This window comes from Rhinatrema bivittatum, chromosome 1 (assembly GCF_901001135.1).
Source record: "Rhinatrema bivittatum chromosome 1, aRhiBiv1.1, whole genome shotgun sequence".
Classification (NCBI taxonomy): Eukaryota; Metazoa; Chordata; class Amphibia; order Gymnophiona; family Rhinatrematidae; genus Rhinatrema; species Rhinatrema bivittatum.
Genome location: NC_042615.1, coordinates 4,358,682 through 4,562,493, shown reverse-complemented (window position 1 = coordinate 4,562,493; position 203,812 = coordinate 4,358,682). Strand labels below are relative to the sequence as shown.

General features: G+C 46.8%; 1 protein-coding gene across 5 annotated transcripts; it reads right to left on the bottom strand.

Annotated features, from left to right (window-relative positions):
- Nucleotides 1-3,837: 3,837 nt before the first annotated feature.
- On the bottom strand, nt 3,838-178,526 carry PRSS12 (serine protease 12). 5 transcript variants are annotated; one of them, XM_029618548.1, is made up of 13 exons: nt 177,528-178,525; nt 171,793-171,931; nt 169,382-169,560; nt 159,003-159,153; nt 142,209-142,387; nt 124,852-124,993; nt 102,018-102,214; nt 81,601-81,742; nt 45,602-45,807; nt 36,022-36,100; nt 18,602-18,724; nt 11,365-11,512; nt 3,838-4,535 (listed from the first exon to the last, which is right to left on the bottom strand). In XM_029618548.1, the coding sequence occupies exons 1-13, from the start codon at nt 177,796-177,798 to the stop codon at nt 4,326-4,328; spliced, it is 2,166 nt and encodes a 721-aa protein (XP_029474408.1). In that variant the 5' UTR covers nt 177,799-178,525; the 3' UTR covers nt 3,838-4,325. The 5 variants fall into 5 exon arrangements, with proteins under 5 accessions (XP_029474408.1, XP_029473577.1, XP_029475157.1 ...); XM_029617717.1 differs by having other exon boundaries at nt 11,232-11,512; nt 177,528-178,522; XM_029619297.1 differs by lacking the exon at nt 169,382-169,560 and having other exon boundaries at nt 11,232-11,512; nt 171,845-171,931; nt 177,528-178,524.
- Nucleotides 178,527-203,812: the final 25,286 nt, after the last annotated feature.

Here is a 203,812-nt window from a genome sequence, read left to right as displayed (position 1 = left end):
CTGCTCAGTCCCTCCTGGGTAGGGGTCACTATGCCCTCCGCTCAGTCTCACATGACTCAGGGTCAGCTCTGCCCTGCTCAGTCCCTCCTGGGTAGGGGTCACTATGCCCTCTGCTCAGTCTCACATGACTCAGGGTCAGCTCTGCTCAGTCCCACCTGGGTAGGGGTCACTATGCCCTCTGCTCAGTCTCACATGACTCAGGGTCAGCTCTGCCCTGCTCAGTCCCTCCTGGGTAGGGGTCACTATGCCCTCTGCTCAGTCTCACATGGACTCAGGGTCGGCTCTGCCCTGCTCAGTCCCTCCTGGGTAGGGGTCACTATGCCCTCTGCTCAGTCTCACATGTCTCAGGGTCAGCTCTGCTCAGTCCCTCCTGGGTAGGGGTCACTATGCCCTCTGCTCAGTCTCACATGACTCAGGGTCAGCTCTGCCCTGCTCAGTCCCTCCTGGGTAGGGGTCACTATGCCCTCTGCTCAGTCTCACATGACTCAGGGTCAGCTCTGCCCTGCTCAGTCCCTCCTGGGTAGGGGTCACTATGCCCTCTGCTCAGTCTCACATGACTCAGGGTCAGCTCTGCCCTGCTCAGTCCCTACCTGGGTAGGGGTCACTATGCCCTCTGCTCAGTCTCACATGACTCAGGGTCAGCTCTGCCCTGCTCAGTCCCTCCTGGGTAGGGGTCACTATGCCCTCTGCTCAGTCTCACATGACTCAGGGTCAGCTCTGCCCTGCTCAGTCCCTCCTGGGTAGGGGTCACTATGCCCTCTGCTCAGTCTCACATGACTCAGGGTCAGCTCTGCCCTGCTCAGTCCCTCCTGGGTAGGGGTCACTATGCCCTCTGCTCAGTCTCACATGACTCAGGGTCAGCTCTGCCCTGCTCAGTCCCTCCTGGGTAGGGGTCACTATGCCCTCTGCTCAGTCTCACATGGTTCAGGGTCAGCTCTGCCCTGCTCAGTCCCTCCTGGGTAGGGGTCACTATGCCCTCTGCTCAGTCTCACATGACTCAGGGTCAGCTCTGCCCTGCTCAGTCCCACCTGGGTAGGGGTCACTATGCCCTCTGCTCAGTCTCACATGACTCAGGGTCAGCTCTGCCCTGCTCAGTCCCTCCTGGGTAGGGGTCACTATGCCCTCTGCTCAGTCTCACATGACTCAGGGTCAGCTCTGCTCTGCTCAGTCCCACCTGGGTAGGGGTCACTATGCCCTCTGCTCAGTCTCACATGACTCAGGGTCAGCTCTGCCCTGCTCAGTCCCTCCTGGGTAGGGGTCACTATGCCCTCTGCTCAGTCTCACATGACTCAGGGTCAGCTCTGCCCTGCTCAGTCCCTCCTGGGTAGGGGTCACTATGCCCTCTGCTCAGTCTCACATGGCTCAGGGTCAGCTCTGCCCTGCTCAGTCCCTCCTGGGTAGGGGTCACTATGCCCTCTGCTCAGTCTCACATGACTCAGGGTCAGCTCTGCCCTGCTCAGTCCCACCTGGGTAGGGGTCACTATGCCCTCTGCTCAGTCTCACATGACTCAGGGTCAGCTCTGCCTGCTCAGTCCCTCCTGGGTAGGGGTCACTATGCCCTCTGCTCAGTCTCACATGACTCAGGGTCAGCTCTGCCCTGCTCAGTCCCTCCTGGGTAGGGGTCACTATGCCCTCTGCTCAGTCTCACATGACTCAGGGTCAGCTCTGCCCTGCTCAGTCCCACCTGGGTAGGGGTCACTATGCCCTCTGCTCAGTCTCACATGACTCAGGGTCAGCTCTGCCCTGCTCAGTCCCTCCTGGGTAGGGGTCACTATGCCCTCTGCTCAGTCTCACATGACTCAGGGTCAGCTCTGCTCAGTCCCTCCTGGGTAGGGGTCACTATGCCCTCTGCTCAGTCTCACATGACTCAGGGTCAGCTCTGCTCTGCTCAGTCCCTCCTGGGTAGGGGTCACTATGCCCTCTGCTCAGTCTCACATGGACTCAGGGTCAGCTCTGCCCTGCTCAGTCCCTCCTGGGTAGGGGTCACTATGCCCTCTGCTCAGTCTCACATGACTCAGGGTCAGCTCTGCCCTGCTCAGTCCCTCCTGGGTAGGGGTCACTATGCCCTCTGCTCAGTCTCGCATGACTCAGGGTCAGCTCTGCCCTGCTCAGTCCCTCCTGGGTAGGGGTCACTATGCCCTCTGCTCAGTCTCACATGACTCAGGGTCAGCTCTGCCCTGCTCAGTCCCTCCTGGGTAGGGGTCACTATGCCCTCTGCTCAGTCTCACATGGGTCAGGGTCAGCTCTGCCCTGCTCAGTCCCTCCTGGGTAGGGGTCACTATGCCCTCTGCTCAGTCTCACATGACTCAGGGTCAGCTCTGCCCTGCTCAGTCCCTCCTGGGTAGGGGTCACTATGCCCTCTGCTCAGTCTCACATGACTCAGGGTCAGCTCTGCCCTGCTCAGTCCCTCCTGGGTAGGGGTCACTATGCCCTCTGCTCAGTCTCACATGACTCAGGGTCAGCTCTGCCCTGCTCAGTCCCTCCTGGGTAGGGGTCACTATGCCCTCTGCTCAGTCTCACATGGTCAGGGTCAGCTCTGCCCTGCTCAGTCCCACCTGGGTAGGGGTCACTATGCCCTCTGCTCAGTCTCACATGACTCAGGGTCAGCTCTGCCCTGCTCAGTCCCTCCTGGGTAGGGGTCACTATGCCCTCTGCTCAGTCTCACATGGTTCAGGGTCAGCTCTGCCCTGCTCAGTCCCTCCTGGGTTGGGGATCACTATGCCCTCCGCTCAGTCTTGCATGACTCAGGGTCAGCTCTGCCCTGCTCAGTCCCTCCTGGGTAGGGGTCACTATCCCCTCCGCTCAGTCTCACATGACTCAGGGTCAGCTCTGCCCTGCTCAGTCCCTCCTGGGTAGGGGTCACTATGCCCTCTGCTCAATCTTGCATGACTCAGGGTCAGCTCTGCCCTGCTCAGTCCCTCCTGGGTAGGGGTCACTATGCCCTCCGCTCAGTCTCGCATGACTCAGGGTCAGCTCTGCTCAGTCCCACCAGGGTTGGGGATCACTATGCCCTCCGATCGGTCTTGCTGGCTCTTGGACTGTCCCACTCCCTGCTCAGTCCCTCCTGGGTAGGGGTCACTATGCCCTCTGCTCAGTCTTGCATGACTCAGGGTCAGCTCTGCTCAGTCCCTCCTGGGTAGGGGTCACTATCCCCTCCGCTCAGTCTTGCTGGCTCTTGGACTGTCCCACTCCCTGCTCAGTTCCATCGGGTCAGATCCTACTTTTCTTTCTGCTCATTGGAATTCACTTTGGTCAAGTTCTGCTGTGCTCTCTGCTCACCCCTCCCTCTCAGGTCTTACCATGGTGCCTGCTCAGTCCCATATGAACAGGGTCCTCTGTATTGTCTGTTTATTCCTACTTGGATTTGGTTTTTACATTTCATTATTTGCATTTTCCAAATCTGAGCTCTGTAGTTTTTTCCCTGCCCAAGAGGACTTGCAGTTTAAATTGTACCTAAGGTACTGGAGCGTGACGTGATGTGCCCACGGTCACCTTGGGTTGAGATTCACCATGCGGTCAGGGTCTGCCATGCTCTTTGTTCATGCCCATGCTCACCGTGCTGCCACCTCTGACTCTGCCCCCTTCTCCGTCCCATCCACAGTGCAGCGGCCCCCACCTTTACTGTGCAATCTGGAAACGATTTGTTTCCCAGCTCTCTGCATGAAGGCATGGGCAACATGCTTTCCTCACGACTGCATTAGCATTAGCAGATGGACGCCGAGCACTGCACTTCCCCTCCCAGGTCTGCACATGCAATAACCATTAGAATACAGATGGGGAATGTTTGTTCCCATGCATCTCTCATCATTGCCCAGGATCACCATTCGTATTCAATTATCAGAAATATGATCATTTAATGGACTGCCTCAGAGGCTCATTGTGACTGCTTACAGCCGTACATCCTGCCCCAGGGCTCAGAGTATCAGCTCACTGTCCATTTCTCAAGCATCAGGAAAGTGCAAAATTATCCATAGCTGCAAAGTTCTGTACAAAAATGTCATTATTAAATACGATTTTAGCACCAAGTGTACTGCCTACAGAAACCCGTGTCCCAATCAACTCTTACTTCACCTGCAGGCTTCCCTTCAGTTTTTGCCTCTACTTTGATGTGCCAGATGTGAATGCATTATGGGATGAACCTCTGAGATTCAACAGAAAGGAACAGAGGCAAAGAGAGTCTGGGTGCTGCCCTCTCTGAGCTCATCCGGCCCAGCGCTGTAGCTCTGCTCAAAGCTCGGTCACAGTTTTAATCCATGGTGTAAAGGCTGAGACCTTGGTATAAACACCGGGAGAGTCTTTAATGCCACAACCGTAGCCCCAGGAGGTTACGCCATACAACACCCAGCTTCCACTAGACCGCTGGCACACCAGAGGCCCTCCACTGTCTCCCTGGCAGCTGTCCACATGCCTCTGCTCCCGGGCACTTCCTGCACAGAGCATGCGGCTTGTGAAGCGTCTCCCGTAGCGTTCCTCACACAGACTCTTGGGCAGCAGCGTAATGGAGGCTTGTTGCAAAGTGCGGGAATAGGCTCTACCTGGGGAGAAAGAGACGACAAGGTAACACAGTCATGCAAAAGCCCACTGCAGGGTGTGATATCAATTGCAAAAAGCATGCAACAATACAGAGTGTGCTATCCTCTGTATGAAGCATGCAGATACAGTACTGGCCATGGCATTCACTGCATGGAGTTTGCAGGTACAGTGCAAAGCATGAACATTCAGTACAGGGTGTATTATCACTGGATAGACCGTACAGGTACAATATTGGGCATGGCACTCACTGCATGGAGTTTGCAAATACAGTGCAAAGCATGAACATTCAGTACAGGGTGTATTATCACCGGATAGAGCGTGCAGGTACAATATTGGACATAGCATTCACTGCATGGAGTTTGCAGATACAGTGCAAAGCATGAACATTCAGTACAGGGTGTATTATCACTGGATAGAGCGTGCAGGTACAATATTGGGCATGGCATTCACTGCATGGAGTTTGCAGATACAGTGCAAAGCATGAACATTCAGTACAGGGTGTATTATCACTGGATAGAGCGTGCAGGTACAATATTGGGCATGGCATTCACTGCATGGAGTTTGCAGATACAGTGCAAATCATGAACATTCAGTACAGGGTGTACTATCACTGGATAGAGTGTGCAGGTACAATATTGGGCATGGCATTCACTGCATGGAGTTTGCAGATACAGTGCAAAGCATGAACATTCAGTACAGGGTGTATTATCACTGGATAGAGCGTGCAGGTACAATATTGGGCATGGCATTCACTGCATGGAGTTTGCAGATACAGTGCATAGCATGAACATTCAGTACAGGGTGTATTATCACTGGATAGAGTGTGCAGGTACAATATTGGGCATGGCATTCACTGCATGGAGTTTGCAGATACAGTGCATAGCATGAACATACAGTACAGGGTGTATTATCACTGGATAGAGCGTGCAGGTACAATATTGGGCATGGCATTCACTGCATGGAGTTTGCAGATACAGTGCAAATCATGAACATTCAGTACAGGGTGTACTATCACTGGATAGAGTGTGCAGGTACAATATTGGGCATGGCTTTTACTGCATGGAGTTTGCAGATACAGTGCATAGCATGAACATACAGTACAGGGTGTATTATCACTGGATAGAGCGTGCAGGTACAATATTGGGCATGGCATTCACTGCATGGAGTTTGCAGATACAGTGCATAGCATGAACATTCAGTACAGGGTGTATCATCACTGGATAGAGCGTGCAGGTACAATATTAGGCATGGCATTCACTGCATGGAGTTTGCAGATACAGGGCAAAGCATGAACATTCAGTACAGGGTGTATTATCACTGGATAGAGCGTGCAGGTACAATATTGGGCATGGCATTCACTGCATGGAGTTTGCAGATACAGTGCATAGCATGAACATTCAGAACAGGGTGTATTATCACTGGATAGAGCGTGCAGGTACAATATTGGGCATGGCATTCACTGCATGGAGTTTGCAGATACAGTGCATAGCATGAACATACAGTACAGGGTGTATTATCACTGGATAGAGCGTGCAGGTACAATATTGGGCATGGCATTCACTGCATGGAGTTTGCAGATACAGTGCATAGCATGAACATTCAGTACAGGGTGTATTATCACTGGATAGAGCATGCAGGTACAATATTGGGCATGGCATTCACTGCATGGAGTTTGCAGATACAGTGCAAAGCATGAACATTCAGTACAGGGTGTATTATCACCGGATAGAGTGTGCAGGTACAATATTGGGCATGGCTTTTACTGCATGGAGTTTGCAGATACAGTGCAAATCATGAACATTCAGTACAGGGTGTACTATCACTGGATAGAGTGTGCAGGTACAATATTGGGCATGGCATTCACTGCATGGAGTTTGCAGATACAGTGCATAGCATGAACATTCAGTACAGGGTGTATTATCACTGGATAGAGCGTGCAGGTACAATATTGGGCATGGCATTCACTGCATGGAGTTTGCAGATACAGTGCATAGCATGAACATACAGTACAGGGTGTATTATCACTGGATAGAGCGTGCAGGTACAATATTGGGCATGGCATTCACTGCATGGAGTTTGCAGATACAGTGCATAGCATGAACATTCAGTACAGGGTGTATTATCACTGGATAGAGCGTGCAGGTACAATATTGGGCATGGCATTCACTGCATGGAGTTTGCAGATACAGTGCAAAGCATGAACATTCAGTACAGGGTGTCTTATCACTGGATAGAGCGTGCAGGTACAATATTGGGCATGGCTTTTACTGCATGGAGTTTGCAGATACAGTGCAAATCATGAACATTCAGTACAGGGTGTACTATCACTGGATAGAGTGTGCAGGTACAATATTGGACATGGCATTCACTGCATGGAGTTTGTAGATACAGGATAGTGCATGCCATCCACTGTACAGAATGTGCAGATACAGTACAGAGCATGGTATCACTGTATGTAGCATGCAAATACTATTCGGTAACCGTATCAGGTATACACAGTGGGTGAAAAAGAACCACTTTCTCTATATGTATGTAACCACACAAATTATTAGAGAAAAGCATACAACTTTATTATCGTAAGTTTCAAAAACAATTTAGGGAATGTGTCCTAAAATATGAACCCACACACTCACTCATTCACACTTTAAAAACATCTGTCAAATACAAAATGGTAGTCAGCCATATAGCCAGGTATAGATTGTAAGTGGGTATATCCACAGGGAAGTCAATGTGTAGAATATTGTACTAAGACATGATACATATCATTGTATAGACCTTTTGGGGCTATATGGCTGACTACCATTTTGTATTTGACAGATGTTTTTAAAGTGTGAATGAGTGAGTGTGTGGGTTCATATTTTAGGACACATTCCCTAAATTGTTTTTGAAACTTATGATAATAAAGTAGTATGCTTTTCTCTAATAATTTGTGTGGTTGCATGCAAATACTATACAGTGCATGCCATCCACTGTACAGAATGTGCAGATACAGTACAGAGCATAGTATCATTGTATGGAGCATGCAGACACTGTATAGTGCATGACATCCAGTGTATAGGAGGAGAAATTAATACTTACCTGATAATTTTGTTTTCCTTAGTGTAAACAGATGGATTCAGGACGAGTGGCTATGCACCTCTAGCAGCAGATGGACACAGAGCAAATTGACATCACTGCAGAAGTATATATACTTCTGCAGTGACATCAATCTGCCAGTATTCTCTTCATAAGGAACTGTGGACAGACTAGCAAAAAAACTTTATTAATAACAGAAAATCATTTCTGTACTCAACCAAGAGGAAACACTGAACTCAGGTAAATAATGTATGTCTACTAATCTAGGGACTGGATGAACAACTTACCAGTAATCCCTGGACCACGTAACCACATAGGAAGTCCATAATGAAATTATTTGGCAGCCAAGGGCGGGAAGCTGAATCCATCTGTCTACACTAAGGAAAACGAAATTATCAGGTAATGTTGTGTCCGTCGGTCTCAGACAGTTTCAACTCTTGTGCCTCTGCTCTCCTCGCTAGCCTTGGGAAGATGGCTGCCGCTGCGTCTGCAAGCCGCATCCTCCGGCATCCCCGGAACGGCTATGGCAAAGCCTCACGCCATGTTTTTCCTAAGGGTCTCCTAGGATGCGCGCACACACACGACACCCATGTCTTTATCCGCGTCATGGCGGGAACCTCGGGGGCGCCCCCCCTCAGGTGACGTCACGTCATCCGGGTATTTAGCCTACGCTTGTTTGCTAGCTCGTTGAGTTAGCAAGGATTGGACTTGTCCGGTCTAAGCTACTCTGCCACTTCCTTGCTACTGCTGGAAGCCCTCTCTGCCCTTTGGGGTATTCTCTAACCTGGGTACCCGCTCCTCAGGGGCCCTCTGCTTTCTTTCAGGTGCCTTACAGGGATCAGGTACTCGCTCCTTGAGGGCCTGCTCTCCCTGCCTCGGTGCCTGTTATCATCTACTTCTGCCTGGTGGAATTGCCTACCTTACAGCTACCATCTAGTGAGTAATTTATTCTCAGTCTGTCTCATCTACAGCTCTGCCATGCTGGGAAACCTACACCTGGATATCCCTATACCATCTTGGGTGGAATGAGTTCCCTCTGCCGAGGGTCCCTGAACTGCTACTTCTGGATCAACTCACTACTGCCACCTCTGGTGGTATACATCAGCTGAACAATAAAAGACAAGTCTAGCACAGTACTGTGGCTCCCCACGGGGCTCCTCCCCGTGGGCTGGTCATGTCCCTCAGTACCCAAGAATCCACTCAAATACCTCGAAACCATAACAGGTAAGTAGTACTTTCCCCTTTCCTAGCAAGTAGACAGATGGATTCAGGACCAATGGGATGAACCCAAGCTACTCCCGAGTAGGATGGGAGACTGCCTGCGGCCCAGTCAAAATTGGATGTGCAAAGGCTGCATCCTCTCGGGCCTGCACATCCAGACAATAACACCTGAAAAAAGTGTGTAAGGAGGACCATGTCGCAGCTCGGGAGACAACAATCTAACCTCCACCCATGACACCACCCTAGCCCTAGTGGAATGAGCCCTAACCTGAGTAGGCAATGGCTTTTCAGCGGCGACATATGTGGCCATGGCTACTTCCTTAATCCAGCAAGCTATTGAAGCCCGCGAAGCCAGCTCTTCCTATTTTCCTCCACCATGAAGGACAAACAGGCGATCCGTCTTCTGGAGAGGTTTAGAAACCTCCAGATACCTCACAACATATCTCTTGACATCCAAGGAATGCACCAGGTAATATTTCTCTGCATCTCTTTCCTTATGCAGAGACAACAAGGAAATGGACTGATTCAAGTGAAAATCAGAAACCGCTTTAGGCAAGAAGGAAGGAACAGTACATAGCTGTATCGCTTCTGGAGTCACCCAAATGAAGGGTTCCCGGCAAGCCTGCAGCTCGAAAATCCGACACACAGAACATATTGCCACCAGAAACACCATTTTCAAGGGCAGTAACCGCAAAGAAAGACTCACATCAGTTGAAACTTAGGGCCCCACCAAAAAATCCAACACCAGAGTAAGACTCCACAAAAAATCCAACACCAGAGTAAGACTCCACAAAGGAATTGGTAACCGCAAGGGAGGACAAAGATGTTTCACTCTCCTCAAGAAACAGGATGCGTCAGGATGAAACGATAAGGATTCACCATTCACCTGACCCCATACAGGCAAGAGCCGCTACCTGTACATTCAAGGAATTAGGGCCAACCCTTTATTCAACCCATCCTTCAAAAATACCAAAATGAGCAGAAACCTAATTGAATGAGGAAACACTCTCGATCTTCACACCAAGCATAAAACTCTCGCCAAACCCATACTTAAGCTAAGGAATTGGAGAACTTTCGTGCTCGTAGCAAGGTGGCAATCACCGCAGTAGAATATCCACGCTTCAACAAAAGAGCCCTCTCAAGGGTGATACCGTAAGACAAAAATCGAGCCAGATCTTCAAGAAGTACAGGTCCCTGCTGCAACAGGTCCCTATGTGCTGAAGACAAAGGGGGGTGGTCTACCAGGAGTCTTCGCAGATCTGCATACCATGGTCTCCTGGGCAAATCCAGTGCCATCAAGAGCATCAGCCCTCTGTGCATTTTGAGCCTTCGAACTATTCTGCCCAACATGGGCCACGCGGGAAAGGCATACAGCAACTAGTCCTCCAGGCAGACCTGCACGAGAGCATCAATAGCAAAGGAATTTAGATCTCTCTGTGACTGAAGAATCGAGGAAATTTCACATTGCGAGAAGTCACTATCAGGTCTACTATCAGCTGAAACGCTTCGTCTGACAATACGCATTCTCCTGAGTCCAGACTCTCTCTGCTGAGAAAGTCTGCTATTACGTTGCCTTTTACTGCAATGTGCGAGCCCAAAATAGTTTTCCTTTATTTCTCCTTTCATTTCTCCTCTTAAATCTGAAGCAATCCCCAGTAGGGAGATGGATGTCCACCATATGCTGGAGACTGAGAATACAGGCAGGATGATGTCACTGCAGGGGTATATATACTGGGACGTCCATCTGCTGGTAGAGATGCATAACCCACTGGTCCTGAGTCCATCTGTCTACATGCTAGGAAGCATGCAGATACAGTGCAGAGCATGGCATCCACTGTACAGAATATGTAGATATAGTACACAGCATGGTATCACTGTACAGAGCATGCAGATACAGTACAGTGCAGGCCATCCACTGTATAGAGCGTGCAGATACAGTGCAGGCCATCCACTGTATGGAGCATGCAGATATAGTACAGTGCAGGCCGTCCAATGTACAGAATGTACAGATACAGTACACAGCATGGTATCACTGTATGGAGCATGTAGATACAATACAGTGCTTGCCATCTACTGTACAGAATGTGCAGATATAGTACACAGCATGATATCACTGTATGGAGCATGCAGATACAGTACAGTGCATGGTATCATTGTATGGAACATGCAGATACAATACAGGGGATGGATTTGCCCCAATACATCTATACACTTGCAGTTCCAGGCTCAGTCTGGGCCTGATGTACTAGAACCATCTAGAATCCTTCCGTGCAGAGCACTTTTGCCATGGTTCTGAAGTAGACAGAACCTTCGGGTCAGGAACGGCACTTTGTGCCATGGGGTCAAAAAGGAGAGAAGTGTGATGGCAGTGCATCTCATGCAGCTCAATGCCTCGCTCTTACCTGTGTCACCCCAACCCGTGATGTGACAGTTCCAGGCCATTTTCTGTGGTCGCTCTCTCCTAAAGGGTAGGCAGACTGGTAAGACATGGGAGCTAAAGTAGACACAGTGATCCTCTGGTCCATGCAGTCTCACCAGGGCAATGTCATAGTCACTCCCATCAGGTTGGTACTCCTTGTGGATCACAATCTGCTCAATTCCAATGTCCTCCTCGTAGTCTTCAGGCACAAGAGTATGATAGTCTCCAACCCGCACCACATAGCTTTGAGTGCTGTTACCGTACCTGAGAAAAAGGGGACACAGCTCATTGTCATTTACCATGTCTTCTGCCATTACACCCAAAACACGAACCAGGCTTTATCCCTTCACACCTAAAACAGGAGGTTGAGCCCTCTTCCACCATACCCGAAACGGGAAGCAGAGTTTTCCAATATCACATCCAAAACAGGAAGCATAGGCATCTGCCATCACACCCTCGAACAGGAAGCAGAGTCTTCTACTATCATACCCACCTCCCTCCCTTTATTCTCAGCCCGCTCCTAGTTCACCTCTGCTTAAGGTTGCCACCTAAACTGACACATTTTGGAAGAGTACCAGAATCTGGCTTTGTATTGTCCATGCTGCACAAAAGGTATACGTTTGAATCCAAATTTAGGAAGAGGCAACTGCCAGAGCACCAAATAGCCAGACTGAAGAGGAGCCAGTTCCCTCTGTTTTAGGGCCATGCAGTAGCAGTTCTATGCTTTCCAACTGCTAGGAAAGATGCTCTCTCCCGCTCGCCAATCCTGCTTAAATCCAGTCCTGCCTGGAAGGGCTTCTCTTGCTTGTGATAGGGAAAGACTATGACCTGGAACCTATTCTACTACTATTACGACAGGTGCAGACCATGAACTGGAAGTGCCTTCTCCCACTTGTGATGAGGATACACTGGGTGAGATCTCAACCAGGTCACTTCTAGCCCCTGGCACCCTCTCCTTTTCTGAAATCACAGTGGAGGAAATTGCCCATTTTCTTTCCTTCAGACTCACTACATATTCCACTGATATCACTCTCACCCAGCTCACCAGCTCTATTTCCCCTGCGGTCATCTCTTCCATGTGTCGCATCCTCAAGCTCTCTCTTTCCAAGGCAAGTATTCTTGCTGCTTTCAGGCATGCTGTGATCACACCACTCCTCAAGAATCCCTCACTGGACCCTACCTGCCTTGCTAACTATCACCCCATCGCCTTCCTCCCTTTTACATCCAAACTGCTGACTTCCTTTCATTTATTTTATTTATGCATTTTATATAGAGTCATTCCAAAAGAAGATCACAACGGTTTACAAAAGTGACATTCATATTATTGGGTAACACGACCTCTAAAATACGTTAACTATAGGGCATAGAAGAGTCACATCTCAAGCCATTCTTGATCTATTCCAGGCTGGTTTTCATCTTCTACGTTCCACAGAAACAGCTCTTGCCAAAGTTTCCAATGACATGTTTATGGCTAAAACCAAAAGCTTTCACTCAGATTTTATCCTCCTCATTTATTTATTTTAAAAAAACTCTTATATGCTGCTCTCTACAAGAACATAAGAACATAAGAAATTGCCATGCTGGGTCAGACCAAGGGTCCATGAAGCCCAGCATCCTGTTTCCAACAGAGGCCAAACCAGGCCACAAGAACCTGGCAATTACTCATGATGTTCAACCTAGCCAATCTTGAGGTGGGGACTTCCAGCAGATTCTTATTGGAGGAATGTAGTTGCTTTGTTGGTTTGTAAATACAAGGCGAGATACTCAATCATATGGATGAATCATGATGCAAAAGACTGAAAATAATTGTTAGTATATTGTACTGCAGAGAGAACAACACAGGAGTTAACTTATCCTTTGCTTTTGACACAGTTGATTACCACCTACTCCTTAATACTCTGTCCTCAATTGTATTTTAGGACTCCATCTTTTCTTGCTAATCTTCTTACCTCTCCCAATGCAATTTTAGTGTATGCCCTGGTGGATCCTCTTCCACAGCCATTCCATTATCAATTGGCGTTCCTCAGAGCTCTGTCCTGAGACTTTTTCTCTATATATACTAACTTCCTTTGTACTCTGATCTCCTCCCATGGCTTTCAATACCATCTTTATGCTGATGACTCCAAGATCTACCTCTCTACATGAGAAATGTCTTCAGGAATCCAGTCCCAAATCTCAGCCTGCCTGTCTGACATTTCTGCCTCGAAGCCCCACTGCCATATTAAACTCAACATTGTCAAGCCAGATCTCCTTATCTTTATCCCCAAACTCACTTCCCCTCTTTCCCCTTTCTCTGTTTCATTGCATGACACTATCATCTTCAACCCGTAACCATGGATTCAGTTTTCAACTCCTTTCTCTCCTTCTCAGCACACATCCAAAACTCTGCTAGAATGTGTAATTTATTTCTCTATAACATCACCAAAATCCATCCATTCCTTCTAAACACACCACCAGAATCATTATCTACTCTCTCATTACCTGCCGCATTGACTACTGGGATATGCTCCTCACAGCTCTCCCAGTCAAGCATCTCTCTCCACCATAATCTATCCAAAATATAGATGCATGACTTATCTATTGCCAATGTCACTACACCCTTATAACCGCTCTTCTCAAGTCACTACATTGGTTTGCTAGTCGTTTTTGACATACAGTTCAAGCTCCTCTTACTCACTTACAAGAGCCTTCACTCTGCAGCACCTCATTGCCTCTCCTCTCTTATCTATCTCTCTGCACCCCTCCTTGTGAACTCTGCTCATTGGGCAAGTCACATAACTATACCCTTCTATTCATAAGAACATAAGAACATGCCATACTGGGTCAGACCAAGGGTCCATCAAGACCAGCATCCTGTTTCCAACAGTGGCCAATCCAGGCCATAAGAACCTGGCAAGTACCCAAAAACTAAGTCTATTCCATGTTACCGTTGCTAGTAATAGCAGTAGCTACTTTCTAAGTCAACTTAATTAATAGCAAGTAATGGACTTCTCCTCTAAGAACTTATCTAATCCTTGTTTAAACACAGCTATACTAACTGAACTAACCACGTCCTCTGGCAACAAATTCCAGAGTTTAATTGTGCGTTGAGTGAAGTAGAAATTTCTCAGATTAGTTTTAAATGTGCCACATGCTAACTTCATGGAGTGCCCCCTAGTCTTTCTATTATCCGAAAGAGTAAATAACCGATTCACATCTACCCATTCTAGACCTCTCATGATTTTAAACACCTCTATCATATCCCCCCTCAGCCGTCTCTTCTCCAAGCTGAAAAGTCCTAACCTCTTTAGGCTTTCCTCATAGGGGAACTGTTCCATTCCCCTTATCATTTTGGTAGTCCTTCTCTGTACCTTCTCCATTGCAATTATATCTTTTTTGAGATGTGGCGACCAGAACTGTACACAGTATTCAAGGTGCGGTCTCACCATGCAGCAATACAGAGGCATTATGACATTTTCCGTTTTATTCACCATTCCCTTCCTAATAATTCCCAACATTCTGTTTGCTTTTTTGATTGCCGTAGCACACTGAATCGAAGATTTCAATGTGTTATCCACTATGACGCCTAGATCTCTTTCTTCGGTGGTAGCACCTAATATGTAACCTAACATTGTGTAACTATAGCATGGGTTATTTTTCCCTATATGCATCACCTTGCACTTATCCACATTAAATTTCATCTGCCATTTCGATGCCCAATTTTCCAGTTTCACAAGTTCTTCCTGCAATTTATCACAATCTGCTTGTGATTTAACTCCTCTGAACAATTTTGTATCATCTGCAAATTTGATTACCTCACTCATCGTATTTCTTTCCAGATCATTTATAAATATATTGAAAAGTACAGGTCCCAATACAGATCCCTGAGGCACTCCACTGCCCACTCCCTTCCACTGAGAAAATTGCCCATTTAATCCTACTCTCTGTTTCCTGTCTTTTAGCCAGTTTGTAATCCACGAAAGGACATCGCCTCCTATCCCATGACTTTTTACTTTTCCTAGAATCCTCTCATGAGGAACTTTGTCAAACGCCTTCTGAAAATCCAAGTACACTACATCTACCGGTTCACCTTTATCCACATGTTTATTAACTCCTTCAAAAAAGTGAAGCAGATTTGTGAGGCAAGACTTGCCCTGGGTAAAGCCATGCTGACTTTGTTCCATTAAACCATGTCTTTCTATATGTTCTGTGATTTTGATGCTTAGAACACCTTCCACTATTTTTCCTGTCACTGAAGTCAGGCTAACTGATCCGTAGTTTCCTGGATCGCCCCTGGAGCCCTTTTTAAATATTGGGGTTACATTAGCCACCCTCCAGTCTTCAGGTACAATGGATGATTTTAATGACAGGTTACAAATTTTTACTAATAGGTCTGAAATTTCATTTTTTAGTTCCTTCAGAACTCTGGGGTGTATACCATCCAGTCCAGGTGATTTACTACTCTTCAGTTTGTCAATCAGGCCTACCACATCTTCTAGGTTCAACGTGATTTGGTTCAGTCCACCTGAATCATTACCTATGAAAACCTTCCCCAGAACTGGTATCTCCCCAACATCCTCTTCAGTAAACACCGAAGCAAAGAAATAATTTAATCTTTCCGCGATGGCCTTATCTTCTCTAAGTGCCCCTTTAACCCCTCGATCATCTAACGGTCCAACTGACTCCCTCACAGGCTTTCTGCTTCAGATATATTTTAAAAAGATTTTACTGTGAGTTTTTGCCTCTAACTCTTAAAGCAGTGTGTGGTTCTCTCCCTCTGCCATCCTGACTCTTAAAGCAGTGTGTGGTTCTCTCCCTCTGTCATCCTAACTCTTAAAGCAGTGTGTGGTTCTCTCCCTCTGTCATCCTAACTCTTAAAGCAGTGTGTGGTTCTCTCCCTCTGTCATCCTGACTCTTAAAGCAGTGTGTGGTTCTCTCCCTCTGTCATCCTGACTCTTAAAGCAGTGTGTGGTACTCTCCCTCTGTCATCCTAACTCTTAAAGCAGTGTGTGGTGCTCTCCCTCTGTCATCCTAACTCTTAAAGCAGTGTGTGGTACTCGCCCTCTGTCATCCTAACTCTTAAAGCAGTGTGTGGTTCTCTCCCTCTGTCATCCTGACTCTTAAAGCAGTGTGTGGTACTCTCCCTCTGTCATCCTAACTCTTAAAGCAGTGTGTGGTGCTCTCCCTCTGTCATCCTAACTCTTAAAGCAGTGTGTGGTACTCGCCCTCTGTCATCCTAACTCTTAAAGCAGTGTGTGGCTCTCTCCCTCTGTCTTATTTACTCTTAAAGCAGTGTGTGGTAATCTCCCTCTGTGATCCTAACTCTTAAAGCAGTGTGTGGTGCTCTCCCTCTGTCATCCTAACTCTTAAAGCAGTGTGTGGTGCTCTCCCTCTGTCATCCTAACTCTTAAAGCAGTGTGTGGTACTCGCCCTCTGTCATCCTCCAAAACACTCCTCCAACAGACCCATCAGGGAAGCATATAGAGAATATCTACAGGTACCACACAACAGTACCACCCAACATATAACATTGAGAGATCGGGCCTTCTCCACAGCAGGTCCCCCACTGTGGAACTCCATCCCCCTAGAACTAAGACAGGAACCATGTCTTCAAACCTTCAGGAAAAGACTGAAAACATGGCTGTTCATGAAAGCATTTCCGGACCCTTAAAGATTCTCTACCATCAAATGCAGCATTACTGATCATTTCCTATTAAACTGAAACAGTCTCTATCTACCAATCATTACAATGTTTTACTTCTCGTTAAACTGTTTATCTTTCCTCTAACTCTAATCCCAGTTAGAATGACCCCGTTTTATTGTAACTTTTTTCTTCCATGCACTTGTTTTACCTTTTAATGTATACTCTTATGTTATTAGTTATTTACGTTATAATGTATTTCTCACCCCTTGTTTTATGTAAACCGACATGATACGAACTCCGTGAATGCCGGTATAGAAAAATACAAATAAATAAATAAAAAAAATCCTAACTCTTAAAGCAGTGTGTGGCTCTCTCCCTCTGTCTTATTTACTCTTAAAGCAGTGTGTGGTAATCTCCCTCTGTGATCCTAACTCTTAAAGCAGTGTGTGGTGCTCTCCCTCTGTCATCCTAACTCTTAAAGCAGTGTGTGGTGCTCTCCCTCTGTCATCCTAACTCTTAAAGCAGTGTGTGGTTCTCTCCCTCTGTCATCCTAACTCTTAAAGCAGTGTGTGGTAATCTCCCTCTGTCATCCTAACTCCTAAAGCAGTGTGTGGTTCTCTCCCTCTGTCATCCTAACTCTTAAAGCAGTGTGTGGCTCTCTCCCTCTGTCTTATTTACTCTTAAAGCAGTGTGTGGTAATCTCCCTCTGTGATCCTAACTCTTAAAGCAGTGTGTGGTGCTCTCCCTCTGTCATCCTAACTCTTAAAGCAGTGTGTGGTAATCTCCCTCTGTCATCCTAACTCTTAAAGCAGTGTGTGGTAATCTCCCTCTGTGATCCTAACTCTTAAAGCAGTGTGTGGTAATCTCCCTCTGTGATCCTAACTCTTAAAGCAGTGTGTGGTGCTCTCCCTCTGTCATCCTAACTCTTAAAGCAGTGTGTGGTTCTCTCCCTCTGTCATCCTAACTCTTAAAGCAGTGTGTGGTAATCTCCCTCTGTCATCCTAACTCCTAAAGCAGTGTGTGGTTCTCTCCCTCTGTCATCCTAACTCTTAAAGCAGTGTGTGGCTCTCTCCCTCTGTCTTATTTACTCTTAAAGCAGTGTGTGGTAATCTCCCTCTGTGATCCTAACTCTTAAAGCAGTGTGTGGTGCTCTCCCTCTGTCATCCTAACTCTTAAAGCACTGTGTGGTTCTCTCCCTCTGTCATCCTAACTCTTAAAGCCATGTGTGTGGTTCTCTCCCTCTGTCATCCTAACTCTTAAAGCAGTGTGTGGTTCTCTCCCTCTGTCATCCTAACTCTTAAAGCAGTGTGTGGCTCTCTCCCTCTGTCTTATTTACTCTTAAAGCAGTGTGTGGTAATCTCCCTCTGTGATCCTAACTCTTAAAGCAGTGTGTGGTGCTCTCCCTCTGTCATCCTAACTCTTAAAGCAGTGTGTGGTACTCTCCCTCTGTCATCCTAACTCTTAAAGCAGTGTGTGGTTCTCTCCCTCTGTCATCCTAACTCTTAAAGCAGTGTGTGGTACTCTCCCTCTGTCATCCTAACTCCTAAAGCAGTGTGTGGTTCTCTCCCTCTGTCATCCTAACTCTTAAAGCACTGTGTGGTTCTCTCCCTCTGTCATCCTAACTCTTAAAGCCATGTGAGGAACTGTCTCCTTGTCAGCCTTGTGCAATACTGTCCCTCTATCATGCCTACATCTGAAAGTAATGTGTGATACTCCCCCCATCAACATACCTCTTAAAACAGTGGGCTGCCGTCAGCACCCAGCAGTTGCTGATGAGCGTTGCTCCACATAGCAGCCTCCCATCTCCATGTGATGACTTCAACCGCAGCGCCACCTGCCAGGGCCAGCCTCCTCTACAGAAGGAGTAAAGTAAAATATGTCACTTCCGAGAGAAACCCATAGCAATAGATGTGTACAGCATCAATAGAAGATAATCCCACAGAAATCCAGTTATAGTACCTCAGGTGGAGATAATCTCAAACTGATTCAGGTATAGTACACTGAGGGAGAGAGAGACCTAGAGCAATGCAGGTGTATTACCCCCAAAGCATAGAATCCGATAGCTAAGCAGGTAAAGTACCCGAGGAGGAGAAATCTCATAGCATAGCTGGAAGGATGAAATCCTTCAGTCATGCAAGTATAACTAGATCTGGAGAAAATCATACAGCAATGCAGGTATACTACCCCTGGAGGGCAGGAGATTCACAGCAATTCAGCTAGAGTACCCCAGGAGAGGATAATATGATACCCCCGGAGGTAAAGAACCCAAAAACAATGCAGGGATACTAATCCTTGAAGACAGAAAACAGCAGCAATGCAGGTACACTACCCCTGGTGGAGAGAATCACACAACAATGTAGCTATAGAATCTCAGGAGGTGATAATCTCAAAAAAATGCAGGTGTAGTATCCCAGGAGAGAATCCCACAACAATTCATGTATGCTCTCCCAGGAGGAGAGAATCCTACAGTACCTCAAGGAGGAAATAATCTTACAACAATGCAGATATAGTATCCCGGGAGAGAATCCCACAACAATTCATGTATGCTATCCCAGGAGGAGAGAATCCTACAGTACCTCAAGGAGGAGATAATCTTACAACAATGCAGGTATAGTATCCACGGAGAGAATCCCACAACAATTCATGTATGCTATCCCAGGAGGAGAGAATCCTACAGTACCCCAAGGAGGAGATAATCTTACAACAATGCAGCTATAGTATCCCGGGAGAGAATCCCACAACAATTCATGTATGCTATCCCAGGAGGAGAGAATCCTACAGTACCCCAAGGAGGAGATAATCTTATAACAATGCAGGTATAGTATCCCAGGAGAGAATCCCACAACAATTCATGTATGCTATCCCAGGAGGAGAGAATCCTACAGTACCTCAAGGAGGAGATAATCTTACAACAATGCAGGTATAGTATCCACGGAGAGAATCCCACAACAATTCATGTATGCTATCCCAGGAGGAGAGAATCCTACAGTACCTCAAGGAGGAGATAATCTTACAACAATGCAGGTATAGTATCCACGGAGAGAATCCCACAACAATTCATGTATGCTATCCCAGGAGGAGAGAATCCTACAGTACCCCAAGGAGGAGATAATCTTACAACAATGCAGGTATAGTATCCACGGAGAGAATCCCACAACAATTCATGTATGCTATCCCAGGAGGAGAGAATCCTACAGTACCTCAAGGAGGAGATAATCTTACAACAATGCAGGTATAGTATCCACGGAGAGAATCCCACAACAATTCATGTATGCTATCCCAGGAGGAGAGAATCCTACAGTACCTCAAGGAGGAGATAATCTTACAACAATGCAGGTATAGTATCCACGGAGAGAATCCCACAACAATTCATGTATGCTATCCCAGGAGGAGAGAATCCTACAGTACCCCAAGGAGGAGATAATCTTACAACAATGCAGGTATAGTATCCACGGAGAGAATCCCACAACAATTCATGTATGCTATCCCAGGAGGAGAGAATCCTACAGTACCTCAAGGAGGAGATAATCTTACAACAATGCAGGTATAGTATCCCAGGAGAGAATCCCACAACAATTCATGTATGCTATCCCAGGAGGAGAGAATCCTACAGTACCTCAAGGAGGAGATAATCTTACAACAATGCAGGTATAGTATCCCAGGAGAGAATCCCACAACAATTCATGTATGCTCTCCCTGGAGGAGAGAATCCTACAGTACCCCAAGGAGGAGATAATCTTACAACAATGCAGCTATAGTATCCCAGGAAAGAGAGGAACTTTTAATAAATCAAGTATACTATCCTATAGCAAAAAAACCCCACAGCTATGCAGTTATATCATCCGCGGAAGGAAAAAAAACTCACAACAGTAGGAGAGGGTGATCCTAGAGCAATGCAAATATATATAGAAACCTACAGTAATAAAGGTATACTATCCCATATGGAGAGAATACAATAGCAGTAGAGGTATAGTATCGCACGTAGAGAGAGCAGTAGAGGTATACCATCCCAGAAATAGAGAATACTATAGCAGTACAGATGTACTACCCCAGGATGAGAGAAATTTACAATAGTACAGGTGTACTATCCCAGGAGAAAAGAATACTACAGCAGTGCAGGTGCTCTATTCTAGGAAGAGAGAATTTTATAGCAGTATAGATATACTATTCCAGGAGGAAAGAATACAACAGCAGTAGAGATATACTATTCCCAGGAGGAGGAACTACTACAGCAGTAGACGTATGCTATCTCAGGAGGAGAAAGCAGTAAAGGTACACTATCCCAAGAGTAAAGAATACAACAACAGTAGAGGTATACTATCCCTGGAATAGCAAATACCACAGCATTAGAGATATACTATCCCAGCAGGAGGGACTACTACAGCATACTACTCTTGGGATAGCATACCTTTACTGCTTTCTCCTCTTGGGATAGAAGTATGCTATCCCAAGAGGAGAAAGCAGTAAAGGTATGCTATCCCAAGAGTAAAGAATATAACAACAGTAGAGGTATACTATCCCTGGAAGACAGAATACCACAGCAGTAGAGGTATACTATTCTAGGAGGAGAGAATACTACAGAAGTAGAGGTATACTATCCCTGGAGAAGAGAATTTCACAGCAGTAGAGATATACTATCCCAGGAGGAGACAATACTACAGCAGTAGAGATATACTAGTCTAGGAGGAGAGAATACTACAGCAGTAGAGGTATTCTATCCCTGGAGGAGAGAATTCCACAGCAGTAGAGATATACTATCCCAGGAGAAGAGAGCAGTAAAGGTATACTGCCTAGCGCTGATCGACTTTTACTGCTATAATAATATTCTCGCCTCTTGGGATAGTATTTATTTATTTGCATATTTTACATACTATCATTCCATGTGAGAATCACTGTGGTGTACAGGTTTAACACTTACAGACAAAGGGTGAGTTACAAGTTCTGATTGACATAACAGCTTCCTTCGACACTGTTGACCATAATCTTCTATGCCACCAGCTGAGAAATATAGGGATTGATGGAAATATACTAAAATGGTTCATCTCTTTTCTTGCTGACAGATCTTTCCAAGTAAAACTAGATAATCACCTATCCAGCACATTCCAGCGCACAACTGGTGTCCTGCAGGGTTCTGTGCTATTAACAATCCTATTTAATATCTACACGCTGCCATTGTGCAAAAAAAGATGACGGAGCGTCCATTTATATTGGAGTGGTTTACAGGCCTCCAAACCAAAAGGAAGAGCTGGACAGAGATCTGGTTGAAGACATCCATAAGATAGGTAAGAAGGGAGAAGTGGTGATCGTGGGTGACTTTAATATGCCAGATGTAGACTGGAAAATCCCATCTGCAGAAACTAAAAATAGTAGAGCGATAGTGGATGCCATGCAAGTATCTTTGTTCAAACAAATGGTGTCGGAACCCACGAGAGAAGGAGCTATACTCGACTTAGTGCTTACTAATGCAGATAATGTCTTAGATGTCCAGGTGGGCGCCCACCTCAGCAGCAGTGATCAAACGGTATGGTTTAATATCACTAAAAGAATAGGGAAAAGAACCACAAAGACCCGAGTTTTACAGTTCAAAAACACAGACTTTGAGGAAATGGGGAAGTACCTGGAGGAAGAACTTAAAGGATGGGAGAACGAGAGAGATGTGGATCAACAGTGGACCAATCTAAAAGGAACAATCACCAAGGCAACTGCTCTATATGTTAGAAATGTAAAGAAAAGCAAAAGAAAATTGAAACCTATTTGGTTCTCAAAGGAGGTGGCTGACAAAATTAAAGCTAAAAGAACAGCATTCAAGAAATATAAAAGATCCCAAAGGGAGGAGCACAAAGAAGAATATTTGTATCAACTGAGGGAGACAAAGAAATTAATCAAGTTGGCAAAAAGTCAAGCGGAAGAGAGGATTGCCAAGGAGATAAAAAATGGTGACAAAACATTTTTCAGATACATCAGCGAAAAGAGAAAGGTCCAAAGTGGTATAGTGAAATTGAAAGGTGGTAATGATCAATGTGTGGAGAGAGACGAAGAAATGGCAGAAATATTAAACGAATACATCTCTACACAACAAGAAACTGGAGGGAAGTGGAATAGATGAAAATCCTTTTACAGTAGAAAATGTGTGGGAAGAGCTAAAGAACCTGAAAGTGGACAAAGCCATGGGGCCTGATGGGATTCATCCAAGGATATTGAGGGAGCTCAGAGATGTTCTGGCAGCTCCGCTGTGTGACCTGTTCAATAGATCCCTAGAAACGGGAGTGGTGCCGAGTGATTGGAGAAGAGCAGTGGTGGTCCCGCTTCACAAGAGTGGGAACAGGGAGGAGGCTGGCAACTACAGACCGGTTAGCCTCACTTCGGTGATGGGAAAAGTAATGGAGTCACTGCTGAAAGAGAGAATAGTGAACTATCTACAGTCCGGAGAATTGATGGACCAGAGGCAACATGGATTCACCAGGGGAAGATCCTGTCAGACAAATCTGATTGACTTTTTTGACTGGGTAACCAAGGAATTGGATCGAGGAAGAGCACTCGATATCATATACTTGGATTTCAGCAAAGCTTTTGATACGGTTCCGCACAGGAGACTGGTGAATAAAACGAGAAGCTTAGGAGTGAGGGCCGAGGTGGTGACCTGGATTGCAAATTGGCTGACGGACAGAAGACAATGTGTGATGGTAAATGGAACCTTCTCTGAAGAGAGAGCGGTTTTAAGTGGTGTACCGCAAGGATCGGTGTTGGGACCGGTTCTGTTCAATATCTTTGTGAGCGACATTGCGGACGGGATAGAAGGTAAGGTTTGTCTTTTTGCGGATGACACTAAGATCAGCAACAGAGTGGACACGCCAGAAGGAGTGGAGAGAATGAGACGGGATCTAAGGAAACTGGAAGAGTGGTCGAAGATATGGCAGCTGAGATTCAATGCCAAGAAGTGCAAAGTCATGCATATGGGGAGTGGAAATCCGAATGAACTGTATTCGATGGGGGGGGGGAAAGGCTGATGTGCACAGAGCAGGAGAGAGACCTTGGGGTGATAGTGTCTAATGATATGAAGTCTGCGAAACAATGCGACAAGGCGATAGCAAAAGCCAGAAGAATGCTGGGCTGCATAGAGAGAGGAATGTCGAGTAAGAAAAGGGAAGTGATTGTTCCCTTGTACAGGTCCTTGGTGAGGCCTCACCTGGAGTACTGTGTTCAGTTCTGGAGACCGTATCTACAAAAAGACAAAGACAAGATGGAAGCGGTACAGAGAAGGGCGACCAGGAAGGTGGAGGATCTTCATCGCATGACGTACGAGGAGAGATTGAAGAATCTAAATATGTACACCCTGGAGGAAAGGAGGAGCAGAGGTGATATGATACAGACTTTCAGATACTTGAAAGGTTTTAATGATCCAAAGACAACAACAAACCTTTTCCGTAGGAAAAAAATCAGCAGAACCAGGGGTCACGATTTGAAGCTCCAGGGAGGAAGATTCAGAACCAATGTCAGGAAGTATTTCTTCACGGAGAGGGTGGTGGCCGCCTGGAATGCCCTTCCGGAGGATGTGGTGAAGACCAGAACTGTGAAGGACTTCAAAGGGGCGTGGGATAAACACTGTGGATCCATAAAGTCAAGAGGCCGCCAATGAAGAGTGGGTGACTCGCCAGAATGATAGCTACTGCCTGGAGACAATACCCTTATTCAATAAACATACACATGCTTACTGTGACTCCAACATCGCTCTAAGCTTCAACAGCAAGAGGAAATGTGGAAAAAAGGATTTACACTCACAAAGAGGGGAGTAGCTGGCTTGTTACGGCGGTTACTACCCCAAACCAAATAAGCCTGATACTTCACTTTCAATGCATATACAGCATAGTTCTCTGCTTCAACGGCAGGGGAGAAGAAAAAAGGGTTCGCACTCACAAAGCGGGGAGTAGCTGGCTTGTTACGGCGGTTACTACCCCAAACCAAATGTGTCTGATACTTCACTTTCGATGCATATCCAGCATGGCTCTCTGCTTCAACGGCATGGGAGAAAGACTGATACATCACGCATTTCCAGCATAGCTTCAACGGCAGGGGAGAAGAAAAAAGGATTCGCACTCACAAAGCAGGGAGTAGCTGGCTTGTTACGGCGGTTACTACCCCAAACCAAATGTGTCTGATACTTCACTTTCGATGCATATCCAGCATAGCTCCCTGCTTCAACAGCAAGGGAGAAGAAAAACAACCAATAAGGACTGTATAACATAGTCTGGGTAAAACAAATAAGCATGGGTGTAGCTTGCTTATTGCAGCGGTTACTACCCCTACTACCCCTAACTAATCAAGCTAGATATTTCACTTGGATGCAGCTCCATCACTGCTCTCTACATTAATGGTGGGGGTGGAAGGGAAATAGAACCAAGAGCTAAGAGAAACAGATAAGTATGAGAGAAAAAATGTGTGAAGCTTGCTGGGCAGACTGGATGGGCCGTTTGGTCTTCTTCTGCCGTCATTTCATTTCTATTAACTGACCTTGGACTAAACCTTTTTCTAAATGCAGATGATTTACAATTCTATATCCCTCTAACAAAATCATTTGAGAAACAGCATCACTTATTTCTGGATATATGATCACCATAAAAGAGAAACTTGCACAATTGAAACTAGCAATGAACCCAAAAAACCCCCAAACTAATTTGGTTGAGCCAAAATCCTCCAAAATCTATTCCACCTGGCATTGATCTTGGAAACCTCCAACTAATTCCGGCAACTCAGGTAAGGGATCTTGGTGTCCAAGTCGATGAAAACTTAACTATGAAGACCCACATTAGCAAACTGATCAAATCTGGTATCCACAAACTACGAATCCTGAGTCGACTGAAACCTCTACTAAGCACAGCTGACTTCAGATCCATTTTACAATCTCTAATATTCTCAAACTTAGATTACTGCAATTCCCTATTTCTAGGACTTCCGGCTAGTCACCTTAAACCACTCCAACTACTGAAAAATGCTGCAGCCAGACTACTGACCGGAAAAAGAAAATTCAGCCACATCACCCCAACCCTGATAGCATTAAACTGGCTCCCTGTACAGTCGAGAATAATATACAAAGTTCTAACAATAATATACAACAACAGGAATCCAAACAATGATCTGATGGGAATAACTTTCAAACATATTCCCACACGAGTGCTAAGATCTCAGAACAAAGGCCTGCTAGAAATCCCAACCATATAAAATCATCATCTAATACAAACGAGAGACAGAGCAATATCAATTGCAGGCCCAATGCTATGAAACTCAATGCCAGAGAATCTTCAAATAATAGCCGACATTAAGAAATTTAAGAAAGAGCTGGAAACCTGGCTATTCGATAATGCCTACTCTGAGTGATATAACTAATTCCCCCTCACTCTGATAACCAGCTATGTTCTGCATATTACCCCATTCTCTCATCCCCCCATTAATGATTACAAATGCATCCTATATGTCTGTCCTTTATTTATTTATTTATTTAAGTTCTTTTTTATACCGACATTCATGGCACAAGTCATATCGTATCGGTTTACATCAAACGAAGGTTTACATCAAACAAGATAGATTACATCAAACAGATATGGATTAACCAAAAACTAACTTTTGTTCGCGCAGCAGGCGCAAACAAAAGTACGCAGGATTTTATAAGATACGCGCATAGCCGCGCATATCTTATAAAATCCTGGATCGGCACGCACAAGGCTGCTGATTTTGGGCAGCCTGCGCGCGCCGAGCCGCACAGCCTGCCTCCGTTCCCTCCGAGGCCGCTCCGAAATCGGAGCGGCCTCGGAGGGAACTTTCTTTCGCCCTCCCCTCCCCTTCCCCTCCCTTCCCCTACCTAACCCACCCCCCCGGCCATATCTAAACCCCCCCCTTACCTTTGTCCCTAGATTTACGCCTGCGAGAAGCGGACTGCTGGCACGCCGTCATCCGACCCGGGGGCTGGTCCGGAGGCCTCGACCACGCCCCCGGGCTGGCACCATGCCCCCGGTCCTGCCCCCAAAATGCTGCGTCCTGCCCCCATAACGCCGCGTCATTTGGCCCCACCCCCGACACGCCCCCTTCAAAAAACCCCGGGACTTACGCGCGTCCCAGGGCTCTGCGCGCGCCGGCGGCCTATGCAAAATAGGCGCGCCGGCGCGCAAGGGCCCTGCTCGTGTAAATCCGGGTGGATTTACGCGAGCAGGGCTTTTAAAATCCGCCCGTTAATGAAGAGGAACGAAGAACAAGGAGGTTATAACTAGGAATTAGAAATACAGAAATTGAGAAACATATTAACACGATACATTAGCAGTCGTTAGTGTCTGCTGAGTAAAATAATATAACATGGTAGGGTAACAATTGACATTCGCGGGTTATTGAATTAGCTATGATTAGGTTGGGTATCTAAAGATGTTTGTGATGTTAGGGAAAGGCTCGAGTGAACAGCCAGGTCTTAAGTTTTTTTTGAAGGACAGTGGGCAGCTTTCCTGGTGGAGGTCGGGAGGCATGTCGTTCCAATGGGCTGGTCCAGCTATGGAGAAGGTCCGTTTGTTAGTGTGGGAGTGCATGGTAGATTTGGTGGGGGGTGTGGGGGTGTGGAGGGTTTGTTTATAGGCCTCTCTAACCGGTCTATTTGAGGTGTGGAATCGGAGTGGGAATTTTAGTGTGAGTGAGTGCTGATTGTGGATAGTTTTGTGTATGATCGTAAGGGACTTATAGATGATTCTGAAGCTTATGGGGAGCCAATGTAAATTCTTAAGTATGGGTGTGATGTGGTCACCTCTTTTGGAGTTTGTTAGGATTCTAGTGGTGGCATTCTGGAGTATCTGTAGGGGTTTTGTGGTGCTTGCAGGGAGGCCCAGGAGGAGGGAGTTGCAATAGTCAATTTTTGAGAACACGGTAGCTTGGAGGACCGTCCGGAAGTCCCAAAAGTGGAGGAGAGGTCTGAGCTTTTTCAGTATTTAAAGTTTATAGAAGTATTCTTTGGTCGTGTTGTTAACGAATTTCTTTAAGTTCAGGTGGTTATCCAGTGTGACGCCTAGGTCTCTCACATGGGCAACTGTAGCCATAATAGGGCTGGTTGGGGGAAGAGTATTGGGGTTAGAGGAGATGAGAAGGAGTTCAGTCTTGGAGGTGTTGAGGACTAGGTTGAGGCTAGTAAGTAGGAGGTTGATGGAGTGTAGGCAGCTGTCCTAGAACTTGAGGGTTTTTGATATGGATTCTGTTATGGGAATGAGTATCTGCACATCGTCCGCATAAATGAAGTGAGTTAGATTGCGGTTTGAGAGGAGCTGGCAGAGGGGTAGAAGATAGATATTGAAGAGGGTATGGGTGAGGGATGAGCCTTGGGATACTCCAAGGGTGGAGCTGATAGGGGGGGATTCTTTGTTGTTTATTCTGACTTTGTAGTATCTGTTACTGAGGAAGGACTCAAACCATCTGAGGACTGTACCAGTGATACCTATGTCTACAAGGCGGTTGAGGAGGATGGAGTGGTTTACAGTGTCGAACGCCGAGGAAATATCGAATAGCGCCAGTAGGTAAGGTTGTCCCTTATCTATTTCCATGAGAAGGATGTCTGTGAGGGAAATTAGGAGGGATTCTGTGTTTAGTGATTTGCGGAATCCGAACTGGGCGGGAAATAGTATCTTGTGGTTTTCTAGAAATTCGGAGAGTTGTGTGTTTAGTCTCTCCATGAGTTTAGAGATGAATGGCAGATTGGCGATGGGGCGGAAGTTCGATGGGTCTTCTGGGTCGAGGTTGGGTTTCTTCAATAGAGGTTTAAGGGAGGCTAGTTTTAACATGTCTGATACTATTCCTTGGGACAAGGAGCAGTTGATAATTTCTGCCAGGGCTTTGGAGATGGAAGTGGGAATGGTGAGTAGCAATTTTGAGGGGATGGGGTCAGAGGGGAGGGATGAGGGTTTCATTTTTTTGAGGATGGATTCAATGTTAGAGGGATGAGGGATGAGGGATGAGGTTAGTTTGAAGGACTCGAAATTGGCCTTTGGGTAGATGGGGGTGGAGTAAGGCGGAGGAGGTGGGTGGTTGGAGGAGATGATGGGGGCTAAGAGGTTAGCGATTTTTTTCTGGAAATAAGTTGCCAGTTCATTTGACTTAGTTTGGGCCTGGTCGTCGGGGATGGAGGGGGGGCGGTGGATTTGGTAAGTGTTGAGACATAGGTGAACAATGCTTTAGCGTCGTAGATGAAATTGTGGATTTTTCTGGCGTGGTAGTCTCTTTTTGTCCAGAGTATGGTGGATCTGTAGCTGTGCATGGCAGATCTGTAGGCGGACTGTGAGCTGGGGGAGGGATCTTTGTGCCATCTATGTTCCTTGTGTCTGAGCTCTTGTTTAAGTTTTTTTAGTTCAGGCGAGAACCAGGGTTGTTTATTCTTAAGGTCTGGGTCTATTTCTTTAGAAGTCAGTGGGAAGGAGGAGTGAAAGAGAACTGTTTGGAGAGGCTGAGAGCTATCTGCATACCGGGGGTAAGGTTTGTCCCTGGCCCCGACGGAGTTGCCATACCACGCCCTCCCGTGTGACGTCGACCGCTGAGTCCTTGAAAGCCGGAGCACTTCGAAACTCCTTTGAGGAGTGAAAGAGAACTGTTTGGAGAGGCTGAGAGCTATCTGCATACTGGGGGTAAGGTTTGTCCCTGGCCCCGACGGAGTTGCCATACCACGCCCTCCCGTGTGACGTCGACCGCTGGGTCCTTGAAAACCGGATCCCAGCGGCACATCGCGTCCGCCGGCGCGTCGCCTAAGCCGCGCGCGCCGAAGGGGCGCGCGCGACTTAGCTCCAACTTTGCTCAAGACTTTCTCAAGAATTGGACGGTTCTCTTCCACTTCTCCCCGAAGGGCAGGTAATTGCTATTTTAAAAGAAAAGGTGAGGTAAGCCCATTTGAATTTCTTCTGACTGTATAATGCCTCATACAAAGCGGAAAGGAAGTTTGAGACAGGAGTCCTCTGCTGCTGACCCGAACACCCCCGCTCAACTTAAAATAGAAGGGTTTTTTTCACCGGTAACAGCTTCAACACCGGGTGAAAAGTCCACGGAGGTTTTTGGTGGGGAACAAGGCCTAAACCTTATGGATTGCCAAACATCTCTAAGCCCAGGTGCACCTGTGACCCCCCCACCTCCTAATCCAGGAAAAATCCAGGACCTCGTCCAAGAGAAACAGGCTAATGGCCAGGGGACTCGGGAATCAGAGGGAGGAACTGGGGAGAGTACTGGGGAATCCCTTCGAGTAATCAGGGATTTGACGAAAGAACGTGAGAGGGGGGATGATACGGCAGGCGAAATTAGTAGAATTTTGGAAGCCTGTCGTATAGGAATGGTGAAAACTGATTTTGAACTTCCTAAGTTAGATAGACCTAAAGTTATAACTTTGGACTCCATATGGCAAGCTATTGTAATTTTAGAAAAATCAGTGTCAATGCTAGCTACTAGTATGAATAAAACACAAGATATGATACAAGCTATTGAACCAAGGGTGAAAGTTCAAGAAGAACAAATCAAAGAAGTAACAAATAAAATATCTATAGTGCAGGATATTCAATTAACTATGATACAATCTGAAAATATTATGAAAAGGAGAATCGAAACCATGGAAAACAAATTAAGATATCTAAATTTAAGAGTCCTTAACTTTCCCAGTGTTAAGTTAATCTCCCCAAAGGAACAGTTTAAAAAATACCTTAAGGATATTTTGATGATATCAGGTGATAAGGTACCAGCGATATTAAAAATTTATTTTGTTCCTATTCCTAAAAATACACAGGAGTTAAAAACTGGTGAGGTAAATATGAATCTGAATTTAGAAACAGATTTAACTGCATATATAGAAGCACCATCAGAAGAATATATAGAACAAAGAGGAACTTTATTAGTCTCCTTTAAATATCCTACAGATAGGGATTTAGTTCTTAGAATTTTCTTAAAGAACCGTAATAAACTATATTACGGTCAAAAGGTATGGATATACCCCGATATAGTAAAAGATACTCAGACCCGAAGGAAAGTATTTGTGGGGTTAGCAAAAGTAGCTAGAGATATTGGTGCCCAAGTTAACATTAGGTACCCCTGTAAATGCCTAATGAGGCATAAAGGAAACAGATATATTTTCTATGACCCTCGAGACATGGAAAAATATTTGGATAACAACAAAGAGGGAACTAGATGATAACCAAACCAACAGGTGATAAAGGAATAAGCTGTTATATTCTTTGTTTAAAATTATATACTATTGAAAAGCACTGTTCCCATTTTAATTACTGTAATGGGCCCTTCATTTCTTTCCTTATACAGTGTAAACAGATTATATGGTTTGCTATTAATATTTTTCATTGCTATGTGAATTGTGGGTTATATATATTTGGATAACAACAAAGCTTCTGTTAACCAGTTGCTCAGACCTATATCTTCTTGCCTTCTCTGTTGTTGTTATATTCCCCACCCACCGCCCTGTTATAATGTATTTTCCATTCTTTCCATTCTTTTGTTGTCATGTGAACCGGCATGATGTCTCCTACTAATGCCGGTATAGAAAAGTTATTAAATAAATAAATAAATAAATAAATATATGTAGGTAAACCGATTGTTTGTTAAAAATGAAAATGATGATAAAGAAAAAAAAAAAAAAAAAGAAGTCAGTGGGAAAACTTTATTAGCTACAGAGTTTGTAATGTTGAACCAGGACGAGATGGCCGTGTCTGTGTTCGAGAGGTCTAGGTTGGGTAATTCATCTGTGAGGTGTGATGCGAGGTCGTCCATAGAGCACGGTTTCCTAAAGTGGATGGTGGTTTTTGGGAGCAGCGGAGTCGTAACTACAGCATGGGTTATTTTTCCTATATGCATCACTTTGCACTTGTCCACATTAAATTTCATCTGACATTTGGATACTCAATCTTCCAGTCCAATAAGGTCCTCCTGCAATTTATCACAATCTGCTTGAGATTTAACTACTTTGCATAATTTTGTGTCATCTGCAAATTTAAGCACCTCACTCATCATCGGACTCAGCCCAAGGAATGGGATGTTCACTAATCTCTTAACCCGTCTCATATTATTTATATGTTGTTAATTTCCGATCTGCCTACTTCCTGGCTACTATAGCCCCCAAGTTCTATGTCCCTGTTATATGTAACTTTGCTTGCTTCGGCCTTCTTGTGTGGTTACACTTGTTAATCCCAAGTTCCTTGTAAACCGGCCTGATGTGAATTTTATTCATGAAGTCCGGTATAGAAATATATATTAAATAAATAAATAAATATTAAAAAGCACTGGTCCAAGTACAGATCACTGAGACACTACACTGTTTACCTTTTACCACTGTGAAAACTGACCATTTAATCCTACTCTCTGTTTCCTGTCTTTTAACCAGTTTGTAATCCACGAAAGGACATTGCCTCCTATCCCATGACTTTTTAGTTTTCTTCAAAGCCTCTCAATTGGGACTTTGTTGAACGCCTTCTGAAAATCCAAATACACCACATCTAGCAGTTCACCTTTGTCCACATGTTTATTAACTCCTTCAAAAAAAGTAGGAGATTTGTGAGGCAAGACTTCCCTTGGGTAAATCCATGCTGGCTGTGTCCCATTAAACCATGTCTTTCTAAATGTTTTGTGATTTTATTCTTTATAACATTTTCCACGATTTTTCTCAACACTGGTCAGGCTCACTGGTCTATAGTTTCCCGGATCACCCCTGGAGCCCTTTTTAAATATTGGGGTAACATTGGCCACCCACCAGTCTTCAGGTACAATGGATGATTTTAATAGGTTACAAATTTTTACTAATAGATCTGAAATTTTATTTTTTAGTTCTTTCAGAACCCTAGGGTGTATATCATCTGGTCTAGGTGCTTTACTACTCTTCAGTTTGTCAATTTGGCCTACTACATGTTCCAGGGTTACCATAATTTGGTTCAGTTCATCTGAATCATCACCCTTGAAAACCATCTCTGGAACAGGTATCTCCCCAACATCCTCTTCAGTAAACACCAAAGCAAAGAATGTGTTTAGTCTTTCCTCAATGGCCTTAACTTCCTAATTGCCCCTTTAACCCCTCAATCATCTAACGGTCCAACCGACTCCCTCATAGGCTTTCTTCTTTAGATTTATATTTAAAAAGTTTTTATTATGAGTTTCTGCCTCTACATCCAACTTCTTTTCAAATTCTCTCTTAGCCTGGTTATATTATTCCAGGGAGACAGAATACTATAACAGTAATGGTTAACTATCCCTGGAGGAGAGAATATGTTTTGGGATGGGTTTGGTATGAGTGAGAATATGTGTATGTGGGTTAATTGCGTGATTGGGGCTGACTTTTCCAGAGTCATTGTAATATGATTGTACTTTTACATGATTGTATCCTTTTACATCTTATGATAGATTTTGTAAATTATTGTTGTATACTTTTTATTTTCCCTCAATTAGTGAATTTGCTTGGAGAGAATTAGATAAGAAAATAAGAACATAAGATATGCCATACTGGGTCAAACCAAGGGCCATCAAGCTCAGTATCCTGTTTCAAACAGCGGCCAATCCAAGTCACAAATGCATGGCAAGTACCCAAACATTAGATAAATCACAAGCTACAATTGTTATTAATTACCTTAATAGCAGTTTATGGATTTTTCCTCTAGGAACTTATCCAAACCTTCTTTAAACCCAATTACACTAATTGCTGTAACCACATCCTCTGGCAATGAATTCCAGAGCTTAACTATGCGCTGAGTGAAAAATAATTTTCTTCAATTTGTTTTAAATGAGCTACTTGCTAACTTCATAGAGTGCCCCCTAGTCCTTCTATTATCTGAGAGAGTAAATAACTGATTTAAATTAACTTGTTCATGTCCTTTCATTCTCCAACAGTAGTGGTATACAATTATCCCAGGAGGAAAGAATACTACAGCAGTAGAGGTATACTATCCCTGGAGGAGAGAGTAGTAAATATATACTATCCCAAAAGAGAATACTACAACAGTAGAGGTATACTATCCCAGGAGGAGAGAATAGGACAGCAGTAGAGGTATACTATCCCAGGAGGAGAGAATAGGACAGCAGTAGAGGTATACTATCCCAGGAGGAGAGAATAGGACAGCAGTAGAGCTATACTATCCCAGGAGGAGAGAATAGGACAGCAGTAGAGGTATACTATCCCAGGAGGAGAGAGCGGTAAAGATATACTATCCCAGAAGAGAATACTACAGCAGTAGAGGTTTACTATCCCAGGAAGAGAGAATACTATAGCAGTAGAGATATACTATTCCAAGAGGAGAAAATACCAGAGCAATAGAGATTTACTATCCCAGGAGGAAAATATAATCCAGCAGTAGAGCTGTACTATCCCAGGGAAGAATCCTGCAAGTATGCATGCATACTGGGCTGAGAGGGAGAGAATACTTCAGCAAAGCACAAATGTTCATAGCCTCACTAGGAAGCGATTAACCCTGCAGTGTGGAGAAGGGAGCTATATTGCAACTGTCACATAAATAACGTGGCTATTTTTTCACCATCCTGTAACATACATAGTTTAAATTAGTTACAATGTGTTTGGCTCTACCTCTCCTCCTACAAAGTTACAGTCTTAGGGTAAACTATATGCCTATTTAAGAGGGGGAAATCATTATTTATTGATTTATTGATTTATATTCCGCTTTTTGCAAAATCTATAGAGGTGAATGACATGGTTAGGAGGGGGAGGCCATTGATGTCTATGGAGGTGAATGACATGGTTAGAAAGAGGGCATTGAAGTCTATGGTGGTGAATGAATGGTTAGGAGGAGGCCATTGAAGTCTATGGAGGTGAATGACATCATTAGGAGGAGGAGACCATGGAAGTCTATGAAGGTGAATGACATGGTTAGAAAGAGGGCATTGAAGTCTATGGTGGTGAATGAATGGTTAGGAGGAGGCCATTGAAGTCTATGGAGGTGAATGACAAGGTTAGGAGGAGGAGACCATTGATGTCTATGGAGGTGAATGACATGGTTAGGAGGAGGAGACCATGGAAGTCTATGGAGGTGAATGACATGGTTAGGAGGAGGAGACCATGGAAGTCTTTGGAGGTGAATGACATGGTTAGGAGGGGGAGGCCATTGAAGGCTATGGAGGTGAATGACATGGTTAGGAGGAGGAGGCCATTGAAGGCTATGGAGGTGAATGACATGGTTAGGAGGAGGAGACCATTGAAGGCTATGGAGGTGAATGACATGGTTAGGAGGAGGAGGCCATTGAAGTCTATGGAGGTGAATGACATTGTTAGGAGGAGGAGACCATTGAAGGCTATGGAGTGAATGTCATCGTTAGGAGGGGAAGGACACTGAAGTCTTTCTTTTTCAATATGAACTTATTGAAACATTTATTGAAGTTTTTAATATCTGAACTCTTCACCCTACATGGTAGCTGACAGTTGTACAATTTATTAGATGTAATAGCAGCCTGAAAAATGTGGATTTTTGACTGGATCTAAATAAGGCAAGAGAAGGGAGCATGATACAAGTCATGAAGTTATGTCTTGTTTGTTTATTTTATTTCTATGGAAGGGAATGGCATGTTGCAGGAGTAGCCAGCGGGCTACAAAACAGGGAAGCCAACTTCAAATCCCACTGCCACTCCTTGTGACCTCGGGTAAGTCACATTACCCTCCATTGCCTCAGGTACAAAGCTTAGATCATAAGCCTTCCGGGGATAGAGAAATACCTGCAGTACTTTAATGGTTGAAATAAAAGAGGAATATAAAAAGGTGATGCCATTGAAGTCTCTTGAGATTAATGGTGTTTGTAGGCGGTGATATCATGGAAGATAATAACCCATGCAGGATTGTGTTTGTCTCTCGATGGAGCTCGAGAAATTAACAAGAGGCTGGCGTTGGGAGGTGTGAGAATTTTATTGTATTTATTTAAAAACTCTTCTATACCGTCGTTTATGCAATTGGAGATATTAGAGGAATGTAAAGAGTGTTAGGGACTGTGCTGAAGACGTAATCTGTTGATCCTCTAAAGGCCATCGCAAGCCTCAATGCCACTTTCCAGGATAACATTCAGAGGCTCCCGGGTCACTGCTTCCCTGGGTGGTGACCTTTGAAAGGAGAAGAGCAAAGAAAAGGTCGCTTGTGGTGCCCCTGGCATTTCAGGATGTCTGCACTCACCTCAAGGAGTTCTTCCCACCGATGATTCGCTTCGGCCGGCGCTGCACTAGCCTCGAGCCACAGTTGGCTGCGTGGAAGTCTGTAGGGAATGGAGCAGAACTTGGTAAGTTGTTTTGCAGTGGCCTTAGCAGTGGTGCCAGTGACATAACCTCACTTATGAGCTGTACGCTGTTCTCTTCTATCATATGTTATTGCTGCCTTGAGCCTTTTAGATATTATATACAAATAAACAAACACAGACTCCTCCTGTCTTTCATATGCCCAGAGCAGGCCCAGATTTAAGCATAGGCAAATGCCTAGGGGGTCAAATGTTTAAGATATCCAACATCTGGGCCAAAGAGGAGTCCCTTCTGCTTGCTTTTGGGCCGTATGCTGGCATAGCTTCGAAGGCTGCCACCATGGCACTCTGCCTCTGCGTATCCAAGGCTTGACTACCTTGGGTGGCTTCCATTCTTACAGACAGGGCAAGCTCTGTAAGATGAACAGCGCTCACACTGGACCAGTTAACATGCTCAGACAGGAAATTTTACTCCACAGGACATCAAGCACAGGATCCAACTATCATGCAACAATAGCATAGACTTCCATAAGAAACAGCCTGCAGAAATGGGTGATAGGTGCAGCTCAGGTGGCAGACACGTCTGACTAAAATCAGAGGGAATCCAGGTCATCTCCACTCTGAGCCCAGTCAGTAAGCCACCACTGTCTAAAAATCTTTACTCCCCATTCAGCAAAATTTCCAGGATACATGAAAGATTGAATGTCTGCATATGTTCAACATGCAGAACGTTTTTCTCATGCCTTAGGGAATATTTGGTTCTGCCTCATGAAGATTGTTTCATTGAACTCCACAGAATACATTATCCTGAAATAAAATGATCATGACATAACACAGGAGAAATAAAAATGTCATATTAAATACAAGCTAAACCCTGGTCTTCAGAGCAGGAAATGCTTTCTGCCAAGACCCTTGGATAGACCTGGAGCTCCAATCCATCATCCAGACAATTCCAGGAATGACCTCAAGTCATTTTTTATACATAGCTTTGGAAATAAAGGCTTCTAAATATACACAAGAGTAGTGCACATCTGAAACTTTCCACTTATCTCTAAATAATCCTCTTCCAGTTCAAAACGTTTCTAATCTCTCCTTCTTCAGCTCTGAGGTTTCTTCCTTTACTCCCCATTCTCTCCCTCCACTATTCTCTCATCTAATCCCTATTTTCTCCTTCCCTTCTCCCTCCCCAACTATTTTTATCACCTCCTTTCCCTCTGCTCTCCTCTTCACCACAATATGACAGCAGATCAGAACCACAAAACCATTCTAGTCTAAAACTTTCCCTTCCTTACAGAGCTCATTTGATCCCTGTTTTTGTGTTCACCAAAACGGCACATCCTCTGTAATTATTCCATGCCTTCTTGGATTGTTACTGAGATTAAGAACATAGGAGCATAGGTGCCATGCTGGGTCAGATCATGGTCCACTGAGCCTAGCATCCTGTTCTCCGGGTCACAAGAACCCAGCATATCCCCGATAGTTGATCTATTTTTTGTATCTCATTCCCAGAGATAAGCGCCGGCTTTCCCAAATCTACCCGACTCATAACTGGTCCTGGACTTTTCCTTCAGGAACTTGCCCAGTCCTCTCTTGAACCCCATTATGTTACTTGCTTTGACCTTGTCCTCCAGCAACAGATTCCATAGAGTGATTGTGCACCGAGTGACAAAATGCTCTGACAATTTGTTGTAAGTCTGCTGCTTGCTAGTTTCATGGAGTATCCCCTAGTCCTAGTGTTATTTGAAAGGGTGGAGCAGAGTTGCTTACCTGTAACAGGTGTTCTCCCAGGACAAGCAGGCACGCAGTCCTCACACATGGGTGACATCATCGGATGGAGCCCGGCACGGAACTTTGATCTCATAGATTCTAGAACTCTCAACCATGCCCTACTGAGCATGTGCAGCTGCAGTCATCACCCTGCCCCCTAGGCAGAGGCCCTCAGTCCATGATATAGCTCATACATGGAGAAACCAACTCCCAGGGGAGGCGGGAGGGTGTCATGAGGACTGACATTCTGCTGTCCTCGGAGAACTCCTGTTACAGGTAAGTAGCTCTGCTTTCTCCGAGGACAAACAAGATGGTAGACCTCACACATGGGTGACATCATCGGATGGAGCCCGGCACGGAACTTTGATCTCAAAGATTCTAGAACTTTCAAACATGTCCTACTGAGCATGTGCAGCTGTAGCCATCACCCTGCACCCTAGGCAGAGTCCTTCAGTCCATGATATAGCTAATACATGGACCAGGGGAGGTGGGAGGATGTCATGAGGACTAACATCCTCCTGTCCACGGAGAACAGCTGTTACAAGAAAGAAACTCTGCTTTCTCTGAGGACAAACAGGATGTTAGACCTCACACATGGGTGACATCATCGGATGGAGCCCGGCATGGAACTTTGATCTCAAAGATTCTAGAACTCTCAAACATGCCCTACTGAGCATGTGCAGCTGTGGTCATCACCCTGCCCCCTAGGCAGAGTCCCTCAGTCCATGATACAGCTCATGCATGGAGAAACCAACTCCCAGGTAAGGCGCATGGGTTTCGTGGGGACTGACATCCTGCTGTCCTCGCAGAACACCTGGTACAGGTAAGCAACTCTGCTTTCTCCCAGGACTAGCAGGATGGCAGTTCTCACCCTCAGGTGAATACCTAGCCCCAGGCTGTCCGAGTAGGACAAAGTGGGAAACTGATAGCACTGAAAGCACCACTTCTCTCCCTTTTGCCTGTGAGGCAGTCGTCCCACAAAGGGGACTAAGCGAGAAAAGAGTTGGGTTCTACAAAAAGAAAAAGCATAGAAAAGCCTGAGACACAAAACTCCAATGCATAGCAGAGGTGCCTAGGGTGGGGGAGTGATGCGAATACCAGCAAGAAACTTCACATCAAGTAAAATATTACAAGCAGGGTTTCAGATCAGTAAACCCTGGCAATGACAGTGGGTCTAGAACCTTCTGAATACAGGAAAAGGCCTAGAGAAGCAAACGAGAATTCTTGGACGAAGTCTGCAACCAAAAAAACAACTGGGGCCCAAGAGCCCTCCAGAAAGAATTGCAGTCCACTGGCATCTGCAGTACAGAATGCATTCACAGAAGTGCGCCCCATGTTTGAGCAGAAAAACCCAAGCAATGCTTGGAAGAATAATCAGCAGCAATGGCAGGGTCGGTGACAGACCCTATGTGCCAAAGTACCAGACACAGCTGTCTATGCAGGACAGTGTCAAGAGATTCAGGGGATGAAAGGCAATCCCTGAATGGGATCGCTAGCCCAAACCCCCGAGCAGGGAGATAAGCTAGGCTTGAAGCTCACCCACACTGCTCCCTGTCAAAGGCAGGGCCATCCATCCTGTCTAGAGGATAGTTCTGGTGGACAGAAAGGCACTTTGGACAACCCAGTGAAGAGTGAAAAGCTAAAGGCAGAACCTGCCAGAACTTGGCGAAAAAATAAGGAAACGGTAGTGTATCATTCTCTGCAGATATACACTAAGATATACCATGAGCAGCTCCGATGGCATCAAAACTGACCATGGCGCTCGATGGCAGACCTAGTCCCTGACATGGTCAGGACTGTGACACTAGAAGTCAGTGCCGCTACTCAGCAGCATTAAGGCCCAAGGCATGTGATGATGCTAAGATCGATGTCGTTCCTCCAGTGCATCAAGAGCCCATGGCTCCTGATGAGTCCATGGTGCACACTGACACCTATGGCACAAAATGCCCAGTCAGCGAGCTCTAATTATGTATGGCACTTTCGATGACCCTTATGGCATTGAAGGTGGTCATGCACTTTGATGGCATCCTGGCGCCTCAATGGCATCAATGGTGACCATGGTGCTCAGTGGCAGTCCTGGTCCCCAACACAGTCCTAACATTGACGCGTCAGACCATCAGTGCACTGGCATGGGTGTGTACGGGCAACTGTTACTGGGCAATGGGCATGGCACAGAAGGTGCAGCAGCAAGCTGCTTGCTCAGGCTCCTGCTCACCCTCGCTGAAAAGAAGGCTGCACTGCCATCACAGGCATGCAGGACCTGCCCCTGGAGACTTGTTTCTTTGAATTTAGGGAGGATGAGCTCAAACTCCCCCCCCCCCCCCCCCCAGGAACTGTGCGGTCTTTGATCGATCGCTGAAATGATATGGAACTCCTGCCTGGGTAGAATCCAGGCGAGTCCCCAGGTTCAGCGCCCTACAAGAATCACCTAAGGACCACATTCTGCCAATCCTGCCAGCACCTGACAAAGGTACAAAAACAGACAGCGCAAGGAGAGGACACAGATACTAAACTGCAAGGGCAATATTTATTTAATAAGGGATAGAATTAGTCTGCCAGGCTCCAGAGCAACTAAGGCCCAACATATGGCTGGCAGACAGTGGAAAGAAGAGGAAAAACGAAAATAAAACTACCGTAAGCTAAAGAAAAAGAAAAATAGCTGCAGCTCCAGAAAAAAATCTTACAAAAACTGTGAGAAGAGAGCAAAGCTGAATACCATGAGCAGACGGCTCCACGGAGAAAAAGAGACTGAGGGACTCTGCCTAGGGAGCAGGGTGATGACCACAGCTGCACATGCTCAGCAGGGCATGGTTGAGAGTTCTAGATTCTTTGAGATCAGAGTTCTGTGCCAGGCTCCATCCGATGATGTCACCCATGTGTGAGGACTGCCATGCTGCATGCCCTGGGAGAAATAACTGTTCCCTATTCACCTGGTCCAGCTCCACTCATGATTTTATACATTTCAATCCTATCCCCCCTCAGTCATCTCTTTTCCAAGCTAAAGAGCCCTGATCAGTTTTGCCTTTCTCCATAAGGGAGCTTTTCCATCCCCTTTATCATCTTGGTCACCCTTCTCTGTACCTTTTCTACTTCTGCTATGTCTTTTTTGAGATGAGGTGACCAGAACTGCACACAGTACTCAGGATGAGGTTGCACCAGGGATTTATACAAAGCCATTATCATATTTATAAGTCCCCTCCCAAGTATCCATGAAGAAATATTTTCTGGCAGTGATAAGGCCAAAGGAATGCTGGCTGCACTGCGAGAATTATAACTGGCTGGAAAACGGAGGTGATAACGCCTCTGTAACGGTCACTGGGGAGGCCTCACCTGGAATACTGTGTTCAGTTCTGGAGGTTGTATCCCAAAAAGGATGGGGAGAAGATGGAAGCAGTCCAGAGAAAGGCAATCAAAATGCTGCAGAGTCTACAGCAGAAGACTTATCAGAGGAGACGTGAGGACCTAAATATGTATATCCTAGAATAGAGGAGAGGCAGCAGGGTATGATACAGAATTTTAAATAATGCACAAGAAACCAATGGAAAAGAAGCTGCAGTACTAGGGGGGTGAACTAAGGAAGAACGTCAGGAAAGATTATTTCTCAGAACGGGTGGTGGATGCCTGGAATGCCCTCTCAGAGGAGGTGAGGGGGACCAGACGTGCTTGGGACCATTTGTATCTGTGGTCGTTTCCTGCTAGGAGGGTGTTCTCTCTGAATCTTCCCCTTTTGGCCTCATATCGGGACATTTTGTTCTACAATGCTTGCTTCTGGTGCTTTATTTCTCTCCTTCAGGCCTTTGAATGTCTCTCCTCTCCTCTTATTTATTTAAGGATTTTTATATACCGCTGTTCGTTAGCAAACATCACCTTGGTTTACAGAGAACATTAAATTAGCAACAAGCTTTACAATCAAAATTAAGTTAAGGCGAAACAATAATAATGTAACTAATACATTAGGATAATACACAATAAAACTCAACAATACTTCCAAGGAGGTGTAGGGATCAAGAATATCAGTATAGAAATAGCAGATCAATTATGACAGAATGTGAGGGTAACTCATACTAATTAGTGATTTCTTAAAAATTCAAGATTAATAGACTGATAATAGACTCTTCTCTAGGGGTGACCAGGGTGCTGGATCAGGGAGAGCGCTAGATGTAGTGTCCTTGGAATTCAGCAAGGCCTCTGACACGGTTCCGCATAGGCGTCTTATAAATAAACTGAGCGCCCCTGGTGTGGGCTCCAGAGTGACTGACTGGGTTATAAACTGGCTGGGTGGGAAGCAACAAAGGGTCATGAGAAACGGAGTTCACTCAGAGAAAAGAGGGTCATTACTATCAGTGTGCCTCAGGGATTACTCCTTGGACTGGTACTTTATAACATTATTTGTGAGCGACATAATGGAAGCATTGTTGGGAAAGGTTTGTCTTTTTGCCAATGATACCAAAATCTGTAGCAGTGGAAAATATGAGGAGGGATCTAGCGAAGCTCGAGAAATGGTCTCTGCCAGCTAGAATTTAATACTAAAAAAAAGGCAGAGTTATGTATTTCAGCTTCAAAAACCTAAGGTAGAGGTACAGTGCAAAGGGTGAAATTCTTCTAAGCACAAAGGAAGAGCGGGATCTGGGGGTGATTGTAACTGATGATCTTAAGTTGGCTAAACAGCTGGATAAAGTCACAGTAAAAGCCAGAAAGATGCTTGGATGCACAGGGAGAGGAAGGGTCAGCAGAAAAAGGGAGGTGATATTGTCCCTGTATAGGTTCCTGGTGAGACCTCACTGGGAATACTGAGTACAGTTCTGGAGATCAAACCTTCACAAGGATATAAACAGGATGGAGTCGCTCCAGAGGGAGGCTGCTAACATGGTCTTCATTCTATGGCATATGGGGACAGACTTATAGATCTAAGCGTATAGAGGAAAGGTGAGAAGAGGAGATATGATAGAGACATTTAAAAACCAAGGTTTCCATACACAGGAGGGGAGCCTCTTTCAAAGTAAAGGAGACTCTAGAACAAGGGGTCACGGGATAAGGGTGAAAGAGGGCAGACTCAGGAGTAATCTAAGGAAACATCTAAAGGTAATGGATGCATTCAACATCCTCCCCATGGAGGTGGTAGAGACAAGAACAGTTCTGAATTCAAGAAAGCATGAGATAAACACATAGGAATAGATTTTAAAAGGTGCGCGCGGGAGTAGATTTGTTCACGCAACCCGGGGCGAACAAATCTACTCCCAGTTTTATAACATTTCTACGCGCTGCTGCGCGCATGTTATAAAATACAGGGTTGGCAAAATCGGCAGCCTGCGCGCGCCGAGCCGCGCAGCCATCCTCCGATCCCTCCAGCCCCCCCAGCTTCCCCTCCCTTCCCCTTTCTAACCCACCCCCCAGCCCTAATTCCCCACCCACCTTTATTTTACAAGTTATGCCTGCCCAAGGCAGGCGTAACTTGCGCGCGCCGGTCGGCTGCCGGCGTGCCATGTTCTGGTCCTGGGGCTGGTCCGGAGGCTGCGACCACGCCCCCAGAACGCCCCTGGGCCAGAACCACACCCACGGCCCCGCCCACGGAACTTCCCCCGATGACGAACCGGCCGTGACACGCCCCCCCCCCCCGACCTGCCCCCACAGGAAAGCCCCGGGACTTATGCGTGTACCGGGGCTTGTGCGTGCCGCCGAGCACACGCAGGGGGTGGAAGGGGCAGCTTTTCGGGGTTACGCGCGTAACCCTTTGAAATCTTCCCCATAGGATCTCTGAGGAAGTGGTAGGGACTGTGAAGCTGAATAGAAGATTTGATGGACACAATACATAGTCCATAATGGTCTTTTTCTGCTGTCATGTTTCTATGTTAAATCTTTAAGTCTCATCTCATAGGGCTTTTGCTACAAATCTGATATTTATTTAAACATTTCTATTCTGCCAATCCAAAAATCTCCGTGGAATGTATTTTGGTAGCGTTTTTTGGGACTGCCTCCACCCTTTCAGGGATATGGTCTCCAGAATTGGACTCGTCTAGATGACCTCTCACCAATGACCTATACAAAGGCACGGTGACCTCCTTTGCTCTACTGCTAAAGCCTCTCCTATTCAACCTAGCATTGCCCTGGCTCCAGCCACCTGCCACACTCGCGATTCTGAGATCAGTGGTAACCACTGGGCTACTGCTCCCTGGGCTGGTGATCTTCGTACCCTAGGGGGCTGAGAACCAGGGAAGCCAGGCTTCAAACCCCACTGCTGCTCTTTGTGATCTTGGGCGAGTCACTTCACTAAATTTAGCATGGAAGCCCTCTGAGAACAGGGAAACATCTCCAGTACCTGGATGAAACTTACCTTAAGCTAGTAATGAAAACGCAGGAGCTAAATGCAAATATGATTGCACTTCTGAGCTGATTTTTAAATTACTTTCCCTACTGTCTTCATGCATTTGTTGGCGGTGGCCATCGCTATCGTCTAGTTTAAATATCTGTCAATGTATGACTGATTTCCTCATGCGGGATCCTTTTCCTGCCACAGAAACATGCTGGGTACCTTTGCCATAGAGCCCGTTACTGCTCCATACCTGGCCCCAGACCCCTATATATCCAAGCCGCCTCTTTTTCACCAGATTTCGAGTCAAGTGTTGCCTCAGCCTTTCCTCTCCCTTTCAATGAACAGGCAATGCCTCTGAAAAAGTTATGCTCTCTATCATCCGCTGTCGGCTTTGGGATTTTTCTGTTCATTCAGTGTCTTCTTCTGTTTCCATTTGTGGAGCATCCTCACTTGCCGATGCATGAAAGGCCTTCTGTATGGGTATCGGGCTGCCTCTGTGTCCCAGCTCTTACCCTATCTATGGGGGAGGGGGCAGTGACAGATTTCCTGGATGCTGTACAGTGAGGGAGGCTTTTCTAACATTGCTTGCTGCTACTATTTCATTTATTTCTTTAAATGCCGCTGCTATATTATCTTCTGTTAGACTGCCTTGCTCCTATCGCTTTCCTTGCATTGAATATTGCTGCTGCTGTTTGTTTTCTGGGAATATTGCTTGCTACTACTTTTTATTGCTTTAACACTTTGAGAGTCAAAGAGAGTTGCCACTTCCAGTGCCTCCCACCCTACGCCTCTGCCTGCTTTTGTTACAGAGCTCATGTGGTGCCCTAGGAAGGCTTATGTGCTTCGATTAGATTCACTGTGAAGTGAACTATTATTCCAATTCTTTATCATAACAAATGAACCAAACCTCTATTACTCAACGTTATAAAGGCAGGCCCAGAATTGGTGGACAGGTTCATCTTTTCCTAATTTAGGCGGGTAAAGTCCCATTGTGCACAGCTTAGCCCAACTGTTCGGTCCCTCGTTAATAGCGGGGGGATACCTCCATGCTCCTTTCTTCAGATGCAGTTAACGCTGGATGGGAGCCGCAGGTCTCCCCCAGGAAGGGAGCCAGCTTCATTCTTGCACCCCGTGCTCTGTGGTTGAGAGACCCTGCCCCTCTTAGCTGAAGCACACTAAGCCCCCGGCCCCTAGGGTACGCAAGCAGGAAGTAAGAATAAACGAGAGAAAGGAAGGGTAGAAAATCTTCCCTCTCAGAAAACAGACACACATAGCCTTAGGCACCTGCACCCTTTCTACGTTTCCACACCCAAAGCTCATCCTCAGAGGCCGGAGGGTATTTTCCTAAGGAAAATAAAGGAGACAGGAGGAAGCATGGTGTCATGGCGCCCCTCCAAGGACCCCTGAAGAGGTTGCCACCAGGACCCCAGTTTGACGCCGCTTACCTTTATAGTCTCTTCCTGCACTCTTCTTGGCCACGTAGTCACAGATCACCCCGGCATCCTCGCTGTGGCGGCAGTTGTGCCGCCCGATGTCCTGCTTGATGCAGTCTGCCAGTGATCTCTCACGTCCTGTGCACTTCACATTGTCCGCGTGGATCGGACCTTTTCCTTCCCCAAAATAGGCCATGGTCCGAGCTTTGGCGGGGCCCCTAAGAATTAAGCAGCATGATTAAAGGTCAGCAACCGGTCTTCATTCCCCCAATCATCAGGACCCCCACAAAGGGAGTCTGAGGGGAAGGAGCTGCAACAGCCAAAGGGAGAAGCTGCTGCTTGCAGGCGCAGAGGAAGGAAACCTCGATAAAAGCTCCTGCAAGGACCACAACCCATCCCCAATGCTAACTCTTCCTCTGCCTGTACCGCTGAGGTTGTGGGTGAAGCTGCTCAGCCTCCCAGGTCCTCATCACAATTTCCTCAGTCTATGCAGAAATGTTATATGTGAAGCGCTTGGCATGCTTCTTCTACTATAAGCACTATATACAAACCTTTAATAAAAAATTACTAATAAATAGCACGGCGAGAGAGATATCTACCAGCAGACTCCTTCAGGAAGAGAGGGCCAGGCTGAGGTTATTCAGGGAGACCTTGAGGTCTGGGATGAACCAGAGAGAAGGGAAACGTTGCTTCTGCATGGAAGCCGGGAGATCCTGGCAGCAGACAGAAAATCACCAGTCAAACAGGGAAGAGGATTCTGGGAGCCCAGGCGAAGGGAAGCCCAGCTCGTCGGAGGAGGAGGCTCTGCTACTGCTGCTGCCGGGGGTGCGCTGCCTGTCAGAAGCCGAATCTGAGACATTTGTAACCTGCACTCGCTGTTTTTAAATAACGCTGTTTTGAAAATATGCCCCCTAGAATACAGACATATAAAAGTTTTAAACTTTTTATTTATAATATTTCAAAATACAGATCTCAAACTTGAAAAGTAAAATCTCAGGCTGGTACAAATACAAATAATTTAGGGAGGTCCAAGATCACCATCCAATAAACTATATAACCTTTTATAAGGAATTAGCAGGATTAGACAGCTGGCTCTGAGGGTCACAAATAAAAAAAACCCCACTCCATCTGTACCAGGAGGATCTGAGCTTGCAAATTTATCAGCTAGAAAGAAAGAAAGAATCCATACACAATACCATTATGTTTAATGCATCATTTGCAGAGAAATGTGAGAAAGAATGGAGTTTCTAACTGTAATACTCTCAGTCCCAACAAAAGAACCTGCTTCTGTTTCCTCTGGCTTGATGTAGTATTAATCATGGGATGGCCGTGCGAGCCACCTCACTCACCCCTGACGTCAGGCCCGAGGCCTCCCATGGCCGGGATGCCCCTTCCAGCAGCTCTGAGCCCGAACGCCACCATCTTCCTGCTCTTCCGGGGGCTATACTTAAAGGGCCCGTGGTGGGAATAGCCCCATGGCACCTCTAATGGCGTCACACGGCTGGGCCTAGTACATAAGCAGTTCGTTGCCTCAGCAATGGCTCTGCTGACCTGAGCAGTACACGTAGCTCCCGCATTTCAGTCTGCCCTGCATTCTTAAATGTTCCAGCATTCCCGACTCATCCAGCCTTGCCCTGCCCAACCTGTCTCGTTCAGTCTTGCCCTGTCCAGTGTCTCATGTGCCTTCATCCATCCTTGGCCTGATCCTCTGTTACTGACTTTGGGACCAGACCTCTTGCATTGCTCCTGTCTATGCTTGCTTGCCATCTGCCCCGAACCTTGGCCTGTTTCTGGTATCTCCACCCTCCTGATCTTGGCCTGTTCTTGGAGTCTTGCTCTCTCTACCACCCTAAGGACCCACCTAAGTCCTAGCAGCTGCTAAACCTGCGGGGGAGGCGGCTGGTATAGGTGAAGCTCCAGTCTGTCCCGTTTCAGGACGCGTTCACCAGCTGTCAGCGCAGGCCTCATAGGTCTGCTTATGTGTCTGCTTCAACTACGCCACAGCTTAAAGTGCTCAACTTTCCCACCACTCATTACATCTAGCAACAACAGGAAAAGGCATAACTTTACCCTGCAGAAAAAGGAGCCCCCAATGTCCGAAGTACATTTTGAGAGTGACCAGTAAGATACAGGGTTCAGCCAGAGAAATATCAGACGTCTCCAAAATAGCAGTGACATGCAAAGAATTATCAAATATAGGGAAAAGTCCTTGTGACTTGTAAGTTTCACTCTGAGGAGGCAGAAGATAATAAATCCAAGCAATAGGTGATACCTTAAGAACTTCTAGCATATACCTCCTGAAGATGGCCTTACCAGAGACCACAGGGATACGTGGAAGGTTAGTGAAACAGATTCCTGCGTCACAAGGAATACTCCACTTTAATGGACAAAAGAATATTGAAAGATGGCCGTTTAAGTAACTTGGCCAGATAAAACTTATCTGGCTAAATTACAAGGTACATGCAGCGGCACGTCTAAGCCACTGAATATACGCGTATCTATCCACACTTAGTCATGTAAGTTATAACCGGCTAAGTTTAGAGCTGCTCTATGGCTCATCTAAACCTAGCAGCATAATTTGTGCGGCTAAGACCAAATCTCGATAGCTAGCTACATAACTTGTATGGCTAACTCACTCCGCCCTGATCCACCCACAAGTTATTATGTGGTTAACTTTTTAGCTTCTAAACAGCAGCTGCAGTACGTGGGTGCATATTCAGCAGCCGCTACTGAGCCGGATCAATAGTTACACTTATCTGGCTAAATAGAACTGAATGCGCTTTGAATCTTACAATCTTTAGTCAAACTGTCCTGGAGAGATTTAATTTGAAATAAATCGTCTTAAACTTCAGATATTTGTTGACCCATTTCAACCTTAGAATTTTCTACAACAGTAACATGTGTGCCAAAATCCTTATTATTAATAAAGGCAAAACCTGCCCAAACTTCTATAGCTTCCCAAATGGCCTCAAGAGTAAATTCAACTGGCAAATCTTGAACAGTCGAAATAATCTTACTGGCCATTTCAATGGATTCGCTTGAACCCTCCCTCTGTGCCGAAGCAGTGCCAGGAGCAGTACAGATGGCCACGCAGAGTGAAAGGCCGGTCCTCACTGCAGCTGCACCTCTGGCCACGTTCTCTGCGTAGAAGGAAGTCGCAGCTGCGCCATCCTGAAGCAACTCTCCGAGCCACCAGGCTGAGAGAAACAAAAGATCCTGGGGAAGGCGGAGGCAAGCCGATGGCCAAACCATCCCCCGGACTACAAGCACATCCGTTGGCCCTCGTGGAGAAACTAGAGGAGCAGCAGGGCAAGCACCAAATCTTGCGATCCTTTTCCAACCCATAAAAGAGGATTTGAAGGTAATAAAAGGTAAAACCACGCGGCGAGGAACACAGCGACTAGCTGCCGGCTGCCATCTTGGATCCTCCCTCCCCATGTAAAAGTTTTATTCTTCATCCTTGGGTCTGAACCTGTCCTTCCTGCCCTGTACTTTCTCAATACTAGATTTTTGCTCCCACTTCTGTGCTGAACCCTCAACATCTCCTCATTCTCTCCTCCTCGCTGCCATAGCAATGTTCCTTGTTATTGCTCTGTAGCTTCTTGGTACATCCCAAACCCTCTAACTCTGACAAAACCTTCTTAAACTAATCAGTATCTGGGTGGAAGCAGCTTGTGTAGGATTAGCAGCTTGAGTAGGGATCTGTAAGGTGCAGGCAGAGGCAGATGGTGGAATTGTCATGTAAAATGATTAAAAATTTAGATAAAGCTGGGATGACCTAATAGCTCAGGGCCAGTGCTTTGTACTGGCTTGGTTGCTGAGCTGGTCCAGGAAGGTCTGAGGATGCTACAAAGGCAGTGTTCACATCCCCAGGGGGAGGGAGTCCCAGCCAATGCACAATGGTGACATCTGGTGGCCAGGCTCTGGATGCACATGAAGCAAGTTTAAGAGGGAGCCACAGTCTGTGGTCCCTGCAGTGGCTGGGTCCAACAGGAGGAGGAAGAGGAATACAACTGGTGAAAATGCTCAGGAGAAGCCAGATATAAGTGTTCTTATGTTAAGAGCCACACATCCTCCGACCTCTGTCTGCACCCCCATAAAGTACTCTGAGCTTAGCTTTCTCATGTCAGCAATACCAATCTTCTGTCTTCCCAGAGCAGGAATGTGGCACTCTGTGCATTCTGCTCTTCCTTCTGTTTTTGCTTTGACAGTGTGATTGATATCAGCAGTCAGCCATGAAGGTCTGATCTCTAGGGAGAGCCATGCACTCACCACATGTGAAATTGTGCATTTTTCAGGAAAATCAGCAGAAGACGTCTTGAAGCCATCCTATATCCTTCCTTTTCAGGAAGCAGCTGGTCTTACCAGGGCCCCGATGTAATAAGGTGCATAAGGGGAAAAGCACAGGACTGCTTCTGTGGCCAAGTCTTAAAGGAAACGAAGACAGTGTGTATGGGGGAACTTGCTGGGGCGGCAGTTACTACCCTTAGCAGAAGGCATGGAGATTACTGCCCTTAACCAATAAGCCTTGATGCTTTTAAGCAATTGCAACATTGCTCCCTACTTAACGGAAGTAGGAAAAGGAGAATTGGATTCAGACGACAACCAAGAGGGCCTCAACTTCTACGGTCTGGGACCCTCTTATGCAGACATAAGGGAAAAAGTACACAACAGCTTCTATGGCCAAGTCCATAAGCAAAGCTCTGAACTTTCAAGAAAACTCATCCCCCAGTAAAAAATGTTGCTAGCTGCAATTTTTATGGGTATCATGAAGTTTGGGGATGACCACATGGAGCGGCAGTTAGGGATGTGCAGGCAAAAAGTTTTCGGTGAAACGTTGATACGTTGAAGGTGAGGGTCGATTCCGTTCAATATGGAAGTATGGAGAAATCCATAAGTTGTGGATCTGTCCATACGTTTCCCGGTTCCCTAAATAAAAATTTAAACCCCCCACCCTCCTTAATCCCCCCCCCCCCAAGACTTACCAAAACTCCCTGGTGGTCCAGCGGGGAGTCAGGAAGCCATCCCTGCACTCGTCTGCGATTTCCTCATGGCGCCGATAGCCTGTGTCACAGGGGCTGCCCCTGCCATTGGTCAGCCCCTGTCACATGGTCATGGCGCCATCTTGTGCTCCTACCACGTGACAGGTAGGTCATGTGGCAGGAGGTTGCTCCGGGACCCCCGTTGGACCCAACCGGAACTTTTGGCCAGCTTGGGGGGGGGTCAGGAGGGTGGGGGGTTTAAGTGTTTATTTAGGTTCAACTTATTCAACATAGCTATGTTGAATAAGTTGGAACTCGCGATGCGTTGCGCATCAAACCTTTTTTTTCTCTTTTAAAAATATAAGTTGCGTTTACATATGCGTTCAAAACGAATGCACACCCCTAGCGGCAGTTATTACCTTTCAGAGACCCAAGGAAGCAATATCCACAGACTGGCAGTTACTACCTTAAAAAGCTTACCCGGGCAGATTGGATGGACCATGTGCTCCTTTTCTGCCAAAGCTTTATTCCAGATGTAACAAGGAGTTTAGCACACAAATGTAAAACTGTGCACACTTACTAGCATTCCTTCCTGCAAACCCCATGCTAATCAAGGCATTCACTATTATTCCCCAATGCACAGAGGCACATGGACTCATTTCATGTTTACTTATCGCTGGAAATGTAAGTCCTGCTCAGAGACAGAGTCAAGTTTATCTATGGGGCAGAACCTGGAGTTCACGGTGTACATATCCTGTACTCAGGATTTATTTGTACACACTAAAGCTGTATGCACAGATCATAAGGTTTGCACATAAAAATGAGGGCACAGCATGAGCTAGGAGAACAGTTTCTATATTGTGTGTACAAACCAGGTTTTCTGCACCCAGCTATGAGCCCATGCGCATAGATCATGTGTCATGTGTTTGTGTGCACACTTCTGGGTTAGCATTTCTCTACATTTCCAGTGCCTTACTGCATGAGGAGCTAACATTATTTACTTGTGTCTTGTTACACTGGGGCCTACCTGGGCTTCACATGTACTGGGAAATAATTTGGTACATGCGATCGGCAATCTTATGCACCATGTTTCAGCAGTCATCCTGTGAGTTATTGTAAGTAATACTTCAGCACAGCTATTTCTAAAGGCTTTCCATAGGCACACAAATCATTTTATACATCTCTTTCTTCCTAAGGGTGTAGAGTGCTACTTTCCGGTCCTGTTAACCCTAGGAGGACCACTGTTTATTTCCCTCAGTACTTGCAGGTTTATACACTCCAGGAAATCCGAAAGCTCGCCCTACTTCTCCTAGCACTTAGCATTTCTACAGCGCTATCAGACATATGGAGCTTAAAATCTACTCAACTTTACTTTTATGTTTGATTGGCTGCAAAAACAGAAAAATTATTACAAAGGAAATATCATAATAAAGCAGTATAATAATAAAACAATCAAATTAATAAAATGGTATTACAATAATATCAGTCCTTTAATAATAAAATAACTAGATAGCAAAACATTAATACTAAAATAGTTATATAACACAGCCATAATTCATCAAAAGTAGAAGCAGAAAACAAATCAAGTCAAGACCTACAAAACTAAAACTGCCCCAATAAGGCCATCATCCAAGGAGTCCGAGTGCAAGCAGCAGAGCAGCACCTGAGACACCCGCTCACTACCTATGGAAGTAATTACCTCCTGTTACTGAGCAGTACCAGGCACACGAGGAGGTCAAACCTGGTGTCACCAGCAGGAAGCCAGCTGGCTAAAGTCAGCCAGTTACAGGGAATTGCTCCGCCCAGTGACCAATCCTGCAGAGACCTGAATAAACTAATGCTGTCAGCACTATCACACTTACATTCACTTGTGAGGGTTTGGGAGATGGAGATTTGGCACCTGCCTGACACATTTGGCTGCTATTTTTCCAACCACAGCTATCCGGATAACTTTACGCAGCTAATGCTACCATTCAGCGTTAGCCACATACATCTAAGCTCCACCCCAGGACAGCTTCCTACTTGCCTCGTTTTTATCCAGCTAAGGTTCAGCCGGGTAATCACTTACCCAGCTGTTCAGTGGGGCAGGATATTTAAAACTCAGGGTTTGTCTGGCAAAACCCCAAACCTAGCAGGACAAACCCACTTGAATATCAGCTTCAGATTGTTATGGGAGGTCTTGCACAGAAGTTAAGAACATAAGGACATAAGAACATGCCATACTGGGTCAGACCAAGGGTCCATCAAGCCCAGCATCCTGTTTCCAACAGAGGCCAATCCAGGACATAAGAACCTGGCAATTACCCAAACACTAAGAAGATCCCATGCTACTGATGCAATTAATGGCAGTGGCTATTCCCTAAGTAAACTTGATTAATAGCCGTTAATGGACTTCTCCTCCAAGAATTTATCCAAACCTTTTTTTGAACCCAGCTACACTAACTGCACTAACCACATCCTCTGGCAACAAATTCCAGAGCTTTATTGTGCAACAACCTTTAATTTCTAAGCAAACTCGCTCCCCTCCAATGAGCTGGAAGGTGAAGTTGCCCAAAAAGACATTGAAAACCTCCAACAACTTCGCACTATATACAAAGTAACAGTGCGAGCAGCGGAACCCCCCCCCCCCCCCCAGTAAATGGGTAGGGGTCTCTGGACTGATCTGTGGTACTACAGGAATGAAAATTAGCAGGTAAGAACCAATTTTCCTCTCTCTGTATGTACCCGGATCAGTCCAGACTCCTGGGATACACCTACGCTCCCTTATCTCGGGTGCTGGAGAGTCACGCTCGTAGAACACTAACTAAATAAAGCAATGGAAGCCAGATCCCCCACAACCAAGTGATAATGACTAACAAAAGTGGGCAACAACTTCCCAGTAGCTGCCTAGCAAATTTCATGTGGAGACACCTGTTGTGACTCAGCCCAGGAAGTCGCCTGAGAAAGTGTCATGTGCCCCTAACCCCCCCAGCAGCAGGCGCCCTTTAGAAAGTCAATTCGATTGCTTCCTTCAGCCACCACAATATTTATTTATTTAACATATTTGGTGCCTGCCCTTCCATGTTTCAGGGCGGGGTACAATAAAACACACATAAAATGTTCAGATAAAAAAATTTGAATCATACGTAACAGCTAAAAGTACAAATCAACAAAAGTGACACAATTGGCTAAGAGATGTTATAAGCCAGTTTGAAAACGTAGGTTTTGAAGATATTTTGAAGGACTTAGTGTCTCTGATGGATCAATTGCAGCCTTAGATGCCTTATTTCCTTTCTTTGCACCAATCTACAGAAATCATAAGTGACCTTTAGATACCTCAATAATGCATGCATCCCATCTAAAAACCTAAGCTCCACCACATGAGGCGTAGAGGAATCCAAATCCAGAAAAGCTGGAAGCTCCACTAAGTTGGAACACCGAGACTATCTCAGGCAGAAAAGAAGGCACCATGTATAAAGATACCCCCAACTCCCCTGGAGCTCTGAAATTCTCCTAGCTGAACAAATAGTCTCCAAGAAAACCACTTTAAGAGTCAAGCCCTTAACCATAGCTCTCTTTAATGATTCAAACTAAGCTCTCTCTAGTGGTTCAAACTGAGCCTCACACAATCCTCTAAGGACTAGATTCAGATTCCAAGATGGACAAATGTTCCATACCTGAGGACGCAAGTTCTTAGCTCTCTGAAGAAACCATATAACATCCGGATGTGCGGACAGAGGATACCCTTGCACCTTACCCTGGAGACAACCCAATGTTGCTACCTGGACTCTGAGAGTTAAAGGCCAGGCCCTTGACCAGAATCTTTCTATAGAAAAACCAAAATATATGACACCATAGCCTGCACAGGCTGAGGCTGCACTCTGTCAACAGCAGACCAGGATTCGAAGATCTTTCAAATTTGCACTTACGTCAAAGATTTAGAAGGTTGTTTAGCCTGCAATAAGGTGGAAATAACCACTTCGGAATATTCCCTCCATCTCAGTTGTCTCCTCTCAGAAGTGAAGCCATGAGACAGAAATGAGCCACCTGACCTGAAAATATTGGACCCTGGTGGAAAAGAGTTGACCGATGTCCAAACCTCAGGGGCCCTTCTATGACCATGTTGATCAGATCTGGGAAGCATGGTTGATGTGACCACTCCTGAGCTACCAGGATCACATTCCTCAAATGTTCCTCTAACTACTGTAATCCCTTGACCACCAGAGGCCATGGAGGGAAGACAAAGAAGAATCCCTCGAGTCCATGGCAGCACCAGAGCTCCAATTCCTTCCATAGCGTATTCTGTTCAGCAGCTATAAAACCGTGATGCCTTGGTGTTCTCTTTGGTCAGGACACTCCCATCTTCTGTGAATGAGACACATCACTGCCTCTGACAGCTCCCATTCCCCAGGTCTGACTTTCTCTGACTGAGATAATCCACCTGAACGTTGTTCACTCTGGCAATGTGAGATGTTGCCAGTCGCTTCAAGTATTGCTCTGCCCAGAGAATCAACTCCTGGGCCTCTCGAGCCACTGCCTGATTCTTGGTTCCACCTTGACGGCTGATGTAGGCCACCATCGTTGCATTGTCTGATCCATATTGGATGGTCACGTAACCTTGGCAGACAGGCAAGCAATTGAAATGCATTGCTCTCATCTCTAACCGATTGATAGACCATAAGGCCTCCTGTTTCGATCACTGGCCTTGCACCAACTGATCTTGCCACACCTCCCTCCATCTGGAGAAGCCTTGCATCGGTGATGACTATTACCCAATTCGGAAACTCCAATTCTGCACCACACTCGAGATTGGTGCGAGTAAGCCACCATGAAAGACTGTCCCTGGCTTCCCCCTGTAACAGAAGAAGAAGATGAAACTCTTCCAATAACGGATTCTAGTGGGAGAAAAGAGCTGCCTGCAGAGGCAGCATATGTGTGAATGCCCAATGCATTAATTCCAATGTCGATGCCAAGGAACCCAGGACCTGTAAATAGTCCCATACCCTGGGCACTGAAAGCTCTAGCAGAAACCTAATCTGACTGCAATTTCAGCAGTCTCTCTCCGTGAGAAACTCTCTCCACCAGAATGTTGAACTGAGCTCCCAGATACTCTAGAGTTTGAAAGTGGACTAAAAGGCTCGTTGCTAGGTTCACCACCCATCCTAGAGACTTCAAGCGCTTTAGTACATTTTATACTGATTGTCGACAGAGGTCCTCTGATTTCACCTGAAAAAGCCAGCCATCCAGACATGGATGCACTATCATACCCTCCTTTTGCAATGTGTCTGCCCCCAACACCATGCCCTTGGAGAAGGTACATGGAACTGTCGCTAGCTGAAGGGAAGGGCCTGAAACTGAAAATGTTCCCTTAGGACCATGAACCTTAGGAATCTCTGGTGTTCCAGCCTGATGGCTATGTGCAGATATGCCTCTGTCGAGAAGAGAGATGCCAAGAATTCTCCCTTGCTTACCGCCACTATGATGGACCTCAGAGTTGGACCTCAGAGTTTCCGTGCAGAAAAGGAAAACCTTGAGAGCCGCATTTACCTTCTTTAAATCCAATATCTCTTGAATTGATACAGGGAGGAAAGAAACAGGGTGCTTAACTTAAAATCGACCTCTGGCCACAGTAAGCGTGCTCAGGGTCTGAGCCAATAAACTCAGCAAGACATCTCTGTGAAAAAAAAGGAAAAATCTGAGCAGAGTCTGATGTGGCTCTCAATCAGATGTAATTTCTCCCTCTTCTAGAGGTGAGAAAGCCAAATTGCTATTGGAATCCTTCAAAGTTCACGATCCATATCCCCTTGAACATTACCAGGAAAAGCCTCCCTGTGGCATTCGCCCGAAGTAACTGACAAATGGGAGGCCAGAGCAAGCGATCCCTTCATAGTAGGTTGCTTCGCCTTCGCTGGGCACCCCTGCAGAAAGGTCTGAAGGTCCTAGAAACATTTCATCCAGGTGAAGGAGGATGGATCCATACCGGAGCCCATAGGCCTATCCTTGTTCTCTCCAACCTTTCTCTCTCGGGGAAGCTTCTGCCCTCTGGTACAAGGGACAAGGAGAACTGACTGTTGTCTTGTCTCCCACTCCACTCCTCTCCAGAGACACCATAGGCCAAGGGGATGCCCCAACATTGGCAAAACATTGTAGTAGTCAAATCACTTTCAGTATCTAAACAGCGCTGACACAAATAGAGAGAGAGCCTCATAGATAGCAAGGCGCTTGGACCTGTTCATCCCGGCACTTAGCTTTCCTGAACTTCAGCTCTAGGCGGCCTCCTGCATACACAATGCCACCTGGACGAACGGGTACACCTCTCCAGGACACGTGCAAATATGCGCTCAAGGTCGTATGCGCATAAGTATACACGCAAATAAGTGCTCATATAGGCTGTGGTTATACACGCATAAGTACCTATGCAATACATGCCCAAATCTAGGCCGCAGTGCACAGGTCATAAGAACATAAGAAATTGCCATACTGGGTCAGACCAAGGGTCCATCAAGCCCAGCATCCTGTTTCCAACAGTGTCCAATCCAGGCCACAAGTACCTGGCAAGTACCCAAAAACTAAGTATATCCCATGCTACTAATGCCAGTAATAGCAGTGGCTATTTTCTAAGTCAACTTGATTAACAGCGGATAATGGACTTTTCCTCCAAGAACTTATCCAAACCTTTTTTAAACCCAGCTACACTAACTGCACTAACCACATCCTCTGGCAACAGATTCCAGAGCTTTATTGTGCGTTGAGTGAAAAAGAACTTTCTCCGATTAGTTTTGAATGTGCCACATGCTAACTTCATGGAGTGCCCCCTAGTCTTTCTATTATCCGAAAGAGTAAATAACCGATTCACATCTACCCATTCTAGACCTCTCATGATTTTAAACACCTCTATCATATCCCCCCTCAGCCGTCTCTTCTCCAAGCTGAAAAGTCCTAACCTCTTTAGTCTTTCCTCATAGGGGAGCTGTTCCATCCCCTTTATTATTTTGGTCGCCCTTCTCTGTACCTTCTCCATTGCAATTATATCTTTCTTGAGATGCGGGGACCAGAATTGTACACAGTATTCAAGGTGCGGCCTCACCATGGAGCGATACAGAGGCATTATGATATTCTCTGTTTTATTAATCATTCCCTTCCTAATAATTCCTAACATTCTGTATTCAAATCCCACGCGGCAAGACTGCATGTGGAAAAAGAACCGCTAAGGCGTCCTACTACATGGCAAAGACTTCCTGCACCTTCAGCGCATTTAGGCCCCTATCCGTTCAACATTTGGCACCAAAAATCATCCAAGGCCTGAAGAGCTTCTCAACAGCTCAGACCTCTTGACCGGCCGAGAATCCATAGAGCCAGCATCCCCCCTGCTTGTTCCGCTAAACAACCAAAGACGGCCTTGACTTTTATGGTTTGGGAAACATATGAACATGGGATAACCTACATGGCACAGCACAAGCTACCAGAAGCTTACTGGGTAGACTGGATGGACCATTTGGTCCTTTTCTGCTCTCATTTCTATGTATGTTTGCGCATAAGCAAATTAAAACTGGGAGAGGACCTCTACCAGAACCAGAGACTCCTCCACAGGACAAGGAACCATTGGCGATTAGTTGAGGAGGGGATTCCCCTGCTTCTCCTGCCGATGTTGCTAGGAAATCGAAAATGGCTGCCATTTCTGCGCTGATGAGGAAAGCCTCAGTGCTAGACCCTGCCACTGGCTCATTCTACTGCTGCGGCCATGCTCAACGCAGACCCACAAACGCCATGCTGCCATGCTATTCCTTCCCACACCCGTTGCACCACCAGCAGCTCAAAGGCAAGCAGGGTAACAGTCCCTCAGCGCCACAGAGCAGACACCCGGTCTCCTCCACAGGCAGAGAAGCTGCTGGAAAACCCCATTGCTGAGCTCCCCGAGCTGCTACATTAGCTTCCCCCCAGAACCCGATGTTGCACAGATTCCTCTCTCTCGTTCCTTGTTCTCTTTCTTTTTTTTACTCTCCGAGAACAAATAAAGATCCATAGAAACTAATACTTTCCATTGGTGCAGAGGTTCAGGTTTCTGGAGCTCAGGCCACATGGCAGATCAGAAAAGAGCCAGACCGCTGGCTATTTCTGTCTCCTTTTGCCAAACTTTAGTGACCCAGCCCAGGACAAACCATATGAAAGGGACACTTCCCTGCTCCACTGGGCTTGCAGTGCAGAACTGGCAGCAGATTCCACCACTGTCTCATGGGGATGAGGGACCTGCACCACCACATGTCCACCCCACGGACCTCCGGACCGAGCTACTGGAAGGGTCACCAACCTCCTGCTCGTCCACTTCAAACCAGGGGGGACGGCCCCACCAGGACCTCACAACCCCCTGGAAGGATCCAGAAACGTTGTCTTTTAATCGTTTTTTCTTTCTTTCTGTCCAGAATGCAGGCTTTACATCATCCTCCATCTGCTGGAGACGGAGAAATACCGGGGGACCAGTGCTGTCTGGTAGTTATGAAAGAACAAGTGCACTCTCCTGAAAAAAATAAGCCCAAAACACACGCGATTTAAACTACTTCTTTTTGAAAAGTATTTATACACAGAAAGCACTTCTATGGGTGTAATGGAGGAAAAAACCGAGCACAATCCCATTGCAAATTAAGGCTCCATACTTAGTTCTGTGAAGCTTAATATCTTTGTTATGCATTGCAGGTCAACAGGCCACCCCCCAAAGCAAAAAGCATATCAGGATCACCCCCCAAAAACATTAAAACAAGCTGCAGGCCTCAGCGGCCTGAATAGTGTCCTTCCCACCACATCCCTCCACCTTTGGGCCATCTCCTAACCCCCTCTCCACCCACCCACAAAACCCCAAATTTCTACAGACCAGGACTGGACGGGCGGGGGAGCGTTGCCTCCTCACTCTTTTCCATCTCTTCCTTGAGGCACCACACTCTCTCTTCCCTCTCCTCCGTCCCCTGTGCCCTCCTCTGTTTTTCTCTTACCCCTCCTTTTTTCCTTCCTTGGCCCTCGCCGCTCCCAAGGCCATTTGCCGCTAGACTGGCTGAGGTGCAGAGGTTGCCGGGACGTCTGAGCTGCGGCCCCATTCCCTAACCTCATGCACTAGAGAGGAGGCAGGGGCACAGGAAAGCAGCTACTCAGAACCGTGCTGGCTGAGGTCCCGCCCTCTTTCCTCACACTGTCCAATCACAACTCAGCTCAGCTCTCTGGTGGACTGTTGGTTCTGCCTGTTGAACAGCAGCCAATCAGAGGTGGCAGGAACAGCAAGGCACGAGTCCTGCCCATCAAGCCCAATAAAAAAGTGAGTAGGGAAAAAGAAACCCCCAATAAGCCACCAGCCAGTCGCAAAAAAAAAGTGATTCCTGAAAAAAACGAGCCCAAACCCGCGGTAAATAAGCGAGGTTGGCAGCACTGGGTTATGTAGCAGTGTCAATGAGACTCACTCTGTCTCCATCTGCTGGCAGGGAGGCAAAACCCAGGACTCTGGACTGCTCTGGGTACATGCAGGGAACTACTGCTGCTGTAATCCTCTCACACTACTAACGCAGCCTATGACCTCTTCCTGGGAAAAGTGCTCCTGACAAGTAGCAGAAGGACAAAGACTGGAGCTAGATAAATCACATGCCGGTTAGGAGTATAAATAATCCTTCAATTACTCCTCTGCTGCAATCATTTTCCACCCCTCACTGTACTTCCTGTTTTGTAAGATTGCTTTTGCAGGAATGTGCTCACGTTTGGAGCTTCTCCAGCTGATTATAAGCCCATAAAGCAGCAGGTCTGGGTTATAAAAGGATTTCCTCTGGGTACTAAACAAGACAAAAAACCAAACCCCTATAAATCAAGCGCATGATGTTATAACAGGTGAAGAACCGAGTTAAGGATTCTTCCTGCAGCCTCTTCAGGAGGGAAGTGGCTCTGGCAGCTCGTTCTGCAATAAGGGACATCTGTCCGTCTGTAGTACAGAGCACCCACCTGTCTCTGCACAGCACAACAAGCAGCATGTGGAGAAATATCACAGGAACACGGTCTCTTTCCTCCCTCCTCCTCTCTCCTTCCCCAAGGATAACAACAGTCAGCACCTCAGAAACAGGCAGCTCAGGGGAAGATTAAATGCGCACGGTGTGTGTGGCTGCCTCTTCAGTATTCTCCTCTGCTTTTGTGCAACGTCCTGCACTCTCCCTGGCGTTTCTGCTCTATCTGTCCAAGTCTACCCCTGCTGTCATCCCTTCTGCCGCCCTCCACCACCAGCACTGGCTTACATTGTAGTGTAAGCCCTGGGCTGACAATCCCGAGACACCAGAGGACTTTCCAGAAGCAGGGAACAGCCCTGGACATGCTGTCCCTGGAAGAGTAAACTAAGCTATGCACCCACATGAACTACTTCTCCAGTTCCTCCCCATACTAATCGAATATTCCTTCTGACAGAAATATGGGTCTGCTACCAATTTGGGAGGATCTCTGCATTAGAAAGACAGAAATCTCCAGGTTTAACTACTCCCTCATCTGAGATCCAGTTCAGGTTTTTTTCAGCCAACAAATGCAAATAAATCAATAAAAACAGAAGTTGCCATATTGGGTCAGACCAAGAGTCCATCAAGCCCAGCATCTTATTTCCAACAGTGGCCTCCAAGTCACAAGTCCCTGGCAAGATCCCAAACATTAAATAGAACCCAAGCTACTATTTCCTATTGATTAATAGCAGTTTATGGACTTCTCCTCTAGGAACTTATCCAAACCTTTTTTAAACCCAGTTACACCAACTGCCCTAACCACATCCGCTGGCAGTGAATTCCAGAGCTTAATCATGTGTTAAGCGAAAAGGAATTTTCTCCAATTGGTTTTAAATGTGCTACTTGCCAACTTCATGGAGTGTCCCCTAGTCCTTCTATTATCCGAAAGAGTAACCGATTCACATCTACCCGTTCATGAATTTATAGACTTCAATCATATCCCCCCTCATCCATCTCTTCTCCAAGCTGAACAGCCCTAACCTCTTCAGCCTTTCCTCACAGGGGAGCTGTTCCATTCCCCTTATCATTTTGGTCACCATTTTCTATTCCTTCTCCAGTGAAACTATAAAGAAACATAAAAACATGATGGCAGAAAAAGACCGTATGGCCCATCCATCCAATTAATTTAGCATTACAATTCCCATCAATTCCTTAGGGATCCTCTGTATTTATCCATGCTTTCTTGAATTCAGATACTGTTTTTTTCTCCATCACCTCCACTGGCAGACTGTTGCACGCATCTACTACCCTCCCCATAAAGAAATATTTCCTAAGATTATTCCTGAGTCTATCTCCTTCCAACCTCATCTCATGACCTTCCCTCATTCTAGAGCCCCCATTCCCTGAGGCACACCACTAGTAATATCCCCCTCCTCAGAGAAAACACCATTTACCACTAACCTTTGTCACCTCCCACTCAGCCCGTTTCTAACCCAGTCAGTCACTCTAGGATCCATACCAAGGGTGCACAATTTATTTATAAGTCTTCTGTGCAGAACTGAGTCAAAGGCCTCGCTGAAATGCAGGTGCACTACATCTAGCGCTCTCCCCTGATCCAACTCTCGGTCACCCTATCACAGAAATTGATCAGATTCGTCTGACAAGATTTACCTCTGGTAAAACCAGGCTGCCTCTGATCTTGCAGTCCATTGGATCTCAGAAGCTGCCCTCTCCTCTGTTTTAGCAGCGACTCCATTAGTTTGCTCCCCACAGAGATCAGACTCACTGACCTGTAGTTCCCAGCCTCCTCCTCACTTCCTCTTTTATGAACAGGAACCATATCCGCCCGTCTCCAGTCCTCCGGGACTACTCCAGACTCTAAGGAAGCCCTGAAAAGGTCACCAGCGGAACTGCCAGGACATCTCTGGGTTCCCTTAGTACTCTCGGATGTATCCATCCGGCCCCATCACCTTTTTCTACTATGAGTTTAGTTAGCTCCTGATGAACTCACTGTTCTGAAAGTCAATTGAGGTTTACCTCAAGTCTCAACTGTTTAACTCACTGACTATTATCTGAAAAACTGTTGAACTAGAACTTCTGTACCGCAAACCTGCTGTCCTAGGCCTTTAGTTAATATGTGCTAGAAAATCCCTGTTGTGTTGATCTAGAATATGAATGTTACTTTTGTAAACCGTTGAGATATTCATTTGGAATGACGGTATATAAAATGTCTAAATACATAAAATAAACTTACAGTCTTATTTGTGTTTGTTTTGGTGGTCCTGCTCCAGGCCCTTCCACAACATACACCAAACAGAAATATTTGTAAGCAATTTTGCTTTTTCCTCATCAGCCTCTACATATTCCTCCCCTTCACCTCTGAGTCTCACAATGCCACTTTCACACTTCCTTCTATCACTAACAAATCTAAAAAAGTTGTGTCCCCCCATTTTACTGTGTTTGCTATTTTTTCTTCTGTTTGGATTTTCACATTCCTGACTGCTTTCCTAGCTTCTCTTAATTTTCCAGATATTGTCGCCGGTCTTCCTCTTTCTGCGATCTCTTGTAGTTTATGATTGCAAACCTTTTCTCCTTTACTTTTTTTTTTTTTTTTTTACTATTTATCATTTTACAACATAAATTACAAGAATGAATTTGCAACAGAAATAGCATTTGATAAAACAAAGAAAAAAGAAAACAAGGAACATAAACAGTCAAAAGCTACACCTTGCACTTGTCCACATTAAATTTCATCTGTCATTTGGATGCCCAATCTTCCAGTCTTGCAAGATCCTCCTGTAATGTATCACAGTCTGCTTGTGATTTAACTACTCTGAATAATTTTGTATCATCCGCAAATTTGATAACCTCACTCGTATTCCTTTCCAGATCATTTATAAATATATTGAAAAGCACCGGTCCAAGTACAGATCCCTGAGGCACTCCACTGTTTACCCTTTTCCACTGAGAAAATTGACCATTTAATCCTACTCTCTGTTTCCTGTCTTTCAATCAGTTTGTAATCCACGAAAGGACATCACCTCCTATCCCATGACTTTTTAGTTTTCTTAGAAGCCTCTCATGAGGGACTTTGTCAAACACCCTCTGAAAATCCAAATACACCACATCTACTGGCTCACCTATAAGAACATAGGAAAACAAAACTCCATCATGCCTGCTGGAAAAGTATATTTATATATATAGAGGAGATAAAGAAGCTTTTAAAGTAGAACAAGGGGGAAAGTTAACAGTCATTCAACAATGCATGGTTTGGAGGGAGGCATCTTTGAAGGATACTAGAGTAACAGGGGAGTTACAGCATCCGATAGAGAGGTTCCAATAAAAGCAAAAGTATCCCAGGTGCCTTTAAGTAAAGGCTGAGTTATCCCTGTTAACTGCTAGGAAAATTCTATATATCTGCCCAAATGCAATTCGATGGTGCAGGATATATAAATGTATTAAATAAATAAATATACAAATACAAAATGTACCTTGAAATGTCTGTAGGTTAATATCAAAAGTCTAAAGAGTAAGAAGGGAGAGAGAATGTATAGCAGTGAATGAAGATAACCAGTGGGACAGAGCTATACCAGGGTACAAATTATACCCTATGATAGGGCGGATCAACTTGGTGGGGGCGGGGTGGCACTTTATGTTAGGGATGCATTCCTGCAGGAGACTAAATGCAGGGTAGGGTTTGTATGGGTGGAAATTCCATGTGTGATGGGGAAAGAGTAACGTGTGTGTGTCTGGGGGGTATACAATCGTCCACCTGGCCAAAATGGTCAGACAGATGATGAAATGCTAAGAGAAATCAGGGAAGCAAACCAATTTGGCAGTGCAATAATAATGGGAGATTTCAATTACCCGAATCCTGACTGGGTAAATGTTGCATCAGGACATGCTAGAGAAGTCCAGTTTTTAGATTAAATAGGTGACTGCTTCGTGGAGCATCTGGTCTGGGAACTAATGAGAGGAGAAGCCGTTTTAGACCTAATTTGTAGAGAAACACAGGATTTGGTGCAAGAGGTAATGGTAGTGGGGTTGTTCAGCACCAGTAATCATAACATGATCAAATCTGAATGAATTACTGGAGGCATAACATTAAGTAAATCTACTCCTCTAGCATTTAACTTTTGAAAGGGAGACTTTGATAAAAATGAGGAAAATAGTTAAGAAAAAAACTAACACGCAGGAGCAGATTTTGGACAAACGGCGCCCTGAGCAAAAAGCACCACTGCCCACCTGATTGCGCCCCTCCCCCCAAAGCTTTTCTTTGGCTACGGTGGGATGAAGCCTGCTGTGGCTATCAAGCCTCTCTTTGGCAATACTGGGTCATCGGGCCTCTATTTGGCCGTGGCGGGATGATATCCACTGTGGTCATCGGGCCTCTATTTGCCCGTGGCGGGATGATATCCATTGTGGTCACCGGGCCTCTATTTGGCCGTGGTGGGATGGGATCCACTGTGGTCATTGGGCCTCTATTTGGCTGTGGTGGGATGGGATCCATCATGGCCAAGCCGTCAGAGGATGGGTGATCCTAGAGGTGCCCAAGTTGCCCCCCAGCTCACGGCACCCCAGGCAACTGGCCAACTCGCCCATCCAATAATCCGGCCCTGTGTGCAGCTACAAAGGTTAAGATTTTACATCAGGAGTGGACATTGTTTAAAAATACCATCTTAGAAGCCCAGACCAGATGTATTCTACACATTAAAAAAGGTGGAAGGAAGGCCAAACGACTGCCAGTAAGGTTAAAAGGTGAGGTGAAAGAGGCTATTTTAGCCAAAAGAAGTTTTTTTACAAACTGGAAAAAGAATCCATCTGAAGAAAATAGGAAAAAGCATTAAGCATTGGCAGGTTAGATGTAAAACATTGATAAGGTAGGCAAAGAGAAGTTATAAAAGAAGCTAGGTGGAGAGTCAAAAACATTTCTGAAGCAGGAAGCTTGGGAGTTAAAGGGGCACTTAGGGAAGTTAAGGCCATAGCAGAAAGACTAAATCAATTCTTTGCTGGGGAGATGCTCATGCTGGAAACAGTATTTAATGGTAATGATTCAGAAGAACTGAAACAAATTACAGTGAACTTGAATTATGTAATAGGGAAAAGTTACAAACTAAAAAGTAGTAAATCGCCTGGACTAGATGGTTTACACCACAGAGTTCTGAACAGATCTATTACTTTTAATTTCTAATCTATCATTAAAATTGTCTATTATACCTGAAGACTGGAAGGTGGCTAATGTAATACAGATTTTTAAAAAGGGCTCCAGTGGTGATCCTGGAAACAATAGACCAGTGAGCCTGACTTCAGTGCTAGGAATAATCGTACAAACTATTTTAAAGAACAAAATCACAGAACATATAGAAAGACATGGTTTAATGGAACAAAGTCAGCATGGGGATCACAGGGACATTTTGCCTCACCAATCTGCTACATTTTTTGAAAAGATTAATAAACGTGAATAATGTTGAGCTGGTGGATGTAGTGTATTTGGATTTTCAGAAGGTGCTTGACAAAGTGCCCAATGAGAGACTACTAAGAAAATTATAAAGTCACGGGATACTAGGCAATGTCTTAATTTGGATAAAAGACAGGAAACAGAGAGTAGGACTAAATGGTCCATTTTCTCAGTGGAGGAGGGTGGGCAGTGGAGTGCCTCAGGGATCTGTACTAAGACTGGTACTTTTTAATATATTTATAAATAATTTGGAATGGGGAACAACGAGGGAGTTAATCAAATTTGCGGATGATACAAAATTATTCTGAGTTGTTCAATCACAAGCAGATTGTGAGAAATTGCAGGAGGACTTTGTGAGACTGGAAGATTGGGCATCCAAATGGCAGATGAAATTTAATGTGGACACGTTCAAAGTGATACCCGTAGGGAAAAGTAACCTATACTGTGGTTACATGTTGTTAGGATGCATATTAGGAGTTACCACCCAGGAAAAGGATCTAGGTGTCATCGTGAACAATATCTTGAAATCCTCAGTTCATTGTATGGTGATGATCAAAAAAGCAAACAGAATGTTGGGAATTATTAGAAAGGGAATGGTGAATAAAATGGAAAATGTCATAATGTCTCTGTATCGCTCCATGGTGAGACCGCACCTTGAATACTGTGTACAATTCTGGTCACCGCATCTCAAAAAAGATATAATTGCGATGGAGAAGGTACAGAGAAGGGCAACCAAAATGATAAAGGGAATGGAACAGCTTCCCTATGAGGAAAGACTAAAGAGGTTAGGACTTTTCAGCTTGGAGAAGAGACGGCTGAGGGGGATATGATAGGGATCTTTAAAATAATGAATAGAATATAACGGCTAAATGTCAATCGGTTATTTATTCTTTCAAAAAATATAAAGACTAGGGGACACTCCATGAAGTTAGAAAGTAGCACATTTAAAAAACAATTGTAGAAAATTCTCTCTCAGTCACACAATTATGCTCTTGAAATCACTGCCGGAGGATGTGGTAAAGATAGTTAGTATAGCTGGGTTTAAAAATGTTTGGGCAAGTTTCTAGAGAAGTCCAAAAGCTATTAACCAGGTAGACTTGGAGAAAGCTACTACTGGACATTAGCAGCATGGAATCTCTCTACCCCTTGGGATCCTGCCAGGTATTTGTGACTTGGATTGGCCACCGTTGGAAACAGGACACTGAGCTTGATGGACCCTTGGTCTGACCCAGTATGGCATAAAGTGCACACACTGGGTGAAATAGAACCACTTTCTCTATCTGTATATAACCACACCAATTTGTAAGAGAAAAGCATACAGTTTTATTATCTCAAAGTTTTAAATAATTTAGGAAATGTGTCCTAAAATACAAACACTCACACACACTCATTCATACTCTAAAAACATCACATCAAATACAAGGCAACAGCCAGCCACATGACCAAAAGGTTAACAATATTTTTCATTATCCTAATGCAATGTTGTACACATAAATTCCCTGTGGTTACAACCACTTACAATCTATACCTGGCTTTCGCCCATTTTTACCTTTTACCTCACTAAAACATGATTTTATAATAATGTACACCACTGTTGCGTATCCTTGATTTATCTTCATCCAGCTGACTTCCTTGTATTGGTCTCTTCCCTTCTGGGTAACTGTCCTTCACACTATTGTTTGTAAATTATCACTGTGGTCTGACCCCAACAAGCGGCCCCTGTTTCACCTCTGTCTGCTTCCTCAGGGGACTGCAACCACACAAGCCGTCTGGTAATTCAACTTTTTCCCAAGCTGTCCATAAACTTCAAATCTGCCATCAAATTTATCCCACTTCTTCTAAAGCCAATATTCCTCATGACACAGAAAATATCTTCACGATTGATGTAGACCGGTTCAATAACTTCCCGGATGATGTTCCTCGTGGACAACGTTCGTTTCCAAGTCTGTCTAGTCAAGGATACGCAACAGTGGTGTACATTATTATAAAATCATGTTTTAGTGAGGTAAAAGGTAAAAATGGGCGAAAGCCAGGTAGAGATTCTAAGTGGTTGTAACCACAGGGAATTTATGTGTACAACATTGCATTAGGAGAATGAAAAATATTGTTGTATAGACCTTTTGGTCTTGTGGCTGGATATTGCCTTATATTTGATGTGATGTTTTTAGAGTATGAATGAGTGTGTGTGAGTGTTTGTATTTTAGGACACATTTCCTAAATCATTTAAAACTTTGAGATAATAAAACTGTATGGCATAAGCCATGAGCGAGAAAGTTATCAGGAAAACATTGAATAAGAAATACACCCAAGGCATAGCATGGCAGCATATAATCAGAGATTAATAGCTGCTTGACAAGGAATAAGGTGCACAACAATGATGACTAAACTTTAAATCAATATTAACGCCTAACCTCAGAGAAATATTTATTTATTTATTTTTAATTTTTTATTTTTATATACCGATGTTCCTGTAAAGAATACATATTGCACCGGTTTACAAGGAACTGAACAGTCGCCTCCAGGGCGGAAATACATTAAAACAGTCGCCTCAAGGCAGAATACATTAACACAAGTATACAGGAAAACTATTAAAAGAGAACTTTCATAAACTCAATTAAATGTAACTGTGAACCATAAATCAGGAACCATAAATCAGGAACATATGTACAGAGGTAGGTATATCGTCTGTCGCTTCACCAGATTTTAGCTCTCAGGGAAAGCTTGAGTGAATAGCCAAGTCTTTAGCTTCTTTTTGAATGTCGGAAGGCATGGTTCTTGGCGGAGGTCCGGTGGGAGCAGGTTCCAAAGATGGGGACCTGCAGTGGACAGAGCTCGTTTCCTCAATGAGGTTTTTGTTGGCTGGGTGTGAAGCATGTTCTGGTATGCACTTCTGATCGGTCTATTGGAGACATGTTGCTGTAGTTGGAAGGATAGGTTGAGGGGGGAGATGTTGTGAAGAGCCTTGTGAATCATCATGAGGGATTTAAATTGTATCCTAAATTTTATGGGCAGCCAGTGAAGATTTTGGAGGATAGGGGCGATGTGATCCCATTTTTTGGTGTTAGTGAGAATTCTGGCTGTCGCGTTCTGGACCATCTGAAGTGGTTTGATGGTGTTGGCTGGCAGGCCCAGGAGGAGTGAGTTGCAATAGTCCAGTTTAGGGAGGATGATAGATTGTAGTACCAAGCGGAAGTCTTGGAAGTGTAGAAGAGGTTTTAATTTTTTTAAGACTTGCAATTTGAAGAAGCAGTCTTTGGTAGTATTGTTTATGAACTTGGTGAAGTTGAGTTGGTTGTCCAGAAGTACACCAAGATCTCTTACTTGTGGTGTGTGGTCGATTGATGTGAAGGAGAGTTGGGTGGAACTAGTTGGGTTGAATAGAGAGCACTTGTCTGGAGCTATTATGAGGATTTCAGTTTTGCTAGTATTTAGCACGAGGTTGAGGCTTGTTAGCATGTTTTTGATTTCCGAAAGGCAGCTGTTCCAGTAAGACCACGTTTTGTGGAGGGATTCCATTATCGGGATGAGGATCTGAATGTCATCCGTGTATAGGAAGTGTGTTAGCTTGAGGTTAGATAGTAGATGGCAGAGTGGAAGGAGATAAATATTGAATAGTGTTGGTGAAAGGGATGATCCTTGAGGTACCCCCAGCTTTAATCTGATAGGGAGTGATTCTTTGTTGTTAATCCTGACCTTGTATTGTCTGTTTTCAAGGAAAGATTTGAACCAGTTGAGCGCTGAACCTGTTATACCAATATCTGCTAGACGCTGAATGAGGCAGGTATGGTTCACAGTGTCGAATGCTGAGGAGAGGTCCAGTAAGACGAGAAGGAAAGGTTGACCATTTTCCAGGTTGATGAGGATGTTATCAGAAAGCGAGGCTAGTAGAGATTCAGTGTTCAGTGACTTTCGAAATCCGAATTGATTGGAGGTTAGAATGACATTCTCTTCTAGGAATTCGGATAGTTGTCTGTTTACTACCTTCTCCATGATTTTTGCAATCATTGGGAGGTTGGCAATTGGTCTGAAGTTAGCTGGGTCAGTGGGTGGAAGGTTAGGTTTTTTAAGGAGAGGCTTGAGAATAGCAAGCTTGAGTTGGTCAGGGACTTGACCTTGGGAGAGCGAGCAGTTTATGATGTCTGCTATCGGTTTAGCGATGATGTTAGGAATGGAGAACAGTAGATTGGATGGGATGTGGTCAAGTGGGTGGGATGAGGGCTTCATCTTCCTAAGGATGTTTTCAATTTCTAAGGCGGACGTCTGCTCAAGGGAAGCCATTGAAGCTGTAGTTGCTTTATATTGCTTGTGGGTTGGGTGAGAGTGTTGTGTGCTGGTAGTGGGAGGGTAGTTCGGTTGAGGAGAGGGCACCTTGAGAGGAGCGAGGAGGGTGTCTATTTTTTTCTCAAAGTAGACCGCCAGTTCGTTGGCTTTGTTGGATGCTTGTGTGTCTGGTATAAGAGGGGTAGTTGGTTTAGTGAGGGCTGACACATAGGAAAACAGAGCTCTAGAGTCGAAGATAAAGTGGTGGATCTTTTTTGAGAAGAATTCTTTCTTGGTTATATTGATGATGTTTCTGTAAGAGTTTAGGCAAGATTTATAAGCCAAGAGGGTAATAGTGGACGGGTTTTTTCGCCACCTGTGTTCCTTACATCTTAGCTCTTGTTTGAGCGACTTCAACTCCGGCGTGAACCAGGGTTTCCTGTTGTCCTTTTCAGGATGGAGCAATTTCGTGGTCATGGGGCATACTTGATCAGCCACCCTATTTGTGATGTTGATCCATGAGGTAGTGGCAGTGTTGACGTCTGAGAGGTTTAGTTGAGCTAGTTCTTTGGATAAATGAGAGCTGAGGATTTCTCCAGTACAGGGTTTTCTGATGGCGACTGAGGTTGCATGTGTAGTTTGGGGAGGGTGTTCCATGATCTCTAGAGCCGTGGAGATGATTCGGTGGTTCGTCCAAGGGACCTGTAGGCATGATGGATTGTTAACAGACGATATTCCTTCATTTAAGAAAATGAGGTCTAACGTGTGACCTGCCTTGTGGATGGGTTCGTTGACAATTTGCCTGAACCCCATGTGGCCGAGGGAGGAGAGTAGGGTTTCGCAGTTGGTGGAGCGAGGTAGGACGTCCACGTGCAGGTTGAAGTCTCCCATGAGGATCGCTGGTTTTCCTGCATTAAGATGTTTGGCGGCTAGTTCAATGATGGGGGATGGGTCTGCCTCGAGAATTCCTGGGGGAGCGTAAATCAATCCGATTAGAAGGTATTTTGATTTGAAGAGGGCAAATTCGAGGTTGGCTGTTGTAATTGTGGCTTGTAGGGTCAGGCCTAATCCTTTTTTGGCAGCTAGGAGCAGTCCTCCTCCTCTTTTTTTGATCCTGGGAATAGAGAGTAGGTCATAAGCCTGGGTAGGTAGCTGATTTAGAAGTACTGTATCTGTAGTTTTTAACCAGGTTTCTGTGATAGCACAGATGTCTGGTTTAGTATCGTTTAGGAGGTCGTTGAGGATGTGTGATTTTTTAGAGATGGACTGAGCATTGAATAAAGTCAGTGAGAAAAGTGCCAGGCCTAGTAGTTGTGTGCAAGGCGTTATAGAGATGGGGATGATCCTCTGTTGTCGGTTGCGTGAATGTGGGTAGGGCTTAGGGAGTCTCCTCAGACGGTTGTAGAAGATAGGAATGTTGAAGGATCGCATGTTGGCTACTGGAACTACGGGCAGTGCTGGTAGATCGAGTGGGGCTCGAAAGGGAGGAGCCTGTGGCTATGATAGCTGGTGGAGCTCTGAGGCTTCTCAGAATGCTTGAACCACCAGGTTGTGGTAGAAGAGGGCAGAATAAGCAATAATGGAGGCGAAGCAAAAGATGAGCCTTACTAGAGGCAGAGTCTCCACTTGGGTCTGCACGAAGGGGCGAGTAGCACTGTTGTGGTGGGGTACTGTAGCGAAAGGAGGGCCTTTCGTCTGAATCCTCACAAAGGCTCACAAAGGAGCGCACTAAGGGGCAGGCCCCTTAGGTTGCGCTCCTTTGGGTGCGCGACGCCCCAGGGAGCGTCTGCAATTTAAGGGCCTGAAAACAGTGCTGGGCTAGACGGCTGGGTTGGGGGTGGGAGCAGTATCACTCACCACGTGGTCCTGCTGCTTCTCTTTATTTTGCAGGTTTCTGAGCCCTCTTGTCCCTTTTTTTCTCTTAATTTCCCGGTTCACTGTTCACTGCTGGCTCACAGAAGGGAGGGGTGAGCGTTTATAAGAACAATAAATCTAACCTGGAGTAAACCCATAAGCATCTCCACCAAGTTCAGGGCACTCATTAAAGTAAAAAAGTGCACAGGCAGTTCATCGCGGCAATTTCGCCTGGGTGTCTGTTTTGCAGGCTGAAGGGATTGGCAATGAAGGCGTGGAGGAAAGGCCAGGCTTCCTGAAATGGGGGTAGTCATTCATTTGGCAGAGATCTTCTAGGAGGGCATTCCATAGGCCAGGTGCTGCTCCCGGGATGGATCGTCGGCAGATGTCTTTCTCTCAGGTATAGAAACATAGAAACATAGAAATGACGGCAGAAGAAGACCAAACGGCCCATCCAGTCTCCCCAGCAAGCTTCACACATTTTTTCTCATACTTATCTGTTTCTCTTAGCTCTTGGTTCCATTTCCCTTCCACCCCCACCATTAATGTAGAGAGCAGTGATGGAGCTGCATCCAAGTGAAATATCAAGCTTGATTAGTTAGGGGTAGTAGGGGAAGTAACCGCCGCAATAAGCAAGCTACACCTATGCTTATTTGTTTTACCCAGACTATGTTATTCAGCCCTTATTGGTTGTTTTTCTTCTCCCCTGCCGTTGAAGCAGAGAGCTATGCTGGATATGCGTGAAGTATCAGTTTTTCTTCTCCCCTGCCATTGAAGCAGAGAGCTATGCTGGATATGTGTGAAGTATCAGTTTTTCTTCTCCCCTGCCGTTGAAGCAGGGAGCTATGCTGGATATGCGTGTAGTATCAGTTTTTCTTCTCCCCTGCCGTTGAAGCAGAGAGCTATGCTGGATATGCGTGTAGTATCAGTTTTTCTTCTCCCCTGCCGTTGAAGCAGAGAGCTGTGCTGGATATGCTTGAAGTATCAGTTTTTCTTCTCCTCTGCCGTTGAAGCAGAGAGCTATGCTGGATATGCGTGTAGTATCAGTTTTTCTTCTCCCCTGCCGTTGAAGCAGAGAGCTATGCTGGATATGCGTGAAGTATCAGTTTTTCTTCTCCCCTGCCGTTGAAGCAGAGAGCTATGCTGGATATGCGTGAAGTATCAGTTTTTCTTCTCCCCTGCCGTTGAAGCAGAGAGCTATGCTGGATATGCACTGAAAGTGAAGTATCAGTTTTTCTTCTCCCCTGCCGTTGAAGCAGGGAGCTATGCTGGATATGCATGTAGTATCAGTTTTTCTTCTCCCCTGCCATTGAAGCAGAGAGCTATGCTGCATATGCGTGTAGTATCAGTTTTTCTTCTCCCCTGCCGTTGAAGCAGAGAGCTGTGCTGGATATGCTTGAAGTATCAGTTTTTCTTCTCCCCTGCCGTTGAAGCAGAGAGCTATGCTGGATATGCGTGTAGTATCAGTTTTTCTTCTCCCCTGTCGTTGAAGCAGAGAGCTATGCTGGATATGCGTGTAGTATCAGTTTTTCTTCTCCCCTGCTGTTGAAGCAGAGAGCTATGCTGGACATGCGTGAAGTATCAGTTTTTCTTCTCCCCTGCCGTTGAAGCAGAGAGCTATGCTGGATATGCGTGAAGTATCAGTTTTTCTTCTCCCCTGCCGTTGAAGCAGAGAGCTATGCTGGATATGCGTGAAGTATCAGTTTTTCTTCAGCCCTGCCGTTGAAGCAGAGAGCTATGCTGGATATGCATTGAAAGTGAAGTATCAGGCTTATTTGGTTTGGGGTAGTAACCGCCGTAACAAGCCAGCTACTCCCCGCTTTGTGAGTGCGAATCCTTTTTTCCACATTTCCTCTTGCTGTTGTAGCTTAGAGCGATGTTGGAGTCGCAGTAACCATGTGTATGTTTATTGAATAAGGGTATTATCTCCAGGCAGTAGCCGTCATTCTGGCGAGCCACCCACTCTTTATTGACGGCCTCTTGATTTTATGGATCCACAGTGTTTATCCCACGCCCCTTTGAAGTCCTTCACAGTTCTGGTCTTCACCACTTCCTCCGGAAGGGCATTCCAGGCATCCACCACCCTCTCCGTGAAGAAATACTTCCTGACATTGGTTCTGAATCTTCCTCCCTGGAGCTTCAAATCGTGACCCCTGGTTCTGCTGATTTTTTTCCTACGGAAAAGGTTTGTCGTTGTCTTTTGATCATTAAAACCTTTCAAGTATCTGAAAGTCTGTATCATATCACCTCTGCTCCTCCTTTCCTCCAGGGTGTACATATTTAGATTCTTCAATCTCTCCTCATAAGTCATTTGATGAAGACCTTCCACCTTTTTGGTCGCCCTTCTCTGGACCGCCTCCATCTTGTCTCTGTGTCTTCGGAGGTAATTTGGTTCATCTCCTCTTAGTACTTTAAATTGGGGTCTGTAGATTGTGTAGCGGAACGTTTGATATGATCGTGCAGTTTGCATCCTTTTCCAGCTGTATGATCTGGCGTTTATGAAGAGCCCTGTCTGTGCAGAGCATCACGGTGATCCAGACATGGAGCTCTATTCTCTTCCCTGCTGAAATCTGCATCCAGGAGGACTCCTAGGCTTTTTACTGGGAGTTCATGGAATCTAAGTAGGATTTTCAGATCAGGGACATGCCTGTGTTTTGTGTCCAGAGAATCTCAGGCCTAGATTTATCGTTTTGCTATAAATTTTGCATGGATAGCGCCCGCGATAAAAGAAGGAACGGGGTTAAGGTCATTCTTGAGATGAGATGTCTACAATGTAATCTCACCCTAGCTTGATGAAGTCTCTACTTAGGTGCTAACAAGCTAGGGTGAGAGTATATTATACAAATCTCATCTTTGTGTACCTTTCCTCATTCCAAATCACTTCAAACCTTCACTGATGTGTACTGTGCTGTTCGTAACTCTGACTGTGCATGTAAAACTGCTCCCGGTGTCCCACTGCCCCACTTTTGCTTCCCTTCTCCCCAGGGGTGGACTGCCTGATGCAGTTGATAGGGTTGTGCCACCGCCGGAGGCCGGGCCGATGAGCAGAGAGACGCTGAGCGCCACTGTTGGAGGCCAGGCCGGCGGCGGCTGAAGAGCGGAGGCCAGGCTTATTGGGCCAAGCAATGAGAAGAGGCTGCACGTGAGCATATGTGTGTGTGTGTGGCAGCTTTGTGTGTGTAGTAGAATAGGTGCATGAGTGGCAGCTTTGTGTGTGCCTGTGGTAGAATGGGTGCCTGGGTGCATGAGTGAGAACTTGTGTGTGTGGTAGAATGGGTGCCTGAGTGGCAGCTTTGTGTGTGTGTGGTAGAATGGGTACGTGAGTGGCAGCATGGGTGTGTAAGTGGCAGCTTTGTGTGTATGTGGTAGAATGGGTGCATGAGTCAGAGCTTGTGTGTATGTGGTAGAATGGGTGCATGAGTCAGAGCTTGTGTGTATGTGGTAGAATGGGTGCCTGAGTGGCAGCTTTGTGTGTATGTGGTAGAATGGGTGCATGCGTGAGAGCTTGTGTGTGTGTGGTAGAATGAGTGCCTGCGGGCTTGAGTGGCAGCTTTGTGGGTGTGTGGTAGAATGGGAGCAAGAGCATTTGTGTGTGATTTAGAGCTTGCATGTAAGTGAGAGAGCATGTGTGTGATTGAAAGAGACCATGGTCGGAGGTGATGTGTCTCTTGAGAGAGAGACAGACTGGTCAGGGATGTGACTGGTGTGTGTGTGTGAGACAAAGACTGGTCAGGGAGGTGACTGGTGTGTGTGTGTGAGACACAGATTGGTCAGGGAGGTGACTGGTGTGTGAGAGACACAGATTGGTCAGGGAGGTGACTGGTGTGTGAGAGACAGAGACTGGTCAGGGAGGTGACTGGTGTGTGTGTATGTGTAACAGAGACTGGTCAGGGAGGTGACTGGTGTGTGTGTATGTGTAACAGAGACTGGTCAGCGAGGTGACTGGTGTCTATGTGTGAGAGACAGATTGGTCAGGGAGGTGACTGATGTGTGAGAGACAGAGACTGGTCAGGGAGGTGACTGGTGTGTGTGTATGTGAGACAGAGACTGGTTAGGGAGGTTACTGGCCTGTGTGAGACAGAGACTGTATATGAGTGACTGTTTCTGTTAAGAGCAATAACTGCCGCTCCATGCAGGTTACCCCCATGTTTCTGTTAAGGGCAGTAACTGCCGCTCCGTGCAGGTTACCCCCATGTTTCTGTTAAGGGCAGTAACTGCCGCTCCGTGCAGGTTACCCCCATGTTTCTGTTAAGGGCAGTAACTGCCGCTCCGTGCAGGTTACCCCCATGTTTCTGTTAAGGGCAGTAACTGCCGCTCCGTGCAGGTTACCCCCATGTTTCTGTTAAGGGCAGTAACTGCCGCTCCGTGCAGGTTACCCCCATGTTTCTGTTAAGGGCAGTAACTGCCGCTCCGTGCAGGTTACCCCCATGTTTCTGTTAAGGGTAGTAACTGCCGCTCCGTGCAGGTTACCCCCATGTTTCTGTTAAGGGTAGTAACTGCCGCTCCGTGCAGGTTACCCCCATGTTTCTGTTAAGGGCAGTAACTGCCGCTCCGTGCAGGTTACCCCCCATGTTTCTGTTAAGGATAGTAACTGCCGCTCCGTGCAGGTTACCCCCATGTTTCTGTTAAGGGCAGTAACTGCCGCTCCGTGCAGGTTACCCCCATGTTTCTGTTAAGGGCAGTAACTGCCGCTCCGTGCAGGTTACCCCCATGTTTCTGTTAAGGGCAGTAACTGCCGCTCCGTGCAGGTTACCCCCATGTTTCTGTTAAGGGCAGTAACTGCCGCTCCGTGCAGGTTACCCCCATGTTTCTGTTAAGGGTAGTAACTGCCGCTCCGTGCAGGTTACCCCCATGTTTCTGTTAAGGGCAGTAACTGCCGCTCCGTGCAGGTTACCCCCATGTTTCTGTTAAGGGCAGTAACTGCCGCTCCGTGCAGGTTACCCCCATGTTTCTGTTAAGGGCAGTAACTGCCGCTCCGTGCAGGTTACCCCCATGTTTCTGTTACTACCCTTAATAGAAACAGTACCTGGTTTGCCATTGTGTTTATTTGATAAATTATTTTCTGAAAGTTTTTCCTTTGGGTATTCATTGTTTTTTGAGTTTATTGAATGTACAGAAAAACCCCCCATAAACTACAGTAATAAAGAGAAAAATCTGCAACTAAACACAACAACCAAAATAGACCGACCCATAGAACAAATAAACGCAGACCATTCCAAACATGAATGAGGAGTCAGTACAGTAAAGAAAGGGGCCCCAGGGCTGTTTAAATATCAAGCAGCTAAAAACCTTAAAACGCAGTATCCTCATCAGCATCAGGAAAGGATTTAGCCAGGCATTCCTATCACAGACAGCTGATGTACCTGGGACATTTTCTCCAACTCTGACGTAATGAGGTCATTCTTCCTTCCCTCCGTCGTCTTGATGTGTGCGCCATGAGCTGGGCGTGGCACGACTTGTGCCCGTACCCTCACGTCATGCCTGCAGGATTCCACCCCCACATGTGTAAGCTGCCTCCTGACGGTCACCTGTCTGTTAGCAGGAAATGGCTGAGGACCCGCGTCACACTGCTTTGAACCTTTGCCCGTGGATCACTCTTGACCCCTTTGGACGATGCTTTGCTGAAAGCCACTCAGAAGCGTGGCACCTCAGGAGATGGCAGTTCTTCTCAGCAACATTACCCCGTTCCTGGGGAGTTTTCTGCCAGCCTTGCAGTGTCTCTGCTCCTGCTGCTTCCCATTAAAAGTCCATTCTTCAGCTGCTCTGAGGAGGAATTTCGTGCCTGCCTTTGCTATTAAAGGAGTTGCCTTCTAATGTTCTTGGAATTTTTTTCTTTCTGCGATTAATCAACGAGTTGGAGCCCACTGGCAAAGTCTCAGAGACACTGTTAATTGGCCAGCAGATGGTTTCTCCACTTGACTTGCAGAGAGGGAGATTACTAGAGAGACCTGTAACAATCCTGGACAGTGTTTGCAAGATACGGTTTCCCCGCTACGAGCCTTTACGGATTACATTTACTGTAACCAATACTTTCTTACTCCATGTTTCCACTTGCCCCTATCTCTTGAGGCTCTGGTTAACACAAATATCCGTATTCTACAATTCATGATTTATGATCTTTAGAATTTCAGCAGCAGCTCAGGAAAAACAACCATCCCTGAACTTGTGTGATTTATTGTAAGGAGAATAAAATCTGCTCGTGCTGAGTTTCATGCGGTCTGCTCTACTCCTTCCATGTGATGGATTAAGACCTGGCCCTATTACATTGTGAACCGACATGAAGTGATGAACAAATGTTCGGTATATAAAAATGTTAAATAACAAATAAATAAACAGAACGTGATCAAACAAGATGTCATATGCTGAAAGAAGCAGTTATGAAACAGTGACACGGGAAGACCCTCATGTGTCCAGCTAGGGCTGTCACCAAACTGCAGTATCAAAAAGATTCCCAACTGTAAGAATGCATCTCCTTACTCCCAACCCCAGTTACAAGTCAATAAGTCAATCTCTCAGAAACTATAAGACCGCATCTCCTTACTCCCAACCCCTGTTACAGATCAATAAGTTAATCTCTCAGAAACTATAAGACCGCATCTCTTTACTCCCAACCCCAGTTACAAGTCAATAAGATAATCTCTCAGAAAAAGACTGCATCTCCTTACTCCCAACCCCAGTTACAAGTCAATAAGTCAATCTCTCAGAAACTATAAGACCGCATCTCCTTACTCCCAACCCCAGTTACAAGTCAATAAGTCAATCTCTCAGAAACTATAAGACCGCATCTCCTTACTCCCAACCCCAGTTACAAGTCAATAAGTCAATCTCTCAGAAACTATAAGACCGCATCTCCTTACTCCCAACCCCAGTTACAGGTCTATAAATTAATCTCTCAGAAACTTAAAACAACCTTCCTGAAGGGTTCTAGCTTGCTTTTTTAAGAAACAATTCTGCAGTAGTGACAGGAAGCTAGTGGGCTATCAGCAGAATTACAAAACGTACAGAGAAAGGTTAAAAAAATGTTAAACGGGATGGAATGATTCCCCTATGAAGAAAGGCAAATGAGGTTAGGACTCTTCAGCTTGAAGAAGAAACGGCTGAGGGGAGACATGATAGAGATCTATAAAATAACGAGTGGAGTGGAATGAGCAAATGTTAATCAGTTGTTTACTCTTTCAAAAAATACAAACACCAGGGGACACACACTGAAGTTACTGGGTGATACCTTTAAAACTAATAAGAGAAAATATTTTTTTACTCAAAGTATAATTAAGCTCTGGAATTCATTGCCAGAGGATGTGGTGAAGGCTATTAGTATAGCTCCATTTAAAAAAAGGTTTGGGCAAGTTTCTGGAATAAAGGTCCATAAACCATTATTAAGGGAGAGTTGCAGAAATCCCCTGCTTATTCCTTGGATAAGCAGCTTGGAATCTCTCTACTCCTTGGGATCCTGCCAGGTACTTGTGTCCTGGATTGGCCATTATTGGAAATAGGATGCTGGGATTATTGGACTCTTGGTCTGACCCAGTATGGCAAATCTTATGTACTAGCATCAATCCAGCTGTATGGGTATTCACATTATTAAATACTTTTCTCTTAGCTGGCATTTCAGATGTGACACACAGAGATGCCAAAGACTGAATCAGCATAACAAATGAATTAACCCACCCATAGAGGAAAACCATCAGAACAAAAAAGGTGACACAATAGGGATAATGTGTGTGCGTCTTCAAAGGGAGACATAGATAAAATAGATTTTTGCTATAGTTACTCTTCTTACAACCAGACTGTGCAGTATAGACTCATCACCAGGTGCTTCTTACAGTCACTCCTCTGTACATCCAGTCCATCTACTACAGACCCATCACAGGGTGCTTGATACAGTCACTCCTCTTATATCCAGTCCATCCACTACAGACCCATCACAGGGTGCTTGATACAGTCACTCCTCTTATATCCAGTCCATCCACTACAGACCCATCACAGGGTGCTTGATACAGTCACTCCTCTGTACATCCAGTCCATCCACTACAGATCCATCACAGGGTGCTTGATACAGTCACTCATCTGTACATCCAGTCCATCCACTACAGACCCATCATAGGGTGCTTGATACAGTCACTCATCTGTACATCCAGTGCATCCACTACAGACCCAACACAGGGTGCTTGATACAGTCACTCATCTGTACATCCAGTCCATCCACTACAGACCCATCACAGGGTGCTTGATACAGTCACTCCTCTAACATCCAGTCCATCCACTACAGACCCATCACAGGGTGCTTGATACAGTCACTCCTCTGTACATCCAGTGCATCCACTACAGACCCATCACAGGGTGCTTGATACAGTCACTCATCTGTACATCCAGTCCATCCACTACAGACCCATCATAGGGTGCTTGATACAGTCACTCCTCTGTACATCCAGTCCATCCACTACAGACCCATCAAAGGGTGCTTGATACAGTCACTCATCTGTACATCCAGTGCATCCACTACAGACCCATCACAGGGTGCTTGATACAGTCACTCAACTGTACATCCAGTCCATCCACTACAGACCCATCACAAGGTGCTTGATACAGTCACTCCTCTTATATCCAGTCCTTCCACTACAGGCTCATCACTGAGTACTTGGTATGGTCACTCCTCTCTACATTCATATTTTCCTCTATTGATCCATCATTAGGAATGTCCAAAATATAAGCATTTATATTTTCTAGTCTTTTTAAGTCTGGTAATTGAATTTGAAATTTCTTTTGTTCTTGTCTGACTTTTTTTCAGAACATAGTTTCTATGGTTATATGTTGCATTTTGCATGGTTTTGTAATGTGATTATGTTTTATTTCAGTGATTTATGTTATGTCATCATTGTAACACATCTTGTGCATTATTACTTGAGAAGAGCAGAATAAAACTAATTTTAAATAAATAAATGTGGAGATGCAATGGTATCTAGGTGTGTTCTTGTCACCTGAGCACATTTGAATGTTCCCCTCTGGATGGTTTAGTGAGTACCATTTCAATACTTGTCCCGATCACCCCATGGGACCTAATGATATCATGATCCTTCCTTTAACTCAGGCATGCTGAAATCTGCACTGGGAGAGGGAATAATACACCCAAGGTGCTCACATCAATACTCATTTTGAAGGGATTGTAGTAGCATCCTTCCTTCCTTGCATGCACTGGAACACATGTGCTGCTGCATCAGTGGAGTTTGCACAGTGCATCTTTTCACATCAAGTAACAGCTTGATTTCAAATGTGCATATAATGTACATCTGGAGACTCTGGCACTGTCCATACAGACCTTAATAAATCAGCTCTATATTACACTATTTTGCTATACTGAATTAGTTCCTATTAAATGCTTTGGACAATCTACAATGAAGTTATACTTTACAGATAAACTTGGCATGGTCCTGTTATTTATCTAAGAATGTCAGATATACAGACAACAGAATACAACCAATACACCATTGTAACTAGTCAGGGTAGACTTTGTTCCATGCACTGACTTACCTGTAACCAAGCTGCCTACAGACCACAGTAGCATCCTTGTCTGTCCAGCCATCATCACAGATTGTCCCCCACTGTCCATTGATGGAAATTTCCACTCGACCTTCCTTCCTGGTTTCGCCGTCCATCAGCCGGATGGGAGGACCTGTGGGAAGCCGTAGCTGTCAGTGCATAGGGGTAGCAGAAGCAAGGGGTCTTCTGGTTTCAATGGACAAGGATCAGGTGGAAAGGAAGCAGAGAGAATGGGGTGACTGAATGAACACATAGGCAGCACTCTACTGGTGCTACAACTAGGGGACCTGCCATTGTCCCCTTCAGCAGCAAAAGGAGTGGTAAGCCCAGCCAGATGGTCTGGGCTCACAAGTATCTGTCTTCTGGTTGTCTGCTCTGCTTCTTTCAGCTATAGTTAATGAAAGCCATGCATGATTGTGCAAGGCAACACACTGAGGAGCACTAACAACTATACTAGTGTGAATAGTGTACAAAATAGAAATGTTTGCTTCTGAGATATTATTTCTTTCACTTTCAAATTAACTCTTTGGATTCAAATACTGATCTTCATTACTTTAAATTTTGTCCTCTTGACTTTCCACTGACATGACACCTAGAAAGTTGAATGCTCAAAGGGAGTCTCCTCCACAGAGAAAGGAAGTCATTTACACAGAGTCCAGAGACTGAGGGAAATATAGCCATTCATCTAAAGTCACATTGAAACATAGAATATGACAGTAGATAAGTACCATACTTTGTCAAGGGCAGTAGGGATCAAACCTGCAGCCCTGGATGTTGAAGAACAGAGGACCTTTAGTGGAGCCATAGGGACTCTAAATCAGTAACACTCCTCCAGTAAATATCAAGCAAAGCATAGTTAGGGAGACCTGCCTCAGGAGGCCCCAATTGGACCAGCATTAGGTGTGTCCCAAATAGACAGCTGCGTATAAGGAGCTCCAGCCTTCCATCTCTTTGTTGTCCAGCAGTCAACACAGAGTTTACTTCATATTAACATGTTCCCTTGCCATGTTCCTGCATTCCTGATTCCTGATCCAGTCATGGCCTTCAATTATGTTCCTGATTCTGGCTCCAGTTTTGATCTTGAGCTACATTTCCACTTCCTGCCCCAGTCCTAGACTTCAATCCATCTTGGCTCCTGCTCTTACCTGACAGGCCTGGCAGCAGCCTTCACCCAAGGGCTCAACCCACAAAGAATGACGGCTGCTGGAGGCAGACCACCCAGGCTCCCATATATACCCTGTCTAGCTGCGTGGCCTTTCCCTGGACATGATAGCTTGGATCAAACCAAAACCAAGGTTGGGCTATGGAGCAGTGTCAATCTGGCCTATGACTGAGAGGAGAGGAACATCTTGCTAGTGGCTGAAGAGGATCGGTAAGTATTGCTTTGGGAAATTATAAATCTTAAAAGGTTTTGGGAGAGGTAAATTATTGGGGGGGGGGGGGTGTTTGTTAAAAAAAAAAAAAAAAAGCTAGCCAAAAGGTAGTATTAAGCTTAGAGTTTGTGTGCTTGTTATAAAAAAGCTAGTCAAAATGTAGGAAAAAGCTTACAGTTTGTGTGTGTGTTATAAAAAGCTAACCAAAAGGTAGGAAAAAGCTTAGAGCTTGTGTGTGAATTTTTGTTTTTTTTCAGTTCATTCAAAGTATTCATATTAGAAGATAGATAAATACCAGCATTTGGAAACATACAAGAACTGTTAAATGGTTGTTTATAATTAATAATATGGACAATTTTTACTTGCAAACATTTTTCAAAAAATATTACATGTTGGGATTCACAATGACCTATGATTACCTATAAGGCAGAGAGCAAATATTTGTGAAAGCAATTTATTCATGATGCCTATTATCATGGTCACATTCAATTAGTACTAATGATAATAGGGGGAATAGGAGAATTTTTTCACATCACAATATAGCAAGCAGAACTGCATGCCCAATGAAGACATCTAGGAAGTAGGGTCAAAGAACAGAAACAGGGCCATTTGTGCTGTCTGGGTCTCAAAGATGGGATTGGACAACTGCCAGAAAAGTATGCAGAAATCCCTTTTGGAAGAATCTATTCTTTGTCAGAGCTAAAACTAAATGCCCTTTGGGAACATCTGAAGGAAAACCTGCAGAAAGGTTTTATTCCACATTCGACATGACCAGGATGAGTACCCAAGAAGGTCAGCACCTTTGAGCCATGTACTGACCACTGAGTCTTGAACACCATAACAATTAGTACCACTACCCTCTGCTTCTTATAAATGAACTGCTGGAATGCCTCCAGGTGGCCCAAATTCTCAGGCTGAGGGGAGCATATAATCCTGTCCAGATTAGGGATGGAGATAAATGGAAGATGGCATTTCAAATGTGCTATGGCCACATTGAATATCTGGTGATGCTGTTTGGTTTAAGAAATGCTCCTGCTACTTTTCAAAACTGGGTGAATTAAATATTTCATGACATGTTAGATCACAGTGTAATTATTTATCTGGATGACATCTTGATATTTTATGAAGACCTGGAAGAGCATGACTAATGGGGTCTGGCAGGTCCTAGACCATCTCCAAAAACTGAAATTGTATGCCAAGTTCAAGAAATATGAATTTGACAAGTGATCGATGGAGTTCCTGTAACACATAGTTTTGCCCAAAATAATACAGATGGACCCCAGTAAGATCAGCACAGTGGCCCAATGGCTTATCCTGAAAAAATATTAAGGAAACCAAATACTTTCTGGGATTCACAAACTTTTACCGATGTTTTATCCTGGGCTTTTCGAAATTGATGACTCCATTAATGGAGGATCTTAAGAAGGGTACATCTTTCAAGTGGACTCACAAATAGCAATTGGCATTTGATCAGCTGAAGAAGGAAGGTTTTTTTGACTGCCCTGAACTTAGTGCACCCAGAGTCACAGCATCCATTTATAGTGGAGGCTGATGCATCGAGCGTGGCTATTGGGCTATACTATTGCAAAGGAGGAGACCTCTTTCACCCATGTGCCTTACCGCTTACCGCTGCTGAGAAGAATTACCATGTCTATGGCAAGGAACTTTTGGCTATAAAAATTGCCTTTGAAGAACAGCGTCACCTTCTAGAAGGAGGCCTGTCACCAAATCCAGGTTTTCACAGACCACAAAATTGTAAAATTCTTAAAGACTATGCACAATAGGAATTCCAGGCAAGTACAGTTGTTTTTCTTTTCCTAGTTTGTATATAAGTACAAAAGATTTTTCTTATTGGGTCACACTAAAGGTCCATGAAGCCCAGCATCCTGTTTCCAACAGTGGCCAATCCAGGTCACAAGTACCTGGCAGGATCCCAAGTGTTTGATTTCATACTAATATACCAACCAGGCTCCATGAACAGTAAGGCAGATGCTTTGTCCTGGAGAGAAGGGGGAAGAATCTGCAGAACAGAAATTCTGATCTGATGGAGATAATATGTGGGAACCTGCAGCAGGATGAGTTTGCATGGGTCCGGTTGCAGGAACTGGAAAAAGGAGAAACGGCTATGGTATGGCGTCAACAAGAAGTTTTTCTTTATAGAAAGGATAGACTCTATGCACTTGAAGGCATATCACTCTTGGAAGTCCTTCATAGTTGCCGCGATTCCCCATTAGCTAGTCATCCTGGTTGTCACAAAACTAAGGAATAATTGGCTATGAATTTTGGTGGCTGGGATGGATCGGAGATGTAACTGAGTATGTCACGTCTTGTGAAGTATGCGTCTGGAGCAAGGTACCATGTCATTGTCGTCATGGATTACTTATGATATTACCAATACCATGGGAATGGGTATCATTGGATTTTATCACCATTTTGCCACCTTCACAAGGGAAGGCCAAGATAGTGGTGGCAGTGGACTTGTGTTGAGTAAATTTGGCCCACAGAAAATTGTAAAATGTTGTAAACTTGCAATCCAACCCCTTAGCCCACTCTCTCTCCCCTCCTCCTATCTGCCTCTCCTCTTTCTCCCCTTTTCTTCCCCCTAGCAAAGACTCCTAAATACTGTTGTTATAAGTTCCCCTCCTCCACTCTAAGCTTATCCTACCCTGTCCCTCCCTCCCCCCATCCCTCTCACTGCCATCAATGGTCTGGTACCTACCAGCCCACCTGTACATATTGTTTATTGTTAATTTATATTCTTCGAATGTTCCTATCAAATTCCTCTCTTTCCCTATCCTTCCTACTGCTGTCCTCTCTCCTCCTTCCCCATCCCTGTTTATTGTATTTCTCTCTCTTGTTAATTTGTTACAAGGTAAACCGGCAGGATGTTCCGACGAATGTTGATATATAAAAACCAACACATAAAATAAAAACAAACAAACAAGGGGACAAAACATTTATTTTTATGAAAAGTAATACTGAAAAAATATATCTATGAAGTACTGGTGAATTTTGCTATTGTTTGATGGATTATTCACCCTTCGGTTTCCATTTGTTGTCAGCATATCACCTGCAGTCTGACGGGTAGACAGAACAGCTATATCGGTCTCTGGAGCAGTATCTCCAGTAATTCTGTAACTTGCATCACACAAGCTGGATGCAGTTACCCCCAGAGCAGAATTTGCATATAATAACTCTGAGCACTCGGCAACTAAAAGCTCCCCACTTTTTGCAAGCTATGGTAATTACCCCCAATCCACTCAGGGAAGGCTCGGCCGACCAGAGTCCATGCAGCGGCACAGTGCATAAATCCTTTAATAGAGTTACATGTGCAAAGTGAATCGAAACAGGTTAAGAATTCACAGAATAAATTTGCAGATAGGCATCGCCAGGAAGCCCCCCAGTAGGGGGCAATGTCTGGTTCTCCACAAGGCACAAAAGGAGCAAGAGACTGTCAAGTAAGCTCGAGCAGAAGTATAGGGGACAGAATTCATCTTCCAGGTAATCTACGTATATTCGGCCAACGTTCCCTGGGACCCTTCTGAAGCTTTATAAAGGTAATCCTTTCCCAGGAAGACAGCCCCTTCCTCCAGTGCCAGTCACGGTGACAGGGCATCAAGAGTTTATTATCCATCAGATTCTGGATGCCAGGATTATCAGAGCACTGGAAAGGGATGACCCTGAGGATGGCAGTTAGGAACCTGCCCAAAATATTCACATAAAAGAACTGATGGCCAAATTTTAACAGGAACACCCAGAAAAGCCACAATGGAGAGCCCTAGGAAGGGCAGTTGGGACTGAACCTGTAGCCCTAGATATTTATGATTAGGGGATCTTGCAGTAGAGCCACATGAACTTTGAATCACAGAGGGTCCTCTAATAAATGTCAAGTGAAGCAAAGTCAGAGAAACCCACCTCTAAAGGCTCCCTACTGGACCAGCATTACATGTGGCCCAAATAGCAACTGTATATAGGGAGCTCCAGCCTGCCACACCTTTGCTTCTTCAACAGTCAATACAGAGTTGGTTCTGTGGAAGCCCATAACAGCCATGTTCCTGATTCCTGGTCCCCGCTCCAGCCCTGGCCTTCGACTATGCTCCTTCTTCTAGCTCTGATCTTGGTCTTTGGCTATGATTCCACTTCCTGCTCTGGTCCTGGTCTTTAGTCCATCTTCTTCCTGCTCTCATCTAGCAGTCCTGGCAGCTCCCTACACCCAAGGACTCAAATCACCATGAATGGCAGCTGCAGACCACTCAGCCTCCCAGGTATGCTCTACCTAGTCCCTGGCCTTCCTTGTCCCCAGCGGAGTCGGCTATGATACATTCATGGCAAACAATTCCTTGCATTCATCACCCTTTCTGTGAAGAAATATTTTCTGTTGTTACTCCAGCATCTTTCCCTTCTGAACCTGTTATCATGACCTCTTGTTCTAGAATTCTCGCCTACCTCCACTGTCCACACCTTTTTTGAGGTAATTCATCCAGAATTGGACACATAACTCCAGGTGTCAGACAAATCTGACTTTTTTGATTGGGTGATGAGAGAATTGGATTGAGGAAATGTGCTCAATGTGATCTACTTGGATTTTAGCAAAACTTTTGAAATGGTCCCATGCAGGAGGCTTATGAATAAAATAAGAAGCCTGGGAGTGAGTGCTAAGGTAGTGATGTGGATTACAAACTGGCTGAGTAATAGGAGACAGCGTGTGATGGTAAATGGAATCCACTCTGAAGAGAGAGCCATATTAAGCAGAATGCCACAGGGATCAGTGTTGGGACCGGTTCTGTTCAATATCTTTGTGAGCGACATTGTGGAAGGGTTAGAAAGTAAAGTTTGTCTATTTACGGATGATACTAAGATCTGCAACAGAGTGGACAAGCCTGAAGTAGAGAGAATGAAAAGTGATTTAAGGAAGCTTGAAGAGTGGTTGAAAATTTGGCAGCTGAGATTCAGTGCCAAAACGTACAGCATCATGCATCTGGGGTGTGATAATCCAAAAGAGCAGTATGTGATGGGGGATGAAAGACTATTCCACACAGACTGGGAGAGTGACCTTGGAGTGATAGTGTCTGATGATCTGAAGGTGGTGAAGCAATGTGACAAGATGATAGCTAAAAGCAGAAGAATGCTGGGCTGCCTAGAGAGAGGAATAACCAGTAAGAAAATGGAGGTGATGATCCCCTTGTACAGGTCCTTGGTGAGGCCTCACCTGGAGTACTGTGCTCAGTTCTGGAGACCATATCTCCAAAGAGACAGAGCCAGGATGGAGGCGGTCCAGGAAGGGCAACCAAAATGGTGTGGGCTCTGTATCAGAAGACCTACGAGGAGAGGCTGAAGGATCTCAATATGTAAATCCTGGAAGAGAGGAGGTGCAGGGGGGATATGATACAGACCTTCAGATACCTAAAAGGTTTCAATGATGTATGGAGTTCAAACCTTTTCCATTTGAAAGAGAATAGAACCGAGGGGTCACGAAATGAAACTCCAGGAGGGACGACTCAGAACCAACAACATCAGGAAATATTTCTTCATGGAGAGGGAGGCTGAGGCCTGGAATGCCCTTCCAGAGGAGGTGGTGAAGAAGAGAACAGTCAAAGAATTCAAAGGGGCATAGGATAAACACTGTGGATCTCTAAAGGCTAGGGGACGAAAATGAGATAAGCGTGCAGGGGGTGACCTGGTGTTTAGTAGAGCGATAGTGGATGCCATGCAAGTAACTTTGTTCAAACAAATGGTGTTGGAACCCACGAGAGAAGGAGCTATACTCGACTTAGTGCTCACTAATGGAGATAATGTCTCCGATGTCCAGGTGGGCACCCACCTCAGCACCAGTGATCAAACGATATGGTTTAATATCACTAAAAGAATAGGGAAAAGAACCACAAAGACCCGAGTTTTACAGTTCAAAAACACAGACTTTGAGGAAATGGGGAAGTACCTGGAGGAAGAACTAAAAGGATGGGAGAATGAAAGAGATGTGGATCAGCAGTGGACCAATCTAAAAGGAGCAATCACCAAGGCAACTGCTCTATATGTTAGAAATGTAAAGAAAAGCAAAAGAAAATTGAAACCTATCTGGTTCTCAAAGGAGGTGGCTGACAAAATTAAAGCTAAAAGAACAGCATTCAAAAAATACAAAAGATCCCAAAGGGAGGAGCACAAAGAAGAATATTTGTTTCAACTGAGGGAGACGAAGAAATTAATCAAGTTGGCAAAAAGTCAAGCGGAAGAGAGGATTGCCAAGGAGATAAAAAATGGTGACAAAACATTTTTCAGATACATCAGCGAAAAGAGAAAGGTCCAAAGTGGTATAGTGAAATTGAAAGGTGGTAATGATCAATGTGTGGAGAGAGATGAAGAAATGGCAGAAATATTAAACGAATACTTCAGCTCTGTGTTCACTAAAGAAGACCCTGGAGAAGGACCATCTCTACACAACAAGAAACTGGAGGGAAGTGGAATAGATGAAAATCCTTTTACAGTAGAAAATGTATGGGAAGAGCTAAAGAATCTGAAAGTGGAGAAAGCTATGGGGCCTGATGGGATTCATCCAAGGATACTGAGGGAGCTCAGAGATGTTCTGGCGGGTCCGCTGTGTGACCTGTTCAATAGATCCCTAGAAACAGGAGTGGTACCAAGAGATTGGAGAAGAGCGGTGGTGGTCCCGCTTCACAAGAGTGGGAACAGGGAGGAGGCTGGCAACTACAGACCGGTTAGCCTCACTTCGGTGGTGGGAAAAGTAATGGAGTCACTGCTGAAAGAGAGAATAGTGAACTATCTACAGTCAGGAGAATTAATGGACCAGAGGCAACATGGATTCACCAGGGGAAGATCCTGTCAGACAAATCTGATTGACTTTTTTGACTGGGTAACCAAAGAATTGGATCAAGGAAGAGCGCTCGATGTCATCTACTTGGATTTCAGCAAAGCTTTTGATACGGTTCCGCACAGGAGACTGGTGAATAAAACGAGAAGCTTAGGAGTGAGGGCCGAGGTGGTGACCTGGATTGCAAATTGGTTGACGGACAGAAGACAATGTGTGATGGTAAACGGAACTTTCTCTGAAGAGAGAGCGGTTTTAAGTGGTGTACCACAAGGATCGGTTTTGGGACCGGTCCTGTTCAATATCTTTGTGAGCGACATTGCGGACGGGATAGAAGGTAAGGTTTGTCTTTTTGCGGATGACACTAAGATCTGCAACAGAGTGGACACGCCGGAAGGAGTGGAGAGAATGAGACGGGATTTAAGGAAACTGGAAGAGTGGTCGAAGATATGGCAGCTGAGATTCAATGCCAAGAAGTGCAAAGTCATGCATATGGGGAGTGGAAATCCAAATGAACTGTATTCGATGGGGGGGGAAAGGCTGATGTGCACGGAGCAGGAGAGGGACCTTGGGGTGATAGTGTCTAATGATATGAAGTCTGCGAAACAATGTGACAAGGCGATAGCAAAAGCCAGAAGAATGCTGGGCTGCATAGAGAGAGGAATATCGAGTAAGAAAAGGGAAGTGATTATTCCCTTGTACAGGTCCTTGGTGAGGCCTCACCTGGAGTACTGTGTTCAGTTCTGGAGACCGTATCTACAAAGAAACAAAGACAAGATGGAAGCGGTACAGAGAAGGGCAACCAAGAAGGTGGAGGATCTTCATCGGATGACGTACGAGGAGAGATTGAAGAATCTAAATATGTACACCCTGGAGGAAAGGAGGAGCAGGGGTGATATGATTCAGACTTTCAGATACTTGAAAAACTTTAATGATCCAAAGACAACGACAAACCTTTTCAGACGGAAAAAAATCAGCAGAACCAGAGGTCACGAGCTGAGGCTCCGGGGAGGAAGACTAAGAACCAATGTCAGGAAGTATTTCTTCACGGAAAGGGTGGTGGATGCCTGGAATGCCCTTCCGGAGGAAGTGGTGAAGTCTAAAACTGTGAAAGACTTCAAAGGGGCGTGGGATAAACACTGTGGATCCATCAAGTCTAGTGGGCATAAATATAGAGGAGGTGGTAAAACACTGCACGGAGCGGCAGTAGCCACAGAGGCATTCACGGAGCGGGATGCCAGTGGCAAGTAGTTGTTCCACCTTCAGGCAGCAAAATACTGCACGGAGCGGCAGTAGCCACAGAGGCATTCACGGAGCGGGATGCCAGTGGTTTGTGTTCCACCTTCACGGAGCGGAAGGTTGGAGGGCTGCCATCTCCAAAAAAACAAAAAACAAAAAAACAAAAACAAAAAAACAAAAAACAAACAAGCAAAACAGAGGTGGGTAAGAGTATGGGGCAGGGGTGTGGCCGTTTATTGTGGCAGTTGCTACCCCTGATTGAACTGGATGTTCATTGGGATGCGGATACGGCACTGCTCTCTGCATTGGTGGAGGGGTGGAAGGGAATTGGGGCCGGAGGGTGCTGGAAGCCAATAGTGACGGGGGAGGGGGAGAAAAAAAGATGTGGGGGGGAAGATAAAAAAAAAATAAAAATGGATAAACTGCGTAGCTTGCTGGGCAGACTGGATGGGCCGTTTGGTCTTCTTCTGCCGTCATTTCTATGTTTCTATGTTTCTATGGTGCAGCGGTTACCACCCTTAACCAATAAGCCTTGATACGTTTGATGCAACTCCAACATTGTTCTCTTCTTCAATGGCAGGGGAAAAGGGGAATTGGATTTAGACAACAACAACAATGGCCCCGACGTTTACGGTTTGGGAAACTGAGAAGCATGGGAGTAAGCTGAACAGAGTAGCAGTTACTCCCCTTAACAGGAGATATGGATTACTATCTTTTGCTTTTCGATGCAACTGCAACATTGCTCTCTGGTTCAAAGGAGGATGTGGGGGTGGAGGGAAAGAAATTTGGATTCAGGGACAACCAACAAGAGCCATGACTTTTTACAGTCCGGGGTACTGACGCGCAGACATTAAGGAAATAAAAACCCAGGACTGCTTCTACAGCCAAGTCCATAAGCAAAGCCCGTCAAGCAGCACTGACTGACACATGGGGGTAACCTGCATGGCACGGCAGATACTACCATGGGAAGCTTGCTGGGCAGCCTGGATGCACCATTTGTCCTTTTCTGCTGTCATTTCTATGTTTCTATGTGCGGTCTTTCCAACACCCCGTATAAATGTACTATCACCTTCTTTTTCTAGTGGTTATGCCTCTCCTTATGTAGTCTAGCATCCCTGAGGTTCCTGCCATCACCTCATTGCATTGAGATCTCTCTCCTCTGCCTCCCCTATCACATGCTGCACCTTTTGATTTCCGCACTTCAGTGCATGACTCTTCACTTTCTTGCACTGAAACGTAGAACCAAGCCCTCAACCACTCCTCAAACTTTCTGAGGGAGTCAGTGGCAGAGGGACATTACGTGACCTCTCCAAAGTCACACAGCGAGACAGCAGAAGCATCAAACTCAGAGCTCAAAGCACAGGGAAATGAAAGGACTTGTCTAAAGCTAGCAGTAAAGACTGAACATGATCCTAGGATTCTCAGGAGTCCACCCAACTCCCAGACACATCATCATCTAATCTTAAAAACAAACTTCTTTCCAGTAACTAAGGAACGATTACTCTGGACAGTGTAAATAGGTTCCCCGTGGCCTCGTCTTACCATGGCTTAAGCCTGAAGATCCAGGATGTTGGTAATAGACTAAACATACTCTGCTTAGTTAATCGTTCTGTTATTCTCGCATGAACTCTAAAAAGCACAGCCTGAGAGCTCTGAGGGTGAAGATCCCATGGGAAATGTAATGGAGCTCAGGTTACGCAGGTGGCTCGTGTCTGAGCAGACAGCAGGCACAGACTATATTTCACTTTGTCTCCATTCAAGGAAGTCAACCATAGCTGTCAAAGTCCCACATAATCACTGCCTGTGTGACCCCAAAGGCAAGTAAATCATTTGCGGCAAGCCCACAACATTGTGGAAAACTTAACATCTGTAGCATTTTGATTTTTTTTTTTTTCTGTAGGGTGGAATAATGTTTCAGGCTAAGATGTCAGTTTAATAGCGCTGTAAACATGAAACCCTGCTCGCAGCATGCCACAACACCTACTCCTTCCTCCTTCTACTTAACATTAATATGTATTTCAGGGCAGAACAGATCGTGACTGAGGCACAAGCCGTTCCCATAATGTAATCACATAGCCACTGTTCTGAGAAGGGCACAGCTCTCCTACTCAGGAAAACATCTTTCTTTCCTGGTAGAGATCCCAGAGCAGAGGAATGCCCTACGCATGGGAGATCGATCCCACATGGTGCTCCCTAATATTATCCATCTGTGGCTCAGAGCTTGGCTTCAGGGAAATCAGCAGTGCCTTGTTATCAGGAGTCAGAGAGCTTGGAAATTCTGATGTGCACCAACCGGGAGAGACATCTCAGGGTGACAGCGTCTGATGATCTCAAGACAGCAAAACAGTGAGCTAAGGCAATGGCCGGATCCAGAGTGATGTGTGGGTGCGTTGTGAGAGGCATAACCAGCAGAAAAAGGTGGTGATGATAATGTGAGATCTCACCTAGAACATTATGTTCACTTGTAGAAAGGCTGCAGGTAGTGCAGAGAGAGGCAACTAAAATGAAGAGGGGCCTGTACTAAAAGGCATAGGAGATGAGACTTAATGTCTACCCTGGAGAAAAGGAGACAGGGAGTTGAGAGCCACGTTCAAATATCGCAGAGCTATTGAGGCACAAGAAGCACCACTTCTTCACAGGAAAGACTGGCTCTAGAAGAAGTGATCCTGATAAGAGGCTGTGAGGGGACAGACTTGGCAATAAGAGCAGAAAAGTTCTCTTCAGGGAGAACGGTGGTGGGGGCACAGAACGGCCTCCCGGGGAGGTGGTGGAGACTAAACCAGTAACAGAATTCAAAGAAGCCTGGGACAAGCACAGAGGATTCCCAGAGATCGAGAGGGGTCAACAGTGTTGCACAAAGAAAGAAGTTGGGCAGAGGAGATGGGCCTTATCTGCCATTATACTCTCTGTTTCTAGGAGTCGGAAAGCTCAGTAGTGACACATTCGGGCTGATTTTGTCAGCGGAGAGCTTTGTACTTTAGACAGGGCAGCAGTGCCACATTCCCATGCGTGAGGGAGCTCGGGCAGTGGGTGAGGAGCCACAGCAGAAGGCCCCCTGATATTGCTGGGAACCTGTGAATGCTGCCGCACTCCTCGTCTCTGACGTATGAGGAAGACATGATGACACACGGATGGGTGAGGGAGCCTGGCAGAGTTTGCAAAAGAATAATTACAAGTAAAGTGCAAAGTCAGAACATTTCATAGACTCGTCTGAAAACCTACACTTATGTCACTCACTAATATACGAAGTAATCCAGCATGACTTTAATGGCAGGAACTGGCTCGCCATCGTCAGGAGACCATGGTTGCTTCACCCTTGTTCCCTAAAGATATGAAGAGCTTTCGATTGTTCTCCTCTCATGTGCTCCTCGTTCGTGGGTGAAACTCTATGCACTGCTGCATTTCCTGGCTCTTCTTCCCTTCCATGTTCTTTCATCTGTCTCAATATTTATCTCAGACAGCTGAGATGGGGCTAAGAGCTCTCCCTTTTGTAGGTTGCTTTCGTATTTGTCGTCATTGATGGGTAAAGCTACATCACTTTTCCGACATTTTAGATTTTTCCAGGCCTTAACCAACTATTTTCTTGAAATGACCTTTTAGGTTCATTACCAGCAAGGCCCTCATTAGTTCTTTGAGCTAGGAAAGGCCTTGCTAGTAAGTTAGGGGAGGCAGCATTGGGTACTGAGAGTGCTGGGATGGCCATCCCCATGTGGTATAAAAGTAGTTGTCTCCTAGAGAGTCTGGGGCAGTGCAGCCTGAGGTTTGCACCTGTTTTTAGGCCTCCCTCTGGCACTCAGGTATTCCAGCCTGTTGTCCTTGGGAAGCTGCCTTTCCAGCCCACTCCTAGGCTGATTGGGTTTGACTTCCGGGTTGTGTTATTGGGACTTTTGCCTTACTTGTAGGAAGCCTTGTGAGACCCCAGGTTTCTGGCCTGGAGAGAGATTATGGGGAAGACTCTGCCCTCTATACCCTCAGTCCGAGGGTGATGGCCTGGTGCTGACCTGCTGCAAGTGGATTCCAGTGTTTGGACTCATTTGGGGAAATGTTTTTGAGTTGGAAGACCTGGGAGGCAGATTTTGCTTCTCCCTTGCTGCCCTGCAGCAGGAATATTGTGAGAATGGAGGTGTTCCAGCTGCATCTTTTCTCTGCAAAAGATCCAGAGATAAAGAGGGAGACGGCCTGTAGAACTGCATTTGTGACCACTTCATCAGGCTTCATAGCAGAACTGTGAGTAAGACCATTCTGAGGACCTCCATCAAGACGCTGGGACTCTGTGCAAAGATTGAATTTTGCCATCTTCTTGCCAGTTTTGTGGGGGGTTTCTTCCCCTGTCCACATGGGACCCTTAGCTGTCCATGGCTGGAGGGAGTTTCCCTCGCCCTGGTAGAGAGACCCTGGCAGAGATAGAGAAGAAACTGAGGACTGAATTCCCTGTCATTCCTAGCGCCAACGTGAGCTGTGAGTGGTTTGGACACTGACCCAGAGTCTCCTGTGTGGTCATTGGCACTCACATCCTTAAAGATGGAAAGAGACAGTTTCACCCCTGCTGCCCGGGGCCCTGGGGGCAAGATTCCTCCCCCCCCCCCCCCCCCCCCCCCCCCGCCAATGAAAGAACCCAGCCCTGGGGTCAGAGACTTGTGTGCGAGAGATCGGATAATGCCCCAAGAACCCCATGGGTCCCTGCAACTACGCCAACCGCAGAAAAACAACAACTTCCTGCCCACGGCTGCCAGCTGAACAAGTCTGAGCGCCTGTAAGCTATTGCTCCTTATCCAAGTCAGGTTTAGATTAAAGTCAAAGAAAATAGGCAGCCTGCAGAAGAAATAAACCTGGAGAACGTAGGTGAAACCTGAAACACCTTCCTCTGATTCTGTGCCCAGGGCTCCATTCCTTGAGAGGCCCTGTCGCCACGTTTCAGAAGGAATCCCCCATTCCTTGAGTGGCCCTGCCGCCTCGTTTCAGAAGGAATCCCCCATTCCTTGAGAGGCCCTGCCGCCACGTTTCAGAAGGAATCCCCCATTCTTTAACAGGCCCTGCCGCCACGTTTCAGAAGGAATCCCCCATTCTTTGAGAGGCCCTGCCGCCACGTTTCAGAAGGAATCCCCCATTCTTTGAAAGGCCCTGTCGCCACGTTTCAGAAGGAATCCCGCTGAGCAGTTCTGCAAACATCTTGGAAGCGCCAACTGTGTATAGGGTAGGGATGAGACGTCTGAAAGCAGGCCCCAGGCTTGCGTGACTCAGCACGCCTCACAGAGTCATTCATTATCCTATACAGCTGCCTGCACAGCCTGAGGCTCCTGCCTGCCCTACATCCACCTATTTCACACCCAAAGAATGGGTGAGAAAGTGCCCACTGTAAGCAGTGCAAGACCACCTGCATAGCGTTGAATTTAAGGTCACACACTGGTATTTGGAACATAAGAAGATGCCATACTGGGTCAGACCAAGGGTCCATCAAGCCCAGCATCCTGTTTCCAACAGTGGCCAATCCAGGCCATAAGAACCTGGCAAGTACCCAAACACTAAGTCCATTCCATGTTACCATTGCTAATGGCAGTGGCTATTCTCTGAGTGAACTTAATAGCAGGTAATGGACTTCTCCTCCAAGAACTTATCCAATCCTTTTTTAAACACAGCTCACTAACTGCACGAACCACATCCTCTGGCAACAAATTCCAGAGTTTAATTGTGCGTTGAGTAAAAAAGAACTTTCTCCGATTAGTTTTAAATGTGCCCCATGCTAACTTCATGGAGTGCCCCCTAGTCTTTCTACTATCCAAAAGAGTAAATAACCGATTCACATCTACCCATTCTAGACCTCTCATGATTTTAAACACCTCTATCATATCCCCCCTCAGTCGTCTCTTCTCCAAGCTGAAAAGTCCTAACCTCTTTAGTCTTTCCTCATAGGGGAGTTGTTCCATTCCCCTTATCATTTTGGTAATCCTTCTCTGTACCTTCTCCATCGCAATTATATCTTTTTTGAGATGCGGCGACCAGAATTGTACACAATATTCAAGGTGCGGTCTCACCATGGAGCGATACAGAGGCATTATGACATTTTCCGTTTTATTCACCATTCCCTTTCTAATAATTCCCAACATTGTTTGCTTTTTTGACTGCCGCAGCACACTGTACCGACGATTTCAATGTGTTATCCACTATGACGCCTAGATCTCTTTCTTGGGTTGTAGCACCTAATATGGAACCCAACATTGTGTAATTATAGCATGGGTTATTTTTCCCTATATGCATCACCTTGCACTTATCCACATTAAATTTCATCTGCCATTTGGATGCCCAATTTTCCAGTCTCACAAGGTCATCCTGCAATTTATCACAATCTGCTTGTGATTTAACTACTCTGAACAATTTTGTGTCATCTGCAAATTTGATTATCTCACTTGTCGTATTTCTTTCCAGATTATTTATAAATATATTGAAAAGTAAGGGTCCCAATACAGATCCCTGAGGCACTCCACTGTCCACTCCCTTCCACTGAGAAAATTGCCCATTTAATCCTACTCTCTGTTTCCTGTCTTTTAGCCAGTTTGCAATCCACGAAAGGACATCGCCACCTATCCCATGACTTTTTACTTTTCCTAGAAGCCTCTCATGAGGAACTTTGTCAAACGCCTTCTGAAAATCCAAGTATACTATATCTACCGGTTCACCTTTATCCACATGTTTATTAACTCCTTCAAAAAGTGAAGCAGATTTGTGAGGCAAGACTTGCCCTGGGTAAAGCCATGCTCACTTTGTTCCATTAAACCATGTCTTTCTATATGTTCTGTGATTTTGATGTTTAGAACACTTTCTACTATTTTTCCTGGCAATGAAGTCAGGCTAACCGGTCTGTAGTTTCCCGGATCGCCCCTGGAGCCCTTTTTAAATATTGGGGTTACATTTGCTATCCTCCAGTCTTCAGGTACAATGGATGATTTTAATGATAAGTTACAAATTTTTACTAATAGGTCTGAAATTTCATTTTTTAGTTCCTTCAGAACTCTGGGGTGTATACCATCGGGTCCAGGTGATTTACTACTCTTCACTTTGTCAATCAGGCCTACCACCTCTTCTAGGTTCACCATGATTTGATTCAGTCCATCTGAATCATTACCCATGAAAACCTTCTCCATTATGGGTACCTCCCCAACATCCTCTTCAGTAAACACCGAAGCAAAGAAATCATTTAATCTTTCCGCGATGGCCTTATCCTCTCTAAGTGCCCCTTTAACCCCTCGATCATCTAACGGTCCAACTGACTCCCTCACAGGCTTTCTGCTTCGGATATATTTTAAAAAGTTTTTACTGTGAGTTTTTGCCTCTACAGCCAACTTCTTTTCAAATTCTCTCTTAGCCTGTCTTATCAATGTCTTACATTTAACTTGCCAATGTTTATGCTTTATCCTATTTTCTTCTGTTGGATCCTTCTTCCAATTTTTGAATGAAGATCTTTTGGCTAAAATAGCTTCTTTCACCTCCCCTTTTAACCATGCCGGTAATCGTTTTGCCTTCTTTCCACCTTTCTTAATGTGTGGAATACATCTGGACTGTGCTTCTAGAGTGGTATTTTTTAACGATGACCACGCCTCTTGGACATTTTTTACTTTTGTAGCTGCTCCTTTCAGTTTTTTTCTAACAATTTTTCTCATTTTATCAAAGTTTCCCTTTTGAAAGTTTAGCACGAGAGCCTTGGATTTGCACACTGTTCCTTTTCCAGTCATTAAATCAAATTTGATCATATTATGATCACTATTGCCAAGCGGCCCCACCACCGTTACCTCTCTCACCAAGTCCTGTGCTCCACTGAGAATTAGATCTAAAATTGCTCCCTCTCTTGTCGGTTCCTGAACCAATTGCTCCATAAAGCTATCATTTATTCCATCCAAGAACATTATCTCTCTAGTGTGACCTGATGATACATTTACCCAGTCTATATTGGGGTAATTGAAGTCTCCCATTATTACTGCACTACCAATTTGGTTAGCTTCCCTAATTTCTCTTAGCATTTCACCATCTTGACCAGGTGGATGGTAGTATACTCCTATCACTATAGTCTTCCCCAACACACAAGGGATTTCTACCCATAAAGATTCAATTTTGTATTTAGTCTCATGCAGGATGTTTATCCTGTTGGACTCTATGCCATCCTGGACATAAAGTGCCACACCTCCTCCCGAGTGCTCCTCTCTGTCATTGCGATATAATTTGTACCCTGGTATAGCACCGTCCCATTGGTTATCCTCTTTCCACCATGTCTCTTAGATGCCAATTTAGGGCCTCATTTTCAAAGGGAGTTACTGCATGTGATAAATTTGCAAATCACACTAATGTGATATGCAAATTTGTAATAGAGAGAGAGAGAGAGAGAGAGAGAGAGAGAGAGAGAGAGAGAGAGAGAGAGAGAGAGAGAGAGAGAGAGAGAGAGAGAGAGAGAGAGAGAGAGAGAGAGAGAGAGAGAGAGAGAGAGAGAGAGAGAGACTTCCTATAATGCCTATGCCCTAGACAGGTATTTGTATCCCTATGGGAGGGCCACCTAGTAACTCGAGGTGGGGATTAGGTATGAGCATAGGGGGTTGTGGGCCACTTTCACATTCAACATGAGACCTATGGAAAGAACAGTGGTCTCTAGTGAAGATTTGCTGGCCGTCGGAGTGAGGAAACTCACTCCAAGAAGAGATTTGGGCAACGTTCTCTCCACCTAGCTTGTTGTTGCCCAGGTAGAGTGTCCATCAAGCTAGGTGGAGAGAACATTGTCCAAATCTCATCTTGGAGTGAGTTTCCTCACTCCGAAGGCCTTCAAATCTTCACAAGAGACCACTGTTCTGTTCGTACGTCTCACGTGGAATGTGAAAGTGGCCCCAACCCCCTACATTCTTACCTAATCCCCACCTCGAGTTACTAGGTGGGCCTCTCATAGGGATACAAATACCTGTCTAGGGCATAGACATTATAGGATCGATCTCTCTCTCTCTCTCTCTCTCTCTCTCTCTCTCTCTCTCTCTCTCTCTCTCTCTCTCTCTCTCTCTCCAATGTTTCCCCACTGCATGAAACATGCCTTATTTGCATAGGACACACCCTCTCATGCATTACCACTGTGATATTGGAAAATGAGGCCTGAAGTCTGTCATCATTTACTACTATACATTCTAATTCTCCCATCTGGCATTAGCATACAAACATTTCAAAGTTTGTATTTTTGTTCTGCTTTTTAATTGATAGGGATAAGTTAGAATTTTTTAGCTCAGGTGAGGTTTTAGTTACAGGCACTTGGACTACTTTTCTTATTATTGGAACCTCACTGTCGGGATGCCCTAATTCTAATGCATCATTAGTATCCTTTAAAGATACTTCTCTCCGAACCATTGCTGCTGAGCGACTGTCGGCTTTCCCCTTTGTTCTAGTTTAAAAGCTGCTCTATCTCCTTTTTAAAGGTTAGCGCCAGCAGTCTGGTTCCACCCTGGTTAAGGTGGAGCCCATCCCTTCGGAAGAGACTCCCCCTTCTCCAAAAGGTTCCCCAGTTCCTAACAAAACTGAATCCCTCTTCCTTGCACCATCGTCTCATCCACGCATTGAGACTCCGGAGCTCTGCCTGCCTCTGGTGACCTGCGCGTGGAACAGGGAGCATTTCAGAGAATGCTACCCTGGAGGTTCTGGATTTAAGCTTTCTACCTAAGAGCCTAAATTTGGCTTCCAGAACCTCCCTCCCACATTTTCCTATGTCGTTGGTGCCCACGTGTACCACGACAGCCGGCTCCTCCCCAGCACTGTCTAAAATCCTATCTAGGTGATGCATGAGGTCCGCCACCTTCGCACCAGGTAGGCAAGTTACCAGGCGATCCTCACGCCCACCCGCCACCCAGCTATCTACATTCCTAATAATCGAATCACCAACTATGACGGCCAACCTAACCCTTCCCTCCTGGGCAGTAGGCCTTGGGGAGATATCCTCAGTGCGAAAGGACAATGCATCACCTGGAGATCAGGTCCTTGCTACAGGATCCTTTCCTGCTGCATCTGGTTGATGCTCTCCCATCATGAGACCTTCTTCCTCCAAGGCAGCACCAGGGCTGCCAGTCTGAAGTTGGGACTGGACTACTATGTCCCTGAAGGTCTCATCTATATACCTCTCTGTCTGCCTCAGCTCCTCCAGGTCTGCCACTCTAGCCTCCAGAGATCGGACTCGTTCTCTGAGAGCCAGGAGCTCTTTGCATCACATGCACATGTACAATTTCTCACCGGTGGGTAAAAAATCATACATGTGACACTCGATGCAAAAGACTGGGAAGCCCCCCTCTTGCTGCTGGACTGCTGCCTTCATCTCAATTTTGATCAGTTCCTAGTTAAGTTTTAGATTGCTATGGGAGTAGGAATGTGTCTAACTTCCTTTAAATGTATTAGTGAGTTCACTATGTGTCTGGTAGTGGCCTACTGGGGTCTGATCGAATTCTCAATAAAGTTTTTGTTGATTTTGGGGGTTTTTTTTTGTGAAATTGGCACCTGCCTATAAATTAAGGGATGAGCTTGGGGTGGGAGGGTTGGGAAATCCAAACAGTCTAACTTCAGTTAGTCAGCCTGAGTGACTCACTGCTCCCTTGATTAACAAATGTTGGTCCCTATTCAAACCTAATCACACTACCTCAACACCTTTCCAAGGTGAGTAACTGAGCTGAACTATTCAACTTTTTTACTTAGGTATACACTGCTCCTAGCTTATTTTTAGCTTCTGGCTACTTTTTTTTTTTGTGGGGTTTTTTTTTTTTTCAATACAAGCACTCAACTCTTTAAAAGTCTGGAGAACACTCAGTTCTGCAGACTTTTAAAAATAAACACACTACCTACTGCTACCTTATTGACTGACTAAAAATACAAACAATACAAAAATTCTAACTTGTTTATTCGCTGGAGAGACCCTCTATTGCCCATACCCTGCAGCCAGGCATTTTTTCGACACCCAGGACTGAACGTACCCAGCGAGATCCTGTGATCAGCATTGTCTGGATAGCAGGTAAGCTTCACGTCCTCCGCATGGCTGCAGTCATGCTTGCCCCACTCTCGCCTGGAGCACTGCAGGATGGAGGACTCCTGGCCTGAACAGCTGACATCATCCAACCAAATGGGGCCTGGAATTCCTTCAGAGTGGCCGTCCAGAAAGCTCTTTCCATACCTGGGGGGACGAAAACATGCTCAGAACTCTGTTCTTGCAAAGGATGAGGGAGATGTCTTTATCTCCTTGGGAAACGACACAGTGCGGAGAAAAGGAGAAACTGCTGAGTGTTTAGTCAGGAGCAGCAGGAGGGGCTCAGCAAGCAAGCCTGCAAAAAAAATAAGACTGCAGACAGGACTGCTTCCCAAAACAGCTTCTACTTTGCAAAGCAGAAAGAGGAGAGGCACTACAGCCATAAAACAGAGAAAACAAAGAATGACAAAGTGGCAAAACTTAATGATAAATAGAAATATAAAGAAACTAAGGGGGTAATTTTCAATAGTGTGCCTGAGCTGGCACATAGAGTATATGTATAAGAAGGTGCATCTAAAGTTACAGAAACACAAGGAAAGCCATACACTAAATCATTCCAGAAAAATACCAAAAGATTCAAATGTCAAAGCATAACAAAAATGAAACATCTAAACAGCATAACACAAAAATCAAACTAAATCACAATCATCATCTAAAGACTCACAAAGTAACTACACATACACACACATATATACAGGTCAAGGAACACTACCAACACAAATGTACAAAAAAATAAAAAATTCAACAAAAATAAAAAGGGGAAAAAATTTGACAAAAGGAAAAAGGGAAACAAAAAGAAAAAAATCTTTCTTCAAAAAAGGTTTAAAAAGGCAAAAGAGTACTCAACCAATCTAAAGCTGAATAATAAATCTTCAATAATCTGCCAGATAGCCTATTGACATCATCAAGACACAACCCTTCTTCAAGGCTCTGTTTTGATGATCTTTTCTTTTTTTCTCTTTTTCTCTTTCCTTTTTAAATATTTTTTCCCTTTTTACTTTTCTTGAATTTTTTTTTGTACATTTCTATGTTCATTGCCCTGTGGGTGTGTATATAAATATATACTATTTTTTCTTTGCTTTTTTGTATGTTTTTATACATAGTTGTTTTTTTGGGGCTTTCAGTTAGTATAGGTGTATGTTTTTCATGTTATTAATTTATGAGTCTTTAGATTATTTTTGTGGTTTTCAATGTGTATGAATTAGTTTGAATTTTGTATTATTCTGTCTTGATGTTTCATTTTTATGTTTTGACATTTGAATAAAGAATCTTTTAATATTTGTGTCTGATGATCAAGTGTATTATTGCTTTACTGTTTTTGTGAGTTTTTACTACTTATAACTTTGAAATCATTTTATGATTTTGCTGTGAAAGCATCTAAACGTATGCTAATATTTTATAAGCCTTGCAGCGGGAGATGCATATCACCACTCTGAAAGTGCACATGTATGTTTCAGCGCATGCACATCTTTTTAATGCAGAGATCCACCTAGCGTTTAGTAAAGTCATTACACCCATGAAACCCCTCTTCTCAAGTCAGTACATTGGTACCTTATCCATTCCCACTTACAGTTTAAGCTCCTCGTATCTAAAAAGCCTTCCAGCTGCAGCTCCTCACTACCTCTCTTCTCTTATCTCTCCCTGCACCACTACTTGTGAGCCACGTTTATCAGGCAAGTCGCTCCTATCCATGCCAGTTCCTGACTCCATGCTTTCCATCTGCTGTACCACGTGCTTGGAATAGCTGGAGCGTCCTGCTCCCTCTCTTGCCTTATTTAAATCCCGTCTAAAACCCCATTTTTTTAGGCTGCTTTTAAATCTTAACCCCTGATTGTCTCATTTACAGCCTCAATAGTTTTTAACAATTTTCTTAATAAATTGATGTATTTATTTTTAAATTCTTTTAACCCACTTTTAGTTTCCATGAACTATCAAGGTATTTAAAAAAACAAAAAACAGGGAAACCAAAGTTCAAATCCCACTGCCGATCCTTATAGAAACATAGACACATATAGAAATGACGGGAGAAAAAGACCAATCGGCCCATCCAGTCTGCCCAGCAAGCTCCCACACTTATTTTCCCATACTTAGCTGTTTCACCGACCACCAAGTTCAAGGCCCTTGTTGGTAACTGTTTGATTCAAATTTCCTGCCATCCCCGGTCATTGATGTAGAGAGTAATGTTGGAGTTGCATCAAAAGTGAAGCATAAGGCTTAATGGTTAAGGGTAGTAACTGCCGCATCAAGCAAGTTACCCCGATGCTTGGTTACCCAGACTGCATAGATCAATGCCTTGTTGGATGTTGTCTGAATGTAAATCCTGTTTTCCTCACTTCCCCCTACCGTTGAAGCAAAGAGCAATGCTGTTTATGCATTCAAAGTGATGTATCAGGCTTAATTGGTTTAGGGTGGTAACCGCCGTAATAAGCAAGCTACCCCCACGCCTATTTGTTTACCCAGATTATGAAGTTCAGTCCTTCTGGGCAAGTCACTTTACTCTCCGTTGCCTTAGGTACAAACTGAGGCTTAGATTCATCAAAATGCTATGTTTACCACGTGAATAACGCACGCGATAAACAAAAGGGGTGTGTTTATTCAAATGGGCGGCCTGTCGCATCGCAGAGATAAATATCGCATGCAGCAGTGCGTCATAGCGGTGTGTGGTGCATCATCGTGCAGCGCATTATTTTTTTTCCCAGTGTAAATACTGACTTCCTGCACCTCCTTCTTTGAGGCTGTGTCGGGCGTTGGAGTGAGAAGAGAGGAGTGTAGTGCTGTTAGAGGAGTTGTGGTGTAGTTTTTTGCGACTTCTGATTGAGTTGTACTGTTTTGTGTTGACATCTGTTTCCTTTTCCCTTTGTCTTTTGTGATATTTGTTGGAGTGAAAGTGAGTAAGTCCAGTTTGTCTTTTTGTGTGGAATCAGGGCCGGCGGAAGCACTAGGCAAACTAGGCGGTCGCCTAGGGCGCCAGCTTCCCGGGGGCGGCACTGCCCCGGTAAAATTAAGAGAGGCGTAGCCTGCCCCGGTAAAAATAAAAGAGCTGCATTAGGCCGCTGCCCCCCCCCCCCCCCCGATAAAAATAAAAGAGCCGCTGCCGGCAGCCCGCCCCTGCCCCGCGGTGCAAAAAAAAAAAAAAAAAAAAAAAGCTGTTGCATCCGCGGCTGCCCTTTTCTTCTTCCCGCCCCCCCCCCCCGACCCGGAACAGGAAGTGATGCGCGGGAAGCAGTGGCATAGCCACAGGTGGGCCTGGGTGGGCAGGTGCCCACCCAACTGGCACCGGAACTGCAAGGATGTCACGGGATCCCATCCCCGCGACAGCGAACAAGAGAACCCACGCCTCGCGCGCCATCACGGCACACATGGGGAAGCGCTGCTGCGGCCGTATGGCCAACCGGTCTTCCTGTTCGGGGGGGGGGAGCGGAAGCGCCGCGCGCAGCTTCCGCTTTCTCCCCCCAATGCAGGAAGATCAGCTGCCTCTCCTGCTGCCACCTGTTCTCCTGCTATCTTCGGACCAAACGGCCCGCCAAACTTCCTGTTTGGGGGAGTGGAAGCGCCGCGCACAGCTTCCGCTTTCTCCCCCAAAGCAGGAAGATCAGCTGCCTCTCCTGCTGCCACCGGCCTCCTGCTATCTTCGGGCGTCGGGCCGTACTGCCCGCCGATCTTCCTGCTTGGGGGGGAGGGAGGAAGCGGACGTTGTGCGCTGCGCTTCCGCTCCCCCCCCCCCCCGACAGGAAGTTCGGCGGGCAGTACGGCCCGACGCCCGAAGATAGCAGGAGGCCGGTGGCAGCAGGAGAGGCAGCTGATCTTCCTGCTCTGGGGGAGAAAGCGGAAGCTGTGCCCGTGCTTGAATGTGTATGTGTGGATGAGAATGGGAGTGTGTGTGGGTGAAAACTGGAGCCTGGGTGTGTATGTGGGTGAGAATGGAAGCTTGAATATGTGGGTGAATGGGAGCTCGAATGTGTGCATGTGTGGTTGAGAATGGGAGCCTGGGTTTGTAGGTGGGTGAGAATGGGAGCTTGAATGTGTGTATATATGGGTGAGAATGAGAGCCTGGGTTTGTGTGGGTGGTTGAGAATGGAAGCTTGAATATGTGGATAAGAATGGGTGCTTGAATGTGTGTATGTGTGGGTGAGAATAGTACCTTAAATGTGTATATGTATGGATGAGAATGGGAGCTTGAATATGTGTGGGTGAGACTGGGAGCATGGGTTTGTGGGTGAGAATGGGAGTCTGGGTTTATGTGTGTGGGTGAGAATGGGTGCCGGGATGTGCGTCTGTGTGTGCATAAGAATATAAGCCTGGGGAGGGGTGAGAAAGTGAGAACTTGAATGTGAGCTTGGGGGGGGGGGGGGAGAGCATATGAGAGTGACAGCTTGAGTGTGTGAGAGGGAGTCTGTGAGAGAAAGCCTGTATATGTGTGTGTGTGTAAGGGAAGAAGACAGTAATAGAAGAAAGACACTGAAAAGGAATTAGGAAATGAGCTATAAGGGAAAAAATGGGAAAAAGAGACCAGGACCAACTGATTAGAAAAATACAAAGATCAGACTACAAAGGTAAAAATATATATCTATATTTTGAGATGTTAGCAATTTAAATATAAGCAACACAACCACTCTCTCAAAATTTATGGACAGGTAGGAGCCGTGTATAAAATCGTAATAATAAGAAGGCTAAAGTATCACAAATCACCGTGAATTATGTTTGTATCATTAAGTAAACCTCATACTTAGGCGTAGATGTGAATGCTATGCTGCATAATTTGGTATTATTTATCAGTAAAAAAACAACTAGTAGACCTGCATGCCTACAGCCCACCCATGTTAACCTTGTGCCCACCCAAAAAATCAATTCTGGCTACGCCACTGGCGGGAAGGAGAAAGAGCCGTGCCGCATGAAAAAAATAGTGGCGACAGCAGCATCGGCCCCTGAGCAATTGAAGCAGCCGGTAATCGGGAAAGGAGTCAGCAGCACGAGCCTCCTGCGGCCGATGGGATTCTTCCTTCTTGGCCTGTGGGGGCTGGAGGAGGCTGCGGCAGCTACCATTTGTTCTCGGGGGGGGGGGGGGGGGGAAGTGAGTGAGAGAAAGAGAGAGAAGCAGTCAGCTAGCCTGTGTGTGATTGAGAGCCTGTGTGTGATTGAGAGAATGTATTTGATCGAGAGCATGTGTGTGTGATTGAGAGAAACTGGTCAGAGAGCTGATGTATGTGTATATGTGAGAGACAATGAAAGTGACTGCTCAGAGAGATGACTGATGTGTGAGAGTGTGAGACAGTCAGGGATGTGACTGATGTGTGTGTGTGTGTGTGTGAAAGAGAGAAAAAGCATGGAAGTGAGAACTCTGGGTATGTGTGTGAGAAAGAGAAAGTGATTATGGGAATGAGAAGCCTGTGCATGTGGAGAGAACAAGCATGGGAGTGAGAGACTGGTGAGTGTGTGTGAGAAAGAGAAAGTGATTATGAGAGTGAGAAGCCCGTATATGTAAGTGGAACACGGGAGTGGGAAGCCTGTGTGTGTGTGTATGGCATGAGAGAAACTGTTCAGGAAGGTGACTGGTGTGTGTGTCAAAGACTGTTTGGGAGATGATTGGTGTGTGAGAGACAGAAACTGGTCATGGGGGCATGACTGGTATGGTGTGTGTGAGAGACATGGGACTAAGGAAGAGGACCATGAGTATAGAGCTTAGCCACTACTGCTGCTTCTGCTGTGTGCTACGGCCTGCATGGAAGAGGAGTAGGAGAGCTGCTGGAGGGGGTAAGTAAAGATGGCTTTTTAAGTTTATTTTTCTTGATTGACTGCCATTTTAATTATTTAATATTATGTGATGTGCCTGCTTTTTTTGTTTGAGCAACAAGTATAGCTTTGGTTTATGTTTATTTTATTTATTTTTATTTATTTATTTATAAAAGAGTTTCTATACCGTCGATAAGACAAATCATCTCAATGGTTTACATGGCATAAAAATGTCAAATAAGTGTTCTGTTATAAATACAGACTTCGTTATTTTCATTAATGCACAATGTAAGTTAATTGTGCGTGGAGGCGGGGGGGGGGGGGCGGCATAGCTGACGTTTCGCCTAGGGCGCCTAATACCCTTGAACCGGCCCTGTGTGGAATGGCAGAGGAGTGGAGGAGCAGAGGAGTGTGACCAGGAGCAACGGAAGAGTGTGTGTGTGTGTGTGAGTGGTGAGAAGTGTGTTAGTGCTGAGGTGTGTGTGTGTGTGTGTGAGTGGTGAGAAGTGTGTTAGTGCGTGTGTGTGTGAGTGCTGAGAGCATGGAGAGTGATAGGCCTGGGAAGAGAGGAGAGAAGAGGTGTGAGGATAGGAGTGGGAGGAGAAGGCAGAGGCAGTGAGAGGAGGAGGGCAGGAAGAGTAGGAGTAGGGACAGGGGGAGAAGTAGGGAGAGGCAGGAGGGAAGGGATAGGGGGGTGGGGGTGGGGGAAGGGGTTAGGCAGGAAAGAGTGGTGGGAGGAGTAGGGCAGCATAGGCGTAGAGAGAGAGGGCAGAGGGGAATGGATGAGAGAGGAGAGCGGGATGGAGAGTGAGGGCAGGGAGGACACCTCTCCGGGAGAGGAAGTGGCACCCCCTTTGGACAGCCTTGTTTCACCACGGCAGAGACAGCGGGCCATAAGGTTCAGTGTGACAGGGAACGAGCTTCTCATCGCTGGTGTCCTGCAGCACTACGCCATGTTATTCAGCTTCTCATTGCAGCACTACGCCATGTTATTCAGCTTCTCATTGCAGCACTACGCCATGTTATTCAGAAACCGCCCAGCCAAGGCCAAACATGGTGCATGATTACCCAGGCCATCAGCCGCCACAGCGGGTCATCCATCAGTACCGGGACGTGAAAGCCCAGCTGAAGGCCAAGGTTGCAGCGAGATTGAAAAACACGGGGCAGACTGGAGGTGGGGGCCCTGTCCCATAGTAGTGACAGAGATGGAGCAGCGACTGATCGAAAGGCTGGGACTGGACGTGTTCGAGGGCATGGAGGAGCGGTTAGACATCACATGAGCCACCGCTGGTAAGTTCACCTCTCACATAAATGGACAGACAGCAGTGGGTGTAGACATAGGGGGGCTTTTATCTCCCAGAGACACAGAATGGGAAAAACCCTTTAGTAAAAAGGCCCCATAATTTGGCATAAGATGATCACTTTGCAAAGGACCAAAGTGCACCTCTGATGCCAAAGGAATAATCCATACCTGCTGGCATATGTACTTAAGTCTTCTTTTTTGTTTGTTTTATGTTTCCTCAGCTCTCGAGCAGGAAGCTGCCGGTCCCAGCCAAGAACACCCAGGAGCCAGCCGGGAAGCCCCAGAGAGCAGCCTGGATGCTCCTGGGAGCAGCTGCTCAATACCAATGCTCCAGAGCCCCTTTCAGATGGACACTGAGACACAGTGGGAGGAGCAGGAGCAGGGGCCAGAGCAACCACAGGCCATGTTCTTGCTCCAGCCCCTAGGCTCCAGAAACCCATTTAAAGTGGACCTGGATCTGGACACATTAATGGAGGCAGGCAACCTTCTGACGAGCAGTTAGGAGGAAGCAGCCTGCAGACTCACCATCAGCAAGCCACACGGAGGACACAAGCCCAGCTTGAGCCCTGAGATGCCACCAGCACCTTCAGCACCGGCACCAACACAGCCACCACCAGCATCAGGCCCTCCGCCACCATCCCAGCCATTGCCAGCAGCACCCACACCGCTGCCAGGACCAGCACCAGCACCTGCCACAGCCATCTGTAGAGGAGAAGTCAGGCAGTTGCAGGGAGAGATAAGGGTCCTGAGAGGATCTGTTCAGCCACAAAACAGGATCTTGCAGCAAAGCATGGCAGCCAGCACACAAAATGCCAACACAACAGCTGCAGCCATCAGCAACCTAACAAATGTAATGACGCAAATCCCTCAGCGAATGCCGGACCTGCCATCAGAATCCTCAGCTCCATCCGTTGGCTCAACACCCGCAGCAGTCCAGATTCACAAGGCCGCAGGGGCCCCCAAAACAAATGCCCCCCCTTCCAAGTGGGAAGCCACGGCATGGAAGGGCCCTTGAAGAAGGCAGAAAATGGCCCATAAGGGGCAAGACGACAATGTTTGAAAGAAGACAGGGACGGGCTCTTCACAGACTTGCTGTGCCGTCTGGATGGAAGAAACCGACTCAGCGCGTGCTCACTACAGAGTTGCTGTGCCGTCTAGATGGAAGAAACCGGCTCAGCGCGTGCTCACTACAGACTCGCTGTGCCGTCTAGATGGAAGAAACCGGCTCAGCGCGTGCTCACTACAGAGTTGCTGTGCATCTAGATGGAAGAAACCAGCTCAGCGCGTGCTCACTACAGAGTTGCTGTGCATCTAGATGGAAGAAACCGGCTCAGCGCGTGCTCACTACAGAGTTGCTGTGCATCTAGATGGAAGAAACCGGCTCAGCGCGTGCTCACTACAGACTTGCTGTGCCGTCTAGATGGAAGAAACCGACTCAGCGCGTGCTCACTACAGACTTGCTGTGCCGTCTAGATGGAAGAAACCGGCTCAGCGCGTGCTCACTACAGAGTTGCTGTGCCGTCTAGATGGAAGAAACCAGCTCAGCGCGTGCTCACTACAGACTTGCTGTGCCGTCTAGATGGAAGAAACCGACTCAGCGCGTGCTCACTACAGACTTGCTGTGCCGTCTAGATGGAAGAAACCGACTCAGCGCGTGCTCACTACAGACTTGCTGTGCCGTCTAGATGGAAGAAACCGACTCAGCGCGTGCTCACTACAGAGTTGCTGTGCCGTCTAGATGGAAGAAACCGGCTCAGCGCGTGCTCACTACAGAGTTGCTGTGCCGTCTAGATGGAAGAAACCGGCTCAGCGCGTGCTCACTACAGACTTGCTGTGCCGTCTAGATGGAAGAAACCGGCTCAGCGCGTGCTCACTACAGACTTGCTGTGCCGTCTAGATGGAAGAAACAGACTCAGCGCGTGCTCACTAAAGAGTTGCTGTGCCGTCTAGATGGAAGAAACCGGCTCAGCGCGTGCTCACTACAGAGTTGCTGTGCCGTCTAGATGGAAGAAACCGACTCAGCGCGTGCTCTCTACAGACTTGCTGTGCCGTCTAGATGGAAGAAACAGACTCAGCGCGTGCTCACTAAAGAGTTGCTGTGCCGTCTGGATGGAAGAAACCGGCTCAGCGCGTGCTCACTACAGACTTGCTGTGCCGTCTAGATGGAAGAAACAGACTCAGCGCGTGCTCACTACAGACTTGCTGTGCCGTCTAGATGGAAGAAACAGACTCAGCGCGTGCTCACTAAAGAGTTGCTGTGCCGTCTAGATGGAAGAAACCGGCTCAGCGCGTGCTCACTACAGAGTTGCTGTGCCGTCTAGATGGAAGAAACCGACTCAGCGCGTGCTCACTACAGACTTGCTGTGCCGTCTAGATAGAAGAAACCGACTCAGCGCGTGCTCACTACAGACTTGCTGTGCCGTCTAGATGGAAGAAACCGACTCAGCGCGTGCTCACTACAGACTTGCTGTGCCGTCTAGATGGAAGAAACCGACTCAGCGCGTGCTCACTACAGAGTTGCTGTGCCGTCTAGATGGAAGAAACCGGCTCAGCGCGTGCTCACTACAGACTTGCTGTGCCGTCTAGATGGAAGAAACCGGCTCAGCGCGTGCTCACTACAGACTTGCTGTGCCGTCTAGATGGAAGAAACAGACTCAGCGCGTGCTCACTAAAGAGTTGCTGTGCCGTCTAGATGGAAGAAACCGGCTCAGCGCGTGCTCACTACAGAGTTGCTGTGCCGTCTAGATGGAAGAAACCGACTCAGCGCGTGCTCACTACAGACTTGCTGTGCCGTCTAGATGGAAGAAACAGACTCAGCGCGTGCTCACTAAAGAGTTGCTGTGCCGTCTGGATGGAAGAAACCGGCTCAGCGCGTGCTCACTACAGACTTGCTGTGCCGTCTAGATGGAAGAAACAGACTCAGCGCGTGCTCACTACAGACTTGCTGTGCCGTCTAGATGGAAGAAACAGACTCAGCGCGTGCTCACTAAAGAGTTGCTGTGCCGTCTAGATGGAAGAAACCGGCTCAGCGCGTGCTCACTACAGAGTTGCTGTGCCGTCTAGATGGAAGAAACCGACTCAGCGCGTGCTCACTACAGACTTGCTGTGCCGTCTAGATGGAAGAAACAGACTCAGCGCGTGCTCACTAAAGAGTTGCTGTGCCGTCTGGATGGAAGAAACCGACTCAGCGCGTGCTCACTACAGACTTGCTGTGCCGTCTAGATGGAAGAAACAGACTCAGCGCGTGCTCACTAAAGAGTTGCTGTGCCGTCTGGATGGAAGAAACCGACTCAGCGCGTGCTCACTACAGACTTGCTGTGCCGTCTAGATGGAAGAAACAGACTCAGCGCGTGCTCACTAAAGAGTTGCTGTGCCATCTGGATGGAAGAAACCGGCTCAGCGCGTGCTCACTACAGACTTGCTGTGCCGTCTAGATGGAAGAAACCGACTCAGCGCGTGCTCACTACAGAGTTGCTGTGCCGTCTGGATGGAAGAAACCGACTCAGCGCGTGCTCACTACAGACTTGCTGTGCCGTCTAGATGGAAGAAACCGACTCAGCGCGTGCTCACTACAGACTTGCTGTGCCGTCTAGATGGAAGAAACCGACTCAGCGCGTGCTCACTACAGACTTGCTGTGCCGTCTAGATGGAAGAAACAGACTCAGCGCGTGCTCACTAAAGAGTTGCTGTGCCGTCTAGATGGAAGAAACCGGCTCAGCGCGTGCTCACTACAGAGTTGCTGTGCCGTCTAAATGGAAGAAACCGGCTCAGCGCTTGCTCACTACAGAGTTGCTGTGCCATCTGGATGGCAGAAACCGGCTCAGCGCGTGCTCACTACAGAGTTGCTGTGCATCTAGATGGAAGAAACCGGCTCAGCGCGTGCTCACTACAGAGTTGCTGTGCCGTCTAGATGGAAGAAACCGGCTCAGCGCGTGCTCACTACAGAGTTGCTGTGCCGTCTGGATGGAAGAAACCGGCTCAGCGCGTGCTCACTACAGAGTTGCTGTGCCGTCTAGATGGAAGAAACCGGCTCAGCGCGTGCTCACTACAGAGTTGCTGTGCCGTCTGGATGGCAGAAACCGGCTCAGCGCGTGCTCACTACAGAGTTGCTGTGCCGTCTAGATGGAAGAAACCGGCTCAGCGCGTGCTCACTACAGAGTTGCTGTGCCATCTGGATGGAAGAAACCAACTCAGCGCGTGCTCACTACAGACTTGCTGTGCCGTCTAGATGGAAGAAACCGTCTCAGCGCGTGCTCACTACAGACTTGCTGTGCCGTCTAGATGGAAGAAACCGGCTCAGCGCGTGCTCACTAAAGAGTTGCTGTGCCGTCTAGATGGAAGAAACTGGCTCAGCGCGTGCTCACTACAGAGTTGCTGTGCCATCTGGATGGCAGAAACCGGCTCAGCGCGTGCTCACTACAGAGTTGCTGTGCATCTAGATGGAAGAAACCGGCTCAGCGCGTGCTCACTACAGAGTTGCTGTGCCGTCTAGATGGAAGAAACCGGCTCAGCGCGTGCTCACTACAGAGTTGCTGTGCCGTCTAGATGGAAGAAACCGGCTCAGCGCGTGCTCACTACAGAGTTGCTGTGCCGTCTAAATGGAAGAAACCGGCTCAGCGCGTGCTCACTACAGAGTTGCTGTGCTGTCACACACAATGGATGGTGTTATGTCAAGTATTTTCAAGCAGTACCCTCACTAAGAAGCCTTCCATCAGCCTCGGTCTATTACGGCCTACTTTAAGTAGCCTACAATCTTTGCAGCTGCTGTCTCTTGTGAGGTTGTCCCATCTCCTGCTCCATGTTGCGGGGTGTCATCTCTTCTCATCTCCTGCAAGGGCTGGCCCCATGCTGCTGGGTCTTATCCTGGGTCTCTTGTCCCCTTTCAGTGCACTCTTTCAACATGGACTGTCTGGGGCCGTTGCGTTCACAGCACATAGTTTTGCTGTTATTAGGTCTAACATTAGAGCTGTGCGTTATGGCTGTGCGATACTCTTCGCAGGGAGCCTAACCCAGCCCACTCTCCGCCCCTACTCCTCCCAGTTTTGGAATTTGCATCGCACCATATGATATGGTGCGATTGCATGCATTAAAGGCCTATCGCATGCGAAAACGCCTTACCGCATTTTGAAAAATGACCCCCTTAATTAGTTAGGGGTAGTAACCACCGCAATAAGCAAGCTATTACCCAGACTATGTAATTCAGTCCTTGTTGGTTGTTGCCTGTATATAGATCCACTTTTCTTCATTCCCCCCTGCCATTGAAGCAGAGAGCTATGCTGGATATGCATTGAAGGTGAAGTATCAGACTTATTTGGTTAAGGGTAGTAACTGTGTGATGCTTTCACCAGTCCACACCTCATTAATTGTGTCCGTTCTAGGGTGCAATCCCTGAATGAGCTGCCGTGGTCACTCAGGAACTCAAATAGTAGTTAAAGTTATTTTCCCTTACAAAGTCCTCAGGTGGGGTTTGAATCCCCTCCACCTGGATGGGAGGCAGATGCCTTCCCCACTGAGCCAGCAACTCAGTTTCTGAAGTCTGGCTTCAAAAGTTCATCTCCAACCAACAAATCCAATGTTCCAAAGTCTGGCCCCACTGGGCCTACCTGCCACCACCCACCGTATCTCTTGGGATGCTTTCCTCGTCCCTAGATACAACCACCCGCTGGCAGTCTCTCAAACCATGTCCTTAAGTGAGCACACTCAAATATCCCAAAACAGTCTTTGGTTCTCGGCTCACCTTCCTGCAAAGTCCTCCAGCCGTCCATCTTCCATATCAGCCGGAGCCCCAGAGTTCCAGTCTTTGAAGAGCAACAGGTAGCATGGTTCTTCACCTTCAGTCCCCGGCAGGAGACTGAGTCTGCTCTACTAGGGAGTCCATTTTATCCTGAGCTAACTCCTCCCCCAATCATAGCTGGTTGGCTCGGAAAGGCCCCTCCTCACTTTGGCCCTCCCCTTGAAGCCATGGATTGGTTTCCCCAGCTCCACCCTTAACCTCCCACACCTGTGTTTCTTCTGCTTTTGTAACATCTGGGAAAGGAACCAAGGGACGTCTTTAGCATGGTGCTGCGGTATTTTCTTTCCCCTCTTCTCTCGGACTCTTAGTTCTGGGGTGTTTAACTGGCCCCTCTGGCTTGGGATATAGACCCCATCACAAACCGCCACAACAAGCAAGCTACTCTCACGCTTTTTTGTGAATGTAAATCCTTTTTCCCACATTTCCTCTTGCCGTTGAAGCATAGAGCAATGTTAGAGTCACATTAACCGTGTGTATGTTTATTGAATAAGGGTATTAATCACCAGGTAGTAGCCGTCATTCCTGCAAGCCACCCCCATGCCACTTCTCTTCATTCACAACCTCAAGACTTTATGGAGCCACAGTGTTTATCCCACGCCCCTTTGAAGTCCTTCACAGTTTTGGTCTTCACCACTTCCTCCGGAAGGGCGTTCCAGGTATCCACCACCCTCTCCGTGAAGAAATATTTCCTGACATTAGTTCTGAGTCTTCCTCCCTGGAGTTTTAAATCGTGACCACTGGTTCTGTTGATTTTTTTCCAACGGAAAAAGTTTGTCATTGACTTTGGATCATTAAAACCTTTCAAGTATCTGAAAGTCTGTAACATATCACCTCTGCTCCTCCTCTCCTCTAGGGTGTACATATTTAGATTCTTCAATCTCTCCTCATAAGTCATTCGATGAAGACCCTCCACCTTTTTGGTTGCCCTTCTCTGGACCGCCTCCATCCTGTCTCTGTCTCTTTGGAGATACGGTCTCCAGAACTGAACACAGTATTCCAGGTGAGGCCTCCCCAAGGACCTGTACAAGGGGATAATCACTTCCCTTTTCTTACTCGATATTCCTCTCTCTATGCAGACCAGCATTCTTCTGGCTTTAGCTATCACCTTGTCACATAGTGTTTAACGATCTGAAGTCGGCAAAACAATCACCCCAAGGTCTCTCTCCTGCTCCGTGCACATCAGCCCTTCATCCCCCATCGAATACATTTCTTTCAGATTTCCACACCCCATATGCATGACTTTGCACTTCTTGGCATTGAATCTCAGCTTCCATATCTTCGACCAGTCTTCCAGCTTCCTTAAATCCCGTGTAATTCTCTCCACTCCTTCCGGCATGTCCACTCTGTTGCAGATCTTAGTGTCATCCGCAAAAAGACAAATCTTACCTTCTATCCCATCCGCAATGTCGCTCACAAAGATATTGAACAGGACTGGTCCCAACACCGATCCTTGCGGCACTCCGCTCATCACCGCTCTCTCTTCAGAATAAGTTCCATTTATCATCACACATTGTCTTCTGTCCTTCAACCAGTTTGCTATCTATGCCACCACTTTGGCACTCACTCCCAAGCTTCTCATTTAATTCACAAGTCTCCTTTGCGGGACCGTATCAAAAGCTTTGCTAAAATCCTGTTGCAACAGTCGCGGCCCAACGGCTTCCCTCCGCCTACCTTTCTTTTTCTGCGGCGACTCCTGCTCCCTGTGGACGTCTGGCTGCCATGGCGTCTGCCCGCCATCCTCTCCGGCGTTCCCGGACCGGCTTGGGTGCTGCATCCCGCCATGCTCCTCAGGTATCTTAGGGTGAGCGTGCCGAGTGGCCCTCATTCTTATTTCCTCTATGGCGCGAACCTCAGGAGCGTCCCCCTGTGATGAAGTCACACTGCCCGGATATTTAAGCCTGTTGTTTATTGCTAGCCTTTGAGTTAGCAAGGGAATTCCTATAGATGGGATTTGCTCTCCATACCCAGCTACTCTGCCTCCAACTTCTATTTGGACTCTTTGCTGTTAACGAGGTACCCATTCCTCGGGGGCCTCTCTGCTTCTTTCAGGTTGCTATCAGGAACCGGTACTCGCTCCTCGAGGGCCCATGTTCCCTGACTCGCTGCCTGTGTCCATCTCCTTTTCTACTTGGAAGAATTCGCTACAGACACCATCTGTAAGTACTAATACCATCTACTCCTCAAAGCTGTTTCCCTGGAACCAGGTACTTGCTCCTCGAGGGCCTGTCTCCGTTCCAGCATCAGTGCCATCTTCTACGGAGAACTGCTGCGTGAGTACTTGCCAACGAGTCTCTGTGCCCAGGGATCTGGTACTCGCTCCTCGAGGGCCAGCTCTCCCTATCTCGGGGCTTCTCCATACTGGGGACTCTGTGAATATCTCAGTGTACTCATTTTCTCAGTTCTTCTTCCTACAGTACTGCTACCGGAGGAGCCGCTGTTCCAGCGCCTGAGGAATACTAACCCAGCCGGACTCCATCTTCTACTCACTACCGCCACCTCTGGTGGCTTCATAAACTGTCTAATAAAAGATATAATCTGTGTTTGTGTGTCCAGAGCTGAGCCTGACTGTGGCCCCTCATGGGACTTCCCCCCATGGGCGTGGTCAGCTGCCACAGTGTCCAAGGATCCACCCATACCCTACAAAATATAATAAATCCAAGCGCTCTTCCTTGATCCAATTCCTTAGTCACCTGATCAGATTTGTCTGACAGGACCTTCCCTTGGTGAAACCATGCTGCCTCTGGTCCAGCAATTCTGCTGCTTGTAGATAGTTCACTATCCTTTCCTTCCTTTTCCCACCACCGAGGTGAGGCTGACCGGCCTGTAGTTTCCAGCCTCCTCTCAGCTCTCACTCTTGTGAAGCAGGACCACTGCCGCTCTTCTCCAGTCACTCGGCACCACTCCAGTTTCTAGGGATCTATTGAACAGGTCGCACAGCGGACCCGCCAGCACATCTCTGAGCTCCCTCAGTGTCCTGGGATGGACCTCATCAGGCCCCATGGCTTTGTCCACTTTCAGTTTTCCTAGCTCTTCCCCTACATTTTCTTCCGTAAATGGAGTTTTATCCATTCCACTCCCCTCCAGTTTCTTGTTAACTAGCGACGGTCCTTCTCCAGGGTCTTCTTTAGTGAACACTGAACTGAAGTATTTGTTTAATATTTCTGCCATTTCTTCATCTCTCTCCACACATTGATCCTTTTCACCTTTCAACTTCACTATACCACTTTGAACTTTTCTCCTTTCACTGATGAATCTGAAAAATGTTTTGTCACCTCTCTTTACCTCTTTGGCAATCCTTTCTTCCGCTTGACTTTTCACTATCTTGATTACTTTCTTCATCTCCCTCAGTTCTACCAGATATTCTTCCTTGTGCTCCTCCCTTTGGGATCTTTTATATTTCTTAAACACTGTTCTTTTATCTTTTAATTTATCAGCCACCTCCTTTGTGAACCAGATAGGTTTCATTCTTTTCTTTACTTTTCTTACATGTATATTAGTCGCTTCAGTAATTGCTCCTTTTAGTTTGGCCCACTGTTTTCCACATCTCTCATATTCTCCCAGCCTTCTAGTTCTTCCTCCAGGTACTTCCCCATTGAAACACAAAACCCTGGTCTTTGTGCAACTTCTCTGTAACGTATTAGTGATATGAAACCATACTGTTTGATGATCACTGGTGCTGAGGTGGGCACCCACCCAAATATTAGAGTCATTATCTCTATTAGTGAGCACTAAATCAAGTATAACTCCCTCCCTCATAGGCTCCATTACCATTTGTTTGAACAGAGCTCCTTGCAGGGCATCCACTATCTCTCTACTACCTGTTAGGTTCTGCAGAAGGGATTCTCCAGACTACATCCGGCAGATTAAAATCTCCAACAATCACCACTTCTTACTCATCTTTTGGATGTCTTCAATCAGATCTCTGTCCAGCTCTTCCATTTGATTTGGAGGCCTGTAAACCACGCCAATAAAAATGGATTCCCCATCATCTTTTTTTAGGACGGCCCATAAAGCTTCTTCTTTGCCCCATTTTCCCTGCAGTTCAGTTGCTTGGATATTGTTTTTGACATAAAGAGCTGCTCCTCCCCCTTTTCTGTCCTCTCTGTCCTTTCTTAACAAGTTATATCCCGGTATGGCCGTATCCCAATCATGTGAATCTGTGAACCATGTCTCTGTGATAGCAACAACGTCCAAGTCTGCCTCCACTATTAGGGCTTGCAGGTCTGGGATTTTATTGCCCAAACTTCGAGCATTTGGCTCATAGCTTTCCAGCTGTTCTGGTACAGGTTACTGTTTTTCTTGGACTCTCTGAGTGACTTCTTTAGCTGACTTTTGTTATCCACTTTGCCCTTTTTTATTGCATTTGTATTTGTATTTGGGGGGGTGACATTCTAATGTCCTACTGTCCCTGGCTATTTGAATAGCATTTCTGCTGGCCGATGATCCTGGGAGGCTTTTAACTGTAGTGTTTCCCTCGCTGAGAGTTCCCAGATTAATGCCTCTGATGACTGAGTCACCCAGCGTAGTGAGCTTTTTCCTTTGGTTACTGATTGTATTATGGAATTTCTGTATGCATTGGGTTTCTTCTTTCTTTTCAGATAACATTTCAATCTCCTTCTCAAGAGCTTCTTCAGTATTTCATACAGAGAAGGCTTTTTGTACTTGTTGCACTTGATACAGTGTGTGTCTCCGCATCACAGGTCTAATTCTACCAGAGCCCACTGTAATTCTGTTGTTTTTTGAGTTCCTTAATGCCCTTTGTGAGTGGGGGGTAGACTTGTGGGCTGCACAGCTGTCAACAACGGGTGTCTGTGGGTCACAGGTCTTATCCTACCTGAGCCCACTGTAAATCCATTTTCCTTGACTTTTGATTTTTCTGTGGTAATGGGGAATTAATTCCTGAATAATGTAAAGTGGGTGAAACTTTCTTTATTGCATCTAATTCAGCTTTAACTTCAGCCAGCTCCTTTTTCAAGAAAGAGAGTTCTGAGCAAATGGGGCAAGCCCTACGTTTCCAGATGATTTCCATCAGAATAAAGGCTCCACATCAGTTACAATTGGATAGTCCTCATTTTGGTAAATTTATTTGATGGATAACACCTAAGGAAATACCAATTTACTAATTTATCTTGTTGCCAATTATGTTTTTAGGCTGACTATATCAGAAAAACAAACCTAGGGGTGGGAGGGAGTCAAACAGTTAACCCTTGGTCAAGGTTGTTCTCAGGTGGCATCTTAAATACTAACTAATTTATTAAAGCATGAGTTTCAAAAACCAAACTTTCAAAACTGAGACACCCCCTCGACTTATCTTGCACCATCCGTAGATCCAAAATCCTAAATTGTGCAGGAGTGATCTGCAGGTGCTCCTGTCCCACCTACCAGTATATAGAAATGGTGGCAACTGGGCCCTGTAGCCAGCACCATTTTTTGTACAGAAAAACCTGCATTGCTGTAGTGCCATCTAGAAAACCCTGCAGAAAAAGATACTTGGAACCCATATGGTATTAGGTATATTGTAATGTGTGTTAGCTGTGAGTTTGGCCCTCAGAAAGCCATGAACAAACTGAATGACAACAACATAGTAAACTTTCCAGACCAAAACAGCACTAACTGTTAGCACTCAAATAGCAACAACACTATCTGTGAAAAGACAACACTGAAAATATTACTCCAGACCCTAAAACACCTCCTGTTAGGAAAGCAGAACAAACCAGACTGCTACAAATCCCTACACAGAAACCACATTGTAGAAGAACGCCCCACCTCAGTTACACATCCAGAACACAGACTCACTCTCACAAAATTCAGAAAAAAAGAGACCATGAAGTATAAATAGAAATGTATAGTCAGAAAGCAAACTGAGAAGTGGAACAAGTAGCTTTAGCGGGGCTACGACCCAGGGAAACCCGGGTTCAAATTCCACTTCAGCTCCACGGGGAAATCATTTTACCCTCCACTGTTTCAGGAAGAAACGTAGAGCCTCACAGGCTAAGCTTTTTTTCCCAGTAAATCAGATTGTAACTCTCTGGGGATAGGGAAATGCCTACAGGGCCTGAATGTGACCTGCTTTGAAGTGCAGTAAAGTGGAATATAAATCAAATATGAATAAATAAAACAAGCCAGACTCTACATAAATGCAGCGGTGGAAAACCAGAAACATCACCCCCTCCCGCAGCTCATAAGCAGGGTCCCAGCCTGGGGCGTGCTGAACACACCCCTCACAACCTGCCTTCCCACTTATTATGGCGAGTATAGGCTGAGAGGGTCCTGAACGGTGTCCCTGAACCATCTTGACTTGCCGGGCTGGAAAGGAAAATGACCAGCCTCCGCCCTCTGCTGAAAGTTTCTTCTGGGCAGCCCTCCCTGCCTTATCCTGTCTGTCTGCCCAAATAGGTCCTAAGCAGGCTGGATCTGAGCTGGTGGCCCCCATCAGAGTCCATGGGAACCAGCCCCCTTTCCTATCCTGTGCAGCTGACAGACAGAAAATGGGCTCCACGCTATCGGCTCGCTTAACCGGGCCCCCAGGGACTATTCCTGAGGCCACCCGGTCATCCGAAGAATTCCCCACCTAGGAGAACGAGCGAACGAGAATCGCCTTAGCTCCCCTGAGCCACGGGAGAAAGAGACTAACATCTGGGCACAGATTCGGACAGTGCCTTGCCTCTGGACCTCGAGGCTGCCATGCAACGTGAGTCTCCACTGAGAAAGGAGGGACTCCCAAGTCTTCCTCCTCGTTGCCAAAGTCAACCGCACCTGCTCTCGAGGCTCCTGGCCTTCCCTTGCGAGCACAATGGGCTAGGTCAGGTCCTGCTTCCCGCACTCAGTGGGAACAGGACATAACTGAAACACGTGGCCCCCAAGCACCCTCAGGCAATCTCTGTTTTACCTTCTCCGCACCAGCAGGAATCCGGCTCAGAAACGCTCTCTGCATCCACTCAGACGTGCGACGCTGACACCGCTCTTAAGCTTTTTTCACTTATCTTTTCTTTTTTAAGGGCCAAACATTTTAAAAATAAACAAACACTAAGTTCTCATGGAAAATTAAAAAAAAGAATACTTTCTTTTGATGCTTTCTTCCAAGAAGGGGAAGCAGGATCCGCCAGAGAGAAGGAGGATTAGGGGGTGAGGGAACCAGCACCACTGGCTATCAAACGCCCCTCCAGGACTGGGTCCAAACTCCACAAGGGTCACTGACTCCTTGCTCAACCCTTCTCTACAAGGGGGATAGTCCTGGAAACAGAACCTAGCACCCCTGGGAGAAAATCTTTGTCTCCAAAGTCTGACTGCAGGTTTTGCACCTCTACCATCTGCTGGAGACAGAGAAATACTAAGCGACTGCAGGTGGCACGCTACCTTAAGAGGCACAATGTGATTACTTTTCTTCTCTGTCTCTATCATCTTCTGGAGACAGAGAAATACTAAGCAACTGCAGGAGGCATGTTACCTTAAGAGGCACAGTGTGATTACTTTTCTTCTCTGTCTCTATCATCTTCTGGAGACAGAGAAATACTAAGCGACTGCAGGAGGCACGCTACCTTAAGAGGCACAATGTGATTACTTTTCTTCTCTGTCTCTATCATCTTCTGGAGACAGAGAAATACTAAGCGACTGCAGGAGGCACACTACCTTAAGAGGCACAGTGTGATTACTTTTCTTCTCTGTCTCTACCATCTTCTGGAGACAGAGAAATACTAAGCGACTGCGGGAGGCACGCTACCTTAAGAGGCACAGTGTGATTACTTTTCTTCTCTGTCTCTACCATCTGCTGGAGACAGAGAAATACTAAGCAACTGCAGGTGGCACGCTACCTTAAGAGGCACAGTGTGATTACTTTTCTCTATCATCTGCTGGTAGGGATGAAAATCCCATGTGTATGGACTGATCTGGGGTATGAACAGTATTGGGGATAATGTCTTTAATGTCCGGGTGGGTGCCCACCTCAGACCCAGTGATCATCAGATGGTATGGTTTGATATCACAAATAAGATACAGAGAAGTCACACAAAGACCTGTGTTTAGAATTTCAAAAATACAGACTTTGACAAAATGGGGACATACGTGGCAGAACTAGAAGACTGGAAGATAAAGAGTGAGGTGAAATAATAATAACCTGGCGCGATCTCCTGCACTCGGACTGTCAGCTGCTGGTATTCAAAATGGCGCCGATAGCCTTTGCCCTCACTATGTCACAGGGGCTACCGGTGCCATTGTCGGCCCCTGTCACATGATAGGAGCAATGGACAGCCGGCGCCATTTTGAATACTGGCAGGCGACGGCCCGAGTGCAGATCGCTCCAGGACTGCTGCTGGACCACCAGGGACTTTTGGCAAGTCTTGGGGGGGTCAGAAGCGTGGGGGGTTGTAGTTAATTAAATTTAAAGGGTTGGGATGGGGGTTTTTTGGGAAATGAATACATATGTAACTAATGAACGGATCAGGGTCCCCCGAGAACAGATGCAACGGATTTGGCTCCCCACGAATATGAATACCGAATGGGACGAATCCGTCCCTGGTGCACATTCCTACCTGCCGGGCTGAGGTCTCTGATCCATCATTGTTGTTACCAAAGTTAACGCTTGATCTTGAGGCAGTCTTCAAAGGGGAACTGTTAGAATTTCATTGCTGGATTAATTCCTTACACTGAAATTTACAGTTTTCTTTGGAACATAGCCAACATGAAATGTATTTTCTGGACATCTGTATCATGAAAGCAGTGGGGCATCTTACAACAACCATTCACAAAAAACCCCACAGAACACAATAATTTGTTGCGACTGGAAAGTTTTCATCCATGGGGGGCAGAAGATGAGTTTACCGATAGGTCAATTCCTGGTACTTAGATGTTTATGCTCCACCAATCAGGAGTTTAAGTTTCAAGCTCACATCTTGAATGAAAGACTGGTTCGGCGAGGTTACCCCTGTACACGCTTTAAGGAACGCATACAAAAGAGCGAGATATGACAGTCGTCAATTAGTGGTAACATGCCAATCTAGACAAGTGCGGTCCCGTTTAAATTACATCATGAGGTATTCTCACCAATCGGGGCACAAGATTAGGATAATTAAAAAGCCCTGGCCATGCTCCTCGGATCACTTTCATCAGGCACTGGAATATTAAGTGGAACGTGACACGGGCAGCGTTGACAGATTCTAATCAGGAAAAGCTCCCATGGAAAAGTCATTTTAAGTGCGGTGCATGAACGCCATCGCAGGGTCGACATGAGTACTAAGAGGTTCACCAATGGTTTGCCTGCGTGGATCATTCATATGCTAACCTGCCCTTGCTCTCTGATCTATGTGGTCAGGGCAAAGCGAGCAATCAGAGTCCGTTTCAATGAACATCGTAGCAGTCTTAGTACCAATAAACTGAATGCCCCTTTGCTTTCTCATAGCAATACTATGAATCACTTCTCTGATGATTATTGATGGCATATCATTGACCAGGTGGTGACAGGGAAGCAAAATGTAATTAAAGAGAGCAGGTCTAAAACTATCCAGCTAACCTAGCCAGATATGTCCAATATTCAGCCAGGTTAGCCGGATAACTGAATCTCCCCCTCGAATGCCTCTGAAATGCCCCTTTTTAATCCAGATCCATCATAGCTGGATAAGTGGCTGAATATGCCTCATTAACTTGTGAGTTATCTGTCTAAATGGCTCTTTAATATCTATTGTTTGATTTTTTAGGAAGTTATTTGTTCTTCGGCACTTATGAACTTCAATCGAAGGACTAGTAGCTAGAACTTCATCATTTTAAAATTCCCCTAAAGCAGGCATTTTACACTGAAACCATGTCAGGAGTTCAGTTTTAACCTTTGAATCAGTCCTTTTCTGTTTTACTGTCTTTAAGCATGGGTCTGACATGGCTACGAATCTGTCAAAGTCTGGAAGCAGCACATGCAGGCCGAATATCCCGGTCACGTCACATCACTAGCACCTTTTACCATAGTCTTACTTAAATCCGAGCTGCCGGCACACCACCAGTGTGTTGAGTTCGGTCCAGCCATCATCGCACACGCTGCCCCACTGTCCCCGGTGATAAACCTCCAGGCGTCCCAGGCGGCTGCCGCTCCCACTGGACAATCTCACCACGCCATCTGAGGAGCAACACGGGAGGAGAAAGAGTCACTTCCACAGGGGGCAGAGGAAGCAAGGCACGCAGCTCACTTACATATCACACATCAAAGCCGGCAAACTGCAGGCCACACCTCTTCATGGCTCCAGTCTAAGGCACTCGTGACTACTTTTCATGGAAAAATGACTCAACCAGCAAAGGTTTGAGACTTGTGAGCAGTGCTGCCAATCATGAAAGCTTCAACCCTGGTCACTGTTCATTCACTCCTCGTTCAAGAAAAATTCATACAACAAGGCCTCAAGCTGGAAAAGAGATCAGGATAAGCACAATCATGTGTTAAGTATTTGTTGTGGGGAATGTAATCTTCACTGGCATTTCTGGAGGAAGGGAGGGAAGGTTGGAGGGGCCAGAAACCAGGGAAAAGACTTCAAAATGTGGGGCCATGCACCCCCACCCAGTAATCCCCTCTGGGGTCCTGTGGTGCTCCCCCTTCCCACCCCCATCCCCAGCTCTATCAGCAGAACCTCCCCCCACCCCCTCACCCCCTGGAAAAGGGCTATGAACTTTCCCATGCCCAGGAATTCAGCGCAGATTTTATCCAAAGCTAGGCTGGAAGCATAAATTACCCTTACCAGTAACATGAGGGTAACCTGCACGGAGCGGCAGTTACTTCCCTTACCAGTAACATGAGGGTAACCTGCACGGAGCGGCAGTTACTGCCCTTAACAGAAACATGGGGGTAACCTGCACGGAGCGGCAGTTACTACCCTTAACAGAAACATGGGGTAACCTGCACGGAGCAGCAGTTACTGCCCTTAACAGAAACATGGGGATAACCTGCAGGGAGTGTCAGTTACTACCCTTAACAGAAACATGGGAGTAACCTGCACGAAGCGGAAGTTACTGCCCTTAACAGAAACATGGGGGTAACCTGCATGGAGCAGCAGTTACTGCCCTTAACAGAAACATGGGGGTAACCTGCACGGAGCAGCAGTTACTACCCTTAACAGAAACATGGGGATAACCTGCAGGGAGTGTCAGTTACTACCCTTAACAGAAACATGGGAGTAACCTGCACGAAGCGGAAGTTACTGCCCTTAACAGAAACATGGGGGTAACCTGCATGGAGCAGCAGTTACTGCCCTTAACAGAAACATGGGGGTAACCTGCATGGAGCAGCAGTTACTGCCCTTAACAGAAACATGGGGGTAACCTGCACAGAGCGGCAGTTACTACCCTTAACAGAAACATGGGGGTAACCTGCATGGAGCGGCAGTTACTGCCCTTAACAGAAACATGGGGGTAACCTGCACGGAGCGGCAGTTACTACCCTTAACAAAAACATGGGGGTAACCTGCATGGAGCGGCAGCTACTGCCCTTAACAGAAACATGGGGGTAACCTGCACAGAGCGGCAGTTACTACCCTTAACAAAAACATGGGGGTAACCTGCACGGAGCGGCAGTTACTGCCCTTAACAGAAACATGGGGGTAACCTGCACGGAGCAGCAGTTACTGCCCTTAACAGAAACATGGGGGTAACCTGCACGGAGCAGCAGTTACTGCCCTTAACAGAAACATGGGGGTAACCTGCACGAAGCGGCAGTTACTGCCCTTAACAGAAACATGGGGGTAACCTGCATGGAGCGGCAGTTACTATCCTTAAAAGAAAGATGGGGGTAACCTGCACAGAGTGGCAGTTACTGCCCTTAACAGAAACATGGGGGTAACCTGCATGGAGCGGCAGTTACTATCCTTAAAAGAAAGATGGGGGCAACCTGCACAGAGTGGCAGTTACTACCCTTAACAGAAACATGGGGGTAACCTGCACGAAGCGGCAGTTACTGCCCTTAACAGAAACATGGGGGTAACCTGCACGGAGCGGCAGTTACTGCCCTTAACAGAAACATGGGGGGTAACCTGCACGGAGCGGCAGTTACTATCCTTAACAGAAACATGGGGGTAACCTGCACGGAGCAGTAGTTACTATCCTTAACAGAAACATGGGGGGTAACCTGCACGGAGCAGTAGTTACTATCCTTAACAGAAACATGGGGGTAACCTGCACGGAGCAGTAGTTACTGCTCTTAACAGAAGGCATGGGGGTAATCTGAATGGAGTGGCAGTTACTACCCTTAACAGAAACATGGGGGTAACCTGCATGGAGCGGCAGTTACTACCCTTAACAGAAACATGGGGGTAACCTGCACGGAGCAGTAGTTACTATCCTTAACAGAAACATGGGGGTATCCTGCACGGAGCAGTAGTTACTACCCTTAACAGAAACATGGATGTAACCTGCACGGAGCGGCAGTTACTACCCTTAACAGAAACATGGGGGTAACCTGCACGGAGCAGCAGTTACTACCCTTAACAGAAACATGGGGGTAACCTGCACGGAGCAGTAGTTACTACCCTTAACAGAAACATGGGGGTAACCTGCACGGAGCAGCAGTTACTACCCTTAACAGAAACATGGGGGTAACCTGCACGGAGCAGTAGTTACTATCCTTAACAGAAACATGGGGGTAACCTGCACGGAGCAGTAGTTACTGCTCTTAACAGAAGGCATGGGGGTAATCTGAATGGAGTGGCAGTTACTACCCTTAACAGAAACATGGGGGTAACCTGCATGGAGCGGCAGTTGCTACCCTTAACAGAAACATGGGGGTAATCTGAATGGAGTGGCTGCTATTTCCCTAGGAAGCTTTCTGGGTAAACTGGATGGACCATTTGGTCTTTTTCTGCCATCACGACTATGTATGTTACTGTGTGATGTGTGGGACCTACAATATCCCAGTGTGTCTGTGTTGGGACTTCCAGTATCAAAGTGGAGTATCGGTGTGTGATATGGAAGACTTGGGTAAACTGGCAACGGAGCTGAAAGAGACTCTAGAAGGCTGGGAATAGTTGGGTGAATTAGAACAACAGTGGACTAAACTAAATAGAAGGAGCTATAACAAACGCAACAAACTTATGTAAAAGTAAGAGAAAAAGGAAACCAATTGTGTTCTGCAAGGAGGTGGCTGAGAAAATAAAGGCAAAATCACAGGGAAGATTATCTCGTGAACTGAAGGAGGCAAGGAAGGAAATCAGGGTAGCAACAGCTCGAGTGGAAAAAAAGATTGCCAAAGAGGTAAAGCGAGGTGCCAAAGCATTTATCAGATATATCAGGGAGAAGAGGAAGGACAGAGGCGGTTTTATAAGATTAAAGGAGACAAGGAGAAATGTGTGGAGAGAAATGAAGAGATGGCAGAAATATTAAGGAAGGCAATGGAGAAGGACGAATGGATGGAATAAATACGTTCTCATTTACTTAAGAGAGTATTTGGGTTGAACTAGCAAAACTGGAAGTGGAGAAGGCCATGGGAGTGGATGAGAGACAGCCTAGGATACTGAGGGAGCTCAGAGATGGGCTGGCATTTCCGCTGTGTGACCTGCTCAATAGATCCCTGGAGACAGGAGTGGTGCTGCAGGACTGGAGAAGAGCGGTGGTGGTCCCGCTCCACAAGAGTGGAGGCTGAAAACTACAGGCCACTTAGCCTCACCTCAGTGACGGGAAAATTAATGGAGAGACTATTAAAGATAACCATCTATCTACAATGCAATGAGTTACAAGATCCGAGGCAACAAGGCATTAACAGAGAAAGGTCCTGTCAAACAAACTGAATTGATTTTTTGATTGGATGACTAGAGAATTGGATCGAGGAAGTGTGCTCAATGCCATCTACATGGCTTTCAGCAAAGCTTTTGATATGGTCCCGCATAGGTTTATGAATAAAATGAAAAGCTTAGGAGTGAGCACCAAGGTGGTGGTGTGCGTTACAAATTGGCTGACTGACAAACGTGGCCATGTACTGTGAAGACAGAAGATTGATAAGTGGAGTTCCTCAAGGATCTGTTCTGGTTCTCTTCAATATCTTTGTGAGCAATATTGCAGTGGGATTAGAAGGTAAAATTTGACTTTTTGTGGATCAAGGTCTGCAACAGAGTGGACACACCTGAAGAAGTAGAGAGAATGAGAAGTGACCTAGAAAAACTCAAGAAGTGGTCAAAGGTTTGGCAGTTGGGATTTAATGCAATGAAGTGCAGAGTCTTGCATTTGAGGTAGGCAATCCGTAGGAGTTGTATGTGTTGAGGGAGCGAAAGTAAAATTGGTTCTTACCTGCTAATTTTCGTTCCTGTAGTACCATAGATCAGTCCAGACTCCTAGGTTTTGCATCCCTGCCAGCAGATGGAGACAGAGAAAGTTTTACTGACACTGCAATTCCTTAGTGTTTATCCCACGCCCCTTTGAAATCTTTCACTGTTTTTGTCTTCACCACCTCCTCCAGCAGGGCATTCCAGATTTCCACTACCCTCATCATCAAGAAATATTTCCTGACATTGCTTCTGAGTCGTCCTCGCTGGACTTTCATTTCATGACCCCTAGTTCTATTGGATTAATTCCAGTGGATAAGATTTGTTGTTGATCGTGCATCATTAAATCCTTTCAGGTATCTGAAGGTCTGTATCATATCTCCTCTGCTCCTCCTCTCCTCCAGGATTTACATATTCAGATCCTTCAACCTCTCCTCATAAGTCATTTGATGAAGACCTTTCGCCATTTTGGTCCCCCTTCTCTGGACCACCTCCAACCTGTCTCTGTCCCTTTTGAGATACGGTCTCCAGAACTGAACACAAGGACCTTTTTAAGGGGATTATCACTTCCATTTTTTTTTTTTTACGAGATATTCCTCTTTCTGTGCAGCCCAGCATACTTCTAGCTTTAGCTATTGCCTTGTCACATTGCTTCGCCATCTTTAGATCACTAGATACTATCACCCAAAGGTCTCTCTCCTGTTCCATGCACAGCAATACTTCACCCCCTATCGCAAACAGTTCCTTCAGATTACCATGTCCCAGATGCATGATTCTGCACTTCTTGCATTAAATCCCAGTTGCCATACCTTAAACCACTCTTCAACTTCCTTAAATCACGTCTCATTCTCTCCACTCCTTCCAGCATGTCGACTCTGTTGCAGATCTTAGTATCATCTGCAAATAGACAAACTTTACCTTCTATCCCTTCCGCGATGTCGCTCACAAAGACGCTGAACAGAACTGGTCCCAATACCGATCCCTGCGGCCCTCCACTTAACACCGTTCTCTCTTCAGAGCAGGTTCCATTTACCATCACACGCTGTCTCCTATTACTCAGCCAGTTTGTAATTCACATCACCACCTTAGCACTCACTCTCAAGTTTCTCATTTTGCACACAAGTCTTCTATGCGGAACCATATCAAAGGCTTTACTAAAATCCAAGTAGATCACATAAAGCGCTCTTCCCTGATCCAGTTCTCTAGTCACCCAATCAAAGAAATCAAACAAATTCATCTGACAGGACCTACAGCTGGTAAATCCGTGCTGGCATGGATCAATCAAGCCACCATATTGTAGGCAGTTTACTATCCTTTCTTTCAGCAGAGTCTCCAATACTTTTCCCACCACCGAGGTGAGGGTAACCGACCTGTAGTTTCCAGCCTCCTCTCTGCTCCCACTCTTGTGAAGCGGGACCACCACCGCTCTCCTCCAATCACTCGGCACCACTCCCATTTCTAGGGATCTATTGAACAGGTCGCACAGCGGAGCCACCAGCACATCTCTGAGCTCCCTCATTATCCTGGGATGAACCTCATCTGGGCCCATGGCTTTGTCCACTTTCAGGTTTCCTAGCTCTACCCATACATTCTCTTCTGTAAACAGGGTTTCATTAAAATCCACCCCCATCAACTGCCTTATTAACCAGCGCCGATCCTTCCCCAGGGTTTTACTTAGTGAAGACTGAACTGAAGTATTTGTTTAAAATTTCTACCTTTTCTTAATTGCTTTCCACACATTGATCCTTGTCACCTTGCCACTTTGGACCTTTCTCTGATGTATCTGAAAAAAGTTTTGTCACCTCTCTTTACCTCTTTGATAATCCTCTCTTCCGCCAGATATTTTACATTCCTGATTACTTTCTTTCTCTCTCTGTTTAACCAGATATTCTTCGCTGTGATACTCTTTTTGGGATCCTTTATATTTCTCGAATGCTGCTCTTTTTATTTTCATTTTGTCAGCCACCTCCTTTGAAAACCAGATAGGTTTCCAATTTCTTTGCTTTTGTTTACTTTTCTAACATGAAGATTAGTTGCCTTTCTGATCGTTCCTTTTAGTTTGGCCCACATTTGTTCCACCTCTCACATTTTCTCCCAGTCTGCAAGTTCCATCTCCAGGAATTTGCCCATTTCAGCAAAGTCTGTATTTTTGAAGCTCATAACTCGGGTCTTCATGTGACTTCTCTGAATCCTATTTGCAATATCAAAACATACTGTTTGATGATCACTGGTGCTAAGGTGGGCTCCTACCCAGACATTTGAAATGCTATCCCCATTTGTGAGCACTAGGTCGAGAATAGCTCCCTCCCTCCCTCCCTCCCTCGTGGGTTCCATTACCATTTGTTTGAGCAGAGCCCCTTGCAGCAGGGCATCCACTACCTCTCTACTTCTGTTAGATTCCACAGAAGGGATCCTCCAGTCTATGTCAGGCAGATTAAAATCTCCAACAATCAACACATCTCCCTTCCTTCCCACCTTTTATATGTCTTCTATCAGCTATCTGTCTAGTTCTTCCATTTGAGTCAGAGGCCTGTAAACCACTCCGGTAAAAATGGATGCACCATCCTCTTTTATTAGGATGGCCCATAATGCTTCTTTTCTACTCCCTTTTCCTTGCAGTTCAGTTGATTGGATATTGTTTTTGACATAAAGAGCTACTCCTCCCCCTTTTTCATCCTCTCTGTCCTTCCTTAACAAGTTATAGCCCGGAATGGCCGTATCCCAATCATGAGATTCTGTGAACAGGTCTCCGTAACAGCAACAACATCCAAGTCCGCCTACATAATTAAGGCTTGCAGGTCTAGGATTTTACTGCCCAAACTACGAGCATTTGTGCTCATAGTGCTCCATAAGAACATAAGAAATTGCCATGCTGGGTCAGACCAAGGGTCCATCAAGCCCAGCATCCTGTTTCCAACAGAGGCCAAACCAGGTCACAAGAACCTGGCAAGTACCCAAACACTAAGAAGATCCCATGTTACTGATGCAATTAATAGCAGTGGCTATTCCCTAAGTAAACTTGATTAATAGCTGATAATGGACTTCTCCTCCAAGAACTTATCCAAACCTTTTTTGAACCCAGCTACACTAACTGCACCAACCACATCCTCTGGCAACAAATTCCAGAGCTTTATTGTGCATTGAGTGAAAAAGAATCTTCTCCGATTAGTCTTAAATGTGTTACTTACTAACTTCATGGAATGCCCCCTAGTCCTTCTATTATTCAAAAGGGTAAATAACAGATTCACATTTACTCGTTCAAGCCCTCTCATGATCTTCAAGACCTCTATCATATCCCCCCTCAGCCGTCTCTTCTCCAAGCTGAACAGTCCTAACCTATTCAGCCTTTCCTCATAGGGGAGCTGTTCCATCCCCTTTATCATTTTGGTTGCCCTTCCCTGTACCTTCTCCATCGCAACTATATGTTTTTTGAGTTGCGTTGACCAGAATTGTACACAGTATTCAAGGTCTCACCATGGAGCAATATAGAGGCATTATGACATTTTTCGTTTTATTGACCATTCCCTTCCTAATAATTCCTAACATTCTGTTTGCTTTTTTGACTGCTGCAGCACACTGAGCTGAAGATTTTAAAGTATTATCCACTATGTTGCCTAGATCTTTTTCCTGGGTGGTAGTTCCTAATTTGGAAGCTAACATGATGTAACTACAACAAGGGTTATTTTTCCCTACGTGCAACACCTTGCACTTTTCCACATTAAATTTCATCTGCCATTTGGATGCCCAATCTTCCAGTCTTGCAAGGTCCTCCTGTAATGTATCACAATCCGCTTGTGATTTAACTACTCTGAATAATTTTGTATCATCCGCAAATTTGATAACCTCACTCGTCGTATTCCTTTCCAGATCATTTATAAATATATTGAAAAGCACAGGTCCAAGTACAGATCCCTGAGGCACTCCACTGTTTACCCTTTTCCACTGAGAAAATTGACCATTTAATCCTACTCTCTGTTTCCTGTCTTTTAACCAGTTTGTAATCCACGAAAGGACATTGCCTCCTATCCCATGACTTTTTAGTTATTTAGAAGCCTCTCATGAGGGACTTTGTCAAACGCCTTCTGAAAATCCAAATACACTATATCTACCGGTTCACCTTTATCCACATGTTTATTAACCCCTTCAAAAAATGAAGCAGATTTGTTAGGCAAGACTTTCCTTGGGTAAATCCATGTTGACTGTGTTCCTTTAAACCATGTCTTTCTATATGCTCTACGATTTTGATCTTGAGAATAGTTTCCACTATTTTTCCCAGCACTGAAGTCAGGCTCGCTGGTCTATAGTTACCCGGATCGGCCCTGGTGCCTTTTTTAACTATTGGGGTTACATTAGCTATTCTCCAGTCTTCAGGTACAATGGATGATTTTAATGATAGGTTATAAATTTTAACTAACAGATCAGAAATTTCATTTTTGAGTTTCTTCAGTACCCTAGAATGCATACCATCCGGTCCAGGTGATTTGTCACTCTTTAGTTTGTCAATCTGGCCTACTACATCTTCCAGGTTCACAGTGATTTCGTTCAGTTCATCTGACTTATCACCCCTGAAAACCATATCAGGAACTGGTATCTCCCCAACATCCTCATTAGTAAACACGGAAGCAAAGAATTCAGTTTTTTTGTTCTGTTTACTGCTTTTCTTAGACTTGGTTTTTGCCTTTTTCAGCTGACTTTTGTTATCCCTTCATCCTTTCCATTGTTTTTGTATTTGGTTTTGTTTTTGTTATTTGGTTTTGATTTTTGTGAGATGTCTTAAATGTGCTACTTGCTAACTTCATGGAATGCCCCCTAGTCCTTCTATTATTCGAAAGTGTAAATAACTGAGTCACATCTACTCGTTCAAGACCTCTCATGATCTTAAACACCTCTATCATATTCCCCCTCAGCCGTCTCTTCTCCAAGCTGAAAAGTCGTAACCTCTTTAGTCTTTCCTCATAGGGGAGCTGTTCCATTCCCCTTATCATTTTGGTCACCCTTCTCTGTACTTTCTCCATCACAATTATATCTTTTTTGAGATGCGGTGACCAGAATAGTACACAGTATTCAAGGTGTGGTCTCACCATGGAGTGATACTGAGGCATTATGACATTTTCCGTTTTATTCACCATTCCCTTTGCAGATGATACAAAATTGTTCAGAGTAGTTAAATCACAAGCAGATTGTGATAAATTGTAGGAAGACCTTGTGAGACTGGAAAATTGGGCATCAAAATGGCAGATGAAATTTAATGTGGATAAGTGCAAGGTGATGCATATAGGGAAAAATAACCCATGCTATAGTTACACAATGTTAGGTTCCATATTAGGTGCTACAACCCAAGAAAGAGATCTAGGCGTCATAGTGGATAACACATTGAAATCGTCGGTTCAGTGTGCTGCGACAGTGAAAAAAGCAAACAGAATATTGGGAATTATTAGAAAGGGAATGGTTAATAAAACAGAAAATGTCATAATGCCTCTGTATCGCTCCATGGTGAGACCGCACCTTGAATACTGTGGACAATTCTGGTCACCACATCTCAAAAAAGATATAATTGCGATGGAGAAGGTACAGAAAAGGGCTACCAAAATGATAAGGGAAATGGAACAGCTCCCCTATGAGGAAAGACTACAGAGGTTAGGAATTTTCAGCATGGAGAAGAGACGGCTGAGGGGGGATATGATAGAGGTGTTTAAAATCATGAGAGGTCTAGAACGGGTAGATGTGAATCGGTTATTTACTCTTTCGGACAATAGAAAGACTAGGGGATACTCCATGAAGTTAGCATGTGGCACATTTAAAACTAATCGGAGAAAGTTCTTTTTTACTCAACGCACAATTAAACTCTGGAATTTGTTGCCAGAAGATGTGGTTAGTGCAGTTAGTATAGCTGTATTTAAAAAAGGATTGGATAAGTTCTTGGAGGAGAAGTCCATTACCTGCTATTAATTAAGTTGACTTAGAAAATAGCCACTGCTAATACTAGCAACAGTAGCATAGAATAGACTAGTTTTTGGATCTTGCCAGGTTCTTATGGCCTGGATTGGCCACTGTTGGAAACAGGATGCTGGGCTTGATGGACCCTTGGTCTGACCCAGTATGGCATGTTCTTATGTTCACTATTTTTCCTGGCACTGAAGTCAGGCTAACCGGGCTGTAGTTTCCCGGATCGACCCTGGAGCCCTTTTTAAATATTGGGGTTACATTTGCTATCCTCCAGTCTTCAGGTACAATGGATGATTTTAATGATAGGTTACAAATTTTTACTAATAGGTCTGAAATTCCATTTTTTAGTTCCTTCAGAACCCTGCGGTGTCTATCATCCGGTCCAGGTGTTTTACTACTTTTCAGTTTATCAATCAGGTTCTAGGTTCACCGTGATTTGGTTCAGTCCATCTGAATCATTACCCATGAAAATCTTCTCTGGAACGGGTATCTCCCCAACATACTCTTTAGTAAACACCAAAGTCATAGTGTAGCTATGAGAAGAGAAAGGAAAATTGGTTCTTACCTGCTAATTTTCATTCCTGTAGTACCACGGATCAGTCCAGACAGCGGGTTGTGTCCCGTGTCCAGCAGATGGAACAGAGAAAAAAATAACTGAAAGGCATACCATATCTGGGCATAGCTCATCCTGCGTTCCTCAGTATAAACATTAACAAAGCAGAAGAAGAAATCTAATAAAGTCAAGCAAGTAACAATTCAACAGTATAATATAACGTCAATTTGGAACAGTGTTATACATAGCTCTTAACAATTGTGAAAATAACATCCTGGGCCTTATGAATCCTTTATTTAATACTTCTGTAGGATAAAAAAGGCATTTACCAAGGCTGCAAAAGGAAAACGACTATGAGCAGACTGAAAAAGTAGACCAGGAGGGAATTTGGACTGATCTGTGGTGCTACCGGAATGAAAATTAGCAGGTAAGAACCAATTTTCCTTTCCCTGTACGTACCCGGATCAGTCCAGACAGTGGGATGTACCAAAGCTTCCCTAGTTAGGGTGGGACCGAGACAGTCCCACTCGGAGTACCTGTCTGCTGAAGGAACCAAAAATGGGTGCCTGAACGTCGAGGCGATAATGCCGAGAAAAAGTATGTAAGGATTTCCAAGTGGCCGCTCTGCAAATTTCTTGCGGGGAAAACAACTGGCTCTCCGCCCAAGAAGCAGCTTGCGAGTGCAATGAATGGGCCTTTAGACCCTCCGGAACTGGCCGGCCCCGGCAGAAATACGCGGATGCAATAGCTTCCTTTAGCCAGTGAGCTATAGTAGCTTTAGAGACCTTCTGCCCCTTATAAGGGCCGCTCCATAAAACAGATGATCGGAAACTCTGAAATCATTAGTGACCTGTAAGTAGTGCAAGAGAACTCGCTTAACATCCAAACGGTGTAAATCACCACTAGCCGAGCTAGCAATATCCTCCTGAGAAAAGGCAGGGAGCTCCACTGACTGATTAACATGAACGGAGGAGACTACCTTTGGCAGGAAAGAGGGAACTGTCTTTAAAGAGACCCCCGAATCTGAGAACCTCAAGAAGGGTCCTCTACAGGATAAAGCTTGCAGTTCAGATACCCTCCGGGCCAAACAAATAGCCACCAGGAATACTGTCTTAAGCGTGAGGTCTTTGAGCATGGACCAAAGAAGAGGTTCAAAAGACGCCTCGCAGAGAACCCAAAGGATCAGGATAAGACTCCAAGATGGGGATGTATGCTGGAAGGGCGGATTCAAATGCTTAGCCCCCTTAAGGAAAGGCACTACATCTGGATGGGCTGCCATCGCGTAACCATCTAATTTCCCCAAAAGAGAGCCAAGAGCTGAGGCTTGAACACGCAAGGATTTGAAAGACAAGCCCTAGGAGAGACCATTCTGGAGAAAGGAGAGAACTAGAGAGACCGAGGCCCTGCACGTCGAAACCCCAAGTTCCGCACACATGTTATCAAACACTCTCCAAACCCGAACATACGCCAGCGACATAGAGGTTTTACGAGCCCGCAACAGCGTGGAGATGACTTTCTCCTTATAACCTCTCTTTGTTAGACGCCTCCGTTCAAAAGCCAGGCCGCTAGACTAAGCGATCCAACTGCTCAAAAAATACAGGACCTTGTCAGAGGAGATTGTGGAGGTGACCGAGTCGAAGGGGGCCGTCCGACACGAGATTCATGAGGTCCGCAAACCACGGTCTGCGGGGCCACTCTGGCGTGATGAGAATTACCGGCCATTGTAAACCTCTATCCTTCTGAGTATCTTTCCCATCAGAGGCCATGGGGGAAATACATAGAGGAGGACACCTCTGGGTCAGGGCAGGACCAGAGCATCCATGCCCTCCGAGCTGTGTTCCCTTCTGCGACTGAAGAACCTGGGAGCTTTTGCGTTTCTGAAGGTGGCCATCAAGTCCAGGTGGGGAACCCCCCACTTGTGTATGACTAGGTGCATCGCCTCTTCTGACAATTCCCTCTCTCCGGGGTCGAGATACTGACAACTGAGGAAGTCGGCCTGAACATTCTTCTTCCCTGCAATGTGTGAGGCCACCAGGCGTTCCAAGTGACACTCTCCGCCCAAATGAACCGCTTGCTGCCTGCAGGGCCACCAGGTGACTCCTGGTGCCCCCCTAGCGATTGATTATAAGCCACAGTCGTTGCATTGTCTGAGAGGACTCTCACCACCTTGTGGCGAAGCAAGGGAAGGAAGAACTTGAGAGCCAGACAGACTGCCCGGGCCTCCAGACGGTTGATGTGCCAATTGGACTGGACTGTGGACCACTGGCTCTGAGTCGATAGAGACTGACACACCGCCCCCCAGCTGGAGAGGCTGGCATCCGTCGTCACAATCATCCACTGGGGAGACTCCAGGGGCATTCCCTTCGAGAGGTGGTCGAGAGAGAGCCACCACCATATGTTGACGACAGTAGATTCGGGAAGTGGTAGAATTGTCCGAAAATCCTCTGAAACCGGCTTCCAACAGGCAAGCAAAGCTTTCTGCAAGGGTCGCATATGTGCAAACACCCAGGAAATCAAATCTATGGTGGAGGCCATGGAGCCCAGTACTTGAAGGTAATCCCAGGCCGTGGGCTGCGAGAGAGATACAAGAAGCTGTACCTGATTCATGAGCTTGAGCACCCTGGCTTTGGGTAGGGAGACCTTGGATTCGCGGGTGTCGAAGTGAGCTCCCAGAAATTCCAGAACTTGAGAGGGTTTGAGGTTGCTCTTGGAGTAGTTGACTATCCATCCGAGGGAGGTAAGCAGCGATACGACACTGCTCACTGCCGTCACACAGAGCTCCATCGACTTCGCCCGGATAAGCCAGTAATCCAGGTAGGGATGGACTTGGACTCCTCCTTGCCGAAGAAAAGCCGCTACTACCACCATCGCCTTGGTGAATGTGCGAGGAGCGGTGGATAATCCAAATGGGAGAGCCTGAAACTGCATGTGCCGGCCCAGAATTTCAAAGTGAAGGAACCTTTAGTGCTCCTTGCGAATAGGGATGTGCAGGTAAGCCTTCATGAGGTCGAGAGAAGCCAGAAACTTGCCAGAGCGAACCGCCACCATGACCGCCTGCAGGGTTTCCATTCGAAAATGGGGAATCTTGAGAGCCTGATTCACCCACTTGAGGTCTAGGATCGGTCGGAAAGAGCCGTCCTTCTTGGACACGATGAAGTAAATGGAATACTTGCCAAATCCTTGTTCGTTTGGAGGAACAGGAACTATGGCCCCTAGCTCCAGGAGTCTGTCGAGGATTCGACACACTGCAGGCCTTTTCCGAGTGCCGCAAGGAGATATCGGGTGGCGGTCCGGAAGGTCTTGAGCAAATTCTAAAGCATAACCGTTTCTGATCACATCCAGGATCCAGTAGTAATTTTGGTTTATTCCCCGAGAAAAAGGGACAGACGTCCACCTAAGACGGGAACGGAGGAATGGGCCTTCCGCATCTCATTGTGAGGACTTGGCGCCGTATCCTTGGGGGTTTCCATCTCGGAATGGCCGACGTCCCTGAAAGGAATGAGAGGGCGGTCCTCAGGCAACTTATGAACCTTGTTGTCTCCCAAGGATTTAATAAGCTGTTCCAGGTCCTCCCCAAAAAGCAACTTACCCTTAAAGGGAAGAGAGCCAACTGCGACTTAGAAGAGGAATCCGCCACCCAGTTATGTAGCCAGAGGAGTCACCTAGCAGAAACTGCGGAGACCATGGCTCTTGCCTGCACCAAAGGAGATCATAAAGGGCATCAGCGCCATACGCAATCGCCCCTTCGAGCCGCTCTGCTTGTTTGGCCTCTGCAGCCAGGAGGTTCTGGGTGCTGAGTAATTCTTGAACCCACCTAAGGCTCGCCTGCTGCATGAGAATGCTACACACAGTTGTGCGGACCCCTAAGGACAGCAACTCGAAGATTCGCTTGAGGTATAGCTCCAACTTGCGGTCTTGAAGATATTTTAAAGCCGTCGACCCCACCACTGGGATGATAGTGCATTTGGTGACCGCGGACACCGAAGCATCAACCTTGGGGACTTTAAGCATGTCGAGGGCCGGATCTGGCAGGGGATACAGCTTATCCATCGCCCTGCCTACATGGAGGCCAGAATTGGGGGATTCCCATTCCCGGAGTAGGAGCTGCATAAGCATAGGATGAAACAGGAAGGTACGAGGTGGAGCCCGTAAGCCAGCTAGGACTGGATCCATGGTGCGGGAAGTGGATGCACTGGCAGAAGTGGAGGCACTGGTGGTATCTTCCGGTGGGACATCAATCCCTAGTTCATCTAGAAGAAAGGGAATAAGTGGATCCAGCTCCTCGCGTTTAAATAACCGCAGGGGTCATCTCCTTCTATGGGTGGATTCACCAGCAGCAGATCCGGATCTGAATGAGGATCTGGCAAATGAGCAGGCTGCGGAGGGTGAAGAGTATCTGAGCCCCCAGGTACAGTTTGGACCCTAGTAGCCCCCTGCAGGTCCGGTGAGCCAGAGCCCTGGCCACCAACCAAATGAGGAATCTTAGCTGGGGGAGGGCCCAGAACAGGATCCCCCTGTGTCTCCAAGCTGCCAAAAAAAGACCTGTGAAGAAGAAGCATGAACTCTGTGGAAAAACCATGGTAAGGCTGTGGGGGGTGGGGCCCCCTGAGAATCCGAATTTGTAACAGGGGGGGCCATGGGGCTTAAGTCAGACGGAGAGTATAGTAAATCGAGCTCCCCTCCCCCCTGAGGTTCTGAAACGGCTTCGAGGTCCGGGCACAAAATGACCGCCGTTCCTGCGATTTTCTGAGGGAGAGCCGGCCCGGACGCACGCTTAGCGACCCAACCCCGGGTCATTGACTTAGAAGCAGTCCTGGAGGGTCCAACCCCTCCGGGTAAGCAGACAGAGCAGAGCCCATCACGGGAGAGCGAGGAGACCTCGGCATCGGGCAGCAAGAAATCAGCTGAGCTGAAAAAAAATAGTGAAGCGCAGGAGCCGTCAAAACAGCTGTGAGGCGCTTAAATCCCTGCCGGTCGGCGTAACAGCCGCATAAAAAGACTTTTTCCCTCTGCCTCAGATTAAAACAAGCAGAAATACTGTCTCCTTTAATTCCCTTTGTTTTTTAAAGTTTGTTGAACTTTCACCACAACAGAGGAATGGCAGCGTCTCTGCAAGGGCACCTGAGGTAAGAACATCTCAGGGGAGACCAAAACAGTAAGGGGGAGTGACTGGACCACCAGTATCAGCCCAGTGCAGGGAAATTGTTATGGCTACCGGGAATTGGAGTCCTAGGCTGAATAATCAAGGGGAAATCCCCCCTAGGACTCCTTAAGAGCTAGGAGACAGACCTGTCTGCTGTAAATTTAAAAACTCTGTTCCAACCTTTTTTTTTATATATATATTTTAATACTTGCTTGACCCTATGTAGGAGAAGAAATATCTCTGAGGAGAAGAACCATAGGTTCGTCTGACTGCAGAGCAGTACTGAGGAGTGCAGGGTGAGCTATGCCCACATAGGGTAAGCCTTTGAGGAGCGCAGGGTGAGCTATGCCCATATATGGTAAGCCTTTGAGGAGCGCAGGGTGAGCTATGCCCATATATGGTATGCCTTTCAGTTGTTTTTTTTCTCTGGTTCCATCTGATGGACAGGGGACACAATCCGCTGTCTGGACTGATCCGGGTATATACAGGGAACAGGTTACGCTAGAGGCACAGTGTACCTGTGAGAGGGATGTGGGAAACGCTGGAGTCATAGTGCACTTGTGAGAGAGGTGTGAAGGACACACTGGAGTTATATCTGAGAGAGGTGTCCCGGACATGCTGTGGTCATAGTGTACTTGTGAGAGTAGTGTAGAGAAGGCCGCAGTCATAGTGTACTTGTGAGAGGGATGTGGGACACGCTGGAGTCATAGTGCACTTGTGAAAGAAGTGTGAAGGACACACACTGGAGTTATATCTGAGAGAGGTGTCCAGGACATGCCGCAGTCATAGTGTACTTGTGAGAGTAGTGTAGAGAAGGCCGCAGTCATAGTGTACTTGTGAGAGGGATGTGGGACACGCTGGAGTCATAGTGCACTTGTGAGAATGGTGTGAAGGCCACACACTGGAGTTATATCTGAGAGAGGTGTCCCGGACATGCTGCAGTCATAGTGTACTTGTGAGAGTAGTGCAGTGAAGGCTGCAGTCATAGTGTACTTGTGAGAGGGATGTGGGACATGCTGGAGTCATAGTGCACTTGTGAGAGTAGTGCAGAGAAGGCTGCAGTCATAGTGTACTTGTGAGAGGGATGTGGGACATGCTGGAGTCATAGTGCACTTGTGAGAGAGGTGTGAAGGATACACACTGGAGTTATATCTGAGAGAGGTGTCCCGGACATGCCGCAGTCATAGTGTACTTGTGAGAGTAGTGCAGTGAAGGCTGCAGTCATAGTGTACTTGTGAGAGGGATGTGGGACATGCTGGAGTCATAGTGCACTTGTGAGAACGGTGTGAAGGCCACACACTGGAGTTATATCTGAGAGAGGTGTCCCGGACATGCTGCAGTCATAGTGCACTTGTGAGAGAGGTGTGAAGGACACACACTGGAGTTATATCTGAGAGAGGTGTCCCGGACATGCTGTGGTCATAGTGTACTTGTGAGAGTAGTGCAGAGAGGGTACCTGTGAGAGGAGTGCAGGACACGCCAGCGTCTTCCTGATGGGCACAGTTGTGCTCTCCCCAGGCATTCTTTGTGCATTGCTCTATGGAGAGCTCGTTCCCTGTGCACTGAACTTCATCCAGCAGCACGGCGCCAGAGCCCTCTCCAAAGCTGGCTTGATTCCATGCCTTAGCTACACCCCTATCCAAAAGAGAGAAAGACAAGGCGTGAAGATTTTCATGGCTTCTCAATCACTGCTATACCTTATTCTGTTCAAAGACCTCTTTTGTTGCCTGTCTGGTCATGGCTTTTCCACAGGACTCAGGCTATAAGAAGCAACGCTCCTTTCCTCCTATCTCAGAGCGGCGGGGCAGGGAGGTTCAGGAGGGGCAGACCTGGGGATTCATCTCATAAAACCTAATATTCATGACAGGAGAAGGAGGGGGATAGCAGAAGGCTGGCAGGAGACAGCTGTCCCAAAGAAGGAGCAAGGTGATGACACGGGGAGCTGAGCGCCCCACCTGGGCAGCCCAATTTATTTGGTTTGCCATTGAAAGTTCCCTAGAGTTCCCCTGCTGTAAGAATACCTAAGTGATGAAAATCAGTGATGCAGATATAGACTATGACAGCAGATAAAGACCTCGATGTCCATCTTGTGTGACCATCTCCATTGCTGCTGCAGGGTCCCAGTTCACCTTTGGCTTTCTCCTTTCTTCTTCACAACCAGGAAACCTCTCTGCTTGTTCCATGCTTTTTAAATTCGGTCACTACTTCTGCATCCACCCCTGTTTCCTGAGTCTGCCACCTCGAAGCATCGTATATGACCTCTCCTTTTAGATAGGGTTTCCAGCTGGCCGGTGCTTGACCTCTCCTTTTAGATAGGGTTTCCAGCTGGCCGGTGCTTGACCTCTCCTTTTAGATAGGGTTTCCAGCTGGCCGGTGCTTGGCCTCTCCTTTTAGATAGGGTTTCCAGCTGGCCGGTGCTTGACCTCTCCTTTTAGATAGGGTTTCCAGCTGGCCGGTGCTTGACCTCTCCTTTTAGATAGGGTTTCCAGCTGGCCGGTGCTTGACCTCTCCTTTTAGATAGGGTTTCCAGCTGGCCGGTGCTTGACCTCTCCTTTTAGATAGGGTTTCCAGCTGGCCGGTGCTTGGCCTCTCCTTTTAGATAGGGTTTCCAGCTGGCCGGTGCTTGGCCTCTCCTTTTAGATAGGGTTTCCAGCTGGCCGGTGCTTGACCTCTCCTTTTAGATAGGGTTTCCAGCTGGCCGGTGCTTGACCTCTCCTTTTAGATAGGGTTTCCAGCTGGCCGGTGCTTGACCTCTTCCTTTTAGATAGGGTTTCCAGCTGGCCGGTGCTTGGCCTCTCCTTTTAGATCGGGTTTCCAGCTGGCCGGTGCTTGGCCTCTCCTTTTAGATCGGGTTTCCAGCTGGCCGGTGCTTGACCTCTCCTTTTAGATCGGGTTTCCAGCTGGCCGGTGCTTGACCTCTCCTTTTAGATCGGGTTTCCAGCTGGCCGGTGCTTGACCTCTCCTTTTAGATCGGGTTTCCAGCTGGCCGGTGCTTGACCTCTCCTTTTAGATAGGGTTTCCAGCTGGCCGGTGCTTGACCTCTCCTTTTAGATAGGGTTTCCAGCTGGCCGGTGCTTGGCCTCTCCTTTTAGATAGGGTTTCCAGCTGGCCGGTGCTTGGCCTCTCCTTTTAGATAGGGTTTCCAGCTGGCCGGTGCTTGACCTCTCCTTTTAGATAGGGTTTCCAGCTGGCCGGTGCTTGGCCTCTCCTTTTAGATCGGGTTTCCAGCTGGCCGGTGCTTGACCTCTCCTTTTAGATCGGGTTTCCAGCTGGCCGGTGCTTGACCTCTCCTTTTAGATCGGGTTTCCAGCTGGCCGGTGCTTGACCTCTCCTTTAGATCGGGTTTCCAGCTGGCCGGTGCTTGACCTCTCCTTTTAGATAGGGTTTCCAGCTGGCCGGTGCTTGACCTCTCCTTTTAGATCGGGTTTCCAGCTGGCTGGTGCCCGTTTTCTTAAAGGGAGACTGATAGAATCGGAAACCTGGTCTATGCAAGTGCCGGTTTTCTATCAATCACTGGCCTCCAGGCTGGCATGGACACCCTTGCTCCGTCTTGCCTTCCCCGCAGACCTTGATTTTATAATTGGTGGCTGCTCTAAACCCACTCTATGTGACCGATGCAGCAAAACTTGCTAATGAGCTTGCGGGACCAAGGACGGAAATAGTGCATGCTCTTCTCCCAGGCCCTGTATCCCAGCAAGGGGAAGCAAGGCCGCCCTGGGACAATTTCATAAGCTAATTCTGCAGCAGCCGCCACTCAGATCGGGCTCAGAGCAGCCCCAGAATACAAAATCAATGTCGATGGGGTGAGATTTCAGGCAAACGACATGGCATTGATGTCTGGGGGGAGGGAGCATGGCGTTGATGTCAGAGGAAAGAGGGTGGAGCATGTGGCCAGTTTATTTTGGGGGTGGGGAGGGGGATGTTAGCCAAAAGTCCCTGGTGGTCCGGCGGGGGTCCTGGAGCGATCTCTTGCACTCGGGCCATCGGCTGCCAGTTTTCATCTGCTACTTGTGCATTATTAATTGCTTTGAGGTATTTAATTGTTTCTATCACATCTCCCTGCCTCGCTTCTTCTCTAGGACTTACATTAAATTCCCTCTCCTGAGCTAATCGGGATTACCCAATTTTTCGTTGGCTAAATTTAGCTGCTAAAAGGAGGGAAATTTCCTCCCTCCCCCTGCAGGATGAAGCTGACTAGATCTTTGTGAATTCCCATCTCATAGTACATCACGGCGGATCCATACATTCTTCCAGCTGAAACTCTTCCTGGTTAATTCTCTATCACTTTGAGTAGGTGAGCAGATAAATTCTTACATGAACAACAGCACACAGGACTGCAGAAAATGGAGGTTACCTCTGACTATTCTTATATTTAATGAGTATTTGTCTTTAAACATTACTTTGCTCTCTGTAAGTTTAAGGAACATTTATTTGAGGTTATGGGCTTTCATAGACTTTATATCAGTGTTTGCTGGAAAACTCTTCACAGCTACAAGTGCCAAGACAACAGGCCTTAACAAAGCAGAGCTGTAAGGGAAAATGGGTTCTTACCTGCTAATTTTCTTTCCTTGAGTCCCACAGATCAGGCCAGACAAATGGGCTTTTCTCCCTTTACCAGCAGATGGAGACAGAGAGGAAAAGCTTTACTGTACTGTTTGTACATAAGATAGTGTGCCCCCTGCAGTCAGTCAGTATTCTCTGTCTCCAGCAGATGGAGACAGAGGAAAAGCTTTACTGTACTGTTTGTACATAAGATAGTGTGCCCCCTGCAGTCAGTCAGTATTCTCTGTCTCCAGCAGATGGAGACAGAGGAAAAGCTTTACTGTACTGTTTGTACATAAGATAGTGTGCCCCCTGCAGTCAGTCAGTATTCTCTGTCTCCAGCAGATGGAGACAGAGGAAAATCTTTACTGTACTGTTTGTACATAAGATAGTGTGCCCCCTGCAGTCAGTCAGTATTCTCTGTCTCCAGCAGATGGAGACAGAGGAAAAGCTTTACTGTACTGTTTGTACATAAGATAGTGTGCCCCCTGCAGTCAGTAAGTATTCTCTGTCTCCAGCAGATGGAGACAGAGGAAAAGCTTTACTGTACTGTTTGTACATAAGATAGTGTGCCCCCTGCAGTCAGTCAGTATTCTCTGTCTCCAGCAGATGGAGACAGAGGAAAATCTTTACTGTACTGTTTGTACATAAGATAGTGTGCCCCCTGCAGTCAGTCAGTATTCTCTGTCTCCAGCAGATGGAGACAGAGGAAAAGCTTTACTGTACTGTTTATACATAAGATTTTTATTTATTTTATTTAAAATTTTTATATACCGGCATTCATGATACAATCACATCATGCCGGTTTACATAAAACAGGGGTGTACAAATAACAAATTGAGTAATCTATTAGTGAGGAGGAAGCAGTTACAAATAACAAGGTACTAGAACTGGGAAAAGAGAAGAAAGGGCGAGGATAACATAGGATGTAGATATTTACATTAGTAATAACATTTTTAGATATTTACATTAGTAGTAACATTAGTAGTAACATTTAGTAATAGATAGATAATTTAGATAGTGTGCCCCCTGCAGTCAGTCAGTATTCTCTGTCTCCAGCAGATGGAGACAGAGGAAAATCTTTACTGTACTGTTTGTACATAAGATAGTGTGCCCCCCTGCAGTCAGTCAGTATTCTCTGTCTCCAGCAGATGGAGACAGAGAGGAAAAGCTTTACTGTACTGTTGGTACATAAGATGTATTTATTTATTTTATTTAACATTTTTATATACCGAACATTTGTTTTTCACTTCATGTCGGTTTACATTGTAACTAAGACCAGGCTTTAATCCTGGTCCGATAAAGCAAGTAAATTTAACTATATAAAATTAAAAAACTAAAATAAAATAAGTCGTATAAAAATAAAACATATTAAAAAAAAACTTGTAAATTATCAAAAATAGTTAAATTGCCCAATAAGAAATTACTAAAAAGAAATAGAAATTATCCAAGTAAGCAAACTACAAAATAATAAAATACAGTTTTTAAAAAAAAAAACCTAAATAAAATAAATCACTAAATGTAAGCATTTCTTATCTAAAAATAAATCAATAATGAGAGAGTCAGTAAATAACAAGGATTAGCCTTGTTGAAAATAGGTCTGCTCAAACAACCATGTTTTTAACATTTTTTTGAAAGATTGTATGTTTGCTTCTTGTCGAATATCGAACGGTAAAAAGTTCCAGAGTTTTGGCCCAGCGAAAGGGCCCACTCCCTAATTGAGTTCAAATGAGCGGATTTTGGAGAAGGTATTGAAAGAAGTGTTATTGTTTGTAAGGTTTTGGGTGGACCCTTGGACACTGTGGCTGCTGACCACGCCCACAGGGGAAGTCCCGTGAGGGGCCACAGGTCAGGCTCAGCTTTAGGACACACAACACAGATAGATCTTTTATTAACAGTATTGAGGAGCCACCAAAGGTGGCAGTAGTGAGCAGAGATGAAGCCCGGCTGGGCTTGTAGTCCCTCAGGGCTCTGGAATAGCGATCCCACAATGGCTGTGCTGTAGTGAAGAGAAACTGAGATAGTGAGTACAATGAAGTATATGCAGGGTTCTGGAATAGAGCCTCGTTGGTGGAGTACTCTCACAGCGGTTTCTCTCGGTAGGAAACACAGAAGCTGGAATAGAGGCAGGCCCTCGAGGAGCGAGTACCTGGTTCCAGGGAACAGCTCTGAGAGAAGTAGATAGTAACTCACTGATGGTGTAGGCAGCAGTATCTTCCAGGCAGAAATGAAGTCCAAGCAGTGAGTCTGGGAACATGGGCCCTCGAGGAGCGAGTACCGATTCCAGACAGCGACCTGAAAGATAAGAGAGAGAGAGAGAGGCCCCCGAGGAGTGGGTACCCCAAATAGAGTAAGTCCAATAATGGAGAGGCAGAGTAGCTAGGTACAGAGAGCGTATCCCATCCGTAATGAGTTCCTGTACGAATACCTTTGCTAACTCGATTAGCTAGCAGTAGTGTAGGCTTTTTGTATCCGGGATGCGTGACGTCATCACAGGGGGACGCCACTGAGGTTCGCGGCAAAAAAAAGTATTTGAAGCAGGACCGCGCGGCGTGCGCGCCCTAAGGCAGCTGGATAGCATGGCGGGAGGCAGCACCTAAGCCGGACTGGGGATGCCGGAGAGGATGGCAGGCAGATGCCGCGGCAGCCAAACATCCATCAACCACGGGAGGAGTCGCCAGAGAGGTAAGGAGGGCGGAGTGGAGACGTCAGGCAGCGACAGTCATAACAAGAACATAGTGTCCCCCCTGCAGTCAGTCAGTATTTTCTGTCTCAATCTGCTGGAGACAGAGAGGAAAAGCTTTAAACACTGGTGTACCCCCTGCAGTCAGTCAGTATTCTCTGTCTCCAGCAGATGGAGACAGAGAGGAAGAACATTACTGTACTGTTGATACATAAGATAGTGTGCCCCCTGCAGTCACTCAGTATGAATCGTACCCAGGCAAAAACCAAAACAATCCACCTCAAGTTCGAGCAGGGAAATAGTAAAACACCGGTCAACGCAATATTAACTGAATAACACTTTCCAACCAGAGGATTTTGAATGCTACGAAGATAATATCTGACATGTATACAGAGAGTAGAGTGGTCTTCAGAAACACAGGGTGGGATTCTGGACTGATCTGAGGAACTCATGAAAAGAAAATTCGCAGGTGAGAACCAATTTTCCCTTCCTTCTCATTCCCCAGATCAGTCCAGACAAATGGGATGTTCCCAACCCTCCCTAAACTGAGTGGGACCCCACAAGACCCACGTGTAGCATATTCTGAACAAAGCCAGTGGAATCCGCAGCTCGAGCATCCAGTCTATAATGTTTAGTAAAAGTATGTAAAGAAGACCAAATTGTTGCCTTGCAGATCTCCTGCAGCAATACCAATTGATATTCTGCCCAAGAAGCAAACTTTTCCTTGGTGAAATGGGCCTGAAAACCCACCTGAAACTGGCGTCCCTTGCAAATGTAGGTGGAAGCAATTACTTCCTTAATCCTTCTAGAAATAGAAACATTCAATGCCTTTTTCCCCTTTGGTACTGCTATGTTTGGCCCCGTGGCTGACCTCACTCACCCCAACACGCCTGAGATTCTGCTAGTGGCTCTGACACCACCACCATGGTCCTGACGCACTGCTGCCCTCTCCCTTAGGCGAGCGAGCATGCATGCACCCTCACCATGCAATAGAGGCCCCGCAGCGGGAAAGGAACTCGTGGTCCTCATCTGATGTCAGCTTGTGGAGTATGTGAACCTCCCACCATGCCCACAGCCAATGCCTCAGCAACAGGTCCTCCTACCTAGTCTGCAGTGCATGTTCCGTGTATTCCGCCTTGTTCCAGTCCTGTCTTGTCTCCTGTCTTGTTCTCTGCCTTGTCTCCTGCCCATTCCTTCCCTTTCGGTCCTGCCTCTTGCCTTGCTCTCTGCCTCCTTGTTCCTATTCTGTCCCTCCAGCCTGTGCCTTGTCCCCCCTCCGGACTGACCTCTGGTTTTAACCTTGGCTTTAGATTCTGACTGTTACCTGATCTCCCTGCCCTGACCTCTGCCTGGACCTCGATGCTGTCTCGTCTCCACCTGACTGCTTTCTATGAGATCCTCGCCTAAGCTTGCCGGCCCCGGGAACCCAAGATCTCGATCTGCAAGAATGGGGCTGGTATAAGTGAAGCCTAGACCTATCCCAGTTAGTGTCCACCTGTCGGCGTGGGCTTAGTGGGATCACCCGTCAGGCTGCGTCAACCATGCCACAGCCAAGGGCTCACTTTCTGTGACAAGTACGGCTTCTGAAGAGCACAAACCGATGGCCTGTCTTTCAAAAACTTTTAGTAACCTTCAAATACCAAAAAGCAAAATGATGCACTAGACCGGGAAGTAGGACTTCGAAAGGGTTTCCACCAGCCGCATTAATAAAAGCACATTTTTTCCTTCTGCGTACGGCAATGAACCTTAAAAACCCCTGTAAATGGTCTGTTCCTAAAATGTGGGCCAATAAAGCCACAAAGAGAGTTCGCCACAGCTGGAACATCAGGCACTGGGCCCAACAGAAGACTCGCCAACGGAGTGAGATGGCAAACGTTTTTCCAACTTGCCTGCCGAATCCCCGGAAACTCTCCGACAGCTATTTAAGTCTTTGTCTGCCAGGCTGTCCCAAAACATTAATTCTAAGCTTCAAACTGCGGTAGAAAAGGTGGCACAGGTTGAGCAGGAGGAGCAACTGGACATTAAGACTCAGGTAAGCGACCTCTAGGATGGCTTTACAGGTTATGGCCGCCAGATTGAAGATGCGGAGGAGGTTCTCTCAGCTAGGAAATGGGCAGGAGGATTTAGAAAACTGAGGCTGGTGAAGCCTCATCCGCATTGTTGGCCTCCTGAAGCAGGTCGCAGGGGCTGACGTGGTGGCATCTGTGGCATCATGGCTGCCTTCCCTCTAGGACCTCAGCGCATTAAAGTAGATTGCACACATCGGGCCGGGAGGGAGGCCATGCATCATTATCGTATGGCTCCACAATTTTGGAGATAAAAGAGAACATGAAAGGCCACCAGAAAGAAACACAGTAACACAGAAGTGTTCATTTTTCAGGACTTCTCTCAGGCAGTGGTTAAAAAACGACAGAGCTTTGCTGACAAGATTATCCGGGAGGGAAGTCTATTTTTCCCCCCGGGTGAGGTACTTATGTTTCTGCAGGAGGGCAGATGAAGAGGCTGGAAAGCACAAATTGTGATGCATTTTGGTTTTCAGCATCTGGGACGGGGATCTTTGTTAAATTGCATGTAACTTGTTACCCTCAGTGTGTGGCTGGTGGAGCCCCAAGCTGAGAGGGACATGTTGTGGGGTCTCTGGTGGTAACGGTGAGAGATGGTAAAGCATCACTCCCACGACATGGGTCAGATTTTTATATTTGACTTTTGTTAATTTGGACTCGGTGCTCTTGCTCCGGAAATACCCTCCTTTTGCTGAATCACTGGGCTGTTTGCAGTCTGGATAGTGGGAACGTCCCTTGTACTCGCTCATGATGGAGATGGTGGATCTTTTTCGCATAACACTCTGTTGTGGAGGACAAGGTATCCTGATAAGATCCTGCTTTTATTTTACAAGGATTGGAGTGCGGGGGTGGCACTCGCATGAAAGGCTGGATTTTTTGGACTTTGTTCTTGTGTTTGGTTACTTATCCTTCGTACATAACACACCCTTTCCTTTATATTTTGTTATTGTGCATGCTCTGAGCTGGTTGGAGTTTAATGCTCAGGGTCGCACAGGAGGGGAGTTGGGGTGGATGGGAGGTATTTGATTACAATTGCTGCTTTGATAGTGGAAGAGCATTGGCTGCAATTGCAGGTTATTTGGGGGGGGATTTCATGGTAGTGTGGGTGTGGGTGGGGAAGGTTAAACTGCAAAAGATTGAGATGAAGACAGAATGGGGATATTTTTTCATGTCACGCTAACATGGGCTTTTCATATCACTAAACTACGTATTCTACACGTTGAAACATTCTGCAGTATCGTGTATTGGCTTGTGCCATAGTTCTCCATTCAAAGCAATAATCTATGAATGTTAGAGATATATCCTCCCCAGTAAAGACTACCTGAATATTATAATTCTTACATAGGCAGAATCCTCAAATCGCTTTTCTCCAGGAGACTCCTATTACTAAAGCAGAACACTTGAAATGGGCAAGAAGCTGGATGGGATCTGTGTTTTTGGGTGCATATAACTCTAGGAGCTGGAGGGGGGGGGTGGGCATGTAGTTTGCTACATGAATACCTTCTATTCACTTTACACCGTACTTTTCAGATTCTGAGGGCCAATGGAGAAATTACTTATCTGATAATTTTGTTTTCCTTAGTGTAGACCAGTGGTTCCCAACCCTGTCCTGGGGAGCCCCCAGCCAGTCGGGCTTTCAGGATATCCACAATGAATATGCATGAGAGAAGATTTGCATGCACCGCCTCCATAACTTGCAAATTTTCTCTCATGCACATTCATTGTGGATATCCTGAAAACCCGACTGGCTGGGGGGGTCCCCAGGACAGGGTTGGGAACCACTGGTGTAGACAGATGGACTCGGGACCAATGGGTTATGAGCTTCCCTGCCAGCAGATGGAGACGGAGTCAGGTTTCAAAGCTGACGTCCCCTAGATATACCCCTGCAGTGACCTCAGCCATTCAGCATTCTCTTCAAAAGTCATTGTGGACTTACTATCGAAAAAACTTGATTACAAAACTTGATTAAAAATGGATAACCATCACCATACTCAACCAAACAAACACTGAACCCCAGTAAGATTATAGATGCCATGGTCTAGGGACTGGATGAAGGCTTACCCATAATCTTTTGGAATCAATATCCACTCCATGGGCGAATCATTGGCACTGTTCTTGGGCAGGATGCTGAGTCCATCTGTCTACACTAAGGAAAACGAAATTATCAGGTAAGTAATTTCTCCATTTCCTAGCATGTAGCCAGATGGACTCAGGACCAATGGGAAGTATAAAAGCTACTCCTGATTGAAGCGGGGGGCTGCCCACGATCTGGTTAATATCACCTTTGCAAAGGCTGTAGAAGAGGACCGGAAGGCTCATCTGCATATTGCTCCCAGCAGCCCCTGGGAGAGGAGTCCAGAGGTCACCTCAAGCGATCCAGGGATTTAATTCCACAGCCCCAGCTTCCAGAGACCCTGCACCCTATGCAGTAGATTTGGGAAATCTTTGGACTTATAAAAGTTTGCTAAAAGGTGAAATAGAGAGATATAGTCTTTAGTGTTTGAGTGTCTCTGAGATAATAAGCAAGCCAGAGACAGTTAATTCTAGTGTCTGTCTTTCCCACCCCGTCAACCCTTGATTTTTAGGCAAGAGATACTTTCTCATTAAAAATTAATCAGGGTCTTATCTAAATCATATGATTGTACCAGCTCTTATTGAAAGTTTAATCATCCCCTTGTAGGATAGGGATGTGCATTCGTTTTGAATGAATGCGCAATCTGCAACGTATAGGTCCCTATTCGTTACATTCGTGGGATCCCGAAACGTATGGCGAACCCCCACGAATGCAATGTATCATTAATGAATAAACCTCCCACCCTCCTGACCCCCCCAAGACTTGCCAAAAGTCCCTGGTGGTCCAGCAGGAGTCCTGGAGCGATCTCCTGCACTCGGGCCGTCGGCTGTCGGTATTCAAAATGGCGCCGATAACCTTTGCCCTTACTATGTCACAGGGGCTACCGGTGCAATTGATCGGCCCCTGTCACATGGTAGGAGCACAAGATGGCGCTGGGGGGTGGCCGGAAGTGCTTCACCCCTTTCAGAAAACGGACCAGGATGAGAGATCGGGGCCACTGCAGGGCCTGTGAGGTTGTACTGACTTTCATTACGAATGCTGCTGCTGCTGCTGCTGTGGCCGCTTTCAGGTTGTTTTATTTTGCATTTCTATTTTTAACCCCTTTTTTTTTGTTCTAACTTTTGTATTATTTATTTATTTATTTATTTGCACGTTTTTCTATACCGAACATCATTAGAGATATCATGCCGGTTTACAATTAACTAGGGATAACGAAGTAGGAAGATAGCAGTTACAAAAAACAGGGTCAAAAAACTGGGGGGGTGCGAGAGTAAAGGCGCCCGGGAAGAAGAGTAGCAGGCAAGAGGATAGATGACCTTAATACGTAGGAACAGATAAAGATGTACAACTGCCGACAAAACTGTTGTGTGGTTATGTGTGGTTACAGTAACAAATGTTGTTAACAGACAGTATATATACAGTACATTACAGTGGTTACAGTAAGAAATTTTGTTGGCTGACAGTAGACAAATTTACAGGAGAGTACTTCCATATTTAAGTTGGGAGGTAACTTGTGAAGTAATAAAACAGCAGCATATTTAGAAGTATAGCATCCTAACACAGTATCAGGTATACAAAGTACAAGCTTAATAAATACAGCAAGATTTGAGAGTCTAGTATTTGAGAGTCCAGTAGTTGCGAATCTAGATTTGCGAAATTAGTATCTACATATGATTTCTGCAGCAGGATGATACGTGGCAGAGGTTACGGGAAGGCTTGTTTAAATAGCCAAGCTTTGAGCCTGACTCTGAATTTCTGAGTGCACTGCTCAAGTCTGATTTCGGGTGGCAGAGTATTCCAGGCATAAGGACCAGCAATGGAGAATGCTCGTTCTTTGGTGGCCTTGAAGTGGAACTGTTTATGAGATGGGATGTGTAGGGTACCTTTGTAGGAGGCTCTGGTGGGTCTATTAGTGTCGTGGAAGCAGACTTTGTCTTTCATCCAGTGCATGTCTTGGTTGTGGAGGGTTTTGTGTAATAAAGTGAGTGTCTTGAAAGTTATGTGTTGTTGGATGGGGAGCCAGTGTAGGCTTTTGAGAATGAGGGTGATGTGGTCGAATTTGCGAGAGTTAGTGAGGATTCTCGCTGCTGAGTTTTGTAGTAATTGGAGGGGTTTAAGTGTGGTTTTGGGAAGGCCCAGAAGGAGGGAGTTACAGTAGTCGATTTTGGATACTACTGTTGCTTGCAGGACTGTCCGGAGGTCGCTGAGATGGAGGAGGGGTCTAAGTTTTTTTAAGGTATTGAGCTTAAAGAAGCAATCTTTCATGATTGCACCAATGAATTTTTGTAAGTTAAGGCAGTTGTCTATTATGACACCTAGATCCCGGGCTGATAGAGAAAAGGTAGCATTGGCGGGGGGTGTGGTCTTGGAGTGGTTTGGGGGAGTGATTATGAGAAGTTCGGTTTAGCTGTATTAAGGGCGAGGTGTAGCGAGGTTAGGAGACTGTTGATGGATGAAAGTGCGTTTTCCCATCTTTGAATCGTGGAGATCAGGGAGTCTGAGATGGGGATGAGAATTTGAACATCGTCAGCATATATGAAGTATGTGAGGTTCAGGTCAGAGAGGAGCTGGCAGAGGGGAAGTAGGTAGATGTTGAATAGGGTGGACGACAGTGAGGATCCTTGTGGAACGCCTCTGGAGAGGTGGCTAGGTTTGGATTCGTAGTCGTCAATTTTTATTTTGTAGATTCTGTTATTGAGGTAGGATTTGAACCATTGGAGGGGGGTGCCAGCAATACCAATCTCGCTGAGGCGTGCTAGGAGTATGTTATGGTTAACCTTGTCAAAGGCCGCTGAGATGTCTAGAAGTGCCAGTAAGCAGGAGTGACCTTTGTCAAATCCTCTTAGGATGGTGTCAGAGAGTGACAGTAGGAGGGTTTCCATGTTGTATAGCTTTCGGAAGCCGAATTGAGAGGGGAATAGGATGTTGTGTTTTTCGAGGTGGTCAGAGAGTTGAGTGTTAATGGTTTTTTCAAGTACTTTTGATAGAAAAGGGAGGTTAGAGATGGGGCGGAAATTGGAGAGGTCATTGGGGTCGAGGGTGGGTTTCTTGAGGAGGGGTTTAATGGTGGCTTGTTTGAGAGGATCGGGGATGATTCCAATAGAGAGTGAGGAGTTTATGAAATCAGCAATGGGCTTTGCAATGCAGTTGGGGATCATTAGTAAGGCTTTAGTGGGAAGTGTGTCAGAGGGGTGTCTGGTGGGTCTCATTTTTTTGAATATATTTTCTATTTCTATTGATGGTGTCATTTCGAAGGAACTGAGTGTAGTCAGTGTAGAGGAAGGAAGAGGAGTGTGTGGCGGGGATGAGGTGGGAAAGAGTTGTACGAGTTTTGAGACTTTTTCATTGAAGTGATGGGCAAGTTTATTGCATTTGTTTTGAGTGTCAGAGTCAGACGGACTGGTAGAAGGAGGCTTGGTAAGTTCAGCCACGTAGGAGAAAAGCGCTTTAGCATTAAATTGTAAGTCGTGTATTCTTTTGGCAGAGAAGTCTTTTTTGACTTTAAGGATGCCAGTCCGATATTTGTGTAGGGCTGTTTTGTATTTGGCCAGGAGGGAGGGGGATGGGTCTTGGCGCCATTTCTTTTCAAGGTGTCAAGCTTGGTGATCACATCTGGGAAATAAGCAGGTTGCAGGCAGAAGTGCATATTGCATTGATTCAAGAAACACCTGCACATGAGAGGGTTCCCTGAAAAGCATGGAGGTGCCAGCAAGGGCACAGTTGGCTGAGGAGCCGGTGAGGAGGTAGAGGTATTGAGTTTGATAGACGTGGTTGTGGCAATCACAGTAGCGTCTAGAGAGAGCTCAGGTTGACTATGGCAGCGGCCAGAGACTCCAATAATTTTTGCTGTTCGCTGATCCTTTGTGCCAGGCCAGGAATGGCCTGGAGGGCCAAGACCTCTGCCAGGTCCGTGGACTTGGCAATCTGTTATGATTTGTGGGGAGGAGCCCCACAGGTCCACACCGTCAGGAGGCGAGGTCAGAGAGAGCAGGGAGCTCTGGGCGAGGCTATGGAAAGGTCCCGAGGAGCCAGGAGAATTACCCCAGGAGGGAAGCAGGCTGGAGACAATACCTGGGCAGAGACCCCGAAGGGGAAGGCGCCAGACAGGCCACAGAGCGGGAGGCGGGAGATTGGCCGAGCAGGAGGTACTCCGGAGTGGCAACCCTGAGATGCGGAGCTGTGCAGCGTAGAGGGTATTGATATAACGCCGTTGGCCAACCCGCGGAGCAGGGAAGCCCAAGTCAGGTCTCCACAGATGACGTATGCACAACCCCGAGGAGTGGGAAGCTCTGATAGTCTCTGTATAGCACGGAAGCACTGCCCTGAGGAGCGGTGGGTGGGTGGGTGGGGGGCGCTGACAGTAGCAGTGTAGCACGAGAGCACTGCCCCGAGGAGCGAGGAAGCACTTACAGTCTCTTGAGTAACTTATAGGCACAGCCCCAAGGAGCGGGGAAGCCCTGAGGTAGAACTCCCGAGTTGCAGAGATGTTCCAGGGGTAGCCCCGAGGAGCGGGGAGCCTTGCAGGGTAGGACCCAGGAGGTGCAGCGCCAGCCCGAGGAGCAGGGAAGGCCAGGAGACCAAGTCCCCGTGGAGTGCGCACACTGGCCCCCGAAGAGCGGGTACCAGACAGAGTCCAAGTCCAAGGAGTCCGATAGCGTAGGCACAGGAACACAAAGGAGGAGCTGTAGAGATGTATGGAACTTGTTGCCAAGTCGGCTAGCTGGGGGAGAAGGTGGAGCTTAAGTACCCAGGTCTGATGACATCATCAATCAGGGACGTCCCTGAGGTTCCTGCCAAAGAGGGCCCGGTGGCGTGCGCACACGTGCCTGGAAAGGCTCAAAGTCGACGTGGGTGGCGGCGGCATCCAGGCCGCCACGAGGAGTCCCGGGGAACGCGGCAGTGGAGACTGTCCTGCGTCGCAAGCAGGCCCGGGGAGGGCAGGAGAGCAGTGCAGGAAGTAAGTAAATGCGGTCGCAGCCATCTGCGCCCGACGGGCATAACAATTATCTGTGTAACCCATTGGTTTTTGTCTTCTGAACCCCCAGCGTGCCTGCAGTCACCAGGAAGGGGATGATGGTCCTAATCTCTTTAATAAGCTCCAGCAGATCTGTTTTGGCTGCTGGTTGTGCTCTTTGTAGATAGGAAACTTGAAAATTGGCTGCATCAGTGCCTAAGGTCACCATATCTTCCCTGTCCGAATCAGGGCAATGAATTTAAACCTGAAAACTTAGTCCTGGATGTCCCTGGTTCCATAGCAAAGTAAATAACATTGACATGAGAGATTACAGATCATTGGGCACTGCTTGGAAATCAGATTAATGAGGAAGGCCTGACACTCTGAGCTCTGAGGTGAGATGGCCGCTCCACATGATGTCAGGACCATGTCCCTATGAAACTTGCGTCATTTTTACTTTTTCTCTATGGCAGACATTCCTATCAGTGACCTGTTCCAGCTGACAGGCATGCTGCTCTCACTAACTGCGGCTGTGCTGCTTTCACTAACTGCGGCTGTGCTGCTTTCACTAACTCCGGCTGTGCTGCTCTCACTAACTCTGGCTGTGCTCCTCTCACTAACTCCGGCTGTGCTGCTTTCACTAACTCCGGCTGTGCTGCTCTCACTAACTGCGGCTGTGCTGCTCTCACTAACTCCGGCTGTGCTGCTTTCACTAACTCCGGCTGTGCTGCTCTCACTAACTGCGGCTGTGCTGCTCTCACTAACTGCGGCTGTGCTGCTCTCACTAACTCCGGCTGTGCTCCTCTCACTAACTCCGGCTGTGCTGCTCTCACTAACTCCGGCTGTGCTGCTTTCACTAACTCTGGCTGTGCTGCTCTCACTAACTGCGGCTGTGCTGCTCTCACTAACTCTGGCTGTGCTCCTCTCACTAACTCCGGCTGTGCTGCTCTCATTAACTCTGGCTGTGCTGCTCTCACTGACTCCGGCTGTGCTGCTCTCACTAACTCCGGCTGTGCTGCTCTCATTGACTCTGGCTGTGCTGCTCTCACTGACTCCGGCTGTGCTGCTCTCACCAACTCCGGCTGTGCTGCTCTCACTAACTCCGGCTGTGCTGCTCTCACCAACTCCAGCTGTGCTGCTCTCACTAACTCCAGCTGTGCTGCTCTCACCAACTCCAGCTGTGCTCCTCTCACTAACTCCGGCTGTGCTCCTCTCACTAACTCTGGCTGTGCTGCTCTCACTAACTGCGGCTGTGCTGCTCTCACTAACTCCGGCTGTGCTCCTCTCACTATCTCTGGCTGTGCTCCTCTCACTATCTCCGGCTGTGCTGCTCTCACTAACTCCGGCTGTGCTCCTCTCACTAACTCCGGCTGTGCTGCTCTCACTATCTCTGGCTGTGCTCCTCTCACTATCTCCGGCTGTGCTGCTCTCACTAACTCCGGCTGTGCTCCTCTCACTAACTCTGGCTGTGCTCCTCTCACTAACTCCGGCAGCGCTGCTCTCACTAACTCTGGCTGTGCTCCTCTCACTAACTCCGGCTGTGCTGCTCTCACTAACTCCAGCTGTGCTGCTCTCACTAACTCCGGCTGTGCTGCTCTCACTAACTCTGGCTGTGCTGCTCTCACTAACTCCGGCTGTGCTCCTCTCACTAACTCTGGCTGTGCTCCTCTCACTAACTCCGGCAGCGCTGCTCTCACTAACTCTGGCTGTGCTCCTCTCACTAACTCCGGCTGTGCTGCTCTCACTAACTCTGGCTGTGCTCCTCTCACTAACTCCGGCTGTGCTGCTCTCACTAACTCCGGCTGTGCTCCTCTCACTAACTCTGGCTGTGCTCCTCTCACTAACTCCGGCAGCGCTGCTCTCACCAACACCTGCTGGAAACAACTTTTCCTGCTCTTAGGTTCTAGAATTGAGAGGTTAGAAAAGAAACTCACCCAAGGCCGAGCTGTCTGCAGACCACCTCAGCGTCTGCATCATCCCACTGATCATCGCAGATTGTGCCCCACTGGCCACCGTGATAGACTTCAACCCTTCCCTCAAAGGCGGTGCTGCCCCCGACCAGCCGGATGGGAAAAAAGGCAGGGCCTGCCGGTGAGAAAACAGGAGAAAAGTATCAGAATATTTGTGTATCAGGAAGATTTCAAATGTGTAGAAGACCAATGGTTACCAAGCAGTAGTCTGTATCATATGGTTCTGTCCCTGCACTTTCATATCAATGCGCACCCCTATCAGGTTTGGCCAACAGATGTCATTGTTCCTCTCCTTAGTAAGAAGCCACCGTATCCCTCAGCCCCTCCCACCTGGAGGGTCTGGATTGGATGCCTCATTGCTATTTAGCCTAACCATGCTAATGTTCGGGGGCGGGTTCAGTTTGAGGAAGCAGTCAAGGAGTGAAGATGCATTTTTTCCAGACCCTGGTGGGACCTCCCAGCTCACCCTAAGGACTTTCTTTTAGAAGTGACCCCTCCCAGTGCATTCCCTGCCTGAGGGCCCTTCTTATAATTTACAGAGAGAGAGAGAGATGTAAGCCAGATACCCTTTAGGGTAAAAAGGTCTCGCCCCAGGGGACCAAAGATGAGAGCCTATTCTAAACCTTAGGTAGGCAAGCACCAGTGCTGGATCCTGCTGTGAGAAACAGTGAAGGCAGAGAAGATATCCAGTTAAGTTCTAAAAGTATTTTTTGGACTTCGAATTAAGTGGGGAGGTTTTTGGATCCCCTTCCCTACTTTCAGAGTGGAGAGCGTGCCTGATCCTACTGACTTTTCCCTAAGAGAAGACCCCAGGAAAAAGAGCAAGTAAGGATGAAAAAAACAAGTAAACTAAAGGAAGAACAAGAATCAGGCGATCCCATCCAGATTTCCTCCCAAGGGACTAGGACAGGCTGGGTGTCCAAGGAGGAGAAGATGTCTAATTGTGGAATTTTGGGCATTTCCCCAGTAAGTAGCTGGTATATCTGCACCAAAGAGCAAACTCTGCCCACTCTCACAAAGTGACTTATTCATTTTTTCAACCACTCCGTTTAGATTGGGTAATATGGAACTGTGGTCTGGAATGCAATCCCACTTCTTGTCAGAATAGCTTATATATAAGGGTGCACATTCGTTGGTCTTTTTAGTCCATTCGTTTCATTTATTTCGGCCTGTGTGCACATATCTCGTGAGTGGAATGCACGCGCACAAAACCGATGGTATGCATGCATTGGGTGCCCACTTGAAGGTGTGCGCACCATCAGTTTTGTGCACACATACTTTCCAATCGTGAGATGAGCGCACATAGCCGAAACAAATGAAACAAATGGCCCGATGAATGCACATCTCTACTTATTTATATTCCGCCTTTCAGCCATTTCAAAGCAAATTACATTATCTGCAAGTAGTACTTTAGGAAAACTGCCAAATTTATTGCTTACATTCCTCAGGTTTTTCAGAGACTTCATCCTTGCTATGCAGCAGGTAAACTGCTGTAAATCCTGAGAAATCATCTATGATTGTAAGAAAATATCTTTTCTTTCCTGGTGTCTTATTTTTCATTGTACCACACACATCTGTGCAAATCAGATCCAAACACCTTTCAGCTCTGCTATTACTAATTTTTGGAAGAGGTTTCCTTGACATTTTCCATTTTAAGCAGCTAGTACATTTCATTACTTGACTGCACAGATCAATTTTGATCCCATCAGCTTCTTGTTTTTGGGGCAAGCTTCCTTATTGCTTCAGGATTTCTGTGTCCTAAACGACAGTGCCCTACATGAACACAATTAACAGGATGTTCTTGCTTAGCATCATTAACATCTTCACTGCAGTTTAATTGAGATAGCTCATTTGGGATTTTGCCTTCAGCAACTGTGTGACTTCCATTTGTGATAAGGTAGCTGTTCCCTTTAAATATTACATTGTTTCCTTGCTTTGTAAGCTTTTTCACTGACAGCAGGTTGCTTTCAAGATTAGGCACATATAAGACTTCCTTAACAGGTATCTTTCTGGTAAGGTTTGGAGAGGCAGGGCAGTGATGATACATAGAAACATAGAAAGATAGAAATGATGGCAGAAGAAGACCAAACGGCCCATCCAGTTTGCCCAGCAAGACCCAGTCTGCCCTTCTCCTATTCCTTCTGAGACCATATACACTGTCCATTGGCGATGACAATCCTTTCAGATTTATTCTGGTTAAATTGAGTGAAGAAATGTTTATCATTTGTCATATGACAAATGTGACATATGTCATATACCAGGTATTTTGTGAAATCGCACCTGCATTAGTATTAAATGCAAATTTTACATCAGAATTGTTTTCAGCCTCTTTCACAGCGCTTTTTGCCTTGCACTTTTTCTTTAGTTTGTTCATTCTAACTTTCCAAACTCTGCAGTCTGTCTTTAAGTGACCAGGTTTTATGCATTCAACACACTCCCTTGTTTCACATTTCTTAGTAGAGCTTTTAGAAATAAGGGCCTGCATATGCAAAGCTGATTCACCATTATTTTTGCTTTCTGCTTTGCGATTATATTCATCTGCAACCTTGCCTTTAACATATTCCATGGTAAGCTCCTCATCTGGTTTAGCACCAAGTGCTGTTACAAGTGCCTCATAATATTTGGAGAACACTGAGCAGCAGAGCTGCAACATGAAAGTCTTTAATTTCTTCTCCTATGCCACGCAGTCTTTCCATCATTTCTTAGGCACATCTTTTATAATCCTGCGTGCGCTGGCTTTTGAGCAGTTTAGTTTTGAACAGCTTTCTAAGTAAAACAGCTTATTGCTTAAATTTGCTGTAACATGCACCTTCTTCAGCTCATTCCACATTTAAAAATATGCACAATCTGATCGCCATTAATGCTGAGAGAAATAGAACTTTCAGCTTGCTGATCTTTCTCAGCCCATTCCAGTGTGTCTGAAGCAGGGACGGACTCTTCCATACATTTCCATGTACCTTCTCGTATAAGCAACTTCTTTACCTTAAATTTCCATGACTGGTAGTTCTGTTAGTCAGATGAGTAAATGCAAACTTTGATGCAGTACTGCCAAAGGCTGCCATTGCCTGTGACTCTGCCTTTTTTTGTTTTGCTCACTGATCCTCCGACTTTCAGGGCTCTTCTGGCTGCAGTCATAGGTTTGTTAACAGTTCTGGGCCCATAGCAGAGAGTCAGCAGAAATGCAAGTAAGACAAGCAGAATCTGTAAAGCACATGGAACAGCTTTAATAGTGCACATAAAAAGATGGAGACAGAACAACTTCCTACTTCCTGTACGGAGTGCAGAGAAAGTAGCCCCATTCTTTTTAAACTCTAAACAGCATAGCACCAACAAACAGTTTCTCTGCCTCACTAGCACCCAGCTGAGAACAGCTGTTGTAACAATGGAGTGGATTCAAAATACGGGTCTATCAAAAGCACATCCAAGCAGACTCTGTTCATAGAAGACCCCTAATAAGTCAGAAATAACTCTTAACAGAATAGCCTATGGACTTCAAGACTTGCATTCCAATTTCCAGGCATCTGTTTCAAATATTGTGAGTTTGGATGATTTATTATGCACACAGAGTCTAGCAGCTTGGGTTGCTCCTCTGTTTTCAGGTTCAACAACTCTAGAAACCACATGGTATCTGGGCCAGGCTGGTAGAACAAGAATCACGTCACCTCGCCTGTTCTCATGCGCTCTTGAGTTCGCTGTAGCACATCCCATGGAGAAAAATTATGCAGAAGCAACTTCTTAACTTCTTCCACTGCTGGGCCTGTGTGTCCGTGACAGTCGCTCGGCCTTCCTTGTACTGGCTGAGAAACCTTGGGCAGTTTCTAGTGTGAGAAGTTACCATCAGATCTGAAATTCTGCATGATTAACTGAGTTAAGCCATTTCCCTTAGGAGGGGATCATGACACAATCCTGCTATAGAAAGCACAAAGTTAGGTTCCTGGGTCGAAATCGTGGGTCCCAGAATGTCTTAAGGAAGAATTTGATCCTGTGCATTCCTTTAATAATTCTTGACAGCATTCGTTCTCTGTGATTCGGATTACATTAATGTCCCCTGTTTTTTTGCAGTTCACCCTCTGGTAAGAGCCTGCTTCACTTGGAAAGCACGAAAGAAGTTATGTCTGCATGTGGAGGTCAGTAGCGTCTGCATGTGGAGGTCAGTGTTGTCTGCATGTGGAGGTCAGTAGCGTCTGCATGTGGAGGTCGGTAGTGTCTGCATGTGGAGGTTAGTAGCGTCTGCATGTGGAGGTCGGTAGTGTCTGCATGTGGAGGTCAGTAGCGTCTGCATGTGGAGGTCAGTAGTGTCTGCATGTGGAGGTAAGTGTTGTGTGCATGTGGAGGTCAGTAGCGTCTGCATGTGGAGGTCAGTAGTGTCTGCATGTGGAGATCAGTAGTGTCTGCATGTGGAGGTCGGTAGTGTCTGCATGTGGAGGTCAGTAGCGTCTGCATGTGGAGATCAGTAGTGTCTGCATGTGGAGGTCAGTGTTGTCTGCATGTGGAGGTCAGTAGCGTCTGCATGTGGAGGTCAGTAGTGTCTGCATGTGGAGGTCAGTGTTGTCTGCATGTGGAGGTCAGTAGTGTCTGCATGTGGAGGTCAGTGTTGTCTGCATGTGGAGGTCAGTAGTGTCTGCATGTGGAGGTCAGTAGCGTCTGCATGTGGAGGTCAGTAGCAGCGTCACTGCTTCTACGTCTGAAAGCTGCCAGCTCTGCACATAAAGGCAAGCAATAGGTCAGTACTAGTCAAGCTTTTAGGAGCTAAGGTCACCATTCTTCCTGGTAGCAGCTCAAATCCCAAGAATCCTCCTAACTGAAACTGAAAATGTGAAGAAAAGAAACAACATCAGTTCTTAGTAAGCGAGAGACTATCCAAACCTATGACAGAATTAGTAAGCGCGCTCGGGACAGGGATGCAGCGCAGTGGAAACGGCGGGTGGGAGAGCAGCGCGTGAAGGAAATGGGGGGACTTTGGTGTTGGAGCGGTTATGGTCAGTCGCACGGAACAGCAGACGGTCAAAAAGGGAGGAAGAGATAAAGCAAACATGCAGAGAGAGCAGCGGTACAGCTGCATAGAGTTCCCAAGAACAGGCAAGGCCATCCATCATGATACAGCAGCGAGGCTCTAATATATGCCTAGAGATAACCACGGGGAGTTAGCGATGTTTCCTAACATGGGCTGCAGTACCGCCCAATGAACGAGGAGCGATATCCTGCAGGAAGTCGAGCCTGTATGGCTGACGGCTGGGAGATATCCTTAGCACACTGGGTGTGGGGATAGGGGGGTCAAGAAGGGCGAAGGCCCCAGGTGGAAGAGAGGAGGCAGTCAGTCTTGTATAGCAGCCACCTGGGAGATATCATCGGCTACAGCAGTGCAGGCAGAGGCCACCAGGAGGTCAGGCTGGGCCCAATGATCCTTGACTGCCCACATCCGTTATGTGACTGGGAGTTTTATGAGCTGCAGCCCCCACTCCCCCATTCCATTCATGCAATTAGTTACTACCATAAGAAACTTGCTGGGCAGCCTGGAGGGACCATTTGGCCTTTTTGTGCCGTGATTACTGTGCTACTTAAATAAATTCAGTTTTCTTGTCCTGTGGATCTTTTAATGAATGGCCACAGGTGAGACCAATGCCTCCACCCTTGAGATCTTGAGATTTGGAAAACAGTGCGCTGGATGTCCTTTAGGAGAAAATGTAATGCCCTCCAAACCTGATTTATGTATTTATTATATTTAGACAACTTATGTGCCCGCAATTCACGGCTGCAGGAGGTTTACAGAAAGGCTTGCATTGATAAAACTATCATTCCCAGCCTCTCAGCTTCTGAATGCAGGGGGAAAGGACGCGAAGGCTTTCGTGAGTCCTGAATTATGGGATCCTAAGCTGGAGCCTCTTCAGCTTTATTCTCTGACAGTGCCAGGGTTGTATTAAGCGTAGAAATCGCCGGCCCCAGTGCCCTCGTCTTTGGAAGTCAGGCCTGTAAGAAAGGACACTGCCCCCGATTCCTGCTGCAGTAGAGTGCGCCCAGCCCAGCGCACAGCTTAACCAGGGGGTGGAGGCGAGTCCATAACCCCTGACGCAATCAGCTCAATCCAAACCACCGCGTAGCTAACAGCGCTCATCACATCTAAATTATTCCACAGAGACCAGGCTGTTCGCTATCACCCAACGCACCCTTGTTAATGCGGAAAATGTAACAGCAGCCCCGGAGCTGGCATTAAAGCTTACCACGCGTCATGGGCTCAGAAAAAAACTAAAATTCCTGCTTTCTTTCCTGCCTCCTTCTTACTATCGTGACGATACCAAGTCAGAGGAACCACAGGAAGCCTTACCTTACCGTGACAAAATGAAAAGGGGAAAAGAAACTGCAAGAGGATTATACAGGCATAATATATGCACGCTCCGGGCCGTGTATATTGTGTGTGTATAACACGGACGCTCGTACTGAGTGGTGAATGTGAGTGCGTTATTGCACTGGCCTGTGTGTGGTTAAAGGACGCTCTTCCTGAGGCACTGTTTGCCTAATATATGCACGCTCAGGCCGTGTATATTGTGTGTGTATACTACGGACGCTCGTATTGAGTGGTGAATGTGAGTGCGTTATTGCACTGGCCTGTGTGTGTATAAAGGACACTCTTCCTGAGACGCTGTTTGCCTAATATATGCAGGCTCCGGGCCGTGTATATTGTGTGTGTATACTACGGACGCTCGTATTGAGTGGTGAATGTGAGCGCGTTATTGCACTGGCCTCTGTGTGGTTAAAGGACCCTCTTCCTGAGACGCTGTTTGCCTAATATATGCAGGCTCCGGGCCGTGTATATTGTGTGTGTATACTACGGACGCTCGTATTGAGTGGTGAATGTGAGTGCGTTATTGCACTGGCCTGTGTGTGGTTAAAGGACGCTCTTCCTGAGGCGCTGTTTGCCTAATATATGCACGCTCCAGGCCATGTATATTGTGTGTGTATAACACGGTCGCTCGTATTGAGTGGTGAATGTGAGTGCGTTATTACACTGGCCTGTGTGTGGTTAAAGGACGCTCTTCCTGAGACGCTGTTTGCCTAATATATGCACGCTCCAGGCCATGTATATTGTGTGTGTATAACACGGACGCTCGTATTGAGTGGTGAATGTGAGTGCGTTATTGCACTGGCCTGTGTGTGGTTAAAGGACCCTCTTCCTGAGACGCTGTTTGCCTAATATATGCACGCTCCGGGCCGTGTATATTGTGTGTGTATAACACGGTCGCTCGTATTGAGTGGTGAATGTGAGCGCGTTATTGCACTGCCCTGTGTGTGGTTAAAGGACGCTCTTCCTGAGACGCTGTTTGCCTAATATATGCAGGCTCCGGGCCGTGTATATTGTGTGTGTATAACACGGTCGCTCGTATTGAGTGGTGAATGTGAGCGCGTTATTGCACTGGCCTGTGTGTGGTTAAAGGACGCTCTTCCTGAGGCGCTGTTTGCCTAATATATGCAGGCTCCGAGCTGTGTATATTGTGTGTGTATAACATGGACGCTCGTATTGAGTGGTGAATGCGAGCGCGTTATTGCCCTGGCCTGTGTGTGATTAAATGACGCTCTCCCTGAGGCGCTGTTTGTCTTTGGAAAGCATAAAAAGGATCTTTACAAAGTGAGGTGAAAAGGGACTCGCCCTGGCACAAAGTGAGTCACTTGTAATTGCTCTTCTGGAGTTTGGACCTGGCAGTTCGAGGGAGGGATTTCTAAGGCCTTTACAAAGGTCTGCGCTGCTTATGGTCGGGTTGAGCAGCATTCAAACTGCCAAACTTGAGCCCTCTTTGCAGCCTGGAATATCTGCTTTTAAACTTGCACTGCCTGATGAAGACCCTCTGTTTTGATATCATTTTCTCTTTCTCGCTGGGTGTGCAGATGGAGCAAGATTCACAGCGGCAGTTTCTTTTCAGCTATCGCGTCAAGTCGACAAATAACTTGATTTGGCTAAAAGCCACTTTTGGATGCACATTTCAGAATATAATATATTCAGCGGAATAGTTGGATTTGAATCAGGCCAACCTTTTTAGAGATGTGACCATCGCTGTCTGTAGCAGCGTTTTATTTTTCTTTTCTGCGTGAACGCAGTGGGAATAAAACAGAGGATTGACCAGATAAGCTCTCTCAATGTGAGTAGAGAAGTAGACTGAGGAGAGCTCCCCTGAAGGTGGCTCTTTGAAATGTGTTCAGCCAGGCTGTGAGGAAGGCACCTGCAAGGGGTGACACAGGGCTCGCTTCACAGACCTTTAGGCCGGAGCATGGCCCAAGTGCTTTAGTCTTCCCTCTGAAATCTCAGTATTACCAGATTTAATGCACAGAGAAATTCCTTGCTCCACCAGCTGGGGGCAGAGTACACTGGGATATTAGGGCTGCACAGTCAGGGTAGGAAATTTTCTCAGTGGAAGGGAGTGGACAGTGGAGTGCCTCAGGGATCTGTATTGGGACCCTTACTTTTCAATATAATTATAAATGATCTGGAAAGAAATACGACAAGTGAGATAATCAAATTTGCAGATGACACAAAATTGTTCAGAGTAGTTAAATCACAAGCAGATTGTGATAAATTGCAGGAAGACCTTGTGAGACTGGAAAATTGGGCATCCAAATGGCAGATGAAATTTAATGTGGATAAGTGCAAGGTGATGCATATAGGGAAAAATAACCCATGCTATAATTACACAATGTTGGGTTCCATATTAGGTGCTACAACCCAAGAAAGAGATCTAGGCGTCATAGTGGATAACACATTGAAATCGTCGGTGCAGTGTGCTGCGGCAGTCAAAAAAGCAAACAGAATGTTGGGAATTATTAGAAAAGGAATGGTGAATAAAACGAAAAATGTCATAATGCCTCTGTATCGCTCCATGGTGAGACCGCACCTTGAATACTGTGTACAATTCTGGTCGCCGCATCTCAAAAAAGATATAATTGCGATGGAGAAGGTACAGAGAAGGGCTACCAAAATGATAAGGGGAATGGAACAGCTCCCCTATGAGGAAAGGCTGAAGAGGTTAGGACTTTTCAGCTTGGAGAAGAGACGGCTGAGGGGGGATATGATAGAGGTGTTTAAAATCATGAGAGGTCTAGAACGGGTAGATGTGAATCGGTTATTTACTCTTTCGGATAATAGAAGGACTAGGGGGCACTCCATGAAGTTAGCATGTGGCACATTTAAAACTAATCGGAGAAAGTTCTTTTTTACTCAACGCACAATTAAACTCTGGAATTTGTTGCCAGAGAATGTGGTTCGTGCAGTTAGTGTAACTGTGTTTAAAAAAGGATTGGATAAGTTCTTGGAGGAGAAGTCCATTACCTGCTATTAAGTTCACTTAGAGAATAGCCACTGCCATTAGCAATGGTTACATGGAATAGACTTAGTTTTTGGGTACTTGCCAGGTTCTTATGGCCTGGATTGGCCACTGTTGGAAACAGGATGCTGGGCTTGATGGACCCTTGGTCTGACCTAGTATGGCATTTTCTTATGTTCTTATGTTCTTAGTGATGCACTGAAATGCTGGAAGTGGGATGAACCCCAGTGTTCTGGTCTGGCACAGCAGAAAGACAAGGAAGGTAGAAATGTTTTACATTATTTTAGTGCTTATTGTGTAGGACAGGGGTGGCTAACTCCTGGTCTGGTTTTCAGAAGACCCACAGTGAGTATATGTGAGATACGTCTGCATACCAGGGAGGCAGTGCATGCAGATCTCTCTCATGCATATTCATTCTGGATATCCTGAAAGCCTGACTGGCTGGGGGGTCCCCAGGACAGGACTGGTAACCACTGCTTTGGGTGGTCGTAAGCCTCGGAGGGCAGTATGGGAAGGTTTGAAATAAAGTCGCAGGGATTCCTTTGGTTTGCACTCGGCAGTTTCCTCCTGCTGGCCTGGGCTGGGCCTTCACTAACATCGGCCCGGGGAGTTTTCCCTATTTCATATCATTCAGCCCGGGCTTTGCAGGGATGGTCCTGGGCCAGGGGGCCGAGCACCAGGGCTACGTCTGGAGCCCCATAGTCACAGTCCCTCAATCCAACACCAGAAGCCCCCTTAGCCGGTGAGCACAGTCCCTTCCCCTCTGTACTATCCTCAGCCCTGGGGCCGGCCCCGCTGCTCGGTGCAGAATACGCTAATCAGGGAAGGAAACGGGCCTCATGTTGACCCTTTCCCCTCGGACAGGGATAAGTCTGCCTCTTCTTCTGGATGCAGAAACCTCGGCGTAGCACAAGGGGATTTTTACTGAAGGGTTTCTGCCATTTTGTGTCGCAGGGCCCCCCCGGGAGAGGGGTGAGATGAGCTCTCGGCCTCCTCCCTGGCTGGGCCGGTTTGCTGAAGGCGTGGCGCACTTACCGTGGGCTTTGCCGCAGCTTACGGCGGCCGCCGTGTTGCGGGGACACGACGACCCGAGCAGGAGCGTCTTCTCACACCGCAGCAGGTTCCCCTCGTCGCCCCGGCACCGGAGACTGCCCCAGTGCGCGGGGGCCAGGCCCAAGGCGGAGAGCGGCGCCTGCCTCGCCGTGCCCGTCTCCCTGCGAAGACACAAACAGGAGCTCGGTTTACTGTGCCGAGCTGTAACACCAAGCTCGCTCCTTACAAACCTCCACACACCAAGCAGCGATCATGGCTAGGAAGCGTCGCGTCCCTCAGCGCTCAGGGCCCCTGTGGCCCTTGGTTAACTTCCCGGTGAGAAGGGGGGGTCTCCGTGTACACTGACAGGCCGATGCAATATCGTCACGCGTTAAACCCACGCTCATCGTTGGGCGCCCGCTCTCTTAACTGCGCCGCTTCACCTCTCCCGGGCGTCTGACTTAATATTTAAAAAGGAGGCGCTGGGGAAAGTTTAGTGACCCCAGCGTCTCCTCGGCAGCGGGCGCCCAGGAAAGGTGCCGTCAGCGGGTCAGAGAAACGGGCACGCGTTATTTAAGCGTCCCTTTCCCTAGCCTGACCGCTGACGCATCTTTTTTTGTTTTTTTTTTTGCTGGTTCTACTTTTTTTTGGATATTAAGTCAGAGGAACTACAGAAAGGCAGTATTTGCTGCTTTTCTGTAAACGTTTGGGGCTCTGAAGAATTAACGCCCGCTCCGGGGCACTCATTAATTTTTTAGAGTAAGAATGTGCGCGTCGGGCTCATGTTTTTTGGGGGGTTTTTTGCATCGGGGTAATAGCTAATAGCCTCATGGACGTGACTTTACATGTGATGAGCGCTGTTGGGTACGCGCTCGATTGGACGCACGTTTTGGATGCGCTAACCCCTGTTTTGCGTCGGGGGTTATGGGCGCGTGTTGAGCCGTGCGCTGGCAGCAGCGCAGGGTATTGCTTCGGCCTGCGAGTGCTAGCACCGGGCTCGTCTCCTGTGGGTAACACAGCCCGCGGGAGATTTACACTGCGCTAGCTGGGAAGGTCAAAGCCCTGCAGGGTAACTCTGTAAGACAAGAGATTCATCTTGGAGCCTTGTCCCGTTACAGGATCCAAAAGCGATCTTAATTGCTCGCTGTGCTTTTTTGCGCCCTGAAAGAACACAGACGTGCAGTTTTCGATGCAAGCTTTAAACGTCTGCAGCGTGGGCGCAGATTTCCCAGGCCCGAGTGTCTGAACTTGGCCCAGTTTACCTTTCCCCTCTGCTTGATTTCTGGCCCGTTCAAGGCTCTGTGCGAGGTTCACCACCCTTAGTTTGATTTGAGAACCTCAGCACGTTCCGACCATCTAAGAGACGACATCAGGAATTTATGGGATCAGCCTTTAAGCAGAAATAAGCTGATTGGCTGATGTTCTGATTACAACCTATAACGTGGACCACCAGGGAAGGATCTTCTAAGACCGTCAACCTAACTGCATCAGGAGAGTCTCATCCGGTCTGGATTCCTGGTTCCCATTTTAATGAATTCTGGGACTGCATTAACCTAAACCGGAGACATAGCTGCAGGCTGGCAGAGCTCCCCGTTCTAGCCACTTCATCCCTAACCAAACAGAAATTTGTTGGACTTGGGGAACCTATTATTAAGAAAATATACGTTACAATTTTCCGGATATTCTGCATAAACTTTTAAATGCAGAGGACTAAAGAGTCAAAGTCTTATTTATAGAAACATAAAATCGCTTGATTCACTCCATCCACCCATTTGTATCTTTCTACTGTGCTGTTATGGGTCTAACTCAACAGCCAAGCTGTGAAATTTGCTGCCAGATGACATGGTCAAGGCATCTAGTAAAAGGGGTTGGACACGATCCTGGAGGAAAAGTCCGTAAACAAATATTAGCCAGGTGGATTTGGGAAAGCCAGCACTTATCCCTGGGAGGGAACAAGGAACGGATCTACTCTGTGCAACCTGCTGGGTAATGTGGCCACTGTCAGAGACTCAATGAACGTCTGCTGTGATTGACCACGCAAGGAAAAGAGAGAGCGAGGAGATGCATCCATTCAAAACTAAAAAAACTGGGGCTGAGGAAATGCCTGCTCTCAATTATTCAATCCAAAAATGTCTTTTATTGTACTTCAATACTTAAAGATGGCAAAATCATCTATAGAACATGTGAAATGTGAAGACCCAGATTCTAATCCTATCTGCACAACTCCTTGTATGACCTTTAATTAGTCGCCTAACTTCCCTCTGCTCAGTTGTAAGACTCCAGGCCTTTGGGCCATGGACTGTGCGACGTGTCCTGGAGCAGACACTGATGATGCTCCAGATGTTATCATATTATTCTGAATTCTTGGTATCACAGCCTCCAGCTCGTGTCCCGCATGGCTGAGTAGACCCTACCCACGCTGCAGCTGCCGACACACGACCGATGCATCCTGGTCATCCCACTCACTGCCGCAGATGGCTCCCCAGGCTCCATCCCAGTACACTTCCACCACACCTTCTCCAGCGTCACGGCCCTCCTGCAAGCGCACGGATCCTGCAAGGGAGGAGGGAAAGCTCTTATCAGCATGGCACAGGAAGGGACTCACTTTCAAAAGCAGTTACAGCAGGAAAACTGGGTTTTAATGCACTGCATCCATTAAGTGGGCTTTTGAAAATTGCTGTAATATATGCCACTCACTTAACCGTAGCATTTACTTGTGTAGGTGCACTTTATTGGAGTAAATGGCTTTTGAAAATTGCTACAATATTATGTTACGTGCTTTGATCCTTTGACAATTCGCCTGTAAGAGAGCTGAGCAGTGTCACAAGCAGGAGCAGCAGCTGAGATGTGCAAGCGGCTGTCAAGCAGGCATCACCACCTACACAGTAATGACGGCAGAAAAAGACCAAAATGCTCCATCTAGTCACTCAGCAAACTTCCCAGGTAGTAACTGCCGCTCCATGCAGGTTACCCCCAAGCTTTTTTATTTATTCACATCCTCCAGCCTTTTAGGGAGCTACAGTGTTTATCCCGTGCCCCTTTGAAATCTTTCACAATTTTAGTCTTCACCACTTCCTCCGGAAGGGCATTTATCTGAAGGTCTGTATCATATCACCCTTGCTCCTCCTCTCCTCCAGGATTTACATATTCCTCTTCAAGGTACAATGTAGAATCTGCCACCCTCACCCCCCCTGACAGAGCAACTCAGGAAAAGCAAGAGCACAAGTCATGACCCAAAGACAAGAGTGACTACTCCTACAGGAGAGCGGCCTGCAATGGAGAGAAATGAGCGCTGGCACCTGGGTTGCATCCTTTGCATGGTCTCGGTCCATCACTGGGTGCCCTAATACCCTGCATGTTGTGAGGCAGGAGCTCTGCACTGGATCCTGCCTCTCAGGCTGGGAGCAGGCCCTGTGATCTAGCACCACCTGCTGGTCAGAGGCAGTAAAGCATGCTAGAGGCCCCAGACGGAGCTGCTTCATTGCACGGGGCCGCAGCCAGGAGGAGAGAAGGTTTCCTTGGCTAGGTTTACCCTGTAGATGTATTGTTAAACTGGCTGGTGTACAGTAAGCCTCTCACGATCCTGTGCAGAGACAAGCTGGGCCTGGACCTCTCACTGCAGGAGCCCCTCTCACTGCCTCGTGTGCTGCTTGAGGTTAATTCATTGAATTCTCTGCACCCACCCCCTTCTGGAAGAATTTCTTTCCTCCCATACCATGGACTTAACGTTTCTCTTCTCTTGCTCCAATGTGTGCACTGGAGTTTCTTATAAAGTAAAAAGAGGGAGCTCCTGAAGGAAGGCCCAGTATTAGGCCCCCTCCTGGTGCTATAAGAATATAATAAATCCCCAGACTGCTATGGTGAGGGGAAAGACAGAAGCATGGGGGTGACCTTCACCAATAAGCCTGAAACGTTTGATGCAACTGCAACATTGCTCTGGGCTTCAATGGCAGGAGGTGACGGGGAAGGGGACTCAGACAGGAAGCAGTGAGGGCCCTGACTTTGTCAGTCTGAGAAACTGATAAGCTTGGGGGTGACCTGCACGGCGCAGCAGATACTGGCGTAAGCTTGCCTGGAAGACTGGATGGGCCATGTGGTGCTTTTCTGCCGTCATGTCTAAGTTTCAGTGTTACAAAAGTAATAAAACAGAGACAGTTTACAAAATAAAGGTATTTCACATTATTTATTTATTTATTTAGGATTTTTATATACCGACCTTCTCAATACAAGTATCAAATCAGGTCGGTTTCCAAAGAACAAAACTGTCGCGGTTAAGGCGTTACAATAAACAGAGTTTCTGAACATAGGAACATCAATAAATATTACATAGACAACAGTAACTCGACAAAATAACGTGGATAAATATAGGGAGTGGCTAAATAGGGGTAGTTTAAAGGTGATTAGTTTAAAGGTGATTAGTGCTTAAAGTGCTTGAAAGCTTGTCTGTACTTAATGGTCTCGATTATACATCTAAGTACATCAGGACACTGCTTCACGGTATCATCAGAGCCCCACGCAGACATCACACTGACACACATAAAGCATGAATACAGCACAGACAGCTGAAGAGCAGATCTTCATCAGAGCCCCATGCAGGCATCACACTGATACATATAAATCATGAATACAGCACAGACAGCTGAAGAGCAGATCCTCATCAGAGCCCCATGCAGGCATCACACTGATACACGTAAATCATGAATACAGCACAGACAGCTGAAGAGCAGATCTTCATCAGAGTCCCACGCGGACATCACACTGACACACATAAAGCATGAATACAGCACAGACAGCTGAAGAGCAGATCTTCATCAGAGCCCCATGCAGGCATCACACTGATACACATAAAGCATGAATACAGCACAGACAGCTGAAGAGCAGATCTTCATCAGAGCCCCATGCAGGCATCACACTGACACACATAAAGCATGAATACAGCACAGACAGCTGAAGTGCAGATCTTCATCAGAGTCCCACGCGGACATCACACTGATACACATAAAGCATGAATACAGCACAGACAGCTGAAGAGCAGATCTTCATCAGAGTCCCACGCGGACATCACACTGACACACATAAAGCATGAATACAGCACAGACAGCTGAAGAGCAGATCTTCATCAGAGCTCCATGCGGGCGTCACACTGATACACATAAAGCATGAATACAGCACAGACAGCTGAAGAGCAGATCTTCATCAGAGCCCCATGCAGGCGTCACACTGATACACGTAAAGCATGAATACAGCACAGACAGCTGAAGTGCAGATCTTCATCAGAGCCCCATGCAGGCATCACACTGATACACGTAAATCATGAATACAGCACAGACAGCTGAAGAGCAGATCTTCATCAGATCCCCATGCAGGCATCACATTGATACACATAAAGCATGAATACAGCACAGACAGCTGAAGAGCAGATCTTCATCAGAGCCCCATGCAGGCATCACACTGATACACATAAAGCATGAATACAGCACAGACAGCTGAAGAGCAGATCTTCATCAGAGCCCCATGCAGGAGTCACACTGATACACATAAAGCATGAATACAGCACAGACAGCTGAAGAGCAGATCTTCATGAGAGCCCCATGCAGGCATCACACTGATACACATAAAGCATGAATACAGCACAGACAGCTGAAGAGCAGATCTTCACCGGAGCCCCATGCAGGCATCACACTGATACACATAAAGCATGAATACAGCACAGACAGCTGAAGAGCAGATCTTCATCAGAGCCCTGTACAGGGGTCACACTGATACACATAAAGCATGAATACAGCACAGACAGCTGAAGAGCAGACCTTCATCAGAGCCCATGCAGGCATCACATTGATACACGTAAAGCATGAATACAGCACAGACAGCTGAAGAGCAGATCTTCATCAGAGCCCCATGCCGGCGTCCCACTGATACACATAAAGCATGAATACAGCACAGACAGCTGAAGAGCAGATCTTCATCAGAGCCCCATGCAGGCGTCACACTGATACACATAAAGCATGAATACAGCACAGAGAACTGAGGAGATCTTCATCAGAACCTTTGTGGCTGCACTATTGAATCACCTAAAAATTTAGCCAGATATGTTTATCTGGCTAATTTTACTACCCAGTGACTGAATATGAATCCCCAGCATTTCTAGTGTTCCTTAACGTGGTTATCACTTGAGACCAATGTTTTTTGGGGTTGCACCTTCAGCTGATTCTAAGAAAAATGTCTGCCCAAGATCAAACGGAAGGAATCAGACCCTCTGCAACCCTCTTCAGCAGACTGGGGACACCTGAATCCAGCCTGTAGTTTCAATAGGATGGAAACATAATGACCCAAATGAAGGTACAGCCATGAGGAGGACAAAGGGATCACAATGTGAGGAGGGAGCAGGCAGATACTCCTCAACTGGAGGATAGGAGGGAGTTAGGGGTAGCAGGCAGGCACTCAAGAACTGGAGGACAGGAGGGAGATAGGGGTAGCAGGCAGGCACTCAAGAACTGGAGGATAGGAGGGAGTTAGGGGTAGCAGGCAGGGACTCACAGGAGCTGGAGGACAGGAGGGAGTTAGGGGTAGCAGGCAGGGATCAGGAGCTGGAGGACAGGAGGGAGTTAGGGGTAGCAGGCATTCAAGAACTGGAGGACAGTAGGGAGATAGGGGTAGCAGGCAGGGATCAGGAGCTGGAGGACAGGAGGGAGATAGGGGTAGCAGGCAGGCACTCAAGAACTGGAGGACAGGAGGGACATAGGGGTAGCAGGCAGGGATCAGGAGCTGGAGGACAGGAGGGAGATAGGGGTAGCAGGCAGGGACGCAGGAGCTGGAGGACAGGAGGGAGATAGGGGTAGCAGGCAGGGACGCAGGAGCTGGAGGACAGGAGGGAGTTAGGGGTAGCAGGCAGGCACTCAAGAACTGGAGGACAGGAGGGACATAGGGGTAGCAGGCAGGGATCAGGAGCTGGAGGACAGGAGGGAGATAGGGGTAGCAGGCAGGGATCAGGAGCTGTAGTACAGGAGGGAGTTAGGGGTAGCAGGCAGGGACGCAGGAGCTGGAGGACAGGAGGGAGATAGGGGTAGCAGGCAGGGACGCAGGAGCTGGAGGACAGGAGGGAGTTAGGGGTAGCAGGCAGGCACTCAAGAACTGGAGGACAGGAGGGACATAGGGGTAGCAGGCAGGGACACAGGAACTGGAGGACAGGAGGGACATAGGGGTAGCAGGCAGGGACACAGGAACTGGAGGACAGGAGGGAGTTAGGGGTAGCAGGCAGGCACTCAAGAACTGGAGGACAGGAGGGACATAGGGGTAGCAGGCAGGGACACAGGAACTGGAGGACAAGAGGGAGATAGGGGTAGCAGGCAGGGATCAGGAGCTGGAGGACAGGAGGGAGATAGGGGTAGCAGGCAGGGATGCAGGAGCTGGAGGACAGGAGGGAGTTAGGGGTAGCAGGCAGGGATCAAGAGCTGGAGTACAGGAGGGACATAGGGGTAGCAGGCAGGGACACAGGAACTGGAGGACAGGAGGGAGTTAGGGGTAGCAGGCAGGGATCAAGAGCTGGAGTACAGGAGGGACATAGGGGTAGCAGGCAGGGACACAGGAACTGGAGGACAGGAGGGAGTTAGGGGTAGCAGGCAGGGATCAAGAGCTGGAGTACAGGAGGGACATAGGGGTAGCAGGCAGGCACTCAAGAACTGGAGGACAGGAGGGAGTTAAGGGTAGCAGGCAGGGACCTGCACCTGGAGGACAGGAGGGGTTAGGGATACCAGGCAGGGATCAGGAGCTGTAGTACAGGAGGGAGTTAGGGGTAGCAGGCAGGGACTCACAGGAGCTGGAGGATAAGAGGGAGTTAGGGGTAGCAGGCAGAGACAGGAGCTGGAGGATAAGAGGGAGTTAGGGGTAGCAGGCAGAGACAGGAGCTGGAGGATAAGAGGGAGTTAGGGGTAGCAGGCAGGGAGCTGGATGAAGGAGGGAATTTGGGGTAGCAGGAAGGGACTCTGAAGCACAGGAGGGAGTTAGGGAAAGCAGGCAGGGACCTGCAGCTGGAGGACAGGAGGGGTTAGGAGTAGCAGGCGGGGGCTCCCAGGAGCTGGAGGATAGACGGGGGTTGTGGTGGGAAAGTCCAGTAGTAAAGTGGAGCGAGCAGAGGGCACCGCCGCCTTACCTGGCTCTCTGTGGCCCCCGCAGCTGCAGTAGCCCCGGGCTAGCTGGCCGCGGTTGTCCCGGTAGAAGCACCAGGCTCGGCTCCTGCCGTCAGGGTTCCTGCAGAGGTTGTGGTCCCCCGGCCCCCGGGGCCACCCGGCGGGCAGCTGCAGCCAGTTCAGGCACTCGGCGCCGGTCTGGGTGACGTTCAGGGAGCGGCTGGCACAGCCGTGGGCCGGGCCGGGCCGGAGCAGGCAGAGGAGCAGGAGCGGGGCAGGCAGGGGGCAGCGCATGCTGCAGCTCGGACTCTCTGCTGCCCTGCAATCCAAGGAGGGGGCGGGCGGCGCCCGGCTCAGGACTGCCCTTCTCTTCCGCTCAGAGGGCAAGCCCAGCTCCCAGCGCTGTCCGCGCTGCTTCCTGCTCTGCAGCTCAGCCTGCCTCCCTGTCCTGTGCTACTCACAGGGCTGGGCACTGATGTTAGAGGGGGCTGCCCAGCCAGGGGGTCTACAATGCACATGCATGCGATACCTTGCCAGATGCCAGCCCCAAGGACTCAGCTCCCAGCGCTGGCTGCTTCCTGCTCTGCAGCTCCACCTGCCTCCCTGCCCTGTGCCACCTCACAGGGCTGGGCACTGATGTTAGAGGGGGGCTTACAATGCACATGCATGCGATACCTTGCCAGATGCCAGCCCCAAGGTCTCAGCTCCCAGTGCTGTCCCCTCTGCTTCCTGCTCTGCAGCTCCACCTGCCTCCCTGTCCTGTGCCACCTCACAGGGCTGGGCACTGATGTTAGAGGGGGGCTTACAATGCACATGCATGCGATACCTTGCCAGATGCCAGCCCCAAGGACTCAGCTCCCAGCGCTGTCCCCTCTGCTTCCTGCTCTGCAGCTCCACCTGCCTCCCTGTCCTGTGCTACCTCACAGGGCTGGGCACTGATGTTAGAGGGGGGCTGCCCAGCCAGGGGGTCTACAATGCACATGCATGCGATACCTTGCCAGATGCCAGCCCCAAGGACTCAGCTCCCAGCGCTGTCCCCTCTGCTTCCTGCTCTGCAGCTCCACCTGCCTCCCTGTCCTGTGCTACCTCACAGGGCTGGGCACTGATGTTAGAGGGGGGCTTACAATGCACATGCATGCGATACCTTGCCAGATGCCAGCCCCAGGGACTCAGCTCCCAGCGCTGTCCCCTCTGCTTCCTGCTCTGCAGCTCCACCTGCCTCCCTGTCCTGTGCTACCTCACAGGGCTGGGCACTGATGTTAGAGGGGGGCTTACAATGCACATGCATGCGATACCTTGCCAGATGCCAGCCCCAAGGTCTCAGCTCCCAGTGCTGTCCCTTCTGCTTCCTGCTCTGCAGCTCCACCTGCCTTCCTGTCCTGTGCTACCTCACAGGGCTGGGCACTGATGTTAGAGGGGGGCTTACAATGCACATGCATGCGATACCTTGCCAGATGCCAGCCCCAGGGACTCAGCTCCCAGCGCTGGCTGCTTCCTGCTCTGCAGCTCCACCTGCCTCCCTGTCCTGTGCTACCTCACAGGGCTGGGCACTGATGTTAGAGGGGGCTGCCCAGCCAGGGGGTCTACAATGCACATGCATGCGATACCTTGCCAGATGCCAGCCCCAGGGACTCAGCTCCCAGCGCTGTCCCCTCTGCTTCCTGCTCTGCAGCTCCTCCTGCCTCCCTGTCCTGTGCCACCTCACATGGTCGGGCACTGCTACAATGCGCATGTATGCGATACGTTGTCACATCCCGGTCCGGCGCTAACGCATACACTTATCGCACATCCTCACTGTGGATATCCTGAAAAAGCCCACCGGCTGAGAGCTGCCATCTCGGCTTCCGGTTGTCTCCTGTCCGCGCCTGCTTGCCACTTCTCCAGCGGTCCTGCAGTCTGAACTGAGACTGAATGCCCCATCCATCCAGTCAGAGCGAGACAGCTGGAGTCTGAGGTCATCGCAGCCAGTGGTGTGCCCTGACATTTACAGTAGGGCAATCAGTAAATGCACAAATATTAGTGCAAGGTCTTATCTTAAGTCCACCTACTTTCTATTTTGAGCTGATAGGGGTAGTTGTAAAAGGTTGAGACTCACTGTCCTAGGACATAATACACCCAATGGAAAACAGAACAAGTTAGACTGTTACAGACCCTGCCACCGAAACTCTCTAAGCTAGCAGAAAGCTTGGCTCAGACAGCCCCTCATCAAATACAGAATAAGTGACAACAAATTAGAAATAGAAACATGGAGAGAAAACCTGAACTGGAAATCCCCAAAAGCCAGACTGTCTGATGTATAACACCAAAGAAATAAAAACAAATGCTTTTTATCCTTTACTGTACAAAAGAGAAATATTCAGAAACACATTTCCCAAACATGACAAACAAAATCAAATTCTTCCCACTTAACATACAAATGACTGCAGAAAAGGACCAAAATGGTCCCATCCAGTCTGTCCAGCAAGCTTCCTATGGTAGTATCTGCCCATGTTTCTCTTAAGAGTTGCAACAGCTGCTCTGTGCACTTATCCTCAAGCCTTTTGATAACCCATAAAAATTTACTGCTAGCAACATTTTTATTGTGTGATGAGCCTTTTTGAAAATTCAGCGTGCAGCTTCGCGTGCTATGCTTATGGACTTGGCCGTAGAAGCAGTCCTGGGTTATTTCCCCTTATATCTGCACATCAGTTCCAGACCATACAAGTCCTCATTGGTTGCTGCCTGAATGCAATTCCCCTTTTCCCCCTCCTGATAAAGCAGAGAGCAACATTGCAGTTGCATGAAAAGTATCAAGGCTTATTGGTACCAGCAAGTTACCCCCATGCTCTCTTTTCTTCATTTCCATTCTGAAGCCTTTAGGGATTCACGGTGTTTCTCCCACGCCCCTTTGAATGTTTTTGTCTTCACCACCTCCTCCAGAAAGGCATTCCAGGCATCCACCACCCTCTCCATGGAGAAATATTTCCTAATGTTGGCTCTGAGTCGTCCTCCCTGGAGTTTCATTTCGTGACCCCTAGTTCTACTGATTTCTTTCCAACGGAAAGGGTTTGAAGTTTGTGCATCATCAAAACTTTTCAGCTATCTGAAGGTCTCTATCCTATCTCCTCTGTTCCTCTTCTCCTCCAGGGTTTACATATTCATATCCTTCAGCCTCTCCTCATAGGTCTTCTGAAATAAACCCCACACCATTTTGGTCGCTCTTCTCTGGACCGCCTCCATCCTGCCTCCATCCCTTTTGAGATACGGTCTCCAGGACTGAGCACAGTACTCCAGGTGAGGCCTCACCAAGGACCTGTAAAAGGGGATTATCACTTCCCATCTCAGAAACAAAAGAAACAGCAGCTACAAGCCCCACCCTGTTCCCAGCAATGTTCCCTCTAAGGACTGGCAGGCCGATACAGTACAGTGCGCTCCAACGGAGCGCACTGTTAACCTGCCCTTGGATGCGCATTTTCCCTTACCCCTTATTCAGTAAGGGGCGAAAAACGTGCGTCCAACCCGCAGCACCTAATAGCGCCCTCAACATGCAAATGCATGTTGAGGGCGCTATTAGGTGCATATTAGTATGAGAGTGAATATACACACTTGTATATTCACTCTCATACTCTTTCTCACATATACAAGTTCATTCTCACAAATACACACACTCACTCTCATTCACTCCCCAGATTCTCATGCACATGCGCACTCATTCAGTTCTCCTCTTCTACACACACACTCAAACAATTTGAGAAGTAACACAAACATCTCAGGTCTCAAACAGCAGTAGCAGCCTTAGCAATGCAAATATTATACCATGCCCTACTAGAACACTAATACACCACCTACTGGGGTTAACAGAACAAACCCCCATAGAAAAACTGCATGCCAGCAGAAATACTGCACCTCAGTCACTCAAGCAGAACCAGACCCTTACCCAATACAGAATAAGGGGCTACTAATTAGAAACAGAAACATGCAGACAAAATAAAATGGAAAGTCTGAGCAACCAGACTCAGTGGAATATTGAAGAACAAATTACAAATATGTAATGCACATTCCCAAAGATAACATATGCCAATCACGAAAAATTCAAAACATTTTTTTTTTTAACCTTTGTTGTTTGATCGTATTTTTCTAAACAGTTAGTCCCAGGCTTTTTTTTTTTCCATGTTTCCTTTCTTGGTCTCTTTTTTCTTACTCCACCTGTTTTCGTCTCTTCCACCCTCCATCCACACCCACACATTGGCAGTCACACACATACACATCCCCACACACATACTCTCACCCAGCCACACACTCCCACATACACACAGTCTATCAGATGCCAAGCGATTAATTCTGTGAATGCCCTTTTTGTGTCCAAGCTCCATCCCTTTGGAATTTGCATTCTAATTTGACATAAAGACAGAAAGCTCATTACTCAGGTTCAGAAAGCTTAAGGCCATCCTCTTTACTCAAGTGTATAACCTTACGGAGTAGAGCAGAAGCCGAAGATAATTATTTTAGAGCCATCAGAATAATGTCAGGCATTTTTATCCCTTGAGTAGGCAGCGTATAAGTGTTTTATTTTTGTTTTTATAGTTTTTAATTGCATGTTTGCTGTTCTGTTTTTTTGGTTTTAACAGATTATATTATGTATTCTATTTTATTCATACGGCTTGCTTACAAATTGTTTTACAGTGTTTGATTATGTTATTTTACGAGTGTTAAACTGTAAACTGCCTAGAAATGATGGTAGGTGGTCTATAAATTTTCTAAATAAATAAATTGCTATAAGCTAAATAATAGCCAGGAAACAGCATCAGGACAAGTTAGTATTGTTAAAGTTTTTCCACATAATCTTTGTACATTAGTACAACAGAAGAAGATTTGAATTTTTGCACATAAAATAAATATTTTATATGCAATAGAACATTTATTTAAAAGATTGTTTTCGAATATTGGATTCACACTAGTACATAATTATGAACACTCCTGCAATCACATTAGTTCGAGGCTTATGCCCACCAGTGATCAGAAACCAATGCAATTTTTTCAAAATTGGTGTGACCGTTCTGTATGGCTACAACCCAAAATCAGAGAGGCTGCCAAGTGGCAAAGGGTTGCTACATAAAAACTGTGATTTCATGAAGAAGAGGAAGGCAACAGACCTAAGGCAGGACACGCTAGAGAGATAAAGTTCCTGGATGGAATAAATGACAGTTTTATGGAGCAATTGGTTCAGGAACCGACGAGAGAGGGAGCAATTTTAGATCTAATTCTCAGTGGAGCACAGGACTTGGTGAGAGAGGTAACGGTGGTGGGACCACTTGGCAATAGTGATCATAATATGATCAAATTTGATTTAATGACTGGAAGAGGAACAGTGTGCAAATCCAAGGCTCTCGTGCTAAACTTTCAAAAGGGAAACTTTGATAAAATGAGAAAAATAGAAAAAAACTGAAAGGAGCAGCTACAAAAGTAAAAAGTGTGCAAGAGGCGTGGTCATTATTAAAAAATACCATTCTAGAAGCACAGTCCAGATGTATTCCACACATTAAGAAAGGTGGAAAGAAGGCAAAACGATTACCGGCATGGTTAAAAGGGGAGGTGAAAGAAGCTATTTTAGCCAAAAGATCTTCATTCAAAAATTGGAAGAAGGATCCAACAGAAGAAAATAGGATAATGCATAAAGGGGTAGATTTTATAATTTTGTACGCTGGATTTTATAAGATACGCGCGTAGCCGCGCGTATCTTATAAAATCCAGGGTCGGCGCACGCTGCCTGTTCCCTCCAAGGCCGCTCTCGGAGGGAACTTTCTTTCCACCCCCCGCACCTTCCCCTCCCTAACCAACCCCCCCGGCCCTATCTAAACCCCCCCTACCTTTTGTTGGCAGATTTATGCCTGCTGAAAGCAGACGTAAATCTGCGCGCACCAGCGGGCTGCTGGCGTGCCATCACCCAACCCAGGGGCTGGTCCGGAGGCCTTGACCATGCCCCCGGGCTGGCACCATGCCCCTGGTCCCGCCCCCTGACCCCAGACATGCCCTGGACACGCCCCCTCCCCGCCCCTTTTACGAAGCCCCGGGACTTACACGCGTCCCGGGGCTGTGCGCACGCCAGCGGCCTATGCAAATAGGCGCGCCAGCGCGCGAGGTCCCTGCGCGCGTAAATCTGGCCGGATTTACACACGCAGGGCATTTAAAATTCGGCCCAAAACGTTGGCAAGTTAAATGTAAGAAATTGATAAGACAGGCTAAGAGAGAATTTGAAAAGAAATTGGCCGTAGAGGCAAAAACTCACAGTAAAAACTTTTTTTATTATTATTTATTTATTTATAGAATTTTTCAATAATTACAGGCAATTTTTAGGCAAAATACAATAGGATTTACAGTTTAACATTGAGATAATTATTCCCACTTTAACAAAGAAATAATTAATCTATATCAAATTTAACTTTAACTGCAAATATTTTCCCTATGTAGTATTAATGTAAAAAAAAAAAAGGCAATTTCCAGATCTAAGCGGAATTTGTATAGAAATAAAGTTTAAATTACAGTAACTAGAGGATTCCATGTTACTTTCCATTTTACATACTGTAATCAAATTTACTTTAACTTGAATTCACAATGGACCCCGAGTCTAAAAATTGCGCAATTGTTCAGGTTCAAAGTATACATTTTTACACCCTGCTTATTCACTATACATTGGCATGGGAATCTAAGATTGAATCTTGCTCCCTTGCTCTCTACTTCAGCTCACACTTTTTAAAATATATCCAAAGCAGAAAGTCTGTGAGGGTGTCAAACTGGACCGTTAGATGATCGAGGGGTTAAAGGGGCACTTACAGAAGATAAGGTCATCACGGTAAAAGACAGGAAACAGAAAGTAGGATTAAATGGACAATTTTCTCAGTGGAAGGGAGTGGACAGTGGAGTACCTCAGGGATCTGTATTGGGACCCTTACTGTTCAATATATTTATAAATGATCTGGAAAGAAATACGACGAGTGAGATAATCAAATTTGCAGATGATACAAAATTGTTCAGAGTAGTTAAATCACAAGCAGATTGTGATAAATTGCAGGAAGACCTTGTGAGACTGGAAAATTGGGCATCCAAATGGCAGATGAAATTTAGTGTGGATAAGTGCAAGGTGATGCATATAGGGAAAAATAACCCATGCTATAGTTACACAATGTTGGGTTCCATATTAGGTGCTACAACCCAAGAAAGAGATCTAGGCGTCATAGTGGATAACACATTGAAATCGTCGGTTCAGTGTGCTGCGGCAGTCAAAAAAGCAAACAGAATGTTGGGAATTATTAGAAAGGGAATGGTGAATAAAACGGAAAATGTCATAATGCCTCTGTATCGCTCCATGGTGAGACCGCACCTTGAATACTGTGTACAATTCTGGTCGCCACATCTCAAAAAAGATATAATTGCGATGGAGAAGGTACAGAGAAGGGAAACCAAAATGATAAAGGGAATGGAACAGCTCCCCTATGAGGAAAGACTAAAGAGGTTAGGACTTTTCAGCTTGGAGAAAAGACGACTGAGGGGGGATATGATAGAGGTGTTTAAAATCATGAGAGGTCTAGAACGGGTAGATGTGAATCGGTTATTTACTCTTTCGGATAGTAGAAAGACCAGGGGGCACTCCATGAAGTTAGCATGTGGCACATTTAAAACTAATCGGAGAAAGTTCTTTTTCACTCAACGCACAATTAAACTCTGGAATTTGTTGCCAGAAGATGTGGTTAGTACAGTTAGTATAGCTGTGTTTAAAAAAGGATTGGATAAGTTCTTGGAGGAGAAGTCCATTACCTGTACTAATTAAGTTGACTTAGAAAACCACCGCTATTACTAGCAACAGTAACATGGAATAGACTTAGTTTTTGGGTACTTGCCAGGTTCTTATGGCCTGGATTGGCCACTGTTGGAAACAGGATGCTGGGCTTGATGGACCCTTGGTCTGACCTAGTATTGCATGTTCTTATGTTCTTACAAGCTAAATTACAGAGGAGAAATTACTTATACAAATGAGAGTGAATAAGGCCAAAGGAGCAATAGTGAATTCCACAGGATATTAAGAGCTAAAAAATGTGCTGCTCATACCCCTTACAGGTAGAGGAAGTTCCCAAGAGACTGGAGAAGGGTGGATTTGGTCCCATTACACAAACCTGGCAACAAGAAGTCTGAATTCAGTAACGGGCAAAACTGTGGAAGTAATATCAAGAAAAAGTCTTCTGTGCAGAAACGAAGTCCAGAAAAGGTAATACCTACTGCTCCTCCTGACCCACCAATTTGTCATCTGATCAAAGAACTCAGTCAAGTTTGCAAAGAGTTTGTCTAACCTTTGTGAAACCATAGACGACTGATTTCCTCACCCAATTTACAGCTTTCTGTACTACTCCCATACTGCCCAGCTTGTTTACAGTCTTCTGTGCAGAAACAAAGTCCAGAAAAGGTAATACCTACTGCTCCTCCTGATCCTGTTGCGTTGGAGGTGGACCCTTGGGCCAAGATTCGGAACCTGCATTTTCCATACAGCCCTTTCCCACCTTCCCACCCTGGTAATCTTTTCCAGCACACCCCATGCTCCCCCCCACACACCCACCCTCCCTCCTCCCCCTCCCCACTCCCCCCCCTCTCCCCTCCTAGCCTCTACAGCCTCCCCCCCCCCCCTTTTTACCTTATCAAGCCCTCTCTTAACATTACCTCCTCTTTCTCATCTATATTCCCCCCCCCCGCTCCCTCCCTCCCCCTTCCCCTCTCCCCCTCCCCCCTCTCCCCTCTAGCATATAATTGAATATAAGGCACCTGCCCCCCTCAATTTGTAATAAGTTTACATATGTAATTTTAAATATGTGCAACATATCTAATCCATATCGTTCCAATTAAGTTATTCATGCTTGCTTACTCTTTCTCTTGTACCTCACTATTTACCTTGTTCTTTATTTTCCAATTATCTTCCAATTATTATCCAATTATTATCCAATTTCTCCCAGTTAAACACCCTTGTTCAATGTAATTTCCTTTCTCAGTTAATTGTGAACCGACATGATGTGTCCTACGAATGCCGGTATATAAAAATGTTAAATAAAATAAAATAAAAGATGGGGTTGACGCAACCCGTAGGTAAGGTCCTACGGGTCCCCACCGTTGGCGGGTGGAGTGGGCTGACAAGCTGAGGCCGCTGGAGCTTCACCTATACCAGCCCTCGTTCTCCACGAGTTGAGACTTTGGGTGCCAGGGCTGGCAGGAATAAGGTGGGCCTCTGTATTGATTTGCAGTAGGAATTGGTTCAGCCTAGAGACAGCAGGTGAGAGATGGTACAGTCTTACTCCGGACTAGGTAATATCCTGGAAACTTGGGCGCCAATGGAACGAAGACAGACAGGGGGCGCTCGAGCAAAAGTAGGCCGAAGCCTGAAGAAACCACGTCCAAGGAGTAAGCAGAAGAGGCGGTCAATGGTAGGCTTGAGTCAGGGCTGGTGGCAATCCAAAGGCAGTGGCAAGCAAGGCTGAGGTCTGATCACAAAGATAGTCAAGAGTGTAGTCAAGCAAGGCTGAGGTCTGATCACAGAGATAGTCAATAGCGTAGTCAAGCCAAGCTGAGGTCTGATCACGGAGGTAGTCAATGTCATAGTCAAGCAAAGCTGAAGTCTGATCACGGAAATAGTCAATGCGTAGTCGAACAAGCAGGGTCTGGGTCTGGAGATAGGCATTAGCGTAGTCGGGCGAAGCGGAGGTCTGAGTCTGGAGAATAGGCAGTAGCGTAGTCAGGCGAAGCGAGGTCAAAGTCCATGTAGTCAATCCGAAGCATAAGCAGGGTAGGAACGAAGAGACAGGAACCAGGAACAACGAGGAGGAGACAGGAAAGTAGGTAATGACAAGGTATGGGCAGCGTGAGGTCTGGTTGTTTTCATACGCAGTTGTTAAACTGATAATTAATTATCCGAATTCTTCGGCAAAGAGCGCGCCACAATCTAGCCAAGAACTGTGGACCCTCTATCAGAGACAATGTCCTTGGGTAGGGCCATGCAATCTGAAGATGTGGTGGAAAAACAGGCATGCCAATTCTGGAGCGATAGTAGGCCCGGGTGTAGAGGGATGAAATGGGCCATTTTTGAAAATTGGTCTTATGGTTACCCATATCACGGTACGACCCTTAGATGGAGGCAAATCCACAATGAAATCCATAGACAGGTGGGTCCACAGTTCGTCGGGAGCTGGAAGTGGTTGCAGGAGACCCCAAGGTTGACCGACTGCGGGCTTTTGCTGTGCACAAGTATTACAGGATTCGACGTTATATGCTTTAGCGTCAGAGACCATAGTAGGCCACCAGAAGAACGGCTGGAGCAGTGCCAAGGTTTGTGCTCATCCTGGGTGACTGGCAAACTTGGAATCATGTGCCCAGCGGAGGACTCTTTCTTGGCGTCATTGGGGTACGACAGTCTGTCCCAGCAGGGGGACTGGGTGAGTAGCAGACAAACAGATACAAGCTGGGTCTATTATATGGCTGGGTTCTTCCGGAGTGTCTTCAGGCTCGAAAGAGCGTGATAGGGCATCTGCCTGGAGGTTTTTTATCGGCTGGACGGCAACGGAGCTCAAAATTGAACCTGGAAAAGAACAGAGCCATTGGGCTTGACGGGTGTTTGAGACGCTGGGCATGGCTCAGATGTTCCAGGTTCTTATGATCGGTGAACACCAATGAACTTATATTGTGACCCTCTAGCCAAGGGCACCATTCTTCGAGGGCAATTTTATGGCAAGTAACTCGCGATCTCCTACACTGTGTTCTGCTCCGCCGATGAGAATTTACGGGAGTTTAGAATGAGCAGGGGACCGTAGTACTGGAAGCAGTGCTATTAACTTAGTACCACCCAGCTCCAATAGCGAGGTGTCCACTTCCACTTGAAATGGATGGTTTGGGTCTGGGTGATGTAGGCAAGACCCTGCCTGGAAGGCTTCTTTAAGGCGGTGGAAGGCTGCGACGGCTTCCAGAGTCCAATTTCGAATATCTTGGCCTTACGAGTTAGGGCTGTCAAGGAGCAGCTAGAGTGGAATAATGTGGGATGAATGGTGATAGTAATTTAGAAATCCCAGGAAGTGCTGGAGGGCTTTAAGACCCATGGGCTGTGGCCAATCCCGGATTCCTTTCAACTTAGCAGGGTCCATAGAAAATCCTTGTTGGAGATAATATATCCAAGGAAAGGCAGGCTGGACTTCTCGAACAAGCATTTGTCCAATTTTGCAAACAAGTGACTCTCGCGAAGGCGTTGGAGGACGGAACGGACCATCAGTGCGGTGTGTGGCCAAGTCTTTAGAACAGACAAGGATATCGTCCTAGGTAGGCCCATAACTTGGTTGTACAGCAAATCTCTGAAAATTGTGTTCATCATTTGTTGGAAAACTGCAGGCGCGTTACAGAGGCCGAAAGGCATCACATGTATTCATAATGCCCGTCCCGGGTGTTAAAGGTAGTCTTCCAAATGTCATCGGGATGGATCTATACCAAGTTATACGCTCTGCGTAGGTCCAATTTTGTGAATATAGATGCTCCCTGTAGACGATAGGAAATTAGGACTTACCTGATAATTTTCATTCCTGTAGTAACCAAGGATCAGTCCAGACTGCTGGGTTATGCCTCCGTCCAGCAGATGGAGTCAGAGAGAAACTGAAAAGGCACCACTGATATACCCTGGTGCGCCCCCCTGCGATCCTCCAGTATAATCCATAACCAAAGCAGTATGAAATTAGAAAACAAGTGGCAAATTCTGTGACTAGCTCAATATAAAGATGAAACGTATATGAACATGTGGAAAAACCGAGGAAACCATGAAAACAAGCAAGTGCCCGTAAAAACGGAACCCGAAAAACACGAAAAAACAACAGTTGCGGGACTCTACCACCTTTCACTGAAATGGGCGGGCGTCTGGACTGATCCTTGGTACTACAGGAATGAAAATTATCAGGTAAGTCCTAATTTTCCTTCCCTGTACTGTACCAGGATCAGTCCAGACTGCTGGGAAGTACCCAAGCTGCCCTAAACGTGGGTGGGACCCTGACAGTCCCGCACGAAGCACACCACTGCCGAATGGAGTCCACCGTCGGAGCGCGCACGTCCAAAACGGTAATGTCTCGCAAAGGTGTGCAATGTCTTCCAGTAGCCGCTCGGCAAATTTCCTGCGAGGAAATAAACACCACTCTCTGCCCACGACGCCGCCTGGGAGCGCAGAGAACTGAGCCTTAGACCCTCCGGAACGGCGCGACCCTTGGGAAATGTAAGTAGACACAATCGCCTCTTTCAACCCGCGTTGCGATCGTAGTTTTTGAAGCTTATTTCCCTTCTTTGGAACCACCCCACAAGACAAACAGATGATCAGACAAACCGAAAGGGGTTGGTAACGTCCAGGTACGCAAGAGCGTCCTTCGAACATTCCAACTTGCGAAGTTCGGTTGCCGCGACGCCTCAGCCCCGTCCACGCAAATGCCGGGTAGGTCTACCGTCTGGTTGACGTGAAAGGCGGAAACTACCTTAGGCAAAAAACGAAGTGAACGGTACGTAGAGAAACCCCCCGAATTAGAAATAAGGAGAAAAGGTTCCCTACAAGACAACGCCTGAAGTTCCGAGATTCGGCGAGCTGAACAAATAGCGACGAGAAAAACAGTTTTGAGAGTGAGATCCTTGAGAGTAGCCCTTCGTAGAGGCTCAAACGGAGAAGTACAAAGACCCCGGAGAACCAAATTTAAACTCCAAGAAGGGACAGATAGGTTGCACCGGGGTCGCAAATGTTTAACTCCCTTTAAAAATCGTTGCAACGTCCGGATGCATGGCAATGGAAACTCCGTCAAGTTTTACCGCGGTAACAGCCTAAGGCCGCTACCTGCACACGCAGAGAATTATAGGATAAACCCTTCTTTAGAACCCTCTTGCAAAAAAGTCAGAATATGAGACACCGTAGCCTTCCGCGACGGCACTTCCAGACCCTGACACCAGGAGTCCAAAACCTTCCATACCCTGACATAAGCAACCGCGGTAGAGGGCTTACGAGCCTGCAGAAGAGTAGTAATGACCGACTCGGAATATCCTTTCCTTCTCAATTGCCGCCTCTCATAAGCCAAGCCGCTAGACAAAAGCGATCGGCCTGGTCGAAAAATACTGGACCCTGCCGAAGAGTCGAGGCAGATGACCGAGCCGCAAGGGGCCGTCCACCGCTAGATTGATGAGGTCGGCGAACCACGGCCTCCTCAGCCACTCCGGAGCTACGAGCATGACGGGTCCCGTGTGGGATTCTATGCGATGCAATATTTCCCCACCAACGGCCTCGTTGGAACACATACAGAAGAACGTGCGCAGGCCAGGGAAGAGCTAGCGCGTCTACGCCCTCCGACCCGTGTTCCCTTCTGCGACTGAAGAAGCGAGCTGGCCTTGCATTCACACGAGTTGCCATGAGGTCCACCGGGGAGTTCCCCACCGGCGAAGATGAGTCTGAGTGCCTCTGGAGATAGTTCCCACTCTCCCGGGTCTAGTCGTTGCCGGCTGAGATAGTCTGCTTGAACGTTGTCGACTCCTGCGATGTGGGACGCCGCAATCCGAGACAGGTGCTGCTCTGCCCACACCATCAACTGGATGGCTTCGGTTGCTACCGGTAGACTCGTGTACCGCCTTGCCGATTTATATACGCTACCATGGTTGCGGTTGTCGGACAGAACCCGAACTGCTCTGTCCCGAATCAAAGGCAGAAAGTTCTGTAATGCTAGGCGAACTGCCCTTGTTTCCAAACATTGATCGACCACTTGGTCTGAGGAGGCGTCCAACGTCCCTGAGGGACTGAGACTGACAGAATGCTCCCCAGCCCGTCAGACCTGGCATCGGTCGTGACAATGATCCATTGAGGCGGATCCAATCGGTGCCTTGGAGCAAGTGGAACCGGATCCAACCACCATTGTAGACTGGTCCTCGCTGGGGGTAAGAGTGGCAAAGGTATCTGAAACTCTCGATTTGGGGGTCCCAACGAGACAGAAGCGCCCTCTGTAGCGGCCGCATATGCGCAAATGACCACGGAACCAAATCCAGTGTGGATGCCATATATCCAAGAAACCTGTAAGTAATCCCATACCACAGGCAGGGGAAGGGCGAGGAAGACGGCGAATGTGCGCCATCAGACGCTCCTTCTTGCCTGTGGGAGAGAAACTTTCCCACTTTCGTATCGAACGAGGCGCCCAGAAAATTCCAAATTCTGGGAGGGGATCAGATGGCTCTTGGGTGTAATTGGACCACCCACCCAAGGAGTGGAGCCGGGTGAAGGACTAGCCTGAATCGCATCTTCGCAGAGACGTCGCGATTTTGCTCGGATGAGCCAATCGTCCAAATACAGGTGTACCAACACTCCGTCTCTCCGAAGACTCGCCGCCACCACCACCATTACCTTGGTGAACACCCTCGGAGCTGTCGCCAGACCGAACGGAAGAGCACAAAACTGGAAGTGAGATCCCAGGACCATAAAGCGCAGAAATCTTTGATGGAACTCTTGTATCCCTATGTGCAAGTAAGCCTCCGTGAGATCTAAGGAAGCCAAATACTCGCCTTTGTGTACCGCCGCTATGGACCGAGCGCAGGGTCTCCATCCGAAACCCGCGGTATGCGCAACGCCCTGTTGACTCGCTTAGATCCAGAATCGGCCGAAATGTGCCCTCCTTCTTGGGAACGATGAAATAGATGGAATAACGGCCCGTGCGTTGCTCGGCTGGCGGCACAGGCACTATTGCACCCAGCGCCTGCAATCGCTCCAGGGTCTGAGCAATTCGGCTGTTGCTTTACCTGAGAACCGCTGGGAGAGATAAGGAACAAATCGCGCAGGGGCCTTGCAAAATCTAGGGCGTAGCCGTGAGATTAATGTCGAGGACCCATTGGTCTGAGGTAATTGTGGCCCATTCCTCCCGAAAGTAAGAGAGTCGTCCTCCTACCTCCGGGACGGAGGAATGGACCGGCGTCCCTTCATTGAGCCGCCTTAGAGGTGGCGAAGGTATGAGACGCCCCTGCGCGTCGCCGGCCTTCTACCACGAAAGGAAGGAGTCCATGACTGGGAACGCGGAGGGACGGCTGTCGGGTAGCAAAAGAGGACCCCCATTCCCGAGCGAAAACGGCGTTGCTCGCGAAACCGTCCGCGGAAGGTACCCGAAGGGCGAAAAAATCTAGGCTTGTCCTCTGGCACTTAAACACTTTTATTCTCCCCCAAGATCGGATAGGTCTTCTAACTCGGTGCCATAATACTACAAACTTGCACCGAAAGGGAAATGAACCGAGTTGGGCCTTGGAGGAAGAGTCGCCGCCCAATGACGCAGCCAGAGTAACCTCCGTGCCGACACAGCCGAAGACATAGACCGGGCCGAAGTGCGGAGGAGGTCATAAAAGGCATCCGCGGCGTAAGCCACCGCGGATTCTATACGGTTTGCTTGCTCTGCTTCATCCGGAGGCAGATCTTGAGATGTCAACATCTGTTGTACCCAACGAAGGGTAGCCCTTTGTACCATGCAGCTGCAAACGGCCGCCCGTACTCCCAAAGCCGAAACCTCAAAGATGCGCTTAAGCAACGTCTCCAGCTTCCGATCCTGAAGATCCTTAAGGGCCGTACCCCCTGTTACGGGAATGGTGGTATGTTTAGCCATGGCAGTGACCGCCGAATCCACCCTTGGCACCCTAAGGAGCTCCAAGGAATCCGCAGGGAGAGGGTAAAGCTTATCCATAGCGCGGCTGACCCTAAGAGTTGCCTCCGGATTATCCCATTCCCGGGATACAAGCTGAAACAGTTTATTATGAAAAGGAAAGGCATGCGCAGGCGTGCGGAGCCCGTCTAATTCAAAATCCCCTGGCTGGGAATTGGAGTCAACCTGGGGTACTGGAATCTTTAGTTCCCGAAGAACATGGGCAATCAAGGGATCCAGTTCTTCCTTATGAAATAAGCGGAGTATCTGAGGATCATCCCCCTCAACCGGGTCCGTACCCCCTACATCCATATCAGGATCCGGCGTGGACGGATCCTGTGAAAGGGGGGCCGGAGCTACATGCTGAGGAGGTTTTGGAGGGGGAGCCGAAGGAGCTGGAGCAGCCTGCTGCGGAGGTTGAGGAGGAGCCGGGGCTGCATCCCCCAAGCCAAAGAGACCAGTAGAAAGTCTCCCCCGTTTATCTGGGGCAGGAGTACCCTGCTCCCATTCCGCTTCGGCCTCCATATAAGCCTTGTGGAGCAAAAGTACAAATTGTGAGGAAAAGGGATGAGGCCTCTTCAAAGAACCTCCTTTTGCTCCCACAGGTGGCAAATTAACAGGCCCTGGTAACCCGCGGGGGCTAAGATCCGGTGGGGACAGGGGGGGGGAGTCATCCCCTTCTTCCGACGAAACTGCATCGCGATCCGAGTCATTTAAAATGGCCGCCGAATTTTCTAAAATGGCCGCCGCCCCCGGTATCGGCAGCGCGGACTGCCGAGATTTGGCCGACGCTGGCCGTGCCCCACGCCGCGGGGAAGGGGAGCTCCCGGCCGCGGCTGACCCACGCGAGGAACCCTCACCCCCGGGAAGGCACCGGGAGCAAAGGCCCTCGCGGGAGAGCCGACGGCCCGGCTCCCCACATGCCGTACAAACAGTGCCTCGGGGCATGGTTTTTTTTTTTAACACCAAAAAACGGCGCGAAAAACGGCGCGAGTAAGGGCTGGGTGACAAGAGACCACAGTGAGGAACGCAGGCAGTGGACACAATTACCTCGTTTTTAAATTTTTTTTTTTTTTTTTTTTAATAGCGCTGCCACCGGCAGCTAAAGTACCTCACAGACAAGTGGCTGGTGGAGCCTGCAGGGGGTGTAGCACACCCGACTAAACTTTCTTCTCCGAGGAATGAAACTTCTCAGGAGGCGGATAGGGAGAGTGACCGGCCCACCGATTAATCCTCCCCTCCTCTCACTGGGTAAGACTGAAAAAAAACCCCCGGGAAAAGGCTGTAGGGCAGTGCCCTGCCTGGCCTGCTATGGCTCCACTTATTATTACCAAATTAGGTACAAATCACTAATTGATCTAGTCACAGGATTTCTCCTCTATATTAAGTCAAACCTGATAGGGAAATCCCTTCACAATTCAATTTACAGGAGATCAGGACCGCAAGGTTATGCTCTCTCATCTGCTGGATTCAGAGATATACTGGAGGATCGCAGGGGGCGCACCAGGGTATATCAGTGGTGCCTTTTCAGTTTCTCTCTGACTCCATCTGCTGGACGGGAGGCATAACCCAGCAGTCTGGACTGATCCTGGTACGTACAGGAACGAATAATTCTGAGATCAGTGGCAGAGGATATTTGTCTTTGTGGGTGATGGCATTTAGGCTGCGGTACTCAATACACGGCCTACGTGACCCATCTTTCTTGGTCACAAAAAAGAATCCCGCCCCCAGCAGGAGAGGTTGAGTGGTGGATGAATCCCTTCGCAAGGTTTTCCTGGATGTACTCTGTCATAGCCTTTGTCTCAGGTAGAGACAGAGGGTAGGTGCGACCTCGGGGAGGCGTGGTCCCTGGAAAAGATTACTAGGACAATCGAACCTCCGAAGAGGCAGAAGAAGGTCTGCTTTTTGCTTGGAAACCACATCTTCGAAGTCTGCATAAGGAGCGGGAATACCAGAAGAAGTGGCAGCCAAAGGAACCACGGATGGCGGTACCACTTTCTGAAGACAGGACTGGTGGTAGGCGGGACCCCACTCCACCAGTTGCAGCAAACCCCAATTAAATTGGGGAGAGTGCTTTTGTAGACAGGGGAGTCCGAGGACTACTGGATGGATGGATTTCTCCAACACTAACAGTTCAAGTTCTTCTAAATGTAGAGTGCCAGTGCGCAGCTGGACTGGTTCCGTAGTAAGGAAGATTTGGCCAGGTAACGGCTCTCCATAAGTAGATGCGATACACAAGGAGGTCTCTAGCGAGCGGGTCTTTATACCCAGGAGCTGGACAAGATACTTGAGAATGAAATTACCTCCTTCTCTGGAATCCACCAGAGCAAGAACTGGAAAGGACCGGGAATCCCAGATCAAGGTGACCAGTACAGATAATTGAAGGGCTGGAGAGGTTGTACCCAAGTTCAGGACCCAACTGAACTTAGGCTGGGAAGTTTCCTGAATGGACAGTGCAGGTCTGTAGATGGTGGCCAGGTGCTCCGCAATACAGACACAGACCAGTTTGTTTCCGCTGGAGGCGCTCTTCCGGTGTCAGCCGCCCACAACCCAACTGCATGGGCTCTTCCGTCTTAGCCACAGTAGTGACCCTGCTTGAGGTAGATCTGGTGGTTGGTGGCGAACGGGATCGAACCTGAGAGGGCTTCTTGGGCATCCGACTCTCCCGGTGACGCTCTTGAAGACGGTGGTCGATTTGGCCTGTCAGGTCTATAAGGTCCTCGAGAGAGGAAGGGAGCTCCCTTGCAGCCACCTCATCCTTCAGCTGTGAGGAAAGTCCATCCAGGTAGTTAGCTTGTAGGCAGTCTTCCTGCCAGGCGAGCTCGGAAGCCAAAGTCTGAAACTGAACTCGACGGTGTAGTCAAAGAATCTTCTCTGACCTTGATGAAGATACAATAAGCTGGTGCTTGCCATAGCATGCCGCCCAGGGTCATCGAAGGTCCGTCAAAACACAGCCACGAACTGAGACAACTCCCTTAGGAGGGAGTCCAACCATTCCCACAGGGGGGAGGCCCAAGCCAGCGCCTTTCCTTCAAGACAAGATAGGTTGAAGGTAACTTTGGTCAATTCGGCCTGGAAGACGGAAGGCTGCAGAGTGAATTGCATACAGCATTGTTTGATGAACCCTCTGCAGAGTCTGGGGTCACCGTTGAAGCTTGGGGGCGCTACTAGGGCCAGCAAGGCTCGGGGCATCGATGGTGATGGCTGTGGATGAGGAGGAGCTGGTATAGAAACCGGATTACTGGTGAGATCATCAAGTCGGGCGTGAAGACGGTCCATGGAGGAGGCCAATGCCTCAAGAAATTGCTGCTGTTCTTGTACCTTGGATGCCAGACCTGGAATGGCCTGGTGGGCAAGTGGTTCCACCGAGTCCATGGCCCTTGCAACCTGTTGTGTTGGAGGTGGACCCTTGGGCCAAGGTGGGGTTGACGCAACCGTAGGTAAGGACCTACGGGTCCCCACCATCGGCAGGTGGAGTGGGCTAATAGGCTGAGGCCGCTGGAGCTTCACCTATACCGGCCCTCGTTCCCCGAGGGTTGAGTTTTGGGTGCCGGGGCCAGCAGGACTTAGGTGGGCCTCTGTATATAGTTGCAGTAGGAATTGGTTCAGCCCAGAGACAGCAGGTGAGAGATGGTACAGTCTTAGTCCAGACTAGGTAATGTCCTGGAAACTCGGGCGCCAATGGAACGAAGACAGACAGGGGGCACTCGAGGAAAAGAAGGCCGAAGCCTGAAGAAACCACGTCCAGGGAGTAAGCAGAAGAGGCGTCCAATGGTAGGCTTGAGTCAGGGCTGGCGGTGATCCGAAGGCAGTGGCAAGCAAGGCTGAGGTCTGATCACGGATATAGTCAATAGTGTAGTCAAGCCAAGCTAAGGTCTGATCACGGAGGTAGTCAATGTGTAATCGAACAAAGCAGGGTCTGGGTCTGGAGATAGGCAGTAGTGTAGTCAGATGAAGCGGAGGTCTGGGTCTGGAAACAGGCAGTGGTGTAGTCAGGCAAAGCGAGGTCAAAGTCCGTGTAGTCAATCTGAAGCATAAGCAGGGTAGGAATGAAGAGACAGGAACCAGAAACAACGAGGAAAGGAACATAGAGTTGAGATGAATCTCTAGAAGCAACGAGTACTCGACCAGTGGGGGACCTGTTGCAAAGGAAGTGGAGCCTGAGCTTAAATACTATGGTGAAGTTGATGTCATCAACTTCACCATATATTTATGGTGATGTACTCCTGGAACATTAATAGATCCCTCTCCCTCCCCTTCTCACTTTCTCCTCCTGGCCTTTCCTCTACCCCCCCCCTCCCACCTGTTTTTCACCTCTTGTCCCTAACCCACTTGTATATATTGTACATAGAAGTTTGGTTATAATTTTATAGTTAATCCAGTCTCCCCAGACAATACTCTCGTACCTCCCTGTTATCCTACCCCTGTATTAAAGTCCTGTTTCCCTATATTTAACTTGGTTCCTTGTAAAGGCAATGCCTAACTGACAGTTCCCTGTCAGAGTTCAAGTTTTGTGTAAACCGATACGATGTGCAAACGGTTGTCGGTATATATATATAAAAAAAAAAAAAAGCTAAATAAATAAATCAATCAATCAATCATCCGGGGCTGCGGCTAGGTTCCCGCCGCGGTCCCTACTTAAGAGTCAATGATGCGCGTGCGAGCCTAGGGAGAGGTGCGGCACGAGTAGCATCGTCTCTCCACGGGCCACGCAGAGAGGCCCGATGAGAAGTGGAAGCAGGACCAGGGATGCTGGGGTCTGTGGCAGAGCCAGAGGCACTGGGGGAGGCCCGAGGGTGAAGCTGACGGCCCACCGCCGCCAGCGAGGAGGAACCAGAGGCTGGAATCATTGTAGAAAGGTGAGGGGGTCATGCCACGGGTCTGCCGCGGATGGCACACGTAACAGGTCCACCACTTTTGTCATCTGATTAAAGAATTCAGTTTTCTATGGTTTCACAAAGGTTAGACAAACTCTTTGCAAACTTGACTGAGTTCTTTGATCAGATGACAAATTGGTGGGTAAGGAGGAGAAGTAAGTATTACCTTTTCTGGACTTCGTTTCTGCACAGAAGACTGGTAAACAAGCTGGGCAGTATGGGAGTAGGACAGAAAGCTGCAAATTGGGTGAGGAACTAATTAAGTGGCAAGATGTAGAGAATGGTGATCTACGAGATCCACTCTGGTAAAGGCAAAGTGACTAGAGTTGTATCCCAGAGCTTGGTAATGGGACTGGTTCTTCTCAAAATATTAATTAGTAAAATTGCAGAGGAGCTTGAGAGAAAAATAGACTTATTTGCAGATGATACTAAAATCTGTAACAGAGAAGACATACTGGTAAGGATGAAAAATATTAAAGGGGACCCGAGAAAATGGAAGAATGATCAAGGCTTAGTAAAATGAGCTACAGTGACAAAAATCCAGTTATAAAGGCAAAAACTAGAAACTGTAAAATAAGAAAAAGATCTTACAGTAATCACCTCTGATGGGACATTTGGTTAACCTGCACGGAGCAATGGTTATACTCCTACACAGCAGTGACACCAAAAAGCATAGAGGTGACCTGCCTGGAGCAGTGGTTACAACCTAAAACAGCAGTGGTACAATAGCATTTGGCCTCCAATAAAGCATTGCGATATTCTTATCTGTTATGAGCAAAAGGAAGCCGGATTTTTATTTGTTATACAACAGCCTCACTAACTTTGGTGGTTGCAGTGGCATAGCAAGAGTGGGGCAGGAGGGGTCAATGTCCTGGATGCCAGGCATAAAGGAGGTGCAGCAGCAGATGGCAATTGCATCCCAGCACTGCCACAAACCTCCTCTCACTCACCCTCCATGCTTCACTCATTCATGCAGTGCTGCCGTGATCCCCTCACTCCAGACCCCTAGAGAGTGGGAGGTCTGGGAGGGGAGGGGGCTGGGGAGTGGCAGTCTGGGAGGGGAGAGGGAAGCAAGACTGCTGGGGAGTGTGGGATCTGAGAAGGCAGAGGGGGCTTAAAACAATAGTGCTGGGGAGTGGGGGGGGGCTGGAATCAGAGAGGGGACTGTGGAGCAAGACTGCTGGGGAGTGGGAGGTCTGTCAGAGCTGTAACATGCCTATGACCCATTATTGCCATTGCCATAAGCGTCGCTACTGAAGGGCACCACAGCGCTTCCAGCGTGGTCCTACAGGAAGAGAAGTGTGGGCGGTGGAGCTCTAGGGAAGAAAAGGAGTGGCACAGCCTCGTCCCATCAGAATTGACAGTGTGGCCGCGGACGCAGTCCCACTGGAATCAGTAGCATGGCTGGTGCAGTCTTAGGAGGAGGAACAGTGTGCCCTGCCGCACTGGAAGGAGCCCAAGGCTGGTTCTGGGTTGGTCCCCATGGCTCAAAGTCATTCCCATGGCTGGGGGGCTGAAGAAGGAGACTACTACTACTGCTGCTGCTTCAAGGGGGGAGGAGGAAGTGAGAGAGAGCATGAGTGTGTGTGAGAGGAGCATGTGTGCATGTGTGTAAGAGAGTGAGAGAGAGAGCATGTTTGTGAGAGTCAGAGAGAGCAGGTGTGCTTGTGTGTGGGAGGATGAAAGAGAGCATTGTGTGGGGGAGGGAGAGAGCATGTGTGTGTGTGTGTGTGTGTGTTGTAAGAGTGAGAGACAATGTATATGTGTTCCTGTGAGAGAGTGAGCATATGTGTGTGTGGGAGAGAGGTGTGTGTGTGTGTAAGAGAGTGAGAGAGAGAGCATGTGTTTGTGAGAGTCAGAGAGAGCAGGTGTGCTTGTGTGTGGGAGGATGAAAGAGAGCATTGTGTGGGGGAGGGAGCATTTTGTGTGGAGAGAGAGAGAGAGCATGGTGTGTGTGTGTGTGTGTGTGTAAGAGTGAGAGACAATGTATATGTGTGTATGTGTTCCTGTAAGAGAGTGAGCATATGTGTGTGTGGGAGAGAGAGAGAGAGAGCATGTGTGTGTGTGTGTGTAAGAGTGAGAGACAATGTATATGTGTGTATGTGTTCCTGTAAGAGAGTGAGTATATGTGTGTGTGGGAGAGAGAGAGAGAGCATGTGTGTGTGTGTAAGAGGAGACAATGTATATGTGTATGTGTTCCTGTGAGAGCGTGAGCATATGTGTGTGTGAGAAAGAGAGAGAGAGCTGCTATATGACAAATTTGCTTACATATGTGCTAAGTTTTTTTTTATTTGCAAGATTTTGTATGTAACAAATGTTACAAAATTAGAACAGTCAAACTTACCACCGCCTTTATTTTAATAATTTCAAACAATGTTTAATTAATTCATTACCTCAGTGACTAATGGATCATCCACTTTACCCCTTATCGTTTGTTCTCAATATCTCATAAATCTTTTATTATAGCATATATTGTTTATCAATAAATATACACACCCTAATCACATGCACTATCCCTCACAAAAGCCCTTTTAAAATATTTAAACAAGAAATATTCAAAGGAATAAAAAGAGAACAAAGGAAAGGAAAGATTTATAAGAGGCTGATCAGGGTGTAGCGGGGGACGGACGAGCAGCATCCTTCTTTATAACATTGGAGATCAGTCCCTAGTGGTTTTTTTGTATTGTCTAGGATTTTGTATTTGCAACATGCCTGGTAGTGAAGACACTCTGTGTTGCTGTTATAGTGATGACAACGGAATTAGAATTATTTTTTATATGGGGAAATAAGCAAGTTTGTTTACCGTAAACGGTGTTTCCGTTGATAGCAGGATGAATTAGCCATGCTGTCGTGGGAACTGTTCATTCAGGGCCTGGGAGGCGGAGCTTTACTAAACAGAGGTTAATCTCTGCGGCTATGTGCGTTCCCGCGCAGGAAAGTAACTGATTCTCCTCAGTCTGTAATGAAGCTTAGGCGTAGCAGAATAGAAGGTTGACCACCAGGGAGGAGGGAGGGTCAGCATGGCTAATTCATCCTGCTATCTACAGAAACACCATTTACAGTAAGCAAACTTGCTTTTTCCGGTTGATAGCAGGGCTGAATTAGCCATGCTGTCATGGGAGTCCCAAGCTCCCGATCACGCCAATTATAAAGGTCCATAGTTCTTGCGTGATCTACGCAATGTGGTAGTTGACTTGGTTAATTTGATAGAGACTGCAGGATGCTTGCCCTATCTTCGCATCAGCAGCTGCCTGCTGGTCCAGGCAGTAGTGGGATGTGAAGGTGTGAAGAGATGACCATGTAGCTGCTTTGCAAATGTCTACAGGTTGTACATTTCTGAGATGTGCTATTGAAGCCGCTACTGCCCTGACTTGATGAGCATTGGGAAAAGACTTTAGATGTAACTTCTGTTTCTACATAGCAGAATTGGATACACTGCGCTATCCAGCTTGAGATGGTATGTTTAGCTACTGGTAGCCCAGGTGCATTCGGGTCGAACGAGAAAAATAGTTGAGAAGCACGGAAGTCAGCGTGTTCTATCCTTGTAGTATGCTAACACTCGTTTGCAGTCTAGTGGCTGTAGCAAGCGTTCCCTATCATTAGAATGAGGCTTAGGGAAAAATGTTGGTAGTTCTATCATCTGGTTCAGGTGGAATTGAGTTAACTCTTTGGGAAGAAAGGCTGGGTGAGTCCTGAGAACTGCCTTGTGGTGATAAAATTGCAAATATGGAGCATAGTGAACTAAGGCTTGTAATTCGCTAACTGGTCGTGCGGATGTCACTGCCACAAGAAATACTACTTTCCATGTAAGATACTTCATGTGTGCTGATTCCATGGGTTCAAACGGGGAGAGCATGAGTTGTTCCAAGACTATGTTCAGGTTCTATGGAACCGGTGATTTAGAGATTGGTTGAGGAAGGTGAGTCAACCTCTTGATGAAACGAGAAAGCAAAAGGTGACTGGAGATAGGATGATTGTTAAATGGCCTATGATATGCTGCTATGGCACTAAGGTGAACTCTTATAGAGGATGTTGCTAGGCCAGACATGTATAATGTATGGAGGCAATCCATGAGCATCTCTGGTGAGCAGTCCAACGGTGGAATGCCCTTGGATGTGCACAGGTAGAGTAATGTTTCCATTTGAAACTGTAATTCCATCTAGTTGATTGTTTCTGGTCCAGAAGGATCATTGGGCTGCAGCGGATACACTTTGCTCAATCAAGGGACCCATTCAACTGCCACGCTGTCAAATGGAGGGATGAATGGAGCGGGCATAGGAGCGTTCCCTGCTCCTGAAGCAAAAGATCTGGTTGATCTGGTAGCCAAATTGGGTTTTGATCGAGAGGTGTAAGAGGTAGCTGTACACGGTTGCCTGGGCCAGGCTGGGGCTATTAGGTTCAGTTGAGCCCCATCCGCTATGCATTTTTTAATTGTCCTAAAGAGGTTAGGACTTAGGACTTTTCAGCTTGGAGAAGAGACGGCTGAGGGGGGATATGATAGAGGTGTTTAAAATCATGAGAGGTCTAAAATGGGTAAATGTGAATCGGTTATTTACTCTTTCGGATAATAGAAAGACTAGGGGGCACTCCATGAAGTTAGCTGTGGCACATTTAAAACTAATCGGAGCAAGTTCTTTTTTACTCAACGCACAATTAAACTCTGGAATTGTTGCCAGAGGATGTGGTTAGTGCAGTTAGTATAGGTGTGTTAAAAAAGGATTGGATAAGTTCTTGGAGGAGAAGTCCATTACCTGCTATTAATTGACTTAGAAAATAGCCACTGCTATTACTAGCAACGGTAACATGGAATAGACTTAGTTTTTGGGTACTCCAGGTTCTTATGGCCTGGATTGGCCACTGTTGGAAACAGGATGCTGGGTTGATGGACCCTTGGTCTGACCCAGTATGGCATTTCTTATGTTCTTATGTCCTGGTAAATAGCGGTATGGGAGGAAAAGGCATACAGTAGGCTGTTTGTCCACTGAATGAGGAAGCATCTTGGGCGATTCTGAGTGACTGGGTTGATCGGATCGAGCAGAAACGCGGAACTTGAGCATTTGTCTCTGTGGCAAAGAGGTCTATCGAGGGTACCCCCCATTGCAGGAATAACCCTTGAGCTACTTGTGAATTGAGGGACCATTGTGTGGATGAAATATTCGACTTAGTCTGTCCACTCTGGTATTGGCTACTCCCGGTAGGTAAGTTGCCTGTAAATGTCTGGAATTTCAATGTGCCTGCTCGAAGATTAGGAGGGCTTCCTTGCAAGGGACCATGAACTGACCCTCCTTGTTTATGTAAAACATTACCACTTGGTGTCCATGTAGATCATGACTCTGAGGCCCCGCAGGTGTTTTTGAAATGCTAGTAGGGAGTTTCGAATCACTCTGTGTTCCAATAAGTTTATCTGCAAGGCTTTCTCTGACGTTGACCATAGTTTATTTATTTATTTATTTATTTAGAGCTTTTCTATACCGACGTTCATAAAACATATCACATCGGTTTACATAGAACTTAGGTTACTTAACCCAGAAGCGGAAAGCAAAGTTACAATAAAGCTAAGAAGGGAAGGAGAAGGAGAGATCGGTAGAGATAAGAGGGGTTCAGAGAGGGTAGGGTGGGGTGAAAGGGTATGAAGGTTTCATTATACAGAGGACTTTATACAGTGATTGTAAAAAAACAAAACAAAAAGGATTATATACAACAAGTTAAAAATATATATAGTTCTTGTGTTTCGAAAATTTCCAGATGTGCCCC

Bases quoted from the DNA above. Each gene is read 5' to 3' on its own strand.
- PRSS12 (XM_029617717.1), bottom strand. From the start codon at position 177,798: ATGCGCTGCCCCCTGCCTGCCCCGCTCCTGCTCCTCTGCCTGCTCCGG. The intron at 169,561-171,792 runs GTAGGGTCTACT...GTGTCTTCGCAG, and splicing joins TGTCGGCAGCTGCAGCGTGG to GGAGACGGGCACGGCGAGGC. The intron at 36,101-45,601 runs GTAAGCGGCGTC...CATTCCCTACAG, and splicing joins TGCAGGAAGAGACTATAAAG to ACTTCCACGCAGCCAACTGT.